The sequence below is a fragment of the Diabrotica virgifera genome, chromosome 1 (genome assembly GCF_917563875.1).
Source record: "Diabrotica virgifera virgifera chromosome 1, PGI_DIABVI_V3a".
Lineage (NCBI taxonomy): Eukaryota > Metazoa > Arthropoda > Insecta > Coleoptera > Chrysomelidae > Diabrotica > Diabrotica virgifera.
Window position 1 is genome coordinate 132,356,187 of NC_065443.1, and position 288,358 is coordinate 132,644,544.

Below are 288,358 nucleotides of genomic sequence, written 5' to 3' on the forward strand. Positions count from 1 at the left end.
CGAAGCCCAAATCGGGTTTCGTTGTCAAAATACAAAATACTACTAAAATAAACAAAAATGTTGTTGCTAAGTAAAAAAATTCTTCTAATAATTTATTTAATCTGACTAATTTATATTGGAAATTCAGACGTATATTATACATTTTAAAGTAGAAGACTTTAAAATGATATCAATATTTATGAGTTGCATTCCTGGGACGACTTAAAAGATAGTTCATTCGATTACATGAAATCAATCCCAACTCAAGAATATCCGTCACAAAAAAATCATAGCATGTGATCTGTCTTTAAAAAGACAACCACATGCAATGGTGACAGTAAAATGCTCGCGTTAGAGATTCCATAGTAAATCACGAGGGAAAACCAGGAAAAAACCTCATGATACTATCCCGACATCGTAAGTATTTGGTCTTACATTTAATTTACTTTCAAAAAACTAATTCCAAAACCTATTCCAAAATTAGACATAATTAGCTCAGTGGAGAAAATATCCCAGTGTCTACCAACTCATGCAAAGAACAATATAGGGTACTATGTAAACTTGAATTGGAATTGGAAAAGTCTAATCAAATTGAACAGAACATCAGCAAAGAAGAAATGAAAGCTTTAAAAATCTTTTTAATGATGACTCCATAACAATCCTACCAGCGGATAAAGGCAATGCAACTGTAATAATGAATAAAATACAATATGCGGACAAAATTACAGATCTAATTACAAATTGACCTTATACACCAAAATAACGAAGGATCCAACGAAGACACTGGAAAACAAAATATATAGAATTTTATTCAAATTTAAAAATGATCTAACATACCATCAAAGAAAATTAATGGCACCTCCTTACTGTACCTAAGACACCACATTTTTATGGAACGCCGAAAATTCATAAAGCGAACATACCACTTAGACCCATTTGTCGTACCATCAATTCTCCTTGTAGTGAACTATCAAAATTTTTATTAAACATTATAAAACCATTTGCTAATAATGATGACACATTTATAAAAAATACAAAATATTTTTTAAACAAATTATCAACTATTGAATTTAATCCAAATAATATTTTAGTAAGTTTTGACATAAAGAGTTTATTTACAAATGTGCCATTAGATAAAACTTTAAACATAATCAAAACTAAATTAGAGAATGATAATACATTGACAACTAGGATCAGACTAAATGTATCAGATATAATGGAGTTATTGACATTATGTACTAATAATACCTATTTTCAACTAAATAATGAGTTCTATAAACAAAATTTTGGACTAGCAATGGGCTCTTCTTCTCCATTATTGGCTAATATATTTATGGAGGATTCCGAAACTAATATCATTTCTAAACAAAGTTTAAAACCCACAGTATGGTGGAGATATGTAGATGATGTGTTTTCAATATGGCCTTATAGATCAGAATTGTTGGATACGTTCCTTAATATATCTCAATCATTAAATCCTTATATGATAGAGCCAAAATTACTTGTTCTAAGGAAAATTCATTTTTAGAAGAAAAACAATTGATAACATCTGTTTTATTAAAAAATGATTATCCTTTATCGTTTATAAATAAGGAATTGTCAAGATTGGATCGAATGGAACAGAACAACTTAGAACGGGATCCTACAACATTCACAAGAAATAATACGAGGAAAATATCAATACCATATATAAAAGGACTATCCGAGAAACTTAAAACAATAGGAAATACATTCAACATTTCAACAACATTCAAAACAACAAACACTTTGAGATCTATTCTATCTAAAACTAAACCTAACAATGAACAAGAAAGAACAAATAATTGCATTTATAAAATACTTTGTGAATGCGAACAATTTTATTTAGGTTAAACATCAAGACCATTAAACGTTAGAATAAGTGAACATTAGTCTTATATTAAAAATAGAGAATTTGATAGATCTCAAATATGTCAACAAGCATGGGATAATGAACATAGAGTTCAGTGGAGAGATTCAAGTATAGTCCTGAAAGAATCAGATAGTAAAAAGAGAAAAATCAAAGAAGCGGCTCTAATTATGCTAAATGAAACCAATTGTGTCGCAAATTCCTCGGTAGAATGCAGTAGGATGTTTTTACCCATACTAAAAGAGGAAGTCAATAGAAAGAAAATACCATGATTAGTAAGTCAATTAACATATCGAGTTAGTACAAATTTTATATTTTAGTATTACTTATTGTATATCTATGTATTATTAATATAATTTATAATTTAAACATATTAAAGTCAGAATTTGGTATTAGTTTTTTTAAAGTAAATTAAATGTAAGACCAAATAGGTACTTACGATGTCGGGATAGCACGAGGTTTTTCCTGGTTTTCCCTCGTGATTTACTATGGAATCTCTAACGCGAGAATTTTACTGTCATCGTTGCATTTGGTTGTATTTTTAAAGACAGATCACATGCTATGATTTTTTTGTGACGGATATTCTTGAGTTGGGATTGATTTCATGCAAACGAATGAACTATCTTTTAGTAAAGTCGTCCCAGGAATGCAACTCATAAACATTGGCGATATCATTTTAAAGTCTTCTAGTTTAAAATGTATAACATACGTCTGAATTGCCAATATAAATGAGTCAGATTAAATAAATTATTAGAATTCTTTTACTTAGCAACAACATTTTTGTTTATTTTAGTATTTTGTATTTTGACAACGAAACCCGATTTGGGCTTCGAAACGTTAATAGAATTATTTTTTCAATTTAATTGTGGCTTATTTCCCATCTAAATCGTTAATCATAAAAATGCCACAAGGAAATAGCTCCAGAACAACATCAGCTGTAATAACTCGTATAGTCGATTCGCTAACTGAGACACATCTGTCTACACTACAATCACAATAAAATAAAGATGCCCTAGAAATAAATAAGCATGAGGAGCACTCCCAAATCATGATTTGGGAGTGCTCCTCGAACATTCAACTTGTCTTGGTCTGTTTTTTTTTTCTATATAGTGGATTTTAATTGTGATTGTTATGTAGACAGTTGTGTCTCAGATTAGCGAATCGACTATATTTATAATTTCTAAGTATGTTCCCTAAATATGCTGTATTTTACCTTTTAATGATGGTCAACAGTTCTCTGCCTCTTCCCATTGTGTGCGACACAATTTTGTTCGTAATATGATCGGTCCACGGTATTTTAAATACTCTCCTAAAAAGCCACATCTCAAAAGCTTCCAACTTTCTCATTACTTCAATATTTCGACACCATAAAGAAGAATAGAATGGATATAACATTTTACAATGCTATATCGGATTTGCAGATCGAGTCTTTGGTTACTCAGAAATTTCCTCATCTTCAAAACTCTCTATAATAACGCATAAAGGACTGGAAATTAGATATACTTCTTTAAAGCATGGCCAGAGGGAATATTACTAATAGAAATGAATGATAACGAGTGTAGCCGTAATAAAAGTATTATATGGACCAAACGGGGATGATAAGGCACAAAGCAAAGATGAAATTTCTTCTTCTTCTTTTTGTATATATATGACTCTGTCTGTTTTTTCAATGTTGTCGTTCCATCGTTTTCGTGGTCTTCCCACTGATCGTCTTCCTATTGGAGAACCTTCTCTCGCTGTCCTGACTACCCTATTTGTTGTCATTCGGCTTATGTGGTCATTCCATTCTATTCTTCTGTTTCTTATCCAGTTATTGCATCCACCTTGCATCTCCGTCGTATATCTGTACTTCTAGCTCTCTCCCATAGAGTCTTACCATCGATTTTTCGAAGGGTTTTCATCTCCGCTGTTTCGAGCAATCTTTTTGTCCTCTCTGTGTCGGGTCGTGTTTCTGCCGCGTAGGTATGTCATTATTGGTCTGATGACTGTTTTGTAAATTCTGCCTTTCATTTCTTTTCCGATGCTTTTATTTCTCCATATTGTGTCATTCAGGCAACCTGCGGCTCTGTTTGCTCTATTCACTTGATCTTCCACTTCTGTTTCGAGCCTTCCGTAGCTAGATAGTGTGATACCTAGGTATTTAAACTCCATCACTGACTTGTTCTATTATCTGACCTTCCAGCTCCAATTTACATCTTATTGGATCTGCTGCTATAACCATGCATTTTCTCTTTTTTGAGGAAATTAACATGTTAAATTTTCTGGCGATTATGTTGAATTGGTGCAGCATACGTTGTAAATCATCTTTACTTTGAGAGATTAGTATTGCATCGTCCGCATAGCAGATTATTTTAAGTTGTTTTTCTCCCATGTGGTATCCTTTTTTAGTTCTTACTTTTTTACTATTTCGTCCATGATCAGGTTGAACAATAAAGAACTCAAGGAATCCCCCTGTCTTATCCCATTGTCGGCTTCAATTGGGTCAGTTAGTTCATCTTCCACTTTGACTTTTATTGTATTGTTCTGGTAGATGTTTTAATTATTCCCAGAGGTACCTTTTTCGAGTATAACAAGTAGATAACGTCCTTTAATGTGACCCTGTCAAATACTTTCTTAAGGTCCACGAAACATAAATATGCCGGTTTGTTGTATTCCAATGATTTCTCTTGAACTTGCCTCATTATAAATATAGCGTCAGTGCATGACCTTCCCGACCTAAAACCTTGTTGTTCTTCTGCTAATGTTATAATTTCATTCAATTTGTTTGTTATCACTTTTTTTGTTAATTTTAATGTTGTGTTTAATAAGTTAATCTCTCTGTAATTCTCTGGGTCTGATTTGTCTCCTTTTTTAAAGAGAGGTATTAGAATGCTTGATTTCCATTCTTGTGGTATTCTGTTTTGTTATATTATTTTTTGTATTAGTTTTTATAGTTGTTTAGTTAGATCTTGTCCTCCGTACTTTAGGAGTTCGTTCGATATTCTGTCCTCTTCTGGAGATTTTCAATTTTTTAATTTTCTTAATGCTTCTTTGACCTCCCCCTCCTCGAAGTTTATTTCCTTATTTCGTTTGTCGTAACTTCAGGTGTTGGTGGTTCAATATCGTCGCCTTTAGCAAATAGAGATCGGAAGTAGTCTGTCCATGTTTCCTTCTGAATGTGTTTCGCTTTTATTAATTCCGCTTAATAAGGAGAAAGATCTATTATTGATTATGTATTGGTCTGTCTATTGATTATGTATTGGATTATGGTATTGGTATTAAAGATGTCAGAGTGCGAAGGGGAGCAGAAATATATAGCGACCATTAGTTGGTAGTGTCCCGAACAAGTATAGGAAACGAACAAAAACTAACTCAAAGGAAACTGAAAAAAAAGAGACAAAACCCCAAAAAATCTCACAAACGCAGCTATTAAGTCATATAAGCTAACAGATAAGAAAATAGCACAGAAATACAAAAACTATGTAAACAATAGTCTCCAAAGCATTTAAACCAGAACTATGACTTAGAAGAAACTTGGCAAAAACTTAAAGAAGCACTCCTAGATGGAGGCAAGCAAGTCTGCGGAATGACTATAAACAATAAAAACAAGAAGTGCACAAATTGGTGGAGTAATGAAATAAAAGAAGAGGTTAAATTAAAAAAGTTAGCGTGGAAGAAATACCTAGGGAAGGAGAGCCCAGAAAGCTATCAAAAATATAAACAGCAGAGGGCAAAAGTAAAAGACATGGTTATGGAAGCGAAAAAGAAGAGCTGGGAGGACTTTGGCAATAAAATGGAGAAAGACTACCGCACTAATCAAAAATTATTTTACAAAACCCTGAGAAGTCTAAGAGCAGAGAAGGTACAACAAACACCAAAACAAATTAAAAATGAAAATGAGCACATTCTCTGCGAGAACGAAAGCATCATAAACAGATGGAGAGAATATTTTGAAAACCTCTTGACCCAAGAAGACTCCAATAATAAATCAGATAACACCGAAGAAAATGCACTTGAAAACCAAAATAACAACAGATGAAATAAAAGAAATAATATGCAAGCTTAAAAGAGGAAAGGCAGCTGGCTATGATAAGATATACGCGGAAATGCTACAAAATATGGGAGAAAATAAAAATGAAATGCTCAGAAAAGTTTGCAATAAAGCATGGAATGAGAGTAAGATCCCAAAAGACTGGGAAGTGGGGATTATTTTACCCATTTTCAAAAAAGGAGACAGACGAGACTGCAGTAATTATAGAGGTATAACCCTCCTGAGTATTCCTTCCAAAGTCTACGAACGAGTACTAGAGAAAAAATTATTACAAGAAGTGGACCACAAACTGGAACAGTCACAAAGCGGATTCAGGAAGGGAAGAAGCATTCATGACCATATTTTCACACTCAAGGAGCTAATACAAAATACGCGAAATACAAGCACAGAACTACACCAAGCTTTTCTAGATCGCGTGGATGTTGCGGCCTGATTTATTTTGGTCTTTTTCTTCAGTACCGTTTTCCATGTTGTAGGAAGCCGTTGCGCATCATCTCTTTGGTTTAAGCCGTTGGAATTTCTTTCAATTTCTATCGATTCTCTGATTTCCCGTTTCCTTTTTACTTCGATGTTAGCTAACATCGTTGTTTGGTTCAGGTTTATTGTGTGTCCTGTATTTGCGACATGTTGAGCCAGGGATGACGTGGTTTCTCCCCTTTCGATAGCATTTCGGTGTTCTTCTCGTCTTACCTGGATTCTTCGGTTGGTCTGTCCAATGTACGACTTTCCACAATCCCCACACGGAATCTCGTATACACCTTGGCTTTCTAACGATATTTTGGTCTTTGGTGTTGGTAAAATAGTTGAGATCTTTCTGTCCGTATTAAATATCGTTTCTATGTTGTGTTTTCTCAGCACTCTCCCTATTTTCTCTGTCGTATTTGTGTTAGCACCGTACTCAGTTCTTCATATGTTAATACTGTTTCCCCTATGATTCTTTTCAAATGATATTTCATTATTCGCACTGCGCTTTCCCACAATCCTCCGAAGTGTGGCGCATATGCAGGTATGACATGCCACTGGGTGCCTAGTGCAACTAATCCTTGTTTTATCTCGTCCTCTATGTTTTGATTTTCCTTTTTTAGTAAATTTGCCGTTCCTACGAATGTGGTTCCGTTATCACTGTAAATGTTGATGCACTGTCCTCTGCGTGCCGTAAATCTTTTGAACGCCGCAATAAATGCATCCGTAGACATATCACTTACTACCTCGAGATGTACTGCCTTTGTTGACAGACACACAAATACTGCAATGTATCCTTTATAACTCCTTTGCCCTCTGCCTTTCGTAGTACTTATTTTTATCGGCCCGGCATAATCTATCCCTGTATTCGTAAAGGGATGACTCGGGTTCACTCTGTCCCCCGGCAGGTCTCCCATTAACTGTTGTGCTACTTGTCCTTTATACCTCCTACACTTTATACATTTAGTTAATTGATTTTTCACGGTTCTTCTTCCGTTTATTATCCAATATTTCCTCTTTATGTACTGTAATGTCTGTTGTAGTCCGCTATGTAGATTTCTTGTATGACTCTCCGATATAATTAATTTTGTTAGTGCACTGTCCTTAGGTAAAATTATAGGATGTTTTTCCGCGTACTGTAGCTTCGTGTGCCTCAGCCTTCCGGTGACTCTTAGAATCCCTTGTTTATCCAGGAATGGTACCAATGATGCTAATTTGTTCTTCCTGTCTAGTTGCTGTTTCTTCTCCAGCTTATTGATTTCTTGCTTGAAGTTGTTGAGCTGTGTGAGCTTTATCACTTTTAACAATGTTTCCTCTAATTCTCGGACTGTAAGTTGTCCTTGATTTTTGTCCTTCTTTCTGCAGTTGTTTGCAAATCTCATGCAATATGATACTACTCTTCTCATTCTTTCTAAATTCGAGAATCTCTCGCATATATCCTCCTTTATCGTTACCATGTGCGCCGTTACTTTCGTTTTGACTTCCTCTTCATTTGTTTCAGGTATATCCTCTGCCGTTAGCCTAAGTGCTCGTTTACTCGTCAGCCAAGTTGGTCCCTTCCACCATAACTCTGCTTCTAATAACTCTGATGCGGTACTTCCACGTGAGAGGATGTCCGCTGGGTTTTCTTTCGTATCCACTTTATGCCAATTTTCTGGTCCTATAACTCCTTTTATCTCCTCTACTCTCTTGGCGACGAACATTTTCCATCTTTTTGATGATCCCTTTATCCAAGCCAGGGTTATTGTTGAGTCCGACCATGCATATATTGCCATGTTCTCCCTGTTCAATGCTTGTAGGGTTTTCTTCATTAAATTTGCTAATAGTACCGCGGCACACAATTCCAATCTTGGTAATGTCGTTTTCCCTTTCAATGGTGCGACTTTAGATTTTGCTACCACTAGATTCGTTTTAATTTCCGGGTCTAACACCCTTGAATAAATTACCGCTCCATATCCTTTCAGAGACGCATCTGCGAATCCATGTAGTTCTACTCTGCTTGTTTTATTTAAATTGTTCCACCTGGGTAATGTTATTTTCTCAAGATTTATTAATTGTGCCTGATATGCTTTCCACCGGCTTTGTTGCGTGCTAGTTAATTCTTTATCCCAACTGGTCTTTTGCTCCCAAAGTTCTTGTATGAACATTTTCGCCTGAATTACTACTGGTGCTATCCATCCTAATGGGTCATATAGTTTTGCTACTTCTGACAGTATGTGTCTTTTCGTTATTTTCTTTGTCGTCGTTATTTCTATCTTGAATCTGATTGTATCTTCTTTAGGTGACCAATGTATTCCTAACGTCTTTCGTATTTCTTCTTGCTTGAATGCTTTTGAGTCTACATTCCTCATTTCTTCCGGTACGTTCTCCATTATTTTTTCTTCGTTGCTCAACCATTTTCTAAGTGTAAATCCACCTTTCTTGAAAATTTGTATTAGTTCCTTTTGGGCTGCTTCTGCTTCTTTTAACGTCTCCGCTCCTCCTAGTATATCGTCTACATACATATTTTCTTTTATTATTTTCGATGCTGTAGGGAAATTCCCTCCTTCATCCTCTTGTAATTGTTGTATTGTTCTTAACGCTAAAAATGGTGCTGCGGCCGTGCCGTATGTCACCGTCTTCAATTTATATTCTTGCACTGGATCCTTTGTGTCCTTTCTCCAGAGTATTTTTTGATACATTTGGTCTTCTTCTGCCATTCTGATCTGTCTAAACATTTTCTCCAGATCCGCTGAGTATGCTACCTTATGGGATCTCCATCTCAATAGTATATCTGTCAAATCCTGTTGTAATTTTGGCCCCGTGTGCATAATATCATTCAAGCTTACTGTTGATGAGCTTTTACTTGATGCATCAAACACGGCTCTTATTTTTGTTGTAGTACTGTCCTCCTTTCTCACTGGATGATGAGGTAGGTAGTAACCGCCTCCCTGGTTTTCCGCTATTGCCATATGACCTTGGTTTTCATAATCTTCCATGAATTGTCTGTAATTCGCTTCTAACTGTTTGTCTTTTGTAAACGTCCTTTCTAGTTGCATCAATCTGGCGAATGCCTGCTGCTTAGATTCTCCTAACTTTGTGACGTCTTCCTTAAACGGAATTCTCACTTCGTATCTCCCTTCTTCATTTCTTTTTACTGTCTGTCGATACATTTCTTCACATTCTTGCTCTTCTACTGATAAACTTGTTTCTTGATTCACTTCTTCTAATTCCCAGAATTTCTTTATTTGTATGTCCATTTCTTGTCTGGATATCATACAGCATACTTCTGATTTTGTAGTCTCCCTTTCTCGTGCTATCCCCGAAACTATCCAACCTAGTTTGGTGTTTTGACTTAGGAGTCCATTACTTATTCTGTGCATCCCTTCTGTCAATATGTAACTATATTCTTTTACTCCTAGCAGTAAGTCTATTTTTCCTACCCTGTAGTATCTTGGGTCTGCCAGTAGTACATTCTTCTCGTTATAGTCCTGTAGGATTATGTCCTGTTCCGGTAAATCCCTTGTTATTTTCGGTAGTACCAGTGCCTCTATTTCCATGTCGAAGTCACTTTGGTAATGATTTCCGATCAAAAGTTTCATACTCCAGTTGGCTGTCTTTTCCCCTGACGAGCCTATTCCGGATATGGTCGCCTGTATTGGCTGCCTTTTTGTTCCTAGCGCCGTCGCCGCTTGTTCCGTTATAAATGCGCATTGTGACCCTTGGTCGATCAATGCTCTCATTATGAGAGACTCTCCATTCGCATCCCTTACTCGTACCAGTGCTGTGGCTAGTAATGCTTCACCTTCCTTATGGCTCGCACAGTTAACTGAGTTCTGTCCTCTTTGCTGTGTGTTGTTGTTTCTTTGCCCCTTGTTCTCTTGCGTGTTTTCTCGTCTTCCGTTATTTTGTTCTCTGGCGTTGTTGGAATAATTATTTCCTCCTCTGTACCTGTCCGATTGGTACCCGTTTCTTCTACTGTTCGATTCTCTTCCATTTCTTTCTTGTGTTTGTTCTCCTTTTGTTTCATTTGTGGTTCTTCTGTTGCCTGTGTTTCCTTTTTCATAATGCAACATTTTGTGGTGGTCTCCGCCACACTGTTTGCACCTAATCTGTGAAAAGCATTGTTTCTCCTTCTTATGTGCTAGGCAATTCGCACACCATTCTTTTTCTCGTATTATCCTGTTCCGGTCTCTTACATTGATTTCCTGAAATTCTCTGCAGTATGGTACTCCGTGATCTCCGTTGCATATCACGCAACTCATTCTTGTTTTCTTACCCGATCCTCCATGCTTCTCTTGTCTCTTTTCTGACTCCAGCAGTTCCAGTGTTTGGAATCGTCGCTGTAAAAATGTTTGTGTTGATTTGTACGTCGGTATCTCTCTACTGTCTCCGATGTGGTTTTCGTATAGCCTCCTTGTCTCATTGTCCCATTTTGTTATGCTAATTCGCGCTATCAATGGGCTCCACGCTTCCGTGTCTGTTCCTAAGCCTCCTATGGCTCCCAGGCACTCATGGAAGGTGTCACGTAGTGCTTTCAGTGCTCTAGCGGAAGATTCCTTTACTTCCTGTGCTAGTAACATCCTGTCTATTAGTTTAAACAGTATCATCCTCGGATTTTCATATCTTTCCTTTAACATGTTCCATGCCACTTCGTAGTTGGCCTCGGATATGTGCAAGTGTTGTATCATCCTGTGGGCTTCCCCTCTTACTTGTGTTTTTAGGTACTGCATCTTTTCTGCTTTCGACAATTGGTCGTTTTCATGTATTACCTTCGTAAACAGATCGTGGAAAGTTCTCCACGTTTCGTATCTTCCTTCATACAGAGGGATTTTTACCTGCGGTAATGTCACACCATCTCTTCTCTGTGTGCTGTCTGGTCGTTGCATCCCAGGCCGTATTTTCTTTAAAGTCTCTTCTTTAAAGTTAATGTGCCTATTAACGTATACGTTTTTTCTTTATCAAATTTTTAAATAAAAAAAAAATAAATAGGTAGTAAATATTTGTAGGGATAAATACCGTTTATTATTATTATATAGGCAAAAAAATATCTATCTGTAAGTTAAATAGTTTGGGTTTAAATGGCAAATATTGTATATAATGCACTCAAAAATATATATTGTATGTATGTATACGTCAATTAGTTTGGGTTTAAATGGAAAATATTGTATATACGATACGTAAAAGTTGGAAAAATATTATGTTATTCAAAAACTTACGGTTTTTTCTTTATGTTTCTGGACGTTGCGGCTCTCCTGGTTCTGGAATGGCTGTGCAAGTGATCCTGTAGTTTGTAGGTTCTGTAATGGCTTTCTGGATCTGGCTTCTGGTTCTGTAGTTCGATCTCTGGCTCTGCTATGGCTTTCTGGATCTGGTTTCTGTTCTGTATTTCGATCTTTGATTCTGCAATGGCTTTCTGGATCTGGCTTCTGGCCTGTATTTCGATCTCTGGCTCTGCAATGGCTTTCTGGATCTGGTTCTGCTCTGTATTTCGATCTCTGGCTCTGCAATGGCTTTCTGGATCTGGCTTCTGGCCTGTATTTCGATCTCTGGCTCTGCGATGGCTTTCTGGATCTGGTTTCTGTTCTGTACTCCCGGGCCAAGCGTCGTCTATCTGCTACTGGGTTCGTTTGGTGTCGACTGTAGTTGTAGGCCTCCTTTTTTTCTCGATAAGGACCATGTATAAAGTCCGTATAAAGATAAGGATATAAACACCGAATAGCGATAAAGGTATTTATTGATAGAACCGACACTAGGGTAATTCTACCCCGGGAGTACTTCCGAACACTGATTAATTACTGATACGCGATTAGCTAAAGACTGTTGTAGACTGATGAATGCTCTTTTTCTAGGCCAGATATCTTGGTTTTATAGAAGCTTAAATTGGGTCATTGGTGACACGATGCCCGCGTGATTTGTATATTTAATTAAGGTAAATAATTCTACTTTTGTCAGCACTTTCGTGTCATTTCCAAATTATATTGTTGATAATTGACCAATTTGGATCTAAACTAATAATCTACGTGTGTGAATATAAAAACAAATAAATTCGTGCAATCTACTGGGTGGTATAATTATTCTGTTCAATATCGGATATGAATTCTGAATATTTGTTATTGGACACCCAGCTTACAGCCATATACTTAGTTTTAGAAGACAAATTTACATCTCGCCTCCAGAAAATGCATCTTTACCGGAATACATTGATATAGAACAAGATGGAATAGTAAATAGGTTATATTTAACACTAGACAGCCACAACTGTTTTGCAAATGCAAGCAGGCAGGACACAATGCTTTACAATGCACTGCCTCATTTCCACCACCTATGAGTATATTACCTACAGGAAGCAATAATCAATCAGACATCATAACTCAGGCCCATAATTCAGCAATTTCTATTTCTGACACCACTACCGCTTCTTCTTCCAATAATACACAACCCATCAAAGACCACAGTTCACTAATAAAACAAAATGTACCCCTAGATATGTCTAAGCTATCTACGCCACAAAATCCAGAACTATCAAACTCACCCCTCTCTCAAACTTTCAATACCCCTATGAATCTTGAGATAAACAAAAATATTTTGGTGGACAATACAAAGTCAGATCATCCGTCAACACAAAATAACTCACAAAAACGTACCGCTTCTGCTGTTTCTTCTCCTACTTCTGAGGATGTCCAATTCGCAACTCCAACTATAACACAAAATAAGAAAAAGAGCAAAACAGAAAAAAACCTGAAACAAACATAAAGTTTTCAGACAATACTAAAACATATATAGAAAATCACTCGCCTCCTTTTTGCCTCAACAGTCAGCAAGTTGAAAGTCTACTAGAAAATTGCTACGGCTGCTCTGATGTAGTAACGGTGGCGAAGGATTATAACTCTGACATCGTAGCTATTATCACTATGTTGGATGAAATTCACCCACATTTAGAAGACAGAACAACAAAATATCGCTGCACTAAATTGAGGAAAAAATTAGCTGTACAAATTAATTTACAAATTAATTTAACGAATTTGGATTCTGAAAGTGATTCATCCACTTTTTAATTTTTGTGCTCTTAATAAAATATAATCATTTATGTATAACAAAATTTTACAGTGGAATTTAAATAGCTTTTAAACTCGTTTAGCTATGTTACAGTTGTTAATCAATCAATACACACCACAAATTATTTGTCTTCAAGAAACTCATTTTAAAGATTCCACCTGCGTGAATCTAAAATCTTTTAAATCATATTTTAAAAATAGGGATAATGCTGGTCATCCTTCAGGTGGCGTTGCCATTTATGTAAAAGAACAAATAATATCCAAAGAAATTCCTCTAAGCACAAATTTGGAAGCTGTAGCTGTACAAATTGGTACAACACAAAAAGTTAACATATGTAATATATATATATATATATATATATATATATATATATATATATATATATATATATATATATATATATATATACCTCCAAATTATAACCTAGAAGAACAACATCTTGTAAACCTAATAAATCAGGTACCTAATCCAAAATTTATACTGGGAGATCTAAAGGGACATAACACTAACTGGGGTTCCTTTAAAACTACATCTACCGGAAAAAATATTGAAAATATAGTGAACACGTTAAATCTTGCAATACTAAACGATGGTAGTAGCACCCACTTAAACTTATCGACAGGGACATTTTCTTCTATAGATATCTCACTTTGTACGCCCACTCTTCAAATAAATTACAACTGGTACGTAGAAAAAGACTTATATGGGAGTGATCACTACCCGATTTTAATAGAAAAATACTTGATTAAATCTACGCCAGTTAAGCCTGATCCGAGATGGAGGTTAGACAAAGCTGATTGGGGCCTTTTCAAGAAATTATCCGTAGTGAATCTTCAATGATTTGTTTAGATAATACAATAGACGAAATAATTCTACAATTCAATAAAATCATAACCGAAGCAGCTATAAAAGCCATAGGAAAAACAAAGTTCATTGAAAGAGATAAAGTTACTCCCTGGTGGAATGAAGAATGTAAAGAAGCTATTAAACTAAGTAAAAAAGCTCTTCAAAAGTACAAAAGACACAAAAATCTAGAAAACTTAATAGAACTTAAAAGGAGTAGGGAGTCGATGTTCAGACTTGATCGAGGACGGTTGGGTGTAAAAACAATTTGTTTTTGCTTGTGCTGTTATTAATTATTTACCATTAAAACCTAATTATACCTTAATGACATAGAAGAAAGTGAAAATTAACGGCATTTTTGTTACTATAAATAATAAGAGATATATTTAAGTAGTGCTATAAAAAGTGCAAGGGTGAGTGCAGATTTAAAAATCACTAACTGTAAGTACATTTTTTTTGTTTTGTTTATTTTTTTATTAAGATAACTGTGCAAAAGAAGCTCGCCTCGCAGGTATCTGACGGAACGACCGGTTCTGGCAAACTTATCGCCCGTGATAACAGTTAATTTCTCAAAATAAATAAACGCAGGTCCGGCTTACATACAAATAAATGAGCTGAGAGTTCGGACATATGAATAATATCCAACCCCAGACGCCAAGGGGAAGCAAAAGGGAAAGGATCGACGACAATACATCTCCGGGGGAACAACACGTATTTCAAAAAAGTAAAATAATTGCTAGATCACCCCAAAGAGAGAAAACACATAACCAAACCGAAATTAATATGGAGGAAATAAAGGAAATGTTGCGCGGATTTAATAAATTTCTTAAAGAGGATATGGCCGAAATAAAACGAGAAATTAAAAATGATATTAAGGAAATTCGAGAGGATATAAAGGACATGAAAAAGAGATACAGAAAAGTAAAGAAGAAATGGATCTATGGTGGAAGAGATCACCCAAGTTAAGGCGGAATGGGATAAAGAAAAAGAAGCAGTATATAGCAGAATCAAAGAAGCTGAAGACAGAATGGAAAAAATAGAAAGACAAAAAATTCGAAACAACTTATTAATAACTGGAATCACCATGAATGCTCAAAATGACAGTATACTTGAGGAAGCTATGGAAAAAATGATAGAACAAGAACTGATGCTGAAAACAAAGATAAAGAAGGCCCATAAAATCCGCCAAGAAAGATGCATAGTTGAAATGGCTGAATGGGGGGACAAGGTGAAGATACTAAAAGAGAAAGCAAAGTTAAGGGGGAATGATATATTCATAGAGGCAGACCTTACAAAGAATGAACAAAAAATCCAGAAACATATGAGAGATGTTGCTAGAGAAGAGAAGAAAAAAGGAAATGTGGCGAAAGTGGGTTATCAGAAGATGGATGTGAATGAGAGACAACTAAAATGGGATCACATGCAACAGAAGCTAGTAGAAATGAAGGAGAAAGATAGCAATGCAAAAAACTAACAGCAGGACACGAAACTGGAACCAAGATGACGACTAAGCAAAGCAAACTGACAAATGAGAAGGAAAATGAACAGAAAGTTAACATGCATAAAATAGACTTGAACGAAATGCAACGAAAAGAAAACAATGATAAAGAAAATCAAGAAACAAAAGTGGAAGAAGCAGAAGAAGAAGACGACGAAACGGACTCTCGGGTGCAGAGAGCTGATAACTCACTCATCTTAAATCTTAAAATCAAAGACACTGAAACGAAGCAAACCAAGACCACAAAAACCTTCCATCCCAAAAACAACATTCCAGGTATTACATAAGGGTCAAATGGCGGACAAAATAGAAATACAGAAGGGGGTAAAGCAAGGCTGTATACTCTCACCTCTACTCTTCAATATATGTCTCAACTACATTTTACAAAAAACCATAGACAGAAAAAACGGAATCCCTTGGAACTACTTAGATGGTAAGAAACTGGCTGATATGGAATATGCAGATGATATATGCCTGGTATCCCATACAACAGATGATATGCAGAACATGCTAAGTAAACTGGAGAAAGAGGCGGCAGAAATTGGTCTCCAAATAAATGTCAATAGGACAGTTGAGATGAGAATAGGTCAACTCCGACAGGAAAAATTATATATCAGTAAAGAAGAAGTAAAACAGGTACAAGAATTTTACTACCTAGGAAGTATACTTGGCGTACATGATGGAATCGAGGCGGACATTAAACATCGACTTAGAAAAGCACAACAAGTATTTGGAACACTCTCAAACATATGGAGGTCAACACAAATTAGTCAAAACACCAAAATAAGACTGTTTAATAGTAATGTTAAAACAGTATTACTGTATGGATGCGAGACCTGGGCAATAACAGACGGAACTGTCAAAAAACTCCAAGTATTTGTAAACAGGTGCCTCCAAAAATTTTTGAAAGTATATTGGCCCAACATCATAAAAAATCAAGAACTCTGGAAGAAAACCAAACAAGAGCCAATTGAAATTGCAATTAAAAGGAAAAGATGGAATTGGCTGGGACACACCCTGAGGAAGGACAACTCAGATATAACAAAGAAAGCTCTAAAATGGACAGTAGCAGGACGAAGAAAGCAAGGACGACCCGCAACGACCTGGAGAAGAAGAATTGAAGCTGACTACAAAGGTATGAGAAAAAGCTGGGGAGAGGTAGCAGCTATGGCCAGAGACAGAGTCCAATGGAGAAGCTTCGTGGATACCATATGCTCCTTTACGGAGTAAGAGGAAATAAATAATAATAATAATAAAAGGAGTAGGGCTAGAGACAAACTGGTTACCACAAGATCTAAAAGAGAATCCTGGATAAAATATGTAGAAACGATAAATAATTACACACCTGTATCAAAAGTTTGGAGGAAAATAAAGAAGATAACAGGCTCGAGTTCATATCAAGGAATAGATTCATTAGAATTAGACAATAAATCATTTACAACAGACCATGCAGAAATCGTAGAAAAAATAGCCGAAACATTCCAGTTAACATCCTCAAATTCTATTTATGATAAAGATTTCCTAACATATAAAGAACAAAAAGAAAGGATTCCTATCAACATAGTAAACAATCATGAACCTATAAATGTACTTATTACAATCAGAGAAATAAGAAAAATGTTAGATTCTTTAAAGGACACATCTCCAGGTCCGGATGACATTCCAGCTTCTTTTCTGAAACACCTACCTGAAGAAGCTTTAGAAATTTTTATTAAAAATATACAATCGTATATGGACTAAACATGAATTTCCCAGATTATGGAAATTCTCTATAACTATTCCCATCTTAAAACCTAATAAACCACGAAACAAAGCAGATTCTTATCGTCCTGTCTCTCTAACTTGTGTCATGTGTAAGCTTTTAGAAAAAATTATAAATAAACGTTTATTGTGGTGTCTGGAAGAAAACAACCATCTGATTAATGAACAATCTGGATCTCGTCCTTTAAAATCGGCCACCGACAACTTAGTAGATCTAGAAACGCATATTAATAACGCCTTCTGTAACAACCAGAAATGTATTGCAATTTATTTTGATTTGCATAAAGCATTTGATATGGCCTGGAATCACAAAATAATATCAATACTGAAATTATGGGGTTATCAAGGAAATATACTCGCTTTTGTTAAAAATTTTCTCCTAAATAGAAATTTCAAGCTAAAAGTAAACGGTCTTCTATCTAATGTGAAATATCAAGAAAATGGCACACCTCAGGGATCAGTGATCAGTCCGACGCTTTTTCTTATAGCTACTAATAATATAATCAAATCAATGAATGAACCCATTCAAGCCAGATTATATGCTGATGATCTCATAATATCCTTAAAGGGAAACAATATACAGAGCATGGCCAAATTGCTACAAGATCAACTCGATAAATTTATATCTTGGTCTAAAAAGAGTGGTTTTCAATTTGCTTCATCCAAAACTCGCTGTATCCTATTTTCAAAGAGACCAAAGCAGATAAAGGAGATACCTACTTTAAAATTTGGAGGTCAGAGACTCGAATATGTAGAAACAATTAAATATCTAGGTCTAATATTTGATCAAGCTTTAACCTGGAAAGAGCATATTAAATATATTTCAGCAGCATGTCAAAAAAGACTAAACCTCTTGAAATGTCTTTCTGGTACAAACTGGGGAGCGGACGGTAGGACTCTACTCACATTATATAAAAATCTGATCCGTTCCAAGATCTAACTCTAAAAGTTTTAGATATCGTACAAAACAACGCTCTTAGAATAATATGTGGTGCATTTAGAACAACTTCTATTATAAGTCATCAGGCCGAACTCGGTGAATTACCTTTAGATTTAAGAAGACAGGAATTAGTACTCTCATATGCAGTGAAGCGGTACTCTTCACAATGTCACCAAATTATTTGCTCTTCACTTACACCTTACTACACCTTAAAGTTCCCAAAATCTATCCTAGCAAAATACCAACTCCCCCTCCTTGGCTAATATCTTCTCCTCATTTAATAATGGATCTAGTGTCAGAAAATAAGAAAGAAACCAATCGTCATATTAATTATTTCTAAATATCAAACCTTAATTTCTCAATTTTCCTCATTCGAACAGTTATTCACTGATGGATCAAAGACTAAATATTGTGTAGCATCTGCCTTTGTAACACAGAATGAAATAAAGAAATATAAACTAGAGGGGACTAACACTATTTTAACAGGAGAACTCTTTGCGATATATAAAGCCCTAAGTGATGTTAGGAAAAGTTTTCAAATTAACTTTCTCATAATTACGGACTCTTTAAATTCTTTAGAAATCATCTCTAAAATATATTCTCCCCACCCTGTGGCCAAACTCATAAGACAAGAATTGCAGAATCTAAATCACAAAAATGTTGCTTTCCTGTGGGTTCCATCTCGTATTGGAATCGCTGGAAATGAACTGGCAAATAAACATGCTCGAGAAGCCTTAGAGGATGCAGCTATAGAGATCTATCCAACAACTCCAGCGTCAGGTCTCAAATCATATTTCCACAGCAAAATAGTTGATATATGGAATAGCAGATGGCATGAAAACCAGAAGCAGTTATTTGAGATAAAACCAACATTTCAACGAAGGTCTGATAATTCCACAAATCGATTTCCCAAGTGATCATCTCGCGATTGCGGCTTGGTCATAGCCGCCTCACGCATGGTCATCTGATGACACGAGATCCTCAACAGGAGTGTTATGCTTGTGAGACCCCTCTGACAATAAAACACCTTCTAGTGGAGTGCCCGTTACACAGTGCGGAAAGAGTTCAATTCGGAATCCCGGACGATTTGAAAATACTATTCTCAAAGTGCGGTTCCAAAGTGATCCTTCAATACTTAAAAGCAATAAACTGTTTATATAAAATTTAATTGTAGTATTCTATAGTTATTATTATTTTTAACAAAACTATCATTTTCGCTAATAGCCGTACAGGCTGATGCGAGTTTGTAAATAAAAAAAAACTAATATTTAGATATTATTTACTAATTTCTTTCAAATCTATCTTCTTTTGTTCATGTTTTAATGAACTTAACGCGATTATTTCATTCATAGGAGATTCTGACCAAGAGAAAGCTACAGAAATGCAAATTAAGGTGATTATTTTTTAGTGATTTTAACTTCCAATTGTACAGTAAGATATTTGATCACGTGTTTAATTCTGTCCAATCAAAATAAAATTATACTGAAAATTATCTACTGTAGCAAATTACCGATAGAATTTTTAAAATTTTTTTAAGTAGAATGTTTCTGTTTAATGGAAACCAGTTTCCTAGTTTTGACAACTGTCAAATTTAAGAAAATATCCATAATATACGTATTAAAAAATAATCTTACGAATATCACACGACAGTCAGAATAAATAAGAAAATAATGCTTCATTTTTACTCAAATTTTTTGTCATTGGGCCATAGCCACTCGAGCCCTGCGGGCTCTCGTGTCTATTGCCAGACAACAAATTTTCGAAAAACTGTCGCATTATTTTCAATTTATTCTCACTCTCTTGTGATATTATACCCGATTATTTCATTCATAGGAGATTCTGACCAATAGAAAGCTACAGAAATCTGAATTAAATCGATAATTTTTGATAATCTCCCGTCGTTAAGTATATTACGTCAGATGCCCTTCGTTGCTACGAAAAAATACATTCAGTGACATTAATGACAATTAATGTTTTAAAAATTATAAAAGTGATGACTTTCAATCGTCAAATATTTATAAAAACTGTGAGTTTAATGGTACTTACATAAATAAATTACAATAAAATTTTGGTTTTGAACAGTTTTATTCATGAAATAATCGCAACAAATTGTACTCGACTTCTGAAATTAATATAGAATTTTTGCTCTCGTGACACTTTGACATAATTTCACTCGCCTTCGGCTCGTGAAATTAAAACTGTCAAAGTGCCCTAATAACACAAAACATTCCAGGAATGTTCCTAGAAGGTACACACAGGACATTAAAAACATTCCTGGAATGTCCCCAAAAGCACACGAACGTCCCTGGAAAGTCCCAGGAAAGTGCTGTGTCAGCATTTTAAACATTCCTTGAATGTCTTGTTGGAACATTCCATGAATGTCTACGAATGTTCTTTGAACATGCACAGTATATTGTTTAGACTGAATGTCTTGTTGAAACATTCCATGAATGTTCTTAGGACATTCAAAGTATATTTTTTAGACATTCTCTGAAATATATCGTCAGTGATGTGACAATACCTCCTATATGTTTTTTCATGAGTTTTGCAGGAGACGAAAAACTTTTTTACGGTCACCTCCTGTTTTCATACGTAAGTTTTGATTTGTTTTGAAGTAAATAGATAGTTGAATTTACTACAAAACAAATCAAAAAATATATGAAAACACGAGGTGGACCAAACAAGTTTTTCATCTCCTACAAAATTCATGAAAAAGCAGATAGGAGGTATTGTCACATCACCGACGATATACCAGAAGTACAGTAGGAAAAATGAAAGAATACCCATGAACGAACATAATATAAAACACGCTTTATTTTCCTGTCACCGTGTCACACAAAAAACTGGTCAGCACAAGTACATGTACTAATTATTGTTACTTGCACTGGACAATTTTCTATGTGACACGGTGACAGGAAAATACAGCGTGTTTTATATATTCATTCATGGGTATTCTTTCATTTTTCCGACTGTATATGTAGCCATACCAAATAATACATCCTTGATAAATATAAACATTTTTATTGCACAAAATCTTGTCGTATATTTTTTTCCATAATCATCACTACGATGACGATTCATTGTATTGAATTGTTCATTAGAATTACAATCTGGTCAGAACTCTGACCAATGAGCAATTTTAATTTAACTTAAATTACTACTGTTCCTTAAAATGAAGAGCTTACCCATAGCTTCTCTTATCTAATCTAACAGGCACACAAGCACTATGCTCTGCTTTTCTAACCGCACTATTCTAACATACACATGCACACAAGCATTATGCTCTGCTTTTCACTATCACTCAAACTAGTTCAAAAGGCTTTGTCCTCTTCAATCTTCTAGTTTGCCCAGTAGTATCCAGGAGCTGGATTTCCTCAATATTCTTGTAGGTACTTACGAAGTTGTTGCTTGTGACTTCCAACTTTACTCCAACTTTAAAAACAAATCCAACTGTAAAATATTTATGTGCCTGAAGGCTTTTGTATGCTTTCATCTATAATATCTATAATAGTAATTTGGTGGAATGCACTTTATGGTAAAATCCAATTCTGACTGAATTATATATGGATCTAAATCCCCAATTATTTTCAGCTTCAATAAATATCTAAAACAATAAAAGAAATAATGTTATTGCTTGCAAAATTCATCAATATTGATAAATATCAGAGAAAAATGAACATTGATAAAAATTGTTTGCCCTACCTTTCTCCAAACATCTGGTGTCTCCAATAATAATTTCCTTAAATAATCACTTTGCAGTGTGGTAAAGTTTATAAAGTTCACAAAATACAGCAAACGAAATCCAAATGAATCCAAAATATGACGATAAACAGTGAAATGATGAAATGAAATGATATTACAAACATAACCTCTGTAACCTGTATGCCATGCCAACCAGAACCAGAAGTCACGTGGTATGGATTGCCTAAATACATATACACGCGCAGCAAATTTGAAAATGAATGCAAATTGAATAGTAAATGGCCTCTCTTAAAATATAGGATATTGGTAGTATGTTCATAGAATGTCTTGTGGTAACATTCCACGAATAACTTAATCAGATATTCACCGAATGTTCCTTGAATGTCCAGTACATTCAAACATTAATAGAACTTTGATAGTACATTCCTGGAATGTTTTGTGTTGTTAGGGTGTCACTCGGAAAAAATTCAATAATTTCAGAGCTCTTGTGCAATTACTACTGATAATTTTTGATAATATCCCGTCGTCAAGTATATTACGTCAGATGCCCTTCGTTGCTGCGAAAAAATATATTCAGTGACATTAATGCCAATTAATGTTTTAAAAGTTACAAAAGTGATGACTTTCAACCGTAAAATATTTTATATCAACTGTGTGTTCAACAGTATTAATTTGTACTTACATAAATAAATTACAATAAAATTTTGGTTGTGAACAGTTTTATTCATGAAAATTTCATTATTTAATAATCGCAACAGATTGCACTCGATCTCTAAAATTAATATAGAATTTTAGAGCTCTTGTGCAATTACTACTGATAATTCGTTGAAATAGAATTATTTTGACATAATATTCAAAAGTCAAATCAGTAGAAAATATCAATGGTTTTGAAAAGTCGTCATGGAAATTAATATCGTCGTCTTGGTAACCCATTATATTGAAAGTTTGGTTTTGACAACCTTGTCAAAGAAATAATTTGTGCATTTTCACTCCTAAATAAAAATTGATATAACTCTACTTTTTGTGGCTTTTTTCCAAACGTACGACCCTAGAAAAAATATTGTTCCTAACTCATGCGGAAAGTGTCTTCCCCGCACTCGACTGCTTGCCCGAACTTCGCTATCGCGTCGTTCGGGTGAACGGCAGTCTCGTGCGTAAAAGTATCACTTTCCGCACTAGTTAGGAAAATTTAATGAGATATTCCTACACAACGAACTAGACCTCCCTGGACTATTAATTTTCCCACTATTGATATATCCCTCACGGCCTATCCAAAGAGTACTACAAATCCTATAATCGTTAACAAACTATATCAAGAACGGATATCAGAATACACTGGCTATAACAAGATCTTTATTGATCCATCAAGAACTGGAAACGGACATGCAGCGGCCTTTATTCTAGGAAATTCTGAATATGCAGTTCGCATCCCTCAATTCTGCAGCATTTTCACGGGAGAAGCAATCGCCATTTTAAAAGCATTAGACATATGTAAGAGTCATGCAAGCTCAAAATGTCTTACCATTACTGACTCTTTATCTGTTCTTCAGAACTTAAGGCAAATATATCCAGTACATGCCATCCTGCAACAAATACAATTAGCACTTTATCACCTACAAAACAGACACGTAAACGTTAAATTTCTTTGGGTACCATCACACACAAGTATCGCACGAAATTAAAAAGTATATGAATTGGCAAAGAAAGCTGCTACTGACGAGCAAACTGAAATAATGACTACAATTCCATTCAGTGATATAAAGATCAATATTAAACAGCACTGTGTAAAATATTGGCAACAAATGTGGAATTCTAATAAGGCTAACCTTAAAAACGTTAAAACCAGGATTGGCACTAAATTACAATTTCCAGAAAACAGAAGGCAACAGGTGATTATAAACCGACTAAGAATTGGACATACAGCGTTAACTCACCAGCATCTCATAACAAAAGAACTACCACCTGAATATTCCTATTGTGAATGTCCAATAACAATTATTCAACTATATTGATTGAATGCCCTCTTCATTCCTACGAAAGAGCCATCAACAACGTACCAGAAGAAGCAAAGAAACTTAAAGATATTTTAAACTGTAATATCAAATACAATCAAATTCCTTAAGGACATACGTTTACTACACCACAAAATTTAAGTTATATTATATGTATCATTTTGTAATTTGTAATTTATTATTTGTAATTTAATACGCAATTTATAATTAGTATATTTAATAATAACTGTAAAATCTGGAAAACCCGCTAATAACCTTTAATGGTTGATGCGGAAATTCTAAATAAAAAAACTATTTTGAAGATAGTATATGTATGTATGTGAAGATAAATTTCAGAAATTAATAACCTATTAATATAATAACCTAATAATGGAGTACCCATATTATATAACACGTGAATGCTCTAGCACTAATCTTCGATCTATTAATTTATATTATTTGTCATACATAGTTATTTATTATCACTTATCGTGGGGAACAGAATACTTTGGATTAGTCTTTAAATTATTTCGTTTTGGTTCTGTTCTAGTATGAACGTAGGTAGGACCTATTGGTCTTTAATATTTTCTTTCTATTCGTGTCTTTGATTTTTTGTATTCATTTTATTAAAGTGTCAAATTTGTTTTGAATTTTGAGTGGTGCTAACAGAATATGGAATGTGTATAGGTAATTATTGGTAAGTCAGTCAAAAGATAGAAATAATAGTTCAGTTGAAGAATTTTTTTCTTGAATTATCAAATGAATAGTGTATAGGTAAAATAGTTAGTGTACCTAATGGCTTTTTAGCACCAAATTACTGCTTAGTAGATTTCTCCTTCTTATTATTAACTGCTTATGTAGCATATAATATAATGTAGCTTTTTACAGGCTTTTTATTCCCTTTTCTTTTAGGTCGTCTACTACCGCCTCTTTCCATCGCTTTCGTGGTCTTCCTCTCTTTCTTTTATAATAAGGTACTCTCCATGCTATTTTCTGATCCACTCTGGCATCGTTCATTCTTTCCGTATTGCCCAGCCACTGCAACCTTCTTGATTTTATTAGGCTATCTATTGTGGTTCTTTGTAAATATTATAAACTTGGTCCTCCTTATATAGGGTGAGGCAGATAACTGGCCTATTAGAAATATCTCGAGAACTAAAGGCAACAGAATAATGAAAATTGGAATAAAGGGGTTTTGAAGTATGATCTATTAAATGAAAATATTTTCATCTCTTTGCAACTTCCGGTTATACCGGAAGTTGCTTATAACTTCGTTTTTTTTTAAATGGGACACCCTGTATATTTTTACATTTTTAGATTCTCTTCGATGTCTTCTTTCTTAAAATATAAGGTTTTGTAATATTATACAGTGTATTTTAAAAGATAATTACGTTTTTTATTAATTTCGTAGCAATATTCACACCCTGTAGAATGTAGTAGTTTGACATCTAAAACTCTACTTACGTTCAAATGATTTTTAATATACTCTACTATTGTTAAGAATCATTAGTATAGCTAAATTTTTAATTTTCGTATACAGGGTTGGTCGAAACTGGGAATGAGTATTTTCTGAGTTTTCTTAAATGGAACACCCTATATTTTTGTATTGCAATGAAATTATATTTTATAGTACTTTTTTATTTCTTAAGCATTCTGCTTTAATTTGTGAGTTATTGGTGATTCAAGCTAAACATTAATTGCAACAAAAAATACGTAAAATTTTATTAGGTTGGCCGTGAAAATACTCAATCCCAAATAATTTTTCAGAAATAAATACATATTAATCCAGACTGGTCCTTAAAATTACCAATAATGGTTTAGCTATCGAAATACCTACTTAGTTAAGATTGTTGGTGCGTTTAACAATTAAGCACAAATTAAAGCAGTTAGGTATAGAAAACTCAGAAAATACTCATTCCGAGTTTCGACCAACCCTGTATACTAAAATTAAAAATTTAGCTATACTAATGATTCTTCACAATAGTAGAGTATATTAAAAATCATTTGAACGTAAGTAGAGTTTTAGATGTCAAACTACTACAATTCTACAGGGTGTTAATTTTGCTACGAAATTAATAAAAAAACGTAATTATCTTTTAAAATACCCTGTATAATATTACCAAACCTCATATTTTAAGAAAGAAGACATCGAAGAGAATCCAAAAATGTAAAAATATACAGGGTGTCCCATTAAAAAAAACCAAGTTATAAGCAAACTTATTGCAGCTTCCGGTATAACTGGAAGTTGCAAAGAGACGAAAATATTTTCATTTAATAGATCATCCTTCAAAACCCCTATATTCCAATTTTCATGATTCTGTTGCCTTTAGTTCTCGAGATATTTCTAATAGCCCTTTATTTGCCTCACCCTGTATACCCTTCCTTTGTTCTCTTCCCTCCTAATATTCTTCTGAGCATTTTCCTTTCCCATCTTCATACTGTTACTTTTGCTGTTTGGTTGAGTATCCATATCCATGTCTCACATCTGTATACAGGGTGATTGATTAGTAGAGTAAAGCTCAATAGCTCCGCTATAGTAATAGATAGCAATAAAAAATAATAACAAAAATTTTAGCCACCTTTGTTCACATTACAAAATTAGTTAGAATGTTACAAGGTGTTCGATAACACAGTGGGGGACCAAACTTATGTTTTTTTAAATACAACACCCTATATTTTATTTTAAATTCGAAATCCTGTTAACTTCTTCATCACAAAAATATAAAGGTTTGTTATGTTATACAGGGTATTTACAAAGTTATAACCAATTTTATATGAAAATCGTAACAAGTTCAACTCCCTGTATAAATAAAAATAAGCAAAACAACAATGGTTTATTAATGCCATATTTTTTAACGCATTGTCAAAATTTTCAAGAATGGTCGATATTGCTAATTTTCTTTATATCAAATACAGGGTGAGTCAAAACGCAAGTACATTATTTTCTCAGTAATTTTAAATGGAACACCCTGTATTTTATATCAATATTGAAAAGTACCATTACCGTACTTTAATTTTTAGATAACATTCCCTATGTCTAAATTTATTAGTATTCGAGATATTTTGATTTTTCAATGGACCAGTAGCGTGGCCACCCAAATCACCAGAATTTAATAAACTGGGCTGATTTTTTTGGGGTTACGTTAATAATGAAGTTTATAAAATATCTCCAACAGCAAGGGATGAGATGAAAAATAGAATACAAAGTGTATTTCGATGTGTTAATGTACAAATGCTCCGTAGAGTAAGTAGCTCATTCAATGATCGTTTTTAGGCGTACATAAATGTGTTATTCTTTTTCTCATGATCATCTTTCAGTGCGTCACAGTTTTTCGATTTCTCTCTAACGCATTAAATTGTATGTGACAGAAAAAAAGGCACGTCTGGGAATATTTCGGTAATTATTCTAGTTCGGTGATTATTCTAGTTGTCGATAGATGGCGCCATAATCAAAAAAGAATTATTTATTAAATAAAATAATAATATTATCAATATAATCTGTACAATTTATAAGACTATACAAATGAAAGAAAATACCATTTTATAAATGCAATAGACACAATTGATTTGGTTTTATTCCAAATTGAAAATAAAATTTGACAACTGTCAGATTTAACTAAAATGTCACGTTAGAATAAATGTCATAAATGTGTATTATCACGGACTTACCTTTTTTTCTATAATTTGTGACGCACTGAAAAATGTTCATGAAAAGGAGAATAGGAGATAATTTTGAACACCTTATGCAATTAAATATTAGAAATATTTTATTAAAAGTAGCTTCTAATTTTTTCAAACATATTTCTTTGCAAAATGTATTACTGATAAATTATGTTTCGTTTTTTATTTGTTACATTGTTACATTTACATACAAAAGTAGTGTTTAATTGTCTTCACAAAATATTGTATTTTGTGTTTGTGTGTTTTTTTCTAAAATTTATTACTAATTTTCTCTGTTTATTTGTTGCATTTACATAGAAAGACAGTTTTTAATTGTTTCAAAAATGTTGCATATAGTGGCTGGGTTTTTGTTTGTAAAATGTATTACTAATAAATTATTTTTATTTCTTTATTTGCTACAGTGTTATATTGATTACCGGATTGATAATCGGTAATCTACAATTGTCAATTCAGTCATGGCTTACTTAAAATTTAGATAAATTTAAACACCTAAAATAATTTGCTCTGAAAAATGAAAATATCTCGAAAACTAATAAATTTGGGCATAGAGTACGTTAATGTTACTTTTCAATAATGATATAAAATACAGGGTGTTAAATTTAACATTACTGAGAAAATAATGTACTTGCGTTTTGACTCACTCTGTATTTGATATAAAGAAAATTAGCAATATCAATAATTCCTAAAAATTTTGACAATAAATAAAAAATATGGCATTAATAAACCATTGCTGTTGTGCTTATTTTTATTTATACAGGGAGTTAAACTTGTTACGATTTTCATACAAAATTGGTTATAACTTTGTAAATACCCTGTATAACATTACAAACCTTTATATTTTTGTGATGGAGAAGTTAACAGGATTTCGAATATAAAATAAAATATAGGGTGTTCCATTAAAAAAAACATAAGTTAGGTCTGCCACTGTATAGCTCTTGGGCTTATCATACTCTTGTTAATCCTGAATTCTGCAGTACTGCAACATAGAAACCAGTTTCTCTGTGGTAAAATTGTAACGATTTTGTTGGATGCACGGTCACACACGATCAAAATTTTTGTCAATTAGTCGAATTCGACAAAATAGAACGACGCCGCAGTATCGTAAGTGGTCGGTTTTAGTAAATACAAGTAAATAATTCATGGTTCATGACCATGGTTATGAAGGACATATTAGTAAGAAATAGCTGCTTAATTATTTAAAGCCGTAAAAAATAAAATTTACATGGGAGTAAATATGCGAACAGTGAATTTGGTACAAATTGACACAATTAATAGCAAAAAAATATTCAAATAATCAGTTACCCTACTACGTACAGTTATCTCATAGACCTTTTGTTGTGTTTTTCAATTTCAGATCGACCGCCTGCTATTCACTTTGAAACATTAAAATTTTTAACAGTAGTGAAATACTTTAGCGTTAAAAAGTAAAAAAAAACAACACATTTTTACAAATTGATTAATTAAATTTGAATTAAAATATAGTAAAAAATAATAAAGAAGTACAATCTTCAATTTGTTCTTGGTATAATACACGGTGTAACAAAAATACAGGTCATAAATTTAATCACATATTCTGGGACCAAAAATAGTTCGATTGAACCTAACCTACCTTGGTACAAATGTGCACATAAAAAAGTTACAGCCCTTTGAAGTTACAAAATGAAAATCGATTTTTTCCAATATATCGAAAACTATTGGAGATTTTTTATTGAAGATGAACATGTGGCATTCTTATGGTAGTAGTATCTTAAGAATAAATTATAGTGAAATTTAGACACCCCATAAAAATTTTATGGGGGTTTTGTTCCTTTAAACCCCCCAAACTTTTGTGCACGTTCCAATTTAATTATTATTGTAGTACCATTAGTTAAACATATTGTTTTAAAATGTTTTTGCCTCTTAGTACTTTTTCGAAAAGTCAGTTTTTATCGAGATATTTTACATATTTGTCAAATTCACCACATATTTGTATATGGCTAAGTACGATTATGGAGACTTCTTGATAATAATAGGAAAATTTATTTTTATGATTTACATTTTTAGGTATATTTTGAACCATATTAAAAAAGAAGCCACATCTCGATAAAAGGTGCCTTATCGAAAAAATACAAACAACCAAAAAAGTTTTAAAAATACTGTGTTTAACTAATGGTATCGCAGTAATAGTTTAATTGGAACGTATACAACCATTTGGGGGGTTTAAAGGAACAAAACCCCCATAAAATCTTTATGTAAACATATTAGAAAAGAAGCCGCAACTCGATAAAAACTGCCTTGTCGAAAAAATATTAAGAGCCAAAAAAGTTTTAAAAATATTGAATTTAACTAATGGTATCACAATAATAATTTAATTGGAACGTACACAAAAGTTTGGGTAGGTTTAAGGGAACAAAACCCCCATACAATTTTTATGGGGTGCACAAATTTCACTATAATTTTTCTTTAAGATATTCCTGCCATAAAAATGCCACATGTCTATTTTCAATAAAAAATCTCTATAATAGTTTTCGATATATTCGAAAAAATCGATTTTCATTTTGTAACTTCAAAGGGCTGTAACTTTTTTTATGTGCATATTTGTACTAAGGTAAGTTAGGTTCATTCGAACTATTTTTGATCCCAGAATAGGAGATTTAATTTATGACCTGTACTTTTGTTACACCCTGTATATTATTACATGGAATATACCAAGATTCAAATTCAAGTTTTTACTTCTGTACTAGTTTTTTAACTATGGTATACAGTCAGCTACTGGTATTTTCCCATTCTTTTGAAAATATAGTAACTGTTAAATGAAAAAAAAAAAAACTAAGCAAAAAATAAATTCATTTAATGGGAGCGATGAACTGTTGGTTTAATAGTAAATTATCAACATTTGGCATTAAGTTAGTCGGATATAATCTCAAATCTCCTCGGTTAATGATGTCCAATTTGTGTTGGTGTTGCGCTGAAACCGCTTTCTACTAGGTACTAGGTGTAAAGATGGAAAAACAATTTTAAAAAATTCTCGCGCCTTTCCATAATACGGGATAAGTAATAGGAATATTTTTTGAAGCCAGAATTGTTGATATCCGTGTCTAAATTCTACCTTAAGTCCTTCGTTGGTGTTTATTCGAAACAATTCCTCTTGTAATATAATATCCGTTTCTTCAATGTCACCAAAGGGATCCATAATCTAATGCGGTATGATTAGCATCAAAATATTCTCAAATCTAATCTAAATTTACAATCAAGGTGCAGTAGATATAAACAAACCCAGACAGGGTGAATGGTACTAGAAGCACTCCCGAATCATAATTTACAATGTATATACATTTTAAATCCCAAATCATGTTTTCCAAAGTTCATACATTGTAAATTATGATTCGGGAGTGCTCCTAGTTTTTTTAACGTGTCTAAGTTTGTTTATTTCTACTGCATCTTGATTGTAAAAGTATAGTTTCAAAATTTGAATAGACGGTATTCAAATGTTAGACATATATTGAAATATCGTCTTCCTGGTAGATTCCTCTTCTTAATATGCCTATCCGTGACGACTGTTGGCGATCATCATGGCAATCTTTATCTTATCTGTAGCAGCGCAGAAAAGCTGTACAGATGTTGTATTGAATCAGGTTTTGAGGTTCCTTAACGAGGATGTTCTTCTCACTTGACCTCGCTTTCTAAATACTTTTTCTTGCAGGGTGGCTTGTAGGAGGGCATATTTGGATTCATTTAGCATAATATATTCAAAGTATTCTAACTTTCGAGATTTGGTCCGAGATATTCACACCTCAAATGCTTCCAATTTTTTGCAAATATCTTCATTCAAGGTGCACGATTCAACACCATACAAAAGGACAGAGAAGACGTAGCATCGCAGCATGCTTACTTAATAACAAAAGAGAGGTTGTGGCTTTTGAAGAAGGCACCCCATACGGTTGAAGGTGTATCTAGTTTTTCTAATGCTCTATTTTCTTGGTTCTTATTTCTTGGTTGTTGATCCATTGTTCATTTATTATGGTGCCGCTGTATTTGTAGTGCATCACTCTTTTTACAAAGGTTTGGTTAACGGGAGTTGACCTTCTGCTTTCTTTTTATTGCCAATGATCATAAGCTTTGTCTTCTCTACGTTTATATTGTGTCCATATTGTTGACTGAAATACGTAGTTTTGTTCCATAAGGACTTGTAGGTCGTCTAGGTTGTCATCAAATACTATGGTGTCATCTGCATACCTGATGTTATTTAGCAGGTACCCGTTTAGTAGAATACCTTTCAGTTCGTGTAAAGCTTCGATAAATATTCTTTTAGAGTAGAGATTGAAAATTAGAGGGGACAAAATAAAGTCTTTCCTCACTCCACGCATGATTTACAATTATTCGGCGTGTCCACTTTCAACCCTTTTTCAGATCTTAATATTTAATTCCTGTTTCTTTTAGTATTTGCATCATCTTGGAGTGCTATACTCGATCAAACTCTTTCTTGTAATCAACCAGCCATGCGTATACGACAAAATTGACGTCTCTGCATCTCTGGAATAAGACTTATATTGAAAACAAAGCCTCTCTCCTATCAACAGCATTTATAAAGCCAAACTGGTTGGGGGAAATTTGACTTTCACATATCTTGTATATTCCCTTACAAGAATAAAAAACCGTTAAGCGCCGTAAAAATGAGTGGCGGTTACAATATTCCAGCTACAAAAGATCCGATATGAATATTACGTGGCACGAAAATGTATTTTCATTTTGATGAAAAATAAAATTCTAGTTTTATTTTAAAAGACTTTTCCATAATATTTGCTAAATTTGAAGTAAAACGCGCCACAAAAGAGTAACTTTGATACAGTTAAAATTTTGAAACTCTTTTATGTCGTGCTTTGAAACTAGAATTTTGTTTTGCATCAAAATGAAAATATATTTTCGCGCCACGTAATAATCATTCAGATATTTTGTAGCTCGAATATTGCATGCGCCACTCATTTTTACGGCGTTTAGCGATTTCTTATTCTTGTATCAGGAGTTTTTCAAAGTTATTTATGAATTAAATGTATGAAGTTGAAGGAAATGTTTCTCGATTACACGTCAAGCTTTATAAATGGTCGCCGTTGTCGCCTTATCTCCTAAATGATCTAGTGTCCATCGAATGTACACTAGATTTGTTTCTATTCGAAATAGATTAAAAAAAAATACTGGGATGGCCGGTAAATGAACTCAGATTGCCCGTTGCCAGATCAAATTTAGCGTCGTAATCACTACAACTACATAAAACATTTCGGGAATATTCGTTAATTGGATTATACTTTTGTAGCTTAATAACTTCTAAAAGTATTAACCGATTTTGATCACTAAACATGAGTTTGAAACGTATTGACAAGTAGTACCTGATGCATCTAAGGTCAAGTATGATGACTGAAGCTATTACAGGAATTATTGAGCTTGAAAAACCGTTTTTCCCATAGGAAATAGATTTGATCATACTTATAAAGCCTATAACTTAAAAATTCGAACTTTCCCGGATGTGACGTATACATTGTTAGATTCGTCTAGAGTCCTTCTATAAACGCTCAGTCATTGGCGCAATTCGTAGGTTGAAATTTTGAGTAATTGTCGAAAAACCAAAATTTTCAAAGTTTAGTTTTTTAGTTTTTCGGCTATACTAAGCCGTGTATATGTCTGATCTTGAGGGCTTAAACACTATTTGAAAGCATAACTCAACACTATTTATTTGGTGTATTTGAAGTTCTTCTGTCTCTTCTTGAACCAAATATATATACCCCCAAAAATATGCCGTTTTGTACCTACCAAGTCCTATAAGTGGCTTATGGGTGGTCAAAAGTCACAAACTACACCGGTTCTGAATCGGCCCTCACCCCCTCTTAAAACACAGAAAAAAAATTAAAATCGGTGTAACTTTTCCACACGCATACATACATACATATCCACAAGCAGGGTCATAAAATCCACAGCCTTGGACCAAAATGGATGGTTGACATATGGATGGGTAAGTCTTTTCCTGAACTTTAAGATGGGAGTTGCCCCAATTTTCAATTCAGTCAGATTTAGAAAATCGAAAATTTCGTGTATATATAATGTCGCGTGTAGAGGGGTTGTGCGCCACTGGCGAGAACTGCCGTTCTCTGGTAATGGATTATTTTTAGTCCTAACAGATTACCTGGACAAATTGACGAACTGGGAAAATTCGTACCGTCCAATATTTTGCTTCATCAATATAATTCTGGAGAATAGATAGAGATAGGGAACTGCTAAAAATCATTAAATTCAGAAAAGTTAGCTACCTAGGACACATAATGAGAAACGAAAAGTATCGCCTCGCGCAACTGATTATCCAGGGTAAGATTGATGGAAAACTGGGTCCCGGTAGGCGCCAGATTTCATGGCTTAGAAATATCACAGACTGGACCGGCCATGATTCAACATCTTTGTTTAGAGCCGCATTGAAAAGAGACATATTTGCCAGTGTAGTCGCTATCCTCCACTAAAGGAGAAAGTACCACAAGAAGAAGAGTATAATTCTAGCAAGAAACGCTGAAATGATCGACTTTATTATTAAATTTGAAACGAAATAAGCGGCAATGGACTACCCCAGCTAATTGAAATAATATTCGAAAGTATTACCTCAATCATCCAAGATAGCCATCGCTACACCCTTGCTTAGCTCAGTCTCTCTCAGGTGTGTGTTTGTTGAAAGTTTGGAATGAAAGCAAACAAAACATTATTTTTAACTAATCATGTTTATTGTTCGATAAAGATATAATAAAAATGTGACTTATTAAGTGCATTAACAAATATATTCAAATTCTTGCCAAAAACTAACAATTTGTAGATTATACTTATGGCTTTGGTATTTGGTTCGATGGTAACTTCTTGATGTTGAATGGTACAGCTGTTGACTTGTAGACCTGGGCAGATGTTGTTGCCCTAGGTCCCTGTAGCTACGGTCTTGGTGGTGTTAGATGTTGGGTGCTGCTGTCTAGTTGCGATGCATCCTGTCGTCTTTGCCTGAAGAGTAACATCACCGGTGATGAAGGCAGGTGGCTCCCGAAGGGAGAAAAGGTTGATTTGTTCCCAAAAACTATAAGATAAAAACACATATCAAACATCAAGAAGAAAAACCAAAAACGAGCCTTTGTCAAACAATCGTAAAAAGTAGTTATTGGCAAAGGAATAATTAAATGGAATTAAGATTGATACTACTAGTTAAAATTTGATTACTAAACGTGCATATATAAAAATTAGAAAGAAACAGGTACTTAAAACTGACCATGGAAGGTAAGGTTAGATACGTAAAAATGATATGATTGTAATTAATATGATAAAAATAAGAACTCACCCGAAGAGAATACTAAGTGCTGATGGAAAATGTTTTAATTTTCAAATTACATGCCTTTTTAAGAAATAATTCTTGCCTTCCATTTTGTTTGTGTCAGGGAGTAGAGATGAAGTGACCCTGTCATTGAAAACGATATTTGAAATGACAACCAAGTACGTATGAACTAGCAGGCATGTCCCGTATTGAAAGACAGATACTTACAGAGTAAGAATATACGTGGTACGTTCAGTATGTTTAGTTGATGATTTAAAGGAAAAGAGATATAATAAATAGAAGATAATAAAAGAGGATAATAAAAGAGGGCGCCAACAAGTTTTTAACGAAGAAAACTGGTAAAACAAATGGAAGAAAATTATTGTTAATGAAATATTAAAGAAAATAAAATAGAATAATTATTTAAAAATAAAATATCAAAGATGTGACGTTTGTAACGTTACAAATTTAAACTGCCGCCTTACAACTGCAAGTTCACAGTATTAAATTTAACAAATACGTAGATACTCTGGTGCAAGTGAGATGCGTATAAAATGCTCCTAGATCAAGTGAAAGCAATTTTAGACCGGTCATAAGAATCATATTAAAATAATAAATTTTTGTATTTTTTAATGTCAAAATTGTATCAATTTTCCTCTTTTTTTCCATTTTTGAAATTTCTTGTCATTGAGCCCTATTTTAATTTCATAGACTCCCGATTTTTATTTTCGCCCACGTAGAACCCTTTCAGGTTCTCATCGACCCCTGGGCTCCTGGGGTTCGGTACAGACTACTTTGGGAATCAATGATATAGTATGTGGTAAGAATGATTACCTTTGGTTTTCAGTGAAAATGACGTGTTAAAATAAAAGCAATAATTATTAATAATCCGGATCTGAACATTACAGAAAAACAGAACTTCGATCTTGTCTGTATTCTAAATTAAAATTGATTGGTACAAACACTTAAGTTAATAAAAAAACGCACGCGGTTAAATTAAAGTTGCAAACAGAGCACTAGTAGGTGAGTACAACGATATTCAAATCATTTGAAACTAGCAAACTAATCTATCAAACTTATCTAACAAACTATCTAACAAATTATATTATACTATAGTGTAGGTATATTATAGTGTAGGAAACAGAGGTTGAACCTTGCAAAATGGACACAAGTCCGGTTTTATTTTTTTTCTGGCATATCAAGGGGTGCTTATTATAAGACTAATTTTTTCTGAAAAAATTTCGCCCCGGAACCCCCTTTTCACCCCATTAAAGGGGGTAATTTGTGGTTTTTGCGGAACGTAGCCCTTCCTGTACCTTTTACAAAAAATTTCTTTTATAGAAATATGAAGAGGACTATATTTTCTACGATTTATTTCTGACAGCATCTCTCTATCATCCACCGTTTAGCAAGGGTGGCGCCCCAAACTTGACAAGTTTTTAAAAAAGATGTTTTTAAAAAAAATATATTTTTCCCTAACTGTAACGGAAATTAAAAAGAAATTCTGCGAAAATTATTCACAAATAGATGATTGATTTTTTGGTATAGGTTTCACTTAAGGGTAATTGCCCTTTTTTTAATTACAGGGTGTTACATTTTAAAAAAAAAACCTTTTTATACCATCTGAACCGTTTATGCTAGAGTAAAAAGACTTTCAGCGATTACCCATGTACTGGTGTTATTTACAAATTTGTATAATGCACCCCCATTTTTTCCCCAAAACCACCCAAAAAAAAAGAAGAATTTATAAATAAAGTTATTTTCTTGGAATCCTTCACACACAATGCCCTTCATTAATATGCTTCATATATCGTTTTCTGCACGTTATTATTACCCATGCATGGACACTAAAAGCGATTTCCTAGTGCAACCCCTGTAGCCAAAAAAAAAAAAAAATAAATAAAATGGGGGGTTGAAAATTTTTTTTTGTTTTTTGCTTTTTGATCCATATGGGCATATGCTTCATTAATAGTGCTTTTCAAAAATATATATGGTTATTGCAACATCCCTGCAGAAACCACCCCTATCCTTGAAAATATACTGCAGAAACTACCCCTATACCTTGGCGAGCATATTTTTACGATTTTCTCATTACCTATTCATTTTTTTTAAACAAAGCTTATACAAGATTAAAGACCACTATTTACTCTAAAAATTAGGTCCTATTCATTTTTTTCGTTTAAGCAACTGTTACGGCACAGTGGCGCCGTAAACCTCATATATGCTTTGGCGGGCTCCAGTTTTTGTTTTCTTTTTCGCCATCTGTTCGTTTTATTGATAAAGTACTTATGTAAAATAAAACAACACAGTGTAACCTACAAATCATGACCTATGCACATTTTACATTCTTTGCTCCCCAAAGCCACAGTGGTGGCCCAAAATAAATTTTTTCATATTTTCGCCACTTACACGTATTTTATTGCGTTAATGCTATCTTAATAGCACAATATTCACCCCTAAGTGGTCGCTAAGTAGTGGCGGATCCAGGGAGGGGTGATGGGGGCGATTACCCCTTACCTCTCTCAAACCAAGTGATATTATATTTGAAGATTATAAAAATATTCATTTATTTTTATAGAAATACTTATATTATATTAATACTTATATTATATTAATATTATTTTTATAAGAATGACTTTTTATGCTTTAGCGACAGTGGCGGATCCAGCATCGTTAAGAGGGGGGTGCCAATTGGTTAAATTTCTATAAAAATAATTGAATATTTTATAATCTTTGAATATAATATCACTTGGTTTGAGAGGGGGAGGTGATCACCCCCATCACCCCTCCCTGGATCCCCCACTGCTTAGCGGCCACCTAAGGGTAAATATTGTGCTATTAAGGTAGCATTAATGCAATAAAATGCGTGTAGGTTGCGAAAATATGCAAAAATTTATTTTGGGCCACCACTGTGGCTTTGGGGAGCAAAGAATGTAAAATGTGCATAAGTCATAATTTGTAGGTTACACTGTGTTGTTTTATTTTACATAAGTACTTTATCAATAAAATGAACAGATGACGAAAAAAAAAAACAAAAACTGGAGCCCGCCAAAGCATATATGAGGTTTACGGCGCCACTGTGCCGTAACGGTTGCTTAAACGAAAAAAATGAATAGGACCTAATTTTTAGAGTAAATAGTGGTCTTTAATCTTGTATAAGTTTTGTTTAAAAAAAATGAATGGGTAATGAGTAAATCGTAAAAATATGCTCGCCAAGGTATAGGGGTAGTTTCTGCAGTATATTTTCAAGGATAGGGGTGGTTTCCTCAGAGATGTTGCAATAACCATATATATTTTTGAAAAGCACTATTGATGAAGCATATGCCCATATGGATCAAAAAGCAAAAAACAAAAAAAAAATTTCAACCCCCCATTTTATTTATTTTTTTTTGCTACAGGGGTTGCACTAGGAAATCGCTTTTGGTGTCCATGCATGGGTAATAATAACGTGCACAAAATGATATATGAAGCATACTAATAAAAGGCATTGTGTGTGAAGGATTCCAAGAAAATCAATTTATTTATTAATTCTTCTGTTTTTTGGGGTGGTTCCAGGGAAAAATGGGGGTGCATTATACACATTTGTAAATAGCACCAATACGTGGGTAATCGCTGAAAGTCTTTTTACTCTAGCATAAACGGTTCAGATGGTATAAAAAGAGGTTTTTTAAAATATAACACCCTGTAATTAAAAAAAGGGCAATTACCCTGAAGTGAAACCTATACCAAAAAATCAGTCAATTATTTTTGAATAATTTCCGTAGGATTTCTTCTTAATTTCCGTTACAGTTAGGGAAAAATATATATTTTTTTAAAAACATCTTTTTTAAAAACTGGTCAACTTTAGGGCGCCACCCCTGCTAAACGGTGGATGATAGAGAGATGCTGTTGGAAATAAATCGTAGAAAATATAGTCTTCTTCATATTTCTATAAAAGAAATTTTTTATAATAGGTACAGGAAGGGCTACGTTCCGCAAAAACCACAAATTACCCCCTTTAAAGGGGTGAAAAGGGAGGTTCCGGGGCGAAATTTTTTCAGAAAAAGTTAGTCTTATAATAAGCACCCCTTGATATACCAGAATAAAAATAAAACCGGACTTGTGTCCATTTTGCAAGGTTCAACCTTTGTTTCCTACACTATTATGCAACATAATAAAATAGAGTAGAATGCAACGTAATGTAACTATAAATATCAGAAATATCAATGGTCATCATCTGAAAAATTGAAGATATGTTACGTATCACATTCAGTAAAGATCCAAATTTATATAATAAGCAGAACCAGATTCAGGTCAATTTTAACATCAATTTAGTTTCAAATAAACCTTATCATCATAAAAAACTGATGTGAAATACAACTTTATCTAATAGCAAGGAGCAATCTTTCCCATATTTCCCAATAAAGGTTTTTAAACTTTTGACCTTTTTAGGTAAAATTATATAATATATTCCGATATTATTAGTGCTAATTTGCTTCATATAATGAAGCAAAGAAGTCGTAAATTATATGTTAATTTTTTTTGTGAATATCTGCTATTCCTGGGATTTTTACCGTGTATGGAATTACCTGGGAGTACCGTGCCCAAATTTTAGGCGTAGATAGCTTCCATAACAATTTGCCGATATTATTCTGCATAAAATATCTTGCGCGGCATAAAATAATTCATCTGCTGATAAGCCACTCCATTGACAAAGGTTTCAGAGCCATGAATATTTCTTCCTAACAATTCCCGTTCTTCACTCGATCTTGCCGTTTGGTTATTAACTGCAGTATCCTGTATCTGCTATTTATTATTATATGCCCCAGATATTCAAGTTTTATCATCATCATCAAGTGACCTTCGCCTTGACCTATTCTGTTAAGACCTCTATGTTTGAAATGCGTTGAACCTATGATATTTTGAGCATTCTACGATGGCCACATCTCGAAGGCTTCTAATTTGTTCAACATAAAAACCTTCATGATACAGGTTTCACATCCATAAAAAATAGGCATAATATTTTAGGAACTTGATTCTTAGTTGAAAGCTCAGCTGAGAATTATACAGTATAGACCTAAAGCGGGCCACTCACGGTACTGCACTGTCGTTCGACAAAATCGTCGATTAAGTATATCAATTCTGCAGTACTGAAGCAGACAGGTCAGTCTCTCTGTGATCAAATTGTAACGATTTTGTTGGATGCACGTGCACACATGATCAACATTTTTGTTAATTAGTCGAATTCGACAAAATTGAACGACGCCGCAGTATCGTGAATGGTTGGCTTAAGTTTCATAAATCAGGGCCGTAACTACGATGTTGGGGCCCTGGGGCAAACGTGATCTGGGGGCCCCCTACAGTGGGTATCGGGGGTTTACCCCCCAGAGGAAGGAGCGGGGGTAAACCCCCCATCTCTCATCTGGAAACATCTGGAAAACGTTTTACGAAGTTGATTGCTTTGTTTTGAAGGTCTTGTTCGTTGGTATTTAAAATAAAATCAGGTTGAACAATTCGGTACGTACCTTACACTGCTTTCATTCCTTGAAAGTGAGTATCTAGCTGATGGCATAATGTGTCGATCATTGAGTAAAACACGGTTACTCTAACTAAAGCATGACTTGGGATCTTTTATCTTGGCACAGTTCATTGAAATGTTTTTTCGTCTTCTGCATTCTTTTTGGGGCGAACCCTAATGGTATTCCAAACGTTGACACATATTTGAAGCAACTTCAAAGAAGGTTTCAAATTGTCATCTCATTTCAGTTAGTTTTAAGAGGCTCTCTTCAAGTAAACTGTAAGCTGTTAAAAAGGTCCAAAGATTTTGCTTGCAGTGTTTTCGAGACTATGTTGAGAAGTTCAAGGATTTCTTTTTGCACACTTAGTAACAAAACAAATTTGAATGATTTGATTTGATTTGATTCTATTTTCAATTTTTCAGTTGTGCTGCTACGTCTTTTTTCTTTTGTTACTTGTCAGAACTAGACTTGAAAGGCACTTCAAAACGTCGCAGATGTATTTCAATGTATTGACTGCATCAAATCTTCCAGCCCAGCGTGTTGAATTGAGAAGTTTTAGAGTAACTTTCGAGGAACATCTTTCAGATTGGTATCAGGACTTCAGTGCCTCCCAACGAACGATACTGTTCGTTGGGAGTCGGAAAAATATGAAGATATAAAGGTTTATTTAGAGAAAATGCAGTAAGAAGTAAACCAGATTGCTGAGAAGATACAGGAAATTGAAAAGGTGGAAGAAAATTCTAGAATGCGTTAAAACTCAGTATGGAAAAAGTGGAAGAAAAATTGAAGGAGATAGGATAATGTCAAAAAGGAGAAGATCGTCAGAAAATAATTGTATACAGCTCTAATGAGAGCAGAATTCAATTTGGCGGGGATTTAATTTAGAAAACGATATCCGATACCGATAAAGCAAAGAAAATAAGGTGACTTTATGGAGAGATTTTGAGACAAAATTTTTTATAATGGTGCAGGTTAAACAGGGTAAAATCGATCATTGAAGTTGTTAAAATTAATATGCCGTGTACTGTGTACTTATTACAATTGGACAACTCGAAGTAGAACTTGACTGAAAGTACTTTAAAAAGTTTATTTGACCTCGTTACAATCTATGCACGGCCAACCAAAGGGGGCCACTGCGGGGCCCTCTTGGCCGGGGGCCCCGGGGCACTGCCCCGGTTGCCCCAATGGTAATTACGGCCCTGTCATAAATGCTCCTCTTGCAATTACTATACGAGTTTTAATTTTTACATCATGATTTATTATGTCGTGTCTCGTTTATCCAACATACTAAGTATTTAAAATGGCTAACTTTTGTAATCAGCTTAGTGTTGACAATTAATTGTGCATAATGCCAACGTCTTTCTTACTAACCACAGGTAACTTTGTCTATGAAGTATTTATACTAAGTCCGTTGTTGGAGCATTCTCTATAAGATTATAGTGACCCGATATATAAGGGACTGAAGATCTTCGATACTTTCTGATGACCTATGATTTACTGTTGAGATGTCCTCACATACGCCTCAGAACGTGGACAAATTTTGTTCACTGTAAAGGTCTTTGACGGAGTTTTCTTTATTTTCCTGCATTCAATCATGTTTTGAACATATGGTCTTGTAGGTTTTTAATTCGCGCCACTTCCCTTTGCTTTATTAGGTTTTCGCTTTCTTCATCGAACCCATCTTTTAACTTTTCTTTGTTTTCTTGTTTTTTCTTTTTTTTTCGTTTCTTTTTCTACTGCGGTAGAACTTGACAAAATTTCCTGATCCAAAGACTTTTGTATTTATATCTCTTATATTACTTGATTAATACGTTGTTTCAAATGATACAACAAAGATAAATATCTTCTATTACTAACACCTATTCCAATTTTTAAGTATTAACCTTCTATTTTAATTTATATCAGATTCAAAGAAAGAATGGTGGATAAAGACGAAGCCCACATTAAAGAGACTTTTTATTCAATTTAACTCTGGCTGCTAAAGCGTATGATTTGGACTGACAATAACTGATACAATTAGGACCGTAGCCATTGTTTTTGAATATAAATATGGATATCGGGTAAGTACATTATACTTTATTTCTGTTACCTTTGACATAAAAGTGTTTAAAACAATGCCACTTGAGAAACTCGATGTAGCATTCGCAATATTTTTAAATGTATAATTGTATAAATAATAAGAGATTTAGTAAGTAACAAATAATTTTATTGCTTTTAGAGCCAGTATAGGGAGCCTGACGTAAGTATAAGCACAGTTGGGATTTAATTTATTTTTATCATGATGTTTCTTTAGATATATTCAGGAGCAACTTCAAGAAGAAGAGGAAGAGAAAGAACAAGAAGTATTAGTAACTAGAGCAAAATCTATTAGTCAATATGAAAGTGATAGATTTAGATGTTTATTGCCACAGGTAAGCAAAATAGAGATGGGTACATATTTTTTATAAAAAACAATGAATTTAGTCTTATGTTAGAGGAAGTACACAGTGCAAATTAATTTTTGTTATTTCTGACAAAACAAGGGTTTATATAACCATCAGGTCCATTAGCACAAACTTTACTGGATATCAGTACAAAAGCACATGTATAACAAGAATGTTCAGGAAAAACAACAATCTTCCAAAAGAAGTAGCCCACATTCGTGTTCTCCTATACTTAATTACACGTGTTATTTCATCTCTAGCATATTCTAATCTCTAGATGTGATGAGTTATCCGCCAAAAATCCATTTCCAAAGACTATCATTTATTTCTTTTTTCCCTTTTGTGTAGCTCCCATGTTTTTGCGCTTTTTGCATTAGTGGTAACGCTTTAAGCAGTTGCTTTCTATAGTATTGTTTTTGTTTGCTCCATAATTTTTTCACTTCACAGCAACCAGTGTAGTTGACCTATTGCACGTTTACCTTGCCCAATTTTATTTATATGTTTGTTGCTTTTTCCGTTTGGACGCTTAACTACTTAAAAAATGAACAAACATCCTTAATTTGGTATATTTCTAAATACGAGTTTTGTCAATCATCTTCATCCACTGCCATGTACTAAGTTTTTTTTGGATTTGTTGTAATTTATTTTGAGTATTCCTCGTGTAATTTTCTAAAAATGTACATTCTTATCTCCCGCTGTGAGGACTTGATCATCTACAAAGTGTAAGTAAAGTGTATAAGGCGCATCTCCCATGGGAATTATATGGGAACACCTCTTCTAAATATATTTTAAATAATGAGCTACTGAGCACCCCATCTTAAGCCTTTATTTTAATAGAAATTCTGAGAAATTGTGTTTCCGACTTTCTTTGACTAAACTATTACAATCATCATAGTTTTCTTATTGCTTGGATATACTTATCGCTTATCACTTATACCAAAATTTTGCATTACTACCCACAACTTACTTAGTGGTACTGTAGCGTATGCCTTCTGTGTGTAAATGTTAGATGTGCTGCCCTTCCTTGTTCTACCTTTTTTCAAGTAAAAAGACTGCCTTTGTTCCAATTCTTCTGCTAATGTTAATAATTTTATTTAGTTTGTTTGTTTGTTATATTATTAAACGGTCGTAGACAAATATAATTATTACTAAAAAGAATCATTTACTTTAAAATAAAGCAAATTTTTACATCTTTAGATTTACTCAGCTCTTACAGCAACTGGATACCACGTGCAATATGGAATTGCCATGTCGTTTTCAGCAGTTCTAATTTCGCAGATGGAATTGCCTGATAATGATATCGAATCTACTAAACCGCAAAATGCATTTATGGGTAAGTTTTTTTGACTACATAGGGGAGACCGGGGCAAAAAGGACCACCTAATATTTTTTTACTTGCATCTGTCAAACTTAATAAATAATGAAAACACCACCCTAACTATAGTTTTGAACAACATTTTTTATTATAATTCTTAACAAAAAATGAAAATAAAGTAACACGTTTAAAAAAAACTAAAACTTAAAGTGAAAATGGCGTCCGGTCCTGCATACTCCAGTATGCGGGGCAAATGATACCATCAGTTAGTATTTCCAAAATTCGCATAGAAACATATCTTCGTCTTCTTCCACACCAGCACATGCATCATGTTCCCATTTGTTGCATTGCGGTCTCCCCTATTTTGTAATTATCAGGTTAAGGCCAACATTAAGGAATTTTCAAAATTTTGACATTTTTTTTCTGAACGTGTAATACCGCAACACATTTCAAATCTATCTACCTACAGTATCCAAGAGACCAAATTTGGCAGTGGTCAATTCTGCAGACACATTCCCTAAAACTTGAATATGTAATTTGCATGTGTCCTTAATTTTCCTTGTGTTTTTATTCAACTATAATTATTGTGAGTACAATACAAATCATAAAAATCTAAATATGTATCATATTATGATCGTAAAAAATTGTGATGCTAAATTTAGTACTTATTCAAAAGAATACTATGGCAACATCATCTAAACAATATGAAACAAATTCCTTACAAAAAATTATTCACCTGATTATTTCATTCATAGGAGATTCTGACCAATAGAAAACTACAGAAATCTGAATTAAATCGATAATTTTTGATAATCTCCCGTCGTTAAGTATATTACGTCAGATGCCCTTCGTTGCTACGAAAAAATACATTCAGTGACATTAATCACAATTAATGTTTTAAAAATTATAAAAGTGATGACTTTCAATCGTCAAATATTTATAAAAACTGTGTGTTTAATGGTACTTACATAAATAAATTACAATAAAATTTTGGTTTTGAACAGTGTTATTCATGAAATAATCGCAACAAATTGCACTCGACCTCTGAAATTAATATGGAATCTTTGCTCTCGTGACATTTTGACATTTGACAAATTAAAACTGCCAAAGTGCCACTCGGGAAAAATTCAATAATTTCAGAGCTCTTGTGCAATTACTATTGATTATTTCATTCATAGGAGATTCTGACCAATAGAAAGCTACAGAAATCTGAATTAAATCGATAATTTTTGATAATCTCCCGTCGTTAAGTATATTACGTCAGATGCCCTTCGTTGCTAAGAAAAAATACATTCAGTGAAATTAATGACAATTAATGTTTTAAAAATTATAAAGGTGATGACTTTCAATCGTCAAATATTTATAAAAACTGTGTATTTAATGGTACTTACATAAATAAATTACAATAAAATTTTGGTTTTGAACAGTTTCATTCATGAAATAATCGCAACAAATTGCACTCGACCTCTGAAATTAATATAGAATTTTTGCTCTCGTGACACTTTGACATAATTTCACTCGCCTTCGGCTCGTGAAATTAAAACTGTCAAAGTGTCACTCGGGAAAAATTCAATAATTTCAGAGCTCTTGTGCAATTACTATTGATTATTTCATTCATAGGAGATTCTGACCAATAGAAAGCTACAGAAATCTGAATTAAATCGATAATTTTTGATAATCTCCCGTCGTTAAGTATATTACGTCAGATGCCCTTCGTTGCTACGAAAAAATACATTCAGTGACATTAATGACAATTAATGTTTTAAAAATTATAAAAGTGATGACTTTCAATCGTCAAATATTTGTAAAAACTGTGTGTTTAATGGTACTTACATAAATAAATTACAATAAAATTTTGGTTTTGAACAGTTTTATTCATGAAATAATCGCAACAAATTGCACTCGACCTCTAAAATTAATATAGAATTTTTGCTCTCGTGACACTTTGACATAATTTCACTCGCCTTCGGCTCGTGAAATTAAAACTGTCAAAGTGTCGCTCGGAAAAAATTCAATAATTTCAGAGCTCTTGTGCAATTACTACTGATTATTTCATTCATAGGAGATTCTAACCAATAGAAAGCTACAGAAATCTGAATTTTTGATAATTGCCCGTCGTTAAGCATATTACGCCAGATGCCCTTCGTTGATACGAAAAATTACATTCAGTGACATTAATGACAATTAATGTTTTAAAAATTATAAAAGTGATGACTCTCAATCGTCATATATTTATAAAAACTTTGTGTTTAATTGTATTAATTTGTACTTACATAAATAAATTACAATAAAATTTTGGTTTTGAACAGTTTTATTCATGAAAAAATCGCAACAAATTGCACTCGAACTCTAAAATTAATATAGAATTTTTGCCCTCGTGACACTTTGACATAATTTCACTCGCCTTTGGCTCGTGAAATTAAAACAGTCAAAGTGTCACTCGGGAAAAATTCAATAATTTTAGAGCTCTTGTGCAATTACTACTGATAATTTTTTATGTTACATACCCCGTATCACCATTCTATCTGCCTGCATAACCATCCGGGGTCGGTTTTCTCTAATTATGTTTCCCCGTAAGCTTCTATCTTGGTCATATCAATATTAATCTTCTTTCCCCACACATCCTGCGTAAGTGTTTCCCCCAGTTCTTCTTTGGCCATTTTCTTCTATTCCTTTCATGACCTAGCAGATCAATGATTCTTCGTATTGGATGATTGTTAATGTTTTTCCTTTTTGTCACACCACTCATTCAATTAATCATTCTAATTTCTCCTACATATATTGATTATTCCTATTTCTTTTTAGCTGACTATTATTCCGTCATGTATATTATAGATGGTCTTATGGTAGTGTTATGGAATTTTCCTTTCAGTTTCATTTCAATACCTTGAAGCTTTTACTTTTCACAATCATTTCACCAATCCACCAAGTTGTTTTTATTTTTTTGTATTCTCCATCTTCAAGTAAACATTCCAAATATTAATTTTTGCATACTAAGACTTAAATCTAGTTCTTCAATAGCTTCGCTCCGTTGTTCCAGTTTTTGTTTTAAATTCCTATCATTATTTTATTTCAAATTTATCAGTCTCTTTCACACCCTTCCTAACACTAATTATTTTCCCTCATACCTTCTTCACTGGGAACTATTTTCTTATTAAACGCGTCCCACAGAACCTCTCAAGGAACTCTGTTATATGTTTTTTTAAGACGAATGAATACCATTTAAGCGTTTATTTATTTATTATTGCATTATAACTAAAATTGACTCTGCTGTTGATTTGCGGCAATAATTGACAGCTAAAATATAGCAATAGTCCGGTTGTCTTTTAATCGTATGCTCAATAAATTGAAGACTGCCCTGCTATATTCTCATGCTTTTTCATCGGTTTAAGAGAGATTTTTCCTATAAAATAGCATTCAATAGCATTTAACAGCTAAAAATTGGCTTTAAACGGATACTGTAATAGTTAATGAGAGTAAGATATTTTTACTATGAATTATAAATATATTAATTTGTTAAATTATTATCAAACACCATTCATTTTAGCTAGTGTATTTACCATGGTAAGCCCACTGGGATCCACAACAAGCGGTTTCTTAATGGACAGATTTGGAAGACTTAATACCATCAAACTTGGCCTTATACCAACCATCGTGGGATGGATATTAATTGCCTTATCCAAGAGTATGACTCCTATTATCGTAGGCAGAGTTTTTATAGGAATTGGTGCATGTAAGTAGATTTGTTTTTAGTGAGTGTGCATCTAGGTAAGTCAAGAATATGGAAATATAATTATTAATTTTAACGATTAAGGGGTAGGCCCAAAATATTGGTACAATTATTTAAATCCATTAATTTTTTTCGAATCCTAAGGAAACTAATAAGTATTTTTGAAAAATTTAAGCGGAGAATGAAAGATTACATTATTACCGAGGGCCGAAAGTCCCTTAGAATAAAGATACAGTTTCTTCTGAATGAAATATTTTAAATTAAAAATCACAATAAATTTTCTCTTTTTTCACCCCTGTAACTTATAAATAAACATTATAGAAATTCTCAGGGACATTCGGCCGTCGATAATGATGTATTCTTTCATTCTGCGTTTAAATGTTTCGAAAATATTTATTAGTTTTCTCAAGATTAAAAAAAAAGAATGCATTTAAGTAGCATTGGACCAAGATTGGCGCCTAACCCCTAAAGTACGTGTCCATCAGGACATCTATTCTTATTTTGGTGTCTGCAACAAAAACTGCCTTTTCCATTTTCCATTCTTATTTTGGTATTGGTATTGAATTATACAATAACCCAATCTCTCCATAACAGTTACCATACATACCTAACCGTTTTTCCTCTACTGTCAGGTATCGAGAGAGGTGCTTCTAGCTTTTGATGAATTTTCCCCATTCTTTGCTATTCTTAGCCCTTTGTATTACTTCTTGTCAGAATTTGCTCTTAATTTGTAGTGTGTCCGCTAAGTCGCTGTTCCACTCTTTTATTGGTCTGCCTCCTTTGTTTTCCTATTGGTTTAGCTTCCCATACTCTTTTCACGTGTCTATTACTGCCCATTCATGTTATATGATTGGACCATGCAAATGTTTTCTCCAATATTGTGTCAAGTAACGGTTTAGTTTTAAGATTGATTCTTATTTATTAATTTTTGAGTTTTTATGTCTTTTTTGCCCCATCGTTCTCCTTAGGCATTTCATCTCTGCTACCTGTATCGTACTATGGTATGGTCCTTTTCGCAGGCATCTTTCAGTGCGCCACAAGTGAGAAAAGAAAAGGTTAGTCCGTGATAAAATACACATTTATAACATGACGTTTTAGTTAAATCTGACAGTGACAGTTGTCAGAATCGTAATCAGCTAAATTTGAAAAGGGTATTGCAGTATAACCATTTTATTTGCAATTTGGTATAAAAACAAATCAATTGTGTTTATTGCATTTATAAAATGATATTTTCTTTGATTTGTATAGTATTATAAATTGTACAGATTATAGTCGTATATATAATTCGTAAATCATTTTTTCTTCGATTATAGCGCCATCTATCAACAGCTAGAATAAATGTTAGAAATGACTGTAATCACGGAAGTACGTTTTTTTCGGACACTTCCAACTTAATGCGTTAGAAAGAAATCGAATAACTGTGACGCACTGAAAAGTGCCTATGAGAAAGAGATTACCTTCTGTTTAAACCTGGAATAAGGCTCTGATAAGTACGTTTAACTACGACCGTTAATTGATTATAGAAAGCTTTTCTTTCATTCTAACTGAGAACCTGTTTATTTTCTGATAATTTTACCTCAGGATCAGCCATATTTATTACAACATTACGTCAGTGGCGACGCGTGACATTTTCCAAAGTGTTAGCAAAACCAGATGTAAAAAAAATCTTATTTAAAAAAAATATTTTGAACATCCCAAATATAAGTTTTTGTAAAATCAATAACCATTTTCAATTTCGTTGCAAAACGAAAATACAGCCGAACCATATTCTAGTCCAATCAGAGAGTGCTGCAAGCACCTCTACCGGTTTCGAAACTTATTAGTCTCTCATCAGGAGGCACATATGCTGCTCTCCCCGATCCAACCAAAACAAGCCCCAGCGTGCAGTCCCGGATTGCAACGAACGAAATGGCATGGATGCCCTAGCGGCAACTGCTAGCAAAAAGACTAAGTTTTCACTCTAATGGCATATAAAACAACATAATGCTATTCTACATCCCACCAGAATGAAAACAATGGGAACCTTCTCTGGTTACACCTCCGAGGCTTCTACAATTTGCAAGCCATACGGATGCTGAGACTAAGGAAGATGAGGGAATTCTACAATTTGCAATTCACGTCACATCTGCTCAGCGCGGTAAAGTTCCAACGAGAATAGTTCCCTTCATACTCCACACAGAGTAAATGTAAATGAAAAATGAATAACCATTTTCAATTTCGTTGCAAAACGAAAATACAGCCGAACCATATTCTAGTCCAATCAGAGAGTGCTGCAAGCACCTCTACCGGTTTCGAAACTTATTAGTCTCTCATCAGGAGGCACATATGCTGCTCTCCCCGATCCAACCAAAACAAGCCCCAGCGTGCAGTCCCGGATTGCAACGAACGAAATGGCATGGATGCCCTAGCGGCAACTGCTAGCAAAAAGACTAAGTTTTCACTCTAATGGCATATAAAACAACATAATGCTATTCTACATCCCACCAGAATGAAAACAATGGGAACCTTCTCTGGTTACACCTCCGAGGCTTCTACAATTTGCAAGCCATACGGATGCTGAGACTAAGGAAGATGAGGGAATTCTACAATTTGCAATTCACGTCACATCTGCTCAGCGCGGTAAAGTTCCAACGAGAATGGTTCCCTTCATACTCCACACAGAGTAAATGTAAATGAAAAATGAATAACCATTTTCAATTTCGTTGCAAAACGAAAATACAGCCGAACCATATTCTAGTCCAATCAGAGAGTGCTGCAAGCACCTCTACCGGTTTCGAAACTTATTAGTCTCTCATCAGGAGGCACATATGCTGCTCTCCCCGATCCAACCAAAACAAGCCCCAGCGTGCAGTCCCGGATTGCAACGAACGAAATGGCATGGATGCCCTAGCGGCAACTGCTAGCAAAAAGACTAAGTTTTCACTCTAATGGCATATAAAACAACATAATGCTATTCTACATCCCACCAGAATGAAAACAATGGGAACCTTCTCTGGTTACACCTCCGAGGCTTCTACAATTTGCAAGCCATACGGATGCTGAGACTAAGGAAGATGAGGGAATTCTACAATTTGCAATTCACGTCACATCTGCTCAGCGCGGTAAAGTTCCAACGAGAATAGTTCCCTTCATACTCCACACAGAGTAAATGTAAATGAAAAATGAATAACCATTTTCAATTTCGTTGCAAAACGAAAATACAGCCGAACCATATTCTAGTCCAATCAGAGAGTGCTGCAAGCACCTCTACCGGTTTCGAAACTTATTAGTCTCTCATCAGGAGGCACATATGCTGCTCTCCCCGATCCAACCAAAACAAGCCCCAGCGTGCAGTCCCGGATTGCAACGAACGAAATGGCATGGATGCCCTAGCGGCAACTGCTAGCAAAAAGACTAAGTTTTCACTCTAATGGCATATAAAACAACATAATGCTATTCTTCATCCCACCAGAATGAAAACAATGGGAACCTTCTCTGGTTACACCTCCGAGGCTTCTACAATTTGCAAGCCATACGGATGCTGAGACTAAGGAAGATGAGGGAATTCTACAATTTGCAATTCACGTCACTTGTAGAATTCCCTCATCTTCCTTAGTCTCAGCATCCGTATGGCTTGCAAATTGTAGAAGCCTCGGAGGTGTAACCAGAGAAGGTTCCCATTGTTTTCATTCTGGTGGGATGTAGAATAGCATTATGTTGTTTTATATGCCATTAGAGTGAAAACTTAGTCTTTTTGCTAGCAGTTGCCGCTAGGGCATCCATGCCATTTCGTTCGTTGCAATCCGGGACTGCACGCTGGGGCTTGTTTTGGTTGGATCGGGGAGAGCAGCATATGTGCCTCCTGATGAGAGACTAATAAGTTTCGAAACCGGTAGAGGTGCTTGCAGCACTCTCTGATTGGACTAGAATATGGTTCGGCTGTATTTTCGTTTTGCAACGAAATTGAAAATGGTTATTCATTTTTCATTTACATTTACTCTGTGTGGAGTATGAAGGGAACTATTCTCGTTGGAACTTTACCGCGCTGAGCAGATGTGACGTGAATTGCAAATTGTAGAATTCCCTCATCTTCCTTAGTCTCAGCATCCGTATGGCTTGCAAATTGTAGAAGCCTCGGAGGTGTAACCAGAGAAGGTTCCCATTGTTTTCATTCTGGTGGGATGTAGAATAGCATTATGTTGTTTTATATGCCATTAGAGTGAAAACTTAGTCTTTTTGCTAGCAGTTGCCGCTAGGGCATCCATGCCATTTCGTTCGTTGCAATCCGGGACTGCAGCTGGGGCTTGTTTTGGTTGGATCGGGGAGAGCAGCATATGTGCCTCCTGATGAGAGACTAATAAGTTTCGAAACCGGTAGAGGTGCTTGCAGCACTCTCTGATTGGACTAGAATATGGTTCGGCTGTATTTTCGTTTTGCAACGAAATTGAAAATGGTTATTCATTTTTCATTTACATTTACTCTGTGTGGAGTATGAAGGGAACCATTCTCGTTGGAACTTGACCGCGCTGAGCAGATGTGACGTGAATTGCAAATTGTAGAATTCCCTCATCTTCCTTAGTCTCAGAATCCGTATGGCTTGCAAATTGTAGAAGCCTCGGAGGTGTAACCAGAGAAGGTTCCCATTGTTTTCATTCTGGTGGGATGTAGAATAGCATTATGTTGTTTTATATGCCATTAGAGTGAAAACTTAGTCTTTTTGCTAGCAGTTGCCGCTAGGGCATCCATGCCATTTCGTTCGTTGCAATCCGGGACTGCACGCTGGGGCTTGTTTTGGTTGGATCGGGGAGAGCAGCATATGTGCCTCCTGATGAGAGACTAATAAGTTTCGAAACCGGTAGAGGTGCTTGCAGCACTCTCTGATTGGACTAGAATATGGTTCGGCTGTATTTTCGTTTTGCAACGAAATTGAAAATGGTTATTCATTTTTCATTTACATTTACTCTGTGTGGAGTATGAAGGGAACCATTCTCGTTGGAACTTTACCGCGCTGAGCAGATGTGACGTAAATTGCAAATTGTAGAATTCCCTCATCTTCCTTAGTCTCAGCATCCGTATGGCTTGCAAATTGTAGAAGCCTCGGAGGTGTAACCAGAGAAGGTTCCCATTGTTTTCATTCTGGTGGGATGTAGAATAGCATTATATATGCCATTAGAGTGAAAACTTAGTCTTTTTGCTAGCAGTTGCCGCTAGGGCATCCATGCCATTTCGTTCGTTGCAATCCGGGACTGCACGCTGGGGCTTGTTTTGGTTGGATCGGGGAGAGCAGCATATGTGCCTCCTGATGAGAGACTAATAAGTTTCGAAACCGGTAGAGGTGCTTGCAGCACTCTCTGATTGGACTAAAATATGGTTCGGCTGTATTTTCGTTTTGCAACGAAATTGAAAATGGTTATTCATTTTTCATTTACATTTACTCTGTGTGGAGTATGAAGGGAACCATTCTCGTTGGAACTTTACCGCGCTGAGCAGATGTGACGTGAATTGCAAATTGTAGAATTCCCTCATCTTCCTTAGTCTCAGCATCCGTATGGCTTGCAAATTGTAGAAGCCTCGGAGGTGTAACCAGAGAAGGTTCCCATTGTTTTCATTCTGGTGGGATGTAGAATAGCATTATGTTGTTTTATATGCCATTAGAGTGAAAACTTAGTCTTTTTTTTATAAGTTTTTGTTTTCAATCCTGTGGAATAAAATTAAACAAATCACTATGGTATTTTTACTACAAAAACGTTATTACGTAGGTCAAAATTTTTGACGTAAGAGAACTGTCAAAACATTAGAATGTGACTTTTCATTATTGCTATGTTTATTATAAACACGGCAATAATGAAAAGTCACATTCTAATGTTTTGACAGTTCTCTTACGTCAAAAATTTTGACCTACGTAATAACGTTTTTGTAGTAAAAATACTATATTCCCAAATTATATGTATGTAATTATGTATATGTAAGTAACCAAGTCTAGAGACGTTACAATAGTAATGGGAGATCTAAATGCAAAAATCGGTAGAGGAAGTCAAGGTGATTTTATTGGAAACTTTGGACTGGGCACTCGTAACGAGAGAGGAGAAAGATTGGCTCAATTCTGCCAAGAGACCGATTTTATTGTCACGAATACTTATTATGATCTGCCGACCAGGAGACTCTATACATGGAAATCACCAGCAGACAACCAACATAACGTCATCAGAAACCAAATTGACTACCTTCTCATCTGCAAACGATACCGAAATTCCATAAAATCAGTAAAATCATACCCTGGAGCTGATGTGAGATCAGATCACAACCCAGTTGTAGGAAGGTTTAGAATTAATCTAAAGAAGCCTGTGGTTAAAACTAAAGTAGAGACGATACAAGTATCTCGTTTGAGAGATCCATCAACAAAAGAGCAAGTAACACTAAAAATTAAAGAAGAGCTCACCAAAATAGAAATTATTCCTACTGAAGATGCGAACAGGAAATGGCACATGTTAAAAGATGCTCTTATCCGCACATGTGAGACAACACTTACACCTAAACTAATTAAGAATAAAAATGAATGGATGACCGAGGAGATTCTAGATCTCATGGAAGCAAGGCGATCTTATAAAACCAAAGACAAAAACATGTATAATATTATACACACAGAAATAAGGAGAAAGATCAGAGAGGCAAAGGAAAGATGGTATAGTGACAGATGCGCAGAGATTGAACAGTTGGTAGAGAAACATGATAACTTAAACCTTCATAAGAAAATTAGTGAAATAACAGGCACTAATATTAAGAAAAAATCTGTTTTTATATTTTTTCTTTCTTTTTTTTTATTATTTTTTTATTTTTTTTTTATTTTTATTTTATTATTTTTTTTTATATTTCTTTTCTTTTTTTTTCTTTTCTTTTCTTTTCTTTTCTTTTTCTTTTAACATATAACAATTTACAAGAAATACTTACTCTATATTTTACAATTACAATTTAAGCTTAATATCTAAAATATGTTTATACAATAGTCGGTATACCAACTCATTATTTTCTAATGTTAATAAATAATTTAAATTAATGGGATGGTGGACATCAGTCAAAGAATACAGTGAATTTAAAAACATATTAACTTTATTAGAGATAAGAGAACAGGTCAAAATTTTGTGTTGTAGATTGCCCAACTGTCCACAAATACATTGTGGACTATCAGCTATATTAATTTTAAATAAATATGATGGAGTAAGACAGTGGTCAAATCTCATTCTGCATATAAAAAAGATATATAAAAAAAAATAGAAAAAAAATATAATAATTAAAAAAATATAAAAAAAATATGTAGATAAAAATGAATGACGAACTTGGACAGTCCATAGTAAAATAGCTTTCGAATGAAGTAGAGGGCTAAAGAAGAATGTTGCAGTTTTTGCTGTGGAACTCTGAGAACATCATTTGGAAAAAAATTAATAAAAATATATATATATAAAAAATTATTAAAAAAAAAATACAAAAATAATTATTTATTAGTAGAATTGTTTATTATATTAGTATTAGTTTTAGGATAAGATACGAAAAAATGACTAATAAAATAAAAAATAGTAAAATTGGCGAATGGATTTAGTGTCCGCAGTCATATAAACCCAAACAAACAACATTAAGAAAAAATCAAACATACTGCTGGATAAAAACGGAAAAATAATTATAGACGTCGGTGAAAGGCTTAAAAGATGGCAGGAATATATTCAAGAGCTATTTAAAGACGAACGGACTGAAACAGTACTAGAGCAGGAAAAGTTCGACAACGGCCCAGACATAACAGAAGATGAGGTACTAGAGGCGATAAAGCGAACAAAGAACAACAAGGCAACAGGTCCTGACCAAATACCTGTAGACATAATACGGTTAATAGAGGACCAGCAAATTGGAATATTGGTCGACTTATTTAATACAATATACAGTACAGGAATCATTCCCAGAGATTGGCTGCTGTCAACGTTCATAACACTGCCAAAAAAACCAAATGCAAAAGAATGCCAAGACCACCGGATAATAAGTTTAATGAGTCATACACTCAAAATATTTTTAAAAATTATACACCGGAGAATACATAACAAACTTGAGCAGGACATAAGCGACACGCAATTTGGATTTAGAAATGCAATGGGAACGAGGGAAGCCCTGTTCGCTGTAAATGTACTTGTGCAAAGGTGCATGGATGTTAATCAGCCAGTATATATGTGTTTCTTGGATTACAACAAAGCCTTCGATAAGGTCAGACATAACCGCCTTATCGAATTACTTGAAAAGAAAAACTTAGATATGAGGGACATCAGGATCATTAGTGCTATCTATTATAATCAGATCGCTGTGGTAAAAGAGAACAACGCCTTTTCAAATGAAATACGTATTGAGAGGGGCGTCAGACAGGGCTGTGTCCTGTCTCCTACTTTGTTCAATTTGTATTCAGAGGAAATAATCCAGGAAGCACTAGAAGACCTAACCACGGGAATAAAAGTAAATGGGCGACCAATCAATAATATACGGTTTGCCGACGACACTATTTTATTAGCCGAATGTCTTGAGGATTTACAACAAATGGTTGACAGAGTGGTAGAAGTCAGCCAAGAAAACGCACTGTCCCTAAACACAAAAAAGACACAATTTATGGTAATCACAAAAGTTCAACAGCGCCAAGAAAGCATAACAATACATGGAGAACAAATTAAAAAGGTTGAAAAATATAAATATTTGGGTACAATAATTAATGAAACTAATGAGTACACAGAAGAGATTAAAGCAAGAATAGGACAGGCAAGAAATGCTTTCAACAAACTAAAAAAAGTACTCTGTAGCAGGGACATTACAATTTCTTTAAAGATAAGACTTCTGAGATGCTACGTGTTCTCCGTATTATTCTATGGGTTGGAGGCTTGGACATTAAAGAAGGATGTTTCGGACAGATTAGAAGCCTTCGAGTTATGGGCCTACAGAAGAATATTAAGAATAAGTTGGGTGGATAGAGTCACGAATATCGAGGTGTTGAGAAGAATGGGAAAAGATAAAGAGATTTTAAATACAATTAAAGTCAGAAAACTGCAATATCTGGGACATGTTATGAGGGGCGAGCGTTATAACTTGTTACAATTGATAATGCAAGGAAGAATACAGGGTAGAAGGAGTCGCGGAAGAAGACGCATCTCCTGGTTAAACAATTTGAGAGCTTGGTTTAATTGCACTTCTGCTGATCTCTTTAGAGCAGCGGTATCGAAAGTGCGAATTGCCGTGATGGTTGCCAACCTTCTTAGAGGAGATGGCACATGAAGAAGAAGAATTATGTATATGTAACAGGTATAACAATAAATATAATAAACAAACTAAACATATTATTCTACCATAAAATTAACATAAAAATATGAACAAGTAGGAAAAAGAAGAGATTTTGAAATTTGTTTTTTATATTTTAATTCTTCCATTTTCAATAATATCAATTTTTTCTTTAAAATAATATATAAAAAAATATATACAAGTAGAATAACTTTTCTAGTAATTGATCAATTACACAATCCGTAGCAACACTCTTCCATGTTTAAATGCACGCACACTGTAATCTGTAATAGGTACTAACTAAACCAACGTTACCAATCTTCAAAATGGTTACAATACTGATATGCACAGCGTGCCCGCGCGCCGTTTCTAGACCCGTCGCTCTTTCAAAATTTTCAGACCTAGTTCCGAGTGACAGCGAGGTTTCTCCTGCGTTACCGTTACCAGTGCCAGTATTGGTAACAGCATATGAAGACGTGCCATGGATTACTTCTTGTCAGAAAAGGTTATATTTTCGTGCCAATATTTTCGTGGGTCTAGTTAGCTATTTACTGAATTAGGTACTATTAACAAGTATTTCTGTTTGGAATAAATGGAATTATTTCGTAGTAGTCATTTTTTTCGTAGTAGTCATTTTTTCGTAGTAGTCATTAGTAGTATTTTTATTTGCAAGATTTGTAACTGTTACCAATGGTAAAAGTGGTTACATGGACGCTTCGCCACTGCATTACGTATACATTGTTAGGGTGGGGAAGGTCTTATTATTATGGCATCACGTCCAGCAGGATTTGGCTGCCCTACCAATGCAATCAAAATATACTATTACCCTACACTTGCTCACATTTTTACACAGGCCAAGATCCCTAATGTGATTATTGACGTGCTAGCGTATGTATTGTATTGTTACTCGTATCCCACTACTAAGAAGAATATAACTTTATATGTCATATTTTAGGTTGGGCTACCAATCCTGCATCTGTTTACATAGCGGAAATAGCACACCCAAAAGTAAGAATGTCGTTAAATCAATTAGCGCCATCTTATGCGTCATTAGGTGAGTGATTTTTACAGGTATAATATAAGATAATTATGTAAAGTTGGTACTAGGACATGTTAGAACTTCTTTAATTTGTTCTTTTGAAGTCAGATTTAACACATTGTTGAAAGAATTACCTTTATTGGCAATACAACTACATCACTACTTACAAAATATTCAGAGAGATCTGGCAACCTACATTATTAATGAAAGTGAAATGTGAAAAACACAAAGATTGCGCTGGACAGGTCACCTTATAGGAATGGATAACGACAGAACACCTAGTAGAACGCTTAGCGGAACTATGGTAGGACGTCGTCTAGTGGGAAGACCAAGGAAGAGGTGGATAGACGAAGTGAGAACAGATGCTAAAGAGATATTGAGGGTGGACAACTGGAGGAGAGCAGCCAGGGACAGAGATACTTGGAGACAGATGTTGGTGGAGGCCAGGGCCTGACTTGGGCTTTAGCGCGATAGGAGAGAGGTAAATGTGAAATAGTTAAAAAGGAACAGGATGAAATGGTACAAAATCAATCAAACTAAAAAATGTAATTAGAAAGGATGTGCTTTTAAATGTAAATTCTGCTGGAGAGGGATAAACTGTAATAATTTTATAAGAATATTTTAAATTTTTTTTGCCTAGAAATAATTTTTTGGTATTTTAGGATTAATTTTCGGCTATATCTCCGGATACTATATAAGTTGGAGGATTGTTTCATGGATTACGATCCTTATAGTAATAGTACCCATCATAGGCGTATGCTTCTTACACGAAAGTCCACCATGGTTAATGCTAAAGGGAAGACATGATCAAGCTAGAAAATCCTTAAACTGGTTTCATAAATATCAACCACAACCACCCGAAATGGTACACAATCCTTTTCTTAGTATTATTACTATCATTAGCAACTTATTTTTTATATTAACAATATAAGGGGTAAAAATCATGGGTATGTTCTTGTAGGAAGAATCTTTTGCAGAACTTCAATTTAAAATGCTCAAGAAACAACAGGAGGAAATTGAGAAGAGGCGCAAAAAAATGAACAATATATTAGGAATTGCCAAAGAATTTTTAAAACCAACGGGATACAAACCGATTTTGATAATGACTCCTTTGTTTTTCTGTCAAGAATTTTCAGGAATATTCATAACAATGTTTTACTCCATAACATTTATAGAGGTATTTTTTTAATTATATATATATTATATACATACATATGGCACTCCGACTTTCTTGCCCTAATCCTAAACAATGGAAAATCTGTTTTCGGCAAAATACGTTTCTTTAGGCGTTACCCTCATCGTGGAGTAATGTCATATAATTTATTTAACTTAGAATCTGCGTAATGCTAGTGGCGGCTCGTGATTTTTACAATAGGGGAGGCTATACTTAGCTCTAAAATATCTAGACAAATTTGCACTAGCAAAAAAATGCGCCAAAAAATGTAATGTAAGGCCCCATAACATCATAACAATTCCATCGATCTTTGTAAGTAGATATGCATATGCATATCAAAATAAATACAGATTTGAAGTTTTGCAGTCCATACAGGTTGAAGGTTCACATTTTTTAAGATACTCAACTGAATTTTTTGAATTCTAAACGCGGCCTAATGTGAATCCAAAAACATGATAAATTACCGATATTTTGCTTTGGGTTACAAATATCGGAAAAAGTAATTTGAACAAGTTTTTCCATATATTATCCTAACCCCAAATACCAAATTTCATAACAAAACTCGCACTTTTAGTTTTTTTATTATTTTTAGTCAGGACCCTAAAATTCATTGTCCCGAGATGCACGCAACGGCAACGGAGCCGAGAAGCTAGTTAGCCTCCGTTGGTAAATCTCCGGGCAGCTTGTGATGACACCGTAGATGCCACTGTTATGACACCGGGTCTCCCTAAATGCCTGCTGCGCTACGCGGAGCATTAGCAACGGAGGCTGGCCGGCTTCTCGGCTCCGTTCATGCATCTCGGGATAACCCAGGGTCCTGTCTACAATAATAATAAAAAAACTGAGACGCAACCATGCGTTCTAATGCTAATGCTCCGTGCGTATGGATATTTAGTGATAATATGGAATTTACACGTTGTATAATAGTGAGAGTGCTTGTTGTTGAAGATAAACAAAACAGTGAAGCGTGTGTAAAAAATTTATGGGGAGGCTAAGCCTCCCTTGCCTCCTCTGACGAGCCGCCACTGCGTAATGCGCCTGTGTCGCTATTACCATTTCCGGTTTTGGCTCTCTCAGCATTAACAAGAGCGCCAATAAAGTAGTTTGCGTTACGCTACGATCGAGAGTGGATGTGTGATAAGTACCGTTAATTTTTGAATATTGCCTTATAAGTGATAATGTGTTACCCAAGAAAGATTACTCAAAGTAAAACTTACCTAGTGCCATAACTTGTGAAATGTCAGGTTGATAAGATCTAGACCTCGAATTTTGAATAGGGGTGCCTTAACAATAGCGCCTTATCATATTTTAAAGGTGAGTTTCAGGGTAAAGCAATGTCAATAATTATAAATAAATACTAGCATTAGATAGCTACACACATAATCAATATGAGTGCAGAATTTGGTTAAATTTGATACGGAAGTGACAGAGAAAAAAATGAGGAGTTCACATAACATCTTGCTTTTGCTCTACTGAAAAGTGTCTGATTTCATGATTATGGCGTTAATGAAATCGGGTTGCAATATACAGGGTGGTGAATCGCCAAACAGGACATAGGAAACCACGGGGAATTCTAAACTATTGAATTCCTGTTTCCTAATTATTTTACACCAAAGTCATTAGAAACTATGTGTAGAGGATTGAAATCTGCATTGAAAATATATTTTAAAATTGATTGTTTTACGAATTAAACACATTCGATCAGTAGCAACATATGGCGTAAAAACATGGATCATGTCAGAAAAGACAGTAAACCTTATTAATACTTTTGAAAGAATGATATTAAGGTGGATATTGGGACCCATTGGCGACAATGGTATGTGGATAATAAGGTTTAACCACGAGTTTTATTAATATTACAAAGAACCCTATAGAGCAAATTTTGCAAAAATACAAAGATTGTGCTTTGCAGGCCACTTTATAAGAATTTATACTGACAGAACACAACACATAGTAGAATCGAAATAAATTTCGACTCAATTCAAGCTTTCTGCTTAACCCAGGTATAAACATACCAAAAGGCACCGCCAGGAAAACATTTCACTTTGCAGTTCATAGAGCCCATATAAAACGAGTTTTTGTACTCTTTGCAGAGTATGGCATTAACAAAATAAGAAAATCTACGGTTTCGAGAGGAAGACAGATTTTGATCAAAACGAAACCGTAGATTTTCTTATTTTACATAGTAGAATGCTTAGCAGAACTTTAGTGGGACGTCGGCCAGTGGGAACACCCAAAAATATGTGGATAGACGAAGTGACAACCGATGCTAAAGAGATATTGAGGGTGGATGACTGGAGGAGAGCAGCCAGGGACAAAGATACCTGGAGGCGAAAGCTGGAGGAGACCAGCGCCCGACTTAGGCTGTAGCACCATAGGAGAGAGATAGAGAGAGGGAGTGAGAGAGAGAGAGAGAGAGAGAGAGAGAGAAAGAGAGAGAGAGAGAGAAATATAAGGAAATTTTACAGTGTGGTTCAAAGGTTATGAACCAAATAAAAATTTAGCAAAGTAAATAAAATACACAGTAACTTTGTTATTGATGAAGTAAGACCCATTGAGTATAGAATTTTTGAGATCGCCTGATTGTCCCCTAAGTGTGTTACTTTAAAAAAAAACACCCTTTATAAGTCTATAAACTGCTTAAAATATCATAATGCCTTGAACGATATTATATTATTATTCTGATTTTCAGGAAGCAGGATCTAACATAAATCCATACTATGCATCTGCTCTAATTGGATTAATTAGATTGGTGTTGACCATAGCTAATATTTTTATATTAAAATATATAACAAGAAGAGCAGCGATCATGTCAAGCGCCATTGGAATGGCTATATTTATGTACATATCTGGACAGTATACATTATGGATAAAACAAGGTAAATTAGTTTTTTCTACGAGTATATGAATCATCACTTTACGCGTATTTCGTTGATTACGACAAAACTAGGCATACATGAGGTTTGTTCCAACACAACTAGAAACCGTCCATGTAACGATCACCGTCCTGGGGTCGTATTTTCGAATTCAATCGAATTTTTTCGCATACGAGTTAACTCGAAAGAAAAATTTCGTATACGAATCTGAATGTGTATTTTTGAACGCCCTTCGAAATGATATACGTATACGAGAAGAATTTACACCGGCAACAGTGCAAATTCAAACAAAATTAGATTTAACCTTCATCTGAAGAGTCACAGTGTTGCCGTACTCTTTTGTTTATTTCTTCTATAATTTTAATCAATGGTATAATCACAGTATTAAAAACAAATAGCTAAAATATTAGCTAGAATCGAATCTTGAGCTTGCATAATACCTATTAGTAATATCGGTTTGCAAAGTCCACTATTTTGTTTATTATTATTTTTGTATCCAGTATTTACACTGATATTTTACTACTTTTTTCTTGTTTCAAAACGAGTTTTTAAATGCACGTTTATGTAATGTGATAGTATAAAAAAAAATGAGAATTTACACTGATATTTTACTAATTACCTTCCAAAAGTTTACTTTTTTGGGTATTCAAAACTATTTTTTAAATAATTTTATATAATAAGATAGTACACAAAAATTGAGGATATGGCAACGGTGTCATATGTCAAGCTTAGAGCTTAGACAATTATTTTAAACCAGCCATTGAAAAGAAAGTCCAACGTAAAAATAGTTTATACAATAACGATTAAAACTATCAATGACAACCAGTGGCGTAGCGTGAGTGTCGGCCGCCCGGGGCGGAAGACAATTTTGCCGCCCTCTTATTTAGGTATTTTAATTTATTGCATACTATACATTACATATATTAATTATAGAGAACTTTTCGGCGAGAACACTTATCATTATTTTGCATTATACAGGTTGGATTTTAAATAAAAAAGTTTATCTAAGTTTTACAATCACGTTTATTTTAACAAAAATTCTTTTACTTTAACTAATTAGATACATTGATATAACTTAGGTATTACCGGTACCTGTCACTTAAGATTAGGTACACCTTGACGATCGACAAAATTAAATAAAATCAATTTTTAATTAGAACTGGAACGATACTATAATAGTCTAGTAAAATAAAATTACACTACATGTAAATCAAAATGTAAATTCGTACAGGTTGAAACAAATTTTATATCAAAGTTTAGGTGGGTACAAACGATATTTTCAAGAAAGTATCCAAATCATACAAGGGGATCACTGTTTAAATAATTAAAAAGGGGTCATTTTTGCAAAAAAATTACTTTTTTAACTGCTGAAGTCATTCAATTACTAATGAAGGTCTACAGAATTATTTTCTGCAAAGTTGAAGGGTAAATATTTCACATAAGACTTACTAAATTAAATTTGACCCCCTATTTATTTAAATAATTATACATAAAATTTTAAAAACAAATTTGCAAAGAAATATTTTTAGCGTTTTAAATAAGCACTATAAAATATATTATTTTACTGGAGAAGTTGCGCTTTGTTATCAGTATTAATTGAAAAAAAAAATTGGTCCAAAAATATTTAATATTTTTTGAGATATTGAATTTGTTTCTACAGTTTTACTCTATTTTCAATTGCAAAAGCGCGGTTGTTGCCAAAGAAATATTCACCTGTATTAAATCTTCTTATTTTTATTTTTATGTATATTTTCGACAAATGTATTAATACATTCAAATTAAACTTCCCCCTAAAATGACATTTGAAAATTATTGAAATTTGTTTATAACTTTTTTTTTTTAATAACGTCGCGGGGATTAAATATTTTGAAATGCCGTTTCCATAATTGGATTCCTGGGAATTTTTCACTAATTAACAAATTTTTTTGTCTTCTTTTCCTCTTCTTTTTTTTTCTTGAAGTTATACTACTACGGGCCCTTTTAGGGTTAAGTTTCATTAAGAATGTTGAATCTCAAGTTGAAGATTCTAGACCTAAAAATATTAAGATTGGTCTAAAATCACTTTAATAAAATGTGGCTACTTACTGAGTTACAGGGTGTTTTATATAAATATTTAAAAATTATTTTTACCAAGTACTTTCAAACTATTTGACGTATCCTTATCATACTTGGCAGAAAGTGTGAGTTCTCTACAAACTACTAAATTGTGATAAATAAAAGTTTCAATCTACTACCAGAGGCGTACGACAGGGGATAGTTAATGGTTAACCCTTCCCAAATTCTGCGCCACTGATAGAAATACTATTTTAGCGAAATTTTCTGATTCTCCAATACTTTTTGTGTAAATAATATACTCTTTACTGGTAACGATTAAGTCATTAGTTTTCGAGATATTGGACGTTTAAAATGAAACGGCATAGTTATTTTGATTCATTAATAATTCATTCATTTTAAACTTCCAATATCTTGCAAACTAATGACTTTATCGATACCAATAAAGTTATTTACATACAAAATATTAGAGAATTGAAAAATTTCGCTAAAATAGTAATTCACTCAGTGGCGTAGAATTTGGGAAGGGTTAATCATTCACTATCCCCTGCCGTACGCCTCTGGCACTAGCTAGAAACGATTATTAATCACAATTTAGTAGGGTGTATAATAGCCACACTTTCTGCCAAGTATGATAAGGATACGTCAAATAGTTTTAAAGTACTTGGTAATAATAATTTTTAAATTTTTAAATAAAACACCCTGTAACTCAGTAAGTAGCCACATTTTATTTAAGAGATTTTAGTTAAATCTTAATATTTTTAGGTCTAAAATCTACAACTCACAGATTCAATATTCTTAATGAAATTTAACCCTAAAAGGGCCCATAGTAATATAACTCCAAGAAAAAAAAAAAAGAAGAAGAAAAAACGACAAAAAAATTTTGTTAATTAGTAAAAAATTCCCAGGAACCCAATTATCGAAACGGTATTTCAAAATACTTAATCTCCGCGACGTTATTAAAAAAACAAAATATAAACAAATTTGAATAATTTTCAAATGCCATTTTAGGGGGGAGTTTCGTTGAAATTTGAATTTATAAATACATTTATCGAAATTATCGATACAGATCAAAATAAAGAGATCTTATTCAGGTGAATATTTCTTTGGCAACAACCGCGTTTTTGCAATTGAAAATATAGTAACATTTAATAAACAAATTCAATATCTCAAAAAATATTAAATATTTTTTGACCATTTTTTTTTTGCTTAATACTGGTAACATAGCACAACTTCTTCTGTAAAAAAAGATATTTTATAGTGTTTATTTAAAACGCTAAAAATAATTTTTTGCAAATGTGTTTTTAAAGTTTTATATACAATTGTTTTAATAAAGAGGGGGTCAAATTTAATTAAATAAGTCTTATGTGAAATATTTACCCTTCAACTTTACAGAAAATAATCCTATTGACTTTGATTAGTAATTGAATGACCTCAGCAGTTAAAAAAGTAATTTTTTTGCAAAAATGACCTCTTTTTAATTATTTAAACAATGATCCCCTTGTATGATTTGGATACTTTTTTAAAAATATCTTTTGTATACACCTAAACTTTGATATAAAATTTGTTTCAACCTGTACGAATTTACATTTTGACTTTTTTTATTTTATTAGGCTATAATGTTTTATTTTTATTTTTATTGAAAAGTAATATGAGTATTTGTTAGAATTAAAAACAAAACTTGCGTCTTCAATTAACAATTTATACGTCTACTTTTTTTAAGAGCAAAGTCTTTAATTGCACCGTCAATGTCTATCCCATCACACACCTCTTGCTCAATAGACAAAATAGCCAAATTAGTTAGTCTGAGCGTGTGCTCACTACGGAGACCAAAGGGCTGTATCCTCGCTCCGACCCTCGCTCCCCGGTATTTATATTCGTGAATTCTCGCATTTAAAATAATGTATTTATTTTACATAGCGATCGATAATATAGTTTTGATCGCTATGTAAAATAAATACATTATTTTAAATGCGAGAATTCACGAATATAAATGCCAGGGAGCAAGGGTCGGAGCGAGAATACAATCCATTGCTCTCCGTAGGTAGTGAGCAAACCCTTAGAGTACTCATTGTCGATCTTAAATAATTTTTAATCAACTTCAATTTTGAAAAACTCCTCTCACAGCTGGCATTGCTTATAGCAACTGTGAAAAATAGTCGGAACATTATTAAAATATTCGGCAGAGTATCTTCCAGCTTGGATTTAACAATAAATTTAAATAATTCAAGCGAGTCTGCATTAATCAATTTCGTTGCCTATAGCAGCAACGAAAGCCCGCAGTCGAAGTTTTTCAAGCTTGAAACCCTGCTCGTCAATTTCTTCAGATGCGTAGTCTAGATTGCATTCAGTGTTGTCTGGATCTAATAATATAGCTGGCCGGCGTTAGATGAACAAACTTATCCGTTAAATTATGTTGCTGTTAAAAAGGCTCACGAATTTCTACAATAACTCTATCTCTATCTAACGAAGAAAACAGCTTTCGTCTCAACTCATTTTCACAAGACAAGTTAGCACCTCCAGTTCCGTCATCAAAAATATTCTTTCTTGTTATGCGCCTCCGAGGTTTTATGGAAACTCCAAGTTCTTCACACATATTTTTGCATAACCTACCTACAGCGCCATTTGCTCATTCCTCTCTTTTCTCTGTCAATATCATCTGCAATGTATTTACTTTCTGAGCGCACAATCTTATGTAGGTCCCCTTCTTTGTAAATATTTTTGTGCATCATTCACTTTATGTAGCATCGGTTGCCACAGGCCCAAAAAACAAAGAAAGGAAAATGACTGCATCGAAACTAGTGAAGCACCTGCATCTCTCCTAGTGTTTAAGCTTTCACCTGCATCTGTCAGTTTTTCCAAAGTGACGAGAATGTCTTTGTCATAATGCCATGTCACATTTACGGCATCGCCTCTTGCACTCCACCGCGTGTCTTGAATCCTTCTTTTGCCTGTAGCTGCTATCAGAACTTCCCAACGATGTGTCGATGAGGAAAAAAAGAATAGCAAAGTTCTAAAGCGCCGAAAAAAGTTGTGGTGATTGTTAGTCATAAACCGGGAATTTAGACAAGTCAGTATAGACGTTCTTGCCAGTCGCTACAAAATATCATTCAAAGAAAAGGAATTCATCACAAAATAAGTAATAATGAAAAATTCCGTGCTCCTTTCAATCGGTCCGAATTTGTAGTTGCGATACAAATATAAAATGGTTCAAATATTTACAAAATATTTTTATTATTTATTGTTAAATTTTGCCGCCCCTAAAAAGTGCCGCCTGGGGCGGGCCGCCCCTGCCGCCCCCACTACGCTACGCCACTGATGACAACTGAAATGACCTTGAAATGGCAACAAAAATTCGTATACGAGCATCCAAATTCGAATGGTTCATTCATACCCATTCGAGTCATCGTATACGAAAAAATTAGTACAAAAAGTGTTCGAAAATACAAGAAACTGAGTTTCGAGCGAAATTCTTCTAATTTCGTATGCGAAATATGCTCGAATGAATTCGAAAATAGGACGCCTGCGCAGTATCATGGAACGTATTATTTCGTTCCCATGGCATCCATGAAACGTTAATTATCTAGTAACGTGATCGTTACATGACGGTTCTTCGTCGTTTTGGAACAAACCCATAGTATACTACAGGCATAGTAAAACCTAATTGAAGTGAGCGTGAAATTTTGTGGTCCCTGCTCGGGCGCCACTGTGTGACAAATACAGTCGAAGACAGGATTCGTTTTTTGAGGACATTTATTTTAAAACCAAAACATACAAAAGATAAGGTATTTAGAGTTAATTACTTTCGTGTATGGAGAAGATAAAAAAAAATAAAAGGAGGCCAAGGCTCAATTTGGGCTGTAGTGCCGCAGAAGAAGACTTGCTAATTTCGTGATCATAATATATTTGGGATTATTATCACAATATATTGGGATTCTCCCATTGATTTTATAATATATTTTCTTATTGGACTTTTGTAAATTTCGGGTCGATGTGATGTTATTTGATACATGAATAAATGCTACTAAAAGACGATCGATTGTATTGGGAATAGCATTTATTTATTAAGGCGAAATGGCTACATAAGGAGAGGAAATCTCGATCAGCTCATCAGGGGTAAGACATGTAAGGATTTACGCTCAGCTCACGTAGGGGATAGGGTTGTGAACCGTCGAAATTGCTCAGCTCGCCAAGACGACGGGGTTCCGATGGTTTCGGCATATGGTCGGGATACGTTCAACTCACCTATTATACCTTGTTGATTATTCCCCGTTCAACACACCGAGAATAAGCAAATGGTTTTTCCGTTCCGTCTTTTATACTGTCAAAGACGGTATTAAAACACGTTTTGCTTAATACATTGGCGTAATCTAGACGATAATAGTAATTATGTACCAAGTCAGTAAAGTTACTCTTTATCGAAAGAGTCTGATATTATGAGCAGAGCAAGCGTAGCGAGCGAGGCGAATAACAGACGAGTTCGATAAAGATTCTTTACTGACGTGGTGGATACAAAATTTTATCGCCGACAATTTGATATTGGTTTTAACACTTACAATTTACAATTTAGGAATTGTTTTTAATTTTAGACGTAATAAAAATTTTTTGACAGTGATGACAGATGACTTTTGCATGATGGCTGCTTTCGATTTTTAATCGATAGTTATCAATATTGAATAATTAGTAAATCGGTAAAGTTTTGATTTATTTTATATGAATATAATTACAAAATACTACAGAATTTCACTTTTTGACATAAATTTAATTAACAATGTCGTAAATTGTGTACAATATTTTTAATAATTAAAGAAAATAAATTGTAAGATAACTCAAATAAATAATCGATTACTGCCATCGACCATTTACATTCAATCTCGATCAATCGCGGTAGGTAAAGTAAAATTCTTCTTTCAGTACAATAAACTGTTACTTTACTGCCGCAAATGAGGGCAAATGAGTACAATAATGAATGACTTTAGTGACGATTGGCGGTAAAATTATATTGTCGTCCCGTATTAAAGATTACATAAAACTTTCGACTATACAGTATGGGATTATAAGTGAAATTATAAGTACAAAGAAAATGGAAATGTGAGAACAAAAAAGAAATGAGAACAAAAAGAAAACAAGGCAGAGAAAGGAAAATAATACAAAAATAGACACGAAAAATTTCACACTCAATGGTACATCTACTGTCACTGAATAGTTTCATTTTTACCTTCATTTTTACATTTGTTTTGATTTATTTTTTGATTTATTTATTTACCTTTTATTTCTTTATTTTAATCAACCTATTCTGGGTCATTTTCTGGTAATTAACATAAGTTTGACGTAAAAGGTGCGTTTCAACGAGGAAAAAATTAGAAGAATCGGCAACTACCAGCTATACAAGGGCGTAAACTATTCAATAGCCGCAGCTTTACATGGAATGTAAGATTATTTCTAATAATGGTTAATTGTTCTAGGTGTTTCGACGGCAACATGGGTACCGGTAACCTCGTTGTTAATGTACGTCGTTTGCTCAGTGCTAGGTTTAATGTTTTTACCATTCATGCTAATTTCTGAACTCTTCCCTTTGGAAATCAGAGGCGTAGGATACACAATAGGTTTGTATAATATTTGTATATAGTACGTTCGTTAACGGTAAAATATTGCAAGACCTCTAAATTTAAAAGAACCTCTGATTTAGAAGAAATTTTGCAAAAAAGCTCATCTTATCCTCCTTTTCAAAAGTGATATGACTACAATGTGTGCTTTTTATTTTTAAGGGGTGAAAACTACCCTTTTTTTCCAAAAATTAAAAACAGCCGATATAAGCGTTATTTAAATCTAAATTATACTTATGTAGGTACGTTAAATAGTATGTTAAATATAGGAATTTGATTGTTTCTCATATTGAAATGTATTTTATAGTTTTATAACTATTTTTAAACCCTTAAAAACTACCCTCTAAATAGGAATTTGTATAAAAAATATTTTGTAACTTTAAATTAGGTAATGATGTATTTTGTAGTGATCTACACTTTATTTTATGTTAGCAATTTAGTTTATTAAGTATTTAATATTTTCAACCCTTTTAAACTCTACAAATACATTTATTAGATCATTCACTCACAGTAAAATATTGCAAAACCTGTGAATTTTAAACAACCGTTTGGGTTGACATGAAATTTGGCATTCACATAGCTAATAAGCCAAGGAAAAAAAGTTATATAGTACCGATGTGTACTTTTGCCCTAGGCGTGAGTTTCACCTCTTCTCGTGGGTGACAAAATATAGGTCCAAAATAAGTCCGGAAATGGATAAACTGACTAATTCTAAGCAACTTTTGTTCTATAAAGTTTCTTCACTCAGTCAATACTTTTCGAGTTATTTGCGAGTGAATATGTTCATTTTTTAATAAAAGAACCACGTTGTTAGACGGTTTTTCGCAAATAACTTAAAAAGTAATTATTTTATCGAAAAAATATTCCGAGCAGAAATATAGATTATGAAAAACTGAAAAAATCTGTGTATGTATGCAGTTTGGAGACCTAGTAGAACCAGAGTCGTAGCTAATGAAGTTCCAAAATACGGGGTGTTGAGATTTCTCGTACAAAGTGAAGATTTATTGATTGCTCTAAAACCGGTTGAGATATTCAAATGAAATTTGGTGGGTTTTAAGAGGTAGTTATATCGCATTTGTTGACAGACTTACTATTAAGAATTTTATATTCACCGTTGGCGCGCATACGAGTACTAGTCTGAATTAAAAAAAAATAGTACACCACGTAATAGTACGAGTTAACTTCTGTAATTTTCAAGATATTTCATTGTTCCAAAGCTTATTTTGTGGGGAATTGTAAGTGCTAAAAGTTTTTTAAACTTGGACTTTTTGGAGGTCTTTGATTTCTAAAGCATGCGATTCAAGGAGCTTAGAAAACTGCTTCCCACACTTACGTGCAAATTTAAAATATAGATATCTCACTCAGTTTTTACCATAGAGACATTAAAAAAACTGAATAAGTTTTAGTATGAAAAATCCTACATTTTAGTATTAATATATATATTTTTCAGATTTCTTTTAGTTTTTAAGTAATTTTGGAAAAATGGAAAACATTTATAAAATATCAAAAAATAATTTAATACTAAATTGAAATTTTTTTTTGAAACCTAAGCACTTTAAACTGGTTAAAATCTCAGAATGCGTAGTCAGTCTATAAGTAAACCTAATTGTGTATGGAATAATGTTAATTTTTATTTTTGTGGAAAATTCGCCAATTTAAATAATTATTCTTTTGATTTTTCAACGACATAATCGTTTTGTTTTTGTAATACCTCGGCCATTTTTTATCCAAATCACTTTTATCGTAACACCTTTTAAATGTATCAGTAAAATATTTAAAAGATGTTTCCATAATTTATTTCTAAAAATCTTTATTTCTTGCGTTACTTAATGATAAAATGTTTGATTCAAGGTTAATTCGAAAAAACCCCGATTTTAAGTAGGCTGTAGCTTAAATTGTGTTATTGCTATAACAATTTAAAGAACACCACTCCATTCACTAATTTAAAAGGTTTCTTTTTTAATTATAATGACTTTTTCGTAAAAATGCATAATTTTAGAAATATTTTTGAAAATCCACTCAAAAACATCAATTTCGATCGTGAATAACTTGCTAAATATCAATTTGCCGAAAAAGTCGTATATAAGATTTTTTACTCAGAATTGAAATATCTATCAATTTCCGAGGTTATTTTGAGGTTCAATATTTCCACCCCCGAGAAGGGGTGGTACCCACCCCCAGAGCAAAAGCACACATCGGCACAATATCACTTTTTTTCTTTGACATATTATGTATAAGTACCAAATTTCAAGTCAATCCAAGCGGTTCTTAAAATTTACCGCAAAAACCGTCAAAGAATGTACTAATATACAATTCGTTTCTATAATTACGTGCAATGTTATCAATTATTATAACCATGGCTATACCATGGCGTCCTTAATCCCGTTCGGTACATTAGATATGGCAAGAGTATCGAGCTATCAAATAAATAGAGGGACCATTTATAGATACAATATGGGCCTATCTCGTCGAATTGTCATGGAAGATATGGGAAAATTGTCATGGAAGCTACCAACGTCTAAAATTTGGGCACGGTACTTAAAGAAGAAGATGGGCATATAGCGGAAACAATACAATTTTAAAGAGATATATTTTAAATGACATTACATATATAGGTCATAATTACCACCCTTAGGGTACCAGTAGCCTTTTGGCCTTTTTTAATAGAATCAACACTCCTCTATCGATTTGTAAAACAGCATATGGGAAAAAATAAAAAGGATTCTATTTTCACGAAGACGCCCATAGGAAACCTCACATTTTACACATACTTTACTCTCCTTGATTTCACCTTTTAATATTCTCAAAGGTATTTACGTTGCATTGAGCCAAGTGCGATCATTAAGGTACGTATCTATACAAGGGTCAACCCCACTCGGTGTAGCTGCTCATACGGCATGCGCTCCCCTACATATAAACTGCAAACCGGTTGAATCGAAGAGGGTAAGCGCCTAGCGGCGATCACCGACGTATCCACTATGTGGAACTACTACACCGAGCGAGGTTTACCCTTGTATGGATACGTACCTTTAGAGTGCTTGCGCATCGAAGAACTGCATTACGAGAAATTAACAGGGTCTACACCGTGCAATAGTAAAGTATTAGAAGAGATGGAAAGATTGCGTAAACTGTAATAGGTGTAAATAATGATTTTGATTCAAGAAATATATGAAGAAATTACAAAAAATATACAATGTATGTATCAATACTTGAAATAAATGCAAAAAATGTATCTGCCATATTCCTACATCCTTTTCTGAACATGACGATATATTTTAATGTTTGAAAAGTGTAAGACTAAAAAGTAAAAAATAAAAAAATATGAATTTTTTTAAAAAACGCTTTTCTTTAGTTATGAGTGACTAAAATTTAAAATATAAAAAAATTAACTAAAAAGCAAAAAAAATCAGACTTGAAGGATTATTCGAAAAAAACGTTCGTTAAAAAATGAAAAAATCTAACACATTCGATAAAGAAAAGCGTGGTGCGCCTCTTCATCGAATAAACGGTTTGAAGATAGCGCCCCACTCTTTTCTTTAACGAATGTCTTAGATTTTTTCATTTTTTTAACGAACGTTTTTTTCGAATAATCCTTCGAATTTGATTTTTTTATTTTTTGCTTTTTAGTTAATTTTTTTATATTTTAAATTTTAGTCACTCATAACTAAAGAAAAGCGTTTCTTAAAAAAATTTTTTTCATATTTTTTATTTATATATTTTTGTTTCAGCTTATAGTATCAACATGCTGTTCATGTTTGGGTCTCTTCAAAGCTACTATTGGTTGATAGATATTTTGGGCGGTGTGGCATATTTGCAATGGATGTTCTCAGTACTTTCCATTAGTGCAGCCGTCTACACTTATTTCTTCTTACCAGAAACTAAGGGAAAGAAATTAAGTGAAGTTTCAGAATATTTTAAGACAGGATGGCTATACATAGGAAGAAGTCCCGAAAATAAAGCGAAGACTACGCATGACACTACTTAATTTTATAATTTTATAACAGTTATTTGCAATATATATTATTATGTATATACGCCACCTTGAAACACCTAAATCTAAAAATGTCGACTTTATCTAGAGTGATAATCAAGTCACTTCGTTGTTTGATGTTTATCCGAAATATTTGCTACATATCTATATTTGTCACTTATGTCAAAACCTTGGCGAAATACGGTAAAAAAATACTTTTAAGGATTTTTAAATAATTTTATTAATAAGATAATATAATTATGAAATATAATTACAAAACAAATAAGTGCCGGCACATACCAGTAATTTTTTAAGTGACACCTAGCATTTTTTTTACAAATGAGAAAACGTTAAAAAATGTCACCATGCAACTTTATTTAGCCTTAGAGTTACTATCGAGAGTCTTATGTCGAATTATCTCACAATAAAACACTGAAAAACGTTTGTTTTCTATACTTCCACAAAATTTATTACAACTATGTTATTACTACAGCTGTTTCGGCAAAATGCCTTTCTCAAGTGATATATTTTACAATGTGTTTGCCTTTTTAAGTCTTTAACTGAAGAGGTTGAGGAGTGGGGAGCTGTTTGTCTCGAGTTGGTCATTCAGAATTATATCTGTATTTTTCAATTTATTCATTTCCATTGATTCTAAAAGTGATAGCTTAAGGCCTTTATTTTGAACATGTAGAATTTGAAACTCTTCATTGAAAGAATGATTATGATCTAGAAGGTGAAGTGCGTATGTAGAAGTGTCTGTTTTTCTATTGTTGAAATCCCTTTTGTGTTCTGCTATCCGTTTGTCAAAAGTTCTGCCAGTTTGACCGATGTAAGTTTTCGGACAGTCACCACAAGTTAGTTTGTACACACCACTCTGTAGTTGCTTTCTCTTTCGGCTTTTATTGTTTTTAATATGTTTGCTTAAGTTGTTGTTAGTTCTGAAAGCTGGTGTTATTCCTTTCTTTTTTATGTATCTGGCTATTTTTGTTGTTATTTTGCCAGTATATGTGAGAGAGCAGAAGGTACTGGGTTCTTTCTGTGGTGGTGGATACACTAATTTCAAGGCTTTCTTATCGAGTTTTTGGTTTAAAATGTTGTTAACTGTTTGTTCGTTATAGCCATTGTTTACTGCTATTTGTCTAATGATATTTAGTTCTCTCTCGAAGTTATTTTTTGTCATAGGAATTTCTGTCAGTCTATGTATCATGCTATGGTAGGCTGCTAATTTGTGTTGTGTAGGATGGGATGATGCATTATGTATAGTTGTGTCAGTCTGGGTAGGTTTATGATATACGGAGAACTCATGTTTGTTGTGTAGTCTGGTAATCGTTACATCTAGAAAGTTTATGGAATTATTCTGTTCTGTTTCTATTGTGAACTCAATATTACTATGAAGTGAATTAATGTATGATAGAAATTGGTCAAGTTGTCTGTTAGTTCCTGTAAAGCAGACTAGTATGTCATCCACGTATCTCCACCAATATAAGAACTGTTTAAATACGGGGTATTTAGAAATTGTTGTTTCAAGTTGGTTCATAAATATATCTGATAGTAATGGGCTTAGAGGATTACCCATAATAAGTCCTGCACTGTTGTTTGTGTAAATTTGATTATTGAATTCAAAATAGTCTTGATTTATGCAAATTTCAAGAAGGTGCAAAATTTCAGATGCAATGATCGGATTTGTACTATTATGTTCTAAAAGGTTTTTAACTAAAACAAAAGTTTCTTTAGGAGGAACAGAAACAGAGGAAAGTTTGTTTTTGTTTTGTTAAAAACCTTTTAGAACATAACAGTACAAATCCGATCATTGCATCTGAAATTTTACACCTTCTTGAAATTTGCATAAATCAAGACTATTTTGAATTCAATAATCAAATTTACACAAACAACAGTGCAGGACTTATTATGGGTAATCCTCTAAGCCCATTACTATCAGATATATTTATGAACCAACTTGAAACAACAATTTCTAAACACCCCGTATTTAAACAGTTCTTATATTGGTGGAGATACGTGGATGACATACTAGTCTGCTTTACAGGAACTAACAGACAACTTGACCAATTTCTATCATACATTAATTCACTTCATAGTAATATTGAGTTCACAATAGAAACAGAACAGAATAATTCCATAAACTTTCTAGATGTAACGATTACCAGACTAAACAACAAACATGAGTTCTCCGTATATCATAAACCTACCCAGACTGACACAACTATACACAATTCATCATCCCATCCTGCACAACACAAATTAGCAGCCTACCATAGCATGATACATAGACTGACAGAAATTCCTATGACAAAAAATAACTTCGAGACAGAACTAAATATCATTAGACAAATAGCAGTAAACAATGGCTATAACGAACAAACAGTTAACAACATTTTAAACCAAAAACTCCATAAGAAAGCCTTGAAATTAGTGTATCCACCACCACAGAAAGAACCCAGTACCTTCTGCTCTCTCACATATACTGGCAAAATAACAACAAAAATAGCCAGATACATAAAAAAGAAATGAATAACACCAGCTTTCAACAACAACTTAAGCAAACATATTAAAAACAATAAAAGCCGAAAGAGAAAGCAACTACAGAGTGGTGTGTACAAACTAACTTGTGGTGACTGTCCGAAAACTTACATCGGTCAAACTGGCAGAACTTTTGACAAACAGATAGCAGAACACAAAAGGGCTTTCAACAATAGAGAAACAGACACTTCTACATACGCACTTCACCTTCTAGATCATAATCATTCTTTCAATGAAAAGTTTCAAATTCTACATATTCAAAATAAAGGAAGCTATTACTTTTAGAATCAATGGAAATTAATAAATTGAAAAATACAGATATAATTCTGAATGACCAACTCGAGACAAACAGCTCCCCACTCCTCAACCTCTTCAGTTAAAAACTTAAAAAGGCAAACACATTGTAAAATATATCACTTGAGAAAGGCACTTTGCCGAAACAGCTGTAGTAATAACATAGTTCTAATAAATTTTGTGGAAGTATAGAAAACAAACGTTTTTCAGTGTTTTATTGTGAGATAAAATGAACTTCCATCAAGTAACGGTCGAATCCATCAATTATTATGTCGAAATATTATCTGCAATGATATCTCTCAACATTTCAATACCATATGCTTTGCCTTTATTCCCAGATACACCTGTTATTCTAATTACAATCCGTTTTCTATTTTGGTAAATGGAGAATAACGTATGCCTTGTTTGCTTTGAAAATCAGTGGGGTACCCTGATTCAAAAATAGGGGAAGAGTTGAAAGGAAAAAATGTGCAAAAGTTTGGTGTATGGCGGTGAAGTCTGGACACTGTAAGAGGGTTCGGGAAAAGAAGATGGAGGTGGATGAAATTAAAATGTTACTCTTAATAAACAGGATCAAGAAAGACATAATTAGGAAAACGGCCTGGATGACTATATTCTAAAAAAGTTCAAGAACAAAGACTTGGTTACGTGATGTGTAGAAAAGAAAAATAAGTGGGACAAAGGATAGAGCCGCTACAAGTTAAGGGAAAGAGATGTAGAGCAAAATCGAGAAGGAAATGGAAGCACTGTAGCAGAGAACTTCAGAGAGAAAGGTTTTAAATGAAGAAGACACGTGGGACAGAAATAAGTGGCGAAGAAGAATAAGGAAAAGTGACGCCCGAAAAGGGAAAAACTGAAGAAAAAGAAGAATATATATTTTGGATTATATCTTTATTGCACCCCTTCACAGTTTTCCTCTCTCACCATCTACCACTATATCTAATTTCTCCTATCTCTTTGACTCTTTCCAAGAATTTTAAACTTTGGCGATTCTTTGTATTGGGTGACACTTCGTCGTTGAAGTTATTTTATATATTTGAATCTCTGCTCTTTTTGTTACTTTAATTGGTGTCATATATTGTTCAATGAGATGAGTATAATATGCTGTATAATGTATTATGAGTGTTCAATGAATAATGAATGTGAAAATAATGACAATTGAAGACAATGGAGCTAGTGAAAGATCCAGAGTATGATATCCATGTCGATCGTCACATCGAATAAAGGAAATGGAAGCACTGTAACTTGAAAGAGAGAAAAGTTTTAAATGAAGAAGACACGTGGGATTGGGTATTCACATCGGAATCCAACTAAATGAAGTGACACCAATACATATTTACCAATAATAAAAGACAACTATTTGAGAGTTCTTGTAAGACTAATGATAAAAATCATGAGCAGCTTCTTCCAAAAGTAATACATATACAAAAGGTTTATTTTGTCAAAAACAGAATATTACAATGTACAACAAAAAATAAAACATTTTTAGACAAAAAAGGATCTTCTCACGATTATACAACCGATTACAAAAATTCCACCACACAGGTAGACCTTTGCGAAAAGACCCAAAGGAGAAGTAATATAATATTAAATTTACGTATTAATATGGTAACAGTGGGAGTGGGAGCTAATTTTGTAGTGACAAAAGAAAAAATTAATAAACTAAACCAAAACTGAACGGTGTTGTAGGAGAAGGGCATTAACAAATCAAATAAGATAATATTTATATAGCTTATTAGACCCAACGAAAGAGTGCCAAGGACGAGAAGCTGGACAGTGTGAAAGTAATATATTTCGAGTTTCTGTAACTTTTATTTGTACGCTATCATCAATTTGAACAATGTAGAATTTCCTCTTTAGGTTCGTAATATTCGTAAGTGTCCTGCAATAAACTCAACATACAAGAATTTTTCAGTTAGGGTGTTATCTAAAACGGTGATAGGGATATATCTGTTGAATTCGGGTTCCCAGGCTTTTAATTTAGATTTCTATCAGGGCAACTTTGCATTTGTTAGTGCCAGACGTTCAACAAAAAAAGTTACATTTTTAAATTTAATCTTTCAGGGCAATGTGTATAATATATCTGTTTAGGTTTATTTAGATATAAAGACAATATTTATAAAAGAATAGATGAAATTTATACAAGAATAGATGAAACAAATAAATACCGAATAAATATTTTTGTAGTTTGCCAACGATTTTTTGTTAATAAGATATTTTTCTTTGAATCCTATTTCAGAGGAATACCACAGCGGGTTAAAAAAATCAGGTTTAATTAAAAAAATTAAAGCCTTGGAATATAGGTCTTACGGGTGTGAATCTGGTGCTGCTCTTAAAAAAAGATCATTTTTTTATTTAGCGTATAGCAATAGATGTAATAAAATAATGTGAGCAACAAATATATGTGCATCGCTGATGAATAGCATAAACAAAAAATATAGTATAGAAGTACACAAGATAAAATATATACAAATAACACAAGAATATTACGCAAATCTCAGACCTCCAACTAGAAATCAGTAAGCTTAAAATGGAAAAAGCGCAGAAAGAAATGAAGAATAACACTAGGGAACAATTTGGAACTCAATTTCTGTTGAGTTAGATTTTTTAGCTGTTTTATATAGAATTAGGCATGCTGGTTTCAAAACTGTTTTTAGTTTAGTTTTCTTCTATCACGTCACGTTCGTTTTCTATGTGGGCGCTGATGATGACTGAGTGCTGGGAATGGTGCGCTGATAACTGCAACTGGCCTGGACTCTCCTGTTCAGTTACGTCTGTTATACTGTGGTGAAACATTGGATGTCGGTTAGCAGTATTTAGTATATCGTTACTGAAGTGTATAGAACGACTTATTTTGTTTGAACTGACACGTTTCCTTATAGCTACCTCTGCTACTACACCTCATAAGTGCGAAAACAGCCCCGATTCGTTTTGTTATATATGTGGCAGTTTTACAATTCTCAGTCAAAGGATAAACATCAGTACATTTGTCAGACAACCATATTTTACCTATTTTAAAGTGAAACTTGGTGATCGAGATAAGGCATGGCTACCTCATAAAGTGGGATATGGCCACTCAATGGAACCTTCGTTTAAAAAGTTGACGTGATAGACAAAATCTGAGGATATTCTAAGATTCAGACGCCAAAAATTAGTGAAAGACAAGTGTCAGATCTAACTCAACAAAAAATGTGTTCCCCAGTGTAATAGAAAACCTGGCAAATATGTTATTACCGTGGAGATGTTAAAACACGAAGGATAAACAAAAGTTGAAGCATTGTAAGTACATTCCACTGAATAAAATTCTCAGTAGTAATTGCACAAGAGCTCTGAAATTATTGAATTTTTCCCGAGTGACACTTTGACAGTTTTAATTTCACGAGCCAAAGGCGAGTGAAATTATGTCAAAGTGTCACGAGGACCAAAATTCTATATTTATTTTAAGACTTGTTTACACGGGTAGAGTAATGATGCAAGTACTTGATAGAGTAGATTAACTATACCCATAAAATCGCTCAGCACAGTAGAGTAGCAAGTAGAGTGTATAGTAGGTGGTAAAGTAGAGTGACTAGCAACATGTGGCAAAGTAACTCTACTCTACTACCACCACCACCGCCAAAATGTCCACTCGCCTGCGCACTCTACCCATGGAATGCGCTCAATTCTGGTAGAAGTGGTAGAGTAAAGTAGGCAGGAGAGTACATGGGGACGCTGTCATTCCGACTGGAGTTGTGTTTTGTGTAAATAGTGAAAATGAAATTCACTGAAGATGAAACTTTAAAACTTGTAGATCTGTATGGCGAATACCAGTGTTTATGGAATTTAGGTAGTGTACACTACAGAAATAAAAGTATGAGGCAAGCTGCGGAGGATGAAATCGTCGAAAGAATGGCAAAGGGGGGCTTTGGAGTAAACGCGCTCAAGCAAAAAATTAAGAATTTAAGGTGCACTTATAATCAAGAGTGTTTAAAAATACAAAAATAAAAAAATCGGGTTCACTATACTAGCATCAGTACTATACTTGTACTCTCCTCGTGTGAACGGTATCAAGCCATTTTTGGTAGAGTAGCGAGTAGAGTCTACTCTACTCGCTACTCTACTCTCCTCAAAACTCTACCCGTGTAAACAAGTCTTAGTGTTCGAGTACAATTTGTTTAGTCCAGAAAGCCACTGCGCATCCGCTGGGAAAAATATTCTGATTCGGATTTTTTGCACAATCTTACTCAAAAAGGACTCCTTCTAACAAATTTGCATGTTGCCAGGACCAAAAGGTGGTCAAAAATTTTTTAAACGTTTTTTTTGTTTTTTTCCTGAAATTATTTTTTTGTATGAAAAAAGTTTTTTTAAGTTCTTTGGATCATTCCAAACAGAAAAGGTCTTTGGTGACTTTTCTCTAAAAATGATAGTTTTTGACATATAAGTACGGTGACCATATCTTTTGAAAGAAAAAAAAGTACAAAAAACAAAAATGTATTAAAAACGCAAAATGTATCTTGTTATTGGACAAATATAACTTTTTTGCATTAAAAATAAATAAACTGTGTAGCTAAACATAAAAAATTATATCAATTAAACTAAACATAACACATTACTTTAACTCTGAAAAATTTACAAGCCTGTAATTAAGAGTTTTTAGATGAGGGACCTGGAATAGCCTCAACTTCTTCCGGTTTTTTGCATCATTCATATTTTTCTGAATTTAAAATTAATTTAAGAAGGTGCTTCGACTGAAGTAAATGAAAAATTTCATACAAGTCTCATCAGAACTTGCGTACACCAGCATCGCTGCTTTGAGAGTGGATATGGACATTTGTGACTTTTCCGACGTCCAATAATAATTATTTATTACAGAAAATAAACGCTCGATAGCCGCACTAGTACCCGGAAGACAAAAAATAAATTCGCATAATATTTGTAAGTTTTTCAGTTTGAATTGATCTACACACTTAAAAACTTTAAGCCATCGATCCTGACTATTGTTTCTTCTCTGTTCCACTCAGCAATTTTTTCACTTGTAGCCACGTCTTTCAAAATTCCCAGTTCGTCAAAGAGTTGATCTTCGTTTCACATGGTTGCCTTGGTATACAATTTAAAAGCTTCGAGAGAATAACAAACATCGTTCCATGTTATTTCACTTCTTATGCGAGCTCCACACTCTCGCCGAAGTCGATCGAGGTTCAACAAGTACGAGAGTGTAGACGGCCACCTTGTGTAACTTTGCCTCACTTCGTTCTACTTCCATTCTCTGTCGGTCTGGTCAAAGGGATCTTTGTTGGTATCGCACCGCTCTTTGTCGGTATCACACTTCCTCGCGAAGTAGAACGAGTGTGTAGAGAGGGTACTTCGGACTTCGGTCAACTTTGGCGAAGTAACTTCGCCGAGAGTGTGGAGCCCGCTTTAGGCCTATGCTTTTGAATAGTTTAAATTCATGAAAATTTGTACTCCAGTTTTCTAGGTAGGTTACACTTTTTGTGTAAAAATGTTTCACTTGTGCGGTGAAGTTTTGTGTACCACCCCCGCACCATAAGCCTAATGTCTCACACACTTAAAATGTTTTTAAAGATCATTCATAAACGCATTTACCAAACACTTGATATGGATATTGAAGAAACCCACTTTGGATTTACACTACTAATCCAGAGATGCTTGGATGTGAACCAGGATATGTACGTCTGTTTCATAGATTACAACAAGGCTTTCGATAAAGTCCGCCACAAAGAGCTAATGGACGTCCTCAAAAGCAAAACAGTTACAATACAATGACCTTTGAATTATAACAAATCTATATTATAAACAGCAGGCACACATACGCATTAACGAACACACATCAGAAGAGTTCGAAATTAAAAGAGGAGTGCGACAGGGGTGTGTATTGTCACTACTACTATTAAATGCATACTCTGAAGAAATTATGAAAAAAGTTCATGAGGGAGAAACAGCAGGAATAAAGGTACCTAAATGGAACGCCAATTATTAACAACATTAGATATGCGGACGACACTATCATAATAGCGGACACCCTCCAAGACCTCCAAAAGCTAATGAACAAGATAGTTGAGTGTGGAGAACAATATGGATTATCAATAAACATCAAGAAAACTAAATTTATGAGGATATCAAAAACCCAAAATAATGATAAAAACCTGACAATTAAAGGTAAAACTTTAGAACAAGTTGAAAACTACAACTACCTTGGCACAATAATTAATCACACAAACGATTACTCCAAAGAAATCAAAGTTCGAATAGAGAAGGCAAGAACCAACTTCAATAAAATGAGAAAGGTAGTTTGTGCAAGAGAACTGAAATAATTAAGACTTGAGAGTTAGGCTGGCAAGGTGTTATATTTCTCGACTCTGCTTTAACGGGATAGAGCATGGTCAGTTAACGCATCGACTACTAAAAAGTTGGAAGCATTTGAATTGTGGGTAAAGGTACCTGAAGATAGCATGGACCGAGCCTGTAACAAACAACGAAGTCATGAGAAGAGTCAACAAAAGAATGGAAATATTGGAAACCATCAAAACAAAAGCTGCAATACCTGGAACAGTATACAAAGAAATTTGTTTAAAAGTAGTAAAAGATAAAAATATTCATTTTTTAGAAAAAATAAGTACATTCGCGTGTCCTTAGATAGGTTTTAAAGTACATTAGGATAATATCTAAAAATAAGTACTGTCCTACTTAAATAAGTACATATGGTCACCGTACATATAAGCGATTAAAAATTGAAAAATTGCGAAATCGGCCATTTTTAACCCTCAAAAACTATGTGAAAAACTGAAAATTTGAATGTTGCCAAGGTAAGTAGATATTCTTTAAACATCGATTGATGAAATCCCGAAGAGTTTTTTGCAATACAATATTAAAAACTCCTTTGTTTTCTAATTGCTAATCAAGCGTGCGCGACACTATTTTCCACCGGCAGTATGGTGCAAATGAAAGGAATAAATTCGTTATTTCGTAAACCGGCGACTTTGAGGAAAAATCCCGAAACAGGTCGATTTTTATTTTTAAGTTATGATATTGTGGCGTATATGGTATACTAGTGATGATTTTTTTAAATAAGAATAGGGCTCGTGTGGTAGCTCATTTGAAAGGTTCTTCAATTCTCTATTCAGTAATGTAAATATTTACATAATTATTTATACAGGGTGACCTTCTACTTCTTTTCTTGTCAAATAATTTAATTTAATAAAATTTTTTTGGACACCCTGTATAAATAATTATGTAAATGTTTATATTACTGAATAGAGAATTGAAGAAACTTTCAAATGAGCTAGCACACTACCCCTATTCTCACTTAAAAAAATCATCGATTACGTCATCACGTCCAGATGGATGACGTCACTAGTATACCATATATGCCACAATATCATAACTTAAGAATAAAAATCGACCTGTTTCGGGATTTTTCCTTAAAGTCGCCGGTTTACGAAATAACGAATTTATTCCTTTCATTTGCACCATACTGTCGGTGGAAAATAGTGTCGCGCACGCTTGATTAGCAATTAAAAAACAGAGGAGTTTTGAATACTGTATTACAAAAAACTCTTCGGGATTTCATCAATCGATGTTTAAAGAATATCTACCTACCTTGGCAACATTCAAATTTTCAGTTTTTCACATAGTTTTTGAGAGTTAAAAATGGCCGATTTCGCAATTTTTCAATTTTTAATCGCTTATATGTCAAAAACTATCATTTTTAGAGAAAAGTTACTAAAGACCTTTTCTGTTTGGAATGATCCAAAAACCTAAAAAAACTTTTTCCATGCAAAAAAATAATTTTAGGAAAAAAACAAAAAAAAAACGTTTAAAAAATTTTGACCACCTTTTGGTCCTGGCAACATGCAAATTTGTTAAAAGGAGTCCTTTTTGAGTAAGATTGTGCAAAAAATCCGAATCAGAATATTTTTCCTAGCGGATGCGCAGTGGCTTTCTGGACTATTTGCGATTATTTTATGAATAAAACTGTTCAAAACCAAAATTTTATTGTAATTTATTTATGTAAGTACAAATTAGTACAATTAAACACAAAGTTTTTATAAATATTTGACGATTGAAAGTCATCACTTTTATAATTTTTAAAACATTAATTGTCATTAATGTCACTGAATGTATTTTTTCGTAGCAACGAAGGACATCTGACGTAATATACTTAACGACGGGCAATTATCAAAAATTATCGATTTAATTCAGATTTCTGTAGCTTTCTTTTGGTCAGAATCTCCTATGAATGAAATAATCACAGAAACAAAAAATAAAAAAGAAAAAAGGGAAAAACGGCAGGAACGAAGCAGTACGCTATTATTATTTAAAAAAGGGAACTGAAAAAAATTAAACAAATATATGAATTGTTTTTTACTATGTTTAAAGCCCTATAACTATCTGAGGTCCACCTATCTCGTCTAAATTCCCTAATCGACCACCGAGCGTCTCTTATTTGGATCCCAGTCTAATCTCCATAATAATTATATTAAGTAACAAAAATGGTGACAAAAGATTCTTCTTCTTCTTCTTATACTTGTTGTAGACCTGTCGATCTGTTAATTCCGACGTTGAAGTATTTCTTGAGAGGTAGACTGCCTGCTATCTCTCCATCTCTTTGGTGGTCTCCCTGGTGGACGATTGTCTGCTGGTTTTCCTTCTAGAGCAATTCTTGGTAGTCTGTGCTCCTCCATTCTTTTTACATGACTAAACCATTCTCTTCATCTTTGCCTACCCAATCTTACTACATATTGCACGCCACATTACATTATACACGACATCTACACGACACCTACATCTTGCACGAAAAACATTTAAATAAATAAAAATAAATAAAAAAGAATGTGTGTGTAATTTGCACGCACGTAAGAAGTTATACTTCTATTATATGATTTCAATGAAACTAATATACTTTAAACAGTTTCTCTACTACTTTCCAAAAATTTTTATTAAAGCAATACCAAAAATTAAAAAAATAAAAGAATAAACCACACACAAACACATTGAAAAATGCCACAAATGATTGTTGAACAATAATTGTTGCCAAAAATTTTAATTAAATACGTATTTTCTGAAAAAAAAAATTATATAATAATATACTTACAATCATAAAATCTATAAAAAAAAATAAAAAAATAACAACTTGCTTGGGGCTTGAACCCACTTCACGTCTACCGCGCCGTACGAGAGTTGAAGCGATTTACCACTACACCACATTCGCGTATACGTCATGTGGGAATATACACAACCTAAACGTTTACACCATAAACTTTTTGACATTTTGTTTATTTATATGAATCAAATTATTAGTTTGATTTTTGTCGAATTAAAATACAACAAAATATAGAGTAAGAAAACGATATATTAGATGAAGATTTGTAGAAAGTTTGTTCGTAATCAGATTATGTAAATTAAAGCATTGTCTACTAATAGGTAACTACATTATTTTTTTTACATTTTCCAAATAGATAGGTATGAAGATAATTTTTTATTGGAATACAACTGAAACATTTAGAATTACGTACCTGCGGCTTTTCAAAACTAGTTAAAAAGTCACTATAATTATAAATTTGATTTTATTTCTGTCCTTACAACAATAAAAACTAATATATACTATATTTTTGTTTACCGATAACTTCCATATTGAACAATTATTGACAGATCATTTCAACACACAATCAGAGCCCGTATAACGACTAATACCATACTGTCGGTGTGCGCATGCGCGCAGATCAATAAAATTTCACCCTCAATGAAATCGCGCCTAAAGAAGTATAACTTCAAAAAACAATTATTAGTATGTCCTTGTAAGTTGTATCCATATGGAAAACTTTTTTATTATTAATTTTAAGAAAAAAAGTTGTTCTTCATAAAAAGCTCTGCATGGTCAAAAAACTAAGATTTAACCATCAAATATCAAATTTTTTAAATATTATACGAGGTATGTCAAAAAGTTTGAATTTAACTCAAGAGTAAAGTAGCTTTATTTTTCACAATATTGAAAATTGCTATTATGAAAAGTTGTTTGGAATTAAAAACTATATTCTAATATGCAATTCCATCCATCTAATTGAATTTTTTTTAAATAATGGATAACTAACATTATTTTCAGTATTTCAATTTTGATAACTCTTTTATTATTAATTATACGAAAAAAAGTGATTCTTAATAATAAGTTCTGCATGGTCTAAAACCTAAAATACAACCATCTTATATCAAATTTTCTCAATTTTATACGAGGTATGTCAAAAAAATAGATTTATATCAAAAGTAAAATACCTTTATAGTTCAGAATATTTCAATTAGAATGATGTAATTATATACTGAAACATAGTTTTTAATTCTAAATAACTTTTCTTAATAACAATTTTCGATATTGCGAAAAATAAACGTATTTTACTCTTGACCGAAATTCATATTTTTTGACATACCTCGTATAAAAATTGATAACATTTGACATAATATGGTTGTATTTTAGGTTTTAGATCATGCAGAACTTTTTATTAAAAGTCACTTTTATTCGTAAAATTAATAATAAAAGAGTTATCTGAATTGAAATAACTGAAAATAATGTTACTTATCCATAATTTTTCAAAAAAAATTTTTTTTCAATTAGAAGGATGTAATTGCCTACTAGAGTATAGTTTTTAATTCCAAACAACTTTTCATTATAGCAATTTTCAATATTGTGAAAAATAAAGCTACTACACAGGAATGTTTGTAGGTATATGTGTGATTTGTCGAAGCCTCTGTTTTTGATGTATTCTTTATGCTCGGTTATTCTGACACCTAGTGGTCTTTCGGTTTCTCCCACATAAAAAATTAATGGATTCACAGGATATTTTATAGATGCAGTTATTTGACCTATCTTGTGTGTTGTTAGGTTTGCTACTGAACAGAATAGATTTTAGTATATTGGTAGTTTTGAATGTTGTTATGATGTTCTACTTATTTCCTACCATTTTTAGTTTTTCCAATAAGCTCTTTACTTATGGTATGTAAAGAATGTAGTCTTGGTGCTATAGACCAATATACTATCATTTATCATATTATCATTTTAAAAATCTTTGTCATGTTAATCAAATACAAACACACGTTGTTCTGATTGGAATTAGAAATTAATAGGTAATAACTTGTATAGTAATTATTAAATAAACCATGTCTGATGGCCGGTTTCACCAATGAAAAATAGAAGTTCATTCTATGAATAAAGTTATTCGACCAATAAACTGATATTTCTCTATTTTACTAATGTCAAATAAGACTTATTTTACTTATTTATCAAATAAATACTTACTCTTCGAATAAATTGGCAAGTTAATCTCGCTTATAAATATATATTTATAAAAAAGTAAATTCGCCAGTTTAACTTTAAATTATCAGTACTAATTGCACAAGAGCTCTAAAATTCTATATTAATTTTAGAGATCGAATGCAATTTGTTGCGATTATTTCATGAATAAAACTGTTCAAAACCAAAATTTTATTGTAATTTAGTAATTTATGTATGTAAGTACAAATTAGTACAATTAAACACATAAAATATGTGACGGTTGAAAGTCATCACTTTTATAATTTTTAAAACATTAATTGTAATTAATGTCACTGAATGTATTTTTTCATAGCAACGAAGGGCATCTGACGTAATATACTTGACGACGGGAAATTATCAAAAATTATCAGTTTAATGTAGCTTTCTATTGGTCAGAATCTCCTACGAATGAAATAATCACAATTATATTGAAACAAAATAAAAATATACACGTCTAATACATTTTATTCGATGAATAATTCATTGATTTATTTTTGTTGTTGGTGTAACCGGACCTGAGTTTTTTCAAACATTAATAATCTCGGTATAAGTTAGATGAAGTGGGTGTATAGTTGGTGTGTTTTTTTTTATTTTATTGAAATTTATAACATTACCACGTTTAACATTTTTTATAGACTGGATTTGTTTAGTAGTCATCTTTGTGTGTATAAGAACAAACGAGTATCATATCAGTGTTTAACTTGTAGCAATATGTGTTGTATTAAAAACAATAAAAATAGAAAAAACCTTTATACAATTTTCAATAGGTGCAATCGAGAGATTCTTGACACTTGAGATAAGATAATTGAGATTCTTAATTATTACTTTTAAATCTTAAAATTTTGTGTTCAGGTAGTATTTACAGTTACATCATGGAGTTAGGGTAAGTTTGAAATCTTATTTTATATATTTCATTTTTCTACGTCGTTAAAAATATTAATTTTTATTTAAGATATATCAATCTGTTGTGTTAGCTTTTCTTAATCTGATAAGAATATATTTGTTCCTTACCTCTGAGTTATAAAAAGTAATCTTATTGTGCTTCTGATAATTTTGCAAAAGATTAAATGTCATTACATTTTTCTTTGATTTATGTGTCTTTTTGCAGCTAATTCCATTGTTTTGTGCAAAATTGTAGTTGTATTTTGATGCAAGTTCCTATCAAAATTCATGTTGCCAATGTGACAAAATTTATAATTTAGAATAAAACTTAACCTTATTGTGTAAGTTTAAATATTATTTAGTGGATGTAATAATTTGTGGTTTATTTGAATATATTCAATGTTGGACTGAAATTTCCAAGTGAAATATCTAAAGTTAATGTTTTGGTATATTTCTTTTGTTGGCAATAATGAAAGTGGTATCAAGAATTGCACAGAAATAATAGCTCTGATGTAAAAAGGTCAGGCTAGGCAAGAGATATGCCATGCAAGACGGACTTGCATAGCATTAGACTTGCATAGTCTAGATGTAAAGGTGCTTTTATGCGTACTGCCATCTCCATTTTAGTCATGTTATACTATCAATGATGTCAGTAAGCTTAGTTCTTTTTCTTATACATATCCTCATTTTTAACTTTGTCTCGAAAAACTGTTTTTAGCATGGGTTGTTCCATTATCTTCTATTTTAGACTCAATGTCCTGAGGCCCGGGTTTACCCCTACTAGCGCCCTAGGCCCAGCTGTTTTTACCACCCTGCCTCCCTCATCTACTCCTTTCCCTGCAGCTGCCCCCTGCTCAGTGATGAAACACTCATTAAAAAAAAATAAAGGGAGGGATGACTCAAGTTAAAGAGGAATCGTCGAAAGCTTTTATTTTCAATCTTACAAAATTAAGGCCATTTCCGGCATAATTTGAGTATTAATATAATAACAAGGAACCAAAAAAAAGAAGAAAACACCATTATTTCACCAATCACCAAGGTTACATTGCTTTACGCCTAGCTTTTTGACGGGCAAAATCATCAATGAGGTCTCCATACGCAATTCTTTTGGTGATGCGCTGCTCAATAGTATAATAATAATATCGTATGGCATTTTTGCCGGGGAGATCCTTTCGGATAGTTCCAGCGCCAATTACATCTTTAACCCTGTTTCAAGTAACTAGTGTCGATGTACACTAGCCCAGGGGGACCGACGGCTTAACGTACTCTCCGAGGCACGGTGAGACGGCTCGTGTCATTATTGGAAATGAAAATGGTTTGTCTTTGGCAGGGATCGAACCCACGTCTACTGGCGTATGAGGCCAGCGTTTATGCCGTTACCCACGGCCGCTCACTGCTCAATAGTAAGAAGTGATAACGCTGTCAATCTTTCAGTTCCCATTGTTCACCGAAGGTAATTCCTGACGCGTCGCAAGGTCGAAAATGAGCGTTCTCCGGAACAGTTTGAGACAGGAGCGGAGAGAATCATACGGAGTGCTATGTCAATGTTCGGGCACATTTCTAGTGCACCATTTTCATAACGAAATTTATAGATTGTCTTCGACAGTTTGATACATCTAACCCACAGTTTTCAAAAATTTTTATTGTTGCATTGACTATTTCTTCAGCTTTATGGCCGATGTTAGGCACAAAACATAGAAACCTTTCAACCGGCTCCCCATTAATCACATACCTCAGAATAAATGTAAGCTCATCTGTGTGAGAAATATCAGGAGTTGAATCTAATACAATTCCAAAATATAATTCCAGTATAATACTTTTCACTCTTTCAGCCATAAGTAAAATAAATTCCTCACAGATGACTAAAGACAGGTAAGAAGTGTGTCCTCATCCGACATTGCTAAAGCGTTTTATATGTTCTTTGATATACGGGTCAAATTCTGCAAGGTATTCAAGGGAAGCGAGATAATTACCCTGTGATTCTTCCCCTACTTTCTACTTTGAACCCCTAAATGCCAAACCGCGAGAAATTTCACCGTCTCTACAACTCTTCTCAACACGGCCTTCCAATAGTTGGTTTCTTCTTCTAACTGTTGAATTAGACTTGAATAAGCGCGTGCTTTTGTATTCCCTCAGACTTTAAGGTTTCCTAAACTTGTTTTATGCCCACTGGAATTTTCATGGTCCTTCAATCGCTGTGCAAAGCATTTTTCCAGTCATTAAATCCGTTTACAAAAGCGCTTTCTGAATCTGCGTACTTCCCGAACAACATACAGGGAGCGCAGTAAACGCAGCCTTTAACTTTGGAATAAACCAACCAAGAACTGTTTTGAGTTTCGCTATTGAGCATTTTTCTCACTAACATACTTTTAGAGGTATAACGCACTTTATCTGAGTACTGTCTTTTTGATGTACTGAAGTCCGCGTCACAGTTTTGTAAAACACCGTGAACAGCGACATGATCACGCAGTTCATCATTTATTTTCCACAATGATGGATCAGAAGAAAAAACGACTCCACCAGTGCAATCAAAAGAGGAAGTCTCAGAATTTTCTACACTCTTAACAGTCTCACCTTTTCCACTTTGATTGCCATCTGAAATGGAAACACTAGAACTAGTAGACGGCAACGGCAACAAGATAGCATCACGATCATAATCATCGGTTGATATCTCCGTTATGGTCTTACTTTTATCGATACTAAAAAAGGATGAAATTTTGGTAATTTTTCGTATTAAATCAGTCTCATTTTGTTCCTTAGCCGCCCTCTTTAGTTTAATTTGATAGCCAGTAGGTTTTCCAGGCTTACGAGGATCACTATTCGTACACATTTCACTAAAGTATACAAAACCGAGAAGCAAATATCGAATCGACGGTCAAACATCAAAAGTAACGCGGCGATCACTACTCCTGTACTCCTATATATTTGACCTTCATACCCCACCAAACGCGATTGCTTCAATTCCATGCAACGCAAGGCGACTCCTACCGATGGGTAGCGTAAGTGTAACAGTGTAAGTACAGGAATCATCGTGGTATTGACGTATTGTTTATGTTTTCTCGCGTCTCGGCATTCCTTCCTTCCCCCGCGTTTTCATTAGTCGCCCTCAAATTTCTGTCCCATTGAATTGAAAACATCTGAAATTTTGCGCCCCTCAAAATCTTGCGCTCTAGGCCCGGGCCTAGTGGGCCTTATGGGAAACCTGGCCCTGAATGTCCTGGATGAACTTTTGTTAGGGTAGGTGTTTCTAGTCGAGAGGTCAGTATTTCTAAAATGTACTGATCACACACATTTCTCTGCAGACGTAGACCAACATGCTGCATTTTAAAGACGTATTACTTTTTGTTATATTTTTGATAAGGTTCTCTTTTAGCTTTTCTCTTTCGTAAAGATATCTATTCGCTTGATTATTTCTCTCCAATTAACTTTTTTCTGACTCCATGTGCTGCCCATCCTTGTACTATTTTCCTTGATGCCTCACCTTGGTTGTCGTTGCCTATTCTAATTTACTGTTCAATGTATATGGGCTTATTAATAAGTTCTACTTCGTCTTTCGGAATTTTTAAATTGTTATAGTAAAACTTTTGTGGACAGGTGTTCGCTTTATGATACAATCTATTTTTCACAACTGTAAATATTGTAGCTAATACAAGTATATTATAATTGATAATAAAGAGAATCCTTAAATAACATTGTATGTAATACAAATTAAATAAAATTAAACAAACTTGTTATGGCTAAAACCAACATTTACTTCACTGATTCGACAAATATGATAAAGGAGTTTAAGAAAATAAATACGTGGGAATTTTCTTCTAATCTAAAAAATGTGTTAAGTACTAAGTCTGAGAAAACACTTTACAATTATCTGTTTTATTGACAATATAAGTAAATAGTCCAGTCGTTAGACATTTGATGTCGAAAAACTCGACGAACAAGATAAATTTTGCCGAGAGTGTCCATTTTAGGACCTTAAAAAAATTAAAAAGTTTGCCTCTTCTCTCCCCGGTTTTTCTCCTAAAAACCCTTCTCGTATAGGACGAAAAACACAAACTGTCGATTTGACAAGATTTGTACGCTGTAGAAACAATGCTTGAAGCGATCGGCGATTTTGAATGTCACATACGTGCGCGAAATCAATATTTTAACTAAAATTTGTATCAATTTCTTTTTCTTCTTCTTACTTTTGTATAGACATGACTCTGTTTTTACAATGTGCCTCTGGTAAGTAGTCGTTCCATCGTTTTCGTGGTCTTCCGACTGATCGTCTTCCCATTGGGGAACCGTCTCTCGCTGTCCTGACTCCCCTATTTGTTGTCATTCGACTTATGTGGTCATTCCATTCTATTCTTCTGTTTCTTACCCAGTTATTAATGTTATCCACCTTGAATCTTCGTCGTATATCTGTACTTCTAGCTCTGTCCCATAGAGTCTAACCATCGATTTTTCGAAGGGTTTTCATCTCCGCTGTTTCGAGCAATCTTTTAGTCCTCTCTGTGTCGGGTCGTGTTTCTGCCGCGTATGTCATTATTGGTCTGATGACTGTTTTGTAAATTCTGCCTTTCATTTCTTTTCTAATATTTTTATTTCTCCATATTGTGCCATTCAGGCAACCTGCGGCTCTGTTTGCTCTATTCACTTGATCTTCCATTTCTGTTTCGAGCCTTCCGTAGCTAGATAGTGTGATGCCTAGGTATTTAAACTCCATCACTTGTTCTATTATCTGACCTTCTAGCTCCAATTAACATCTTATTTGATCTGCTGTTATAACCATGCATTTTGTCTTCTTTGAGGAAATTAACTTGTTAAATTTTCTGGCGATTATGTTGATTTGGTGCAGCATACGTTGTAAATCATCTTCACTTTGAGAGATTAGTATTGCATCGTCCGCATAGCAGATTATTTTAAGTTGTTTTCTCCCATTTGGTATCCTTTTTTAGTTCTTAATTTTTTTATTATTTCATCCATGATCAGGTTGAACAATAAAGGACTCAAGGAACCCCCCTGTCTTATCCCATTGCCGGCTTTAATTGGGTCAGTTAGTTCATCTTACACTTTTACTTTTATTGTGTTTTTCTGGTAGATGTTTTCTATCGTTTTAATTATTCCCAGAGGTACCTCACTCGAGTATAATAAGTGGGTAACGTCCTTTAATGTGACCCTGTCAATTGCTTTCTTATGGTCCACGAAACATAAATATGCCGGTTTGTTGTATTCCAACGATTTCTCTTGAACTTGAGAACTATAAATCTATCTTGAACTATAAATATAGCGTCAGTGCATGACCTTCCCTACCTAAAACCTTGTTGTTCTTCCGCTAATGTTATAATTTCATTCGATTTGTTTGTTATCACTTTTGTTGTTAATTCTAATGTTGTGTTTAATAAGTTAATCCCTCTGTAATTCTCCAGATCTGATTTGTTTCCTTTTTTGAAGAGAGGTATTAGGATGCTTGATCTCCATTCTTGTGGTATTCTGTTTTGTTATATTATTTTTTGTATTAGTTTTAACCCGCGAGTAGTCGCGCGGTGAGATAGAATCTCAATTTTTATCCTTTTTCGCGATCACTTGATGAAAAATTTTGCAATTTTAAAAAAATTTCGTAAGTGCCTCGAGGAAGGGTGTAGTAATGCGTAGGAATTTTTTTTTCTTCTTCTTTTTGTGGAATTTATGGCTTTGGGGAAAGCCAATTAGCTTTAATCCGCGAGTAGTCGCGCCGTTACATAGAATCTCACATTTCATCCTTTTTCGTAATACAGTAAAACCTGTCAGTAACGGCCACTAAAAATGAAAGAACTATTGGCCGATATAGAAAGGTGGCCGCTATTGCCAGTTTTTGTAGTCTACATAGTCTGCGTAACTTTGCACCATATGGGAAACTTTTTTAATATCAATTTTACGAAAAAAAGTCATTCTTTATAAAGTGCTCTGTATAGTCTAAAATCTAAGGTGCAATCATCAGATATTAAATTTTGTCAACAGTATACGAGGTATGTCAAAAAATATGAATTTCGCTCAAGAGCAAACTACCTTTATATTTCAAAATATCAGAAAAATTTATTATGAAAAGTTATTTGTAATTAAAAACCATATTCAAATATGCAATAACAGCCATCTACGAAAAAAAAAATTTCTGAGATTTTCCTAAATTACTGATTCCGAACATTATTTTTATTTATTAGACCTGTAATAATTCTTTTATTAATAATTTTAGGAAAAAAAGGTATTCTTCATAAAAATCTGTGCATTGTCTAAACCTCAAGATGCAACAATCAGTTATCCAAGTATGTTAATTTTATACGAGGTGTATCAAATAATATGAATTTAGAAAGAATTCTTTCTATATTCTCTATTGAGCGAAATTAATATTTTTTGACATACCTCGTATACTGTTGACAAAATTTGATATCTGATGATTGCATCTTAGGTTTTAGACTATGCAGAGCACTTTATAAAGAATGACTTTTTTTCGTAAAATTGATATTAAGAAAGTTTCCCATATGGTGCAAAGTTACGCAGACACCCTGTATAATTGGTTTGGGAAATTTTTAAACTGGCCGATAGGACAGGTGGCCGATGTTGGCACGTGGCCGAAAACACAGGTTTTACTTTACAGTAAAATTTGTCAGTAACGGCCACCAAAAATGAAAGAACTATTGGCCGATATAGAAAGGTGGTTGGTATTGCCAGTTTTTGTAGTCTACATATAATTGGTTTGGGAAATTTTTAAACTGGCCGTTAGGACAGGTGGCCGATGTTGACAGGTGGCCATTAACACAGGTTTTTTTAATAAAATTGTTAGAAATATATATTTTCAATATAAAAAGTAGATAAAAATAGTACAAAATAAAAATTTGTTTTAAATTCGTGTTTTGAGATAGAATCTCACACGCGACTATCGACGTTACAGAAGTGAGCGCGACTACTCCCGGGTTAATAGTTGTTTAGTTAGATCTTGTCCTCCGTACTTTAGGAGTTCGTTCGATATTCTGTCCTCTTCTGGAGATATTCAATTTTTTAATTTTCTTAATGCTTCCTTTACCTCCCCCTCCTCGAAGTTTATTTCTTCGTTGGTCGTAACTTCAGGTGTTGGTGATTCAATATCGTCGCCTTTAGCAAATAGAGATCGGAGGTAGTCTGTCCATGTTTCCTTCTGAATGTGTTTCGCTTTTATTAATTCGTTCATCTCCTTTCTTTGCCCTCTGATTATTCTCCATACTTCTTTTTGTGTTCCGTAGAAGTTGTCTTCCATCTGTTTTGAGAAACTCTGCCAGTGCTCCCTTTTTGTTTGCCTCACTAAAGTACCTATTGTCCTTTTCATGATCATTTTTCAGTGCGTAACAAATGATAGGAAAAAGGGTAAGTCCGTGATAATACACATTTATGACATTTATTCTAACATGACATTTTAGTTAAATCTGACAGTTGTCACATTTTATTTTCAATTTGGAATAAAAACAAATCAAATGTGTTTCTTGCATTTATAAAATGGTATTTTCTTTGATTTGTATAGTCTTATAAATTATACAGATTATATAGATATGTAATATGTAAGTGCAAAAACTTATTTTTTTATTATGGCGCCATCTATCGACAACTAGAATAACTAAAATAAATGTTATAAAAATGTCACCGACGAAATGTAATCACCGACGTGCCTTTTTTCTGTCACATACAATTTAATGCGTTAGAAAGAAATCGAAAAACTGTGACGCACTGAAAGATGATCATGAGAAATACTGTATTCGTTTCATTTCTGATTCGTTTGTAGTGGTTGTATGCCTGTTGTGTTGGTTTTGTTCTGTATTGTAAAAAGGCTTTCTTCTTTTCTTCACATTTTAACTTCCTCTTTAAACCACGGGGTTTTCTTCTTTAATATGTGAGTATTCGTTACTTTTCTCTCTCCAAGTGATTCTGTTGTATCAATTTCACGGTAAAAATTCGATATATTGTGAGATGACTATCCTATGAATAAATACAAAATACGTTTTAAAGGCGAAAAGTGCAGCTGTTGAATGTAATTCTTGTATTTTGGCGCAAATGAATCCAGTTTCTATAAAGCTGTTAAATAAATAATTAATTTGAATTTCCATTGCAAGAGCCTAATCTTCAAATTTAGTGTTGTCAGAGGCTAAGTTCAGCGTTTTTATGCATATTTGCTAATGTCTCCTCTTTAATGCCAATACTCAAAACCGAAATTTCGACTTTTGGTGTCAATTGAAGCGCTTATTGTATAAAAGGTATAAGTCCACAATACTTAGTTTTGAGAAAAACGAAAAAAACTGTTTAATTTAGAAACTTGATGTACTATCAAATTTTGTCATAGAGAAGAAATGTAGAAGGAGACTAGTAGAGTAACCTGTAATACAGCAAACTGGGCTAAGAAAACTATGAACGGCAAAAAGTCATTTTTAAAGGCTGGGACTTGTTTCCTTTATACAATCAAAAGTTGGTTTAACAAAATGTATATCTCACTTTAATTTCGTACGGAAGTGGACTTATTCCCTTTATACAATAAGCGATTCAATTGCTCACTTTTGACGATATCTGGATCCGCTACTACACATCAGGGAAGAAATAAACGTACTGCAGTGTACTAAAGTCAGCAAAAGTGCTCCAAAGTGGTCAATAGTGGCTCTATGGGTTGAAAAGGTTATGGCTACTATATTTATAATAATTGCAAAGGCATAATTTTAATTGAATATCTTGAAAAAGGTACAACCATCAAAAGCAAATATTTTTGTGCATTTTTTGACAAATTCAAAAAGAAATTCAGTGAGAAGTGTCCCTTATGTATAAGAAAAATATTTTTTCTCAAAGACAAAGCAAAAAGTCATGAGCTGGATTTCGAATTGTTATCTCATCCAACTTATTCTCCCGATTTGGCCCCTCCAATTATATAAAGTCGCTAATTGACGCTTGTTATGTTTAAGAGATTTAAATTTGCTTGTAATTAACACCATTTGTTTATTACATATTATATAGCTTTGGAAGATACTTAATATTTTTAACCATTTTTGTTTGTTTTAGAGCCAGCGTCATCAGCTTAAGGTAATTATTATTAAATTTATATCAGTTTGCGCAGATTTGACATGTTGTAATGATGGCACTTTGTGTAGAGTTTCGCAATTTTTGCTGTAATATCCTTATTGATCAGGAAACACTAGGTACTCAGTCCCCATCGAAGTGCAGCTTACTACGGTAAAAATACCAATAAAATTAAAATGTTTTTATAAAAAAGTGGGCAAAAATACTTCAGCAATTGAATATACTTCATTTATACCTATATAAATTTATTTTTTTTATTCAAAATTTTAAAAAATATTTAATTATTCTTTATAATTATAACTGAAAACCTATGACTACTAATTTTATATACAGTCGTTTTCATTCACAGTCATTTGTTTAGAGCTTCTGTCATGTGTCACTTAATATTAATATATCTACGTCATACGTTATTGGTATATACCAATGATACAAACCAAAGACGTATGACGTAGATAAATTAATATTATGTGACACATGACAGAAGCTCGAAACAAATGGCAATCGATGAAGAACTCTAATGAATGATCACATCAATCACTTATTTTGTATTTGCTGTCTTTTTCAATAAATAACAACGTTTGTTATAGTAAAAAACAGCAAATACAAAATAAGTGATAAAAAAGATCAAGGCAGGTTTTGTTTATATTTGATTCAGAGTTGGACCACCATCTCCATATAGCTATTTCAGCATCCTTACGCCTCATCAGTGAAGCTCAGAAGTCTCAACTATGAAGGAAATACCAACAATTCTTCCAATTTAAGGCAAACCATCGCAATGCAATGAACCCACCTCTGAGACGCAATTTAGCGACATCTCTCGTATTACGAGGAAAAGAACGAAAAGCCCCAGATACAAAGTTTACTACCTTTTAAACAATTAGAATAATTGAAATAAACATATAATAAACAATATTTTAAATCTAAGAATTTTCGCTAATAAACTGCTTTCTGGCTGCATCCCGTATCTCCGGATTTTACAATATATAATCACAAGAGACGACGAAAGTAGGAGAAAGCAAATATAGGACGCTTAGGCCACGCATTTACCTTCCCTTCGTCAAGGAAAAGGACCGAAAGACAGTTTCTAAATACTCAAACTGAGTAAAAATGAAAAAGATACAAAAGATCAAGGCAGGTTTTGTTTATATTTGATTCAGAGTTGGACCACCATCTCCATATAGCTATATCAGCATCCTTATGCCTCATCAGTGAAGCTCAGAAGTCTCAACTCTGAAGGAAATACAAAATAAGTGATTGATATGATCGTTCATGGGTATTCTTTCATTTTTCCGACTGTATATGTTTTATCCTGAAATTCTTTCAAAACTTCATCCTATCTGACTCCAAAACTGTTAGCCAAACGCATATGAATACTTTTTTAATGATGGAGTCCCTCTGAGCACCTCTGAGTAATAAAATTTGACTATTTGTGCAAAACGGCTAACGTATTATTATCTCAACTTTTATGCACTCTCTTGAAATACAGGTTAAATCTGCGTAATACCGATCATACAGGTTTAATCTGCGTAATACCGATCGATATGCCCTTTAGTGATCCTCTAATATTATTATCTAGTTTTAATACTTATCTTTAGGTATCAACGAGAAGAAGATCAAGAAGAGGAACAAGAGGAAAATTTAGTTGCCAACAGTAAATCTCTTAATGTAAAAGAAAACTCAAGTTTAAGATGCCTCTTACCCCAAGTGAGTAATCAGATTTTATTGAAAAGTGCCAGATTAATAATTAGAGTAGTACAATTATATTAGGTACCCAAGCTCGGATTTATTGCCAAAAAAATTGAAGACAAAGGCGCCTATATGGCAAAGATTTGTACTAAAAAAGCAAAAATCTTAATATTTATATTCTGTAGCATATGTGATTTTCTCACCGCAGATTGAAGTGCGTCATTTGAATCAATATTTTATAGAATTCCCTTAATTGATTTGAAAATTGTAGAATTCCCTCATCTTCTTTTTGCTTCAGCATCCGTTTGGATTGCAATTTTAGAAGCCACGGAGGTGTAACCAGAAAAATGGTCCCAATAAGGTTTTTAATTTAATATTCTTTTATATTTTGACTTGTTTCTAGCAGATGTCGCTGAGACACCCATGCCATTTCGTTAGTTGTAATTCGAGGCTAGTAGGTGTGAATTATTTTAGTTTGTTCAGGGATAGCTACATATCCGTTCTCTGATAATAAACTAAGAAGTTTTGAAACCAGAGTGCTTGTAGCGCTCTCTGAAAGAAGTGAAATATATGACGGTTTTAGTTTCGTTTTGCAATGAAATGAAAATGCGTATTCATTTTTATCAATATTTTTGTATTTATCTTAGAAAAATAAATGTTGAATATGTTCTTTCTGTTAACTTCTATTTTTATTTTCTATTTTTCTTAATTTTCCTATATTCCAGATTCTAGCATCACTTGCAGCAGCTGCATTTCACATTGGAAATGGAACAGCAATGGCGTATTCTGCGGTACTCATTTCACAACTGGAAGAAGATGGTAGCGATTTTAAAGCAACAAAATCAGAAAATGCGTTCATGGGTATGATAATACAATATTATTTACTACTTTCATAGTTTGCCTCCTGCAATTCAGCTTTTGATATTTCACTTAACAATTTTGTAAACCTTATGAAGTTGAAACTTGGACCTTATTCTTACCCTTGATCATTCAAGGCCTGCTTGGAATTATGGGCCGTTTGTATTGATTCTTCCAATATGATAAGAAAATATCTTTGTTTATAATGTTATATTATTCAAAGTTAGGGCTAACAAGTGGGCTCTGTCTCGATGTACCATAACATTATTCAAAGTTATTTTATTTATAGCAGAGTTATATTTTAAAACAGGTGCTATTTATTTAATTTTATTTAATTAATTTATTTATTTAATCATTTTTTTGAAGTGAAAACTTCTTTAGGGACGTTGTGCACTTTTTAGATAGGGGAAAAGCATTGAATTCGCGACCGTCATCGCGACCGTCATCGCGACCGTCATCGCGACCGTCATTGCGACCGTCATCGCTTATGCTATATATTATGTGTATGTATATATAAATTGTGTAGAGGTATTTAAATTTAAAATAAATATAAAACATATTTTAAGATGGGGAGAAAGGATTTATTTCGCGACCGTCATCGCGACCGTCATCTCTTCGGCTAAATAAATTTTGTACGTATATACATTATGTGTATGTATATATGAATTGTATAGAAGTATTTAAATTTAAAATAAATGTAAAACCTATTTTTGGATGGGGAAAAAGAATTTTTTTTGGCGACCGTCATCGCGACCGTCATCTCTTTGGAGAAATAAATTTTGTACATATATTTATTTATTATGTGTATCTATATATAAATTGTATAGAAGTATTTAAATTTAAAATAAATGTAAAATCTATTTTAGGATGGGGAGAAAGGATTGATTTCGCGACTGTCATCGCGACCGTCATCGCTTCGACGAAATAAATTTTGTACGTATATTATTATAATGTACGTATAATAATAGTAATATTATTGAAGTAAAAACTTCTTTACGGACGTTGTGCACTTTTTAGATGGGAAAAAAGCATTGAATTTGCGACCGTCATTGCGACCGTTATCGCTATAAATGGTGTAGAAGGCACGCAACGCGTATATAATATTGGTATAACACCTATTCTTGGATGGGGATAAAGAATAATTGATTTCGCGATTGTCATTGTTTAGTCGAAATAAATTTTGTATGTATATATATTATCTTCTTCTTCAGCCTGTTTGCATCCACTCCTGGACAAAGGCCTTCCCATGAGTTCTCCATTCTTTTTTGTTTTGTGCTATTTGGTGCCAGTTTCTCCCCATTTTTGCTTTGATGTCGTCTAGCCATCGTTTTTGTGGTCTTTCTCTACTACGACTGTGCTCGCGTAGTCTCCAATGTACAATGTTTCTCGTTCACGTTTCGATGTTTTGTCGGGCCACGTGTCCTAGCCAGGTCCGTTTCATTTGCATTTCGATTCTTGCAATTACATATTCCACTTTCGTCCTGTTCCGCACGTCCTCATTTTGTATATTATGTTCCCTCAGAGATACCCCGAACATAGCTCGTTTGATCGCCCTCTGTGTTGTTTTCAATCTATTGGCTGATACCTCTGTAAGTGTCATCGTCTCCATTCTATACGTCATAATTGGTAGAATACAACTGTTGAATACTCTTTTCTTTAGATTTTTTGGTACCTTTTTGTTCTTCAACACATCACTGAGTCTTGCTACTGCTGCCCAAGTCATTAGGATTCTTCTAGTTTTTTCTGCCGTTTGATTCTGTTTGCCTAGTTTGATCGTGTGACCTAGGTATATATACTTTTCGACACTTTCGATATCACTTCCATCTGAGTCGGTTGTGATATATTGATTTGTCATCACTTTTGTTTTATTTGTTTTTGTTCTCTGTCTAACTTCTCTCTCCGTTCTTATTTTGCTTGTTGTTAGACCTTCTGGGTTCTGATACATTTATTTACATAGTTGCATTGTCGTATATGTATTTGAGGAGTATTCTATATCTAGAATCAATCCTTGCGTTATTCATTCCTTCTAATACTGTCCAGAGTTCTATGGAATCGAGTGCCTTATTGTAATCCACAAATGCCAAATGAAGAGGTTCATTGTATTCGTTGCACTTTTCGATGTCTCGTTATTGTCTGTAGGTGTTCTATGGTACTATGTCAACAGGCTGGTAACTATCGAATTTATTTGATAGCCTGTTAGTAATTATTTTGGTAAGCATTGTGTACGGATGTGGCAACAGGCTTATTGGTTTGAAATTTTCGCGTTGGTGGTACCTACATATATAAGGTGTATGTATATATAAATAGCATAGGATGCCCGCAACGCGTGTATAATATAGCTACAGAACTTCTTTTTGGAGTGAGAAAAAGCATTGAATTCGCAACCGTCATCGCTACGGAGAGATATTAGTAATTTATTATACTATAGGTTAAATTGCGTATGTATAAGTTCGAACGAAGTTATAATGGTTGTATGAGGAATATAGTGTGTACCCGAAGGAGCTTGCGAAGCAAGCACATAAGGAGCCACACGGCCCCTACTCCAATCATTATAAGTGATTAGTGTTTAAAGTATTTTTGAAGTGAAAACTTCATGTAGCGATTCTGTGCACTTTCTGGATGGGGAAAAAGCATTAAATTCGTGACCGTCATCCCTTCGCCGAAATAAATTCTGTACGTTTATGTATTATGTGTAACTGTATATAAATAGTATGGGTATATAATGTAGGTATATCACTTCTCTTTGGATGGGGAAAAAGCTTTGAACTCGCGATCATTATCGACACGGCAGATATTAGTAATTTATATACTATAGGTTGAACTGCTTATAAGTTCGACCGAAGTTATAATGGTTGGAGGAGGGATAGAGTGTGTACCCGAAGGGGCTTGCTTCGTAAGAAGTTTTCACTTCTGTCGGCACTCCCACGAGTGCCCTAATTTTTTTTATTAATTTATTTTATCGCCAACCGTCACTAAAGTCATTCATTATTGTACTCATTTGCCCTCATTTGCGGCAGTAAACACTTTATTGTACTGAAAGAAGAATTTTACTTTACCTTCCGCGATTAATCAAATTAACCGAGATTGAATCTAAATGGTCGATGGCAGTAATCGAATGGCGAGTATTTGAGTGGACTTACACTTTATTTACTTTAATTATTAAAAATATTGTACGCAATTTGCCATATTATCAATTAAATTTATGTCAACAAGTGAAATTCTGTAGTATTTTGTAATTATATTCATATAAAATAAATTAAAACTTTACCGATTTAGTAATTATTCAATATTGATAACTATCGATTAAAAATCGAAAGCGGCCATCTTGCAAGTTCTGTCATCTGTCATCACTGTCATGAAATTATTATGACGTGTACAATTTAAATACTTCTTAAATTGTAAATTGCAAGTAAGTGTTAAAACCAGTAACACACTTTTTTTCATTAGGATGTAATTAAGTAAGTGTTAAGTAAATGTTAATGTTTTTTATGATTGGCGATAAAATTTTGTATGCACCACGTCAGTAAAGACTCTTTAACGAACTCGTCTGTTATTCGCCTCGCTTTCTAATGCTCGCTCTGCTCATATTATCAGACTCGTTCGATAAAGAGTAACTTTACTGACTTGGTACATAAATAACTATAAATTAATTGTGCGTATGTCTATTTTTATTCATCATCATTAATGGCGTTACAACTCTTCGGGAGTCGTTGCCGCGTTTACTATTATTGCCTTCCATGTTTGTCGGTCCTGTGCCACTAATTTCTATCGTCTCACTCCTATTTTATCTAGATCTTCTTTGACTACATTTTTCAACTTTTTCTAGGCCTTCCTACATACCTTCTTCCATCCATGATACTACGACAACCAGAGATAAAGCCACTTCGAGAACAACTTTTAACCGATGCGCGCATGACGTCAGCGCCCGACAAACTTGTACGGAGACTTATGGGAAAGCATAGAGTTTTATACGGTTTTATACATTCTCGTGTTATTAAATAACTGAAATTGCTGTTCGTCTGTTCTGTTACACTGTTTAATTTATACTTTGATGAATTATTATAATCATACCAGTAAAATAATACAATATATTATTATGTAGGTACTGTACTAAAAAACGTAATAGTTTTTTCACTGCAAAAATTTAAGAGGTTTCTTGACATGCAGAAATCTTTAAATAAACAGCGTCAAATAAAAGATGGTCTAAAGTTTCAAAAAAGTATTAAAATTACAAAAACAAAATTAAGTAGATAGATTTAGATGGATTTAAAGAGGTGGCCGTTTAGCCTATTCCACTGCTACCTTTTCAGATCTACTGTGGTCCTCTAATTCTAGATTACATTCTTTAGTCTGGCCCTTTTTAAAAGATCCAATAAGCCCCAATTCTCAACGCACATTCTTCTACATTTGCCCAAGGACATAGTAGCTTTCTGTGTGGTTTTCAGGATGTGAGTATTCCATTTCAGCCTATGATCAGTATAAATATCGTATATATATCGTGAGTATATCCTAGACAAAAAAGTCTTCTGTAGAGAGATTTTTAAGATCATCTACCAAGGTTGCTCAAAGTAGAGGTGACAGAACTCCTTCTTGTAGACAGCCTCCACCTACTCTTGCTTTGATAGTTGCTTTAACTAGAGTTGATATTACTATCCTATTCTCCAGGTATAACCTTATCTATCTGCCTATTACCGCAGGGATTGTTTATCGATTATCTATGTAGTCTAGATCCACTAAGTTTAGTTTAAACAGGGCCACCACGAGAAGGGTGCAATCAAAGATTACACACCCCCAATCAATGTTGGGAGTACCCAGCGGTCTTGGGATGGTTTAAGGAGGTGCAAAGTCCTAAGACTCTCCAGGGTTCATCCCCTCAGATTAGTTCTTTTCCCGCTCAGCTTTACGCCGACTAGAAAAAGGGCACATCCCTCGGCCCCAAAAAATAAACAAAACAAAAAAAAACAAAAAAAAAACAACAAAAAACAACAAAAAAACAAAACAAAAACAAAAAAAAAACAATATTACATTTGATTCATTTTACTTCACGATTTTTGCAATTTTTTTTTGTATTTTAGACTTTTCTTTCAACTTTTGGTTGAAAACTCGCATTCGAAAATACATCCGACATATAAAAAATAGTTTTTTCACATCACCAGATATTTAAACATGAACTGATCTTTCCAATAAAGATTTTTGATAATTTTTGATGCCAACTTTAATAGTGTCCCCATTGAATTGGCAAAAACTATTTTCTAGTTCACGACAGTTCGTAAGTAATATTTCTGAAGGCTTCACCAAACCCCCTTCTAAGAGATGATTTACCCACGAGGAAGAAGTGTTACTACATATATGTAGAACTGCCCAAACTGCCCATCATGATACAACTCTTCCATTTCAAAATCTGTTTGATGGTTTTCATTTTCTGAAGTTATTGGAAGATTTAATTGACTAAAGAGTGGTTCAGTTATCATCACTGAATCTACTACGTCATTGTTGTAACAATCAAGATTCAAAGAACTTCCTGCTTTCATGTTTTGAAGCGACATGTTTGTTGTTTCTGGTAGGTTACTTACATTAGCTTAGAGTGAAATAACTTCATCGTTCCGACCCATAATAAAATTACGAAGACGGTATTTAAATTGCAAAGGAGACGGATGATAATGTAAACCTACAATCGCACGTATTACTGAGAATAGTCCTTCTAAGCAATCCTGATTTAAATGATATGTTGTTATATAATTGATGTTGAAATCTTTTTTTAAATCTAGAGAGAGTAGTCGCAAAGATTTAATACTAACAATAATACCATGCTGAAAGGGCAGTAATTACCATTTCTAATTATATTTAAGAATTTTATCCCGAAAATATAGCTTTATAATGCTTTCTGAAAACTTTCGCAAACTGCATAAAGGAAGAATCATATTATCCGTTCGGGCACGTAGCGTTTCGTTTCCGAAAAATAAAACCTGATTTTACAAAGAGTTGTCTGATACTATACACTCCGTATAGTATGAATTCGTTCGCCAGCATTGGAAGCGAACGGTTGTGTGTTTTGATTTGTTTCTTGTGTTTTGTTATTTGTTTTGATTGTTGTGTTGTGAATACTAGCTGTAAGTGTTTACATTTTATTACTTTCATCACATCGACTAACTTTCAACGACGTAGGTAAATATTTGTATATTTAACCTTGACACCATGGCGTACAATAATAATTGTGAAATTTGCTTAGCTGAATTTTCCCAAAACGAAAAATATATTTTACGTTGCCATGGGGATTGCAAACGGTATTTTTGCCTCAAATGTTCTACTCTCAACAAAACAACGGCAAAAACTCTACTGGACCCAAAAAATTGTCATTTAAGATTCTTCTGTTCTTTATGTGAGTCTCCTAGCCTCAGATGTTTAAATGAAAAAATAAACGATTTATCAAAAAATCAAATACCACAAGAGAATTTTGACGCCTTAATTCATGTGACAAAAAACTTAATGATAATTTGCCAATTTTCATCGAGACATATGATTTATTAACCAAAAATAACGGCAAATTAGACTATCTGACAAAAAAAATTGACGAGATCCATAAATTAAATAACCTGCTAAATCCTGAATATCTTTTAAAATCGATAAGACAGATGGAACAAGATATCTTCAATATATCGTCAGTTTTTTTCGGCTGTTCCACTGACACAATTAAAGTCCAAGTCCAAGATTCAAATTCATCTGAGATCAAATTGGGATTAGAGAGGCTCTCTTCAAACATAAGTGAAGTATCAAATCAAATGAGTAACTTTTCAAACAAACTACCTGCTATACCAACGAAGAAAGAGGTAGTGAAGAGAAACATAGTATATGCCACTACAGGTACCCAAACTGAAGACACTCATTTCGAAGCAGGTCCAGTCAAAAAATCAAAAATTGCAGAAGATAGATGTCACTTTGTCGTTATTAGCAACTTAACCCCAATTTACACCCCTATTCAAGTAGTTCACTACATTAAAGAGAAGCTAGATATTAAGGAATATATTCGATGTTACGCCCTACTTCAAGACGCCAACACAGCAACTGGTTCCTCATTCAAAATAGGCATAAAATCAAAAACGTCCATCGACTTATTATTTAATAAGGAAATTTGGCCACCTGGTGTCAACATTAAATGGTCCACAGAATCATCATACTCTGAACCAAAGACTTCATCTGAACAAAATATGAATCCGAAGTACAATAGAAGCCCGGTTAGCTTGGAAAATCCAATTACCATTCCAAGCAACAACAAAAATGAAGTTGAAAACACAAATATATTTACAGACAAGCAGGCCATCACAGTTTGCAAATCCAAAGAGCTTTTCCGTTCCCATATCAATTTTATTAAGAAAGATACTTTGGAACCATCCATAAATTTGGATCCTTTAACACCACCAAGAGTTAGACTAACTAATAACTCGAACAGTCGATACCTTCTTGCAAGATTAAGGGAACCGGATATCTTAAAAGCAATTAAACTACATCTTGCTTTTCTTCACGACCAGCCTTCTTCTGTATTTTATGATGGATACACCAACACCAGCGTGAAACTCTTTTTGGCTTCCGAAGGACTACCTACTACGACCGAAGAACTACGAAAAGTTCTTCTAGAATTTAACCATGCCTACGGAATTGGTCCAGCTGAAGTGGAAGCTGATCTTGCCGCTTATAGGTCCTACCTCAGTTCGGAAAGAATTATACACCTACAAAAGTCAAGGGAATGCCACCGAAGCTATTATTCCACTGGCTCTCCAAAGCGAAATTTTTAAACATCACGACGTGTTCTGAGGGACTAGAAACCTCAAATTATTTTAGTGATGACAACTTTGGCATGGTTCTGATTAATATTCGTTCTATAAGAAATAAAACTGATGAATTATTTTTGTTTCTGGAGGAATTAGGATTTCCCCCGATAGTTGCGGTTACAGAGCACTGGCTTGAAGTCAACGAGCCTTTTTTTGTAGAAAAATATACCACAATTGCCAGGTATGATCGCCCAAGTTCGGCTCATGGAGGCACCCTAATTCTCTCTAGAAATAATGATTTTTCTCCGGTAACAAAATACGACTTTTTGTTAAGTGAATCCGTCTTTGAGTTTTCCTTAGTTTATAATAAAAATCTTAATCTTTACATTATTTGCATTTATAGATCACCTGACTCTGCCGTGGAACTATTTTTTCAGAACCTGCTAAATTTGTTAGATGACCTGCCTCATAAAAGCAGAAAAATTCTATGCGGTGACTTTAACATTAATTATGCTGCTGCTTGTGCTACCCAAGTATCCCTGGTCAACATATTTGAATCGTATGGTCTCTCAATGCACGTTAATTCTCCTACAAGGATTACAAAAACTACATCTACCATAATCGATTATATTGTCTCAGATTTCTCACCCCTTGATGTCTGCTCTACAGTTATTAATGCGGGACTATCTGATCATGAAGCAGTGTATACGAAGTTTAACATCTTCAGCAAACCCTCCTCAGAACCCAGACGTTTAGGTAGGATTTTTTCCGCCCAGAATTTTCGTAAATTCCAAAATTTATGCTTAACTTCTGAGTGGCAGTTTCCTTTTATGGACGTGGACTATAATTTCAGTGTTTTTCTAGATAAGCTTATCCGCATCTTCAATAAAGCTTATCCTTTAATTCCTATTAAGCCAAAACATCGAAAACCTTGGGTTACGAAAGGTATCCGCATATCAGCCAAGAATATGCGTTCACTTCTATACATCAAGAAATTTACTACCAATGTTTCTGTCACTGAATATATCACGAAGTACAGGACAACATATCTAAAACTTGTCAAATCAGCTAAAAAAGCCTATTATCAAAATCGTCTGGGAAGCTCTAAAAGTGTTGCAAAAGAAACCTGGTCTATAATAAACGATCTTCGAAATAAAACTCACACAGCTCAATCATTTTCCCTTCCAAATCCTGAGAGTCTAAACGATTACTTCGTTAATGTCAGTAAAAATATAACATCAACTATTTTGCCGCAAAAAGATCCCATTTCCTATCTCCCTAATTCAAGAAAGGTCTCGAATTCATTCTTTTTAAAACCAGTCGATAACTCTGAACTGACCCAAACAATCAATAGTATCAAAAGCAAATCATCCTGTAGTACTGATGGACTATCTATAAAAATTTTCTCAAATCTCACAGAAAATGTGTTGGAAATCCTCGTCTCACTAATTAATGATTCCTTCGAAAAAGGTCAATTTCCAGAGTGCCTAAAGACAGCCATTATTATTCCTCTTCATAAGGGTGGCGAAAAATCTAATGCCTGCAACTATAGACCTATTGCCTTACTACCGGTACTCTCCAAAATTATTGAGAGACTCATTAAAACTCGACTTATGTCTTTTATCGTTGATAACAACATTTTATCTCAAAATCAATTCGGCTTTTTAACTAATAAATGTACCACTGATGCCATGTTTTCTGTACTACATGAGGTTTATCAAGCACTAAACAATAATTTTTATACTGCCACTGTTTTCTGTGACTATGCCAAAGCTTTTGATTGTGTAAATCACGACATCTTGATTAAAAAACTAAATTTCTATGGAATTAGAGGTATTTCTTTGAATTGGTTCCAATCCTACTTGAATAATAGGAAACAACTATTAGTTAGAGCAATACTGACTCTAGTCTCAAAAACATTGTATGTGGAGTACCGCAAGGTTCAGTATTGGGTCCTCTTCTGTTCCTTATCTTTATAAATGACATCACTAATTTAAAAATCGATGGGAAAATTTTTCTTTTTGCTGATGATACCAGTATCACTTGGAGCAACTCAACTATAGCATCTCTTCATGAAACTATAACTTCGGATCTACTGACGATAAAGACCTGGTCTGACTCTAATTTACTCTCTTTTAATGTAGATAAAACAGTAGCATTATCCTGTAAAGGAGCTCTTCAACCTTTGCCTCTTAATAACAGTCAGATCAGTACCGTTGATTCTGTAAAATTTCTTGGTATTTTTTTAGACAGCAACCTCAAATGGTCCCTTCATATCGATTCGTTAAGTAAGAAACTCGCCACAGCTTGCTTTGCAATAAGATCTGTCTCAAGGGAACTCAATTTAGCATCTTCTAAAATAACATATTTTTCATTATTCGAGTCTCATCTTCGATATGGTCTTCCTTTTTGGGGTTCTAGTACAGCTGCTCAATTTGAGGTTATTTTTAAATTGCAAAAAAGAGCAATAAGGTATCTGTTTGGCCTCAGAAGATCTACACATTGCAGAAGTTACTTCAGGAATCACGGAATTTTAACACTTCCATCTTTATATATTCTAGAAACAGTTTGTTTAATTCGTAAACACCTTCATGCTTTTCCAGCAAGGCCCAATCATCTTTACTCCACCAGAAATTCAATCTTTGATATTTATTTACCGATCCCATGCACTGAGTTAGTAAAGAAATCTATATTACATTTCGCAAAAAAACTTTACAACCATCTGCCTTTACAACTTAAATCTGCAACATCTTTCCCAAAATTCCGTAAACTGACAAAAGCCTATCTATCTGAAAGACCATATTATTCAATAGAAGAATTTCTTAATGAATAACTAAGAAAATTGGGTTTCATACGCAGTAGCTTAAACTGTCAATTCCTAATGTTGTATTTTAGTTGTTGTAAGTATGTTCAACTTTCAATTTGCAATGTATATAAATTTTGCAATTAATTGTTTTTGTCTTTGGTTTTATATCTTATTTACTGTATATTGACGATTTATCTAATTTTATTGAATTGTAGTTGTTATTTGTTATTTCTTGTTGATACTATTTTTCTTTTGACTGTATGTAAGCTTTGTCCATAAAATTGTAAAAATTTTCAGTGACAATAAAGCATATTTCTATTCTATTCTATTCTATAATTGTTCATGTTTAAAACCATAAAAACAATATTTTTCGGAAACGAAACGCTACGTGCCCGAACGGATAAATATGAATCGTCCTTAAAAATAACAAACCCAAGTTAAAAATCGAACATTTGGCCTGGCGTTTGTCGGTCAGTGACGTAGGCGTAGAAGAGAGAGAGACAGGCTTATTCATGCGCGTGGCTTTATCTCTGGTTGTCGTAGTATCATGCTTCCATCTGACCTTTCCCAGAACACATTGTTTATATTGCGATTGTAGTTACTGCTTATTACATGCTCTGCCCATCTGAGTCTATTGGCCTTTATATATCTGACTAGATTTTCCTTTACGAATAAAGACTCTAACTCGTTATTGTATCTGCGCCTCCATTCGCTCGTCACGCTGTCTCTGCAAGGGCCATAATCATTCGAAGGATTTTACGTTCCCACACCAGCAATTTATTTACCTCACTTTTTGTTAGCGTCCATGTTTCGCTTCCATACGCGACTGCTGGTCGTATTATGGTCTTATATATCTGGATTTTTGCACCTCGTGAAAGAAGTCTTGACTTAATTAGATGTTGCATTACAAAGAAAGATCAGTTTTCTGCCATTATTCGCGTTTTAACTTCTCGCTCTATTTTTATTACTCCTACCCAAATTTTTCAGAATTATTTGTTTTTCTTATACAGTGTGTCCACGGATGGGGTGCCCAAGAGGAAAAACTTTTTTATTTTCAATTTTAGCGAAAAATGTCATTCTTGATAAAAAGTTTTGCTTGTTCTAAAACCCCATAAAATGAAATAAAATTCAAACTTTTCAAATCCTGCGTAATTTTATAGCCAATTTTATGTAAATCCCTATAAATTTTTGAACTAAGTTCGAAATTGTAACAATAATAACTTGGGAGAACAACAGGGATGGCGGTTTTTGACAAAACACCGGTTTTCGGTTATACCGTTTTTTTTTGCTTACGGTTTAACCTGGCGGTTATAACCGGCCAAAAAGAACCGGTTTTTGGAAAAACCGGTTTTCGGCTTTTTTAATCCAATAGGTTACAAAGTTACATTTACAATACACTTTAGTTTACGATACTCCATTAGACTCGATATGCTAAGTGTGAAATATAAATGATGTTTGCGTCTAATTCAACCAGATCACTTCTTATGTAAATATTATGATTACAAATACCTTTTCAAGGAAATATTATAATAAAACTTAATAACTCTTTCTGGCTGATGTGAGATTGCACTTTCAGTTTGCTTCTGTATTTTATAAAATAAAATAAAATTTGAATTATGGTTTTGTTTAGAATAATTACTTGAGAATAATAATTATGATTGGGATCCAAAATAATACCTAACCTAATTCTAATCACCGTAAAAACCTAATAACCGGTTTTACTTTAAAAAGAAAAACCGGTTATAACCGGGACAAAAAACAACCGGTTAAACCGGTTATTGCGAAGTAAAAAAACCGGTTTTAGGCTTAAACCAGTAGGTTTTTCCCATCCCTAGAGAACAACCCTTTCGCTTCTCTGGATTATGAAGCCAGACTTTGCCGTTCTCCTTGAATCATCAAATTATTTATTAACTAAATAATTATTAATCCAATAATTTTAATAATGAAATTTAACACAAGATAAATTCTTTATTGAACGCTTAACAATGTCGAAAAAAATGACAATTCGCAAATTATTTATCGGAGTTGACAGTTACTAAGCTACATTGTGGCTTGGCAACACTAGATTATTGTTACGATTTCGAACTTAGTGCAAAAATTTATAGATTTATAGGGACATAAAATTGGCTACAAAATTAAGTAGGATTTGAAAAACTTGAATTTTATTTCGTTAAATGGGGTTTTAGAACAAGCAAAACTTTTTATCAAGAATGACATTTTTCGTTAAAATTGAAAACAAAAAAGTTTTTCGTCTTGGGCACCCCAACCGTGGACACACTGTATGACTTGATATAATATTTTTGTTAATGTGACATGAATATAATACTAATGCTCCAGGGTAATAAGCTAGAAATAGACCCTGTTCGGGACACTCAAAGATCCAGGTAGCTGACTACTTTTTTAGTTATTGTATACCTATAGGATGAAAACCTACCGGTTTCCTGTCTAGAGTTCGCGTCCGTTTTTAATTATTAACAATTTAGTTCAAAAATCGCGACTTTTTTTTTATTTTTTGCACTCCATTCAAAAGCTAAATAGTTGACATAAAATTACAAAATTTAATTTTTCAGAACATTAAAAAACCTTCAAAATGCCGATTTTTGAAAGTTAAAAGAAAGGTTAATTTGTTGCTACGCAAACTGCAAAATAAGTGAAAATCGTTATTTGTTAATAACTATTACTAAAACTACCTTAGAACTTTAGTGTTTCACCATAAGTTGGGTATTGGGGTACTTAACAAACCCTCAAAATTTGAGATCGATCCATTAATTAGTTTAAGAGTTCGCCTCTTTGCTTCAATAACGTGACAAGTCCAAAAACTCAATATTTTTTTTATTTGATAATTAAAACCGCCGTGTCAAACTTTATTTTCTCCAAAAACGCGGTATCTATTCAGTGAGTAATAGTAAATGTATGAGGAAAAGAAACAGCGGAACGGTGCTACATTGCGATATCACGTTATCTCTTTCTTCCGAGTGCTTTGCTTCAAAAACGAGACAAGACAGTGTTGTCATTCCGCAAGCGAAGCCTAGTTTTTCGACAGAAAAGCGATATCACGACGATATTACATTGTGATTGCAAAGGTATGTATTGATTCAATAATATTTTTTTATTCTATAGTGTGATATTATGTTTATTTTAAAACAGTGTTGTTGAAAAATGTCCATGGAGTGTAAATTGGTATATACCTTCGTGTCACACTGTTGCTGAAAATATATAAACTTTGCTTTGTGTTATCTATGGATACCACGTTGTATATGATAAAAGTTTTCCCAGTACAAAAAACAAGTTCAAGTTACATTCTGATGTTTCGTTCTTCCAGAAAAAAACAATATTTTTATGGGGAATATTTTTGAATATTACATTGTTCATACTAAAATAAATAACTAGTATGTACTTATTTTTTCAGATGGAATCGTGATCTAAGAGGATCCTTGAACTTGCAATGGCAACCGAGAAATCGAACATTCCCGTTCTAATGACTAGGACAGGTATGTAAGTTTTAGTTACCTACGAAGTATCATTAGACGATAGGTTTTGTTGTCATTCATCGCCGATTCTGGCTACGATTGACCGATAACTTGTGTAAAATTTAAATATCTGTGTTAGGTAGGGTATGGTATGCCTAACAGGTTTACGTATATGGCTGTTATTACTATTATTTTCTTGTTTTATTCTTATCTTCTATTATATAATATTATTAAATTTGACGTACCGTTTTTTAGATAATGGCACAACATAAAACATACAGAATGGAACTTCAAACATAGAGGACTCATTGTTAACAGAAGGAAAAGTTGACTTAACATTTCCGAATCGTAGTCGTTGTGATGCGACTAGCTTTAGTTCGTCTAGTGACTCGTCAACCAGCTCATCAAGCTCTTTCAGTGAAGGTAATTTTATATATTCAATTAATGTTCATTTCAATGTAATCAAAAGCATTTCATTTTTTTTAACTAATTTCAGTAATATTCTATTCAATGTAATCAAAAGCATTTCATTTTTTTTACCTAATTCTGGTAATATTCTAACCATAATTTTCTTTACAGATAGCGACGACTCCGTAAAAGACCCAGACTATGAAGATGCAGAACTAAGACATCGTAATCGAAGAAATGCTTCATGTTCTGACGAATAAGATTTACCTATTATCACAAGAAATCAAGACAATTTTTTATGTGAAAATATGAATCAGCTACCTAGGGAAGATCATGAAATGATACTTAATAACCTTATACCAATACAAAGTAAACCATCTGATAAGGAAAATATAAGCGCCCCTCAACAGACAAGAAGATAATTGGCAAAAAAATGTAGTAAAGAAACTGAGAAATTGTGGAAAATCTTATCAAACACTAAATGCAAAGAAATCCATTCCAGAATGTACATTGAAACCACCTTGCAGAAAAAGTTGTGCTTTCAAATGTCGGTCGAATATCACAGAGGAGCGACGTTTGCAATTATTTAAAGAATACTGGGATTTAGGAAACATCGAAAACAGTGGTCATTTATCGCAAAGAGTGTTGTAGTAGTCGTCCCAAAATATCGTTACGTTAAAATGGATGCTGATGGGAACGTTGCACCTTCTCGTGACAATAATAACGCTTTCTTTTTACCTGTTGCTGTTGCTGGTGTAAACACTAGAGTGTGTAAACTATTTTTTAAAAATACTTTAGCAATTAATAACCGGCCTATTGAGACGGCCTTAAAGAAGCAAAATAGAGCCAGCAGCATTTCAGCAATGAAAGATAATTGCGGATGTCATGAATTTCTCTCACATATGGAGAAAGAAAATGATAAAAAAAAAACAATACAATTCTGGTCGCAGTGTATGACTTGAAAGCAGTGTTCCAATGCCCCAAAAGGGAGATCTGGGTCTGCTACTATAAATCGACATTGAATATTTTTAATTCAACCATATACAACATTCAGAATAACTGTTTGAAAGCTATGTTTGGGATGAGTCAAACGCCCATAGAGTTGTGAATGAAATCGGTACATGTGTTTACAAATACCTTAAGAAAGTTTCAGAAACAGTCAACAATTCGGACGTTGTGTTCTATTCTGATAATTGTGCAGGCCAGCAAAAAAATAAATTTATGACCTCTATGTATCTATACACAGTAAAAACAATTGAAAATCTTTACTCAGTAACGCATAAATATTTGATAAAAGGGCACACCCAAAACGAGAGAGATCCTGCTCATTCTCAAATTGAGAGAGAAATTAAACGTCAATTAAGATGCAGCCCTATGTAACGGCTCTAATTAACTTTTCTTTACTGAAGGATGAACATAATGAGACAGTAAAACTAGCAGGTTTAAAGGTGAATCAACTTAAAAAAAGCGAACCGATGCTACATTTTTTAAAAATTCATACGCTGACAAACAGTTTAAGAAAGCAATAGTTATTAATAAAAAGAAAAAGAGCAAGAATTTGGAATTGAGAGATGCATACAGCGCAAAACCAGGTATGCCCGATAATAAAAAAGCGGATCTCCTGGATTTGGTTAATAAAATCCTAATTCCAATATGTCACAGGCCATTTTATTAATCGTTGTAGTTTTAAAAGTCACGTATTTTTGCTTGCTTTGACAAAGACAACATTTTAAGTGTTTTTCGTAAATTAATGAAATTAGTTCGTTTAAAATTTAAGCTTTTACGCATTATTAAATAACTTTAAGAAATAGTTTTAATATTTAAGAATTATACCAGTTTAATTTCGCCTTGTAATTCTAATATTATTTGTTATAGTTACACTTTTTCAATAAAGAACATATTCTCAAATTTAAAATCTTTTACTTCGACAACGTTTGTTTATTGTATAACCCAGTAACATAACAAAAATAATATCATCAACAACGTGACCAGTCAGTTTGTAACATTCATCTTATTACATTTTTGCAGGAAAAGTGTGACATATTATCACATTTTTTGTAAATATGCAAATTTTTCGCTAAATTTATTACATCATCAGGCCTATCGAACATTTTCAGAGACGTAAGTAGTTAACATTTATAGTTAATATTAGATGGACTATAAAAATGCATTGCTTTGGAGACAATAATTTTTTGTAAGTTAAAAAGGAGGCTCCTGTAAAATTGTACTTTTTAACTTAACACTTTATTGAAGCAAAGAGGCGAGTTATTCTAATTGTTTATCCCAGAGACCTTTATTTTGCAATAACATAAGACAGAAAATAATGAAGATAGGGCAATTCTGCTTATGCCAAATGAAAGTAGAAAACTGATACTATCAAAATATACTAAAAAACTATAAAAAAATTATCTAATATAGTCAAAAATCCTAATGCCAAATTTGTGAAATTTTGTAGTTTAAAAACATTTAGAATAACTTTAAAAATATTGTCCGTAGAAAAAGTTATTTTACATATTAGAAAGCTGGTATTTTACACAAATTTTTAAAAATGTAGTTCAATTGAAGACCCTGATGCAAGAAGGGGATAAGTAACAATATGTAAATTTTACAGGAGAAGCAAAAAAAGTTTTATTTTTTAATTTAAAATTTATGTTGTTCATGAAGTAGGGCCGAACTAATACAACAGGTATATATGATTTTGCCGCCATTCTACAGCCAAACAACAATGCTATTAAGGAAAAAAAATTTGGTGCAATAATAGGATAAGTTTAAGCCTTTTTTGTACTGTGGTTAACAGCAGATGCAAAAAGGGGATAAGTTACATTAAAACCCATTTTCAGAAGAAATACTTTATTATTAAATGTGGAGTACTTATTAATTAATAAAAATGAATATAAAATAAAGCAACGCAAATTTTAACACAAAGTCTACTTCCTATTACCTACATTATTTCCTGCTTTTCGGTTTCTGAAAGTTTTTCTATGCATTTCTTACTATATTTGCAATCATCGCCTTGTTTCCTTTCTGGTACCACTTTTCTCGTTGTCGTAGATTTATAAACTTCACCTCTTGCTCTTTTTATTTTCTGCACATTTCTTTTCCAGCTCTTGGGATCTCTTGTTTTCTTTCGTCCGTGTTTATTATTTGCAGCCTCTTTATCAGCGGACTCCTTCTCTTCATATAAATTATTTTCAGATGCACCAGAATCATTCGAAGGCAGAAACTCGCTGCCTGAACTTTGAAATGGTTCATCCTCACTATTTGAACTTATAATAATATCCTATGATCTAGTAATAGTAAAAAAATCCTCGATATTTTACTAAACCGTACCTCTCGTACTAGCACTATGTTAACTCTCCAACAGTTTCTCGATGAGTACGTGACTTAGATCGCGTTCGTGGCTCGTGCAGATACCGGTACCTTACCCAATCGCGGCAAGCCACCGGTGCAATAGTGGGACAGAATAACACACATATAAAAATTAATTCAAAATTTGGTGCAAGAACGGGATAAGTTACACATTTCTTATACTGTTCTTGCACCAGACCATACCAGGGGATAAGTTGTTTTCTCTTATAATTTCAGTATCTATTACCTGTACATATCCTACACTTGCGCCAGGCAGGAACAGTTACTTTTCAACCTAAATAAGCATCTACCTCGATTTTGCAGAATTTGGTACTTATCCCCTTCTTGCACCAGGGTCTTCAATTGGTGACTAGTCGTGGTAAGTGAAGGGGGAGCTGGGAGCCGACAAATGCACGAGTTCAAAAACTAAAAAAAAAACAACTTAAAACTACTATCATTTTCTATATCTCGGGATCTACTGAATATATTTTGATCGTTCTTTTTTAATTTGTATGTAATTTTTCTGTACATTACAAATGCAATTTGTCTTACTAGAAAAAACCAGCTGCCGGCCTAATAGCTTAAAGAAGAACAACCCAAAGCTACAAATCTTACCTATTACACTATATAGATTGCTTGAACAATATCCAAGAACATTCAAAAGCCATCTCTTTAAATTAATGATAACATTTTCAAGTAGAATGACATTCTAGTAATATTTACATATCCATAACAGTGTGAATTTTACTACACGTAATTTGCCGTCTAAAGACAGAAAAAGTAGGGATATCCGTAAAATATTTGCGAATTATGTACCGATGGCCTTAATAAATAAATTATCTTCAATAAATAATTATCTAATAAAAATCATTTATTTATTAAAGTGTACTTTAACTTTTTCTGTGATCATTAGTGATACTATGCTTAAAAAAATAAATTTTTGTAAAAAATATTTTTTCAAGAATTGTTTTAACAAATTAGACTGTTTATTAATTAATAAATTTATAAACAAATTGCATATTTGTAATGTACGTAAAAATTACATACCAATTAAAAAAGAAACATCAAAATCCATTGAGTTGATCCGGAGATACAGCAAATTATATTCGTTTGAAATTGCTTTTTCGGTATTTTAACTCGCTGGATTTGTAGTTTCCCCCTAGTAATCGTTTGCACTACATTTTTTAAAAATCGTAGAGGGTGCTGTGAAGGCATAATGTTTGTGCAAATTTTTTAAGAAAAAATACAAATCCCATTCTTTAAAATGGAATTAATGAGATTCCTTAATTATTATAAACAAATTAGCTGTGAATTAATAAAAAACATATGGCTAACTTTGTCCCAAATGAACCCAGGCTAAATTTTTTTATTTGAAAATTCGTGTTAAAATACTATCTTTTCGAATATATAAAAATATTGTTTCTACGGACAACATTTTTCAAGTTATTCTAAATGTTTATAAACTACAAAATTTAAAAAATTTGGTATTAGGATTTTTGGCTATATTAATTATTTTTGTATCTGTTTTTAAAGCATTTTGATCCTATCACTCTTCTACTTTCATTTGGCATGCTCAGAATGGCTCTATCTTCATTGTTTTCTGTCTTTTCTTATTGCAAAATAAAGGTCTCTGGGATAAACAAATAGAATAACTCTTAAACTAATTGATGAATCGGTCTCAAGTTTTGAGGGTTTGTTAAGTACCCCAATATTTAACTTTAAGTAAAACACTAAAGTTCTAAGTTGGTTTTAGTAAAAGTTATTAACAAATAACGATTTTCACTTATTTTGCAGTTTGCGTAGCAGAAAATTAACTTTTTAACTGTCAAATATCGGCATTTTGAAGGGTTTTCAATGTTCTAAAAAACTGAATTTTGGCATTTTATGTCAACTATTTAGTTTTTGAATGGAGTGCAAAAAATCGAAAAAATCGCGATTTTTTGCACTAAATTGTTAATAATTAAAAAACGAACGCGAACTCTAGGCAGGAAACATGTAGGTTTTCTTCTTATAGGTCTACAATAACTAAAAAAGTAGTCAGCTACCTGGATCTTTGAGTGACCCGAGAAAATCCTTATTACCCTGGACTATAATCTCATATACCTTATTTCAGGCGTTTAACACTTTTCTCTATTTTTTAGCCAGCATTATCATCCTAATAGCCCCTTTTGCATCAATCGTTAGCGGTGTGCTAATGGACAAATTCGGTCGGCTAAACACGATAAAACTTGCAATAGTGCCTGGCGTTTTGGGCTGGGTGGCGCTAGCGCTGGCTCCTAACATGAAGATAATTATTATGGGCAGGATATTAACTGGAATTGCAGCATGTAAGTTAACTATTCTCGACGTAAAAGCGTGAAATAAGCAGCTTGTTTGGAATATTTGACGGTAATAACACACGTGCTCTTAGAAGTAAAGAGCATACAACTTTTATATTGGTCTGTTTAAACATGTGTAATTTAAAAACAATTACTTAAGCATGTCCAAAGTTTAAATGAGCTTAATTGCTAAACCGTTTAACTGTATGCAATTTTTTTTGTAAAAAGTAACACAATAAAACTACTGTTAAATAAGTTATCATAGCGTCTAAAAATCAAATATCTTACACATTCTCCAATTCAACAGTTGAAGATGACATAAATAAATTCAAAATTATCTTATTGTATAGGAACGCATTCAATTAGATTTTTCGGTTAAAATTCCACCTTATTTATACAGTGATGGAGTGATGAGTGCGCTAATAACTGGCAAAATAACGGAAAAGACAGAAAATATAATACGTTGCGAAATCAAAAGAGATGATACTAGTAGAGGTTAGAAATTTTTCATAAAAACCTATAAATTTACATTATATTGATAGTTTCCCCACCTTTAGACGTATCGGAGTCAAACTGTCAGGAGAATTTTATAAAACTCTCCTATCACAGTGGCAGTTGCCAAACTCCTCCGATACGTCTAAAGGTGGGAAACTATCAACATAATGTAAATTTTTATAAGTTTCTATTGATAATTTCACACCTCTACTCGTTTCATCTCTTTTTATTTCACAACGTATTATAGCGCATTCACCACCTTATAAAGTCATAGTTAGAGGTTTATTTTTTATTTCTCATCGGTTATTATTTTAGATGTTATGACTATGTAATTTCTTTTCCTTTTTTACTGATTTATTTGGAAAACTCTTTCGATATTTGAAAGTAACTTTAGTGCATTTCTACTTCTTTTTATACAATATTTTATTGTTTTCTTGTCAGATATGGTTAATATGAGCGTTTCCCGTCATTGCTATATATTTCACTAGCTGACCCGGCAGACTTCGAACAGCCTCAATAGATAAAAACAAACTTTTGTATACAATAAACATAAAATAAACAAAAGGAATTCGTATTTAACAAACAAAAAATGCTCGATGTGAATTAGGTTTTATTATTATTTTTAATGAATTACACATAATATGATGTTTGAAGCAATAAAGTTTAGTTAGAAGTAACAAAATAAAGTTTGTAGTGCAACAGTTACAATCTTAAATTTGTTTATCTTATAATGAATATAACAGCTTTATTTTATCTACATTCAAAACAATCCTGTATTTATGATTGGGTTCCGGGTGGTTCCAACTCTATAGGTGTTGATTAAATAAAATTAAATTAAATTGAATAAAAGTAAATAAAAATAAATAACATTTAATAAATGAAATAAAATAAAAAATAAATGGAATTAAACAATGAAATAAAATAAAATAAACGAAAATAAATAAAATACTTAAATTAATTAAAATTAAATAAAATTTTATAATTTGCTGCTTGTTCTTTTCGTGTGCTCAGAATTTTTCTCCTGCTTACGGTTCGTCAGAAAAGTTCCATTTAGAAATATTTTTTGAAAATTTCGCAAAATTAAAAAATTCCTATTTTGCCCAATTTGAGTCCCAAAGTTAAACTGTTCCACTTCTTTTCCATGAAATTTGTCGCTCGTTCTTCTTCTGTCCTCATGATATTTCTACGGCTTGAGATATTGTATTTCGGACACCAATTGCGCTAGAGAAAAAATTTTAGTACGGTTCTTCTCGGAACTAGCAAGGAGTCTACCTACTTAATTTTGTATTTTTCACGTCATTGTTGTGAGAGTTACGGCGTCATGGGCAACCCCCTTATGACGTACGGGTATGAAATATAGATAACAACCAACTCCCAATCCGGTCAAATATACCTCCCAAATTTCATAAAAATAGGTCAAGTCGTTTCGGAGGAGCATGGTAACAAACACTGCGACCGGAGAATTTTTAATATATAGATGTAAAATATTTAAAGGGCTATTAAAAAATAACGGTCTGAGATAGAAAATTGAAAATTTAGGATTGTATGTATCTTTTGGTTCTACATCTCATAAAATTAGTAAAAAAGGTTTTTCCAAAAATTTTAAAAAATATGAGGGGGAAGCCCCCTTATGACGTACGGGTATGAAACTCTATTATATATATTATTCTATTCCCAGTCCGCTCGAATATACGTGTAAAATTTCATAAAAATCTGTTCATTCGTTCTCGAGTTATAAATGGTGTAACTAACATAACTCGACTTTCTTTTTATATAGATTATAGTTTCCATTTTTGTCTATCTTTACTGTATCGTATAGGTTTTAATTCTAATAAATGATGCAATGAAGAAGTAAAAAGTCCAAAACTCACCATTTTTTTGCACTTGCAGGACGAGACTACTCCTGCAGACGAGTTGGCATATATTTCATAGGTTCTAGTGACGTTGATGATTTTTTTTAAGAGATAGGGGGTCTTTGAAAGGTCATTCAATTCTCTATTTAGCAGTATAAACATTAACATAATTATTTATACAGGGTGTCAAAAACATTTTTAAAGTTAAACTTCTTTAAGCGCGATTGGGAAAAATTGATAGGAGCTGGACATATATTTATTTAGCATATGCGATAAAAGTGGTTTTAATACACTGTTGTTAAGTGCATTTTGACTTGTTTCTAGCAGATGTCGCTACGACACCTATGCTATTTCGTTATTTGCAATTCGAGGCTAGTGTTCTGAATGGTTTCAGTTGGTTTAGAGAGTAAAACGTTTTGAAACCGGTCACAGTGCTTGTAGCGTTCTCTGAACGAACTGAAATATAAGACGGCTTTGGTTTCGTTTTGCAACGAAATGGAAATGCTGATTCATTTTTAATACAATTTTCACTTATAGACCAGTAAGGATCTGTTTTTAGGTGGATGTGAGAGGTGGCATTCAGATTTTTGCGGATACAGTTAGGTGATAACTTCGTTAATAATAATTGATTTATGGTCCTTCTCAAATATGCCCGGAACATTAATAAAAAAAAATAAAATATTTAAAAATTTCAAAAAATTTCGTTTTTTTTTCGACTTTTTTTGCTTATAACTTTAAAACGATTCATTTTGGAACAAAGTCGTGAAGGAATAAAACAAAGATAATTAAATTTTATATCAGATGCGATTGGTTAAAAATGCCTTAATTTATCACCCTTGCTGCAAAATAGGAATAAATATAAAATAAGGGTGCAAAACAAGCCTGTCCTTATTAAATAATTTTCCATCACTTAGGTTACACTTGGAACCTTTATAATTCGCTTAAAAAATTTTTGTAACGTGGTTAAACCGCACACCAAATTTCATTAAAATTGACTTACTATTTAGATTTTGAATAATCATTTTGCAATCTAAACTTTTTTAAAAAAATTAAAATTTTTTAAAATCTTGCACAACAAAAACTAGAACATACAGAGATTTGTCAATTTTTTACATATAAAGAAGCACTCCAGCTATCTTATGCACTTTACAGAATTGTAAGCGGATTGTTTATGCAGCCTCAGCAATGTTTTAAAGTTATAAACAATTTTTTGGCTTATAAACAAATCAGTCCTGTGGCCAGGAGTGGGTGCTACGGGCTCCTTTATTTAGATAGACTTACCCAAGATTTTTATGTATTTTTTTACCCGTAGAACATGATTTTTTTGGGTAACAGTTGATCCGGATGTCGATAAGATTTTTATCGATTTTTCGCAAAATAAAACATTTTTTTGTATTTCTTGGGTAATTCTAAGCAAAAAATGTTCTTACAAGTTTTCTCGTAGGATGCATAGTTTTCGAGATAAACGCAGTGGAACTTTCAAAAATTCGAAAAATTGCAATTTTTGTACGCGAATAACTTGTGATTAAAAAATAAAATAGCAATTCTGCTGACAGCATTTGAAAGTTTAAGTCAAATTATACCGGTTTTAATTATTTGCATTGCTGAAAATTAATTTTTTTATTATTAAACAAAGCTATTTGTTTATAAGCCAAAAAATTGTTTATAAGTTTGAAACATTGCTGAGGCCCCTTACATAATTCGATTTTAATTCTGTAAACTGTATTAGAAAAGTAGAGTACCTCTTTATATGTAAAAAAATTAGACAACTTCTAAATGGTCTACATTTTGTTCAGAAAGATTTTAAAAAATTTGAACTTTTTTAAAAACATTTAGATTGCAAATTTATTATGCAAAATCTATTAAGTCGATTTTAATGAAATTTGGGACATGGTTTAAGTATATTACAAATAATTTCCTAAGTGAATTAGTAAGGTTCTAAGTGCCACCAAAGTGGTTAAAAACATTGAATAAAACCAGCCGTATTTTGCCACCTTATTTTGTATTTATTGCTATATTGAAGAAAAGGTAATACGTTAAGACATTTTTGACCAGTCGTATATCATAGAAAATTCAATTATCTTTATTTTATTCCTCTACGACTTTGTTTCAAAACGAATCGTTTTAAAGTTATAAGCAAAGAAAGCAGAAAAAAATCGACGTTTTTCGAAATTTTTTAATATTTCAATTTTTTTGTTAATGTTCCGGGCATATTTGAGAAGAAGTATAGCGATACGCTTTAATTACTATTTTTGCTAATTGTAATTTTAATATTTTTTTCTCAAAAACAAAACAACGTTAGTCATTCAAACTGCATATTCAAATACGAAGGTTATGGCCTTACCCTGTGACATCTGTTGTTCGTCTATGCGGCAACAAACTGCACCCTCATTAATTAAGTATTTTATCAGACACTTAATGTGTCAACAGCTAGCTATGCATTCGAAATTACTTTTCTTAAAACCGTAAAAGTAGACGCCAGACTTGATAGTGATTTATGTGATCATCTGGTCAGGGGAAAAGGAATACAAACATTATCTTCGTTTGTGGTTGCTTTCTTTAGTCACTACGCAGCATGCGAACCATTCACACATACCGACGCGACCCTCTCCGAGAGACCTAAACGAACACATTTTCGTTACAAAAATAAAATTACCGTTTGTTTTATTATATCCATTTTTAATTAAATTCCGCAACTCACCCATCGGAATATTGGTGACCCTCGCGAGTATTTTAAACCGCCGCGAAAATTTAAAAAAGAGTTAGTGTTAATAATATTACATTTTTGCCGGTTAATAATATACAGTGAACATCGAAAATGACGACCAGTGCCAACAATAGTGTTTCAGATCGGATTGCAGTGGCCATCGGGAAATTGACAGCCGAATTAGCTGACATGAAAATCCAGCTAGCTAGCTTGTCGCGCGCTCGAGCACAAGCTAACACATACCGTCGAAACCGCAGCAACTCAAGACAAAGATCACATCCTAGAGACAGTAGCTACAGTAGTGAACATAATAGTGACATTTGTTGGTACCACTACCGTTTTGGTGATCAAGCTCAAAAGTGCTCTCCTCCGTGCAAGCTCCAGGGAAACGTCGCGGGCAGTCGGTAGATGCGGCATCCGATCGAAGCCCAAAGTCTCGCCGCCTTTACGTAACAGACTATGATACAAAAAAACAGTTTTTAGTCGACACCGGTGCCGATCTGTGCGTTTTCCGGCGGAAATATGTACGGGGTGCACGCGAAAAGACTTCATACGAACTATACGCGGCCAATGACACTAAAATCGCGACATACGGCTATGTGAACTTGACATTGAACATCGGACTACGGCGTGATTTTACGTGGCGATTCGTAGTGGCGGACATTTCAAAGCCCATTATCGGAGCCGATTTTCTTTCCCATTTCGCGCTCCTAGTGGACATTGCTAACCAGTGCTTAGTAGACAGTACGACAACCCTTCGAACAAAGGGACTCGTCAAAGAGTGTTTCGACGGCAGCGTAAAGACTATCGCGGAAGCGTCGCGTTACCACGAACTGCTGCTACGATTTCCGGAAATCACGCGACCCGCCGGTATCGTGAAAGACATTCAACATCAAACGAAGCACCACATCGATACAACACCAGGTCCACCCGTTTTTTCGAAGCCTCGACGATTAGCACCTGACAAACTGCAATGGGCTAAAAAAGAGTTCGAAAATCTTCTACGGCTAGGCATCATAAGACCATCGAAAAGTAACTGGTCTACTCCACTGCACATGGTCCCAAAGAAAGGTGAGGAATGGAGACCCTGCGGAGATTATCGACGTCTAAACCAAAAAACAGTTCTAGATCGATATCCAATTCCGCACATCGAAGATTTCGGTCAGGCGCTAGCTGGTAAGACAATTTTCTCTACAATAGATTTAGTGAGAGCATACAACCAGATACCAGTAGCCACCGATGACATACCAAAAACCGCCGTTACCACACCATTTGGGCTGTACGAATACTTATATATGCCTTTTGGTTTACGAAACGCAGGACAGACATTCCAGCGTTTCATACACGAGATTTTACGTGGTCTAGACTTCGCCTACGCCTACATCGATGACATTCTCATTGCATCAGAATCCGAAGAGCAGCATATGTCGCATTTAGAAGAGATTTTCAAAAGGCTCAAGCAGTTTGGCGTTGTGATAAATCCAGCGAAGTGTCAATTCGGCAAAAACGAGATTACCTTTTTGGGATACACAGTATCAGACGGAGGACTCACACCTCCACAAGAAAAAGTAGCAGCTGTACAGAATTTCACTCAGCCAAAAACAGTGAAAGACCTACGCAGATTTCTAGGTATGTTAAACTTCTACCGAAGGTTCATACCCAATGCAGCTGAGCTACAAGCACCGCTACATGGTGCCCTAAAAGGTAATGTCAAAGGAAAAGCACCAATCGAATGGACACCACAGCGAATCCAAGCCTTTGACGACTGCAAAAACAGTTTAGCTAACGCTGCTTTACTGAGCCACCCTGTAAACGATGTTGATATCTCCATCACTTGTGACGCTTCTGATTTTTGTGCGGGAGCTGTACTACAACAAAAAACGGATACAGGTATGAAACCTTTAGCTTTCTTTTCTAAGAAATTCTCACCTAGCGAAAAGAAATATAGTGCATACGACAGAGAACTATTAGCTATATATCTAGCCATAAAACACTTCAGACATATGATCGAAGGCAAGGACATAACGATATACACAGACCAGAAACCAATCACCTTCGCCTTTACTCAGAAGCTAGATAAATGTAGTCCTAGACAGTTTAGATATTTAGACTATATAGGACAGTTTTGCACTAACATTCAGCACATTTCTGGTTTAACAAATATTGTGGCAGACGCACTATCTCGAGTCGATAGCATCAAGAAAGATATCGACATCACTGACTTAGCTCTCGCACAAGAAACTGACCCAGAACTGCAAACTTTTTTAAGTGAGAAAACATCACTACAAATGAAGAAAATACGTTTTTCCGAGCAAAACGTGAGTTTGTACTGCGACATATCAACATCTACAGCCAGACCATTTATACCGAAACCACTTCGAATGGCAATTTTTCGCACCATGCATAACCTAGCACATCCCGGAATCAACAGTTCTGTGAAGATGATCACACAGCGATATGTTTGGCCATCCATTAAATCAGATGTGAGGAAATGGACTCGAGCGTGTCTACAGTGCCAAAAAGCGAAAATATCGCGCCACATTGTTTCACCTAGTGGAAGTTATTTACCACCTTCCAGCCGATTCGAACATGTCCACATAGACATTATAGTGATGCCGATTTCAGAAGGAAACAGATACTGTTTAACATGTGTCGATCGTTTCACACGTTGGCCAGAAGCTTTCCCGATGCCTAATCAAGAAGCAGACACAGTAGCCAGAACATTTTTTTCTGGTTGGATAGCTCGTTTCGGCACTCCCAAGCGCATCACAACAGATCAAGGCCGACAATTCGAATCGCATCTTTTCAAGTCATTATGCAAACTAACTGGAACTTCCCATTTAAGGACAACCGCCTATCATCCGCAAGCAAATGGTATGGTAGAAAGGTTTCATCGACAGTTAAAAGCAGCAATTCGATGTCATGAAAACATCCGATGGACCGAAAGCCTACCTTCAGTGTTACTGGGCATACGAGCAGCGTGGAGAGAAGATTTAGGTACTTCCGCCGCCGAACTCGTGTACGGAGAACCATTGTGTTTGCCAGGTGAACTATTGTTTTCGTCACAAAGAAACACCGACGACAATGCTCACATTTATTTAAAAACACTTCGAAACCATTTCGAAAACCTCCGTCCTTCGCAACCGTCGCATCATGGATCCAAAAGTACCTTCATTTTCAAAGACATGAAAACCACCTCTCACGTTTTTATCCGCCGTGATACAATCAAAAGTAGCTTAGAAAACCCATATCACGGTCCTTTTCCAGTTGTTAAGCGAGGTGACAAGACTTTTGTAGTCCGGGTAAACGGGAAGGAATCAACAATTTCCATAGACAGATTGAAACCTGCTTACGAACTTCACGACTCTACCCATCACGAAACAAAAGAAATGACCAGCAAAACAAACAACAACAGACCGAAGAGGAAAGCAAGATTTACTGGAACTTACCAAGAAAATGTTAGTTCAAAGTGAATCAAGTGATTTTTTTTTTCTTTCTCCTTGTATAAACTTTGCATTATTTTTTTTTCCTATTTTCAATTTTCATTATATGTAATTTGTATATATTATATATTATCTATCGTTTTAGTCTCTCAGAAGGGGGTGTATAGCGATACGCTTTAATTACTATTTTTGCTAATTGTAATTTTAATATTTTTTTCTCAAAAACAAAACAACGTTAGTCATTCAAACTGCATATTCAAATACGAAGGTTATGGCCTTACCCTGTGACATCTGTTGTTCGTCTATGCGGCAACAAACTGCACCCTCATTAATTAAGTATTTTATCAGACACTTAATGTGTCAACAGCTAGCTATGCATTCGAAATTATTTTTCTTAAAACCGTAAAAGTAGACGCCAGACTTGATAGTGATTTATGTGATCATCTGGTCAGGGGAAAAGGAATACAAACATTATCTTCGTTTGTGGTTGCTTTCTTTAGTCACTACGCAGCATGCGAACCATTCACACATACCGACGCGACCCTCTCCGAGAGACCTAAACGAACACATTTTCGTTACAAAAATAAAATTACCGTTTGTTTTATTATATCCATTTTTAATTAAATTCCGCAACTCACCCATCGGAATAGAAGCATAATTCAATTATTATTACTGAAGATGTCACCTAACTTTATCTGCAAAAATCCGAATGCCATCTTTCACATCCAAAAATATATGTTTTTTCACAGATCCTTACTGGTCTACTTAGGCCTCATAAACAATCTAAGCTTTTAAAAATAAATACAATTAAAAACGTCATTGCTAGTAAATACAATATGATAGTCTATTAATAGAAATGCTTATTTCGGCTATTTTTGATTACCACTTATTTAAAATATGTTTATTTTATATATTTAAATTAATTATTAATCAAGGTTGATTAAAATTTCCTCGGTTAAGATTAGATAACAATTACAAATAAAATACCTTGAGAGTGCAATTGCTCATTTTCTTACCGTTGGAATTTTAACTTTAATGTGAATTGTAATCCATATGAATCAAAAATTCTTTTGTTCAAACTGCTTTCCACTATTTCCAAAAGGCATGTTTATTTATTGCGAGATCAGTATTCATAAATGAGCGATACAGAGATAAAAATACTCTGTTACGGTTATGACACCGTGTTAGTAGCAGAGTGCGAAGATGACCTACAAGGATTGTTGCAGGAATTCAACATGAACGCAAAAGAAATGAATATGAAAATATTAGCCCAAAAAAGAAAACGATTAGTAATAGCAAAAGAACCAACAAGATGCAAATTGGAGTTAGATAATCGAATTATACAAGTAATGACTTTCAAATACCTGAGGATTAATCTATCAGCCGACACCAATATCGAAGCAGAGGTAAAAGACCAAACACCGAAGAGTGTAAACAAAGGCTGGAATATATTAATCAGTTATTAGGCCAGTTATGATTTACACGGCCAAAACAAGACCAGTCACAATCAAAACACACAGGCATCTGGAGACCAACGAAATGAAGATCTTAAGGGTAAGAAGTGAGGAAATCAGGCGCGTATGTGGGGTACACAATATAAATACCTAGATAAAGAACAGAAAAGAAGGGACAGAACAGAAAATAACGACAATTTAGGGGCAGAATAAAAAGCTCAGTTGAAGAAAAACCAGCAGTACTGCCTACATAAAAGAAGAAGAAGAAGAAGAGATTAGTATACGAGGAATTTCACTACAATGTCTAGATAATATTACTCCAAGGTCAATCACAAGACGCTCCTACGTCTTCGTAGTCCAGAAAAGAAAGACCAAACACGTATTTTAAGTAACACGAAATATCTAATTCGTTTTGAGCTCAATTTTGCAATTTTCTCTCTTAATTTTCTAGTTTTATACTAATTAGACATTTGATATTTTATCTATTTTGTCTTCAATTCTGGTACCTATCACTTTCTTTCATTTGTCTTAGATAGTCCAGATGTTATATAAGGATCGCCCTTGTTTCAAGAGGCTCGTGTGATATGAATATCCTCCAATTTTTATTTTTTATTATTAAGTATTTTTTATTTAATTATTATATAACACATGCCATTATTTAAATTAAGTTATTCTATTCGCCTATCTTCAACATTATATAGAATTACTGATAACTTTTTGTGAAGAGTACTTAACTTTTTATTCTACACAATTAGGAAAATGAGTACTTCAATTAATTATTGTACTTAAATACAATGGTCGGGACATCCAATTATTAAAATAAAGATGACTTACAGATTAATGAAGTCCGTAATTTCACTGTTTTTATTGGTACTAAACACTACCATTATTAGTGTTTAGAGAACATTGCTTCCATAATCGTCAACCTTATTATACACTACGTTCCAACAAAAAATTGACCCCCCCCAGAAACTTAGGAACTAAGAGTGTCTTCAAAATTTAAAAAAATACGTCAATTTTTACTGGGAGAGGGATGAAATTTCATGCAAAATTCATGCCCTCAAATGTAACTCGCTACTGCCCCACATCAACCACCTTTTTTTTTTAAATAGCAAGTGTGGTCTAGTGGCACATCATTTGAAAGGTACTTTTTCTCTACACCACACTCTATTTTTTTTAATTTGCTGAATAACTTTTAAGATAATTTTGAAATTTGCTAAATCTACGAAATAAAATTTCATCAAATTAACCAATTAAATGTTCGAAATAAGTTCCTCTGACCTCCATAAAATTAATAATACAGTCTAATATTTTCAAAGCCTCTTCGTATATTTGCAAATACCTCAATATTATACAAGATTGAATATTCAACCAATAAATTAGTTGAATCCAAAATTATCTTCAAAGTTATATCATAAATTAAATTACGTAATGAATTGAATGAACTGAAAAGTCTCAAATACAGAATCCAACATTATAATAAAAATTAAAATAATAAATAATTATTTAAATAGACTAAGTTTCCATTCTAATGGCATATAAAACAACATATTGCTATTCTACATCCCACCAGAATGAAAACAATGGGAACCTTCTCTGGTTACACCTCCGAGGCTTCTACAATTTGCAAGCCATACGGATGCTGAGACTAAGGAAGATGAGGGAATTCTACAATTTACAATTCACGTCCCATCTGTTCAGCGCGGTAAAGTTCCAACAAGAATTATTTAAATCTGAAACTTTTCTTGATGGAAATTCTTTCTGGTATATTTTTAATCTGCGACTTTTACAATTTATAAGACAGCAGACGACGAATATAGAAAACAAAAATGACTCTACTATATGCAGTCACATTCCGTTTTCTTTCGTCTAGGAAAGTGTTTCCCAACGTGGGGCCCTCGCCCCACAGGGGGCAATTTGATTGTTAAGGGTGGCAATTCGAATATGGTCGACCCGAGTTTAAATTTTTCGTCCCGGGCCATTTTAATGCAATAGTAGATTTCAGTGAAGGAGTGAAGATATTCATCACTAAAACTGGAATAAATCTTACTGTAGGAGAGAATTTAATAAAACCGTCAATATCAGCATTTCCTAAAATGGTTCTTGAAAAAGATGACAATGATGTAGAAGTTATGTTAGTCAGTAATAATACTGTTAGTAGAAGAATAGACGAAATAGGTGAAGTTATTGAAAAACAACTTGTTGAAAATCTGAAAACAAGAAATTTCTCAGGAAAATGGATTAATCAACTTTGCGAGAGAGTGAGGGAGTATTGATAACTTACATTTTGTGCTGCAGACGGTACTCCTAATTTGATGTGCAAAAAAATGCCTGCTTAAAATTGATGAAAGATGCGAATCCAGAAATGATTCTTGTGAATTGTGTTATTCATAGGGAAAACTTGGTAGCTAAAACATCTCGCCTGATCTAAATGAAGTACTACATTCCGTAATAAAGTGTCAAAGTGTGTTCTTGCTATTAAATCTAATGCTAAATGTGAGCGTATCTCCAAGCTATTTTGTGAAGAACAAGATGAGGACGTAGACTTTTACTAGTAAGATGATGAGATTCTATAGGGAACTGCTTGAAAATAATTTTAGAACAGTTTGATACTGTTAATAATCGATGGTAAAGTATTTTTGTGAGTTATTTAGCCGAATTCTTTGAAGAATTAAATATATTAAATAAGCTAATACTTCTAGGAACAAATAAAACTTTTGTCGATGCAAAGCGAAGATATTTGGTTTTATTACCCATATTGAGTTTGTCAAAAACATATTAACAACAAAAACTTTGAATAGTTTCATCGACTCCAAAAATGTGAGGTACCTGAAAATGTGAGAAAGAAATATTTTCTGATTTAAAACAAAATGATTTTTTCTTCGTGGATGATGCAGCCAATGTTGGCGATTTGTCTGATATATAAAATATGCAGTATTAAGAAGAATCCAAAGAATTGCAAAATGATCAGTCAGTTAAAACTTTATTTAATATAAAAGGAGCGATGGCATGGATTTCTGATGAAATAGAAATTAAATATCCCAATTCAACCAAATGTACAAGAAAACTATTGGTAACCTCTCCATCTTCATATTTACCTAATCAACCGCGTAAGAGGTCAAACCAACTCCTTAGGTCTTTCAACCGCGAGTTCTGGCGTCTTTCTACTGATCTTTTGCCCTCTACTTGACATTCAAATACGATTTGAAGTAATTCATATCTTTCACCTCTCAACACTTGACCCAAATATTTTATTTTCCTCTCTTTAATTATTCTTAGTAATTCTTTTTGTTTACTCATGCACTGAAGTACCCCATTGTTAGTAACTTTTTGTACATATGGAATTCTCAGCATTCTTTTGCTGTTTCAGAGTCCATTATCCAACTTTCATAGCCGTGCTTCACCACATTTGATTATTCAGATTCTGAGCTCCAGACTAAGGTCTACTGTTGTAAAAAAATGTTTTTATGTTTATGAGTGTTTTCCTCGCTTGTTCGATTCTTGATAGGATTTCTTTTTTGGGGTACACTGACTATTGACACTTGCTCCCAAATATATATGTATGTTACATAAGGGGCATAAGAATTTAAGAAAGGCTAAGGTGGGGCATGACAAAAAAATGGTTGGAAAACACTGGTCTAGGAAAAGGACAGAAAGAAACTTCCTAGTACTCAAATCTGAGTAAAGATAGAAAAGTAAAAGACGGTTTTTGCTTGCTTCCGATCCAGAGGGATGCACAATCCCTGGACAGCTGTTTCTGCCTTACAGGCTTCCTCAGCAGAGCTAGCGTGCACACCTCTGAAGTGAAAACGAGCCAGCCCATCTATTTAAGTGAAATTTCAAAGATCATTTGAAATCCACATTGCAATTCAGCGACATCTCTTAAATGAACTGAAAAGTCTCAGACACAGAATCCAACAAGAAACTTTCCTTTTTGGAAATTCTTTCTGGTACATTCTTAGTTTCAGATTTAAATAATTGAAGTAAAGAAACACAGACTTACTCACAATCATTTAATTTACTTCGACGACCGGTCTCGATCTCTACAATATACAGATCATCTTCAGGTCGGCGTTACAAGTGATTAAATGCTACAATTGAAGAAAGCTAGAGTTAGAACATTGTGTGGTTGTATCAAAATGCAAATAGAAAGTAAAAATTTTGAAAGGTGTGTAAATGTTGACATTTACTCATAAGCACGCATACGCAACGCACATAGACGTATGCAGTTTATGACTATTGGTTAAATTAAGTTAAATTTTAAAAAAATTTAAATTTTTTATAATTTTGATCTACTTACATGCCGTTAAAAGTGACTTGAACCACATATTTTTTGAATGCAAAAAGCATAAACACCTAACAATCACCTAACTAAAAGAATTATAGACCAGAACATCCCACTCCCTGTAAATAATCTCTTTATTCTGTCATTGAATAAAAAGAAAATTTTTGACTGTTTGGTATCTTTCTTGTCGGATAGTAAAATATTATTGTAATTAGTTATAGGTATTTGTAAAATATGTTAAAAAAAAATAAAAAAAATAAAAAAAATATTAAAAAAATAAAAAAAAATATTAAAAAAATAAAACAGAATTAATAAAAAAATAAATAAAAACATGAAACAAAAAGAAATAAATAAAAAAAATAAATAAAAAATAAATAAAAAAAAATTAATAATAAAAAAAATAAATAAAAAAAATTAAAGAAAAAATCACTAAGAGGATTTAAACCTCCGCGGGGTTGAACCGGGTTGACATCCCATCGTAGTGACAAAAAAAACATAACAAAAAACAAAACAAAAAAAAAACTAAAATAAAATACAAAAAAGAATGCATTTATTTTAATATTAATATTAATATTTTTATTTGTAAAATGTATACACTATGTGTTCTTGATAAACATTAAGTAGTGTAATATATTTATATTTTTTAACATAGTATGTATATTAGCTGTAATGAGTAGGTATTGTCCTTTTCATGGTCATTTTTCAGTGCGTAACAAATGATAGGAAAAAGGGTAAGTCCGTGATAATACACATTTATGACATTTATTCTAACATGACATTTTAGTTAAATCTGACGGTTGTCACATTTTATTTTCAATTTGGAATAAAAGCAAATCAAATGTATTTCTTGCATTTATAAAATGGTATTTTCTTTGATTTGTATAGTCTTATAAATTATACAGATTATATTTGTAATATTATTATCTAATTAAAAAAATTATTTTTTCATTATGGCGCCATCTATCGACAACTAGAATAACAAGAATAAATGTTATAAAAATGTCACCGACGAAACATAATCACCGACGTGCCTTTTTTTCTGTCACATACAATTTATTGCGTTAGAAAGAAATCGAAAAACTGTGACGCACTGAAAGATGATCATGAGAAATACTGTAAATAAGAAGTAAAAAATTGTAATAATATTATAATAACCAAGTTTCACTAATTGGCAATATCTTTAATACATTTACTTTTGATTGAGACTGGCTGAATGACCATAGTCCAAGCCAAAAAAGAAAAAAAAATACATGCCGTTACAAGGGATGCTGTGTAAGTTTATTGCGTCCAGATTATGCTAGTTTATAACGTCTAGATTATGCTATTATACTAGCATAATCTGAACGTTTAAACATGTTATTGATGAACTTACAAAGCATCCCTTGTAACGGCATGTAAGTAGATCAAAATTATAAAAATTTTGAATTTTTTTAAAATTGAACTTAATTTAACAAATAGTCATAAACCGCATACATCTATGTGCGTATGCGTGCTTATGAGTACCTGTTCCTCATATGTGTGCATACGTATGTATCAGTTTGTTGCTGAAATGTCAACATTTACGTACCTTTCAAAATTTTGGCTTTCTATTTGCATTTTGATACAACCAGACAATGTTCTAACTCTGGCTTTCTTTAATTGTAGCATTTAATCACTTGTAACGCCGACCTGAAGATGATCTGTATATTGTAGAGATCGAAACCGGCCGTCGAAGTAAATTAAATGATTGTGAGTAAGTCTGTGTTTCTTTACTTCATTTAAAATGAACTCACATATGCAACCTATTCAACATTTATTTAAATAATTATTTACCATTTTAATTTTTATTATAATGGTGGATTCACTATCTGAGACTTTTCAGTTTATTTAAGAGGTGTCGCTGCATTGTGTCCCAATGTGGATTTCAAATGATCTTTGAAATTTCACTTAAATAATATGGCTCGTTTTCGCTTCAGAGGTGTGCACGCTAGCTCTGCTGAAGAAGCCTGCAAGGCAGAAACAGCTGTCCAGAGATTGTGCATCTCTCGAAAGCAAGCTAAATCGAAAGCAAACAAAAACAGTCTTTTACTTTTAAATTAAGCAAATTAAAAAAAAAATAGAGTGTCGTGTAGAGAAAAAAATTACCTTTGAAATGACATGCCATTCAACCACACTTGCTATTTAAAAAAAAATGGAAGCACCTGATGCACGACAATAGGGGTTACAGTTAAGGGCATGAATTTTGCATGAAAATTCGTCCCCCTCCCAGTATAAATTGAAGATTTTTTTCAAAATTTTGAAGAAATTCTTGGTTTCTGAGTTTCTGAGGGGGTCAACACAGTGTATATTCGTTTCTAATATTGTCCCAAATTGCAGATTTCTCACTTCAAAAAGTTTACCGCTGCGAAGGTCTTGTCAAACAATGAAATCGTATCTGTCTAGCATATCTCCTCTACACCTAGTTACATTAATCTATAAGTCCTATTAGACCAGGCCGCATCTGTAAAAATATTAGTACATTTGGATGTTGACAGGTGACTCATATTTTTTGCAGAATTGCTTGAAAATAACTCATATAATAATATCTGAGTTATCCTCCCACTCAAAAAGGTCCGGAACATTGTTTAAATAATCAAAATGTCATAAAATGAAGGAAAATTTCGATTTTTTTTCTTCGTTTTTTGATTATAACATTAAAAGTATTCATTTCCGAGAAAAGTTGCACTTACATAAAAGTTGCGTAATTAAATTTACTACAATATAAGATTAGTTAACAATTTTAAAAATTGTCACTCTTGTTGCAAAATAGTAATAATTGCTAAAAAACCATAAAAAAGCCAATTATTCGCATTTTACGTTTTTTAACCATTTATTCCACACTTATGACCTTCATATTTCAACCAGAAAAACAATATGATATAATAAAACAATATTATAAATTCCATTAAGATCGGTTTAATAGATTTTGCAAAATAAATTGTGCAATCCAGCTTTCGCAAAAAAAATATTTTTTCAACATGTTGCAGGACTGAAAATAAAACAGACAGCAAGTTAAATTTTTTTAGCATATTTAAGAATACTGTACCTTTTATTTGCAATTTGCAAAATTAGAATCGGTTGACTACCACGACGTGGGGAATTTTTTTAAATAAACATTAATTTTTGGCGCTACGCGCAGTACAGCGATACGTTTGCTCTGATTGGGCATTCCAATGACCTTTGATAATGATTGATAAATTTTAATTTTCAGTACATTTCGATATAAATAAATAAATATGTTTATTGCAAAATAAAAACACATACTCTGTCCGTCGAAATAACACTTTTTTTAGCAAAAACTATTTTGTTCATATATTTTAACTTGAAGAGTATAAGTTTATTATTTTTAAACATATTATGCAATTGTTTAAACAATATTTCAGAAACAATAATCAAATTAGTTTGATTTTTGTGGAATTATAATATTAAAATACAACAAAATATAGAGTAAGAAAATAATTTATTAGTTAAAGATTGGAAGAAATTTTGGTGGAAATCAACTTGTGTGAATCGAACACCGCTGTCCTGCGCGTAGCACCAAAAATTAATGTTAATTTAAACAAATTCCTGACGCCGTGGTAGTTACTCAATTTTAATTTTGTAAATTGCAAATGAAAGCTAGAGTATTCTTCTATATGTAGAAAAAATTTCAACTTGCTATGTGCTTTATTTTTGGCCCTGAAACATTTTGAAAAAATGGTTTCTTTTTGCGAAAGCTGAATTAAAATTTGCAAAATCCATTGAACTGATCCTAATGAAATTTACAGTATTGTTTTATTGTATTATAAAGTTTTTCTTGGTAAAATATGGAGTTCCTAAGTGTAGCATAAATGGTCGAAAAACGTAAAATGCCAATACTTGTTTTTTATGTTTTTTTCGCAATTATTGCTATTTTGCAACAAGGGTGATAATTTTTAAAATTTTTAACCAATTCTATATTGTAGGAAATTTAATTATACAACTTTTATATCAGTTCAACTTTTCTCGAAAATGAGTACTTTTAAATTTATAATCAAAAAACGAAGAAAAAAATCGAATATTTTCTTCATTTTTTGACATTTTGATTATTTAAACAATGTTCAGTGCACTTACACCTAAAGGTAGAAAGGCTTAGGACTAAGTAAGTAAGTGAGTAAGTAAACAATGTTTCGGACCTTTTTGAGTGGGAGGATAACTCAATTATTATTTTATGAGTTAATTCCAAGCAATTTCTTCAAGAAATATGAGTCTCCTCTCAACGTCCATGTCAAAACAGATGCGCCTGGACTATATCTGTATAGCTGTGTATAGTTAATGATACAACATATATTTTACACATTATTAATAAGTCATTGAGAAGAATGCATGATATTTATAGTGGAATTCTTCTTCTTCAAGTGACATCTCCTCAAAGAAATTCGGGAAGTTCGGCAACCTTCATGGTAATTCGCATTTTCGATACCGCTGCTCTAAAGATATTGTATCGAACCGTCTATAATGTTCTAAGGTCCTACTAAGAAATAAGAAAAGTCAATTACCTTAAATCTACGACTTCCGAAGTCTCAGCAAACACACGAACTGGTTGACGTCCTCTGCGATGGCGATGAGACACCACCTCTAGTATCCGCCACTGTATTACTGCTCCCGGGTCCCAGCTAATCCGCCATTTAGTGTTCCAAGTCTACACTCTAGACGACAACTTCGGACATAGTTAGTACGGTATTACGCGAATTCGTATTTTTTTCCGCCGATCACTAGTAGTTCCGATCGCACCCCTTTCCTCAAGGAATTAATCCGTAACAAGAAAAATAATTACCCTTCGTTCGCTTACACACACGCCGAGCAAAACAAAACATTCCAATCGTCTTTTATTTTGACCGTTCTTCGCAGCGCACTCCCCAAAGAACAAAATAACACTGCCATAAAATCCTCGAATCTGTTTTTCTCTCGTCTCTTAGAAGTTTCAACACCCAACAAACGAAATCATAAATCCCTTTTACTATCCTCCAAAATGCACCTGCTCCTATCGCGTGTCATAAACATTTCCATTCTCAGCCGCCGACGAAAAACACCTCCTTTTACACGGAAAGAATCTGTTACCGCGACCAACAATACAGGCACCAGGCTGACGGCCGTAAAACCAGGGACGTTACATCACTCCCCTCCACATAAAAAGATTGCCCCAAGGGCAATCCTTTTCAATCCTCTATACGATATCTAAGGGGTTTTCGCCTCTCTCGCTGAGGCCGGCCTCCTCTTGATAACCCAGGTTCCTCCACGGTTGCTTCGTTAATTATGTCTAGGATTTCCTCGTCACCCGAACTTTCCCCTACTTCTGCCGCTACCATCTGCTCTTCTTCACTGCTGGTGTCCGCAAGCTGCTGCAAGTCCCGCAGTTCTTCACTGAGACCGGAGTCATCTGTCCAGAACTCACTCTCGCCAATTCCATCGGAGGTTGGAGTGTATCGCTGTGGAGGCCTTCTCGTTCTTGGGGCTATCACTCTCGATTCGTCCGGAACGTCTCCAATATCTGCCGTACCCCCTAAGTCATCGTCGTCAACCTCTGGCTCTCTTGCATAACCCCATACAATCTCTCCTTCCTCGTCGCTTCCCTCGTCGTCGGTCATCCTGGGTCTCTCCTCTACTCCATCTTCTATTATTCGCGGAAGGGATAACGTAGGTTTTGCTTGGTTGCTGATTTGTTCTTCCGATACGTCTGGATCTTCCCAGGCTTTATAATATTTTAGCCGATCTATGTGGTAAGTTTGGGTCTTACCGTCGCCCTTATCTACCACGTAGTTCACAGCCCCGCGTTTTTCTATGATTTTGTATGGCCCACTCCATGGTTTGAAAAACTTCTTACTGACTCCGCTGGGCACGATCGGATTTTGAATATATACATAATCACCCTCCTTTAAATTTCTCTCGTGCCTTCCCCGATTCATTCTCTCGGCATTAGTTTGTTCTAGTTTCCGCGCTTGTTCTGCTGCTAATATATAAGCCTCGTCCAGTCGCCTTCGCAGTTCCGCTGGGTAGCTTAACTCTCCTCGGTCATCTATTCTCGGTCCCACGTCACAGTCAAAAGGAATATGTACTTCCCTCCCAAAGGTTAACCAATTTGGGGTGAACCCCGTAGCATTATGTTTCGCACTCCGGTAAGCCATTAGCGCCAGTCCTATATGTTCGTCCCAGTCCCGTGCCTTACTGTTCACATAATGCTTCACCATTCCAATAAGTGTTCGGTGCAATCGCTCCACCCGTCCATTTACTTGGGGCCGATACGCCGTGGTTTGAATCTTCTTGATTCCCAATAGTCTACAAACTTCTTTCATTAGCTCCGAAACAAAATTTGTCCCTTGATCCGTCAGTAACCGCTCCGGCGCTCCATGCCGAAGAACGACCTCGTTCACAAAAACACGCGCCACAGTTTCGGCCGATAAGTCTTTTATGGGTATCGCCTCAGCATATCGCGTAAAGTGGTCTACGTACGTCAAGAGATATTTATTACCTCTCTGCGTTTGTGGCAAAGGACCCACTATATCCATTCCTACCATTTCGAGAGGTCTAGACGTATGGTATGGTTCACAAATGGGCACCCTATTTACACTTTTCGTCCGTCCACATTCTCTACAGTCCTCAACATGCTTTCTTACGTCCTTTTGCATGGTTTTCCAGTAAAACTGTGACTCCGCCCGCTGAAGTGACCGCTGTACCCCACAATGTCCCGCACTCGGTTCATCATGTGTCCGCTTCAACACCCGATTTCTCATTTTCACGGGTACTACGACTCGCCACCTACCGTCCGTCACTTTGTATAGTATGCCGTCCAAATCCTTTCGATATTCCTCGCTCCCACTGTTGACATAACGCTGGCACTCGTTATCAGACTCTTGAGTTCTTTTGATCCACTCCCGATCTATTGAGTAATCTTCATCGCGCCTAACATTTGCTACGGCTCTACTTAAAGCGTCCGCGTTTACGTGTCTCTTTCCCGGCTTATACACTACCTCATACTCGTACTCGGCCAGTTTCATTTGCCATCTCGCTAGTCTAGACGACGGATCTTTCACCTGCAACGTCCAACGTAACGGCGCATGATCGGTGATTACGCTAAACCTCCGCCCGTATAAGTAGCACCTAAACTGACCGATTCCCCAAACCATCGCTAAAAGTTCCTTCTCCGTTACCGAGTAGTTTCTTTCCGCCGTGTTGAGTTGCCTTGAAGCGTAGGCTATCGGATGCTCTTCTCCTTCAAGTCGCTGTGACAAAACCGCACCCAAAGCTAGTCCCGACGCATCAGTCGCTAGAATGAATGGCAGTTCAAAATCTGGATAGCGCAATACGGGGTGTTTCGACAAACTCTCTCTTAGTCGGTCGAACGCTTCCACTCTAGTTGGGGTCCACTCAAACGTAGTTTCCACTTTTATTAGTTCTGTTAGCGGCTTAGCTATTTCCGCATACCCTTTTATGAATCGCCGATAATATCCCGTCAACCCCAGAAAGGCGCGTACTTCTCGCACAGTCTTCGGCCGCGGATATGTGCGTATTGCTACAACCTTCTGTGGGTCAGGTTTTACACCTGCGCTGGTGACTAAATGACCCAAATATATTAGTTCACTCATCATGAACTGACATTTCTTAAGGTTCGCTTTAACACCTACTTCACGTAGCCGCTGTAAAACATTTCGCAACCGCCTATTGTGTTCCGTCTCATCCGCTGCAAAGATCACTACGTCGTCCAAGTAAACATAGCACTCCGTCCCCTTTATTCCCATTAGTACCGCGTCAATGAATCTCTGGAACGTTGCTGGTGCTCCTGACAGTCCAAACGCCATCCGGTTATATTCATAGTGTCCATCAATCGTATTGAACCCAGTCTTCTCTCGGTCCTCTGGTCTGATCTCAATCTGATGGTACCCGCTGGCTAAATCAATGGTCGTGTACCACTTGCATTTTCCCAACCGATCCAATGTTTCATTTATGTTGGGAAGGGGATAGGTGTCCGCCCTTGTCACCGCGTTCAACCCCCTAAAATCAGTACAAAACCTGTACTTTGCCTCCTCCCCCTCCATAGCCTTTTTCTTTACCAACACCACTGGCGCTGCCCACGGTGAAGTCGACGGTGCAATTATACCCTTGTCCAGAAGATCCTGTATTTGCCGTCTCATCTCGTCCTGCAAACGGAAAGGTACTCTATAAGCCGATTTAGCTATCGGGGCAGCATCCCCCGTGACGATCTTATGTTGCACCTGATTAGTACATGAGAATTCCCCCTCCGTCTCTGCATCCATCACATCGCGGTATTCAAGCAATATCTCCCCTATATTTTTTTCCTGCCCCACTGACAAGTGGGCCAACTTCTTGTGAATTTCCTCTGTGAAGTCGGACCCTTGAGATTCAGCTCTCACCTGTCTCACCATCTTCGTATTATCTCGAGCGATTATTGCCGTCTTTCCTACGACTCTTCCCGAACTTAGCTCCACGGGTTCCTGGTTACAATTTATGAACTTCACCCATACATTATCTCCCATTCGCGTTGCCATCACTCGGTTCACTCTAACACCTGATGGTAGGTGTCCAAACTGCTCGACAATTATTTCCTCCGGTTGGTTCGTTCCTCTAATTTTGGCTTTTAGTATAGTTTCGCTCCAGGCTGGCAGGTGGGCCCTACTTTTTAGTACCACTTCAGCTGGCTCCCAATTTTTCTGACAGACTCCGCCGCAAATTGCTCTTATTCGCCGATCCTTTGGTGCCCGCTGAATCTCGCCATCTATTACTTTAAAATACTCTCCTTCATCCATATGATCTCCCTGAATCTGAATCCTCTGCAAACACACAAATTCGTCTCCCTTGCTCCTTCCATTTTTCCTTGTTTCTTTGAAATATTCCCGTACAAACGCGACATGTTTCTTTTGGTTCTTTCTATGCTCGTTGTTTAGGTGAGAACGTATTTTTTTGAAATAATCCCGTATAAACTCGACATATTTCTTCTGGTTCTCTCTATGCTCTTCGCTTTGGTGCAAAATAATGGGGATATTTTCCTCCTCTGCCTCAAATAACTTAAAGCGATTCTTCAATTCTATTCCACCACGTATCCCACTTTCATCAGATGTACGCTTTATCGTTTTCTTTCGCTCCCTATTCGTTTTGCTTTTGCTCGCTGTACGCTGCTGTGCATTTTCTTCCATCACTTCTTTGATTACTTCCCAATATTTATCCCGCATTACATATTCTGTCAATGCTTGCATCTCACAGCATCTCTTGTCGGGTTGCAAGACCTCTCGAATCCTTTCTGCTAACTTAATCTTTCCCTTAAGGTTAAAATGGAATCCCTGCTTGGTATAATCGCTTCTCCTTGTGCCGCTGTATATATCGACCAGATCTACATTCATATGTATCTGCATCACCATTAACAAGTCCAAATTATGTTGACGGACGTCTTCAACAACAGTAGAACTTGATACTACGTCGAATCGTTTTGGTAGATTGCAGAGAATAATCTTAGGTTTTTCTGTCTTCACAAATAACCTCGCTCTTGCATCATTTGCTTGCTCTTGTTGTTTCCGCCGAATATCGTTGGTGCCCGTTAGCAAAACGAGACAATCATTAGTTCCAAGTGTACTCGTCCGTTGCTGTACCCCATTAATAATATCTACAGTGCCATGACCTGGCCAAACCATTTCCTCGATTTCCCATTCATCTCCAATCCATCGCTGAAGAAGTGGTTTCAGAAAGCGTCCATGACTATCCGCTGCGATCACTAATGTTCGCCGAGCAGAAGTTTCCTTACGGTTAACCCCACTACCGCTATTTCCTAGCTTTTTCATTGTTGTCTCCACATGATACTCCTTGATTTCGTTTCGCTGTAAATCAAATGTTACTTTTCTCCTTTTATCTCCCAGTATCTCGTGAGTGACTTTCCGTATAACAGGTATCATGGCCTGCTTCGTCCGCAATTCATTTCTATTAACGTCGATTACCAGTCCAAGTCGTTTCATCAGATCGAGTCCCAATATACCTTCAGCTCCACAGTCCACATCGACTATCCATACCTCATGTATGGCTGCGGTATCACCGATGGTTACGTTTAGCTTCTGCTTACCCTGGATGCGTTGACATACCCCCGTCACCCCCGTAATGGTCTCGCTTCGGCCGGTGATGACTGGTACACCCTCCACAGCTTCTCGCAGTAAGGTTACATCGGCTCCCGTATCCACTAAAACTTTTCTATTAGCCCCTTGAAAATCGGCCGTAATTATCAAGGATGTTACTCCCCCTGCGGTTACGGTCGCTTTCCCAATATATCCCCCTCCAGTTTTCTGGGCCATCTCCAAGCTAGGGGAACCTGGAGGGCCACCTAGTTTGGGGAAACGCTACGGCTTTCAGCCCGTCTTCCGGCTAGGCTCGCATAATCTTCCACCTCCCTGTCTGACTTATCTGATTCCCATGACCGTTGTCGCCGCGAAAATGAACCCCTCCTCGCGGATGTTCCAGTATTTTGGCACTGTCTCCACACGTGACCGCCATATCCACAATTATCGCATATGGTCTGTGGACATGTGTTTATAAAATGGCCCGGTCGCCCACACTGAAAGCATTCTTCGTTGCTCGCCCTTTTCCCCAACCGTGTTCGTTCTTCCGGTTTCCAACGTGAATCCCCACTCTTCTGGTTGCCCAGATGTATCGTGCACTCCCGTGTCCAGTGACCAACCTGTCCACACCTCCTACATGGGGTATACGGTACCCTGCGCAGTGATCTCTGCCGCTCTCCTTGCACTTCTCCAGCCGGATTCGCCCTATCATGCCATTTACTTCCGGCCGCTACTATAACCTCTGCACGGTCCATCTTTACAAATCCTTCCTTCTTCTCACCTTCTATCCGCCGAATTCCTCTTCGCTCGCTGCTATTGCTTGCTACCGTCGCAAAGCTCTTCTCAGAATCGCTGCTGTTTGCTTCTTCTTCCTCTAGTTCCTTCCTCACCTTCCTTACTCTTTTCCGGTCACCTTCCTCTCCTATGTCCTTCAACATATCTAATACTGCCGTCAGGGTATTTACTCCCTTCCTAGCCTTCACCACACGTCGTACCTCGCTATTTAAACCCTCCATGAATACTCCCAAGATCATTTCCTCTCGAATCTCATTCGCTACTTTCTTTTCCTCTTCTTTCTCATATTCTTTCACAACATAGCGCGCCGCTGTCCTACACCTATCAGCGAATCTCCGATAATTTTCCCCCTCCTTCCGTCGGATGTTCATTAGTTTCACCATTTCATCCACTCTGTCTTTCTTCACCCCAAACCGCTGCAATAGCAGTCCTTTTATCTCCTTCCATGTCCATCCCTCTTGCTTCTCACTCGTCGCATTTCGCAAAAATTCCGCCGCCTCGCCAATCATCCTTCGTCTCACCAAATCAGCTGTGTTCTGCTCAGTCCACCCATTAATTTGCTGCAACATCTCTACTCTCTCAACAAACTCCTCTACACCCATCTCTCCTTCGCTTCCACACCATTCTTTTACCTCTCTAGCACCTATCATTTCCGCCCTCCTACTTCCGGCCATTCTCAGTTCTTCCATCTCCTTTCTCAAATAGTTTAGTTCATTTTGGGCGACTCTCTGTCTCTCATCTTGTAACTTGCATACTTCCTCTCTCGCCTTTTCTAACTCTTGTTTCAATCTATCTACCTCGTCACCAACTTCCGCCATGGTTTTTAGAGGCAAAACAAAACCCCAGTCTTACACCCGTCGGCACCGTGCCTTTCGCTTGGTTCTCGTCACACCTATACCCCGAGTAGACAGCCCAATGTCCACGACAACTAATAACTAATCTATCCCACCGCTGCCACCATTGTATCGAACCGTCTATAATGTTCTAAGGTCCTACTAAGAAATAAGAAAAGTCAATTACCTTAAATCTACGACTTCCGAAGTCTCAGCAAACACACGAACTGGTTGACGTCCTCTGCGATGGCGATGAGACACCACCTCTAGTATCCACCACTGTCTTACTGCTCCCGGGTCCCAGCTAATCCGCCATTTAGTGTTCCAAGTCTACACTCTAGACGACAACTTCGGACATAGTTAGTACGGTATTACGCGAATTCGTATTTTTTTCCGCCGATCACTAGTAGTTCCGATCGCACCCCTTTCCTCAAGGAATTAATCCGTAACAAGAAAAATAATTACCCTTCGTTCGCTTACACACACGCCGAGCAAAACAAAACATTCCAATCGTCTTTTATTTTGACCGTTCTTCGCAGCGCACTCCCCAAAGAACAAAATAACACTGCCATAAAATCCTCGAATCTGTTTTTCTCTCGTCTCTTAGAAGTTTCAACACCCAACAAACGAAATCATAAATCCCTTTTACTATCCTCCAAAATGCACCTGCTCCTATCGCGTGTCATAAACATTTCCATTCTCAGCCGCCGACGAAAAACACCTCCTTTTACACGGAAAGAATCTGTTACCGCGACCAACAATACAGGCACCAGGCTGACGGCCGTAAAACCAGGGACGTTACAGATATCAACAGAAGTGCAGTTAAACCAAGCTCTCAAATTGTTTAACCAGAAGACGCGTCTTCTTCCACGACTCCTTCTACCCTGTATTCTTCGTTGTATGATTAATTACAAGTTATAACGCTCGCCCCCCATGAAATGTCCTAGATATTGCAGTTTTCTAACTTCAATTGTATTTCAAACCTCTCTTTTTTTCTTATTCTTCTCAACACCTCGACATTCGTGACTCTATCCACCCATGGTGGAATTATTAACTCTAATTAAACAGAGTTTTTACTGGTTACAACTTGGAAAGGCCTGTTGAGGTTGCTCATTCGAATTTTATTTCTACGAATCTGCGAAGGATAATAACTAACTTGTTCTTCACTAAATTGGCTGTGGATTGTTAATGAGAGTTTCGTTTGGAATTTTTCATCGCAGTCAAGGAACCATTGAAGCCTGTCTTCTAATATCTGGTAATTAGCCTCTCTCTCTTGTTGTTTCCCCAGGGGAATAATCCCCTTGAATTAAAGGGGATCATGATTTCTTCCAATGGTCCTAATACATTTTCTCCATAAAAAGAAAAGCTGGTTGGTAATCTTCCTCTTAGTCTTCCCTTCTGAACCTTTCCAGAAACACTTAATTTCTCTAAATTATCGTCACTTCTTCAAACCACTTAACCAAAGAACTACAGATTTAGACATATTGTGGATAGCGATTTTTAAACGCTTTTATTTAGTTCAATAGATTGCGTCAAATTTTTGGATGTTAATTTGACTACCTTTTCTTCCATGCAAATGAATGAAAATTTGCAGACATATGCATTCGCGGGAACAATACACGAATAGACAACAAAAAATTTTTTGTTTATGTTTATTAATTGTTTAATTAAAAAAAAACGATTTTAATGGAAAAAGGCCTAAATTCACTTGTTTTTTACAATGTAGAAACTTGAAACTTTTACGGATTGTAGCTAATGATATAACCTATACATAATTTCGCTTTTTACGATAATTGTTTACGTTATGCGTCATTAATAAACAATAAAGTTTTAAATTTTGAACACTCATATATTTGTTTATACAGTACGATGTAAAGGAAAGGATTAAATTCGTTATTTCGTAAAAAGGCGACTTTAAGGAATAATCCCGGAAGAGGTCGATTTTTATTTTTAAATTACGATATTTTGACATATATATCGTACTAGTGACGTAATCCATCTGGGCGTGATGACGTAATCGATGATTTTTTAAATGAGAATAGGGGACATGCGATAGCTCATTTGAAAGGTCATTCAATTCTTTATTCAGTAATATAAAAATTTATATAATTATTTGTACAGGGTGTCCAAAATAATTTTTTTATTAAATTATTTGACAAAAAAGAAGAATGTATGTAATTTATTATTAAACACTTTTCTTTAGTTCAATCGTCTGTGTCAAATATTTAGACGTTAATTTGATTACCTTTTCTTCAATGAAAATGAATGAAAATTTGCAGACATATTAATTCGCAGGAACAATACACGACTAGTCAATAAATTTTTTTATATTTATTAATTGTTTAAATAAAAAACACGATTTTAATGGAAAATTCTTAAATTCCCTTGTTTTTTACAATGAAGAAACTTGAAAGTTTTAGAGATTGTAGCTAGTTATATGAACTATATATAATTTCACTTTTTACGTTAATTGTTTACATTATGTTTGTTAATCATGTTATGTTTTATATATATATTTTAATAAACATGATGATATATTTTAATGTTTGAAAACTCTAACACTAAAAAGTAAAAAATAAAAAAATATAAAAAAAAATTTTTAGGAAACGCTTTTCTTTAGCTACGAGTGACTAAAATTAGAAATATTATAAAAAAATCAACTAAAAACCAAAAAATAAAAAAATTCAAACACATTCGTTAAAGAAAAGCGTGGGGCGCATGCATCTTCATCGAATATACGGTTTTCGCCCCACGCTTTTCTTTAACGAATGTGTTTGGATTTTATTTATTTTTTGCTTTTTAGTTGATTTTTTTATAATATTTTTAATTTTAGTCACTCGTAGCTAAAGAAAAGCGTTTCCTAAAAAATTTTTTTTATATATTTTTATTTAATATCAAGTAATGAAATGTTTTATTTGTGTAAGACCTTCGTGACTTGATAAAATACCAAGTGTTACATATGGTTGAACTCGTATTTAAGTGAGGTTACAAATCTTCTTCTACTTCTTCTTAGCCTTCTATAGTTTCTAGACATAAGCCTCTCCCAACGCCTTCCATCGAGCTCTATCCCGAGCAACATACTTCCAATTTGATACGGCTATTCCTTTTATCTACCCATCTGATCTCTAGCCTTCCTCTTCAAATAATAGTACAATACACAGAATGTTGTATTAAAAAAAAACGAAAATCACTAACGATACCAGAAGAACCGAAAATCTGGCAACATTGTAAGTATCAAATTTAAAATCTCCATATTGCAAAATATTTCGGTTTTTGTACAATTCTAAATATCCATTTAGGAGAGAATTAGGCATTTCCAAACTTTTGGTCCACTTTGTAAAGGATTTATATTAGCATCCAAAAAATAGGAGTTAATTCATATCGATTTAATTTTTAAAGTTTCATACAAATATTATTTATATGTATTGTTTACATTACGTAAATAGGTGAATTGGTCTTGCAATGTAGGGCACTCGTTTTGAAAACAACTTTGTCAGCAATTTGTTACTATTAGTATTTTTCATGGTCACATTCAAGTATGGTCAATCATAACAAACAATTGGGATTTATTTATAGATACGTAGAAAGTAAAGAAAGAGTTTATTCATTATTCAGAAACCGACGTGGTTAGAGTAGAGACATTATCCATCCCGACATCAACTAGTTACTGTCGTACATGGTGACTTAAATAAATATATTTCGGTAATTAGTGTTTCAACTTAATCAACCCCATCATCGGGGGTAACAACCCCCAGTTCACAGGCGTTTGAAAGTAGCTCAGTGTTATATTTCAATTTTAGTTTTGTATAAACTGCCTTTTGAACTTAAAGTGTGATATTAGTGCAAATTATAGTATAAAGTGAAAATAAGAATCAAAAATTACAAGCGGAAGAGGCTGTAAGTAAAAAATTTTGAAAATTAAATTATATTAAAAACTGACAACCTATAATATTTAACAATTGTCAAATAAAAACATTAGGCTAGAGATAGGAGTAAACATTTTGGAACTGTAGAGGTGGGCGTTACTCCTTACGGTATAATAATAAAATAATAGCTGATAAAACTAAAATGCAAGTCAATATTCCGCCAGAACCACCTGACAGGGGAAAAATTCTATGATGTCAACAAATGAAAATGATAAGGTAAAATTGCACCGAATCGGGACAGCCAGAATAATATTAAATACAGTGCCGGAGGTACAAAATAATATTACATTAATAACAGTAATTGGTAGGAATAAAGTAAAAGTCGAACTTAATTCTTTTGAAAGTGCAAAAAAATTAATAATTTCCGAAAAGTTAGCAGCAAAGGAGTATAATGTTTACTTACCAACATTCCTTATACAAAAAAGGGGAGTAATTAAGTCAGTTGATAAAGACCTGGATGAGAAAGAATTAATTAATATAATTCAACCTAGATATGGATATAAATTTGAGGTAGTTAATGTAAAAAGAATTAATAGAAGAGTTAAGAATTCAGATGGAAATATAGAGTATATCCCTACATCTACCATAATAGTATCTTTTAAGGGTCAAACGATACCTCAGCAGGTAATTATAGAAAAAATGATATATATGAAGTCGAAGCATATATCCCCAGATTAGTTCAGTGTTTGAAATGTTTGAGATTTGGACATGTAAGTTCCCAGTGTAGAGAAAAAGATAGATGCAAATATTGTAGTGAAGAACATGAGAGTAATAATTGTACCGACAAAAAAGATATAAAATGTGCACTTTGTAGCGGTAATCATATGGCAAGAGATATGACGGCACGTTGTCCAGAAAGGGAAAAGCAAAAAGATATTAAAAATACAATGAACTCAGAAAAACTATCTTACTATGAAGCCAACGTCAAATACAAAAAAAACTTTACTACAGTGGTTAAAAACAATCCAGCAACTACCTCGAGTTATTATACAATAGCAAAACGGAAGAGAACTGGAAGTATTAGTTCAAATATGAAAGATACGGCAACAATGGAGCAACATAAACAAATATTACGTAATCCCAATGTACAGTCACAACCGGTTTTTTCAAACTACTATAATATACCTGATTATCACAATAGTGTTAATTTACAAATGGACAGTAAAAATGTTTGTGAAAATACATTAGATTTTATAAAAACTAAATTATATCAATAAAGTTATACTATGGACATAGAAACATTAGCAGCTTTAAAAAATAATATAGAGAAAGTAATAAATAACAATAATGGCTAATATTAATATGTTGCAATGGAACGGTAGGTCTGTTTTAGCAAATAAAGGTGCTTTAGAAAGGTATCTTTTTGATAAAAATATTTCTATTTGTTTTTTATCGGAAACTTGGTTTAAAAGAAATATGAATATTAATTTTTCAGGATATAATATATATCGAAAAGACAGACATGATGGATATGGAGGAGTGGCCTTGCTGCTTAAAAGCAGTTTGGCTGTTTCTCCAACTCCATTATATCATAAAATAAATAATGTAATGACTATTAGCATAGCTGTCCGATAACCTTCAGGAAAAACAATAAACTTATACTCAATATATGTTAACCCTGGATTAAGTATTTCACAGAATGATTGGATAAATTTTTTTGGTAGTTTGAAAAAACCATTTTTGGTAGGTGGTGATTTTAATTGTCATAACGTTGCTTGGGGTTGTAGTACTACGGATCGTTTGGTGAAAAAATTATTAGAGGCCATTGATAAATGTAATTTAATATATTTAAATAATGGTAAACAAACTATTTTGTCTAGACCGGGAAGTATTAATAAGTCGGCAATAGATATTACTATTTCTACAGCCGATGTTGCTCATTTATTTGACTGGGACGTGGATGATACGACATTAGGTTCAAATCATTATGTAATTTTTGCAAGATTGATCATTTTTGACTGTTTACCGTGACAGATTTTACGTCAGTAGGTGACATTTACTAGCAACTCGACGGTAAGTAATCCAACTCGACGGTAAGTACTCCAACTCGACGGTAAGTAATTCACTTACCGTCGAGTTAAAAAATCTCTTAATTTTAATTTATTTTTTGAAAGAATAAAGGAAACTAACGAATTATTTATTAATATTGAAACTTATGGTACAATTTGTTAAATTATTTAATGAACCCCCACTTGTTTGGGCTGTGGTTTCACTTCTAACAGAAACTCCTGCAGAATCGCATACATTAGTAGTATTTGCAAAATTTCTAAATATGGAATTTTATCGTCTGGTTTATTAACGACTGTAAAAGTACGCTGGATGTTCGTTTTTGTATTGGGTACTTTTACAATCATTAAACCATCGGTTTGTTGGATGTAATTCATAGTAATATTATATAATTCTTCTCTTCTACAGGCACCAGATATTCCCAATATCATTGCGACCTACAAATTATGAAAAAATCTTCATTAGAGTATTTCTTTTACCTAAACTAGCTTATATTACCTTGTGAACTAGAAGTTCTTCATCCGGTGCTTCCATCAGAAATTTTTCAAATTGCTCCCGTGTAAAAATGCTCGCTTTCTTAGGCCTATAGCCAACATTTTTTCTCTTCAAATACGCGATCAAAGTTGAAAACTTGTAAATATCAATGCCATCATAAAGAAAAACGGTGGATTTAATCATTTAATATTCTACCCAGAGGCTTCCAGGAGCTTTCAACTGCATATGTCTTTGAACGAAATATGCCAATAGAGCCTTTTCTTCGATTCTTAAATTCTTGCCTTCGCACCATTTTTTAAAACTTTGGTAGGTATTTTGATAACGGATTTTGGATTTTTCGGGAATAATTGCGGAACACCCTTCTTCCCAAGCCCGTTCAATTTCTTCAAATTCACTTTCGCTCATATTTTAATTTATAATAATCAAAATTGTACTTAAAATTATTGACAACTAAATAAAAACTCAATTCCCCATTGTTGTTATGCACCCTAGTTACTACCTAACAACCAAAGTATCTATCTTGATAAAATGAATGAAACTAGTCAATATGACGAAAATGTTTAATTTTATAATTTATAATGGTATCAATCGTGCAAAAAACGTTATAAGCATGTCGAACGTTAAGGGTAACCGATCTCAGACAATAATTGAAGTCGTCGCTCCGCTCCTCCTCCAAAAAATTGTTTTCGATCGGTATAAAACTCTTACCGTTCTCCATACTTAATATACTATTAATGAAGATAAATTTGAATTATAACGTTAATAATATTAATTATACATACTAGAAAAAAATGGAATATAGAGAATGCAGATTGGACGCTTTTTTCTTCTCTTATGGAACAATATGCTGAAATTAATCAAAATAATAATGACTACCATACCTTTATTGAAGAATTTAAAAAATGTATTAGAATTACTGTTCCAGAGAAGAAAAAATCGTTTCACGCAAAATTTAATAAGAATTGGTGGAATCCAGAGTGTAGTAGGGCAATAAAGCAACAACAATTAGCACTTAAACAGTATAAAAAACAAGGAACAATTGAAAATTACATTTACTATAACAAATGCACAGCTATTATTAAAAAAACAATAAAACAAAGTAAAAGAAAATCATGGAGAGAATTTTGTGTCTCTTTAAATAGAAACACAAATCTCACACCTAGTTCAATTGTGCCACAACTGCAAAAAATTCGAATTTTGGGTTAAGGCTGTAAAATATTGCCTATATAATGGCCCATCTAATTCAATACAGCCTGAACTAAAATATTGTTTTGGATAAGTATAAAGTAAGATACCTCGGTATTTCACTGTAGGGTTTTTGGAGGTTTGGAAAATGCAATATGGCCATAACTGGGAGATGTGGCGATAATATACACTGCCACAATACAACCGATGTAATTCAATACGTTCAATATGGCCACAACTACAAAAATCAAGAGAGGTGTGGCGATAATATACACTGCCACAATACAACCGATGTAATTCAATACAGCCACAACTGCAAAAATCAATTGATTTTTTCATTATATTGCCGCCGTATCTCCTAGGTATCGTTTTATAAATGACTTTCTTCACAATGCAATATCGCCATAACTATCAAAATCATAAAAACGTTTTATTTTTAATAAATTGTAATAAGATCCAGCGAATAACTGTATAATATGCTACCTAAATTGTAATTTCGAAGCCAGTCATTCTCAAAATAAATTATTTACAGGGCATAACGCGTTTACTACAGAACGTTTTGCTCATTTCTCGAGAATATTGTGTTTTGCACTTGTGGCACTATTGAACTAGGTGTGCGAAATATTAAAACCATTTGGAGTCAAATACGAATGTTAAATAATGCCTATAAACCACCCATAAGTTTAGTTATGGAAGGAGATTGGATAGCAAATTTTTTTAATAAAATTTGTTAACCGGGTCCTGCTCAAAATATCATTATTCGACTAATGTAGAATAACATTATTTAGTAAAATCATTTGCTATGAATGAATTAAAAGCGAGTATAAAAATAAACAGAAACACAGCTCCAGGACTTGATGATGTTCAATATATCATGATAAGTAAATTGGGAGAAGAGGCTAAGAATATGCTACTGGCAATTTACAATAAAATATGGAATACCGAATGTTATCCATCAAGTTGGAGAGAGTTTATAGTTTTACCCTTTCTAAAACCATACAAAAATCCAGAAATGCAAGAATCATATCGAGGAATCTCTTTAGGATCTTGTATTAGTAAAACATTTGAAAGAATGGTAAAGTGGAGATTGGAGAAATGGTTAGAACCTAATGAAAAAATACCGGCTTCACAATTCGGATTTAGAAGAGGATATTCTACCACAGAAAACATAGGTCATCTAGTAACAGATATTAATCTTAGTTTTACTGAAAAGAAGTCTGTTACAGCTTTATTTATGGACAGAGGAGGAGCATACGATAATGTCAATCTTAGTATTCTATATAACAAAATGTCACTAATTGGTCTTCCGGAAAGTTTTAATAAAAAAATAATTAAGATGTATTCCAACAGAAAAATATTCCTAAACATTAACAATAACCTGTTAGGAGCTCAAATTGCTAGAGATGGATTACCACAAGGAGGTATATTAAGTCCAGTATTGTACCTTATATATACACATGATTTAGAAAAAACAGCAAAATTTTCAAAAATTATATAATTTGCAGACGATGTGGTAATTTATCAAGATCAAACTGAAATTAATCAAGGAATCAAAAATATCAATGATAACTACATGTCATAACAATTAGTAACTGGGCATTTAAAAATGGACTTACATTATCTAAAGATAAAACTCAATCCTGTATATTTACTAGACAGGGGAAAAATGTCCCAATAGAAATAAAATTAAATAATATAAATTTTCCGGTACAAAAATCTGTAAAACACCTCGGTGTCATTTTGGATCAAAAACTTCTATGGAAAGAACAAATAGAAAATATAATTAGGAAAACAGAAAAAGGAGTAAATATCTTAAGAGCAGTTTCACATTCCACATGGGGAGCAGATCCCAATCTCTCTCTTTTGATCTATAGAGCTTATATAACAGCAATAATAGATTATTGATCAGTATTTTATGCGGACGCAGCCAACTGTTATCTACAAAAAATTGAAGTCGTTGTGAACAAATGTTTAAGACTGTGTTTAGGCACTCTAAAGTCTACTCCAATAAATAATTTATTTATAGAGTATTCTGAAATGCCTATGACAATAAGAAGATGCAAACTAGGCAGTCACTTTTTAATTAAATTACTCCATAAAGAATCCAATATAATTGAAAAAATTCATCGATTGTCAATACAAGATTTAATAAAAAATCAAAAAAAGAAATAACCTTGTATTGCAGAATGTTATAGACAATTGGCTAAGTACAAGGAAAATATTCACACTACATCAATAAACCTAAGCTATACCTATAAATTCGAAGAAACGATGAAAATAGATATAAATTTCCTTCGAGATTATTCGAAATATCCAAATCAAATAAGAAATCTAATGTTTGAAACAGATATAAAAGAATTAGTACAAAATTCATATCAAATTTACACAGACGCATCAAAAAACAAGAAGGGAACAGCCTGTGCAATATATGATCCACAAGTTAAGTATAAAAAATGGTAAAATTAAATATAAACACAAACATATATGCGGCGGAGTTAATAGGTATACTAGAAGCCTTGAGGTATTGTCAACATATTATCACAAATTCAGAAATTGTTATAATAAGTGACAGTAAAAGCGCTTTGTCAAAAATAAAGCACCTGAAGATAACTTCCAAAGCAAATTATATTATTTTGGAAATAATAAAAAATATTAACAAATTAAATACAGATTTAAAAAAAAAAATACGGTTATTGTGGGTCAAAGGACACAGCGGAATTATGGGTAATAAACTCGTAGATTCCTTAGATAAGCATCTAAAAGAAGGGACATATATTGACTACAAATGTACACCTGAAGAAATTAAAAATATTAGCACTAATATATATAAAATAATCTGGAGCAAAGAATTTGAGGAAATTAAAAAAGGTGTGTACTATAAAGAAATTCAATGTACTATACCATCAAGACCATGGTTTGCAATGACAACTCTTCCAAAATACGCAGTGAGACAAATATGCCGTTTAAGATTTAACCATGCATTGATTCCAACATATCTACATAAAATTCATTTAAGAGACAATCCATATTGTCAATGTGGAGAAATAGGTGATGCTGAACATATGATTTTAAATTGCCCTCTAATACAAATAAATATAAATACGTTTATAAGTAAATTATACAGTTGTAAAAATATAACACACCCAATAAATTTAACATATATATATTATCACAAATTAATAATACAGAATTAATGCAATTATTTATAGAACATATTAAAAATATAAAAATCAAATTATAAACTAACCAATGTAAAAACTGAAATTAAAATCTATTATAATATATAAATAAACCTGTGTTTTTGCCTGATGTGGTATTTCCACTGACCAGTGGTCATTCCTTATAAAGTATGTAGAATAAGTAGGATAGAAAATGTTAAGTAGATAGGTACAGAAAAATATATTGTAAAATAAATGAGCAAAATTGGTGAATCGGCGAATGAGCCTTGAAGGGCCCGTAGTCATACAATTCCAAAAAAAAAACAACCCCCAGTACCAAGATAACTCTATATTTTATTGCATGTAGCTTATTTTTATTTTCACCTATTTACAATAATTCACTTACTTATTTAATTGAATTTAAAACCCGTTTTCACCATCTATGATTTTTTTTATTATTTACAACTTATTATACTTTATAATCTACTTAATCATCTATTTAAGCTTGGGGTACGAATCCTGCTATTGTCTACATCACAGAGATAGCACATCCAAAATTAAGAATGTCACTCATGCAACTATCACCAACTTACGTGTCACTAGGTAAGCATGCTTCTTATATCCCTACTTATTAATATGAATCATCTGAACAAACAGTTTTCATTTCTAGGTATGATTGTTGTGTATTTGGCAGGAATGTACACAACCTGGAGAATGGTAGCTTGGATTTGTAATATATTTATTGTATTACCAGTTACAGTCGTATTCTTTATACCAGAAAGTCCAATGTGGTTGATATTAAAAGGGCGAACGAAAGAGGCTAAAAAGTCGTTGGAATGGTTAAATAAAAAGCAACCACAGCCCGAAGGAAAAGTAGGTAACACTATGCACTGATTGCTTTAATATATTTTTACAACAAAGGTATGTACATATACGAAATTATTAATATAATTTCAAAGATATGGACTGTATAATTTTGGTTGCTGGTTTAGGTGGATATTTAGAAAGGGATTACGATAAACAGGCAATATTACAATTTTATAAAAAGTCTTATCAAAGTCCTATGTCACCGTTCACTGTTCGCGTTGTGGTCAAACACATACGTCGTTTTCTCACGCGCATTAACTGATCATCGCCTTATTTTGCAGAGATGTGTTGCCAAATGAAATCTAACACACGAGATATTACTGGTCATAAGGTTAGTTTTCGTACTGAGATTTAGCCCAAAAGTAAGTTTGCGTATTTTGCCTTCAAGCGAAGAAGGCAGTGATTAAAACTTGTCGCCAGCATCCTTAGTGGACAAACAATATGGGAGTTCATTCTTCGGCGGATGATAATCAATATAGTTTATACTCACTTCTGTCGCCGTTGCGGATCAACAGTGTAAAAGCTTGAACCCAAAAGAAAGATACACATACGTACATATGTACATAGATTGATGTTTCCTCAGTGGCGAGTGACAACCAGTAGAGGCTGAGATAGATTCGCGCGTTGCTTCGCCTCAGCATTGTCTGTATGGGTACAGGGCCGCGTTTAGGTCAATTGAATCCCTATGCAATTCTCTAGTAGCCGCCCTTCAAGCATGTACCATTTTTGCGAAAAAAAAGTTGCAAGCAGATTTTTTTATTTAAATAAGAATACATAAAAATTGTCATTCCAGTTCGATCACATCAGATTTCTTTCTTGATTTTTGTTTGGAAAAATCATCTATAATGTCGTCCTAATTTATTGCCTTTGTTACGTCACTTTCTATGGACAAAGTCGACAAATTGTTAAGACGTTCTTGCGTCATACTTGATCGGAAATTATTTTCATGATTATTTTAAATTCTTGACATTTTCGAAAATAACCTTTCAGCGGACACGTTGGTTAGCAACTGGGAAAATTAGGGAAAATATCTTTCAATCCACTCTTCTTTAAATATTTAGATATGTAAATTATTAGTGATTGGTGATTTTATTGTGGTATCCAAATGAACCTTTAAGTGAATGTATTCATGTATGGATGATGTAGGTATCTATTAGTGCAGTTAGTGAGGGTATTTGGCTCCGAATTCCATCCTACTGCATCAATTTACTTGATATTTTCACTTTAAGTAGGGAATAGCTCAAGAAACAAAGTCTACGCCATTTCCTATGACGCTTTTAACTTAGGGGTGGTTCCCACCCGTTCTCGGGAGTGGAAATTTTTTTTATCAAACTAACACCGGAAGTACCGGAGAACCTAATTCTAAGCAACAGCTGTTTTATAAATTTTTTGAAAACTGAATCCTTTTGGGTTATTTGTGGTTAAAAATTTGCCATTTTCATTGAAAAATGACACTTTTCGGAGACTGTTTTTTTTTGGGGAATACCATCAAAATTGTGCATCTAACGAAAAAAACTATATACCTAAAACATTTTTGTAGTTTATGAAAAATTAGAGAGATTCATTTTTTCATAAATGTCCTAGTTTTAATAAAAAAAGAGATAATCGTGAAAAAAGGTAGGTGAAAAAAGATTTTTTGGTGCATGCTCAAATCGGTGTATTCAACTTAAAATAACAGAGAAATTGTCGATTTTAGGGGTATAATGCTACGACTTCCTTTTGTAGTGCTTGAAAAGACCTTTAAAACGAGAACTGTTAAATTTCGGTTACATTCAAACTAAGCCAGATATGGTGCAAGAAAACTTATGACTAATGTATTTTAAGGAAAAATGAGAAGTATATTTAACCCCTCATCCACCAGAATTTAAATGCATCGTCTTTCTTCTAGAATACCTTCTACTATAGTGTTATTTCTATATTCAAAAATTTGGACTAATTTAAAATGAATGGTTTTGAAAAAAATAAGATCAAATTATAGAGCGCATTTTTAAATTTTCTTAAAAATCTTCCTTTTTCTCCATGTAATTCGAAAGTGATAAGAGATACGTAAAAAAATACCTTACAAAAATGTAGGTTTTCTTTTAGATAACAATTTTATTTTTCTTTCATTACTGTATCTCATTATCATTTTCGTGTTACAAGGAGAAAAGGGAAGATTAAAAAAAAATTTAAAATGCTCTCTATAATTTGGTTCTTATTTTTTTCAAAAACCATACATTTTAAACCCGTCCAACTTCTTGAACATAGAAATAGCACTATAGTAAAAGGTATTGTAGAAGCAAAACGATGCATTTAAATCTGGTGGATAAGGGGTTAAAATATACATACTTCGCATTTTATCTTAAAATAAATTAGTCATCCTTTTTTGTTGCACCATATCTCGCTTAGTTTGAATGTAATCGAAATTTAACAGTGCGATCGTTTTAAAGGTCTTTTCAGGGGTCTACCCCGAAATCCCGACAGCCGCAATCCCAACAGCCAAAATCCCGGCAGCCACAATCCCGACACGCCAGAATCCCGACAGACCAAAATCCCGACAGGTTTGATAAGGTTCTTTTTAACATATAATTACATTTATTTCTTGTTTTTTGTTTATGGCCATCTGTTTTTATTTTATGTTACTAAACAAAAGAATTTACAATTTAATATGAACTAATTTTCTAAATAAAATTTCTAACATGGGTATATGAATTAAATTATTTTTTGCCAATATATAGTCCAATCATATATGTAGGTATAATCAAATCCTGAATTCAAGTTTAATTTCATATAATAGATATTATCATGTCACTTACAATCTTCGATTTCAGTAAGTATATATAGCTTTTATATTATAAAATGGAGTGTTTAAATATTTTTTTCTTTTAAAATACATAATAGTTAGTACCCGTAAGTAATAATTCTTCAATTTCAATACTCTATAATATGATTTGGTGTTGCATTTGAAAAGGAAACAATAAATATTCAAAATGTAGTGGTCGGAATTTTTACTTATGCGAGGATTGTTGCATGTCGGGATTCTGGCGTGTCGGTGTTTTGGCCGTCGGGATTTTGACTGGTGGGGTTTTTGGGCGCCACCGCTTTTCAGGCAGTACTTACAAAAGATATTGATAGCATTATACCCTTAAAATCGACCATTTCTCTGTTGTTAAGTTGAACACACCCATTTGAGCATGCACAAAAAAAATTTCTTTTCACTTACCATATCTCTTTTCATTTTATCGCTAGAAGACTTATGAAGGAACGAATCCCTTTGATTTTTCATGAGCTACAAAAATGTTTTATATAGTTTTTTTATTAGATGCATAATTTTTAAAGTATTTGCAAAAAGCCGTCCGAAAAGGCGACATTTTTTCAACGAAAATGGCAAATTTTCAACCACGAATAACCCAAAAGGATTCAGTTTAAAAAAAATTCTAGAACAGTGCGCTCGCTGCCTTTACGGTGCTGCCGACGACGGCCCAATAATCCCTAAATTTACGACTTCTGTCCTTTTTGAATGAATGGTGTTAAGAAAATGCAATTTGTTTTCTAGAAATGAATGTCCACTTATATTCCCTTGATGGATGTGATGTACTTAAATGTTATTCGATTTTAATTTTTATATACAAATATTTTTTGTACAGTATTTTTGCCGCCCTCTCATAATTTGCCGCCCTAGGCAACTGCCTATATTGCCTAATGGATAAAGCAGCCCTGTATGGGTAGGTAGGGAGAGGGGAGAAACAGTAGTAGGATATTGGTAAGTGGTCGAACAAGAAATGGATCAAAATTGACTGCATTGGAAACAATGCAAAACGTAAGATCGTGCGCTAGAATTCAAGAAGAAAACTCTAAGTCCTTTAATAATAATACTGGTATAAGACAGGAAGACTTGCTAATGTGCCTTCTCTTTAATATTTTTATGTATCTTACTACACAATCATACTTTTTTTCATTTATTAGTGTTACAAATAAAATAAACAATTGTACTTTTCAGAATGAAACATTTGCGGAAATCCAATTCAAAGTGCTCAAAAAACAGCACGAAGAAGAAGAAGCTAAAAGCAAAAACAAAGGAAGTTTTAAGGAAATTCTACATGAATTCATGAAACCAACGGGATACAAACCACTTATCATAATGTGTCCTTTATTCTTCTGTCAACACTTTTCAGGAATATACATCACAATGTTTTACTCGATTACTTTTATAAAGGCAAGCATTTATGGATTATTTAATAATATTTTAGACTTTAAAGGTATTGTATTACAAGTAAGATCTCTCTCTCTCTCTCTCTCTCTCTCTCTCTCTCTCTTTGTCTCTCTTTAGTGTTGACCCCCGGAGGGAGTGAAGTGGTCATCTATATGTCATTGTCCGTTTCCAAAGTTCTCTGTATCTGGTCATTTCTTTAACTCATGTTCGATCCATATTGTTGGGATCTCCTTATGATCTTTTCTTTACTTGAATGATAAATCTTTCCATGCTTTCTGTGTCTCCTTTCATAACATTTCAAAAGTATTTTAATTATTGGAGATGGATTTTGACACAGAACGTTTGCTGAACTTAAGCTCATATAGTTAAAGTATGTGACCTGTGATCAGTCCAAGAAATTCTTAACATTCCTCTCTAATAGAACATTTTAGTGGTATCTACCTTCTAAATACGAAGGCTATCCATAAAGGACCCCGCAACACTCCCTATGGAAAAGTGGTCCTGGTCAAATTTAACGAAAGTTTGGTCAATGATACTTCTCGATGTGTAGATTAAAAAAGTCTATGGGACCTGGGAATGAATAACTACTATTATTGAGCTACATCCTTCTGAAGTTATTGGATTCAAGCGTTCGGTTTACGTTAAGTGCACTAATTCACAATCAAGTGAACGAAAATATGTATTATTGGAAGATGAGGGACTCATTTTTTATGTATATTTGCGTGTTGCTTATGAATTCGTGGTCAAAATAGATGCATCGTATTTTAGTCTTCAGAAAACCTCCGAAAAGTCCCCAGAAAACCAAATAGTGCGATATAAAATGTGCTGCTAGAGCCATATAAGAATTATCATGTCTTTATGAATGTTTCACAATTATCCAATAGCAGCAAAGCTGCAGTTCCACCTTATCTTTAGAAAACTACTGAACAGTGGCGGATCTAAGGGGGGATGGGGTAATTCCACCTGTAACATACTTCAGAATTAAATAACAAACTGTTCTTCGTTTAATGAGAATTAACGAGATGGAGCCGTCAAAACACATTTATAACCAAAGACCGGATGATGTGAGGAAAAGACGTAAGCCTACAGTACGATTTAAGGACCAGGTGGAAGACGAGTTACGGATGTTAAGAGTACGAAATTGGAAAACCACGGCGAAGAATAGGAAGGAATGGAATGATTTTTACTGTATTTCTGGTGCACTATTAAATAAGTATCGCCCACCGGATCTACATTGAAGGTACTACAGCTGAAGCTGCTCAACAATTATTACAGAGGTTATTATTTTCCAATGTTGTACAAGCTAGAGTTGAGACTGATAATCTTATTAGAAAAAATGGTTAATGAGAAGGCTGCATAATCATGATTTTGCCAACTTTTTTTCTTTTATTCTTTTATTAAAACTGTACTAGGATTCTAATTGAGTTATAGTTTTCTGGACAAAACTATAATTTGATTTTATGAATGACAGTTGATGTTGGAGGATGTTATTTTGAAAGGCTTGCTTAGTTCCAATAAAGATTGGCAACTATTATCCGTTAAAATGTTAATTATTTTTTTAAATCAACAAAATGATCAGCATAGAAATTAGCTGCTTCCAACCATGTGTCCCAACGTGTTAAAATGGGTTGCGGTGGCAGTGGAACAGCAGGAAGCATATCCTTGTAACATTGTGTTCTTCAAGGTGATTTCAGGAATACCTCTTTGACGCTCGCTATTGTTAACTAGTGGAAATTTATTTCTTACTTCCTCCGCAACTCTGTTTATTCCATGCACTAAACAAGTGACATGTATTAAGTTTGGATAAAATATTTTTAAATTTTGTCCTGCTTTCACCATGGTGCGGCATCAGATAAAATAAGCAATAATTTATCATTAGGCACAGCAGCATGAAGAAAAAAGTTTGCTAATGCTTCTCGTAGAAACCGTGGTATTGTTAGAGCGTTGGTTTTTTCCACTTGCTTACAGGAAATTAAATGCGATTTTGGAAAGGTTTCATCGCTAAATACACCAATCAATAATAGTCTAAGAGCTAGAGCCGAAAAATCATCGTCATAAGTAATATGGAGTTTGGCATATGAAATGTGTCTATTGTATATTGATAATTATGACCCCTTTCAGGCTGACACCTCAGTGGATACAGGAAGTAGCAGTAAGGGTTGAAAGAGGAAAGTTAATGTAGTCTTTAAAGGTTCTTACCTCCTATTTTGTTAAACCTCCATCGATTTGCATGAAAATTGGTGACTAGTTAGAACATACCTCAGGAAATAAAAATGATTTGGTGCCAACTTGCACTTTTACCCTTGGGGTGGATACCACCCCTTTTCGGTGGTGAAAACGATTTTATAAAAAATAACCCCACAAATCGATAGAGGGACAAATTATAAATAAAATTTGTTATATCATGTTATTAAAATAAATAAATACTTTTTGAGTTATTAAAGATCAAAGATTTGTCTGTTTAAGAGCACATGCGTGAAGTTACGGATGATAAAAAGAACATATTAATTAATTGTATGTTACTAAAATATTATTTTTATATTATTTCGATATTTTAAATTTAGCAAAAGTGTATTCGAATATGTCAAATGTACCCATTATTGGACACCCCCAGTTTCTGGATATATTCAGTTTATAATGAAAAAAAAAAATCAATTAAATATCGAAATAATATAAAAATAATATTTTACTACTATACAATTAATTACCATGTTCTTTTTATTATCCGTAACTTCACGCATATACTCTTAAATAGACAAATCTTTGATCTTTAATAACTCAAAAAGTATTGATTTATTTTAATAACATGATATAACAAAATTTACTTAAAATTTGTCCCTCTATCGATTTGCGGGGTTATTTTTAATAAAATAGTTTTCACCCGCGGGAAGGGGTGGTATTCACCACCAGGGTAAAAGTGCAAGTGGCATCAAATCAGTTTTGTTTCTTGAGGTTTGCTCTAACTAGTAACTAGTCACCAATTTTCATGCAAATCGATATAGGTTTAACAAAATAGGAGGTGAAAACCTTTAATGACTGCACTAACTTTCTCTTTTCATCCCTTATTGCTACTTCCTGTATCCACTGAGGTGTCAGCCTGAAAGAGGTAATAATTGTAAATATACAATGGACACATTTCACAGGAAGAACTCCATATTAAAAAAAAAAAAAACTCCATATTACTTATGACGATGATTTTTCGGCTCTAGCTCTCCGTCTATAAGTGCACAATGTATCTTCCTGACGAGTCAGTGGTCTCGTCCACACATATTATGTAAAAGTAATTATTACCTATTTCGGCTTTTATGTTGTGGATAATTAAGGAGTATAACAAATTGACATTATTTCTCTTTAGAGTTCGTTCACTGGGAATGTTTTGTTTGCAATATTTTTTTAAAAAAAGATCTAAAGTTTTCATTAGATAATTTTGAAAGCGGTATATTAGAAGATACTAATGCACGACACAAGTCTTCGTTAAAAGTTTCTTGTTCGGTTTGTTTTTTGGAACTTGACTGAAAGCACTTGGACATTGAAGGTTGATATTTTTCACCGGATGTGGTTTTTACTTTTTTAGCTAAATGTTTCGCGGTTCTGACATGCTGATCTATTTGAATTTTTCTTTTCAGATGAAATCTAAAAAAGAATATAAATATTCCATAGTTGTACCCATTTTTAAAATCTAAGGTTGTAGAAATAAACTAAAAATGAACCGTTTTTGCATAAAAATTAAAATATTTAAATTAAATCAAATAAAAATCGGTGTAGTAATCTTGAAAATGTCAAGAAATGACTGTGTAAGAAGGAAGAGCCCCGAAATATTTACAAGAGGCTCTTGATCTTTTCTGTTTACATTTAAAGGAAAAATATTGTGAGCATAAATTAAAAGCACTTAATTAATTAAGTCCAATATATGATATGTTTTTGTTTTTAGCAAAATTAAAGCAAATTGTAAAAAAAAATGTTAGCGACCTTTCAGTAGACTATTGAATGATTTGAATTTCAAATAGGTATCCTATTTTTTATCTCAAGGAGTTTAAAAAATGCTTGAAAAAAGAAAAAATACATCAATTTATTGCGAATTAGCCTTGTGTCGGTATTTTTCTTAAACATAATCTCCAATTTTATAATCTTTGTTTGTACCACCGCGACCGTGTAAATTTTTAAAATAAAATAAAAAATAATACGTATGTACTTACGGTTTTGCCACAACATACGTAATTTAATCAATAAACTTTATCCATATCCATAGATGGCCCAAGTAGCAATTTGTCGACGCGACAACGTTGTCTACCGCGTGGCAACGTTTTCTTACAACGTTGTTATTGCCTAGAAGACGACCCTATTCTGCACTGATTTGGTGGACGATTTTTGAGTTGTCTTGACGTTGCCTAGGCAACCTCCTGTAAGCAACATCGTTTCGTAAGCGTTGCATAAGACAACTGAAGCGACTATAAAAAGCACCTGCGCGTGCAATAGTTGCTCAAGGAGTCAGACTAGTTATGTTTTTTTACCTATATTTTTAACACCTGTATGGTGAATGCGAAAACCAAAAAGTAAACTGTTTTGACATCGTATTGGGTATTTAAATTTATATAAATACATAAAGGACTTATTACCTGATGTGAAATTTATAAACGCATCTCAGATTACCGTCGAATATGGATATTTCACCTTTAAAAAACACACGCGCTCCTTTTTTTTATGACATTTTTGACAAAAATATGCAAATTTAAAAAATCAAATTTTAATATAAATGTCAAAATTTATGTTAAAGATGTTCTGTATAAATTTAATGTATTGATGGTGCTTTTAAAGGTATCAGAAAATGCCTGCATTTTTTATATTCTGTGTTTTCATTTTCTTTACATCCCAAAAATCTCAAGTAAAACCAAAATGGCGCATTAAACAATATTACCAATATTACTAAAAAAATACCTTATAACCAACCTTAGACGGATAAAACAACTTAGGCCGATGCCACATTATGCGTTTTGACCGGATGCGTTTCCGCCGCATCCGGTGAAAACGCATAGTGTGACAGATCGGTTCGGTTGCTTTGGAAACGGATGCGTTTTGAGTCATCGGTACGCGCTTACAAACTGCACCAGACTAAACGCATAGTGTGACAGGTCGATCCGGTTGCGTTGGAAACGGATGCCTTTTCAACGCATCCGGTCAAAACGTATAATGTGGCATCGGCCTTAGAAGTCCAATCGCCAACCAAACCCGACCGCGCCGACTATCAAAACCATTTTAGAACGCACCCTCTTATTGGGCGACAGAGGTCATGTGACCAGTGTCAAAAGTGTATCATTCTCATTAACAGCGTTGCCACATTTAGTAGATTTCTACTTTTTTGGTAGATTTTTGATATTTTTTAAAAAATTCTATAGTTTAGTTTTTAACCAGGAGGAGTAAATTTAAAAGGCAGATTCTCGCCTAAGAAAGTCACTAGAATAATAACCAAATACATCTTCTTTTTTGGTTGATCATGTCGGCTCTCAACGGTAATCCATAAATATTATATTATATTAATACGTCGCTAAAGAGTTCTAAAAACGACTGCTTTTTATATAAAAGCAGACTAAAGGCCGCGTCCCACCATCAAATAATTTGATCAAACTGGTTTGAGCAAACTGAAAGTGACAGTTAGTGACGTCACATCCTGACTGTTCATTGTGGATAATAATGAAAAATTTTAATTTTAAATAAAGTACAAACAAGTTAGACAACTCAATACAAAAAATTTGATCAAACTAGACTGATAGTGAGAGCACAGATTTTTAGAATTTCAAAAAAACTGCAACTGTGACGTCACTTTGACGTACTTCCCGAGTTTGCTCAAACTGTTTGATCAAATTATTTGATGGTGAGACGCGGCCTTTACAATCATTAAAGGAATAACACAGTTAACACAAAAAATCGCCGGTATAACTTAACTAACCTATGAAATTCCACTAGTATCAAAATTTGATAAATGTCATTAGTGTCAAAATTTTATAAGAGTGGAGTAAACTTGCCTGCAGTTGGACCAATTACAAACAAGCATTACAGCGCGGTAAATTTGAATCACTCCTCTTGGTTAAAAACAAACCATTAGTAGGCAATATTTTTTAGTAGATTTTTGGTATATTTTAACAGAATTTGATCCATTTTTTTCGAATCATGAGGAAACTATAATAAGTATTTTTGAAAAATTTAAACGCAGAATGAGAGACTGCATTATTTAGAAAAACCAAAACGTTTCTTTTGAACGAGATATTTGGAATTAAAAGTCACACTAAATGTTTTCTTTTTTTCACCCCTGTAACTTATTAAAATAAACATTATAGAAGTTTTCAGGGACTTTCGGTCCTCGGTAATAACGTAATCTTTCTTTGTGCGTTTAAATTTTTCAAAAATACTTATTAGTTTTCTAAGGATTCGCAAAAAATGAAAACATTTAAAATACATTGAACATTTTAACAGACGATTTGCGCCTATCCCCTTAAGTTAGCTGTTGTTTTTATTATAAAAAATCCCAAATGTATCCCAAAAATCCTTAAGTATATTTTAGTTTTTGATTTAGTAGATTTTAGCTAAAAAATGGTAATTACCAGTTGATGGTTTGGAATAATTAAAATACGAAAGCTGATACAAAGATTATCAAATCTCAAATCTACTGATAAACAATGGAATGGAAACCAGCTATTAAAAAAACAAATAAACAGGTTGTTAAATAAATCGAAAATTTCCATCAAAATAAAATATATAATAATAAGAAAAAATAAGGGTATAAAGTAAATTCTTTTTCTCCTCTGGAAATTGTCGCAAACGTATCACACCTCTAGAACAACACAGGGTCGTGACGTAACAGACAACTCTACTCAACTGCAGAGTCGGCCAGGGCGTAAATTAGTTCAGCATTATAACATTTATTTTTAAGTCGTTGCGATTGTTGAAAAAACTGAACTGTGATATGTAGTTGTCACAATGGTAATAAATTAGTTGCCCGTATAACTAAAGGTTGTAACATCGTAATGTCAGTTGGCGTAGGGGACGTTGGCCGAAACAACTGAAAATGCTCTCGGCCAACGTTCTATACAGTGCATTTGTTTGTACTGACAACCAATGCGTCGAAAAATTGCTACTTGGGGGCTCTTTGTAAGGTTTTATCCAAGTTGAAACATTGCTTATTTTTGGCATTTTCAAAGCACAATAATTATTTACAATTAGAAATACACGTTGTTTACGCCTCCAATTCTACAACAAAAGTGAAACCAAGTGAAACTGACCGTCAAAATAAAAATTTTTACCTAGAGACATAAACTGGCAAACACAAACCCTTAATTCCAGGACAAAACGTGACAAAACTATAAGCCCCTGTCTTTTATTAATTACTATACCAAGAATTTGAATACCAAGTGATTATAAAACAAAATTAAATATTGGCATTTTCATGCTATCTGTAAGTTTGAATATAAAAATTTACAGTTAACACCAAATTTTCAAATTATATGCCCTTTATGCTCACTTTTATAAAAAATATGCAAAATTTGACATTTTTGCATTTTTTATGCATTATATGCAAAATATGCAATTTTCATATTTGCCTAGGTCTAATTATAAGGAAGATGATTGGTTTGAAGAGATCCCAGTTCTTGGTGAAGTACCTTTTAAAATAATTCACGCCGTTCTCTATAATCCATTCTAACAAATCTTGGTAGCCTCCATTAATATATTGGAAGGTTACTTAAACTTTGGGATTGTTGTATGATGGTTACTACATTTGAAGTTTTGCATCTGAGAGTCTTTGGTTGACCTCATTGGGATATCACCCATGTAGAGGTTTACCCATCGATATCCATTTTTTGCTTCCTTATCTAGTTTGTGATCAATTCTTATTCCCTCAGTTTCTACGGTTAATGCTATTAGTTTCAGTAATGTTATTATTGGTAATAATACTTAGAGATAATACAAAATTGTTAAACTCTTATTATTATTCAGGAAGCAGGAACAGATTTGAATGCCTATTTTGTATCTGCATTGATTGGTGTAGTACGATTCATTATGGCCAGTACTAATGTCGTTTTGCTAAAATATTTAAACAGGAGAACAGCTTTAATATCTAGTTGTGCCGGAATGGCTTTTTTCATGTACCTTTCGGGACAATACACTCTATGGATTAAAGAAGGTTAGTATAGTTATGTAGTAAATATATTTTAATAATCTATTTTTTTTATTCTGTGCAGATTTGCAAACTCTACAGGTAAAAAATATCTTGTGTGACATTGCTAAGAGACAAGTTGTGGTGCATCCCGATAGTCTGGCTGTTTTTCTAATATGTAATGTATATCCAGAAAATTAATTTGATCTCTCCTAGAGAAAAGAATATAATGCTTGGATAGTTGCTTTATATATTTGTTAATTCAATTTTGAATTTGTTTTCGCTATTTCCTTTTTTAATAAAGACTACTAGAAATTTGGTTTTCTCTAAACTCATTGGGCTTTCCGTGTCTAATCACACTTATATTATATTCATGATAAAATATGCCGCTTCATACTTTTCTTTTACGTTTTTCATCATATAATTTATATCATTTTCATATTCAGTAATTACCATTTGGTCATTAGCAAAGAATAAAGTTAAAAACATGTCGTTCCCTCCCTTCAGCCCCACGTTTCTACGTTTTTTAACCTTTGTCACTAAAACTCTGTCTAAATATAACTTAAAGAGAGTAGGAGAAAGACATCATCATCCAGCATTCTGAATCCAAAGTTGAACAATTCCCAGCAATCCTTTTAACGTCCTCTGTCCATCGTATAGGTGGTTTACCTCTACTTATGTCTTTACATTGTAATTTTTTGGGTTCACCTCCCGTCCTTCATTCTGGCTACATGGCCCGCCCAATTCCACTGCAGTCATGCTACTCGCTCTATGACATCTGTGGCGCCTGTCCTTCTTCTGATTTCCTCGTTACTAACCCTATCTCTGACAGGGTGACGGAGAAAGACAATACCTCTGTCAAAATCCTTTGCTTATATTTAATTGGACGGTGACTATCCTCTATTTGATTTCTAGACCTGTTATCTTTATAACAGTTTTGTGTAGCTCTAATCAAAATGGGACTAATTTCTAGATTTTGTAGGTTCTGTTCATAGTCGCGCCATGGGAACACTGCCATATGCTTAATCAAGATCCACCAAAGCTACATTTATTTCTTTATTTCGCTATACCCTTTTTCGAGTAAAATTTGTAGTAAAAACTCATTTTTTATAGTGATCTTTTGGTTGTTCATTTACCTTTCCTGATAAATTCCTTCAGAAATCTAGAAAAAATTCTTTCTTCCGCTGGTATTGTTTTTTCTTCTTCATGTGCCATTTCCTCTAAGAAGGTCCGTAACCATCATGGCAATTCTCACTTTTGATACCCAGGGCCGTAAGTACGATGTTGGGAGCCCCGGGGCAAACCTGATATGGGGACCCCTCCGAGGGGTCTGGGGGTGTACTCCCCAGTGGAAGGGGGGTCCGGAAAAATGTTTGATATTTAAAACCTTGAAAAAGCATTTTAATGCATTCCATGGCTGCAGTTTCCTGTACCTACATATTGCTATTTTAGTTGACCAACATAAAAAAATTTTTAGATCACCTTATTTTAAGTTAAATAATTTTGCAAGTACCTACCATCAATATAATATCTTTTCTGTTTTCAAAAAATATATACTATAATGTTACTTACATTGTTAGGCTACACTGTAGGTTTGTAATCGCGTTATATTACCTATATGGTGGCTCCTAATTTCTGAGCCACCTTAGATAATTAAGGGTTGGTTACCCCCCGACCATAAGGGTTGATGTAGTAAATAACTCTCACAGTTAATACATTTATTTATACATTGGAGTATTTAACGGTAAGTAGCTGGTGGTATTTGATTAATGCGGTCTTACCTGCTGGAATCTCAACTACCAATTGAATTATCTTTTCTCCGTGAAAGTATAATTAAAAGTCGATTGTCGTGTTTATTGTTTTGATATAAACAAAAGTGAGAGTGATATCAAAACTGCTGAATGGACTAGATTATAAATAACATATACTAATTATTATTGCAACTTGACCTTGTATCAAAACCGCATGCATTGATGTGGTAATTTAGGTCAATCGTATTTATTAAAACAAACATATTTGTTTTTACCACGGGCATTTAATTATTAAAGAATTTGTCTCAATAAGATGTTTACTGAGATGCAGTATATCCCAATACACCTATATAGGTAGTATAACGAGATAAAAACCTACAGTGTAGCCCAAAAATGTAAATGGCGATTTGTTTTTTTATACAAATATGCTGTTATTATCAAAAGATTTCTATTATTAATTGTAATTTTATTTTACCATTTCAATTTTATTAGTTCTGGCTAATTGGTTCATGCCAAAGCCAATTATATAAAAAAAAATTATTAGTTTGAAATCTCTTAAGACACAAAGTGAAACGTAATTTAACATACACTCTATATACCACTTATTACATTTTGAAGCTTTATTCAGTATGTTTAGAAGTATTTTTAAATTATTAAAGTACAAAATAAGGAATAATTAGACGCAAAAATCGAAGATGTAGCTTCTTATATTTTAACAAATAGAAACCACGATTACATTTCAACATAATATATTTACAATAAAATTACATTATCTATTGATTACTATCAAGTTACTACAGTTTCCCGATTAAAACTCCTTCCTTCTTATTTTCGTCGCGGCAAAATCTTCAATGACATTGTCTAGGTTGATCCTCTTGGCCGTTCATTTTCAATGGAAAGTGTGCTAAGCTGTTAAATCGGTCTTGTCCCATTGATTTCCTAAGATAATTCTTGATTAATTTTAATTTTGAAAACGACCTCTCAGCCTTGGCCACAGTTATAGGGACGGTCAGATAAATTAGGGAGGCCGGGGCTGGTTGACGCATTTTTTACATTTTTGTACCTAGATGCTAAATTAAAAGATTTATTACAACTTTTTGCTAAATGTACGAAAATCTAATCTTTTGGGCAAGAGATTTTGTAAAAATAAACATCTTACAGACTGTACTTTATGTTCAATTTGAGAAGGAAACATGTATGTCACTGTGCGCCAACCAGCCCCGTCACGGGGTTGGTTAACGCACTACCTGGGGTTGGTTGACGCAGACAAAAAAAATAATTTAAAACACATTTTTAATTAAAATGTAAAAACATTTTATCAAAAAACTTACAAAACACTATACAATCATAAAGGCGTAAATCTAAATAACTAAATACATTAATATGAACTGTAGATAGCATACGTACAAAAACATTAAAATACCTAAGTGTAAGAAAAACATTCATTGCTTTCGCAATTTACACAAACAAAAACAAATACCAGGATTGTCAGCACAAGCCTCATGCGCACACATTTTGCAATTTGAGCATTGTATCCAGTTTTCCCCCGAAGCAATATTTTTGTATTTGTCCATAAAATAAAGGCAAAAGCAGTCCTCTTCGTCTGAATCGATACAATCTTCATCAATTTTCTTCATTTTTTTGTTTTTGGCCTTTGTTTCTTTTTTTGAACCAATCCTTCTTTTGGCAGTTTTTGTATTATTTTGTTCCTCCTCAAGAGCATTTTTTACAGGCGTATCTGTCAAGATCGCTGTATGACGCTTTCTTTTAATATTTTTAGGTTGTTCCTTTCTAGCTGCAGCTTTTGGTAAAGGCTTTAATTTTAATGGAGTGATAAGAGGTGAGTTCTCATTCTCCTCTTGAATAGAACTTTTAGAACAGTTCATTTGACAATCAAGTTTGTTTTCAAAAAGAGAAACGTCATCAGGTTTCTTAGAACATCCTGGCTGCGGCTGATCTTTGCATAACGGCTTGTCGGACAGATTCGATGCAATTGACAAATCTGACTGCTCTTTAGAACCATATTGATTGGTGGAATTCATCGGTTCTAGTGGATCAGGTCGATCAGTAGCATATCCTGGCGAAAACTCGTGGTATTTAAAGATATCTCTGTTAAATGGAGATATTCCAGAGACTCTAAACCCTGACATAATATTTTTTGGTGTAGCTGCTAATGGCAATGCGTCTCGAACTATTGCCGGAATGTAATAAATAGTCATAGTGCGTCCAGGATTGTAAGTAATCCATGAGTCACAGGCTGAATTAATGTACTTCTTGAACGGTCAGGTCGATCAGTAGCATATCCTGGCGAAAACTCGTGGTATTTAAAGATATCTCTGTTAAATGGAGATATTCCAGAGACTCTAAACCCTGACATAATATTTTTTGGTGTAGCTGCTAATGGCAATGCGTCTCGAACTATTGCCGGAATGTCATAATTAGTCATAGTGCGTCCAGGATTGTTAGTAATCCATGAGTCACAGGCTGAATTAATGTACTTCTTGAACGGTCCATAGACGGAGCGATCGAGCGGCTGCAGTTTATGAGAACAATGGGGCGGGAATGATAAAACCGTCACCCCATTATTTTTTAAATAATTTAAGGCAGCTATAGACAGATGTGAATCATGGTTGTCCAATAATAAAAGTGATGGTCTGTCTAAGGAACAACCAACATGCTTGACAAAATGTCTAGAAAATAGTAGAAAGTGTTCCTTTGTCATCCACCCTGAAGGATTTGCAGCTCCAGCAGCTTCAGGGGTCCCAGAAGTCAGAAAATGCTCCTTAAAATTAACTCGTGGGAAAATAAAAAAAGGTGGAATTGAGTTTCCTGTTGCAGATACTGAGAGAGCCATAGTAACCAATGTACCACGTTCTTGAGAAGTTATACTAACTGTGTCGTTCCAACTTCCTGGAAAAAAGCAATTATTAAGGTTTTGCCTAAAAAGCAAAATCCTGTTGAATTTAAAGATTTGCGACCAATAAGTATTTTGCCTACCCTGTCGAAAGTTTTAGAAAGAGCTTTGGAAACACAAATTAAAGATTATTTACATGTTAATTCATTACTTCCTTCTATTCAGTCAGGTTTCCGTAAAGGATATAGTTGTACTACTGCTTTACTTCATATTACTGATGATATTTTAAAAGGAGTAGATCAAGGTGAGTGCACAGTGTTAGTGTTATTAGATTTCAGTCGTGCATTCGATACCATACATTACGATCTTATGATTAGCATGTTAAAATATATAGGATTTTCTAATAATGCCAGTACTTAACTTGAACAGTATCTCAAATTTAGAGAGCAGCAAGTTTATATCAATGGTGTAAATTCAAACTTTCTATTACTTAAATCAGGTGTTCCACAAGGTTCCATCCTTGGACCTTTATTGTTCTCTATATATACTTCGCAAATTTTAACCAAAATTCGGAATTGCAACGTGCACTTATATGCTGATGATACCCAATTGTATTTAAATTTTAAGCCAGATGATGTGGAAAATGCCTGCAAAATTATTAATGACAATCTAAAAGCATTTATTGATTATGCAACTGAGCACTGCCTGATTATTAATCCAACGAAATCAAAAGTAATGTTATTTGGTAATAAGCATCATCAGCAATATTTGATAAATTCAATTAACATTTATATAAACAATGAAAAACTTGAAGTTGTAAATGCTGCAAAAAACTTAGGTGTTACTCTTGACTCCGAACTAAGGTTTCAGAAACATGTAAATATACTGATACAACGCGCTTACTGTAATATTAAAATGATTTATGGAAATCGCCATTTATTTTCAATTCATATGAAAAAACAGCTTTGTGAAACACTTGTATTATCATTATTTAATTACGCGGATGTATTGTATGGACCAAATTTAACTCTAGTATATAAAAATAAGATCCAAAAAGTTCAAAATTCGTGTCTTCGTTTAATTTTTGGTATAAGAAGGCGACAAAGAGTATCGCATAAATTAAAAGAAACTAAATGGTTAAATATGGAGAATAGAAGAAAACATCATTTTCTCACTCTTTGTCATAAAGTAATTGTAAATAAAAAACCATCTTACCTACATTGAAAAATAAAATATCGCTCTGATGTTCACAATATAAATATAAGAAATAGGGGATTGTTGACTATTCCTCCTTTTTCAAGTGAGCTTTATCGACGCTCTTATAGTTATCAAATCAGCAGTTTATATAATAAGATTCCATCTACATTAAAAACATGTAACATACCAAAATTTAAATTCTTGCTTAAACGCCGTCTCCTAAACATTCAAAATTAAGGTGCCGTGATTTTTTTTCTCTTTCTCATAGTAATAAAAAAGTAAGTGGGTCCGTCTTCCTTGTGAGGTGCATTTTTTACTATCTTACTGTTCAATATTATATTCTTTACTACTGTTTTGTTAGAACCATAAGACTACTATTACACTGGGGTTAAGTGGAAGAATATTTTTGTTGTGTCTTAGAACACAGCAAAAATAAACTTCGCCCTCTACTTTAGAGAATGTACATTTTTGTTATACTTATTATTTTTTGGAAATAAAAGTCGGTTTATTATCATTATTATTATTATTATACGACCCACTTGCTTAAATGCACGTCTGGCTACGACTCTATTGGGTTTTTGGACTGTTGTTACTCCTGTTTCGTCCATGTTAAAAATCTGAAATGGTTCAAATCTATGACGATTTAGAACCGTTTGTAAATTGGAAAAGAACTTTCCAACATTTTCTTTATTAAAACTTGAGGCGCGCGCTAAGCTAGTTGCTTCAGGGGTTCTTATTGCAAGTGTTCTGTGTCGCTTTAAGTAAGCCGTAAACCAATCTTCACCAGCTATTTAGTTTTGGTTCCAAGAATCAGGAAATTTTACTTTTAACGCTTGAGCATACTCATAACCAAATTTTCTTAGTTCTTTGACTGATAGTGATAAGCCAAAATATATATCGCTAGCCTTTTTCAAATATTCCTCGAGGAGATTTTCCTGACACCTAAAAAAGGAACGGTTTTAACCTTGGAGAAGACCTATCTTGTGTTAAATTACATAAACATTAAGAATCCACAGTTTTAAAACCGTTGACGATATGTGCTTTTCAAAAACATTTTTTGTCTACTCTATCTCATATTATGTACCTATAAGGTTTTAGTTTGTGAAAACTGTCATTATAGATAGCAGTGCGTGAAGGATTTAAAGTGTGCGTGAAGTCACAATGTATTTTAAATTGGATTTACTTTTTCGCACTGTTTTTTGGTACACTTTTATATAATCAAATATCCTTAACTTTCGCGTTGTCATGGTGATGACATAGGTATATTAGCAATAAATTACAACAAAAGTTTTGACAGTTTTGTGGTTTGAAAGAAGTTAGAATTTTTTAATGTCAAAGTTCTAAAAATTGTAGAATAGAAATGAATTTCAGTGACGAAGAGTTACAGTTTTTTTATTTGTTTATCGTAGATAATATATTATATGAAACTGTGCGTGAAGTACTTTTTCCGAACTTACGCGATGTATAGCACTCGTTCCGCTGTCGCTCGTGCTCTAAACATCGCGTACGTTCGCAAAAAGCATACTTCACGAACTGTTTCATAAATAACTATTTTAGTTAAATAAAATATTACCTGGCGGTTTCCAAAATATCCCACGGTAGTCGATGGATGAACCACTTCGCTGTTAATCTCTTCATCCGTAAATTTCTTGCAAAACCGTCGTAAAGTGGCTTCGGGGATATCAAATGCTTTTGCTGTTTGTCTTATAGATTTTGCATTCAATTTTATCTCTCTGACTGCCCTTAGCATAACATCTGGTGGGGTTTTTCCCTTCTCGGACATCCTTTTATAGATACGCATTTTGCTGAAATAAAATAAATTAAAGAAAATGTGAATTTTTGGGTCGGGGTTGGTTGACGCATACACCAACCAGCCCCTTAGAGGGTGCATCAACCAACCCCACGTGATGCCATTTTGTATTTACTAAAACTATGCCTAAAATGTGGCATTTGTATTAAATCTAACGAGAACATATTATAAAAGAAGATTTTGCCATCATTATACAAGAGAAAATATTACATTATCTCTAAAAATAAAATCTTTACAACAAAAAGTGTGAGATATTAAAAATTTACTTACCACGCCAAAAAACGAAAAATGTGTCGTGTACAAACACTCTATCACTACTGATCTCAAACTAAGAGTAACGTTTGTGAGTGGTGGTCATCGAAATGCTTCGGACACCGCTGATTGCGATGTTGTCAAGTCTTTTAGTTGTAAGTAAATCTTAGTGCGTCAACCAACCCGGGGTGCCAACCAGCCCCGGTCTCCCTACATAAGCTATACAAACATCAGGGTAGGTTGAAGATCTATGATTAACATGTCTGAGTAGTATGTCGTGTACTTATTACAACCGGACAACTCGAAGTAGAACTTGACTGAAAGTATTTTGAAAAATTTATTTGACCTCTGGGTCGCAAAAGGGGCCCCTGTAGGGCCCCTTTTGTCAGGGGCCCCGGGGTACTGCCCCGGTTGCCCCAATCGTAGTTACGACCCTGTCGATACCGCTGCTCTAAAGAGATCTGCAGAAGTGCAGTTAAATCAAACTCTCAAATTGTTTAACTAGGGATGTGTCTTCTTCCACGACGCCTACTCTGTATTATTCCTTACATTATTAACTGCAACAAGAAGTTATAACGTTCGCCCCTCATTTTATGTCCCAGATATTGCAGTTTTCTAATTTTAATTGTATTTAAAAACTCGCTTTCTTTTCCCATTATTCTCAACACCTCGACGTTCGTGACTCAATCTACCCAATATTCTTCTGTATGCCCATAACTCGAAGGTTTCTAATCTGTCCGAAACATCTTTTTTTAATGTCCAAGCTTAAAACTCGTAGAATAATATGGAAAACACGTAGCATCTCAGAAGTCTTATCTTTAAAGAAATTATAATATCCTTTAAATAATACGGTCTATGTATGTATATCCTTTAATATGGTCATGAAGCGATAATGGTATTACATGATGCTTTAAATAATATTTCTTAATATGTAATATTTGCCGTTAAATACATAAAAACAAACATATATTTTAGAGGTTACGACAGCCAAATGGGTTCCCGTAGTATCACTATTAATGTATGTCGTCTGCTCAGTTAATGGACTGATGTATTTACCTTTTATGGTTATATCAGAGCTGTTTCCAGTGAAAATTAGAGGAGTCGGTTATACTATAGGTAAGTAAATAAATCTGTTTAGATATATAGCACTTGTGTTTCTGATAATACAATACTGCGTGATTTTCCGAATATTTAAAGATATAACATTAAACAGAAGAACAAATTGTACGATTCAATATAAAATATTTACTATTTAATAACATTTAGACCTCAATATTAAAGAATACAGCGATCGAATATATGTATGTTAGCAAAAATTTCCCTATCTGAAATAGATCGTCTCCTTCTTCCTATACCGTCCCCATCAAAGGAGGTTGGCGACTACATTTTTGAAAATTTCTTTGTTACTTTTCTTTCTACCTATTCCCTTTACCCAACTACTTTACCCTGCATGATAACTTGCAATAGATTACTCGGTCATGTATACTTTTATTGATCTTAACAATTTTTTGTCTAGATCCATCCTTTTCAGGACTTTCTGGTTGGTAACTCTGGCCGCATGAAATTCACAGCATCCTTCGTCATGTGTTCTTATGTATTATCAGCTAGTGTAGTTTATCTTTACCCACCTCGCTTTTTAGCTACATTCTCTTGAGTTTACGAAGCAATAACCATCATCATTATGTTTGCTATTATTTCTATGCTGATTCCGCTTCCCTAATTACTGAGTATACATATATGTAAGTTTCTGACATGGTCATTATCATAAATGGCGATACAACTCCTTGTGAGTCTTTGCTGTGTTTGCTATTGCCTTCCATTTTTGTCGGTATTGTGCCACTATTTTTGATTGCCTCACTCCCAAATCTTCTCTGACTGCATAGTTCCTCCTCTTTCTAGGATATCCTACAGATCTTCTTTCACCTGGCCTTTCCAAAAAAGGCGACCCTACGTTGTGTCTTCTCGGTATACTTTATTCTTATTAATGATTGTTGCTTCTAGATATTTAAATTCTTTAACAAAATCGAAGTTATGATCATTTACAGTTTTCCTTATTCGCCGTCGTTCTTGTTTTAAAAGGCGATGTATTTTTTTATTGCAGTTTGTTACATATCTTTATTTACTCCTAGGCCGATATTTATTGTAGCTTCTTTAGAGCTCGAGAAAGTATCCGTAACTTCTAATGTTAAATGTGCTACTAAATCTACGTCATCGACAAAGGCAAAAACGATATTTGCTTCCCTCGGAATATTGAACAGGGTATTCCCCTTATTCAACAACCTAATATTTCAGGAGACACTGTGGGAAAGAACTAAAGGTGTAAGGATTGGAGAGAGCATCGTTAATAACATAAGATTTGCAGAGGATACCGCAATCATGGAAGAGAATATAGACGATTTACAAATTCTCCTCATCATTAACAAAGAAAGCAAAATAGATGGGTATAAAAAATACTTGGTGATCTCGAAAACCTCTGTTGACGACATACTTATGACATTGGAGGACAAAAGGATTTATAAAATACAAATCAATGTCTACAAATAAGGAATTAAGTATGACTATCAGATTGAGGTTCGTTGAATGTCACGTTTAGTCGCGGCTTCTATATGAGGTAGAAGCTTGGACTTTGAAAGTCCAATCCGTAAACAAATTGGAGATTGGAGGCATTCAAAATGTGGCTATATAAAATACTTGGACTGCAAAAGTCTCAAACGAAGAAGTGTTAAGGCAAATTGGACATGGTAGAAAGCTTATGAACACAAATAAAATAAGAAAAACATCGTATCTGGGCCACATACTTTGAAACAGTTAAATACTATCTGCTACACGTCGTCATGCAAAGAAGAGCAAAGGAAAGAAAATGCTTGGGCAGAAAGAATAAATATTGGCTAAGGAATATAAGAGATTGTACTAACCTCAGTGTTGAACAGATATTTCACGTTGCAAAAGATAGCAAAGCGTTCAAAGAAGTGATCGCCAATCTTCTTTAGAAGACGGCACAATAAGAGAGGGAGTTTTGCCTGGTTTGATTTCCTGACGTGGGTCATACCAATTTTAATCACCTTCACCGATATGTAGGAAGAAGAAAGTGAACTACTTTGTTGGAGAAAAATATTACGAATTCTGTGGACCAACCAGATAACCAATAATACAATTTTAAATGAGTTAAGGTTAGCAAACATTTCTTCAACAAAATCTTTCTCCAAGAATTAAAATACTTTGGATAAGTTATGCGAGCAGATATAGAAAACATGGAAACGCTTATTACCCATGTTGTTCTGAAGCTATTTTCTTGTGGCATTTTTACAATTTTAACTATTTATAATGGGAAATAAGCCACAACATTATTAAAAAATAATTTTTATTAACGTTTCGACGCCCAAATCGGGTGCCGTTGTCAAAATACTATTATCCAGGTATTAAGGTAGAATGCCGAAGATCACAAGGAAGTTTCCAACTAGATGGATCGACCCCAAATTACACGGATATGCAAAAGACCTATGCATGATTTAAAAGAAATGATGAGAGATACAGATCTTTGGAGACACTATACACATCACGATGGCCACTACACTACCTCTGATGAAAGAGAGAGAGAGAGAGAGAGAGAGAGAGAGACAGAGAGATCACATTATATCTAAACATTTTTTAAGATTACTCCTTATGTACAGTTGAGTCCGCGAATATTTACCCGTGCGTCATCGTTTAAAGTATACGAAATATAGATTTTCACTTCGGAAAAAATCAAACAAGACAGAACTTTTTGTAATTTCATTAAGAAATGTTTAATAAACAACATATTAAAAAGTTCTACTCGAGAAGTGGGTGCTTCATTTTTTATTAAACAAATGAACTACGAAGTTTGATGTTTTTTTAAATAACTCAGAAAATATAAATTTTAGAACAAAACTGACTTGACCATTGAAAAATTCAGAAAATTTCACAAAAAAAACCTTATATAAAGAATTTTCTAAAATTAAATCTGTATCTTCTCACCCTTCTCACAAACATTGGCGCACTGTAAACTAGCGTACGGCGAAGTGCACGGTTGAGTTATTTTAATGTAATTCTTTAACTAGTGGATCAAATGAAATTTTACAAATTGAACCTAAAAGAAGAATAATTAAGCTATCTTATGGTTATAATAAAAAGAAATAAAATTTATGGGCATAAGTATGATGGGGGTGAAAAATGAGCCTTACATGAATTTTGTTTAAAAATGATTTAAAAATGTGTAACTAATACAATTTTTCGTATAAAACCCTCAATTTTGCACAACTTACCTTTCAAGCATCGTACTAAATGATGTTTTATTCAAAAAAAATCTCAAAAATTTAATTCAAATGATATGACGTCTTAAAAAATGTAATTTTTGAAATCTTCGTAGTTTTATAGAATTACCATTATTTTAAGACGGTATTACTCAAGTTTGAGCAGATTTATTACAGTTTTATAAGTGCTTTTTTAAAGCTTAGGATGTAATCTTTAAAATTCACTAAATTTTTACTTTAGAAATGAAATAGACCAGAGGTTCTCAATCTGTGGTACATGTACCACTGGTGGTACATATCATTATTTGTGGTGGTACAAAAAACACAGAAACACTTCCAGAATCCAGCATATTTGTCATTAATTAGATTACCTAACTTGATGGGTGTTTCAGTTAGATGGTACCAAAAATAATTCAAAGAATTTTGTGATACATAACACAAAAATTTTGAGAATCACTTAAATAGACTATTTCTTTTTGAGAAAATTAAGATAAATAAAAAAAATGTAATAAAAAACCGAAAATTACCAGCTAAAAAAATGTTTATATAAAGTGATCAAAACTTTTTTCTGTAAAAGTTACCTAAAATACATTTAATAATAAACTTCAACAATAATAAATGTTCAGCAAAAACATTTTTTTTAGCTCTTATACAGTATGTCTGCGTAACTGGGAACCTAATGATAACTTTTTTATTATCAGTTTTACGAAAAAAAGTTATTCTTTATAAAATACTCTGCATCATATATAATCTAAAATGAAATCATCAAATATCAAATTTAATGAATTTTATACGAGGTATGTCAAAAAATATGAATTTCACTCAAGAGTAACGTATCGTTAAATTTCACAATATCGAAAATTGTTATTAAGAAAAGTTGTTTGGAATTAAAAAAATTGTTAAAGTGTTCAATTACATCCTTCTAATTAGAATATTGTGAATAATAAAGACACTTAACTCTTAAGAAAAATTCATATTTTTTACATACCTCGTATAAAATTAAAAAAGTTTAATATCTGATGGTTGTATCTTAGATTTTACACCAGTGAGAGCATTTTATGAAGAATAACTTTTTTTCGTAAAAGTGATAATAAAATAGTTGTCATAATTGTAATAAAATGATGATGAGTAGGTATATATCCGTAATTTGAGAAAAAATTGAAATTTTTTTTTCGGTTAGAATAATGTAATTGTATATTTAAACATAGTTTTTAATTTCAAACAACTTTTCAAAATAGCATTTTTTGCTATTCTGAAATATAAAGGAATTTTACTCTTTAACGAAATTCATCTTTTTGACACAACTCGTATAAAAATGATAAAATTTGATATCTGATGGTTGAGTTTTAAATTTTTGACTATCCAGAGCATTTTATGAATAATAACTTTTCTTCGTAAAATTGACAATAAAAAAGTTTTCCATGTGATTCCTAGCTACGCAGACATACTGTATAAGAGCTTCTGTATAAGAATTTTCAAATTGCAATGCCATATTCGGATTCAGTATAATCAAAAACAAAACAGAAACATATTTGATCAAAGTAAAATGATGAATTTAACGATATTTTTAAAATTATTAATACAAAAAATTGTTATTGTTTAAACAATTAATAAACAATTAGCGGCCAAATCCGCGAGTAGAACTTTTTACTTTAACATGTATATAAACTAACAAAAAAAGTTTTAGAAAAATATAAGCTTGTTTGAATTTTTCCGAAACAATGCATGTTTTCGTTCTAATTGCACTCCCCTAATAAGTCGATGATAAGTCGGAAATTGGAATTTACTAAACGCAACAGAAAGTCACTTACTGTCACTTTCTGTTGCGTTTAGTAAATTGCAATTTCCGACTTATCATCGACTTATTTCGTATGCTTTAAATGATGACGCACGGGTAAGGATTCGCGGACTCTGAAATATTTTTTAAACTAGGTACATCTTAACATTTTTAAATTTTGTTATTTAAATAATCACTTAGTCTGTTTTAATACTAAAAAATACATTTTAAGGTTACAGTATGTCCATGGTGTTCATGTTCGCCGGTCTACAAGGTTACTACTGGCTATACGACGTTTTAGGAGGTATAACACACTTACAATGGTTCTTCTCAGCAGTCTGCGCAGCAGGTCTAGTATACTCCTACATATTCATGCCAGAGACAAAAGGAAAAAAGCTCTCAGAAATATCTAACAATTTCAAAAAAGGGTGGCTGTATATAGGAAAACATCACGATGATGACAATGTTTCAAGGAGAAGTACTGTATGATAATTTTTACAGAATAAAGCCCATTTAAAATATTATATATTTTAAATAAAGTAAATTTATTTTTGTACAAATCTGACATCCTGTTTAATAATAATGTGAGGAAAATAAGAGTTTTAAACATAAAATTGAACAACATTGAGTGTTTCCTCATTTTTATTATATAATAGATATTTATATATGTACCTATTTTATTTAAACTATTCCCATAATTCCTGTATTTCTTAATATTCGTAACAAAAAATTGCAACGTATTATACAAAATGCCAATGTAGAACAAACATGGGGCATAGTTAAAAATATTGTAAAAGTAGTAGCAAATGACCCTAGCAAGTTTATCAAGAAACAACAAATTTCATGATTCGATGATAAATATAAATAAATGAAAATAGAGGAACGCAACAAGCTACGATGGGAAACTTTAAGAATAAAACCAAAAAAAAAAAAATGTGGAAACACGTTATGAAGAGCAAAGAAGGAAAACCAGTCGAAACCAGAACATTACGAAACAAAAATCGAAATTTTATGAAGATTTGAAAGATATAGAAGACAACTATACAAACAATTAAATTACAAATTTATATCAAGTCATTAAAAAACAAAAAACTGCAGCCTACTTGTTATACGGATAACGAAGGCAAATGATATTTGGTAACAAAGAAATATTAAGATGATGGAAACGACATTTTGATGAATTGTTAGACAGGGAGCATACAAATAATGACAATACAGAAAACACAGATAATGGAAATGAAGAAGACATAGGCCACGATAATAAAGAATACACGTATTATATAATACTTAACAATGAATGCATAAACCTACAGTTCGGAAGATCTATCGCGATTTCCCCAAAAGAAGTTGAAATCGAAGAATCTGAATAACAACAAATGTCCCGGAAATGATTCTATAACAGCGGAAATGTTAAAATATGGAGGAGCGCTGCTGACATACCAAATAAACAAACTAATAAAAACCATATAGGAAAAGAAAAAACTACCATTGGGATGAAAGCAAGCAGTACTATGACATGGTAAAAATTATGTTCTTTATAAAAAATGAGAAAAAGCGGAATATCAGAATTGTAGTGGGGTGCCACTATTAAATGTAGCATATAATATATAGTAATACACATCAACAACAATTGAGAAAGAAGTCTTAAGAACATAATTGGAGAGTAACAGTGTATATTTAGAAAAGGGAGAAGTTCTACAGACGACATTATTACTTCAAGGGAGATACAGGATCTACTTAGCTCGAATTATTACTATATTATTATTATTATTAGTATTCACTAGCCTTTCTTGTATTTTCCTTCATTGTGGAGAAATAAAAGGAAATGGGTAGGTACGTTAAAAAAATCTTTAAAGAACTGGTATCAAACTACTTTTATTTAGGTAGGTATTTATCGTTATCAATAAAATCACATTGTTTTGTTGTTTTGTATCATTGTTCCAAAATAAAAAATGGTATTGTGGTAATATCTGCGGTATAGTCTAACGTTATTGGTCCTTGGTAATAAGTTCCGTTGTTACCATCTTTCCACTTTCCTTTTGGTAAATATACATCCCTTTCTGTTGCCCCTTGTGTTAATACTGGTGCTACTAAAATTTTTTCACCAACTAAAAATTCTAAAAATAATATGTATATTAAAATAAATAAAATTTGACAATAGGTTTACTAGTACGAAAAAAAAGTTACTGACAAAAACTAACAGAAACATTTTATTTCTGAAAAGTTAAAATAAACGACACTTATAAAATATAGATACCGAACCAAAGGCAAAGCAGCATAAAGAAGGATTAACACAAAATACTATTTAACGTGGTTCATCCTAAAAATATTTTATAGAAAACATAAAGGCAAAAAGACTTCTAACTGATGGCGATTTAAACAAACTGCACAATCCGAGATTACCATGGTATTTTATCAAGTCAGGAAGGCCTTAAATAAAAACTTCTCAGTGCCAAATAGCTTTAAAGCAATTCAGTAAATATAGAATGCTATGGTTGTGAAATTAATTCATAATACTAACAGTAAGTTAAATTATATTGGAAAGTTTTATACTTCCATAAAAAGTTTTGTACTTTTGAAGAATTTTGACACCTCCAAAATGCAGTGAAGAAAATAAATACTAATAGGAATAATAAATAATGCAATGGGGTGCTTGACAATTTTTTTATTTATCTATTATATTTTTTGTCTACATATAGAAACAGCACATACCAAATATCAACCCTCAAATCGCAATATTTAATTTACAATCAACATTTAAAGTTGTGATCGCCAGCTATCCAACACAAAAAGTGCAGCACGCTATGTGACGTCACGTTGCTCCTTCCAGGATAAGAGAACAAAGAACTGGCAACACTGGAAGATTGTTTGTATTTAAAATTGACAGTTCGTTGATTTAAAACCATTGATTGTTCGTTGATTTAAAACCATGTGCTTTAAGGGGGCCGCGCCTGATAAAAGAACTGCCAAGAAACTCCCACAGGAAATCCGGATGGAAGCAACACAAAACAATATTACAAATATTGTATCGTTTCCATGTGTTCCAATACCACTTATAAAGTGCCCTGAATACTATTTATTCGTGTAACTTAAGATAAAAAACGTCGTTTAAAATGGTTAAAGGCATGCAAAAGAAATGAGAAAGATATTTTTTCACAGAAGACATTTAATGTGAGTATAAAAATCAGACCCTATTTTCATCTACATATCAGATCAATAAGTACTTATTTTATGTTCACTTCTTTGCTACACAATGCAATAATAATATAACGCAATTATATAATACCTAATATAATATATTGTATTAATGCAATATACAATATAATAATAGGTATTTACTATAGTATTTATTACAAAGAACCTTATGTTTGTAATACTAATTATTCTATTTAATTCTTTACGATTTTATGATTCTTTATGATTTTATCACATAATGTACCGTTGCAGCGTTGCCATACTGGTCGCTTTCGCCCGTTTTTAGGGACGCCCAACAAACTGTCTGACGTCAAAACCGATTCCGCCCATTGAAAGAATAATTTAAATTCTGCAGTTTTTAATTGCTTATATTTATTTCATAATAATAAAATATGAGGTTTTTTGTAAACTGGGGTTCTTTTAACAGCATTAAATAACGTTTATCAGTAATATTTCTGGAATATAATTTTTATGCAAGTTCCCTACTATCTCTTATAAGGAAAAGGAGAAATACCTAATGCTATATCTGAATCTGTCTTAAAAAAAAGAATAAAGAAATAAAGAAAATTGAATTGCCTACACCCGTCTGGCCAACGTGGGTTAAGTCTTTTTAGAAACTTTTTTGAAAGATGATAAAAGCTACAAGCGATTCTAATAATTTTTTTATACATACCATCGTCACACTTCAAAGCTTTTTGGTCTGTTGGATCTATCCACCAAATTGGCGGATTGACCGGAGATCCATAGAGTACGCTCTTTTTCATCGCATCGATTATGATATGTGAGTATTCTTTATGCAGTTTTACACAACTTTTCGCGATAGCCGGCACATCAAACTAAAACATCAATACAAACTGGTTAAAGAGTAAAAAATGCAAAAGCCATCAGTCTAAATGAAGTTGTTTTAAAAGTTTATTTGAAAAGTGAGTAATATCAGAATTACTTTTTAAATATTTCAAAGTTTATTCTGAAAATTGTTTCTGCAATGTAGGAAAAATGTTTTCTTTTTTACCAAGCTACTTGATGTATTTTTAATTTCACAAAATGAATTTTACTCAGTTATATTTATAAAAGAAGAATGCAGAGATCCATGTTGGGAAGAAAACTACAAGACAATAAATCAAACAAATGGATAAGAGAGAACACAAAAGTAACAAATAGAACAAAACATAACAGGGTTAAAGTGGAGATTTGCGGGCCACAATGCGAGACAGGAAGGATGGAATGCTGAAATACAAAACTTGACAGCGTGGATAGGAAGAAGAGGAAGAGGAAAACCTCAGATGCGATGGAAGGATGATATTGTAAAAGATGCAGGACAAGTGAAGCCAAGGATAGACAGATATGGAAATATTTGGGGTGGGCCTATGTTCTAAGTTGGATAGAAATGGGATGGGCTAAAGAAGAAGGAGAAGAATATTTATAAAATTAATATTTTTAATATTGATAAAAAAGAAGCATATCAAAAATGGCTCAGTACCAATTGCCCAGAAGACCGAAAAACCTACGCAAGAACAATAATGGAAACAAAAAAAGAAGTGATTAAAACCAAAGAAAATATGTGGCTGAAGAAATGTGAAGAAATAGACACTCTTATGGGAGGAACAAAAAGCAGAGAAGATTAAAGAACAATATCAAATACAAAACAAAACTTAGAAGAAAGATGCCAGATATCCCTTATAAGTATAAACGAGTGGGAAACATACTTTAGAAACCTATTGCAAGAGAATAGACAGGAATATGTAAGGCAAACCATCATCGCCCCAAACAACCTGGAACAACTAGAAGATATAACTATTCAAGAACTAGAACTAACGTTAAGAGAAATGAAAAACAATAAAGCTCCTGGTCCCGGAGGTATTCCAATTGAACTCATTAAGCACAGCACGACACAGGCAAAAGAAATTTTAGTTGAAATATTCAACGGATGCCTTTCAGGCAATAGTGGCGTACCCTCTGAGTGGAAAAACTCCATAACTACCCCTATATACAAAAAAGGGTGGAAGAAAAAATTGTAATAATTACAGAGGCATTAGTGTGACCAGCTCAGTTGGAAGACTGTACGGACGAATAATAAAGAAACGGATAGAAAAGGAGTGCCAAGATTGCGAAGAACAAAGTGGATTTAGGGCAGGTAGATCATGCACTGATAACATTTTCTGCATAAAGCAATTACTAGAAAAACGTTCCGCTAGAAATCTAGAAACTCACATGGTATTTGTAGACTTAAAAAAAGCATACGATACCGTTCCCAGAGAAAAAATGTTTGAGGTATTACAACAAACCACTTTAAATAGAAAATACATCCAAACAATAAAAGATCTCTATGCTAATGCAACAACAGCAATTAAAATTGGAACGAAACTTTCAAATACCTTTGAAACTTCGAAAGGCCTTTTGCAGGGATGCTGTCTGTCGCCCACTTTATTTAAAATTTACTTTACACATGTGTTAAAATATTGGACTAGGAAATGCCAAACAATGGGAATACCAGTAGGAGATTCTTATTTGTATACGTTGCTATTTGCTGACGACCAAGTTGTGATTGCTGCTGATAAAGATGACGCCAGTTACATGATTAGAAAATTGAAAGAGGAGTACCGAAAATGGGGCTTGGAAATGAGCATGGAGAAAACTGAATACCTTGTAGTCGGAGGTAATACTGAAGACTTAGAATTAGAAGGGGAATACATAAAAGGATGTGATGAATTTAAATATCTAGGTTCTATTTTTGACAAAAACTCCACATGCGATCAAGATATAGAATATCGAATAAGTCAAGAAAGAAAAGCTATAAAACAGCTGAATGGCATTTGGTGGAGTACAGGATTGCAAAATCAGACAAAGAAAAAATCTACCAAACTATCGTGCAAGGAATTGTCCTGTACAACTCGGAAGTATGAGAAGTAAAAGAGCGACAAAATAAACGACTACAAGCTTTAGAAATGGACGCGCTTAGAAGAAGCTGCAGAATATCTAAACTGCAGCATATCCCAAACGAAGAAATAAAAGAAAGAATAGAAGTAGAAAATGATATTATAGACAGAATAGAACAAAAAAGATTGATATGGTACGGGCACGTCCAGAGAATGGGACCAACAAGATGGCCCAAGAAAATGATCCAGTATGCACCACCCGAGAGAAGAAAAAGAGGCAGACCGAAGAGAACATGGTTACAAGATGTAGAGAAAGCAATGAACAGTAGACAACTCAACGAGGAAGATATTCGTGACCGAAAAGCATGGCGAATAGGATGCGGGAAACGGCGAATGCTGTAGAACACCCGATATATATGATATTTTTATAGTCTGTGTCAACTAAATAGTGTCAAAAAATAGAATACCTATCTCGAACCCTCGTACGCTTCATCCATCAAGAAAATTGAAATTTATTTAAGGACACTATATATTTTCTTTCGTACATAAACGGGTAAATGTTATGCGTTGTGTATTAGTAGATAAATTTCTGTAAAAAATTTATCCAGGTGTTGCTACGCCACTGGTAGCAAAATAATTTATACTTTCATACAATCTAACGAGTAACTTTCTCCAGCAAATTCCCAAGAAAGCCCGGCCTATACTTAATGCATTCCAAAGATGTTTTTAACCATTGAAAACTTGTCCTAGGAAATCCCTGGTAGCAAATATTCAAAAGAAGTGGTTTTACCTACTTACTTATAGAAATTTCGAAGTTGTCCCGCACTAACCCCTTGGGCTAGGCATTGTAATTATAATTATTTAAGTAGTCAATATCAATTTAGTAACAGAGCAGTCGGGTCGTCGCATTTGTTAGCTTAGAGTTTTGGATGCGAACCTCTCGCGTATTTGCAGTGAAAAAGTAAGTATCTTGTTAGTATTTGACCAGTCTCTTGTCGAGGCATTTCTTGTTTCGAGTTTTTAACTCTCGCGTATTTTGTATTGTTACTGTATGTCTAGCTTAAAGTTTACGTTTCGTTTATTATTAACAAGTTTATTAATACTAAAGCAAACATCCTTGGTTCAGGGGATAATTAGTGACATTTGAACTGTAGCAGTGCTCTCGTGTGGTATGTCGCAGATTAGTGTACATAAATCGGCGGTTTAGATATAAGAATTTTACGTTAAAACGTTGACCTCATCTTAATTTAGTTATAGTAACAAGGTTAGTCATTAAATTACATAATTGTTAATGCCTGTGTTCTTATTCCTTCGTCCTTCGAACTGTAATTTATTACATTGCTTATTATGCTCTAAATGGTAGTAAGATCGCCATCCTAATTGGTTGTTAATCTTCCTATATTTTTGTTGAACAAATCTTCCATTTGTTTCTACAATTTTGATGGTCATCTTCAAGCGGATGTGAACCATTTTCCCAAAATTATAATAAATATATTTACTAAAAACACCAATATATTTTTTTCACACTTTATTTGCACTGATACATACGTAACTTGAAAGATTTAGCAACTAACTCCAGACAGTTTTTATAAAAGTTCACTATCAACATTTTCCCAATCGCGTTAACCCTTAAAAAACGCCCAACCTTTTATAGGTTCCATGTAAACCCAAGGGTGGGTAAAAAATATCCACCTCGACAATAGCTAATATATTTATTGAGAGTTGTTACAAATGTTAGAAAGTAAAGAAAATGTTAGAGAACATAAGAAATGGAAAGAATCTTATGCATAGTAAACACAGCATCTTCTAAAATATTAATATAAACGATGTACAAACCTTACAACAAAATTTGTACATCAAACTTAACATTCCAGTAAAAGCCAGTAATTCAGATTTGTCGATTTTTTCGACATTCTTCCTTTACGTCCTCATTAGTGTGGTGAATAATAATTATGTCGACTATGTAATTATACGTCGATAATTTTGTGCATTATGTTTCTGCCAACGAGAAATTTTATAGAAACCTTTACCCAAGGGTGGACTCTTTGTGTCCACCCATATTTTGAATTCAAGATATTGAAAAGATATTGAAAAAATTCAAGATATTAAAAAGGGTCGCCTTTTTAACAATAAATAATTTTTGAAAAATTTTAGAATACGTAATAAATATGTTATAAGGGAATACGCATTAGGTGGACATTTTTTATCCACCCTTGGGCGTTTAAGGGTTTTAAAGAAGTATAACCTAACTTCAAAATTAACACGCTTCATTTGTTTCTTTATGTAATATGTTTTTTGTAATTATTAATCATAGGCTTGTAATCTGCACCGCAGCGTATTCTCTGAAAAAATCTTTCTCATATTCCTCAATTAATTGCTCTTTATGTTTGGCTAAACGATTCTTTATTACGTTTTCCGCAGTCTTGTCGTATATTGAGTTCGGCGACATCTCTGTAGTAATTGCAGTTTTTAATATTGGCTTTTTTTAATTGGAATTTTTATTACTTCCGACTACTTTTATCTCTCGTTTCTCTTGGTTTTAAAGTACAATTGTTCACATCTTTGTAGATTATAACGGCTTCCAACATGGTAGTTGACAGTTACATGACGTAGTCTTTTCTTAGAAATTGCTGATCATTATTTAAATAATATAGTAGTTAGAAAATGAAATAAAAAAGGTATATTTGTATTACAAATATTCAATTTATAGAATATATTATTAATTTCCGATTATTTTGGATTGGGGATGAAAACTTGATACTGTGTTTTACATTTATTTAGCTCCATTTATCACAAACTTGCTCCATCAGTAAAACCATGTTTTTACCCAAATGCAATATAATACGCCTCTTTCCCTTAGTATCGGTATGATTTATGGACTTTATATTCTCGTCCTGTCATACCAAATCCGTTTTATTCCAGCGTTGAAAAAAATTTAAGTTTCGTCTGAATAGAAAAAAAAGCGTGTTCTTTTTTTTAATTACTAGGTAAAGGTTCTTAAAAACCCGATTATTTTATGGACGACACTACCTCTTTCGCACAAGGTTTCTCTAATAACTTTCATTTTGAACCTAAACCCAAATCTGTTTTAAAACTCTCCAGGGACTGACCCTGGAAATTTCGAATGAATTTCTGTCTTTTAATTTTTTTAACACTATATCTACAGAAACATATTTTTTCTTTTCATGCATTTTATATACAGTATGTCCCTGTAAGTTGTATCCATATGGAAAACTTTTTTATTAAAAATTTTACGAAAAAAAGTTATTCTTCATAAAATGCTCTGCATCGTCTAAAGCGATTTAGCCATCAAATATCAAATTTTTTGAATATTATACAAGGTATGTCAAAAAGTTTGAATTTCACTCAAGAGTAAAGTAGCTTTATGTTTCACAATATTGAAAATTTCTGTTATGATAAGTTGTTTGGAATTAAAAAACTATATTCTAGTATGCAATTACATCCTCCTAGTTGAAATTTTTTTTTTGAAAAATTATGGATAAATAATATTATTTTCAGTTATTTTAATTCAGATAACTCTTTTATTATTAATTTTACGAAAAAAAGTGATTCTTAATAAAAAGTTCTGCATGGTCTAAAACCTAAAATACAACCATCTTATGTCAAATTTTATTAATTTTATACGAGGTATGTCAAAAAATATGAATTTAGCTCAAGAGTAAAATACGTTTATTTTTCACAATAACGAAAATTGTTATTATGAAAAGTTATTTAGAATTAAAAACTATGTTTCAGAGTGTAATTACATCCTTCTAATTGAAATATTCTGAACTATAAAGGTACTTTACTTTTGATCTAAATTTATCTTTTTTGATATACTTCGTATAAAATTGATAAAATTTTATATAAAATGGGTGTATTTTAGGTTGTAGACTCTCCAGAACTTTTATTAAGAAACACTTTTATTCGTTAAATTAATAATAAAAGAGTTATCAGAATTGAAATAACTGAAAATAATGTTAGTTATCTAAATTTTTCAATTTTATTTTCAATTAGAAAAGGATGTAATTGCATATTAGAATATAGTTTTTAATTCCAAACAACTTTTCATAATAGGAATTTTCAAACTTTTTGATATACCTCGTATAACATTCATAAAATTTGATATCTGATGGTTGAGTATTGTGTTTTGGACCATGCAGAACTTTTTATAAAGAATAACTTTTTTTCGTAAAATTAATAATAAAAAAGTTTTCCATATGGATAAAACTTACAGGGATCCGAAATACAGGATACAACTTAGTGTATAATGTTTCGAATTTCAAACTTACAACCCTCAGGAAGATCTTTAGTCCTAGGGTGCGATCTAGGTTTATTATTGTGCAACCTCTACTTTACTATTTACACATTTTCTGTTTTTCAAAACTGACTTGAGTTTTGTCTTATTAATACACAATATATCACACACACATGCGCACACACGTTTATGTACATTTGTACATATTGGACTGGCAATTTACTTTATACCAGAACACAACAACTACAACACTTACAACTATCAAATGTGTACAAATGTTGGAAATGAAAAAAAAAACAAAGGATGGAACATTCGAAGAAGCAATACTTGATAGGAATATGAAGGGAAGAAGGACAATATCAATGTTGAACGGAGTCTTATGGGACAAAACAATACAAGTATAAAAAAACAGTAAAAACAAAAGCGAATATACGATACTATAGTAAAGAGCATAATAATGTATATTCTTGTTCTCATGATCATTTTTCAGTGCGTCATTAATTATGACGTCATATACTGTATTGGGTGTGTCGAGACTTATTTCATGTAATTATTGACGAATCTGAGAGATGCCAGAATCGTACTTAGCCATAGGTGAAAAGCTTGTGGAATTAAACTAATTAGTAATTAAGTAGATTTGATTTTTACACAATATGTTAACATGTAGGTCTTTTTTATAAAGGGGAATAAAATTAAAAAGTAAACAATATTGTTAATTCAATTTATAAATATGGAAACATTAAAAAATGACACAAACCTATCCATAAACTGTGTTTTTATCTTCTTCTCTAGGTGCTGTCTCCGCTTCAGAAGTTGGTAATCATCAGAGCGATCTTTATTTATAAAACCGCGGCTCGAAATAATTCATTGTTATTACACCAAACCAGTTCCTAAGGTTCTTCAGCCATGAGTTACGTCTCCTTACTATGGATATTTTTCTTGCATAATGACCTGGAGTATAAACTAACTTCTAACGAATTAAATTCTAAACCAAAATACAAAACTAACTTTTAACGAACTAAAAAGAAGTCGAATTCGAAATTTCAAAATGACAAGTACACAAAATACTGACCTGAGTAATAACCGTCACTTGACTCTTTGACACTTCTAAAAAATGGCCAAAATGGACGAAGTTTTCGTCAAATGTTCGTAATACGTGTATTTGATTGGCTAGAAAAAACGCGCATTCTAAATATCAACGAATCAAACGTAGGTTAGGAATAGACATCTTATGTATATAACCATTCTAATGCTGCATTATTTTTGTGTTTAATCACGGAGCTACCGCTTTTTCCGTCTCATCAAACTTAATGCATTAGAGAGAAATCGAAAAACTGTGACGCACTGAAAAATGATCATGAGAACAAGAATAGCTGCGAAATATGGCCATTGAAAGAAAGAATCGAACAAAAATTAAGAGCCACAGATATGGTTTATTGGAAAAGAGCGGCGGGAAAGTCGTGTCGAGACAGGGTTCCAAATGAAAGAATCAGACAAATGATGAGCATAAGACAACTGGCAACTGGCAACAATCAGCACAAAACCGTGAAGTGTGGAAACAATTGAGGGAGACCTATGTCAAGCAGTGGACGTGAATTGGTTGGATGATGATGATGATGAAGACATGCCATCACAGAAGTACGAAATAAACAATTAATATTGTACGGGTATATACAAAGAATGCGTAATAATAGAATCCGAAAGAAAATGTTATAATGGAACCCAAAAGGCAAAAGAAGACGAGGAAGACCACGGAAAAGTTGGTGAGAAGGTATTGACAAGGAGATAAGAGAAGAAGGCCTGGAGTATGACATGTGGATAAATAGGAAAGAATAGAGATTAGGAATCGCAAGACGTCGGCGTACGTTTTAACGCGATATGCATAATATATAATTTACTTTCGTACTTCTTATGCAGTACAGTGGAGTAGATCATTGGTTGTGGAATGTATAGCCATAATCCAAAACAGCCGCAAATTTGTGAGCTATACTTTATCTATTGTTAGGTGATTAAAATTTTCTTACCTTTGTTTCGTTAAAGTCCCAAGGAAGGAAGCTAAATTGCATTGCTGGCATAAACGTGTTTGCTTGTGTCCATCTTACAAAAAGTTCTGCGTCTGGTTGCACGCCATATCCATTACCTCCTATCATATCCGGGAGCACCCTTTGAAATAGTTAATTCAGATAGTTAAGTGACTACATTTTGGAAATGTATTAATCAATATGATAAAGAATCGATCATATATGATAAAGAATATAATTTTCGATTTATAATAGTCCTTTACACTGAATCACAAAACTATGGACTTCAACATAAAGACCCTTCTATCCTTACTTACATTGTATAACCCACCATGTTCATTTGTATAAGTGTGGTCACCAAACTTTTTAACCCATTGCGATAAGCCCAATTAGATGTTTTATCCAACATACGCGTGAATATGGGCAGGTCTTGAGTCCTGTAATACAAAATAAATTATTACTAAAATATTGAAACTTACCAAGCAACACCTAATCATAATAAAAGTAAATAGTAAAAGTACATATTTATGTCATACGGAATAATATCTAGCTCAGTATGGCAAACAAGAACCCTTCTTAACCTCGACTACAAGTCCAACCAACGACATTGTAGACGAGGGAAGAAGTATATTGTCTAGTTCAACATGTTAAGTGTTCAGGTTTACATTTGAAAGATTTCTTCTTCTTCTTCTTTGAGTACCGTGCCCAAATTTTAGGCGTGGGTAGCTTCTATGACAATTTCCGATATCGTTCTCAATCTTGAGTGTAATTTAACAATTTATCTGATGATAAGCCAGTCCATTGACGAAGGTTTTGGAGCCATGAATATTTCTTCCTACTAATTACTCTTTCTCCGTCGACCTTTCCGTTGAGTATTAATTGCAGTATTCAGTATCTGCTACCTCTCATTATATGCCCCAGAAATTCAAGTTCTTTCTTTTTTATTATCTTCATCAAGTCACCTTCGCCTTAACCTATTCTGTTTAAGACTTCTCTGCTTGAAATGTGTTGAACCCATGATATTCGGACCATTCTACGATATGACCACATCTCGAAGGCCTCTAATTTGTTTATCATATTAACCTAAATGATGCAGGTTTCACATCCATATAGTAATATAAGATACACATAACATTTTATAAACTTGATTCTTAGTTGTAAGCTCAGCTGAGAATTGCTCAGTATAGATCTAAGTTTATTAAATGCTCCTGTTGCAATTTCTATACGAGTTTTAATTTATTCATCATTCATCATTTGGAAGACAGTCTTAGCTAAATATATATGATGTATGATTCCGTCGTATATTGACGTCGTAAATCTAATATATATTGGAATCAAATTGCCAAGGTAAGAGTTGACAACCAAGACACCCAAGATATCAAAATACAGAGAGGAGTCCGTCAGGGTTGCGTGCTGTCTCCACTACTTTTCAATGTCTACAGTGAAGCGGTATTTCAAGAAGCGCTCTCAGATTCGATAGAAGGTATATCTATCAATGGAGAAGTTTTCAACAACTTACATTTTGCAGACGATACAGTAATAATAACGGATAACAACAGTTATTTACAGAACGTAATGCAACGCCTTAATTAACGCTGACAGGAGTACGGACTGAAGATGAATTTAAAGAAAAATAAATGCATGATCATGACTAAATCAGCACACGCAAACATCCAATTAACTATTGAAGATACTGTAATTGAGAGTGTGGATAACTACAAATACTCAGAAACATGGATAACATAAAGAGATTAAGACACGTATTGAAAGAGCACGTGTTCATTAAACTTAAAAAGTTTCTTTGTTGTCGGGATATGAGTTTAGAACTACGCCTAAGGATGCTTTGATGTTACGTGTTCTCTACTCTTCTTTATGGCTTGGAAGCGTGGACATTGAAACAAGTCCATTTGAATAAGTTGGCCGCCTTTGAATTTTGGTGTTACAGAAGAATCCTACGAATATCATGGATTCAAAGAATGTCAAACGTGGAAGTAACTAGAAGGATAGGAAATCAACCGGAAGTAATACTAACTATTAAAAGATGAAAACTTAAGTACTTGGGACATGTGATGAGAGGGCAAAATACTCATTATTACAACTTATTATGCAAGGCAAAATCCGAGGAAAGCGAAATGTGGGAAGACGAAGAATATCCTGGTTATAAACTTATGGGAATGGTTCTAATGCAGTAGTGCAGAGCTATTTAGAGCGGCAGTCAACAGGGTCCGCATTGCCATGATGGTTTCCAACCTTCGATAGAAGATGAAACTTAAAGAAGAAGAAGAAAATGATTCCGTCTCTGAGTTAACAAGTTCATTATCAGTTTGTTGCAGTGTACCTACTCAGCTCCAAACGCTGTAAGCCTGTACGCTTGCGACTATCAATACACCTCTTCTATTCCTACCACTACAGTGTTCATTTTAAGGATCAGTAGATCTATTTTTATAAAAATAATGTTTATCGTAAAGTCCCCCCTTAGAATCTCTTGATCCTCTTCAGCACGGGATGATTATTGTTATTATTTTAAGAAATTAAGGTTTAGGTGCCAAAGATGTGGTACCACAAATGGATGATTTACTTACCTTTTGAGCTTGGTAGGATTGATGTGAGGTAAAATTTTTTTAAGCTTTGGAAGTGTATCCTAGAGAATGGCTAGGTCTAAATATTGCAATCTAGGACCCATAATTAAAACGGATAATACTTACTTACAAAGCATACTCTCTCTGCCGCAAGTATTTGGATCCAGAGACATCCATATGGAAGTAAAGTTTAAAATATATAAAACCGTCATATGACCAACAGCAACAAATGAAGTAGAGACATGGATAATGACAGAACACCTAGTAGAACACGTAGCGGAACTATGGCGGGACGTCGCGTGGGTCAGTAGGAAGACCAAGGTAGAGGTGGATAGACGAAGTGAGAACCGATGGTAAAGATTGAGGGTGAGGTGAATCTGACTGGAGGAGAGCGAGAGCAGTCAGGTAGAGAGATACTTGGAGGCAGATGCTGTAGGAGCCCAGGGCCCGACTTGGGCTGAAGTGTCATAGGAGAGAGAGATCCATAATTAATTCTATTTCTTCTTGGAGTAGCCTGCGAAACCACAGGCCAGACTCGCAGATTTTATGGTGCAAAATTTTCAATACCACCTCTGACCTTATGAGAACAAAAGTTCAGTTCAGATGTTGTCCAGTCACTTCTAGTTGGGCTAAAGTTTGCTTCTTCTTCTTCATGTACCATGACCTTTCAGAACGTTGGTTACCATCATAGCTACCTTAATTTTATTCACTGGCGCAATACATAGCATGCTTGTATCAACACCATACCAATCTCGCAAGTTCTTCAATCATGAGATTCTTCTTCGTTCTGGACTGCGTTTGCCTGATGTTTTTCCTTGCATAATATTTTGCAGCAACCTATATTTTAGACCTCTCATTACATGTCCGAAATACTCCAGCTTTCTCTGCTTGATCCTTTTTATAATCCCAGTAGTCTTGCTGAGACGTTCTAGTATTGTGGAGTTTCGGATCTTCTCCACCCAGGAAACTTTTAAAATTCTTCTATAGCACCACATTTCGAAAGCCTCAAGGCGATTTAGATAGATTTTATTCACAGTCCAGGACTCGACACCATAAAGTAAGACCGAGCACACGTAGCAGCGGAGCAAGCGGATCCTCAATGAAAATTTTAGGTCTCTGTTACATAACACCTTGGAGTTCCTTCTAAAAGCGGCTCTGGCCGCCTGAGTTTGCTTGATTATTATAAAAATTTAAAAATTTATATTTTATATATATTTTACCACTTGAGTAGTGTGAAAATCGTATCTAAGAAAACATTGATGAATCGTATCTAAGAAAACATGGGATATTATTTGTGGCTTAGCTTTTTCTAGAAAAAATCTCATCACAAGTTATCTGATCTAACATAAAGCAACATTACTATCAATCAGATATTAGATGTCAATTCCTTTAATTTACAAACAACGATCCGTTTTGACAAATGTGTGAGTAGTTCGTGGCTAATTCCTATTTTGTTTTGACTTTAAAATTATTATACGCTTGTAAAAATTAGCGAATTGTTTTGATAACTCATAAGAAATTACTTGTAGGTACTCTATTCTAGTGTTTATTTTATGTACTAAAGCTGTTAAACAGCAAACAACGACTAATGAGAGTATTACCTCCAGCCAGTCCTCACTTCTATCAAATTTCCAAATGTGGCACAAGTTCGTAGGTACTTTCCAGAAAAGATGTTTGGAATCAGTTCCTGATCAACAGTTTTATAGACAGCAGGCTAAAATATTTTACACATATTATAAATGTTTTTAAAATGGGAGCATGTGCCAATCCAAACCACTTAATCTTGGTTATTTATCAGCTCTCCATTTTCTAATTATTTATACATACTCACCTGTGGACAGAAGTCAGTCTCTCCAGCATCAAATTTAAAACTGTCAAAGCCAAAATCTTTTTGAAGTTTTTTAACCCTTTGTAGCCACCATTCAGTTGCTTGTGGGTTTGTAAAATCTATAACATATGCATCGTTGCTATTCCACCACCATCCTGTATGACGCCCATATTTGTCAATTACGAAATATCCTAAAATATGTCTATTTTTGATTCTATATGTGTTTATATTTATGTATATAATTTCAAGAATAAAAAACCGCTAAACGCCGTAAAAATGAGTGGCGCATACAATATTCCAGCTACAAAAGATCTGATATGAATATTACGTGGCGTGAAAATGTATTTTCATTTTGATGCAAAACCAAAATTCTAGTTCTATTTTAAAATATTTTTCCATAATATTTGCTCAATTTGAAGTAAAACGCGTCACAAAAGAGTTTCAAAATTCAAACGGTATCAAAGTTACTCTTTTATGACTCGTTTTACTTCAAATTGAGCAAATATTATTGAAAAATCTTTTAAAATAAAACTAGAATTTTGTTTTGCATCAAAATGAAAATACATTTTCGCGACACGTAATATTCATATCAGATCTTTTGTAGCTGGAATATTGTATGCGCCACTCATTTTTACGGCGTTTAGCGGTTTTTTAGTTTTGTATCAGGAGTTTTTTTAAAGTTATTTATAAATTAGGTGTATGAAGTTGAATGCAATGTTTCTCGATTACACGTTAAACTTTATAAATGGTCGCCTTTGCCGCATTACCTCCCAAATGATCTAGTGTCCATCGAATGTACACTAATTTTTTTTTCTTACAGAATATTATCTACGTAGGAGAAATGAAATAAGGACAGTAAAACTTGGATTGAAAACGTGTATTACATTTGTTTTAATTAATTACAAAGTTTTGTTACACGAGTAAATTATCATAAAATAAGTGATAGTCTTTTGGAATACTTGGTTTCAGTTCCTGTAAATGTTGATATTTAGCCGCAGCAATTTTCAGTCTGCCATTGAAGAGTGGTTGAAAGTTTCAAGGAGTTCTCGAACTTTGTCCTGGTAACTGGTCAAATATTTATTTGGCTTTTTCAAAGATTTCTTGGGCTTTTATTTTGGATTTTCTGGATCCTTTATCAACCTTTTCTTTGCTAATATCACACGCTGCTAGTAGTTTGAAGTAATCGTGGAAGGACAGTCTGTAGTGTATTTTTCCATTAGCATCATATTTCAAGCATCTTATGTCTGTGACTTTGGGGTCCCCTTTTCTAATATCAGGACGAATTGATTTGAACACCAATAGTTTCGTAAAGTCTTTGAAAAAAGGATGATCCAAATATATCACTTTGTAAGAACTACTTTGCCTTGCATTTTTGGATGCGTCAATGTATTTTGCCGGCACATTACTTTCTCTATGTTTTATACATCGTTCTATGGTTGCATGCACTGAGTCATAGACCATCTGGGTGTGACCCTTTTCGAGATATTTACTCTCTATACTTATTTTGTATTTAACGGCCACATGTAAGGGGGCGTTACTCATAACTCCACTTCGGTTTTGATAATTACATCCATCACTAAATATTACAATCTTCGTTGCATTGTTCCACAGGGGAAGTTGCGATTCAACAAAATGTGTTAAAATACTGGCAAATTCATTTGCCAAAAATTCCCCTTCCGTCTCGTTCCAAACGTAGCAAAACCCTTCCTTTGTCTTCAGGTCAAACATTGTGAGGTTGTGTACAGAAAGTTTACGCCTGCAGTAAAGGCCTGAAGCGTTTGATTTCGGGCATAGTAACAGTGATAGATCAACTGTGCATAATACGTGCTCTTCATTAATTTTATCGTTTGACTTTTCTTCTCTGGCTTCATCTTTCTATGTTCTGTGGGTTTCAAAATCCTCTTTAGTAATGTGATTTAGCTTGTATGCCCTGCAAATATCGCATTCATCCTTTTTTGTCCTCAGGGGCGTGCGGTCCATGGAAACAAGGGAAGCAATGCTTCCCTTGTTTCCCGTACCAACTGAATAACTGAGATTAATTTAAAAAAAATTGAACAAACACATAAGCCCAAGCAGGATTTTAAGTTGCATACGAGAAGATTTAATTATGTAATACAAGCAGTAAATAATAAGAAAAGACAAACGTATTTTACTCTACTTTTTGTCATACAGTAAATAACAAAGCAATGAAATACTCTAAAATCCGCGCTGCATGCTCCATTTCTAGCTTTCGTTCCGTACGCGTACGCGGACCCATAGGCCATGATCGTATTTCTACGTGCAGATAATCTGATTTCAAATTTGCTTCTCCTCAGCCTATGAAAATCACCGGGGATATTTACACGCAGAGTGGCGAGTTCAAATTTCGGGCATATATATCGCTTATAAGATAAGCAATTTTGTCAACTGCATAAAAGGAGCTGTTTTCTTGAATTTAAATGGGATTTCCAGCATTTGACAATGACGGGCTTCTTCGACTAATTTTGTGGAATTATGAAGATTGATTTTATTTAAATATTTATATAAATGAATATAATAGAATTATTGATATTTTAAATACTAAATATTTATATAGATATATGTATTAGGATTTTGGAGAATGGCGAAAATGTGAAAAGTGGGATACAGAAACCATAATTAGCTCGAGAGGATTTTTGGGAGTTTTTAAACTTTGCTTTTTTAAAAAATATTTACATTCTCAGATAATTTATTTAATGTATTGCAAAGCAAGATAAACGAGATTGGTTTCTGTGTAAAAAAAATTAGCGAATTTAAAGATGTTATTAACAAAAATGAGAGAGATGATTTTGAAAAATGTTGGAATAATATGATGCCAAGATGTTTTGAGGCTAAATGGAAACGCATACGCACTGATAATGTTGGAGGTGTCCAATAGTGCTACCGCCGACTATTATAGTCTATACTACTATCAGATTTTAGATCAAATATGCCAACGAATGGAAAATAGGTTTAAGAATTTTGATGACCGAGACTTTCGTTGAGGTAGAAGAATTGAATTACATAATAAATAGGTTATTTTACAATTTTTTTATAAATTGCTTCCCTTGTTTCAAATTTTACCGCACGCCCCTGTGTCCTGTATAAAGACAAATTCAGGTCCTCGAAGGTCTTGTGAAATGTGCAAGAAGAAAGTGGCTTATAATATTTTGCCTATAATATATATTATATTATTATAGAACATCTTTAAACGCATATAACGGACCAGGAGCATATAGTTTCATAAGACATACAACCAAACTGCCCAAATATTGAAGTGCATGACCAGTTGGTAGCGATAATCTTCATAAATAAAGGAGTAAGGCAAGAATGCATTATATACCCGGTATTATACCCTGAACATATTATCTGCGAGCAAGTATTCTATTGGATGATTTACAAAACAATAATTTCGCATATATCAGATATAAGAAGAGACTATGGACCAGATCTCAATACGAAACAAACAAAGTACCTGGTAGTGAATAAGCGCGATATATTAAAAACACGGCTTTTGGTTCACCAACAGCCAAATGACAGGATAAACAGCTACACATAGACATAATAATACCTTGGTACTATCCGAATTATCTTGCAACGGATAGTACCAATAGCCGATGGAACCACTCTACTGAAATAAAATAACGCAGAGGAAAAGCAAGATCAGCGTTCGTAAAGATGAAGCCTTTTGTCAGAAGTCAGGATTTAACACCAAAATCTATCATCAGATGCTATGTATTTTCTACGCAAATTTACAGAGTAGAGGATTGGACACTTTCGTAAGCTTCTATATAAAAAGAACTTTTGTCATTGCTTACTATGATTCTTTACCATTCTGTCCTATTTTAGCATTCAATAGGTTTGTTCCAACTCGATACAAAACAGTTCTTGAATCGTTACGCGCATGCGAAATAACGAATAATTATGCGCAGTAACACATTTTTCGATACTGCGCATACTCGTAACCGTTCAAGAACGGTTTTGTATTGAATTGAAACAAACCTAATATATCCTAAAATAGACAAATTAATAGGGAGGAAGGTAATATTTATAAGATCGCATTTCAAATTCTACACCTATACCACATACATATTACTATAATAACTATAACATAGTATACCTTTCTCTAAACCTATCTGAGAATTGTTGTTGCAATTATCATTTACAAATGGATGAATCCACAGCGTTACACGAAAATTAATACTTTTTAGTATCTTCACCGTATCCTTGATGTTGGTGAAATTATGTGAAAACTGCTCTGCGCCATAACATCTCTGAAACAAAACATTATTAGATTTAAATTCCTTTGTAAAAGGTATATTTATAAAAAATCTCTAAAAAAGGGTTATATCATAGAACGTTTTCGACAAAAGCAATTCCATCATCAGTGCTTTTCACAGATTAAAGTAAATGCTTGAGCCACCAAGATATGTTGGTAAAAACCCTTTAGATATTATATAGTTTTAAATTGTTTACATTATAGTATTAAAATTAGTGTGATGTTTAAAATATCCCTGTCTGCTCGCCTGCAACCACAAAATATATTCTCAAATTCTCAACATACTTCCCAATTGTCATCAATTTCTATCTGCCCTTTTTCATACCCATGGTTCCGTATGTCTTTAGCAAATTTTAGTACGACAGAATCATTTATCTTCGTTTTATATTTTGCCCAAGTTGTCCATATGGGTTCAGCTACCATAGCTTCATTGGGATGGTCTGCAAGAAAAGTATAATAATAATTAGTGCAGTAGTAAGAAATAATAGGTATAGTACTTATCAAGATATTTTAGAAAACCTTATCTTATTCCTGCTATAAAGTCATTTGTATTTTATTAGTATCGTGAAATTTCGAGAGGTAAACTATACGGAATAACATGTATACCTAATGATTAAAAGTACAATAGATTAAAATTTAGGGCAGTGCCTATCTCGGCCCAAGAAACAGGTAGGTCTTTTAGAATGTCCCAAGTCGTAGAAAATATTAAAACTGCCCGATATAAAATATTCCAGCTCGGCTCATGGGATTACTATTTGTTACTATCAAATACTTTTATATCTCGGTGGAAAAAAATACATTTATAGAATAACTTTATTGAATAGATATACAGTAAAACCTCCGTTAACCGAAACCTTTTTAACCGAAACATCCTTTAACCGAAATGGCTGACAGTTTCAATAATTTCGTCAATAAAAAGTAAATTTAAAAAGCAATAAAGTTAAGGAAATTGAACATGTTTAGTTGAGTGTTTTTTAAGAAATATTATATTTTCATTTGTGTTTTCCTTTGACAATGGTATTTTGCAGTTACATCTCTCCAATACTATGTAATTTGATACAAGAAGAATACAAAGAACCATGTTATTTTTAACCGAAATTCTTGATATCCGAAACGGCCTCCCCCATTATTTCGGTTAACGGAGGTTTTACTGTATATTTTACATAGCCCAATAAAAATAAAAACTAATATTAAAAATCGTACGTAATCGTTAAAAAAATAAGCGAGTAACATCGTTCTGTATTTTGTCGTGCTTTGTAAAACATAGTGCAAAAACAGTTACATTAATGTAACTACAATTAGAATTAATTGATTTTGACTACATGAGCAGTGGCGTAGCAGACACCAAACAGTCAATATGTCTCAAACATCTAACCAAGCTTTATCCTATGTATCAGTAGCCAAACCGATTCCACGGCCAACATTTCCAACCTAGAGAAGCTGTTTGTTAAATTCGCAAAGAACCCAAAATTGAGTTATTGAGGGGTGGATGTTTTTCTATGTTAATAAGAAATTTTTTCTAATCTATAATTACAAGATAAAATGCTTAATATACCTACATGTTAATCTTTGAGCCGACCTGGGGGTTTTTAAAATGTACCTGAGGTATCATAAAGGACTAAAGGATTAGAGTGAGCCGAGATGGGAATACCCCAAAATTTATTACTTTCTACCTAGGCGAAAACTTAACCACACCATTTAAATACAAATGACTTTGTAATAAGCTTAAGATTAAGGTTTTCTAAAATATCTTGATAAGTAGTATACCTATAGTAAATTAGAATTTTAATAACAGAATAGAGATTCATTATGAGAATATGAGCGCTAAGGACGTTTCAATATTCTATTTGTCATTTTTATGAAGATTTTATTTATTATTATCTATCTATATTGATTTATAAAATACTGCAAATCATTTGTCACTGATGTGGTGTTGTTCCCATTATTTAAAAAAAACAGGTCATTTGCAAAAAGTCGAGCCATTAGAGCTTTCGTAAGATTGTTAAGAACATTCTTTACTGCCACCAAGAAGAGCTTACTAATGTAGGGCGCACGACTGATCCTTGATGTGTTCCATTTTCTTCACTTTTTCCCGCGGCGTAAGTATTATGTACACCCATGCAAGAAAATGGGGTTTTGCAAAAAGTGTTTTTATTAAATTTTAGGCAATTTCCACGAATATTACATGAACGTACATATAAGCTTTTTCGTACATATAAACGTTTATAAAACGTTTGTCCAAAGACAAAAAATTGTGTAGTCTTTGTTTCATCCCGTAGGTAGATATCGTGCAGTATTGATTTTATTCAGAGTTCATTACAGATACAAATAATTTAGTACAAACCTTTAGGTTTTCCTAGAAATTTATTTACGGCATGGAGATGAGCCTGTTTTATATCATCTTTAAAAATAAGGTAATACTGAAGTACATTCTGAAACATTTGTTAAATAATAATTTGTTAGATATTTCTTTTAATAGGTAATTAATAATATTTTATAAATATTTTAAACAATTTACATACAAAAAGATGGAAATATTATATGAGTGTTAACATATTTTTATAATTTTAAAAATGATGAATTTATGAACTTGTTTTTACACTGTTATAGATAAGACTTATGAATTACTTGCGTAATAAGACGTAACGTGCATTTTACATAAATTTCTTGCATTATTAGAATGCTTCATTTTTCTATTATTAGAAATGGAATGTTACAATCTAATCGGTGACCAATTGGTACATTTTTACCAATAATACTATCATCATCATAGTTATTAAGTCCCTAAAGTTTTCGGAAAATTTTAGATTTAAAAATGTTATTGGTAGGAAGCATTGGATCAAGTTGCCATTGGAAACCAAAGTTAGTAAACAACTTAAACGATGTAAACAATATCAGTTTTGACAAATACGGTTCGTTTAGATGTCGGACAAACTTAATATTCGTCAAAGTATTTATTGTTTAGGGCATGTGCCAAAACGCGAAATTGTAAGTATTTTTATTGTGCAAAGTTTTTCTGTCTCAACGATTTACCAGACAATTAAAGAGTGCGGAAATGGTATACCATGCCATAATTTGTCCAAAAGTGGAAGACCAAGAGTTTTAACTCCTGCTTGGGAACAGAGATTCATTTAGAGTATGGAGATCCAATTGGGAAAGTCTTTGCGAAATGGTGGCCGAAGATATAATGTTTCACGAATGCTTGTAAGTAGAACAATTTCTAGAAATAATTTAAAACGATATAAAAGAAAAAAGCTTCTAAGTACACAAACCCAGTTAGAAAAAAATCCTAGATGTTGCCGTGCATTGAGACGTATTAATTTTCCAGGTAAAATTCTCGTTATGGATAATGAAATACTTATGGAAGTATTTTATTTATCCAATTCCAAAATAAAGGGCAACGATGGATTTTATACACGCAATGTACAAGATGCACAGGACGAAGATAGGTTTAAGGGAAAAGTGAAATTTGCCGATAAAATTTTGGTATGGTGTGCCATTTCAGAAACTGCTGTTTTACAGCCGTTTGTTAGGAGTGTTCGCAGTGAAGCTCTCAATGCTGACATTTACGTTGACAGGTGTCTTACAAAGCTTGTTCTTACTAAATCAAAGAAGAAAAAGAAGATTATGTATTGATAGACAGTTGCCCCTAGCGTGAATTTTTTTTATCTTGTCATGTTTGTTCCACACCAACCAAAATTGCCAGTTAACTAAAGAAGAAGAAGAAGAAGAATAAGAAGAAAAAGCAAATTGTACAATGTACTAACTTCAAATTGTAAGTGAATATGTGATTTTCCCCTTATTTCGCGACGATGAGCTGGCCAAATACCCAAGTAGGTGGAGACCAATAAACTAAAGAAGAAGAAGAAGAAGCTTGTTCAATTTATAAATACTCATCACCCCGATGATGGAATCATATTTTGGACCGAAATAGCGTCATGTCATTACGTCAGGAGAACGACAGATTGGTTAACTGCTCTAAATAATATAAATTTTGTTCCACATCGCTACAACCCTCCAAATGTGCCTCAGGCGAGGCTATACAAGAGTTTTGGGTGTTTTAAGTCGCATGGTGTATAGTAATGGCTGGGAAGTCCAAAATGAGGACCAGCTAAGGCAAAGAATTTTGCAAAAATTTCGTAAGATCGTTTTAGGAACAGTCCAGGCATTGCACAAGCAAGACCAAATTTACGTGCCATCGAAGATCACGAACCTCTTTTTGTTCTATAAAAATATTTTTTCCGAAAACTTTAGGGACATATGTTATGGTCAGATTTAAGAACAATGGGGCTACCTACTAAACCAACTATCATGGAAGACTGTTCGAGATGAAAGCTAGTTGTGAAGTCAGTCAAAACCCACCTAGGATTGTAATTCTACTAGAAGAAGACGGAGAACATGTGTTGCTCATCATTGAGCTTCAGCTGCTCGAATAGTTTGAAAAATGATATTTCTCCACTATTTCACGGTAATCTCTTATGTTACGAGTACATGTACTGCCTCAAGGCCGCGTCCCACCATCAAATAATTTGATCAAACTGGTTTGAGCAAACTGAAAGTGACAGTTAGTGACGTCACATCCTGAGTGTTCATTGTGGATAATAATGAAAAATTTTAATTTTAAATAAAGTACAAACAAGTTAGACAACTCAATACAAAAATTTTTATCAAACTAGACTGATAGTGAGAGCACAGATTTTTAGAATTTCAAAAAAACTGCAATTGTGACGTCACTTTGACGTACTTCCTCAAGTACGTCCAGTTTGCTCAAACTGTTTGATTAAATTATTTGATGGTGAGACGCGGCCTTCAGTATCGTGGTTGTTGAGAAGCTTTTTCGTAATGTCTGCCCATCGCAACAAGCTGCAGCGTTGTTATTGACTCCTTGGATCACCAACCACCATCCGATTCGTTTTGTGATCGCTTCGGTGGGTATTACCAAATAACTTTAAAATTCTAGAGTAAACAGTACTAAAGAGACGTTGATTGGGTTTGGTTTCAACTAGAACCGACACATTCGTACGTCAAGCCGTTCATGGAGTTTAAAGCAGCCATCTCCATGTCTACTATGACCACTCTATGACCAATAAGGTCTAATAGATGTATCCAATATAATAGTTCCTACTCTGTCCATACTACCAGTTTTACGATATCATGAGAAATGAGTAAGCATCAAATTTGAATGTGTGACGCGCCCACTAAGTGGTTTTCTAACGTCGTTGTGTCCAACATGTATGTGAATGTTGTGTTAATGTGAGGTGCTTCAGGATAGTTGTCAGTGTTGCGGAAATTTTTTTTATAGTAGATTACTGTTTTTGGTCATACGGATATGGTCGTGAAAATGATCCAAGCTTAAAATCAGACGCATTTAGGTATAATAATCACGCAACATGGTTTCTTGGAATCGAACACCCTGACATAACAGTCGCGCACCCCCTTCATAGTGACTGTTACTATTTGGTGTGCTGTATCCGCACATGTATGGCATATTGGGCCCATATTTCATTGAAGCAAACGATGTTTACGAAGGTTTACTACTAAACGAAGGTTTACTAAATGCTACCTACGTGTGGTCGGTGATGCTATATGGCATAGAGGACTGGACACTCAAAACGAGGGATATAAACAGATAAGAGCCTTCTAAATGTGGCTTTATCGCCGTATCCTAAAGATACCATGGACGGCGAAAGTCACAAATATAGATGTCCCTAATAAGTATCAACCAAGGACGCCAGCTTTCCGAAAAGATCAAGAAAAGAAAAACGGCGTATTTGGGTCACATCATGGGAAACGAATAGTCCTAGTTCCTTCAACTTATAATCCAGGGTAAAATTGAATTCAAGAGAGGAATAGGACGCAATGAAAAATAGGAGTTAATGAAAAATGTGATCGCTAACCTCCATTAGTGGATTTGCATTTGAAGAAGAAGAAGAAAGGATGGAACGCCGCTAATTGTTAAACAGGAGCGCTAGAGAGAAGAGATGATCACGTCATTTCTACATGATCTTCACCGATTTTGTTGTACCAGGATCCTATCACTTAATAAACAATGGTTTCAGCAGGACGGGGCAACCTGTCACACGATTAGTCTCGTCACACGATTAGTCTAGTACTTCGCGTGGCAGTAATATTCTATAATTATACCTACTCGTCACACGATTAGTCTAGTACTTTGCGTGACAGTGATATTCTATAATTATACCTACTCGTCACTATATCGCACTCCTCAGACCTAACGCCACCTGATGCATACATATGGGGAAAGCAGAAGCAGACTGTATTTCGTACGGATTCACCATCTAACTTTGCGGAATTGAAGACTAAAATTCAAGATTTTTTCGAGTCACTCAACAACCTTAGTACACAGTCATGACTGATAATCTTGAAACTGAACGGAGGGCATCTTGAACATCTGTGTTATCAGAAACATCGTCGTAAGTAATGTTTCCAAGGCTATATGATATATTATACTAAATATAAATAATAATAAACATTTCAATATTCATTTCAGTAGGTACTGTAAGCCGCATGCTGTACTTACAAAACTTTTGTAAACATTTTTCAGTTCGTATTTTTTATTTATAAGTATAGTAAAACCCATTTATATGCAACCGCGAAGAGAAGACACGACAGGTGTTCGTTGATATGGTGCAAATGACCTTAAGAGTTTCAGTTAAATCTGTTCAGTTATACTTACCCTTGTTCTATTAAAGTACGCATGGAATGGATCACGGATATATGATTTGAAGCAAACGCTATTATTTCTCAATTTATTTTGATCAACATAAAGTGGAACATCGTCGTCTAAGAAAATGTATGAGCCTTTCGAATTTAACCAGTATCTTTCGGCGTATGGCATGCCTTTACCATTGTCAAGAACGTATGGAGAAGATCCATCAATTTCATTCGTTTGTATTGGCCAAATTAGAGAAAATATTGTTGGTCCTCCATACCTACAGAGATACACTAAGATAGATAAAAACTATCAAGAGACGAAAATTGTAATTTTACTAACAGCTAAACTACACAGAATTACCCTATAGTCTAGTAAACTAAAATTACACTACATGTAAATGAAAATGTAAATTCGTACAGGTTGAAACAAATTTTATATCAAAGTTTAGGTGGGTACAAAAGATATTTTCAAGAAAGTATCCAAATCATACAAGGGGATCATTGTTTAAATAATTAAAAAGGGGTCATTTTTGCAAAAAAATTTACTTTTTTAACTGCTGAGGTCATTCAATTACTAATGAAGGTCTATAGGATTATTTTCTGCAAAGTTGAAAGGTAAATATTTCACATAAGACTTACTAAATTAAATTTGAACCCTATTTATTTAAATAATTGTATAAAAAAGTTTAAAAACAAATTTGCAAAAAATTATTTTTAGCGTTTTCAATAAGCACTATAAAGTATCTTAATTTTACATACTAATTTGCGCTATGCAACCAGTATTAAGCAAAACAAATTGGTCGAAAAATATTTAAAATATTTTTTGAGATATTGAATTTGTTTATTAAAGATTACTCTATTTTCAATTGAAAAAACGCGGTTGTTGCCAAAGAAATTTTCACCTGTATTAAATCTTATTATTTTTATTTTTATGTATATTTTCGATAAATGTATTGATAAATTCAAATTTCAATTAAACTTCCCCCTAAAATGGCATTTGAAAATTATTCAAATTTGTTTATAACTTGTTTTTTTAATAACGTCGCGGAGATTAAATATTTTGAAATGCCGTTTCGATAATTGGGTTCCTGGGAATTTTTCACTAATTAACAATTCTTTTTGTGTTTTTTTCCTCTTCTTTTTTTTTCTTGGAGTTAAATTACTACGGGCCCATGTAGGGTTAAGTTTCATTAAGAACGTCGAATCTCTAAGTTGTAGATTCTAGACCTAAAAATATTAATATTGGTCTAAAATCACTTAAATAAAACGTGGCTACTTACTGAGTTACAGGGTGTTTTATTTAAAAATTTAAAAATTATTTATACCAAGTACTTTTAAACTTTTTGACCTATCTTTATCATACTTGGCAGAGAGTGTCGATACTATACATGCAGTCTACTAAATTGTGATAAATAAAAGTTTCTAGCTACTACCAGAGGCGTACGACAGGGGATAGTTAATGGTTGACCCTTCCCAAATTTTACGCCACTGAGGGAATTACTATTTTCGAGAAATTTTTTGATTCTCCAATACTTTACATGTAAATTATATACTCTTTACTGGTAACGATTAAGTCATTAGTTTTCGAGATACTGGACGTTGAAAATGAAACGGCATAGTTATTTTGATTCATCCATTCATCCATTTTAAACTTCCAAAATCTCTCAAATTGATGACTTTATCGATAACAATAAAGTTATTTATATACAAAGTATTGAAGAATCGAAAAATTTCGCTAAAATGGTAATCCACTCAGTGGCGTAGAATTTGGGAAAGGTCAATCATTTACTATCCCCTGTCATACGCCTCTGGCACTAGCTAGAAACGTTTATTAATAACAATTTAGTAGGGTGTATAATAGCCACACTTTCTGCCAAGTATGATAAGGACACGTCAAATAGTTTTAAAGTACTTGGTAACAATAATTTTTAAATGTTTAAATAACTCTGTAACTCAGTAAGTAGCCACCAGTAGTAGTTAAGAGATTTTAGTTAAATCTTAATATTTTTAGGTCTAGAATCTACAACTCAGAGATTTGACATTCTTAATAAAATTTAACCCTAAAAGGGCCCGTAGTAATATAACTCCAAGAAAAAAAAAAAAGAAGAAGAAAAAACGACAAAAAAATTTTGTTAATTAGTAAAGCATTCCCAGGAATCCAATTATCGAAACGGCATTTCAAAATACTTAATCCCTGCGACGTTATTAAAAAAACAACTTATAAACAAATTTGAATAATTTTCAAATGCCATTTTAGGGGGAAGTTTAATTGAAATTTGAATTTATCAATATATTTATCGGAAATATACATAAAAATAAAAATAATAAGATTTAATACAGGTGAAAATTTCTTTGGCAACAACCGCGTTTTTTCAATTGAAAATAGAGTAACATTTAATAAACAAATTCAATATCTCAAAAAATATTAAATATTTTTCGACCAATTTTTTTTGCTTAATACTGGTTGCATAGCGCAAATTAGTCTGTAAAATTAAGATATTTTATAGTGCTTATTTAAAACGCTAAAAATAACTTTTTGCATATTTGTTTTTAAGTCTTATGTGAAATATTTACCCTTCAACTTTGCAGAAAACAATCCTATAGACCTTCATTAGTAACTGAATGACCTCAGCAGTTAAAAAAGTATTTTTTTTGCAAAAATGACCCATTTTTAATTATTTAAACAATGATCCCCTTGTATGATTTGGATACTTTCTAGAAAATATCTTTTGTACCCACCTAAACTTTGATATAAAATTTGTTTTAACCTGTACGGATTTACATTTTGAGTTTTTTTTTTATTTTATTAAGCTACTATAGTTTTGCTGTTATCTGATCTAACACTAATGAGAATAAATCAGGAATAAGTAACCGAGCCTATGGGTGTAGTCTTTCTTTTACATGAAAGCGGGATCATCATGATCATCATGCCTCAACCTCTTGCATCCACTGTTGGCTATATCTCCTCCATATCCTTCCATTGTTTGTATCTTGTGCCTTCTGTGTTCAATTTTCAACTGTTTTTCTCAAGTCATACACCCATCTTTTTGGTGCTCTACGTCGGTGTCTTTTATCTTCTCTAGGTCTCCATTCTATGAGTCTTTTGGTCCACCTATTATCATTTAAACGTGCTACATATCCAGCGCATCTCCACTAGGCTTCTTGTGCAATTTTTTCTATGACATCTGCCATTTAGGTCCTCTCTCTCACTATCCTATTTGAGATATGGTACCAAATAGGATAGTGAAAGCGGGACAAGGTGGTAAAATTTGCACTCTACTGGATTCTTTTGGAAATGGGCACTCAAAAGTAAATATTTAGAATCCCTTTAGGCACCCTAGGTGGCCCCAGGAGTCGCCCGTAACAAAAAATGTGTTTTTTCGAAAACAAAATATTTTGAACTATTCTTTGCTATAAAAAATCTGAAAAATTTCATAAAAATACATCTTTATGACCAAAAACACTCTGATTTTTTCTGATTTTTGATCAATATTGAGCTTAGAAAAAGGTTTTAGGTTTTGTAGCCAATTTTTGGCAAACTTCTAAATAATTATTTTTCTTATAAATAAGTATTTCTTCCGTTTTTTTTTGAATAGCGGAGGTATAATTGGCATTTTCTCTCTGGAACATCCTCAAAATTTGAAAAAAAAACTCTTTTTTAGCGTTTCTTTATGTTTTAGCTCATCAACTTAACTGCATGTTAAAAATTACGATTTTTGATAATTTGTTTTGTTATTTCTAATAATGGGAACAGGTCTGCCATTTTCAGATATACGCCAGTCAATGGGAGCAAAATTAGGATATTACCTCCGAATTCTATCCTACTGCATGGATTTTAATGAAATTTTGGGAAAAGCCTCTACTTATCTCCTAATTCAAAGTCTACCCTACGCCGATGTGTGCTTTTATCTTGGGGGTGGTTCCCATCCCTTCTGGGGGTAGAAAATTTCTTGGTTTAAATAACCACGGAAGTGGCTAGAGAACTTAATTGTAAGCAAAAACTGTGTTGGAATTCAACTTTATTATTTTTGTTAAGTGTTAGAAGAAACATGTGGAGTCCTTTCTTAATGGGTGGCCGATTCTACGAAACTATTTAGGTCGTATACACTCTTACGTAAAATTGCATAAAAGTATCGTGTTACAAGACATATGGATGTGAGAACGATGTTAGTAGTTTTGTGTTTGATATTTTTATTTTAGTCTAGAAGTGTATTTTGTACAAGACACATCTTAATTTTTTTCGTTGTATATTATTATAATACGGCTGGGTTATAAAATAAATAGTTTGTTTACGTTTATTTGTACCTTTTATTATCTGCCATTTCTAATAAACTGTCCTTTAATTTTTTTTTGAAAATTCAATATTTTTTGAGTTATTCGTGGTTGAAAACTGGCGATTTTCATTGAAACATAACACCTTTTCGAAAGGTTTTTTGCAAATATCTTAAAAACTATGCATCTAACTAAAAAACTGTATAAAACATTTTTGTTGCTTATAGAAAACTAAAGAGACTAGTTCCTTAATAAATCTTCTAGCTATAATATAAAAAGGGATCGGATATGTGGTAGGTGAAAATAATTTATTTTTTTGGTGCATGCTCAAATCGTTGTATTCAACTTGAAATAACAGAAAACAGTCGATTTTAGGTGTATAATGTTAAGAAAACCTTTTGTAGTGCTTAAAAAGTTCTTTAAAATGAGCAATATTAAAGGTATATTGCATTCAAACTAAGCGAGATATGCTTAAAAAAATTGATGATTAATGTATTTTAAGAAAAAATGAGAAGAATATTTTTTACCTCTCATCCACCAGAACTTTAATGCATCATTTTACTTCTACAATACCTTGTATTATAGTATTATGGACAGGTTCAAAAAGTTTGAGGAGTTTAAAATGAATGGTTTTTGAAAAAAAAAATAAGATCAATTTATAGAGCGCATTTTTAGATTTCCTTAAAAATCTTCTTTTTCTACATGTAACTTGAAAATGATAAGAGACACAATAATAAAACACAAAACAAAATTTTTATTCAACAAAATACTACATTTTTGTGCGGTACCATTTTTTCGTATCCCTTATCATTTTCGAGTTACATGGAGTAAAAGGAAGATTCTTAAGAAAATTTAAAAATGCGCTCTATAATTTGATCTTATTTTTTTCAAAGACTATTCATTTTAAACCCGTCCAACTTTTTGAACATAGAAACAACACTATAATAAAAAGTATTGTAGAAGGAAAACGATCCATTTAAATTCTGATGGATGAGGGGTTAAATGTACTTCACATTTTTTTTTAAATTCCATTAGTCATCAATTTTTTTTGCAGCATATCTCGCTTACTTTGAATGTAACCGACATTTTAATGTTGCTCATTCTAAATGTCTTTTCAATCACTACAAAAGGTATTGGTAGCATTGTACAACTAAAATCGACCGTTTCTCTTTTATTTTAAGTTGAATACACCGATTTCAGCATGCACCAAAAAACAAACTTTTCTCACCTACCATATCTCTTTTTGTATTATAACTAGAAGATATATGAAGGAACAAATCTCTTTGTTTTTTTTATGAGCTACAAAAATGTTTTGTATAGTTTTTTTCGTTAGATGAATAGATATTACGGTATTCGCAAAAAACTGCCCAAAAAGGTGTAATTTTTCAATGAAAACGGCCAATTTTCAACCACAAATAACTCAAAAATTATTGAGTTTTCAAAAAAAATTATTGAACAGTTTTTGCTAAGAATTCACTTCCGTGGTTTTTTTGACCAACAAATTTTGCACCCCCGAGAGGGGGTGGGAAACACCCCCAAGATAAAAGCGCACATCGACATAGGGTAGACTTTGTTTCTGGAGCTATTCTCTACTTATTGTGAAAATATTAAATAAATCAGTATAGTAGGATGGAATTCGGAGCCAAATAACCTCATTGAATGCCCTAATAAGAACAAGGTCAAACTACGATAAATTCCCATTTTTAATATTTTCCCATGATTTAGCACATAACCTCAACTACATGTGATTAAAGAACGATTTTTCATATACCTTTTCCGTTTTTTTTCTTATAGAAGGATCATGTTGACCATTTTCAGACAAGGTCATACTTGGTATGTTTTTTACATAACATAGTATTTAATCATTGTGCCTCTATTCAGTTTATGGTTCAGAAAATATTTTATACGGAGATTTTAAACAGCCACTGTATCTCTAAAATACAGTTGATAAAGTTTTATTTTCTTCTTGATGTACCTTTCCGTGACGAATGTTGGCGATAATCACGGCAATTTTTACATTATCTGCAGCAGTACGGAAAAGCAGCACAATGTTGTGTTGAACCAGGTTCTGAGGTATTTCCGCCAGGATTTTCTTTTTCTTCCTGGACCTCGCTTTCGAAATATCTTTCCTTGAAAAGAGACACCATCAAAAGGACGGAGAAAAAGTAACATCGCAGCATTTTTACTTTTATACAAAGATAGAGTTTTATCTAGAATAGGAAGTTTTATCTATAATATACTAATAATTAATTACCATTTAACACCTTCAGTAAGATCGTAACAGTCTTGGAAAGCTCTTCGTGTGTTAAACGTTTTCCACTTCAGCCTAAATCCAGCTGAAATAGGCTCAACACTAAAATTGGAGTCATTAATTACACAGACTTGTGTACCAATACAGTCCACGTTAGAAAAGTTAATACCGCGGCCTAAGATGCCTTCCAACTTCTTTATTTTGCCTTGAAGATAAAGAAAAATATTATTTATAAAAAGAGAATAGTTTTAGTTTTTCATTTAAATGTGGTCAATAGGGCTTTTCGTTCACAGTCATTTGTGTCGAGCTTCTGTCATGTGTCACATAATATTAATATATCTACGTCATACGTCTTTGGTTTGTATCATTGGTATACACCACACTGGTATACACCAATAACGTACGACGTAGATTAATATTATGTGACACATGACAGAAGCTCGAAACAAATGACAATCGATGAAAAGCCCTATAAGAGATAAAAAATAAATCAATAAAAATTTCGTGTATTTATTGAAAACTTACCATCGTATGCAGCAAAACTAATCCCATTTGATTTTGGCTCGAGTTGCAAGGTGATGTTACCATTTTTAACTACGATTCCTCTTATACTGTGTAGTGTTGTCAAGAATATCAAAAAAGTAAACACTGAAATTAAATATAATGACATTTTTATTGTTTAAATATTCCATCGAGAACATAAAGTTAATGGTAGCTCGTTAGAAAACCTGTCTCGAATATCGCTGTCTGTCGTAGAGAATAGAAGATAACAAGACGAGAGAAATCAATATAGAAAAATACACTTTTGAAAGAGTTCAACAATTTAAATATTTGGAAGTAATTGTGGATGACAAAAATAAGAGGAATGATGAAGTAACGGAGCGAATACTAGCAGGCAGCAAAACATACTGGAGATATAATAGGCTAATGAAGGACAAGAACTTATCCAGAAATACAAAACTGAAAATATAGGAAACTCATACAGAAGTAAAAACTTCAAGTTGTATTCAAGTATAATACTGGTATAAAAATTGTTTATTAAAACTTCATAAAATGTCGTGCAAAACGTTTTCGTTCTAATTCAGAACATCTTCAGTGCCTTTTCTTATGAACTTTTATGTACCTTATCCTCTTTCAGATTCTTTTAGACTATACTTAACAATAGGGTATTGCACACCTAAATTCATTAGCTTACATTCATTCACAGTTCTTACAGATCTTAAGATTTAAGTTTATAATTTTATATACACCATTCTCTTTTTTTTATTTTTCCACCTTCATGACAAGCAACCCCCATTACTCAGCTATTTAAATTTAATTTTATATTACAGTTGAGTCCGCGAGTCTTTACCCGTGCGTCATTAATACCTGGCGAGATAAAACACATACTTTTTATTTAGCATCATTCTCTTCCACGCATGAAATTAATGACAAACCAGCTGCCGTCTGTTATTAAGTAAAAACACATGTTATTTTTATGAATGATTTAGACTCAGTGCATTGAAAAGAGATAGGTACAAAGAAAGACTATTGGGGATGTCTTCACATATTTTAAGTACAATTTCTGACGTTTTGGTTTGTTTACTTTTGTGGCTGTCAGTTTGTTGAATTTTTTGCTGTTATTCTGTCGAATTTTTGCATTTTGAAGTTTTTTTATAGTATACAAATAGTTGTTTTCACAACAAATTTTATATTGGAGTTAGAAATTGTTTGATAAGTGTATGTTATTTTACGATAAATTTTGACAACGTACAAAGCTAACCTCATTGTTGGCACAGTTAAATGCTTGTGTTTAAGGTTCCGCCAAAGTGAATAAAATAACAAAAAGAAAATATGTTATTGAATTTTTTTATAAATTGTTTATTTATTTATTAATCAATGATAATAAAATAATTTATTAAGCTACTTTAAGTGTAGCTGTAATTATGCACCAAAATTTTAAAGCACAAATTAATTTTGACATTCTATTTATTTGATAACGTCAAATTTTATACTATAACCCGTGATCGGAATAATATCCACTTGCCGTTGCGTTTAGTAAATTTCCGACTTATTTCGTATGCTTTAATAAATGATGACGCACGGGCAAAGACTCGCGGACTCAACTGTAGTTCTTTTTACATCTGTCTTAATTCACTTGGTCATCTCTGTTATGTAAGTTTATAAACTTTTGCACTAAAAATATATCACACTTAGTTCAGTTTGTTCACTCCACTACCTTTTAGCGAATCCAAAGTAATAGTTCGCTATCTTAGATACTCAGTCAATTTAAATTCTCCGTTACACATTGACATTAACACACAATACTAGTTAGCTCTCATTTTATTTTTCACTCACACACTAACCACTTCGTCTGGAAGCCTATCATGGTAATTGAATTATTTTAGTCCATCGAAAACAAAAAGTTCAATTAGATTTTGCTGTCACATATTTTATTTCTCCTTTTCGTTATTAATTTCATTACATAATTTTATTCAATTTACGACTAAGTTTTCACTCTAATGGCATATAACATATCCCACCAGAATGAAAACAATGGGAACCTTCTCTGGTTACACCTCCGAGGCTTCTACAATTTGCAAGCCATACGGATGCTGAGACTAAGGAAGATGAGGGAATTCTACAATTTACAATTCAGCGCGGTAAAATTCCAACGAGACTGGTTCCCTTCATACTCCACACAGAGTAAATGTAAATCAAAAATGAATAACCATTTTCAATTTCGTTGCAAAACGAAAATACAGCCGAACCATATTCCAGTCCAATCAGAGAGTGCTGCAAGCACCTCTACCGGTTTCGAAACTTATTAGTCTCTCATCAGGAGGCACATATGCTGCTCTCCCTGATCCAACCAAAACAAACCCCAGCGTGCAGTCCCGAATTGCAACGAACGAAATGGCATAGATGCCCTAGCGGCAACTGCTAGCAAAAGACTAAGTTTTCACTCTAATGGCATATAACATATCCCACCAGAATGCAAACAATGGGAACCTTCTCTGGTTACACCTCCGAGGCTTCTACAATTTGCAAGCCATACGGGTGCTGAGGCTAAGGAAGATGAGGGAATTCTACAATTTACAATTCACGTCACATCTGCTCAGCGCGGTAAAATTCCAACGAGACTGGTTCCCTTCATACTCCACACAGAGTAAATGTAAATCAAAAATGAATAACCATTTTCAATTTCGTTGCAAAACGAAAATACAGCCGAACCATATTCCAGTCCAATCAGAGAGTGCTGCAAGCACCTCTACCGGTTTCGAAACTTATTAGTCTCTCATAAGGAGGCACATATGCTGCTCTCCCTGATCCAACCAAAACAAACCCCAGCGTGCAGTCCCGAATTGCAACGAACGAAATGGCATAGATGCCCTAGCGGCAACTGCTAGCAAAAGACTAAGTTTTCACTCTAATGGCATATAACATATCCCACCAGAATGAAAACAATGGGAACCTTCTCTGGTTACACCTCCGAGGCTTCTACAATTTGCAAGCCATACGGATGCTGAGACTAAGGAAGATGAGGGAATTCTACAATTTACAATTCACGTCCCATCTGCTCAGCGCGGTAAAATTCCAACGAGACTGGTTCCCTTCATACTCCACACAGAGTAAATGTAAATCAAAAATGAATAACCATTTTCAATTTATTCAATTTATTATTTAAAATTATTTCTTTAACATTAACGTTCACTTCCTGATCTGTATTCTTTTAGTTACTTTAATTTTTCCACAATTCCTCTCCCATTTTTAACAAACAGAATTAATTAATCATTACAATAGTAGGCATCTAAATCTTAACATTTCCCATCATGTTAGGCAACCAACAGTACATTTCTCTAAAAACATTTAAAATTAGAATTTTTGCTTGATTTAGCCTCCAATCCTTCCACGTCAGGTCATTAATTGTTTACTATGTAGTATATATCTCATTTCATTAAACAAAATTAAACTTTCACCTTATCATTTTACAATCGATGATGTCACATTTTCAACCATGAAACATACCCACCTTATATCCAACAATCCAAAAGTTTTTTCTGGAATAGAGAGTTGCTAATTTAGACATTACAATAGATTCTAATTTTTTTAAAAAAATTATAAACAATTTTAATTACATTTTCAAACAGTTTTTAACAACCATTACATTTTAATTAAATCAAAAATTAAAATCACACTTTTTAAAGTTCTTAACCAAAAATTGACTTTACCTTGTCTTATCATGTCACTCTTTGTCATATTGAAAGTCCATTTCCTATTTTATTAGTTGGTCTGTGCCCATTGAACTGGCAAGTACCTAGTTTTTTCGAGTAGGGGAGCATAATGCCCTTTAAGCATGTTCTTAATTTAATCTTGTAACATCGACTGGTAGTCATCATATGTTTACAAAATTTAAAATGTAAACCATGTATCATAAAGTTACCACTTTAAATAGTGTGCTAGTTTCAATTACTTAGTAGAATGTATGTATTCTCCACATGTTTTTCTTATTAACAGTCACAATTTTAACCGTTTGCCTGAATCTAACGTGGAAATACTTCATTCTAGGCACTGAAGATGTTCTGAATTAGAACGAAAACGTTTTGCACGACATTTTATGAAGTTTTAATAAACAATTTTTATACCAGTATAGAACTTGAAGTTTTTACTTCTGTATGAGTTTTTTTAAACTATGGTATACAGCCAACTATTGAGATTTTCCCATTGATTTTATGAAAATATATAATTGCAATCAGACCAGTAGTTACATATGCAGCAGAGATAATGTGCCTCACAGAGAAAGATGAAGAAAAATTAAGAATATTAGAAAGGAAACTCGGGTTCTAGAAATTCTAGAAAATGAAAACGGAGATATGAGAAGAAGAATGAACTATGAACTAAGAGACACAATGAACGGAGAAGATATAGTTAGATTTATTAAAGCGCAGAGACTGAGATGACTAGGACACATACAGACAAGGAAAACCGACCTATCGATTAAGAAGGCCACCAGATGGAAGCCGGGAACTGAAAGACCAAGGGGAATACCCAGAGAGAAATGAGAGGACCAAGTAATGCAGCATAGGCCATGTTGAACACGGATTTTGGAGACTGAAACACCAAAACATATAAGGCAGACACCAGTAGGGAGAAAGTCAAAGGGGAGACCCAAACTTAGATACATGGAACAAGTGGAACAAGATATGAAAACACTTAAGATTACCAACTGGAAAAACAAAGCAAGGAACAGAACAGAATGGCGGAAAATCCTAGAACAATCCAGGACCCAAAAAGGGTTGTCGAGCTAATGATAATGATGAATTAATGAAAGACATCAAAATCCTGAGAGTGAGAGACTGGAGGGAACTATGCACATATCGAAACGAGTGGAAGAATATTGTAACGAAAGCCAAGTCATACAACAAACTTTGACAACACATAAGTGGAATGCGGAATGATTCACCGCAATAAGAGAATCAGAGAGCTCTAAGTAAGAGCGGCAAACATCCCATCCAGAATGAAAAGCCTTGGTGATGATGGTATAGCTGTCTACAAAACTGATGAATTGAATTTATCTAATGCCCCCAATACGTTTTATTGTTGTAATTAACGTTTATTTTATGTATGTATACTTAAATCATTCAATATCTATAAAAGTATATTTTATATGTTTTTTCTTATACAGTGTTTTAATTTGAAAAGGTACGACCCTCTATAATTAAGTCCCTAAATAAAACCTAAAAATATGCAAAAACATGCCAAATTAATTTATGAGGGAGACATTTTGTAGATCACTTTTCAACTAAATTACAGCATCCCTCTAGCGGGGGTGGACACAACCTTCAAAATTTTTAATGGAAAGAGAGATTGAGTGATACCTCAATTTAAAGGCCGTTTAACCACCTTTTCAAAATGAGCATTTAATATTATTTTTCTTTTTAATACTTTTGAAAAAATGAAGTGAAACCGTAAAGGTATTAAATATCGAGTTCAGAACTCCAATTTTTTTTTTGTAGTATTCAACTCCAAATTGAATATTTTTTAAAATATTTGAGTAATTTGAGTATTTTTCGGAGAACTTTTGGAAAAATCAAGTAAAACCGTAAATATATTAAGTATCCAGTTAAGAACAAATTTTTTGGAGTACCTATTGAGTCCAACATTTCTCCAAAAGTACTGAAAAGAAATATAACGTATGTGGTATTTTTGAAAAGATAATTGAACGACCTTTAAACTGAATATTCCCAGAAAAATATTCTCAGAATAATTTCTTTATATTTTTTGACAACGATTTTCGAAGTGGCAATCGAAACGTCAAGCATTAGTTAATTAAAAATGTAATTTTCATTACAACAACCATTGTGGCTCAATCCTATAAAAACCTAATACTTTTAAATTATTATTTTCTTATAAGTCAATACATATTTTGCTTACATTTATGGCATCCTTTCGACATCACTATTTTAGGTAAACTACTAATTATATCAACTAAATTGTCCACTTAACCCAGTACCGCAGCAAAAATATGCTTTAGTAGATAAATGGGAAAACAAAATAATTATGTTATCATTCTTGACATTCTAGAAATGATAAATCGAACACTTCGAGTCGACTTCAAGTCGAGTCAATAAAAACGATAATATCGGCAAGTGGTGGTAATTATTATTTTATCAATCTTAGAATAAAATTAAATGTAACTAATTAATTTTCGTTTGGAAACGTTTCGAAATCATTCGAAGCCTTTGTTCTTCCAAAACTACAATTTTTTAATTACCGTATATTGTGATTTTCGTTTCGAAACGTTTCGAAATCATTCGAGGCCTTTGTTCTTCCAAAATTACGATTTTTTAATTACCGTGTATTATTGATTACACAATATTGTAAATATACATGCTGTTTTATTAATATTTGGAAATACTTTAACTGTAGATCCTTAGGCTCAAAAGATAAGTAGACCAGGGCGCATCTGTAAAAATATTAGTACATTTGGACGTTGAGAGGTGACTCAAATTTTTTTGCAGAAATTGCTTGAAAATAACTCAATTAATAATATTTGAGTTTTCCTCCCTCTCAAAAAAGTCCGGAACATTGTTTAAATAATCAAAATGTCAAAAAATGATGGAAAAATTCGATTTTTTTCTTCGTTTTTTGATTATAACTTTAAAAGTATTCATTTCCGAGAAAAGTTATACTGACATAAAAGTTGCGTAATTAAATTTCCTACAATATAGAATTAGTCAAAAATTTAAAAAATAGTCACCCTTGTTGAAAAATGGCAATAATTACGAAAAAACCATACAAAAACAAGTATTCGCATTTTACGTTTTTCAACCATTTATGCTACACTTAGGCCCTTCATATTTTACCCAGAACAACTTTATGATACAGTAAAATAATGCTGTAAATTTAATTAAGATCGGTTTAATAGACTTTGCAAAATAAATTTTGCAATCCAGCTTTCGAAAAAAAATTCATTTTTTCAAAATGTTACAGGACTGAAAATAAAGCAGATAGCAAGTTGAAATTTTTTTGCTTATAGAAGTGTACTGTACCTTTCATTTGCAATTTGCAAAACTAAAATCAATTAACTACCACGGCGTCAGAAATTTTTTTAAATGAACATTAATTATTGGTGCTACGCGCAGGACAGCGGATAGTTTGCTCTGATTGGGCATTCCAATGACCTTTAATAATGATTGATACATTTGAATTTTTATTACATTTCGATATAGATAAATAAATTTGTTTATTGCAAAATAAAAACATAATATACTCTATCCTTTGAAATAACACTTTTTTAGCAAAAACTTTCTTTGTTCATATATTTTAAATTAGGGAATAAAAGTTTATTATTTTTAAACATATGCAAGGGTTTAAACAATATTTCACAAACAATAATTAAATTAGTTTGATTTTTGTGGAATTAAAATATTAAAATACAACAAAATATAGAGTAAGAAAATAATATATTAGATAAAGATTGGAAGAAATTTTGGTGGAAATCAACTTGTGTGAAACGAACACCGCTGTCCTGCGCGTAGCACCAAAAATTAATGTTTATTTAAAAAATTTCCTGACGCCGTAATAATTAATCGATTTTAATTTTGCAAATTGCAAAGAAAAGGTACAGTACACTTCTATAAGTAAAAATAAATTCAACTTGCTATCTGCTTTATTTTCAGTCTTGCAACATTTTAAAAAAATAATTTTTTTTGCGAGAGCTGGATTGCAAAATTTATTTTGCAAAATCTATTAAACCGATCTTAATGAAATTTACAGTGTTGTTTTACTATATCATAAAGTTGTTCTGGGTAAAATATGAAGGTCCTAAGTGTAGCATAAATGTTTGAAAAACGTAAAATTCGAATACTTGTTTTTGTATGTTTTTTTCGCAATGATTGCTATTTTGCAACAAGGGTGACTACTTTTTAAATTTTTAACCAATTGTATATTGTAGGAAATTTAATTACCAAACTTTTATGTCAATATAACTTTTTTCAAAAATGAATAGTTTAAGAATTATAATCAAAAAACCAATTGAAAAATCGAATTTTTCCTTCCTATTTTGACATTTTGATTATTTAAGCAATGTTCCGGACCATTTTGAGTGGAAGGATAACTCCAATATTATTATTTGAGTTATTTTCAAGCAATTTCTGCAAAAAAATTTGTGTTCATGGGTATTCTTTCATTTTTCCGACTGTATTTGATTTTAAAAATGGTTTTATTGCTGTTTTAAAATAATTTTGGTTCGCAAAAAAAGTTATAAAATGGTAATAAATCGGTGAATTCGGACATTTTTGACTATATTTAAATCACATCGTTGTACCAAAATTAATAGTTAAGGTGGTATGACACAATGTTAAAATTTATATAGTTTTTAGGTACAGTTACCGTCACTATTTCAAAACCAATCTTCAACTTAGGGGTATGTACGTGAACTGTAGACTTTCTATTTTAATAGTATCTAGTTAAAATTTCCAAAGAAAGCAGTATATTTTTTATAACTGTACATAAAGGAGTCCATGTCATAATTTACTTAGTAACTTGCTATAAAAATTCGTTTTGCATAATAATTTTTGAACTTGGGTGGAAAATAACTACCAGAAACGATTAACTATGCAAAAAGCTTTATTTTAAACAAAATTTCATTGTCCATACTGCCATAATTTTTAAATTAACTGTACCTAAAAGTAAAAATTTTAGTTAAAAGCTGCAATCTGGGGATTTTGTTGAAATTACAGCAATAAGTTGGCATTTTTCTAGTGATAAATTAGTTCCGCTGTCACTTAATAGATGAGAAGATGAGTTCACGTGTCATTTAGTAGATGGCAGCAGTGATGTATTAAATGGAGACAGATGCGCGTTTGCCGGATTTTAAGAAAATCTACAAACAATTGAAAACGAGTTTTGTAACCACGGAAATACAATGAATCACTCGGTTTTGTTTAGAAAGGTGGCCCCACCCCCTCCCAGTACGCATTTTGGACCTTGTTTGACTTTCACTTTCAATCATGATTGTATAACGTCACAGTGTCTTAACAATACAAATATACATTTTTTATGCTTGAAACCGTGACGTTATACGAATGGTTGAAAGTTAAACGAGGTTCAAAATGACTCAAAGTGTTTACTGGGGGATTATACTAGTTTTGACATAATACATAAATAACATAAGTAAGCTCTAGTATGTTATGTGGGGCGGATCTAAAAACAATTTCAGTTTTATTCACTTTCTGGCAAATTTAATTTTTATAAGGCCGCAAATAATGCATTGTTCGGATACAATTAGCGTCTCTTTGTAAAGACGATGACGTCGACATTTTTACACACATTACACATGCCAATGGCCATTAGTATTTGTTGAGGCATTATCCTAATAAAAAAATTGTAGACAAAACAATATTGTATAATCATTGATTAATTTATGTCAAATATTTCCGTAAGTGAAAAAAAATATTGAAATTTACTGGAGTAATAATTAGATAAACCGATATGCAGACGATACAGTTGTGGTTGCTAGCAGTATCGACAGGCCTGTCATACCCGGGTACCTACAAAGAGCGAGTGAAAAAAGAGATTTTAACCATCAACATAAATAAAACAAAAATGGACACTGGTGAGCAAAACTCAAAAACCTGCCAGACAATTGAAAATAAAAAACCAATTCAACACGTAGAAGTATATGTATACCTTGGAACAGTCGTCAACTAGAAATGGGATCAAACAACCGAAATACGATGTAGAATTGAAAAGGCCAGAGCTACATTTAACATGAGAAATATATTCAATCATTGCGACATATCTGTCCCACTAAAAATACGGCTGCTAAAATGCTATGTATTTCCAGTCTTGTTGTATGGAGCAGAGACCTGGACAATAACGGAAACATTATCGAAAAGGCTAGAGGTATTCGAAATGTGGGTGTACCGACTTATCCTCAAAATGTCCTGGACGACTCACACTACCAACGTAGAGGTATTGCGCTGAGGAGAAAACAAAAATGAGAAATCTGTTTCACAATAGAAACGGAAACCTGAATACCTCGATCATATTATGAGACATGATAAATATCGTATACTGCCACTGACAATACAGAGTAAAATAGAGAGCAAACGTGGACCCAGAAGAAGAAGACACTCATGGCTTCAAAATTTACGCCAATGGTTTGGACTAACGTGCCAATGTCCGCAACGGACGAGGCGCATGAAGAAGAAGAAGAAGAATTTAAAATGAGATATTCTTCTTCTTACGGTGCTTATTCGTTCCGAATGTTGGCGATCAGCATGGCTATCCTAACTTTGCATGCTGCTATTCGGAATAGTCTGTTTGTCGATGTAGGTATTGAACCAGTTTCTCAGATATATTCTTCTCCCTGGTCCTCTCTTCCCAATACCTTGCCCTGAAGAATGAGTAGCGGCAATCTCTATTCATTCCTCATAACATGGCCAAGATATTCTACTTTGCGCTCTTTGATAATAATGTGTGTTAATAATCTCGCATTCCTTGCCCATTCTACGTAAGACCTCAACATTAGTCACACGACCCATCCACGAAATTCTTAAAATGCGACTGTAATACCACATCTTGAATGCCTTGAGTTTTCTTAAAGAAGTTTCGGAAAGAGTCCAGGCTTCTACTCAGTATAATAATCTAGAAAATACATAGGATCTGATAATAGAAATTTTGTTAACAAGTGGTAAATGTGACTTCTGAAACGAGACTTCATCATTATGAACGCTGATCTCGCTTTTCCTATGCGTTGTTTTATTTCACTAGAGTGGTCTCATTGACTGTTTATGTAGGTACCAAGGTATGTGTAGTTGTCCACTCTGTCAATTGGTTGTTGGTTAACCAAAAGCCGTGTATGTAATATATTTCGCTCTTAATGACTACCATTACTTTCTTTTTTTTTCGTATTGAAATTCCATGTTCACTACTTATGTCTTATATGCGTGACATTATTCTTTGCAAATCATCTAGGCTATCTGCAAAAACTACTGCGTCGTCGGCATATCTAATGTTGTTTAGATCTATCATCTAATCCAGTTTCCTCCAAGATAATTTATGAGTATGTGCAGCTTATCATGTTGTACTCTATCAAATGCCTTTTTGTAGTCGATAAAACAAATATATAGCACTTAGACAGTCAATAGAGCCTCTCGGGTGCCTAAGGGCAAGGCATTGCGGAATCAAATCTTTGTCCGTGATACTTGTTCTTCGCATTTTTTATATAGGTATTCTGCAGTATATTACTTTTAAAAATGTTTTAAGTAAGTGGTTCATTAGGCTAATTATTATTCTGCCTCGCATGTTGAAATGAGAAATGAAATGAAAATGTGAAATTTTCCGAGGAAGAAACTTTCCCTGTTGAAAAAACATTCAATATGAAAAAAGTTATTGTAGTGACTCTGTTTTTCAATTGACTTACGTATTTTACATTTATTAAAAATACTAATTTTATACTCGATCTTCATTCTGAGAATTAGCATAATTCTTTTTTGGTCATTTAGATAGGCACTTACTTGTATTTCAAATAATTATTGCAAATTTCTTTAGTTTGAAATAAATCCTTTTGAGCAGGTAAAGAATTACGGATTGCCGTATAATACAATATTAAATAATAAACTATATCCAAATGAATGAACGTTTAGTATCTATTAATGAGAATTTACCCTAGGCAGGTAAAGAAAGGATTAACAACTGTCGTCTGTAAATACAAAGTACGATTAAGATCGAGATGTGCCGAGCCTAAGTTGCAATACATGGCATCAATGCGGTGTCGTTCAGAGAACTAAATTTAATAATAAAATATATGTACGTGCTGCCATCTATTCAAAGAACTGTTAAACGTTAGTTTAAAAATTGGCCACCTATTTTGACCATAGCGTACTAATACCCCCTTAAAAGGTTTTAACTACACTTAAAAATGAAAGTGTGATCGATGCATGTATGTTTCTATAAAAGTTAAAAATAAACTAAATTATTCGCCAAGGCCGTGATCCACGCACTAAGCCACCGCGGCCCGGCGCCTACTTGTCGCGACATGCTGCCGACTGCCGAGCTTGTGCTGACATGAAACCATACCGCACCCGTTCCTCACCTCACAGCTCACAGTCGGTCCGGTCAGTCAGTCCTCAACAATAACAATCAACATAACATGGCGTCTACCAAAACTTCTAAGCGTTTGAGTCTTTGTCCAATTCTTGGTAAGTCAAAACCTTTAAGTGAAAGTGTTTTTTACCCACACATAAAGATGTTTTGTTAGCATGCATTGAGGAAACATCAAATTCTGCGAAAAATGTACCCTTTTCTGAGATATCTCATTGTGTTGGTAATCAAATAGAAAAAATTTACAGTAAAGCTTCTATACCAACTGTAAGTCATCAACGTGTTGTAAAATTAATTAAAGATTTGCATGACAAGTATTTTACTTTGAAAAAATCATTAAATCGTGATAAACAAAAACCAAACTTTAAGAAAAAGCTTAACGAGTTTGTCAGTGAAGTCAATAACAAACTTTTTGACATTGCTTTCTGCAAATGTGTTATGCATTTTACGTGTTCATGTGGTAAGAGTCCAAACTCTTGTAATTGTAAAATAGTTATGGATTGTAGGTGTGATAAGGAAAAGAAAATCCCTATTATTGAGAGAGAATTTATCTATGACCAACGAAATATGAGGTTAAGGTATATTGGTTCCTTGGACAGAGTAGAGACAAATAAGTTAATTAAAAGAGATCAACGATTACAAATCTGTAAGAAACCTAAAATTGATGAACCTGATGTTAATGCCAGTAAAACAGATATTACAAGTGAATTTTTACATGACATTCTAATCGAGAATTGCGGAGATGACAGTGACAGTTTACCATCGACCACTCAAATGCGAATTAAACTTCCTGCGACTGCATTGATGAGTGATAGATACGGGATATCAGATAGAGCCACTGCCGCTATCGCTTCAAGTGTTTTACAAGACCTTGGCTTAATCAATGAAGGAGATTTATCGCTTGTAATAGACAAGAGCAAGATCAGACGTGAAAAACATAAAGTTTGAGAGTCCTTACAAACCGAAAATAACAGTGCTAAGATATATGGGGTATATTTTGATGGGAGGAAGGACAATGTTTATTTCCAAGAAAAAATTGATAATAAAATGTATCGGAGACTGAAGAAGGAAGAGCACATAAGTTTAGTACAAGAGCCTGGTGGAAAGTACATAGGCCATTTGACACCAGTAAGTGGCACAGGAAGCGAAATTGCATCAACCATTTTGAGTTTTTTAGAAAGTAAGGAATTTGACCATAATGAGCTTGTTGCTGTTGGATGTGACGGCACAGCAACAAATACAGGTTGGAAAAACGGTGCAATACGTAATCTTGAGATTAAACTTGGCCGCCCAGTGCAATGGTTCATATGCTTGCTTCATTTCAATGAACTGCCGCTGAGACATTTGTTTGACAGTGTAGATGGTAAGACTTCAGTGCCAACAAGTTTCTCAGGAACAATTGGCAGACTTTTATTGAACTGTGAAAAACGCCCGGTTGTTAATTTTGAAACAATCACTGGTGAAGATATAAACATAACAAAAACTGACTTGAGCAAGCACCAAAAGTACTTACTTGACATATATCAAGCAGTGAAGACAGGAGAGTGTCCTTCAGATCTTGCTGTGAATGATCCTGGTCCTCTTAGTCATTCTAGGTGGTTGACATGTGCAAATAGGACACTAAGACTATACATATCTGAAGTGACACCCTCTGAAGGACTTAAGATGCTTGTAGACTACATTATGAAAGTATACGCCCCAGTTTGGTTTGAAATCAAAAGGCATCCATCAGTGAAGTTTGGACCCAAGCACATCTTCAAAGCTATTCAGTCGTCACGTCAGCTACCCGATAGTGTAAAGCATATAACTGATCCTGTGATGCAGAGGAATGCTTTCTTTTGTCATCCGGAAAATATGTTAATATCAATGGCAGTAGACGAAAGAATCCATGTTCGGCAGTTAGCTTTTCGAAGGTTGCTAAAAGCTAGAAATCAAGAGCCCAAAGGGAAATCCGTGCGTACATTTCAACCTCCGACCATCAATTTTGCTGCTTCAGATTACATTGAACTGATTGACTGGTCTCAGTGTAAACTTTCACCTCCTCCAGCAATGAACCATGTGTCAAATGAGAGCTTAGAACAACTGATTGGTAGTAATGTTTTGCCGGAGTTTGACCTGATGAAATTTCCTTGCCATACTCAAAGTGTGGAAAGAATAGTAAAACTGGTAACTGAGTCTTGTACAAAAGTTTGCGGGGAAGAAAATAGAGATGGTTTCATAAGAGCAACACTGCTCTCAAGATCAGTCATGCCATCGTTTAACTTTAAAAGTGAATTCAAGACAATGTCTAAAGATGATAAGTAAACTTAAATTCACTATCATGCTAGTCAAGAATTGGTGAATGTAAATATGTAAATATTGTAAAAAACACCTCTACATTTGGATGGATGGTTGGGTAGGGAGTGGGTGGAACTCGAAGTGCAGCCACCTCCCCGTAGTGAGTTCTGGGTAGTTTCAATGTCTTTGAGACGAGCTAAGAGCTGCACATAAGTTTGTGATGTTTTATTAAGGAAGAAATAATCCTTTAATGGTGGAAGAAGAAAGAAAAACATGGCTTCGATCGAGTCCAGGTATTTCAGTTATAATTCAATTTATGAATATTAAATAACATGGTGTAAATGGCCATTTCATGCTAAATTAACACTATTTTGGACCTAAGATATGAACTAAAAGTGATGTAAAAAACGTATAAATATTTTTTTTTTATTGAAAATACACTATAAACAATCCTTTTTTATAGTTTCACAACAAAAAAAAATTAAAAAAACCAAATTTATAAAATTTAAAAATTTTTGACAAAAATTGATTTTTTCGTAACTTTAGGCGACATGCGTGAACTATAGATGATAATTTAGAATTTTTTTATTATTTTTCCCGAATTCAGGGTACAAAACTGCAACTTTTGAGGGGTAATCGGATACCGAATTCGAAAAAACGTTTTTTTCGAACCACCCTACTGTACACCCTACTAAATTATGTTAAACAAATGTTTTTGGCTACTACCAGAAGCGTACGACGGGGGAAAGTCATTCGTTGACTCTTCCCAAATTCTACGCCATTGGCGGAATTGCTATTTTAGTGCAATTTTTCGATTGAATGTACTCCAATACTTTGTATGTAAATAATATACTTTTCATTCGTAACGATAAAGTCATTAGTTTTCGAGATATCTGAAGTTAAAAATGAAACGACACAGTTATTTTGATTAATTTATTATACCCCTCCGTTTTTAACTTTTTTAACTGACAGATTTAGAAAAAAATTGATAAAAGAGTTTTCTTCTAAGCATTCTACCCATACCTCTAAGTAACGCACTATTTTCCGGACACCCTGTATAGAACACACAATTCCCGAACTCAATAAATTATTGGGTTCTATTGGTGACTAGGAAACGTTGTTTGTTATCTTAAAGTAAACGAAAAATATGATAAATCTTGTTTGTGCTCTACAAAACTATGTAAATAACTTATCAGTAGTAATTACACGAGAGCTCTAAAATTATCGATTTGTATCCATACATTTAATACTAAGTAGATTAGACAAGGCATGGGCCGCTCTGTGCATCGAGTTGTAATATTACGGATTAGGTGGTCTAGCCATCTTTGTCTGTCACATGCGCGGGATAGCTTTGTTAAAAAAGATATATAGACCACCGATCGACTGCTTCCGCGTTACGCTTTATTGCTCGGTATGCCTTGTGTACTCTTAATATGTCTATGTTTGTATCCCGAATGCCGAATGACACTTTGACGTTTTAATTTCACGACATGAAGGGGAGTGGGGTAGTCATTGGAGCTATTGCCCAATGACAAAAACTTTGAGAAAAAGTGGAGCATTATTTTCTTATTTATTCTTACTATCTGTGATATTCGTTAGGTTATTTTTTAATTCTTACGGTATAAAATTCTTACATATAAATTTTATGTCTTTGTATAAAAACATTCAGTGAACTTTATCCCATTTAATGTGACACACATTTTTCAACTTGTCAAAGTGAACAGCACAGTTTAGCAAATATTTAGACGAATATGTTAATAAAATATTAGTTAAAATTATTAACGATTATTAGTTAAATAATCTTAACGAAGTCCACTTGGGACTTAAATTTGCCGATTTGTGTTCTCCTCGTGACAATTTGACAATTAGATACCGAACTAAAAACTCGCTGTAATTTTCTACAGTAGAAAATTACCACTGTAATAATAATTTGATTATACAGAATTAAACACGTGATGAAAAATCTTATTACACGATTGGAAGTTAAAATCATCAAGGAATAATCGCTGTAATTTTTATTCTTGTAGGTTTCTATTGGTCAAAATCTCTATATTAATCAAATTATTTTCATATCATTCAGTGCCGTCTAATTAATAATATATCATATTATTCAACAAAATCATAAAACATCACCAGTGTTTTTCGAGTTGATTCTAACAAAATAAAATATTTTATCAAAAAAATCCGTATTGATAAAGTCATTTTGTGGAGACCTGGATCTTTATCGTTACCACATAGGTAGTTTGAAAGAAAAGGTGCTTTAAAGTTTGCCAGCGTTACGAACTTTTTGCTGCTAAATTACATTTTGTCAAGAACAAACTTAGATTTAATCCCCAAACTTAAGAAAGAGCTTCAGGTATTACAGGGAATGGCCTCTAGCGCAACTGGGCCTCATTTGCACATACGAAATAAACAGGGTGTGTTATATTTCTGAAAAAATAAATATTATATGAAATGTGGTTTCACTAAATTTAATTTCGTTTGAATTATAACTAGCTACACTTTCCAATTTCATCAAGCAAGTATTTGACAAATATTGCTCGTGGAATTTGAGCAGGGAGGGCGCAGATAATAACAATTGCACACAAAAATTTGCCCTCAGGGATTTAGTAGGAATTTGATCAGGGGCAGCGGGTTTTCATTTTTCTATCGGGTGCAAAGTGGATTTCCATTTACTATTTGAACGGTGTCTGCAATTTTTTCCCTAGAATGTTTGCTGAGAACTATTGTAGGTTTATATACGCAGATGGGCAAATATGACGGCAAAGCTTTTGACGCGGCAAACGGTTTCAAGTTCGTAGAAAACATTAAATTGGCGTTACGCAGGTAAACGCAATGAAGGGCAATACTCAAATAGGGGCAATAATTTTTACGATGGGCTGGTCGGCAAATTTCTCAAATTATGTGAAAAACCAACCTTACCGACTTTCGGCTCTGGTCAAAATAAAATAGTTAGGTACAACTTACAGGAACTAGGTACCTACTACATATTTAAATTTTCAAATACAAACAAATTTGATTTATAATAGTTTAATAGTTCTGTTCAAGAAATACACTACGACATTGCGTTCATAATAATTAATACATTACAATTACTTTTTAAAATTAAAATCGGCTCTACGGTCTTTCATAGCAATAAATTTTTCCATAACTTTTTCCTCGAAATCATTGATCCCATCATGAAGTAAATTTCGGTTTATGGACATCATAACTAGGGCATTTAGTCGATCATTAAGCATTGTGTTTCGCAAAAATGTTTTTATGCGCTTAAGGGTTGAAAAACAACGTTCCGATTCTGCAGTTGTCATTGGAGTTGTCACAATAATTTTTAACACCATTATTGTTTCTGCAAAGGTTTCGGCAAGATTATTCTCTAACATAAACGTGAGAATGTTCATAGCTCCAACAATTTCTTTTAAGTCTGGCCTCGAATATATTACTTCTAATTCAGTCTTTAATCTGGTCTTGCATAACACGGGATAACAAGTAGTTACAGCATCTAGAATATTAACTGGAAAAGTTTTCGAATATTTTGAGTACATGTCTTTGTTGAATAGTTCAGCCGCTTGCAAATGGCCCCGATAAGAGAACCTTTCCTTCATTTGTGTTGTTATTACATCACACACCTCCTTGGCAATAACACTTCGCATATTATCATCAGTTCTTCTTCTTTTAGCACTTTCAAAATTTGATTCAACACTTTCTTTAATTTCATCAGTATCATTTCGAATGTTGGTAATACTTTGCTCAAAAATTTCTAAGTCCTTCTTCAATTCAACACTGTCCTATTTCTTGATTGGAGTTGATTATAAAGTATATCGACTTGCGGCAAGACTTTATGGAAAATCGTTAACCAAAACATAAATTCTGGATCTTCTAACGCTCGCCTCAAGCCAGAAGCCTCATTGGAAGTAACACTCTTTTCACATCTCTCCTCGACCTCTTCAAAAACTTCTATAAGTTTCTCACGATTTTCATATACAGAATTAACCGTACGAATATTATAGTTCCAACTAGTGACGGCCACTCTCGGTAATCTTTTATTTACTATTTCTTCTAAAATATCGCATCGATGGGAAGAATTTGAAAAAAAACGCTGGGATAGCTGATAGATTATTAAAAAACATTCGCACTTTAGGGTTTTGCGATGCGGCTTTCTGCATAATTAGGTTTAATTGATGGGCATAGCAATGTATAAAATGTGCACTGGGATATTTCTGTTTAATTTGGATTTGAACACCGCTGGTAGAACCGCTCATAACATTTGCACCATCGTAAGTTTGCGCTATTAGTTTTTGAGGAGTTTTTAAAATTAACGGATCTATTTCGTTTTCAATGCAGGTTTTTAACCCAAAAATTTTCATAAATGGAATCTTCGTAGAAATACCGTAATATCAATACCATTTGACAATTATTTGAGACATCGGTGGTTTCATCGCATTGGATAGATAAAAAGTCGGCCTTTTCAATTTGATGGGAAATTTCTTCCCGACAAACTAGCAGCATACAGTCCAAAATATCATTTTGTATGGTCTTGGAGGTTCCTTTAAACACAGTTGCTTTCTGTAAATGTTCTTTAAGTGTAGCATCCAACTCTGCAGTAAAATCTATCAACTCTCTAAATATTCCTCGATTTTCAGATCCCTCGCTTTCGTCATGACCTCTAAGTGCTAGTTCAAAAGAACCGCAAAATTTTACACAGCTAATAATTCTTTTCAAAATGTGTCGGTTTTTTCTGACTTTATTATTGTGTAGTACTAAAGACTCCCTGTATGCAGAACTCAATTGTGTTAAAATATTGACTTTGCCAAGCAATGCGAACCCTGTGCATGAATTAATATGAACACGAGACGATTCATGTTTTTTTATTTTTGCAGGAAGGTGGTGAAGATCTTTTATCCCTGTTCTTGCCCAATTTCGGTCCATCCCTGATCCGGCATTGTAAAGTAATAAACACGGGAAACAGTACAATAAATTCGAAACGTCACAACCACAAATCCAATTATTTCTTGTATAAATGTCTCTTGAAAAATGGCGGGTGAAACTTCTGTTTTCTGCTTTGCGTTCACTAATTTGCGTTAACTTCAAATTTGGCAACGACCTGCCCAATTCTTTAATTTTTAACTTATCTTCAAGTGGCAGATTGGAAAAGTTCGTATTTAATATATTATGAACAGTATTCATGATGCTAAAATAAATTCGTTCTAATTAGCCCATGTGTTATAATATGAAAAATATGTGTACTTACGTAATAAGAATAAGTGAAACTTTAAACACTACTACTGCAAACTTTTCCACTGCTTTCGCTTTATTGTTGTCAGAGATAACTGCTTGCAAAGCTTCTTGCCGCGTGCTTTCTTGCTCACTGAGGCCGCTAAAGAAGTGCGGCCAAAGTGCAACATCACGCAACGTCTGAAGATGAGTGGGAGTGTTGGTCGACCGTCCTTGATTGCTATGGTTACGTGGCCGCACTTCTCTTGCGCCCAAATATCCTGCGTGCCCTCTCAACGTGGTCTCAACCATCGCCTACGTCCTATAAAGCTATGACAAGCTGGTTGAGCGTCGGAAAAATATCAGACAGTGTTTTTATGTGAATTTCAACAAATTAAAATTAGAATAGAAAATGTTGAAGTTGGTTGTAGCAGAATTTTTTAACCAACATTATATCTGGGAGGGCGCGCGGCCATGCGGCCTCAAAGAGGAGCCGCCACTGAGCAATCATCATTATTCTTTTGGCAATCATATTCATCATCATAAATGGACAAGGCGTTGTGGATCTTGGCCTGCTCGCAAAGAAATCGTCACTTCTGTCGATTCCTGGCAACTTCCTTCCATCTTCTGACCCCTAGAATCTTTAGGTTTTCTTCCAAAACCTCAATCCATCTTCTTCGTGGTCATCTTCTACTTCTTGTGCCCAAAAATTACTTCGTTACATCGAAGTAAAATGTGAAACTAAACCAAAATATCGGAGAGGAAAACAAAAAATCAAGTGGTGGATGCTCAAAGATGAGAAAGAAGGTCTATTAAGGGAAAGAATAGTAGAGAAAATATGTTGGAACATGAAAGGAAGCCGTACTACAATTTGGAGAAAAATGGCCAGTAGTATTAGAGAAACTGCTATTGAAATACTGGGGAAAACGTCAGGATAAAGTTTGAGGATAAAGAGACTTGGTGGTGGTCAAAGGAAGTTCAAAGAAAAATAAAAGAGAAGGGAAAATTCTATAAACATCGACAACAAACCAGATCCAACACAGATCTTCAAAAATATATGGTCGCGAAAAAGGAAGCGAAAGTAGCACTAGCAAAAGCTAAAGCAGAAACGTATTCAAACCTATACGATCAACTTGATACCAGGGAAGGCGAAACGAAGATATATAAAATAGCCAAACAGAGAGCAAAGAAAGCAAAAGATTTTAATGAGATTAGATGTATCCGAGATGAAAATAATAAAATACTAGTTCACGAAAAGGATGTCAAAAAGAGATGGAGAAAGTAGTTTGACAGCTTATTAAATGAAGAATTTGACAGACAGCCTGTGGAGTCAACGGAGACAGTAGCAGTAATGGTCACCAAAATAACAAACGAGGAAGTGGCTCAATCGCTTCTAAAAATAAAGAAAGGAAAAGCGGTAGGACCAGATGATATTCCTCTGGAAGTATGGAAAGCATTGGGAGAGACAAGAACAAGGTGGCTAGCAGGTTTATTTAATAGAATTATGGAAGTTGAACAAATGCCAGACGAATGGAGAAGCAGTATACTAGTACCTGTCTACAAAAACAAGGGAGATATACAGCAGTGTACAAACTACAGGGCTATAAAACTGCTTAGCCACACCATGAAAATATGGGGGAGAGTAATTGATAGACGGATACGTGAAGAGACCGACATATCCGAGAATCAATTTGGGTTTATGCAGGGCAGATTAACAACAGACGCAATTTTCATTATAAGGCAGTTGATGGAAAAATACAGGAGTAAAGAAACAAACGCTCATATGGTATTCATTGATGTTGAGAAAGCATATGATAGAGTTCCTCGAGAGGTTCTGTGGTGGGCACTCAATAAGAAAGGAGTCCCTGGTGCATATGTAAAGATTGTGAGGGATATGTATGAGGGAGTAACGACTAGTGTTAGGACAGGTGTGGGAGAGACTGATAAATATCATGTGAAAGTAGGATTGCACCAAGGCTCTGTGCTTAGTCCGTATTTATTTTCATTAGTTTTGGACCAGATAACAGCGAAACTACAGGATAACATTCCATGGTGCTTAATGTATGCTGATGATGTCGTGTTAGTAGGAAATAGTAAAAGAGACTTAGAACAAAAACTGGAACAGTGGACACGAACTCTGGAGGAAAAGGTTTAAAACTTAGTAGGACAAAGACAGAGTATTTGGAATGTTCATTTAAAGATGGAGTTACTACAAATAAAATGGTATCTTTGGATGGTGAACTGATTGTAAAAAGCAATAGTTTTAAGTACCTGGGATCGGTATTACAGAGTAATGGAGAAATAGATGGAGATGCATGCAGTAGAATTAGGGCTGGATGGATGAAGTGGAAGGAAGCGAGTGGTGTGTTATGTGACAGAAAAGTTCCAATGAAGCTGAAAAGAAAATTCTATAAAGCAGCCATAAGACCGGCTATGATGTACGGAACTGAATGTTGGGCAGTGAAAAAGAAAGAGGAACAACGAATGCATGTGGCGGAGATAAGAATGCTTAGATGGATGAGTGGAGTGACAAAAAATAATAAAATTAAAAATGAGTATATTAGGGGAAGTCTAGGTGTGGCACCAATTGATGCTAAAATGAGGGAGCATAGGTTGAGATGGTTTGGTCATGTTCAACATCGAGACGTTAATCATCCAATACGAAGAGTAGCTGAAGTGCAGATTCCTGGAAGGAGTAGGAGAGGAAGACCAAAGAAGACGTGGGGGGAGACGATTAGGCAGGATATGTTGGTAAAGGGGATTAATACTGATATGACCCAGGATATAATTGTGTGGAGAAATGCAATTAGGGAAGCCGACCCCGCATAGGGATAAGGCAAAGAGAACGATGATGATGATTTACGGTCCCAAAAATCTTTCTAAGAATTTTTCTCACAAAAATGTTAAGAACTATAAAAATATTAAGAAAAATATTAAGAACATCATTTTAAGATAAAGTCCACGTTTCAGTCCCATATATTAAAATCGGTCTTATTAAGGTCTTGTATATATTGAGCTTTATTGCACGTTTTATATTTTTATTTTTGAAATATTTCTGGAGGCCGTACGAACAGTTCTGTTTGGTATTGCTATGCGCCTTTTTATTTCGTCGCTTGTCGTGTTTATTGAGTTTACTAGCGATCCAAGGTATGTGAATTCCTTGACTTGCTCAAAGGTATGGTTGTTAATTTGAATTCTCTGTTGGATACTTCGGGAGTTTAAAGAAACCAACGTATAGTTGGTTTTTTCCTCGTTTACCACAAGTCCTAATTCACTTGCCGCATTCGCAAGCCTTATAAAGTAATCAATTTGGTAATCACACTAATAGCAATTGTAGATTTGGGAACTGCTGCTCCAAAGATTTCTGCAGAAGAGAGGTCAAAACCATCTCCTCAGGTCTTTCAGCCATGATCTCTAGCGTCTTTCTACTGATCTTTTGCCTTGTATTTTACCTTCCATTGTGATTTGGAGTAATTTATATCTTTCAGGTCTCAACATAAGGCCCAAGTACTGTAATTTTTTCTCTTTGATTATGCTTAGTAAATCATTTTGTTTACTCAATTGTTTTGATATGCATCTTAAATTGATTTTAATATTCAAACGGGTTCTCTTTATTATAAAAGGAGTTTTATATATTTTTTTTGGCATCCAAACAATACATATGAATGTTAAGAAAGTGAAACAGTCAGTATTCACCCAGTAGTGAATACCTAAAAGAGTGCAATAATAATTGAATTAATGCAGTTATTAATAATTAATTGAATTAATTTGAATAGTACAATAGTAATAAGTTGGAATGATTAGTTAGTGTTGAGGTCAAGAGTGTCTGTTCTTTTTAGTCTTCTGTTCTGTAGGGGTGTCAGGAGATTGGTGACTAATATGTTTGGGTGAACCTGTAGTCTATTGGGGTATTACTTGGAGCATAGAGAAATAATTTCTTCATTGACGGTTTGGACTTGGAGGTCCCTATATATATTATCGTTGGAAATGTACAAGGAGCTTGGCACAGAGTTTAATATATACTTAATTATCACTCTGTCAAATGCCTTTTTCAAGTCGATCAAACATAGTGTGTGTCTATTGTATTCTAATGCTTTCTCTGTAATTTGATTTATGACGAATTGCATCTACACGGTTTTCCCGTATCTAAACTTTGTTACCTACTTATCTGCTAAGTTTATGAGCTGATTTATTCTTTCTTGCAAAATTTTAACTGTGCAGTTTCAGGATAATATTTAACAAATTGATACGTCTATAGTTTTTTCGTTGTTTCTGATCGCCCTTTTTGAACAATAATTTTAGCTCGCTTTTTCTCCATTGTTCTTGTAGTTTATTGTTAACTAACGTTGTCAATTGATCTGCCATTGCCGCCCCACCATATTTCAACAAGTATTATTCATTTGGTGTCTCATCTTTATCTGCAACTTTTCTATTCTTTAGTTTTGCAAGTTTTTTTTTATCTACTTCATGCTTGCTTATATGAAGTTCTCTGTTTATGGTAATTTCTGTTGTTTGTTGTGCCAATGTTATTTGTTGTTCTTCTGCATATAGCTGCTTTAAATAGTCAATCCATGAATCCTTTTTGATATGTCTCAGGTCTATTAATTTCTTTATCTCCGCTCTTTAACCTTTTATAAATCACCATAATATGTCTATCTGCAAAACCATAAAACTAGGCTCCAGTTCTTTGAGAATAATTCTGTGTAAGTTTTGAATTCTTCTTATATGTAACTGTATGTGCAAGATTGCAAATTTCAATCATAAAAGTCGATATTGCTAAAACTACGATGAGTGATTTTGTCACACTATTTGAGATTGTGAGAAAATTAGAAATTGTTTTATTATTTTTTCTATTCTCATACTATAATACATATATCAATAATGATGTCACTACCTGTATCATAATGAACTTCATTATGATACAGATTTTCATTACGATACAGATTTTTAACCAATAGAATCGCGATATGGCATTCGCGATAAAGGTGGCACACGCGCAGTGACCAATGGCGAGGCAAATACATACGTTCTGACAATTCTCAATATGTAAACAAACTGTCAAACTGACAAACTACTTAATTTGTTTGCGTTACAAAATTAATAAAAGTGAATATATTTTGTGTTGTGAATGATCATAGAAAAAATCGTGTATATAACTTGCTTTAATTATCATTATGAAGCTCGTACTCTATACGAAACTCGCCGCTAGGCAGCTCGTTTCGTATCCCTCATACTCGCTTCATATGGTTCTTTTCATGATCATTTTTCAGTGCGTCACAAATGATAGAAAGAAAGGTTAGTCCGTGATAAATACACATTTATGACATTTATTTTAACATGAAATTTTAGTTAAATCTGACAGTTGTCACATTTTATTTCCAATTTGGTATAAAAACAAATCAAGTGCGTTTATTGCATTTATAAAATGGTATTTTCTTTGATTTGTATAGTCTTATAAATTGTACAGATTAAATTTTTTTTATATAGAATAATTTAATATTATTTAATATTATAATATTAGCGCCATCTATTGACAACTAGATTAAATGTTATAAATGTCACCGACGAAATGTAATCAGCGACGTGCGTTTTTTTCTGTCACATACAATTTAATACGTTAGAGAGAAATCGAAAAACTGTGACGCACTGAAAAATGTTTATGAAAAGAACCATAATGATCATCATTAAATGCTCGTTGCATAATATACTATTATGCATTACATTTCTAAAATTGCGTTCTTTTAAGAAAACTTCCTTGTTTTTGTTTGTTGATTCATAATGATATATGTGTTGGACATTTTCGTAAATGTTTTTCCAGTTTTTTTCCACACAAACTAATAAAAACTGAATAACTTCATTAAACATGAAATTCCTGAAATAATTTGAGACAGTTTAACAGCGAACAATTAAAAGCAAATAGTTTTTGTTGTTTACTTAGACGTAATTTTTTAATTGTTATTTACTAGTGTAAGCCGAAGATGACGTTTTTTTTTAAATAACGCGTAAAAAACTACATTTTCAAAATAGGTAGAATTTTTTCTATATTTACAACTCATTAACATAAGTCATATGAGTCACTCTTTAAAGTTATTTCTACGTATAATTCACAGAATAAGTGTAAAGAAGATAAAGATGAAACGTATTGTGAAGTTAGATATTGACTGGGATTAGAGAAGTAGATACCTACTTTTGCACTGAATATTTTGCTGCAGAAATGTCGAGTTTTTTATTGATTATGAAAAGGCATTTGATAGTGCATGAAGTATAAACCTAACAAATATAAGTAACTTTTGCCTTAGTAAAATATCGCTGTCGACTGATCAATTTTAACAGCATATTTTGACAGAGGGCCACTTAAAGGAACAAATTTACGATAAAATGAAAATATTGTTCATCCTGATTGGATTTTTGATGCATTTGTATATAGTCCAGTCGGTTAGACGAATAACAAGCCTAACCTTGCATTAGGAGCTGCCCCAAATTTTATTTTTCTAGTCTTTAGGGAGGGTCAATATTAGTATAAATTTAAAATCTCGACTGAATTCCACCGTTGCGTTAGCCGCCATCTTGATTTTAAACGGGAACGGTTTTTGCTCAATATCTCCGCCATTTTCAATTTTTTGACAAAAAGTGTAGAAACTGAAACTGTTGAAAATACGATTTTCTATAATTTCATTTATTATAATTTTTTTCGTGCGGTCGATATTTTCCGAGTTATGAGGGGAAAATAGTGACAGTTGGAGCATAATTATTAATTATTGAATTATCTCGTTTATTATTATTTTACAACAAATATGTACCTGTACAAAAATGAAGAGAATTAAATTCTACACAATTTTGATCTCTTTCATTTTTTTGCTAAAATTAATATTTAAGGTAGTACGTATGCGGAAATGGCGCGAGCGTAAGACCGGATTGATTTTATAGCAATTGTTTTTGTTCAATATCTACGCCATTTTCCACTAAAATTGTTCAAAATATAATTTCCTACAATTTCTTTTTAACAATTTTTTTCATGCGGTTGATATTTTCCGAGTTACATGGGAAAATAGTAAAAAGTGGTGGGGGGAGCATAATTATTGAATTGAATTTTGTATCCGAGCTGCCCCAAATTTTATAATTATATCCTTTAGGAGAGATCAATAGTAGTGTAAATTTAAAATCTCGACTGAATTCCGCGGTTGCATTAGCCGCCATATTGATTTTAAATGAGAACTGTTGTTGCTTAATATCTCCGCCATTTTCAACTTTTCGACATAAATGGTGGGAAAGGAAATTGTTGGAAATGCAATTTCCTACAATTTCTTTGGCACAATTTTTTTATACGATCAATATTTTCCGAGTTAAGGGGGAAAATAATGGAAGCGGAGGGGAAGCATAATTATTGAATTGTCTCATTTATTATTAATTTTACGACATAATTGTACATAAACAAAAATAAAGAGAATTATATTTTGTACAATTTTTGAAACTGCCAATGAAACATCAACCAAACTAAGTATATGAAAGACATAAAAAGACATTATAAACATTAAGTTCACTTAATTTTATTAACTAGCTGGTTTTATTGGTTGAATTTGTCTGTCGATATTTTAAGTTTTATGTCAGCTAATATATCGTGATGTTCCAACAATTTTTTTTTAGATTTTGGACCCTGTTGGGGGAATTTTCCCATTTCCCCCCTTGTAGACCCGCCACTGGTTCTCTCGAAAAATTGTAGTAAATCGTAATTGCAACAATTTCAGCTCTTACACTTTTTGCCGAAAAGTTGAAAATGGCGGAGATATTGAACAAAAACCATTGCTACAAAATCAATCAGGTCTTACGCTCGCACCTTTACCACATACGTACTACCTTAAATATTGATTTTATCAAAAAAATGAACGGCATCAAAATTGTACAAAATTTAATTCTCTTCATTTATGTATAGGTAAATATTTGTTGTAAAACTAATAATAAACGAGATAATTCAATAATTCAATAATTATGCTACAACTGTCACTATTTTCCCCTCATAACTCGGAAAATATCGACCGCACGAAAAAAATTATAATAAATGAAATTATAGAAAATCGCATTTTCAACAATTTCTGTTTGTACACTTTTTGTCAAAAAATTGAAAATGGCGGAGATATTGAGCAAAAACTGTTCTCGTTTAAAATCAAGATGGCGGCTAACGCAACGGTGGAATTCAGTCGAGATTTTAAATTTGTACTAATATTGACCCTACCTAAAGATTAGAAAAATAAAATTTGGGGCAGCTCCTAATGCAAGGTCAAATGCTATCCCGACTGGGCTAATAGAAAGCTTGTACAGAAGTGTAAAAGCAACATTGATACGAACAAATTTGCTGCTAAATTAAATCAAAACCAAAAGTAGTTAATATAAAGGGTGTAACAAAAAGGTAGGTCATAAATTAAACCACATATTTTGGGACAAAAAATAGTTGGATTAAACCTAACTTGCCTCAGTACAAATAGTATGATAGACTTGATTCAAAAAATGACATAACCCAGACATCCAAAGTGAAAGTTATCCTCCAACACAACATACTTATATAGTCAAAGCCCGAATTTCAGGCATTCCTAGGTTTGACTAGGCAATCCTCAGGTCTGACTGACGGTCTTAGTCAAAGCCCGAAATAAATTACAGTTTCGGCCTTTGACTAGTCAAACCTAGGAGAGACTAAGTTGGTCAGGCAAAGGTCGAGATTTAATTTCATGAAATCGGGGTTTGACCAGTCAAACCCCGATAGATCAGCTATTTTATTTTTTGATCAGCTATTAAAGTGTCATAATTTGTTAGATTAGGTTTAATACAACGTCATTTTTTAATTGTAATGTTTATTATTTTTATATTGTCGTAAATAAAATAAAAATAGTGTTTATTCTCGCATGTTGAGGCATTATGGCATTTAGAGTTGCACAATACGTTAGACATTTTACACTTCCATGTAGTCGAGGAAATCAAGCATTTTGGCTCGCAATTTTTTCGTCCAGCATGGATTTACTTGAAATTTTCACAGAAGGTAGGAAATAGTCCAAGGATCATTTTCTATATCATGCTGCTGTACGCTAAAACCTTGGGGGTAGTTGCCACCCCATCTCGGGGGTGGGATATTTTTAATACATTCTAACCACATAAATCGATGTAAAAAGTAATTTTAAGAAAAAAATGTTTTTTACATTTTCTTCGTGAAACTAATATTTTTCGAGTTATTCGTGGTTGAAAGTAACAGTTTTTCGACGGAAAAATCGACTTTTTTAGAGGGTTTTTTGAGAATAACTCGAAAAATATGCATTTAATAAAAAAAATCAGTAGATATCAAAATTGTATCTTTTAGTAACACAAACGAAACTGTTTTTCTATAATATTTTTACGAACAATACAAACCGAGATACGGCATGTTAAAGGTTAGCTTTTTCGTCAAATGCATAATTTGAAATAATCAAAGCCAAATAACGGGAAAACTTTGCATTTTCCAGGAAAACTTACATGATATTTTTTCAAGCATACAATAAGAACTTTCAAAAAAACTAATAAAAAGTTTTCTAACATAAAAATTGAGCAACTTATGATCAAAAAAATGTCGGTACCTGTTTTTCTCTACGAAAAAAACAGTGAAAACAACCCCCTAACTACTCTTGTAACTAAAACTTGGTCTTCGCCTTTCTGTAATTCCTTTTATATTTATATTATCAGTACACCCAAGAAGTTTGACCTATTTAAAGGCCTAATTTTAGAAAAATTGGAGTTTAAAGAAAAATTGATTTTTTGCAATTTTGCATTTTGAACTTATGATCAAAAAAAAGTCGGTACCTGTTTTTCTCTACGAAAAAAACAGTGAAAACAACCCCCTAACTACTCTTGTAACTAAAAATTGGTCTTCGCCTTTCTGTAATTCCTTTTATATTTATATTATCAATACAACCAAGAAGTTTGACCTATTTAAAAGGCCTAATTTTAGAAAAATTGGAGTTTAAAGAAAAATTGATTTTTTGCAATTTTGCATTTTTATCATTTTCTTTAAAATATCTCCGAAAGTACTGGACATACGAAAGAAATGATGGACTACTAAATTGTAGCTTTTTTAATAACTAAAATTTTCTTGTGCATAGATTTTTATTACAGTGAAAAGTTAGCGAGATATAGCTGTTTAAAACATCTATTTACGAGCAAACACCCCCTTATTCGAGCCTTTTGAACCCACTTCAATTAAAAATTAAGGGATCTTACAGAATTTAATTTACACAGTCTTATTACTCTTCAAAAGTAATAAAAAATTGCTATTGAAAAAACTTTTTATCGCCAAAAATGAAGGAGCTATGTTTATAAAACTAATTTTTTTTCGAAAAATTCGAATAGTCCCCTGATAGAGCATTTTCAATGTACCTATATAATACCATCGAGCCGGTTCGTATACTGGATGACTAAAAAACTATTTGTATGTGTATTTTTATATATTTGTAAATTCGTATTTTTGTGTAAATAAATGTTTTTGTAATTCTTTTTTTCTACTTTTTTTTCTGTATAGATCTATTAAATTGTCTACTTATAAAAATTGCAATGTTATTAAGGATGGTTTTTAAGGGTTGAAATATTATGATATTATATCCTAAAGCATAAAACAATCGTTATTTAACCAGTCAAACCAAATTTTACCTTTTACCTAAATGAAAATCTATTTTTCCAACTGTATCGAAAACAGGAGGAACCTATGACAGGAACATCTTAAAAAAATGTCAGTCAAATTTTTTAATCACATAAGAATTTTATGTCGTGTCGTGCCTGCCATAAAAATACCACATATCCATTTTCAATATAAAATCTCTAAACTAAAGGCCACACGGGTAATAATTTACGGCGGCGCCGTAAGAGCAGTAAACCCATTGGTTGACTAACTCCTCCACCAATAGGGAACTTGCATACAATTTTAAATTCGAAAAATGGTATAAATCACAACAGAACATAATTTAGAACCTGTATCAAAGATAAAAAAGTTTTGTTTGTCTTTCGTTTGGCCCCTAAAGACGACTAAAAATTCAACTTATACCAGCCACCCCAAAACGCGTCGTGACGTCACAGGGTTGTATGTTTACATTCTACGCCAATTGTATAATATATAATTTTAATGTTGTTCTGAAGCTATTTTCTTGTGGCATTTTTACAATTTTAACTATTTAGAATGGGAAATAAGCCACAATATTATTAAAAAATGATTTTTATTAACGTTTCGACGCCCAAATCGGGTGCCGTTGTCAAAATACAAAATACTATTAATATAAACAAAAATGTTGTTGCTTAGTAAAAAAATTCTTCTAATAATTTATTTAATTTGACTCATTTATATCGGCAATTCAGATACATATGATACATTTTAAAGTAGAAGACTTTAAAATGATATTGCCAATATTTATGAGTTGCGTTCCTGGGACGACTTTACTGAAAGATAGTTCATTCGATTACATGAAATCAACCCCAACTCAAGAATATCCGTCACAAAAAAATCATAGCATGTGATCTGTCTTTAAAAAGACAACCACATGCAACGGTGACATTAAAATTCTCGCGTTAGAGATCTCATAGTAAATCACGAGGGAAAACCAGGAAAAACCTCGTGATACTATCCCGACATCGTAAGTATTTGGTCTTACATTTAATTTACTCTCAAAATTAATACCAAATTCTGACTTTACTATAATTTTGTTTAAATTATAAATAATATCAATAATACATGGGTATATAAGTAATACTAAAATATAAAATATGTACTAACTCGACTATTGACTTACTAATTGTGGTATTTTCTTTCTATTGACTTCCTCTTTCAGTATGGGTATCCACATCCTACTGCATTCCACCGAGGAATTTGCGACACAATTGGTTTCGTTTAGCATAATTAGAGCCGCTTCTTTGATTTTTCTCTTTTTAATATCTGTTTCTTTCAGGACTATACTTGAATCTCTCCACTGAACTCTATGTTCATTATCCCATGCGTGTTGACATATTTGAGATCTATCAAATTCTCTATTTTTAATATAAGATTGATGTTCACTTATTCTAACGTTTAATGGTCTTGATTTTTCACCTATATAAAACTGTTCGCATTCACAAGGTATTTTATAAATACAATTCTTTGTCCTTTCTTGTTCATTGTTAGGTTTAGTTTTAGATAGAATAGATCTCAATGTGTTGGTTGTTTTGAATGTTGTAGAAATGTTGAATTTATTTCCTATTGTTTTAAGTTTCTCGGATAGTCCTTTTATGTATGGTATTGATATTTTCCTCGTATTATTTCTTGTGAATGTTGTAGGATCCCGTTCTATGTTGTTCTGTTCCATTCGATCCAATCTTGACAATTCCTTATTTATAAACGATAAAGGATAATCATTTTTTAATAAAACAGATGTTAAGAATTGTTTTTCTTCTAAAAAGGAATTTTCGTTAGGACAAGTAATTTTGGCTCTATCATATAAGGATTTTATGATTCCCTTTTTAACGTTGATGTTGTGATTTGATTTGTAATTGAGATATCTGTTGGTATGTGTTGGTTTTCTATACACTTGAGTCTCATATCCAGTATCCTTCTTTAAGACTAAAACATCGAGGAAAGGCAGGGTGTTATTATATTCCTTTTCCATTGTAAATTTTATTGTCTCTTCTTGATCGTTTATAATATTCAGGAATGTATCCAACAATTCTGATCTATGAGGCCATATTGAAAACACATCATCTACATATCTCCACCATACAGTGGGTTTTAAATTTTGTTTAGAAATGATATTAGTTTCGAAATCCTCTATAAATATATTAGCCAATAATGGAGATAAAGAGGAGCCCATTGCTAGACCAAAATTTTGTTTATAAAATTCATTATTTAGTTGAAAATAGGTATTATTAGTACATAATGTCAATAACTCCATTATAGCTGATACATTTAGTTTTGTCCTAGTTGTCAATGTATCATCATTCTCTAATTTCGTTTTGATTATGTTTAAAGTTTTATCTAATGGCACATTTGTAAATAAACTGTTTATGTCAAAACTTACTAAAATATTATTTGGATTAAACTCAATAGTTGATAATTTGTTTACAAAATGTTTTGTATTTTTTATAAATGTGTCATCATTATTAGCAAATGGTTTTATAATGTTTAATAAAAATTTTGATAGTTCACTACAAGGAGAACTGATGGTACTACAAATGGGTCTAAGTGGTATGTTCGCTTTATGAATTTTCGGTACTCCATAAAAATGTGGTGACTTACTGTAATGAGGTGTAATTAATTTTCTTTGATAGTATGTTAGATCATTTTTAAATTTGAATAAAGTTCTATAGATTTTGTTTTCCAGTGTTTTCGTTGGATCCTTCGTTAATTTGGTATAAGGTCCATTTGTAATTAGATCTGTTGAATTGTCCTCGTATTGTATTTTATCCATTATTACAGTTGCATTTCCTTTATCCGCTGGTAGGATCGTTATGGAGTCATCATTTTTTAAAGTTTTTAAAGCTTTAATTTCCTCTTTACTGATGTTCTGTTCAATTTGATTTGTCTTTTCCAATTCAAGTTTACATAGTACCCTATACTGTTCTTTTTCATGAGTTGGTAAACACTGTGATATTTTTTCCACTGAACTAATTATGTCTAATTTTGGAATAGATGGATGAGTAACAGCATAGTTTAAACCCTTTGACAATACCAAATTCTCCGTTGCATTTAACTGTCTATTTGATAGATTGACCACTGTCGCTAATATGTCATTATTTCTATTTAGGTTATCAAAAGTATGTATACTATTTTGTTCTAAAAGAATATTAAATTTATTTAAATGTATATTTCTTTGTTTCTGATATGAATTTTGATAAATTATGTGTAAACTAAAAATAATTCGATCAAAATCAGAATTTGATATCATTCCGAAAAGCAAATCTTTAATACTTACGATGTCTTGTTCAATAAAAAATAAATTTGACCTGTGAAATTGTAACCTTTCCCGGATCATTGACAAACTGGCTCTATGTAGAATATTTTGGAGTCTTCTGCTTGAGTATGCTGGCCGTAACCTCAAGCCCTTCGGTATTAAGTTGTTATCTCTACATCGTTTTAAGAATTTGATAGAATTTTGACAGTGTGCCAGTTTCTCGTAGAAGGTTTCCAATTTGTAAATAAAAATTTTTTTTTGGGGAATGCAGTCAATAAATTTTTGGGCTATTCAGTGAAACACTTTGAACTTATTAGTCGAGCTTTCGAAAATTTTATTTTCTTTTGTTATGTCTATGTCTCGGATGTTGTTTTTTGATGGAATGTGTCTAAAGATATTCAACCTCTCATCTTTACCGATGAGCCCACGGAGGTTGAAGAGGGCGAAACACATTTCTAAGAACTGGTGTTTGGATCTTTGATTCTATTCGAAAAATTTTTCCCAGCCAGAAATAGTGGATGTGTGAGTTATTCGTAAGGGGATTTTTCCACATTCTCTATTTCATTTGTTTTATTTTCTTTATCAAGACTATTGCTCGTGGTTACAAATTAATAATTATACAACTTATATACAAACATGAAAATTTCTTAAAAGTAATATGTAAACGTAAAAATTTTGATAGTATGTCAATTCTACTTTAAAATGTATCATATGTATCTGAATTGCCGATATAAATGAGTCAAATTAAATAAATTATTAGAAGAATTTTTTTACTAAGCAACAACATTTTTGTTTATATTAATAGTATTTTGTATTTTGACAACGGCACCCGATTTGGGCGTCGAAACGTTAATAAAAATCATTTTTTAATAATATTGTGGCTTATTGCCCATTCTAAATAGTTAAAATATAATTTTAAATTAGACATTATAAACGTCAGTAAAAAATACAGTTATGTGACGTTCAAAAGTGTTTTTGATCGTTTGAACTATTCATAGAAAATTTGTACTTTTACAAAATCGTTTTATTTTCAATAGTAAACCTTCTTTCCTTTCCTTCAAAAACTGTATCAAACTCCAATCTCAACAAGCTGGTATATATTATTACGACGACATACGGTAAATGTCATTAGAATATAAATATTTTTCCTTTATTCCCCGACGACGAGCTGGCCAAATACCCAAGTAGGTGGAGGCCAATAAACTAAAGAAGAAGAAGAAGAATATACGTAAATATAACCATGAACAGAACCACATAGTCAAACTATGTGACGTCACGAGTCGTTTGAACTATTTTAAGATAAGGAAGAGTTTAAATTTGTACTTCTAATTTATTATGAGTTTTTGAAGCGTGAAATTTTGTAAATCTCATTTTTATACAAGACTGAACATTATTAATAAAAAAATGTGCAAGTTCCCTATTGTAGATGAAATAGGAGTTAGTAAACCAATGCCTCGTCAGGTTTACTGCTCTTACGGCGCCGTAAATTATCGCCCGTGTGGCCTTAGTCTAACAGTTTTCGATATATTGGAAACAATCAATTTTCATTTGGTAACTTCAAACTGCTGTAACTTTTTTATGTACTGAGGTATGCTAGTTTCAATCGAACTATTTTTGGTCCCACGATATGTGATTTAGTTTATGACCTATCTTTTTGTCACACCCTGTATATTTTAAACACATATCCTGTCTAAACCCTTAATTTTCTAGACACTGTATTGTGTTTGACTACAAAAGCAGTAAAGTCATAACTTACGGTAACGCCTGTTTTCATTACACATTGTTAAATGCGTTATTAGGATTGAGAAAAGCGGAGGGCCTTTAATAATTTAGATTCAGTATTAGGTATTGAGCCAGGGGGCTGCAAATATTATTACGGCTATGATTTAAACGAACATAATCTCCGGCATGGATGAATATGTTGGAAGTGGTAATACTCGTATATCCGGATAACAGTAGTTATGATGTCGGTAGCTAATGTTAGTGCAATGAAACCGAATATAATTTTTTTTATATTAGTAACGGAATTAAAATTGTTCTAAAGCTATTTTCTTGTGGTATCTTTATGCAATTTACTATCTTTATTTGGAATAAGCCACAATTTGAAATTTGATATTATTTTATTATTTTAAATATTTTTCTTCCTAAAGTGCCGGCTCCTCAATAGAGTTTCTTCTTCTTCTTCTTCTTCTTCTTCTTCTTCTTCTTCTTCCTCTTTTTAAGCAATTCTGCTTGTTCGTTGGCGGATTGATACCTCTATGGAAGGTTGTCACTCCATCTTTTGCGCGGTCGGCCGATAATTCTTCTACCGATTGGTGATTTATCTCGTGCTATTTTGACCACACGTGTCTCCCCCATTCTGGTTATGTGGTTGTTCTATTCTTTTTTTCTATTTAGTGTCCATTCGTTTATACACTGTACGTTACATTGTCTTCTACTATCTTCGCTCCTCTTTCGATCTCTCAGTGTATTTTCTGTGATTCTTCTCGGTACTCTCATCTCTGCCGTTTCCAGTAGTCTTTGTGTTGTGGCTGTATCGGGTCTTGTTTCTGATGCGTATGTCATTATTGGTTTTACACTGGCTTTATAAATTCTTGACTTCATCTCAATGTTAATAAGTCGGTTTCGCCATATAGTGTTATTAAGGCATCCTGCCAATCTATTTGCTTTTTGTACTTGATTTCTCACTTCTTTGTCTAGGTCTCCGTAACTTGACAATGTAACTCCAAGGTATTATATATTTTACTTCCATTACTTGTTCAATACTGATACCATCAATTTCAATTTTGCATCCGATTGGTTCTTTACTGATTACTATTGTTTTGGTTTTCTGAGATGAAATTGTCATATTGAATTCTTTTGCTCTTATGTTAAATCTGTGGACTAATCTTTGCAGACTATCTTCATCCTGGGCTATCAATATTGCGTCGTCTGCGTAGCAGAGTATTTTTACTTCTTTGTTTCCCATTCTATATCCTCTTCCTTTGTTGACGTTTTTGATGATTTCATCCATGATTAAATTGAAAAGCATAGGACTCAATGAGTCTCCCTGTCTTATTCCGCTGCCTATATCTATAGGTTCTGTAAGTTGACCATCTATTCTGACTTCCATTTTGTTGTTTTGGTAGATGTTCTCAATAGTTTTTATGATATCTAGAGGGACTTCTCTATTATACAGAAGATGGATTACATCTTTGATCCTTACTCTGTCAAATACTTTCTTTAAGTCAATCAGACATAGAAATGCTGGTCTACTATACTCTAATGATTTCTCAGTAATTTGCTTTATGACGAATATTGCATCTGTACATGATCTTCCAGTACGAAAACCCTGTTGTTCATCTGCTAAACTTATCCTCTGATTCATTACGTCTTGTAGATTTTAGTTGTAAGTTTTAGGGTAGTATTTAACAAGTTGATATCTCTGTAGTTTTCTGGCTGCTTTTTATCTCCTTTTTTGAATAGTAGAATTAGTTCGCTCGTTCTCCATTCTTCCGGTATTTTATTGTGTTTTATGATTTTGTTAATTAATGTTGTTAATTGTTCTGTCATTTCTGCTCCACACTATTTCAGTAATTCGTTTGGTATTCCATCCTTACCTGCAGCTTTTCTGTTCTTCAGCTTCTCGAGTGTTTTTCGTACTTCCTGTGTACTTATATTAACATCTTCATTTGTGGTAATTTCTGGTGTTTCCGGTTCTAGCATTATTTGTTCTTCCCCTGCATAGAGCTTTTTTAGATAGTCAATACATGTATCCTTTTCTATGTGTTTTGGTTCTATTAGTTCATTTACCTCCGTTCCTTCACCTCTTATAAAGCGCCATATTTCCTGTCAAGGTGAAGAAAGATGGGAGAAAGTAAAAACATCAGTAATGAAGGCAAATGAGGCAGTTCTAAACAGTACAGTGAGAAAAGGAAAAGTAAATGACTGGTATGATGAAGAATGTGAAAAAACAGCTGAAGCAGTTAGGAGAGCTAGAAAAATAATGCTATTAAAAAATGAGAATAACAGAAATATGTATAGGGACGCAAGAAGGAAAATGAAAAGACAATGTAGGAGAAAGAAGAGAATATTCAAAGAAGATAAGCTAAAGGAAATTGAAGAAAAATTTCAAACTAAAGAATAAGGTCATTTTACCAAGAGGTTAAAAGAATGGACAAATGATATCAGAGCCGAAGCATCTATATTAAGAATGAAGAAGGATTACTAATAAGTGAAACAGCGCAGGTGCTAGAAAGATGGAAAAATTAGAGATGGACATAACACAGAACATGGAGGAAAACGATACGATAGTGGGAACGCCAACAAAGCAAGAGGTAATGAATATAATCAGCCAACTTAAAAACAACAAAAGTCCAGGAGCGACAGAAATAACAGCTGAAATGTTAAAGGCAGGAGAAGAACAACTGTACGAGCAACTATATTGGCTGGTGAAAAAGATATGGGAAGAGGAAAAAATGCCAAATGACTGGATGCTGGCTAGAATCTGCCCCATACATAAAAAAGGAGATAAACAAACATGTGAAAACTATAGGGGAATAGCAGTCCTAGAGACAGGGTATAAGATAATAGCACAATGCGTACGTGGAAGACTGAACGAATATATTGAGGATACTGTGGGAGCGTAACAGGCAGGCTTTCGATCCAACCGTTCGGTAACAGACCAGATTTTCACGCTAATAGAATTACAAGCAAATTGCTATGAGTACAAAACGACCCTGTATGCGCTGTTCGTAGATTTCAAACAGGCATATTATGATCGTATAAATAGAAAAGAAATGTACCGTGCTCTGAAACAACTACAAATCCCCAAAAAATTGATTAGCTTGATTGAAATGACGTTGGCAAAATCGAAAAGCGAAGTAGTGTGGAAAGAGATCTCAGAGGACTTCGAAATCAAACAAGGACTCAGGCAGGGTGACCCGATATCAACCACGTTGTCCAATCTTGTTCTTGAAGTAATAATGAGGAATTGCAGCATAAAAATGGAAGAAACCATATTTAAAAACGAACATCAATGTATTGCTTTTGCGGATGATCTAACAATATTAGCAAAATCAAAGAAATAATTGAAAAGAATTGTAAAAAAGATAGAAAAAGAAGCAAATAGGTTTAGTCTAAAGAGAAATGAAAAGAAAACTAAATACATGATAATATGTGATACACAGCAAGACAGTGAAGGGTTTATAAAAATACAAGGGGAGAAAGATTACATATACAGTTTTGACAGAGTGGAAGAGTTTACTTACCTTGGTCTGAAAATAAAGGAAAATGGACATGAAGATAAAGAAATAGAATCCAAAATTACAAAAGGCAACCAGAAATACGGAATGCTGAGATCCTTAATGAAGTCGAAGTTTGTTTCAAGAAAAACAAAAGAAAGAATTTACAAGACAGTGATTGGAGCTACGGTTGTATATGGAGCTGAATTATGGGTTTTAAGAAAGGCAGATGGATAAAGATTAGAAAAATGGGAGAGGAAAATTCTTCGATAAATTTAAGGCGGCATAAATACACAAATGGGATGGAGAAGAAGGACAAATAAAGAGGTAGAAGAGCTGTATACGGAACCAAAAATCACCGCAATAATAAAGGCGCATATAATAAGATGGCTGCGACATGTGCAAAGATTGGAAAACCATAGAATGACCAGGATGATATTGAACAGGAAACCAGTAGGGAAAAAAAGGAAAGGAAGACCTCGTAAAAGATGGTTTGACAGCGTCCAAGCAGATTTACGAGAATTAAAAATAGATAACTGGAGAAACAAGGTGTTAGACAGAAAAGAATGGAGAGGAGTGGTAAGAAGAGCGCAAGAGAAATTGTAACAGAAGAATGTGCCATGAATTGTAAAAAGAGGGCTATATATATGTATATATTTATATGATGTATTTTTTAAATAGACAAATTAATATTGTATATTCTAGATATGTATAGTAAAAAAAATGTAATTGTGCTTTTCACGCCCAGAGCCTACATGGCCTGTTGAGCAAAATAAATAATATTTCCTTTCAATAGAGTTTAACTAAGCACTACAATTGCAAACTCTTCTCTGTCTTCAGCTGTTCTTATTAGCTGTTCAAAATTTAGCACTATACATTGTCGAATGTTTCTGAGCCATGATAGTCTTTTCCTTCCTAGTCCCCTATTTCCCTGGATCTTTCCTTTCACTATAAGTTGAGCATGTTTGTACTTATTATTTCTCAGTATGTGGCCTAGGTATGATGTTTCTCTAACTTTCACTGTGTTGAAAAGTTCTCTTTCCTTGCCTATTCTATGCAGCACTTCTTCGTTTGAGGTATGCGATGTCCATGAAATTTTGAGGATTCTCCGGTTCTAAAATTTATTTACTGTTGATGTTTTAAGAGTCCATGTTTCGACTGCATAGAGAAGAGTCGACCAGATGTAGCATTTGGATAAACGTTGTCGAATTTCTAGTTTTATTCGAGAATCACAAAGCAGTTTTTTGTTTTTTTTCCAAAGATTTTCTGGCCTGTCCCATCCTTGATCTTATTTCTAGATCAGGATTTAGGCTGCTATCGATCCAATATCCCAAGTACTTAAATCTATTAACCTGTTCTACAATGTGCCCATTTATTGTGCAAGGGTGAGTTACGTTTCGGTTTTTTCGGATTGACATCACTTTGGTTTTTTAATGTTTATTTTCATACCAGGTAGAGTTGGTCTTGTCGATTAGTCGTTGTAGACCCAAGTCGGAATCCGCAATCAACACCGTATCATCGGCGTATCTGATGCTGTTGATATTTACGCCATTCACCTTGACTCCATCCTTGGAATCCTCCAGTGCCTCTTTAAATAGAAACTTGGAGTAAATATTAAACAGCAGAGGCGACAGAACACATCCCTGTCTAACTCTCCTCCTAATTTCTACTTCTGCGGATGTGGAACCTTCGATGTTTTTTCCATCTAAACCGACTTCTTGCAAACGTTCTAATAGTAGGTAGTGTCTTATTCTATCAAATGCTTTTTCGAAGTCTATAAAGCATATAAATATATCGTTATTTTAAATGTGTAACGGGTAGCTCTTTCAGGATAACAGACTCAGTAAAACACAGGTTAAAAATAAAGTAAATATATTTAAGGTAATTATATACAGTTTAAAATAAATAAAATAAAATATAATTCTATCTTCTGCAAATGATAAGTAATAATATACTTCTTACTGCCATCCTAACATAATAGTAATATTAAAATGATACGATAAACAATACAATATAATACAATAACAACCTCGCTACGTTAAATCAACATAGCCATATATTCCGATCCGGAGATACCGGATTTTACTTCAATGCGGCACGGCTGAACGGCGACACGCAGTCACTCGTTCCTCGCTACTACCATCCACTGCGATAACGGTCATGGCAAGACTCCACTGCTGAGGCGTCCGCCTAGGCATAGTTCCACCTCACATACGGTGTATCTCTGCCAATCGAGCAACAGCTGATTTTCTCATTCTCCTGGCTCGTCTTAAATATGCTCTCGATGGCCTCTCCTTCGGTTTCCCCCAGCGGTGCTATGAAGAAAGAATGCGCCAACACGGACACTCCTCCGGTCGTCTCTGGTAGATCAGCTCATCGCTTGGCGTGGCATCATATCGTTACAAATGAGTACTTAAAAAATACATAACTTTATGAACACTCACTAAATATTTCAGAATTATCGGAACAAAATTACCGAAAATGCAGCATGCTGAATACTCCTACTTTCAACTTACTTTGCAACAGCTTTACGCCAGTGCGCTTGAGCGTAGTCAAAAAGGTCCAACAACTGCTCCCCTTCTCTTTTGTAAATTACTCCGCGATTCAAAGACATATTCCGATGTGCATCACTTTAAGATTTGACAGACAAAAAAAAATGAAAATGAAAGTTTTCAAAACTTTACACGCGTTTTTCTTAAACTGTTTTTGAAAGGCGGTGTACATTGTAACTCAAAAACTACTTGACCGATCCGCCTGAAATTTTGCATAGGTTTTCTTTACACATTTCATGAGGTAACATTGTCGAGATATTTTTTGTTTTATGCTTATATTTTGTTTCTTTTTCTTCTTCTTCCTCTTCTTCTACTTCTTCTTCTGCTGCTTCTTCTTCTTCTTCTTCTTCTTCTTCTTCTTCTTCTTCTCCTTCTTCTTCCTGCTTCCTTAATAGGCTCGCGTCTCTTCCATCTTCAGATGCCTCCTCAGCAAATATCCAGGTTGTCACTCCATCTCTTCCTTGGCCTTCCTATACTGCTTCGGCCGTTTGGTGCTCTCTTTACCAGTCTTACTTCTCCCATTCTGCTTATATGGCTATACCGTTCTTTTTTTCTTTTCAGTGTCCAGACATTTATGTTCTCTACATAGTATATTACAGCTTTGCCTGAGGTCTGTGCTACGTTGTCTGTGCAATAATGACTTTCCTGTGATATCTCGGACAAATTTCATTTCACACGTTTCCATCAGTCTTGTTGTCCTAATGACAGATTAACAGGTTAACAGATTACTTGATTTGTTGTCGACATTCATTTCACTCATTTCACCGTTCCCCGTTAGAGGTCAGTCTAACCATACTCCGGTGTAAATATTTGAATATTTATACCATCTTCTCGGTGCGTTTTGATTCAAATCAGTCTTCTTGCAAAGCCTCTTTGATAAAAGGTAGACCCCGAAACACGGTGTCAGAGGAAGGCAAAAGACTCGATTTGAATCAAAACGAAACCGATTATTAAACGCTTTTGTTTAGTTCAATAGTTTGCGTCAAATTTTTAGACGTTAATTTGACTGCCTTTTCTTCAATGCACATGAATGAAAATTTGCAGACATTTGCATTCGTGGGAACAATACACGAATAGTCAATACATTTTTATGTTTATTAATTGTTAAAAAAAAAACGATTTTAATGGAAAATGCTTAAATTCTCTTGCTTTTTACAATGTAGAAACTTGAAACTTCTACGGATTGCAGCTAATAATATGAACTATACATAATTTCACTTTTACGTTAATTGTTTACGTTATGCTTCATAAATAAACAATAATGTTTCAAATTTTGAACTCTCATATATTTGTTTACATAAAAATCGGCGCTTATTCCTGTCAAATTTCAATACGATACGAAACAAAATTTCACCCAAAACTAGAATTAAAAAAAATCGGGTTTTTATCGTTAGTCTTATAAAAACGACCGGTAGAGACATTTGACTGCCTTTTCTTCAATGTAAATGACTAAACATTTGCAGACATATGCATTCGCGGAAACAATACAAGAATAATTAATAAAAAAAATTTATGTTTATTAATTGTTTAAATAAAAAACGATTTTAACGGAAAATGCTTAAATTCTTTTGTTTTTTACAATGAAGGAACTTGAAACTTACAGATTGTAGCTAAATATATGAACTATACATAATTTGACTTTTTACGTTGATTGTTTACGTTATGCTTCATAAGTAAACAATAAAGTTTCAAATTTTTTGCCGATTCCGACTACTTTTCATGTTTCTACTGATCATATGCTTTATGCATATTTCAATAAACATAACGATATATTTTAATGTTTGAAAAGTATAAGACTAAAATGGAAAAAATAAAAAAAATTTTTTTAAGAAACGCTTTTCTTTAGTTACGAGTGACTAACATTAAAAAAATTATAAAAAAATTAACTAAAACGCCAAAAATAAAAAAAAATTAAGAAATCTAACACATTCGTTAAAGAAAAGCGTGGGGCGAAAACTGTTTATTCCATGAAAACGCGCCACGCTTTTCTTTGACGAATATGTTAGGTTTTTTCAATTTTTGTATTTTTGGCTTTTTAGTTGTAGTCGAGAAAGCCACTGCGCATCCGCTAGGAAAAATATTCTAATTCGGATTTTTTGCACAATCTTACTCAAAAAGGACTCCTTTTAACAAATTTGCATGTTGCCAGGACCAAAAGGTGGTCAAAAAGTTTTTAAACGTTTTTTTTTTGTTTTTTTCCTAAAATTATATTATTTGCATGGAAAAAAGTTTTTTTACGTTTTTTGGATCATTACAAACAGAAAAGGTCTTTAGTGACTTTTCTCTAAAAATGATCAAAAAGTTTTTGACATATAAGCGATTAAAAATTGAAAATTTGTGAAATCGGCCATTTTTAACCCTCAAAAACTATGTGAAAAACTGAAAATTTAAATGTTGCTAAGGTAGGTAGATATTCTTTAAACATCGATTGATGAAATCCCGAAGAGTTTTTTGCAATACAATATTCAAAATTCCTTTGTTTTTAATTGATAATCAAGCGTGCGCGACACTATTTTCCACCGACAGTATGGTGCAAATGAAAGGAATAAATTCGTTATTCCGTAAACCGGCTACTTAAAGGAAAAATCCCGAAATAAGTCGATTTTTATTTTTAAGTTATGATATTGTGGCATATATGGTATACTAGTGACGTCATCCATCTGGACGTGATGACGTAATTGATGATTTTTTTAAATGAGAATAGGGGTCGTGTGCTAGCTCATTTGAAAGGTTCTTTAATTCTCTTTTCGTAATATAAATAAGCATTTACATAATTATTTATGCAGGGTGTCCAAAATTTTTTTATTAAATTAAATTATTTGACAAAAAAAGAAGTAGAAGGACACCCTGTATAAATAATTATATAAATGTTTACATTACTGAAAAGAGAATTGAAGAACCTTTCAAATGAGCTATCACACCACCCCTATTCTCATTAAAAAAATCATAGATTACGTCATCACGCCCAGACGGATGACGTCACTAGTATACCATATATGCCACAATATCATAACTTAAAAATGAAAATCGACCGGTTTCAGGATTTTTCCTTAAAGTCGTCGGTTTACGAAATAATGAATTTATTCCTGTCCTTTGCACCAGACTGTCGGTGGAAAATAGTGTCGCGGACGCTTGATTAGTAATTAAAAAACAAAGGAGTTTTGAATATTGAATTGCAAAAAACTCTTCGGAATTTCATTAATCGATGTTTAAAGAATATCTATCTACCTTGGCAACATTCAAATTTTCAGTTTTTCACATATAGGTCTGGATCCCGCGTATGAAAAAAAAGTTGATTAATATCAAGCTAAAAATGTGTTAATAGCTTAAGGGTGTCTAGTCGGATAAACTTTGATATATGGGAACACTGGAACAGGGGCAGTTTTAATTGTGGAACAGGTTAAAAATTTGGAACGGTCAGATAACGAAAACGGCACATTTATTTTTTCCGACAGAACAGACTTAAACTCTCCGAACAGAGATTAAACTCTCATGCAAAAATCAGACTGCTATTTATCACCTGTCATAATTCTTGTCATTTGACAAATTCTACATGTTCCACTCATTAAAACGCCCATTTGGTGATAAATAGCAATCTGATTTTTGCATGAGAGTTTAATCTCTGTTCGGAGAGTTTAAGTCTGTTCTGTCGGACAAAATACATGTGCCGTTCTCGTGGTCTGACCTTTCCAAATTTTTAACCTGTTCCACAATTAAAACTTCCCTTGTTCCGGTGTTCCCATATATCAAAGTTTGTCCGACTAGATACCCTTAAGCTATTAACAAATTTTCAGCTTGCTATTATTCAACTTTTTTTTTATACGTGGGATCCAGACCTAATAGTTTTTGAGTGTTAAAAATGGCCGATTTCGCAATTTTTCAATTTTAATTCGCTTATATGTCAAAAACTATCAATTTTAGAGAAAAGTCACTAAAGACCTTTTCTGTTTGGAATGATCCAAAAAACCGAAAAAACCTTTTTCCATGCAAAAAAAATAATTTTAGGAAAAAAACAAAAAAAAAACGTTTAAAAAATTTTTGACCACCTTTTGATCCTGGCAACATGCAAATTTGTTAAAAGGAGTCCTTTTTGAGTAAGATTGTGCAAAAAATCCGAATTAGAATATTTTTCCTAGGGATGCGCAGTGGCTTTCTGGACTATTGATTTTTTTATACTATTTTTAATGTTAGTCACTCGTAACTAAAGAAAAGCGTTTCTTAAAAATTTTCTTTTTCAAATTTTTTATTTTCATTTTTTTCTTAAAAATGGACTATTATTTACAAACGTTCTTATTATTATCATCGTCTATATAAATAAATAAATCTCTAATAAATATATCCAATAAATTTTGGAATTTTTAGTATTAAATTATAAATAACAGATATTTAACTTAACACATCATTATATGTAATTATTGGAAAAATTCAAATATTATGTTTGATGCATCTGAAATTCAAATATAAAAGGACCATCAAAAAACCTCTGTGATAAAATCCGCCGAGATCCGTTGGAATCCTTTGGAAATCGGTTCGTTTGACCTGTGCAAAATAATAAAAATTCTCATGCCGATTCTGTCTCGGATACTACGATAACCCCGATATCCAGCGGAGCTTCCGAATCACTTTATCTTTATGGGCTTGCATTCGTCATGGATTTACCATCTAGATATGTGTCATAAATTTTCTTTTGAGACCATGTTTTTCTACGTATGCAGAACATGTACGCCAGACGCAGTTTTATGCGATATTGTCTGCTTCAGAAGTTATCGAATGTGCCGTAAGACTATAATCCCTACAAATGTCTTCGAGAAGTTTTTGATGTTCAAAAAATGGATTTTTAGAGTTAAGTACGATTTATCGAGAATGCTGAATTGGCAGCTTTAAGAGAGGGGGTATGGTATGAAATTTGCGATTTTTCATTATTTTAACTGAAAGTGCTTAACTTTAAGATTACCCTCTCAAAATTTCAGATTTATTAGAACAAAATTACCGGAAATTGAGCAGCGCAGTGAGAAACGTTCAACAGCTGTTTCCCTTCTATTTTGTATATTACTTTGTGATTCAAAAACATATTCCGGTGTGCATTACTTTAAACTTTGACAGACACAAAAGAAATTGAAAATAAAAATTTTCAACACTGTAAACTCATTATTCTCAAAACTGCCTTTTTTCAAAGGCGGTCGATATTTTAACTTAAAAACTACTTGACCGATGCACCTGAAATTTTGCATATATTTTCTTTAGACCTTTCGTGAGGTCACGCTCTCAAGATATTTTTGCATTCATTTTCAGAGCTCGAGAGCCTCTCTGCCAAACTAAGACTACAAAATCTTAATAATCTTTGGATAACTGTCGGCTAATGCAGAAAAAATCTCCACTAAGTCTAGCCTTATTATCCTCTATAGTGGATAACAGTTTAAAGAAATTAATGAATCATCATGCACTACTTTGAACTGCGAGAAAAAACGAAGCCAATCTATCAAGCCTCCATTAAGTTTCGTGAACTTGATGTAAGGCAATTTAAATTTTCGCTTACTTTTTATATTTGATGACTTACTAAATCGTCTGTCATACTTGTACGTAAGTTCATATTACATTGCACTGTATTTATCCTTTGCCTCCATCTCCCTGATTAACTTTTCTTCAGATGCTCCTTCAAACATACTTATAAGTACCGCACTTTCCACTTAATAAAGCTCATTGTTCTTTCGTTTAAAAGTTCCCACTGTATGCTAATTTACTGTCAGACTCTAGAGTCCACCTGTTTAACTGACTGTTTAATTGTGTCCTAACTAACTGTCTAGAACATTAACGATTGTCCTACTGTAAATGTCGTACAAAGCACTATTCTGCGTCTTTTATTTGATTCAATTTTTTTGCTTAAAAGGGTCAACTTGGCCGAGCCTCAAGTTATAAATTTAAAGTAGATAAAACTTTAAAAAGGTGGTAAACCCTGTAGTTGGCTGTATACCTTCGATATAACAACGTGGAATGAAGTAAACACTTCTGTTGTATGTAGGCATATGAATTTATTAAAATTCTTAAAATTTATCCACAAGGGAGTGGAAGTACAAAACGTTTTCGGTCAAACTGACCATCATCAGTGTAAACCTGGAAATAAGTGAACCACTAAGATTAAAAAGCAAAAGGGTGAAATTTTGCTAGTTGAAACAAATTAAGAAAATGTGGTTACTTACGTCCAGTGTACAAGTAATTGTAACTAGCCACTTCAATAGGTGTAAAAACCTCTAAATTACATTATTGTTACATTCTATATTAAAAACCAACTATTTTTAATAAGAAATAAGCCACAATTTTACTAAAAAAAAAAAAAAAAGATTTTATTAACGCCCAAGTCGGGTGTCGTTGTCAAAATACAAAATACTACTATATAAATTAAACAAAAATGCTGTTGCTTAGTAAAAAATTCTTCTAATAATTTATTTAATCTGACTCATTTATATCGGCAATTCAGACATGCATTATACACGTTAAAGTAGAAGACTTTAAAATGATATTGCCAATATTGAGATGAGTTGCGTTCCTGGGACGACTTTACTAAAAGATAGTTCATTTCATTACATGAAATCAACCCAACTCAAGAATATCCGCCACAAAAAAATCATAGCCTGTGATATGTCTTTAAAAAGACAACCAAATGCAATGGTGGCAGTAAATTTAAAATATAATTTTTTACTAAGCAACAGCATTTTTGTTTAATTTAAGTAGTAGTATTTTGTATTTTGACAACGACACCCGACTTGGGCATCGAAACGTTAATAAAATCATTTTTTTGGTAAAATTGTGGCTTATTTCCCATTAAACATAGTTGATTGTAAAAATGCCACAAGGAAATAGCTTCAGAACAAAACTATATTAAAAAGTAGTCGACATTAAGTCGATGTCTTAAGATTTTAAAGATCACAACATGTGAATGTATTTCATCCTTGCTCGAAAATTGCACAAGGTACTTGTGTTTTCTAGTGAGAGGTTAACGACCAACTAGTTATTAGACAGTTTGGTATCAGAAATGTATGAAGAGATGTCAAAGAAAAGTAGGTGGATTTTTCATCTGTCATCCGAAAAATTTTTAACAAAGAATTAATATTTAATTTTAGTTGCTATATTGAAATATGCAGGTATTAAAAAGTTTATTGTGAGTTATAATTTGTAAATAAAGTTAATGTGTTGTCATACATTTATTAGTACAAACTGAAATTAAAAGCAAAAGTCTGCTCATACATTATGTGAAGCCATAAATTGTTTTTCAAAATTCACCGGGTGGAAAATTAAATTTAGTTAAGTAAAGATGTGATATTGTGATGAATGAATATTGTTGAAATTGTCTAAAAGTATTTAAAAACAAATGATATTTTAATGGAGTAATAATAACTATGTTGAGTAAGAAACTATTGTAATTGAATACATGGTTGGTTGCATAGGTTTCAGGTGACTAATTAATAGAATAAGAAAACACTATTAATACCTGTAAATTGTGTGAAGTATAGAATGAAATAAGAACTGATATTAAATGAGGAAAATGTAGTTGAAAGAGATGTAAGTGTCTTAACCAAAAATTTTTCTCGATTGTAGAGGCCTGAATGTAAAAATTTGCTACATGTTAAACTATTGAAAATTTGGATTTGAATATTAGGTATATTGAAAAATGTTAAGATATTGGAGTAACATTAATTAATTATTTATAACTGAGAATTTATTTTTAATTTTAATTGTAATAAAAACAGAGTGATTAGGTGAAATAATGAGATAATGAGATGAAAGAGGTATCAATGAAAAACTAATCGTATTTTAATGGAGTAATAATATGTTAAATATGAAAATCTGAAATTGAAAATATGGTTGGTTGGATATGTATCAGGAGATTAATAAATAAAATAAGAAAAATCTGTTAAATTCTGTAAATTGTGAGAGGTATAGGAAGGATTAAGAACTGCTATTAAATGAGGAAAATTGAGTTGATGAAAATGTACATATCTTAACCAAAAACATTTTTCTTGATTGTAGAGGCCTGAATGTAATTTGGCATTTGGCTTTGTATTTAGCAAACGTTTTACATTTCTGGCACCAAACTGTCTAATAACTAGTTGGTCGTTAACCTCTCACTAGAACACAAGTACCTTGTGCAATTTTCGAGCAAGGATGAAATACATTCACATGTGATCTTTAAAATCTTAAAACATTGACTTAATGTCGACTGCTTTTTAATATAGAATGTAACAATAATGTAATTTATAGGTTTTTACCCCTATTGAAGTGGCTAGTTACAATTACTTGTACACTGGACGTAAGTAACCACATTTTCTTAATATTTTTCAACTGTCAAAATTTCACCCTTTTGCTTTTTAATCTTAGTGGTTCACTTATTTCCAGGTTTACACTAATGATGGTCAGTTTGAGCGAAAACGTTTTGTACTTCCACTCCCTTGTGGATAAAATTTAAGAATTTTAATAAATTCATATGCCTACATACAACAGAAGTGTTTACTTCATTCCACGTTGTTAAAGTAGGTACTTAAATAAAAATTACTTTCACAAAAATACACAAATTACGTAAAAAGTTTTAAAAGGTAAAATTTTTTAGACACGGTGTAATAATTGAATTAATAAATAAGTTAAAATTTTATTAAAATTATATCTTAATACTAGTGAAAACTTAACTAAAGTCCACTATGGCCTATTTAAAACGTTTGCTGCCGGGTATCATAATTTTTCTGAATCACTTTTGTCGTCTTGGCTGTTAGTCTCAGGCTTTTTCTTGATTTCATCGTACAATGTTTCGTCTTTTTCGGAGCTATAACTCTGTGCTTTTCTTTTGATTTCGTCGTAAACGATTTCCTCTTTTTCACACAACACTGAACCATTTACCCCTTGACTGCTCAGAGAAGGGTAAATTTGTCTTGCGGACCCATCCTAAAATAAAAAAGTATATGTTTATGTTAAAGTAAAAATATTTATGTTTACTACCCTCCTGAGGCATATTTTACAGATAATACAATTTTATGATTAATTATTTATATGGGAAATAAGCCACAATTAAAATGAAAAAAATAATTTTATTAACGTTTCGACGCCCAAATCGGGTGCCGTTGTCAAAATACAAAATATTACTAAAATAAACTAAAGTGTTGTTGCTAAGCAAAAAAAAACTCTTCTAATAATTTATTTAATCTCACTCATTTATACTGGCAATTCAGACATATATTATACATTTTAAAGTAGAAGACTTTGAAATGATATTGCCAATATTTTATGAGTTGCGTTCCTGGGACGACTTACTGAAAGATAGTTCATTCGATTACATGAAATTAACCCCAACTCAAGAATATCCGTCATAAAAAATTATAGCATGTGATATGTCTTTAAAAAGACAACCAAATGCAACGACAGTAAAATTTTAAATAAAAATTATATAACATTAAATAAAAACAGGGATAGTATCACAGGGTTTTTCCTGGTTTTCCCTTGTGATTTACTATGAAGTCTCTAACGCGAGAATTTTACTGTCGTTGCATTTGGTTGTCTTTTTAAAGACATATCACATGCTATAATTTTTTATGACGGATATTCTTGAGTTGGGGTTAATTTCATGTAATCGAATGAACTATCTTTCAGTAAGTCGTCCCAGGAACGCAACTCATAAAATATTGGCAATATCATTTTAAAGTCTTCTACTTTAAAATGTATAATATATGTCTGAATTGCCAGTATAAATGAGTGAGATTAAATAAATTATTAGAAGAGTTTTTTTTTTTTTTTTTGCTTAGCAACAACACTTTAGTTTATTTTAGTAATATTTTGTATTTTGACAACGGCACCCGATTTGGGCGTCGAAACGTTAATAAAATTATTTTTTTCATTTTAATTGTGGCTTATTTCCCATATAAATAATTAATCATAAAAATGCCACAAGGAAATAGCTTCAATACAATTTTATTTACGTAATCGTAAAACATTTGAGCGAAATGAATATATTATTATTTAGTAATATAAGGGTGTATTCTGTAACACTTCCGTTGAATTTTTGATATTTTGCTTTAATAAAATAATTAAATAATATTAAAAACAAAATTTTTAGTATCATTTAATTATTTTATTAAATCAAAATTTTCGCTTGTTTTTAGCAGATGTCGCCACGATCATTTTATTTCGTTGTGAATCGACACTGGCAGCCCGAATTTTAGTTTGCTCAGAGATAATCTTACTAACATTATCATGTCCAGTCATTTATAAAATTTCAGAACAGTATCGGGCTACGTCGTACGTCGGTTCCATCTTTGTTGGCGAGCCACAAATTTCGAGGGAACACTGATGAGAACAGTTTCTGCATGTAAGAAGATGTTCCATATTATGTGTTTCTCCACAGCCACAGTTCACATAATCGTGGTCTATTTTCCCCCATTTTACCATGCTTGATTTTATTGGAGCAACCCCCGTTCTTATCCTATTCATAGTTTTCCTCGTTTTAAAGTCTGGAGACTGGCCGGTCCATTGAACCGGAGGAAGAGTAAAATACTCAGGCGGTTCATCCTGAACTGTTCCAGGGAAGCATTTTCTGGATTTTAGTGACTTTCGTGGTGTTTGAGCTTTGCATAGTGCTGGACGCTCGTCCGCAATCTGTTTAATTTTCTCTATGTGCTCTGAAACGCCTATGCATGTTGAGGGTTCTGCAAAACCCGCTGCTTTATATAGATTTTGTGAGTTGCGTTTGTTTCATGCACCCTTTACTATCCTGCATGTCTAATTTAGCGCAGTATTTAGCAATTATTTGGCGTGGGCAGATCTGCCCCAAACGGGGCACGCATATTCAGCACTTGAGAAACACAATGCATGTGTCGTTGTTCTTACGACGCCAAGACATGCACCCCATTTATTTCCCGTTAGCTTTCTGAGTACGCTGTTCCTAGTTGTTACTTTCCCTCTAGTGTTTATGCAATGTTGTTGTAGGTAAGGGACAGGTCCAGAGTTACTCCAAGATATATATATATATATATATATATATATATATATATATATATATATATATATATATATATATATATATATGTATATATATATATATTGGTCTGTGTGTTCTAGTGTATTACTATTCCACGCAATCTGGAGTTTTTGCTTGGCTTCCTTTGCGCGAAGGTGCAAGGCGCAGCCTTGGGTTTTAGAGAGATAAGGTCTTAGGGAATTTTGCAGATAGTACTCTGTCATTGTTTTTAAGGCAGTTTCGAGTTTCTCCTCCACTTCTTCAAAGCTATTTCCTTGAGCACATATTACAAGATCGTCAGCATAGACGAAATGCTTGGTTTCAGTCGGCGTAAGTTGGTCTCTTGTGTATATACATAGAAAGGAATTGGTGCTAAAACACTTCTCTGCGGGAGGCCGTTCTTTTAATATCTCCACCTACTTACATTGCCCCCCAGCATGACGAGAAAGCATTCTATTTTGCAGTAAGGAATATACGACCTTACCCAGATGGTGGTCATTGAGTGGGTCGTATAATTTTCGGAGCAATGTTTTGTCCCTTACTGTGTCATAGGCTACTGTCAAATCTACGAAACCAGCACCTATTATAAGTTTCTCTTCAAAGCCCTCTTTAATGTATTCTGCTAGTGCGAGGACTGCACGGTGCAAGATTTGCCGGGTCTGAATCCTCCTTGTTGTAAGATGAGGTGTTTGTCGACATTTTTTCTATTCTGGCGAGTATAAGTCTCACGTATAATAGTTTGAAAATGTGACACAACAGTGAAATAGGTCTGTAACTACTAGGATATTCTGGGTCATTTCCTGGTTCCTTTCCTGGCCTTGTTAAAACAAGGTAATTACTTTACGACTCTCCATGATTTTGGAATTGTGTAGTCTTTGCAGCACGTGTTATAAAGTTGCAAGATCCAGTTTTTTGCTCCTTGACCGAGATGCTTTATTTGTACACTGCATATGTCATCCACACCTGTAGCTTTTACTCTGGGCTAATTAGCAAAATACAAGGAAAAGTTATTTACCAGCAATTTTATTGCTTGAATCGAATCTTATGATTGTATATATCTATATATAAAAGAAAGTCGAGTTATGTTAGTTACACCATTTATAACTCGAGAACGGCTCAACAGATTTTTATGAAATTTTATACGTGTATTCTACCGGACTGAAAATAGGAATAACTCTGATTTCATGCCCGTAAGTCATAAGGGGGCTTGCCCCCCCTGATATATTTTTTTAATTTTTTGACAAACCGTTTTTTCTTAATTTTGTATGATGTAGAAGCAAAAGATACATACAATCCTAAATTTTTACTTTTTTTATCTTCAACAGTTATTTTTTAATAGCCATTTAAATATTTTACATTTATATATATTTTACAGTTCAAGTTGATTATCCAGTTCAAGTTGATTATCCAGTTGGAGTTGACTCCAACTAGTTGGAGTCAACTCTAACGGCTGGTTTCAGTAAAAGTTGATTATAAAATATAAAATGAAGATTTATATTCAACATTTACTAGTAAAAGTAGACTCCAACTAGGAAAAGTATACTCTTCCCAATGCCATTTAGTAAAAGTTGAATCTGATTCACACAAACAGCCGATTCTAGAAATTAAATGTTACTGAATATGTTCAAATTAGTCTAGGCTGTATCGTCGCCCCCGTTAGGTAAATTACTCCGATTCGAATTTTTTGCACAAACTTACTAAAAAAGAGGTCCTTATAACAAATCTACTGGGTGCCAGGCAGTACCTTGATCGATAAATTGTTTAAACAATTTTTTTTAGACAAATTCACAAAAATAATTTTTTCACTTTGAGTAATTTTTTTTAGATAATTTGGGTTATTCTGAGCAAAAAAGGTATTTTGTGATTTTTCTCTAAAATTGATTGTTGTCGAGTTATACGCGATTTAAAATTTGAAAAATGCGAAAATAGCCATTTTCAAGGCTTAATAATTCGGTTAAAATCCATTATTATGAATGTCAGAAAGTGACCAAATAAAAGTTTATAGCCCCCTCTACAAGATCCAGCAGACATTTTTTGTCACTATGTTATTACTAAGCTTTATCTATAATTATTAACAATGAGCGCTAAGTGCGTATTAGGCGGCCGTCAATGGTGAGTGCTAAAGAGATGCACCATTCCGGCCGTCCAATGGTGAATCTCACTCGCACTCACATTGACTTCCGCCTCAATACACGCTTAGCGCTCATTGTTGATAATTAAAAATAATATCTTGTTAATGAAATAATGACAAAAATTTCTTCAGGATCTTATAGAGGTAGCTTTAATCTTTGATTTTTTTTAGTTTATGACTTCACTAAAATCATTCATTATTGTACTTGCCCCCATTTTCGGCAGTAAAGTAACACTTTGTTGTATTGAAAGAAGAATGTTACTTTACCTGCCGCGATTATTAATCAAATTAACCGAGATTGAATGTAAGTGGTCAGTGGCAGCAATCGATTATTTATTTGAGTGAAATTAAAATTTATTTAGTAAATTTTACTTTAATTATTAAAAATATTGAACAAAATTTATCTTATTATTAATAAAATTCATGTCAAAAAGTAAAATTCTGTAGTGTTTCGCAATTATATTCATACAAAATAGATTGTTACTTCAGACACACTTTAAACCCTTCATGTACTGCTATCTATATTTACAATTTTCACACAATAAAACCATTACATCAGCGGTTCTCGATCTTTTTGAGTCATGTACCATCTAAAGTTTCTTTTATTATATTTCTATATTTTTAGATTGTATAATCAAGACTTACTATGTACTACTTTTTTAAGTTTTTGTGTGTTTTGTGTACCACCGCAAATAATGATATGTACCACCGGTGGTACATGTACCACAGATTGAGAACCGCTGCTTTACATAATATGAGATAGAGTAGATAAAAATTATTTTTGTAAATTTGGTTAACAAAAATTGGTTAAACAATTTTTCGACGTGACACCCTGTGTATTTGTTATAAGGATTGTTATACGGATGTATTTCTTTGAGTAAGTTTGTGCAAAAAATCGAATCAGAATAATTTACCTAACGGGGGCGACGTTACAGACTATACTAATAAGTAGTTGAAACGGTCAAAACAAAGAAACACACACTCATCAAAAATGCACTTGAGATTCTCCTATAATCAACATTTACTGAATCGATCCAGGAAGAGTCAACTCCAACTAGTAAAAGTTGATTTAAATTTTTAAAAGCAACTTTTACTGCTCGTTTCAGTTGGAGTTGACTCCAACTAGTTGGAGTCAACTCTAACTGAGAATCAACTTGAACTGTAACATATATATATATATATATATATATATATATATATATATATATATATATATATATATATATATATATATATATATATATATATATATATATATATATATATATATATATATATATATATATATAAGAAAGTCGAGTTATGTTAGTTACACCATTTATAACTCGAGAACGGCTCAACTGATTTTATGAAACTTACCACGTGTATTCTACCGGACTGGGAATAGGCATAACCCTGATTTCATGCCCGTACGTCATAAGGGGGCTTGCCCCCACTGATATATTTTTTTAATTTTTTGACAAACCGTTTTTTCTTAATTTTTTATGATGTAGAAGCAAAAGATACATACAATCCTAAGTTTTCACTTTTTTTATCTTCAACCGTTATTTTTTAATAGCCATTTAAATATTTTACATCTTTGTTGCCATACTCCTCCGAAACGAATTTACCGATTTTTATGAAATTTGGCAGGTAGACTCCCTGCTTCTGAACAAAACGCTGCTATTTTTTCTTCGCTAGCACAGTCTGTTTCCGAAATAGCGAACCGTAAGCCGTAGAAAAATTCTGAGCACAGAAGAAGAACGAACGGGAAATTTCATAAAAGAAAAGTGCAACAGATTAACTTTTGGACTCAAATTGGATAAAATATGAATTTTTTAAATTTTACGCAATTTTCAAAAAATCTTGCTTCCGCCTGGGCAAACCATCCAGTTTATTTATGTTTATTAGATGAACTAACGAAAAATATCATGTACACTATTGCATGTATTAAATGATTGATATTATTTTTTGTTATTGTCATAATTAATTAATATTTAGAATTTTAAGCTTTAACTACCCGCGTATCAAAATATAACTTAGCTACACGCGTGGCGTACTTTATACGCCACAAGAAAATACACTTAAAAACAGCGGATTTGTTTATTTTTTTTTGAAAAATTACACTTATTTGTTTGTTTTAAACCTTACTCGGCGTCAGCGAATACTTGGAGTTCCTTCTCAGTGAGCAAATTGGGATATATAACTGGAATCTGATTCCATGATAAATAAAATTGCTAATAAAAATTTTTTTGAAATATTTTTTACCGGAGAAAAAGTATTGTTTATAAAGAAAATTATATTTTGTGCCATAATGACTAAAAAACATTTGAAATATGTAATTATATTACTAATTGTAATACTATAATTTTGGCGTATGTTATCCACCACAAGAAACAACAAATAATAAACTGTAAATTACGATATTCCTAGAACGCAGATTATAACGAAACTAAATCCAGTTTAAAGCACATTCCAGTGACAGGTTAGATAAATAAACAAAGACAAAAATTAAATTTTTAAATATATTTGTAATAGAATTCTTATATGTGGCGTACAAAAATACGCCAGCGCGTGTAGTTAAAGGTTAAGGTATGAATTAAAATAATAAAATTTATTTTACTTTAAAAACTAAACAGTTTTTCCATTTTCTTAGGCCAAAAATATTTAGCTACCTACTACATTCTCATATTTTGACGTTTCTTTGTGTCAGTCAAAATGATTTGTCAATTTTGAGGTTAATGCCCCTTAATGCTGACAACCATATTGTCATCGAGAAAGCTCAGTTGCCTCAATTATCTCAATATAATACAATGTATGTATTTATGTATCTATCTAAATCTATATATTGTATGTTCCCTATGTCCAGCTGAACGATTTACGTACTGTATACGTGGAATATCATATAATTTGTCATATTATGTATCTTTTTATGTATTGTACCCTTGGAGATCGCTGGGAAAATTTACACTCAAAATAACAAAATCCAGTTTGGCAACACTGTGTGAATGTTAATAGTAACATATCCCTTTTAAGATAAACAGAACTGTAATTTAGTCTTGACAAATTAATATATTTTTGCCAGCAAAACTGAGATTTTTCAACCAAATACTTTTTCAAATATGATGTGCAAAATAATTTTTAATTGGGTTCTGCTAATGAGTTTGCTTTTTTGTCATTAAAGTAGAAAAAAATTTAAATTTCACTCATTAACTCGTTATCGTCCAGTTATCGTCTTAATTATTTTAATTTTTAATAACCGTCGACTAATTCTGAATGATTAATGAGTTGTTAAAACATTTTATCTGTAGCGGCTTCTGGAATGCCTTAAAACTATCGAATTTCATTCGACCATACCAACAAATTTTGCATTATTGTGAAAAAATATTTGGACATATAATTTTTTTTTAACCGAGCAAATTGCATTTCGATCAATTTTCATGTCTAGCAATTCATTTTCGAGCAGTTGATTTTGAGTAATTGATTTCTAGCAATTGCGTTCAAGAACTGATCTAGAATCACAATTATGACAGATTATTTAATTATGACACACTAAGGTGCAACGAAGTTCACCGGGTCAGCTAGTTAATAATATAGGTAGGCAAAGTTCGCAGATAGTGTGCTACTTTTTTTTAATAACCAAAATTGCGCCCAAAAATCGTGTTTTTTTTCAAGTTTTGCTCTATAACTCCAAAGATTTTAACTTTACGCCAAAAACACCCAAATAAAAATTTACCGTAACTAAATTCTACATAGAGAAGGGTTTTTCCCGATTTACTTAGACTAAAATTTTCCTTGGAAAATGCTCGTTTTTCCAACAAAATATTTAATTCTCTACCAACATTTTAGACAAATAATTGTTTATCAATAATTAAATAACTTGGTAATATAAAAGCTCTTTTCTTATAGATTATATTTTCAGAAGCCGATTGAAACTAAATGAACAGTTTAGCAACAATTGAATTGTTAATTATAAATTTTTGGTCACTATAATAACCACAATAATTAAGATAAATAAAAATAACTGTGATTTTTGTATAAACAGACACTGTACCTATCTAATGTACTTAACAGAATTGAAATCGGACTATTTAATCGGTCTCAGGAATATTTTAAAATTATAAACAATTTTTTGTCTTATAAACAAATAGAATATCTGGGGAAATATTAAATTAAATCAAATCATGAAAACGGCATTGGAAAAAATCGGCAGGACGCTTCTTTTAAAAGAAAAAACGTTTAATTGTGTTAAGTGGTTCCTGAGACACAACCGGTCAAAGTTAACCGGCATTTTCGGCAAAGATATAAACAATAGTATCATAATTTTTAAACCTTTTTATTTTTATCCTCCTTCTCTACACCAATTTTCATATCTTTAAAGTACTCATAACATATATTATTATAATAAAAACTATTTATTACACCTTTTAACGTTAAAAACACAAATATTCTCATTTGAAAGCTGTACAATTATTTAAACAATCTTTATTTAAACAAATCAAAAATTTTTGTTACAATAAATAAAATAATTTAATATAACAAAACAAAAGTAAATTTGACATTTAATAATGTATTAGCTAGATGGCTCTACTCGAGTTACTTGAGAACAAAAAAAGAATGAAGAAAATTGCTCCATGAGAAGCCGAGATAATTCATTTTGTTAACGTATATCTAACGGTTTTGAACTTTGAGATTACATTTTCTCCAAACTAATTTTTGATTGGAATTTTGCTATTTTTGTCAATTTTCACTCGTAATATCGATAGTTTTAATAATAATAATATATTTATGAGTATTTTAAAGATATAAAAATTGGTGTAAAGAAAGACGATAAAAATAAAAAGGTTTGCCGTAAATGCCGGTCAACTTTGACCATTTGTATATCAGGAACCACTCATTACAATTAAACGTTGGTCCTTTTAAAAATAGCGCCCTGCCGCTTTTTTCCAATCCCGTGTTCACAATTTAATTTAATTTAATATTTTTCGAGATATTCTATTTGTTTATAAGCCAAAAAATTGTTTATAATTTTAAAATATTTCTGAGGCCGCTTAAATATTCCGATTTTAATTCTGTAAAGTAAATTAGATAAGAACAGTGTCTATTTATACCAAAATCATAGTTATTCTGATGTGTCATAATTATTGTGGTTATGATAGTGACCGTAAATTTTTAATTAACAATTCAATTGTTGCTAAACTATTCATTCAATTTTCATCTGCTTCTGGAATTATAATCTATAAGAAATTAGCTTTATGGTACCAAGTTATTTAATTATTGATAAAAAATTACTTACCTAAAATTTTAGTTGAAAATTAAAGATTTTGTTGGAAAAAACCGCATTTTCCGGGGAAAATTTTCGTCGAAGTAAATCGGAAAAAACACGTCTCTATTCAGAATTTAATTGCAGTAAATTTTTATTTGAGTGTTTTTGGTGTAAAGGTAAAATCTTTGTAGTTATAGATCAAAATTTGAAAAAAAAACACGATTTTCTGGCGCCATTTTGTTTATAAAAAAAGTAGCACACTATCTGCGGACTTTGCATACCTATACTATTAATACAGTCGAACCCGCTTATTGGAATAGCCTTTGTGCAGGGCAAAAATATTCTTATTACCGGGATATTCTAATAACCGATCATTGATGGCTAGTCGAAATAAGTGTTACCGAATATACGTAATAATATTATTTACATACTATGCTAATGTGTAGTTTTACATACTATGCCAATATGTAGTTTTATTACATACTATGCCAATATGTATATCATATATGTACCTACATAATCAGTGTATGTAAATGGTTTTAGGTCTTTTTACGTCAATAATACAGTAGTGTAACTAGTACTTATCTATGTATGTGTTAAATACCAAATTACATTACATGTATGTGAATGAATACATTATATAATTAATATGAAATGTATGCAATATGTAGATATGTAAATATTTTCTTATTAAAATGCATATATAACAAAATTAGTTTTTTTTTCTTGAGAAATTATTGGTAATTATAGCTTTTTCGTTGTTAATCCGTGTGGTCATCCTTAATCCATTGGTTGAATAGAAGTTTTATTGGCGTCAAGAAATGGATTGTTACATTCTTGTTCTTTTCTCTTCTTTTCGAATTTAACAAAGCCATAATTCCATCTTGCAAACAAGTAGGTACTCTCTGAGTGAATTCTAAATAAACTGCTTCTAACAATTTTATAACAGGCAACAGTGCCTTTGTGTAGACAAATAAAAATTATTTTATGACCCATGCATTTGTCGGCCATGCTAAAGATCGAATTGGTATTCGTAACAAAGTAATAAATATTTATTACCCTAATAATATCTAATCCAGCACTACAGGCCGTTGACGACAAACCATAATACCAAACATAATTTAAATTTTTAGTAAATTGTAAAAAAAAATATCCTTTGACCTGCAAAATATGCTAATAAGCGGTATTATCTAGTTAGATCCTATTCCAATAAACAGATAAAATTATTAAGGAGTAAATGGAAATGTTTCGGGAACTTGAATTTATATTCCATAAACCGGGATATTCCTATAACAGGGATTCTAATAAGCGGGTTCGACTGTATATACGATCATAAGATTCGATTCCAACAATAACATTGCTGGTAAATGACTTCTCCCAAAAATGGCCTATTCTCCGATAATCTGCCCAGACTACTTTCCCGTTATATAACTTGTTCATACCCTCGTGGAGTTCTTTTAGTGTAAAAGGAGTTTCTAGGTGGTTCATCTCTCGATTTAATCTTGTTCTGATATAATATATCAGAGATAATCAAATATGCACTCTCTGGTGATAACCTAATAAGGTTTGAAAGTGGTTAGGGTGCTTTTGATGATTTCTGAACAAACTGAAATATAAGAGGGCTCTTCTTGTTTCGTTTTACAACGAAATGATTACTTATTATAATTATTTTACTTACCCTTTCACTGTTGTGTCTAGTTCTATGTTGATTTATTTCATTAGCAGATTTAAGCAGCTCGGTTCTAGCATTTGGTATGGATGGTCTTGCCGCTGATAGACTACCTCTTCTAATAATACCGCTTCTAGAATGTCTGCCCAAGGAAGTGATAGAACCAATATGGTTCTGATCGATCATGACCGTTAGTCTTTCTAAGCTCATCATGGTGCCTTGATCTTTGTATTTTAAGCCACCGCCTTTCAATTCCTCCGTTACTTCGGCCTCTGAAAATCAATTTTTTTCTTATTATAAAACTATAATATAAGCCACCGTTATTATAAAAACAGTTATAGTCAGATCAGGCAATTTTTTTACAAAAATCAGACTAAATGAAACAAAAAATATAACTGTCTCACTATTTTTTCTAAAATACAGAGCTATCAATAGTACTCTATGGATTAGGAGAATGAAAGGATATACATACTAGGTATATCTGAATGAAGGGCGTAAGGCAAGAGGCGGAGGTGTTCTGATTGCAGTTCATAAAAAATATAAATCTAAACAAATCTTAGTAAATACTGAATTAGAGGTACTATTCGTTGAATTGGATGTATTTGGAAATAAATTAATTCTTAGTAACGTATATTCGCCCCCCCCCCCCCAGTCGAGCAATAACGATTATATAGCTTCTGTTGATCTTTTTTCGTACATAGATAATACAATGAACACATCTATTTTAGTTTTTGGAGACTTTAATTTACCTTGTGTAACCGGTGTTGACTATAAATTTGAAAACAACACTTCTCTCAAATATTTGTCAATTCATGAATTAATTAGTATGTATAACTTTCAGTCTTTCAATAACATTGTGAATGAGGATGTGCGAACCTTAGATCTAATTTTGAGTAATATTGATATTTTAGTTGGTAAAAATAACTATCCATTTACAAATGAGGATACGAAACATCCAGTTTTGAGTATAGAATTTAACATGATAAAGACAGGAACAATCAATCATCATGAGATGAATAATCTAACTAACCAATTTAATTTTAAAAAAGCCAATTTTCCTATGTTGTGTGATTTATTGAGGAACTGTAGCTGGGATAATTTAGGATGTATACAAGATATTGACATTGCAGTTGACTATTTTTATCATAAAATTTATGAAATATTTGAGATGTGTGTACCTAGATTTCGAACTAAGAGTAGAATAAACAAATTTCCTGTGTGGTTTACTCCAGACATTATTCGTTTGCAAAGGCAGAAAGAGTTTCATAGGGGTATGCAAAATGTAGCGGTTTATCATGTAACTGAATATAAAAGACTGCGAGCACTTTTAAAAAATAGGATCAGGGAAGCGCATGAGTCATACATACATAATGCCGAAAACAGTATCAGTATATACTAGCCCTAACTTATTTTGGAATTTGGTAAATAGAAACAAGAAAACGAGTATTGACACTGAATATATAATTAATGGAAACAATGAAATAATTTCTGACAGTAAAACAATTTCCCAAGAGTTTGCTGATTATTTTAAGTCTATATATGGCCGACCATAAATCTTCTACATACGATTTAAATTTTATTAATTCTAGTCACAATAATTCTCCTTTGCTCAGTTTCACTAAAGTTACAGTGCGTGATATACATAACGCATTTTCAAAATTAAAACCAAAGTTTTCTTCGGGACCTGATGGTATTCCGGGGTATATATTTAAAGCATGTCGCGACTACCTTACATATCCTCTAATAATTATCTTCCAAAAAATAGTAGATAATAATTATTTTCCGAAATTGTTTAAAATGACTAAGGTAACTCCTATCCATAAAAAAGGTTCACGAAATGATTGCAAAAATTACAGACCTATTGCAATTTTGAATTGTATAGCAAAAATTTTTGAACACATCTTACATGAAAAATATGCCCACAACAATATGGATTTTGTAAAAATAAATCTATTGAAGCTAATTTATTATTATTTACTAATTATATTAATGATGTCATAGTCAACAAGAACCAGGTAGACGTGGTATACACTGATTTCGCCAAAGCCTTCGATAAGGTCAACCATGATATTCTATTAGAAAAATTATTGTACTTTGGGCTAAGCAGTTCATTGCTAGAACTTTTTGTAACATACTTGACAGATAGATGACAATTTGTATCATATAAAGGAGATAAATTGGAGGTTTTCCTGGTGGAATCAGGTATACCACAAGCTTCAAATTTAGGACCGCTATTATTTTTACTGTTTGTGAATGAATTACCTTCTTTAATTACATCTCGGTGCCTTTTATATGCGGATGATTTAAAAATATTTAGAGAAATTAAAGATTTGAATGACTATTTTCAATTACAGTACGATTTAAACGAGATTTATGATTGGTCAATACGTAATAAACTGTATTTTAATTTGAACAAATGTACGATCATGACATATAGTCGTCATGCAAACCCTAGTTATTTTATGTACAATATGAGAAATAATAACTTACATAGGGTCAATGAAGTGACGGATCTTGGTATTAGGTTTGTAAATAATTTAAGTTTCAACTTACATGTGCAAAATATTATGTCTCAGTCATACAAAATGATGGGACTTATTAAACGTGAAACATATAAATTTCATAATATCGACTCAATTAAACGGCTCTTTAATTCATTTGTTAGAAGCAAATTAGAATTTGGGAGTATTGTCTGGATTACCTTAATAAATAGTGGTCACATGCGCCAAATTGAATCAATTCAAAACAAGTTTATTAAATATTTATTTTACAAAAAGCATAAAATATCGCCAGAATATGATTCGTATCAACCATTAAGAGGAAACAGTAGCGATCAACAGGTAGCCAAAACGCGTTCCAAGATTGCGGCTGTAATTTTGAATATTTTTTCGAGATATTTGGCACACGTATTCGTAATATAATAAAGAATGGCGGTACAGAGCCCAATTTGAAAAATATATTAATATGTGGAAATTACTCAGTAATTAAATACAATATTAAAAAAACGAGCCTGTACCGCCATTAAGAAGAACAAAAAAATACACTTTCTTCAAATAAACTTTTTTATCCGATGCCTAGATTTTGTGTCATTTTGGAACTACAGTGGAACCCCGATAAGTCGGCCCCCGATAACCCGGAAGTCCGGCTAACCCGGACCGATTTTCATCAGATAAACATTTTGATTTTCAATATTTTGTATTTTTCAATTTAATTGTGGCTTATTTCCAATCAAAATAGTTAATTATCAGACAATCCTTTCAACAATAAAAGTGTATGTAATATAATATTTGAGAGATAATGTGTCTAGACTCTCTGTGTCGTGTACTTATGTGTGTAATTTGAACACGAGATTAAAAATTACTCATAGTACACGCCGCAGAAACAACAGCCAGCTGTCTGCAGTATCTATTCCTTTTTATTTCAAACTGTCAGCATTGTTTAGGAAAGACTATTTAAAAAATTCTTTTATAAACAATGGTCTTTAGTATTGTGTGTCTTGTATTGTTTGGGTTTGGTTTTTTTTTATAATTGTAATGAGTAGGTAATATGTACTGTGCATATTTATAAAAATATTTCATGTTATTTCAATTCTAACGGAGTTTATCTGTAAGTATACCGTATTTTATTAATTTTTACCATATTCTCCGGCTATCTCGGATTTTCGATAACCCGGATCGGTCGTGGTCCCGATTAATCCGAGTTATCGAGGTTCCACTGTACTAAAATTTTTTATTTCATTAGTAGTTCCAAAATGACACAAAATCTAGGCATCGGATAAAAAAGTTTATTTGAAGAAAGTGTATTTTTTTGTTCTCCTTAATGGCGGTACAGGCTCGTTTTTTTAATATTGTATTTAATTACAGAGTAATTTCCACATATTAATATATTTTTCAAATTGGGCTCTGTACCGCCATTCTTTATTACATTACGAATACGTGTGCCAAATATCTCGAAAAAATATTCAAAATTTCAGCCGCAATCTTGGAACGCGTTTTGACTACCTGTTGATCGCTACTGTATCACCTTAAGAAAAGAATTTAATATAAAAAAATTAGAGCAAAGAAGACTTCAACGTTGTTTAATTTTTCTCTATAGACTATGTAATCACTTAATAGACTCGCTTGATCTTTTGGGGCAAATACAATTTTATATCCCGGATCACAGAACCCGTCCAAGAAACATATTATTTTTTGTAAATACTTCTAGCTCACTTAATAAAATGTGCCAAATTTACAACGATTTAACAACAACCACTTGTCTGGAATTATTTGGAATAAACTTGCAATTATTTAAACGTCTATTGTATGAATAATATAAAGAGAGGTATTTTTTTATTATTATTTTTAACGTTTTTGCTGGTAAACATCTGTCGTTTTTGTCTCTATTACCTCGAATTATTACATTATGTGCATGTTGTACTAAACTGTTGTCATTGTAGATACGGATACATGTAAGTGGGGAAACCTGTTTGTATCTGTTATTAATAAATAAATAATTCTGGATCATAACAATATAGAAAATGTTGCGTCATATGTATATTCTTAGGACAAAAAATATATCAATCAAAACTTAATCTAAAGGCTGAATTAAGTACAAGATGTTCCTTAGCTTGGACAGTATTTGGAAGATTACAAATACTTTAAAGGCAAACATTTTAGCTCAGTACGTTTTGACGGTTCTGACATATGGAACTTAAACATGGACTTTTAACAACACTATAGTCTACAAACTTTAAGTAATTCAGAGAGCTATGGAACAGAAAATGCTGAACATTAAGACGATCAAAAGTATCAGATGTTATAAAAAAGATTGCCATGTTACAATGAAACTGGGCAGTACATATAGTAAGAATGGAAGATAACCGTTGGATGAAACAAATTGTTGAATGGAGACCAAGAGACATCAAGAGAAGTAGAGTCAGGCCTAAAACCAGATGGACTGATGATATCAAGAGAATTGCATGTCACGAATGGATGCAACAGACAAATAGAAATGATTGGACACACCTAAAAAAGGCTTACATCTGACGATAGATGGAATAGCTGTTGATAATGATGATGAATTTTGTTTTATTAACAGTAGAATTTATTTCTTGAAAGAGGAAACTTGCGGGAAAGCAAAAATAGCAAATACTCACATGAGGAGAACAGAATGGTGGACGGAAGAAATACGAGAGAAAATAAGGAACAAAAAAGACAAATGGAAGAGATACCTAAGCACAAAACACCCGGAAGATTACGAAGCATATAAAGAAAAAAGGAAAGAGGTTAAAATAGCGGTGAAAGCAGGAAAGGAAAGGTCATGGGAGAGATTTGGACAAAAAATGACAAAAAATTATAGGGAAAACCAAAAACTCTTCTACGGTGCATTAAAACAACTCAGACAAAAGAAAGAGCACATTATGCCGAATATAAAAGACAAGAATGGAAACGTACTAACAGAAGAAAAACAAATAATGGAGAGATGGAGAGAACATTTCAAAGAGCTAACTCATGTAGACAAGGACAACATAGGGGAGATACAAGAAAGGAATGTAGAACAACAAGTGGAATCCATAACAAGAGAGGAATTAGATAAAGCAATAGAAAGAGTAAAACTGGGCAAAGCACCAGGCAAGGATCATATCACCCCGGAAATGATAAAATTCATGGGAACAGAGGGAATGGATAGCATGAAAGAACTAATGAATGATATTATAAATAGAGAAGAATTACCAAAGGACTGGAAGAAAGACATTATATTACCAATACACAAAAAGGGAGACAAGAGAAACTGTAATAATTACCGAGGTATCACCATATCAAGTATCCCTGGGAAGGTATTCGCAAGAATAATAGAGACAAGAAAAAAACCCAAATAGAAACAACTATGGAAGACACACAGTGTGGATTCAGGAAGGACAGAAGCACGCAAGACCTAATATTCACATTAAGACAAGTAAGTGAGAAGGTAATTAAGAAGAATAGAGAGATACATATGTGCTTCATTGACCTGGAAAAGGAGTTTGACAGAATCCGAAGAAAGGACGTTTGGAAGACACTAAAAGAAAGGGGAGTCGACAGACACATAATAGAAGTAATAAAGGATATGTACAAAAATAATATAAATACAGTAAGAACGAATAACGAGGAATCCAGAGAATTTACTACAAGTCAAGGCGTCAAACAGGGATGCGTGCTGAGTCCACTGCTATTCTCAGTGGTACTGGATGAAGCGATAAAGAAAGCCAAGAGAAGAATGAGAAAACTAACATTAGGATACTGGCAAATGAAACAGACTCAACTATCGGAGCTACTATTTGCAGACGACATGGTATTGATAGCAGAAAACAGAGAAGACTTACAGAACAATCTTGAAATCCTAGAAGAAGAACTATCAAACATAAATATGAAAACTAATACAGAGAAAACAAAAACAATGATAATTTCAAATACGAGGAAAACACACGCAATAGAATTAGTCGGGAAACAACTAGAGCAAGTGGAATATTTTAAATACCTAGGAGTAATAATCGAATCAAATGGTAAACAAGACATGGAAATAAACGAGAGAATGAGATGAACAGGAAGCTTATTTAACACTATGAAAACAACATTCTTTGGGAAAAAGAGATACCGGAAAAAGTAAAAACGGCAGTCGTTAAATCAGTAGTTAGACCAACAATCATGTATAGCAGCGAGACATGGACATTGACGGGGAGACAAAAATCCAGAGTCAATGCTATGGAAATGAGGTTCCTGAGGAAAATAGCAAACAGAAAGAGGACAGACAAAATACGAAACGAAACAATTAGACAAAACCTAAAACTAGAACCAATCAATGAAAAATAGTAGAAGGACAACTTAGATGGTTCGGGCACGTGTGTAGAATGTCGAACGAGAGGCTAACAAAACGAGTGTTCGAAACGAGAGTGCAGGGGAAAAACAAAAGAGGGAGACCAAGAGTTATGTGGGTAGATGAAATCAGGAAAGAAATCGAGAAGAAGGGATTGACATTGGAAAGTGCAAGAAACCTAACGCAAGATCGGAAAGCATGTAGACTACAATGCCAAACTCAACTCCACCTGCCTTACACCTAAAGGTAGAAAGGCTTAGGACTAATTAAATAAGTAAGTAAGAATTTATTTAAAAAATCTAATCTACATACCTCTACGATCTTGTTCTCGTTTTTCAACCTTCCTTAACCACACTAGGTTTAGAAATGCATACGACAATCCGGAACAAACTGCAAACAATCCCATTATTCGGAAGGCAGTTGTAATTCCGAATTTTGCAATAATATGACCACCTATAAAGCTGCCACTTCCTCTTCCAACGCTATAATGTGCTACTGCACATACACCCAATAAAGTAGCTAGTAAACCTCTAGGTGCTAGTACAGCGCAGTAGGTTGCAGCTGCTACCCACATTAAATGCACTGCTATGGATTCCAAAGCCTCGAATGGAAAACACCACCATGGACTCCTAAAATAAATAAAAAAAAATGAAATGCGCCTACAAGAGATCGACAAATTTATTGTTAAACTATAGTAAAGAATAAGGGATAATAAGGGATATTAAAATCTCTCTCTCTCTTTCTCTCCCTTGTCGTTTCCCTATTACTGAGGATCGTGATTTCTTCCAATATTCCTAACAATGTTTCTCCATTGGTCTCTATCTTCAGCTGCTCTAA

General features: G+C 33.4%; 4 protein-coding genes across 6 annotated transcripts in view; 2 read left to right on the top strand and 2 right to left on the bottom strand.

Moving 5' to 3' along the window:
* The first annotated feature begins 24,641 nt into the window (after window positions 1-24,641).
* Window positions 24,642-74,140, top strand: LOC114327019 (facilitated trehalose transporter Tret1). Of its 2 annotated transcripts, none has more exons than XM_028275514.2 (12): window positions 24,642-24,829; window positions 42,523-42,677; window positions 42,836-42,856; window positions 42,911-43,028; window positions 44,238-44,373; window positions 47,903-48,088; window positions 58,317-58,415; window positions 59,063-59,265; window positions 59,362-59,577; window positions 62,267-62,453; window positions 69,968-70,108; window positions 73,837-74,140. In XM_028275514.2, exons 2-12 carry the CDS (start codon window positions 42,667-42,669, stop codon window positions 74,091-74,093), a joined length of 1,575 nt encoding a protein of 524 aa, XP_028131315.1. In that variant the 5' UTR covers window positions 24,642-24,829; window positions 42,523-42,666; the 3' UTR covers window positions 74,094-74,140. The 2 variants fall into 2 exon arrangements, with proteins under 2 accessions (XP_028131315.1, XP_028131314.1); XM_028275513.2 differs by lacking the exon at window positions 24,642-24,829 and adding an exon at window positions 36,027-36,142.
* Window positions 74,141-88,870: 14,730 nt separating this feature from the next.
* LOC114327017 (facilitated trehalose transporter Tret1) lies at window positions 88,871-185,161 on the top strand. Its single transcript, XM_028275512.2, has 11 exons — window positions 88,871-89,092; window positions 98,122-98,142; window positions 99,735-99,843; window positions 100,551-100,686; window positions 120,623-120,808; window positions 158,028-158,126; window positions 158,194-158,396; window positions 162,370-162,585; window positions 170,569-170,755; window positions 179,568-179,708; window positions 184,873-185,161. Exons 1-11 carry the CDS (start codon window positions 89,082-89,084, stop codon window positions 185,127-185,129), a joined length of 1,566 nt encoding a protein of 521 aa, XP_028131313.1. The 5' UTR covers window positions 88,871-89,081; the 3' UTR covers window positions 185,130-185,161.
* Window positions 185,162-186,499: 1,338 nt separating this feature from the next.
* Window positions 186,500-225,500, bottom strand: LOC114327016 (myogenesis-regulating glycosidase). Its single transcript, XM_028275511.2, has 13 exons — window positions 225,286-225,500; window positions 219,397-219,519; window positions 218,875-219,076; window positions 212,371-212,626; window positions 208,018-208,105; window positions 205,959-206,113; window positions 205,515-205,668; window positions 201,401-201,588; window positions 201,171-201,283; window positions 197,308-197,427; window positions 196,994-197,132; window positions 188,509-188,671; window positions 186,500-186,757 (listed from the first exon to the last, which is right to left on the bottom strand). The coding sequence occupies exons 1-13, from the start codon at window positions 225,305-225,307 to the stop codon at window positions 186,573-186,575; spliced, it is 1,908 nt and encodes a 635-aa protein (XP_028131312.1). The 5' UTR covers window positions 225,308-225,500; the 3' UTR covers window positions 186,500-186,572.
* A 43,771-nt stretch (window positions 225,501-269,271) lies between these two features.
* LOC114327015 (uncharacterized) overlaps window positions 269,272-288,358 on the bottom strand; it is an 87,099-nt gene continuing 68,012 nt past the window's right edge. For both annotated transcript variants that reach the window (XM_050663052.1, XM_028275509.2), the window contains 3 exons: window positions 287,834-288,150; window positions 280,697-280,959; window positions 269,272-269,577 (listed from right to left, as the gene is read on the bottom strand). In XM_050663052.1, the coding sequence (XP_050519009.1) occupies window positions 269,368-269,577; window positions 280,697-280,959; window positions 287,834-288,150 (790 nt within the window). In that variant the 3' untranslated portion in view covers window positions 269,272-269,367. The remainder of the gene's footprint in view (window positions 269,578-280,696; window positions 280,960-287,833; window positions 288,151-288,358) is intronic.

Bases quoted from the DNA above. Each gene is read 5' to 3' on its own strand.
- LOC114327019 (XM_028275514.2), top strand. The intron at 42,857-42,910 runs GTAAGTATAAGC...ATGTTTCTTTAG, and splicing joins GCCAGTATAGGGAGCCTGAC to ATATATTCAGGAGCAACTTC. The intron at 62,454-69,967 runs GTAAATTAGTTT...TAATTGTTCTAG, and splicing joins TACATTATGGATAAAACAAG to GTGTTTCGACGGCAACATGG.
- LOC114327017 (XM_028275512.2), top strand. The intron at 98,143-99,734 runs GTAATTATTATT...ACTTATCTTTAG, and splicing joins GCCAGCGTCATCAGCTTAAG to GTATCAACGAGAAGAAGATC. The intron at 158,127-158,193 runs GTAAGCATGCTT...TTTCATTTCTAG, and splicing joins ACCAACTTACGTGTCACTAG to GTATGATTGTTGTGTATTTG.
- LOC114327016 (XM_028275511.2), bottom strand. From the start codon at position 225,307: ATGTCGAAAGGATGCCATAAAT. The intron at 219,077-219,396 runs GTAAGTTTTCAA...TTTATCTTCAAG, and splicing joins TAGTTTTGCTGCATACGATG to GCAAAATAAAGAAGTTGGAA. The intron at 197,133-197,307 runs GTAAGTAAGGAT...ACTATTTCAAAG, and splicing joins AACATGGTGGGTTATACAAT to GGTGCTCCCGGATATGATAG.